At 46.3% G+C, this 288358-nt stretch overlaps 1 protein-coding gene across 5 annotated transcripts; it reads right to left on the bottom strand.

The window, feature by feature from the left end:
* Window positions 1-67349: 67349 nt before the first annotated feature.
* LRRC74A (leucine rich repeat containing 74A) lies at window positions 67350-283828 on the bottom strand. 5 transcript variants are annotated; one of them, XR_013600915.1, is made up of 16 exons: window positions 283695-283828; window positions 277633-277858; window positions 274315-274363; window positions 271521-271696; window positions 250904-251011; window positions 237217-237310; window positions 235056-235105; window positions 220044-220125; window positions 180696-180781; window positions 170756-170950; window positions 168902-168997; window positions 158751-158894; window positions 78301-78405; window positions 73642-73730; window positions 70240-70384; window positions 69696-69822 (listed from the first exon to the last, which is right to left on the bottom strand). XR_013600915.1 is itself a non-coding variant. In XM_078659944.1 (15 exons), exons 2-15 carry the CDS (start codon window positions 277735-277737, stop codon window positions 69177-69179), a joined length of 2025 nt encoding a protein of 674 aa, XP_078516070.1. In that variant the 5' UTR covers window positions 277738-277858; window positions 283695-283828; the 3' UTR covers window positions 67350-69176. The 5 variants fall into 5 exon arrangements, 4 of the variants coding, with proteins under 4 accessions (XP_078516070.1, XP_078516072.1, XP_078516071.1 ...); XM_078659944.1 differs by lacking the exon at window positions 70240-70384 and having other exon boundaries at window positions 67350-69822; XM_078659946.1 differs by lacking the exon at window positions 70240-70384 and having other exon boundaries at window positions 67350-69822; window positions 170783-170950.
* Window positions 283829-288358: the final 4530 nt, after the last annotated feature.

Here is a 288358-nt window from a genome sequence, read left to right as displayed (position 1 = left end):
ATCCTTCCTCGGTTGCCATCTAGAGTAACCTAGCATACCCACACTTTTTTGGAAAGTAGACTTGGCTTTCAAGGGGGTATGGCTTGCATGGATCCTTCAACGTTCCTTTTCTCAGAATCCCTAGCAAACTTTAAATGTAGCTGACAAAAAAAAAATTCAAAGATTTTTGTGTTTAAAAGTGTGGAATCACTGGACTCACACAAATTTCCACCCACCCGCGTTCCCCCAGGTCTCCCGAAAAAAATGGTACCTCACTTGCCTGGGTCTGCCAAGTGCCTGCGACAGGAAACAGCGCAAAACGCAAGGTGTTCGCACTGCAATTTCGCAGTGAAAACGGGCCCTTTTTTGGCAAAGTGCCTACCTTTCGTTTTTGAACCCAAGCTCTGTCGGCACCTAGGGAAACCTAGCAAACCTATATATTTTTGAAAACTATACACCCAGGAGAATTCAGGGTGGGGTGACTCGACTGCTTCCCACCAGGTTCTGTTACCCAGAATCCCTTGCAAACCTAAAGAATTGACAAAAAAAATGCATTTTCCTCACATTTCTGTGGTGGAAAGTTCTGGAATCTGCGTGGATCAACAAATTTCCTCCCACCCAGCGTTCCCCCAGGTTTTCCGAAAAAAATGGTACCTCACTTGCGTGGGTAGGCATAGTGGCTGCAACAGGAAAAGGCCCAAATCGTACGGTGGAGACTTTAAAATAACCTATTGTAAAACTACCTTCTTTTTTGGGGCTCGGTGGCAAACTTGTGAAACTACCAAACCCAAACAGTTCTGAAAACTAGACACCCGGGGGAGTCCAGGGAGGTATGGCATGCATGGGTCCCCCGATGTTTTCCTTCCCAGAATTCCTTGCAAACCTTAAAATTAGGTTAAAAAAATCACTTTTCCAAACTATTTTGCGTGGGATCTCCGTGGCGGCACAAATGTCCTACCACCCAGCGTTCCCCTTGTTCTCCCGAGTAAAATGATACCTCACTTGTGTGGGTGGGCCAAAGCAGAACATGCCAAAAATGTATTTTTAAAAAATTGTAGCATTCAGGATTGACAAATTAAGCACAGAGAATTCTACTTGCAAATTGCCTATGTCAAAACCATCCAGCTTTTGCAAGGCGTGTTACCTGGGTTTTTGGCCCCGTCCTAGACGGCCATGTAGGTAAACCTACCAAACACACATATTTCTGAAAAGTAGACACCCGGGGGCTTCCAGGAAGGTATGGCTTGCGTGGATCCCCCAACGTCCCTTTACCCAGAATCCCTTGCAAGCCTCAATTTAAGCTGCAAAATCAGTTTTTTCACACATTTTTGTGTGGGAAAGCGTGGCATCACTGGGCTTTTTCCTGTTGCAGCCACTATGCCTACCCACGCAAGTGAGGTACCATTTTGTTCGGGAGACCTGGGGGAACGCTGGGTGGGTGGAAATTTGTTGATCCACGCAGATTCCAGAACTTTCCACCACAGAAATGTGTGAAAAATTAATTTTTTTTGTCAATTATTTAGGTTTGCAAGGGATTCTGGGTAACATAACCTGGTGGGAGGCAGTTGAGTCACCCCATCCTAAATTCCCCTGGGTGTCTAGTTTTCATAAATGTATAGGTTTGCTAGGTTTCCCTATGTGCCGGCAGAGCTAGGGTTCAAAAACGAAAGGTAGGCACTTTGCCAAAAAAGGGCCCGTTTTCACTGCGAAATTGTGTTGCGAACACGTTGCGTTTTGCGCTGTTTCCTGTCGCAGGCACTAGGCAGACCCAGACAAGTGAGGTACCATTTTTTTGGGAGACATGGGGGAACACGGGGTGGGTGGAAATTTGTTGATCCACGCAGATTCCAGAACTTTCCACCACAGAAATGTGAGGAAAATGTGTTTTTTGTTGTCAATTTTTTAGGTTTGCAAGGGATTCTGGGTAACAGAACCTGGTGGGAGGCAGTTGAGTCACCCCATCCTGAATTCCCCTGGGTGTCTAGTTTTCAAAAATGTATAGGTTTGCTAGGTTTCCCTATGTGCCGGCAGAGCTAGGGTTCAAAAACGAAAGGTAGGCACTTTGCCAAAAAAGGGCCCGTTTTCACTGCGAAATTGTGGTGCGAACACGTTGCGTTTTGCGCTGTTTCCTGTCGCAGGCACTAGGCAGACCCAGGCAAGTGAGGTACCATTTTTTTCTGGAGACCTGGGGGAACACGGGGTGGGTGGAAATTTGTTGATCCACGCAGATTCCAGAACTTTCCACCACAGAAATGTGAGGAAAATGCGTTTTTTTGGACAATTTTTTTAGATTTGCAAGGGATTCTGGGTAACAGAACCTGCTGGGAGGCAGTTGAGTCACCCCATCCTGAAATCCCCTGGGTGTCTAGTTTTCAAAAATGTATTGATTTGCTAGGTTTCCCTAGGTGCCGGAAGAGCTAGGGTTCAAAAACAAAAGGTAGGCACTTTGCCAAAAAAGGGCCCGTTTTCACTGCGAAATTGCGGTGCGAACATGTTGCGTTTTGCGCTGATTCCTGTCGCAGGCACTAGACATACCCAGGTAAGTGAGGTACCATTTTTTTCGGGAGACCTGGGGGAACACGGGGTGGGTGGACATTTGTTGATCCACGCAGATTCCAGAACTTTCCACCACAGAAATGTGAGGAAAATGCATTTTTTTTTTTACAATTTTTTTAGCTTTACCAGGGATTCTGGGTAACAGAACCTGGTGGAAGGCAGTTGAGTCACCCTATCCTGAAGTCCCCTGGGTGTCTAGTTTTCAAAAATGTATAGGTTTGCTAGTTTTCCCTATGTGCCGGCAGAGCTAGGGTTCAAAAACGAAAGGTAGGCACTTTGCCAAAAAAGAGCCCGTTTTCACTGCGAAATTGCGGTGCGAACACATTGCGTTTTGCGCTGTTTTCTGTCGCAGGCACTATGCAGACCCAGGCAAGTGAGGTAACATTGTTTTCGGGAGACCTGGGGGAACATGCGGTGGGTGGAAATTTGTTGATCCACGCAGATTCCAGAACTTTTCACCACAGAAATGTGAGGGAAATGTGTTTTTTTTGACACTTTTTTAGCTTTGCAAGGGATTCTGGGTAACAGAACCTGGTGGGAGGCAGTTGATTCACCCCATCCTGAATTTCCCTGGGTGTCTAGTTTTAAAAAATGTATAGGTTTGCTAGGTTTCCCTAGATGCCGGCAGAGCTAGGGTTCAAAAACGAAAGGTAGGCACTTTGCCAAAAAAGGGACCGTTTTCACTGCGAAATTTCGGTGCGACCACGTTGCGTTTTGTGCTGTTTGTTGTCGCAGGCACTAGGCAGACCCAGGCAAGTGAGGTATCATTTTCTCGGGAGACCTGGGGGAAGGCTGGGTGGGTGGAAATTCATTGATCCACGCAGATTCCAGAACTTTCCACCACAGAAATGTGAGGAAAATGTGTATTTTTCCCCAATTGTTTAGGTTTGCAAGGGATTCTGGGTAACAGAACCTGGTGGGAGGCAGTCGAGTCACCCCATCCTGAATTCCCCTGGGTGTCTACTTTTCAAAAATGTATAGGTTTGCTAGGTTTCCCTAGGTGCCGGTAGAGCTAGGGTTAAAAAACTACAGGTAGGCACTTAGCCAAAAAAGGGCCAGGATTGACTGCGAAATTGAGGTGCGACCACGTTGCTTTTTACGCCGTTTCCTGTCAAAGGCACTAGGCAGACCCAGGCAAGTGAGGTACCATTTTTCTCATAAGACTTTGGGGAACGCTGGGTGTGTGGAAATCTAAAGATCCACGCAGATTCCAGAACTTTCCACCACAGAAATGTGAGGAAAATGCGTTTATTCCACATTTTTTAGGTTTGCAAGGGATTCTGGGTAACAGAACCTGGTGGGAGGCAGTCGAGTCACCCTATCCTGAATTCCCCTGGGTGTCTAGTTTTACAAAATGTATAGGTTTGCTAGGTTACCCTAGGTGCCGGCAGAGATAGATTGCAAAAACTACAGCTAGGCACTTTGCCATAAAAAAGTTTAAATTTTTAACTGCAAAATTGAGGTGTGACCATGTTGCATTTTGCGCCGTTTCCTGTCGCAGGCACAAGGCCGACCCACACAAGTGAGGTACCATTTTTATCGGGAGACTTAGGGTAATTCATATTTGTAAATCAACTGTTATTACGTATTAAGTTTTCATGCATTTCTCCCTTGCCAATGAAAGACTTTGGGTAAAAAAAAATCTTTTTGAAAAATGACCAATAATTCTCATGCTAGTATGAGTATTCCCAATTTTGAAAATGTACAAATATATACTGTTTCTAAACTCTATAATTTGTACCCAATTCAGAAATACATAGGTGTCTTTCATACCGATTTTTCCATGTATACATTTTCCAAGAATAAGTGCTCTATACCCAGTAAATAATAAAATACCATTGTAAGGTGCTGCTCAGTTTTTGGCTCTGGGTTCGTCGGGTTCTTGGTGAAACTACAAGTCCTATATATCCCCACAACCAGGAAGGTCAAACGGATGTAACGGTATATTGCTTTCAAGAGCTGTCAAAAATACAAGAAGTTATAGGTAAAAACGTTGAGACAAAAGGCTGTTTTTTTCAACTCATTTTCAATTATTCCAATATTTAACTGTTAGTTTCTATAAAGAAACCTTCATGGATTTAGACAAATGACCCCTTTCTGAATTCAGAATGTTGTCTACTATTCGAAAATGTATAGCTTTCCGGGATCCATTATTGCTTTCAAACTAATTTCTACCATTAACTGGAAGGAGGTTGAAAGCTCTAAAAATAGCAAAAATAGGCTATGTCCCAGAAAAATGCCAAAACGGTGTGAAAAATGTTGGTTCTCTGACAAAAGACTGTCATTCCCTAAAAGCTGAGAAAATGGAAATTTCAGCCACACAAACCCTTTTTTGATAATATTTGCAGGGAAAAACCCAGAGGCTTTCATTTGCACCCCGTTTTTCCCATTTTTCTGAAAAAAACTAAAATGTCACTGTATTTTGCTTAATTTCTGGGACCCCTCCAAGGGAATCCACAAACCCTGGGCACCTTTAGAAACCACATGATGTTGGAAGAAAAGGACGCAAATTTGGCATGGATACCTTATGTGGTCAAAAAGTTACACGGCCCTAAGCGTGCACTACCCCAAATCGCCAAAAAAAGGCTTAGCACAGGAGGGGAAAAGGCCTAGCAGCGAAGGGGTTAAACTGGCATTAATCTAGGTACAGGCAGCAAAGTGTCATGAACACCCATGGTTTGTCAAGAATTACCACTATTAGGGGGCATGGCTTGCAGCATGGCAGACTAGATGTGTCCAACTGGTTCTCCGATGGCCCACTGATAATCCTGCCGTAATCCTTCGCTCTACGAGTAATCCTGCCCCCAGACGACAACGCCTGACTACCAATGCTGGGTAGTTACATCTGATTATAATTCTAAAATAGCCAGTATACAGCGAGATTGTGGTGGAAGGAGAGAGAGATACGCCCATGAGAAAATGGCGGTGGACCACTAGCCCAAGCAGCCGCACTGAGAGAGAGAGACCTGTGGGACCGTCGAAGGGCCAGATTGCCCAAAGAAACAACAAAGATCGAGGGAGAGACTCTCAAACCCCCCTCTCGTAAAAGTGAAGTACCCTGCAGCACGTGAAACGTCAGAGGAGTGCTCTACAGCTGAGTGCCGCTCAGAGCCCGGAGGAGATGACAAGCGGAGGCTGGAGGCCTGGTAGGGTTGTAGCGAGCCTCAACGGGGGGCACCACCCCTTATAAGGGATCAATATCCGGGTGGCTGGGTGCTGCAATCGGGCCGTGGGCCTGCCGGGCCTGAAGGCAAAGACGGGACAAGGTCCGGAACTCGGCCGGGCCGCAGTGGGCCTCAGCGCAGTAACAAGAGTTTGAGGGGGGGTATTTTCCACATCCCCCTCAGAAGACAAGCATCGTATGGTGCTCAGAGCAATGCCGGATGGCTGTGCTGCTGGGTGCTCGAGCCATATGGGGGCCAACTCGGGCCTAAAGGTAAAACAGAGGAGAGACCTAAACTGGATCTGGATGCAACGGGCTCGGTGAATGGATCTGTCCAATCCGTGAATGGGACATCACCGGCCAGCTTGCCCACGAACCAGAGGTGAGCGAGAGGATGGAGTCTGTCAATGGTGAGCAGATCTGGAGGCGTGTCCGGGGCCTCCCATGCCGGCTTACGTGGCCCGAGGTCGGAGTGGGAGGAGGCGCCCGGGAAGTGGTGCAAGAAGCCCCCCCAGAAAAAGAGAAGGGGGGGGAAAAAGGGAATTCAGAAGAGAAAAAGAAAAGCCTGAGAATAACGCCCTGGGTCACGGACTTGAGGGAGGCTCCGGGACCCTCCCGAAGGGGAAGGAAAATACCGATCAAAATCAGCCACTGCCCTGGAGGGGTCTTGCGATTGAGAACCAGGCAGCCGAACCAAGTAGCTAGGGAGGGGGAGCGATGAAATGGTCAGCCTTTGCCATCTGGTGCGACCTTTACTGTGCTTTGGGTATTTGCAAAGGACAAAGAGCTGAAACTACAAAGGCAGGGGAAAATGGACAAGTTTGCCAAAATTATGACCGCCCCTCCTATATCAGCAGGAGCTATGGCAGAAAAACCGGACAATAGTATATTGTTGCAAGCGATGCAAACTTCCAGAGAGGTGCTAGAGGGTAAGATTGACAAAATCCAAATCGAAGTCAACATACTTCATCAAGACCTCGAAATATTTCTGAAAAAGTCACACAGGCGGTGCAAAGAATATCAGAGGTTGAAGACACTTGTTACAACCTGTCGAAAAGTGGTCAAATCCTTGACAGCAGCCATGAAGGAGGTAGCGTGGAGGGATGATGACGCAGAAAATCGCTCACGCAGAAACAATCTGCGCTTCATTGGCTTTCCAGAGGCCATCGAAGGCTCGGATACATGCGCCTTTTTGAATAAATGGCTTTAGGATTCCCTCCCAAATGTGCAGTTCTCCCCCTGCTTTGTGATTGAAAGAGCCCACAGAATACCAGGTCAAAAAACCCCAACCGGAGCAACGGCAAGACCTCTAATCGCACACTTCTTAAACTACCAAGATTGAGACCTCATACTCAGATGGGGGAGATCTGAATACCAAACACCAACATAATGGTATTCCTGGACTATTGAAGAGAGCAACAAAAGCACCGCAAGACATTCGACTACGTGAAAGAAAAGCTAAGTAGCCTCCACATACATGTTGCTTTTCCCAGCCAAATTAAAAGTAATATTCCAGGCTAAACATTTATCTTTCAAACACCAGAAGAGGCATGGCAGTGGATAGAGGAACGCCCACCTAAACAAATATCAGGAGATCAGACGGTACTCTCCGGGGGAGGGGGGGGAAATCATCAGACAATAGACCCAGATCACAAAGACTAAAATTCAAATACAGCACAGGCCGCCCAGGAGAATTCACAAGGGCAACTCCATACCGGAAAAGAAAAACCATTGAAACAGTGCACCAGGCCTCAGACTCTGATGACACTTGATCAGGAGGCAAGGAAGAAGAAAAGACTCGTAAAACCAGAACAAGACAACAGCGTACCCCGGAACACCCAGGACGAGAAATATCCTCAGACACGGATAGTGATCACCCACATTTGCAAAACATCAACCTCCTGGAGGAATCCAACCCAGGTGCAATGGCACTCGAGTCAGCATCACAGATTCAACAAGGTGGAAACGGAGAAGGATGAAACGAATTGGGCCGACCGAGGGCCAAAGGGACAGTAAGCTGGCGGATAGACCCACTCACCCCCTCTGTGTGTTTTTTTCTTTCAGTTCACATTTTCTTTCAGCTTTTTTCGCAGATCCTTCTTTCTCCACTTCTTTTCCAGTTTCTTCTTCTCCACACAGACTTTCCTGCAACAGACAAAGGGGCACATGCATCAATGTAGGCAATTGCGATTCTTTAATTGTTATTATTAAGGAATCTCAATTGCCTATGCATGCAGGTTTTGCTAAAATATTTGCGATTCCTACATATTCCTTATTTGCGAATAGAAAATTATGATTCGCAATTAAGAAATAGCTTCTTGTTCATTCCTATGGGCCTGAATGAATGGGAATTGCATGCACAATTTGCAAGTACCAAATAGGTACTCACAAATTGCGCATGCAATTTCAAAAGTGCAAGGCGGCCAAAAGGCCACCCTGATGCACCCCCCGAAATTGGCATGTGTGCACATGTGGCGCACACACATGCCCCAAGGGCATGTGTGTGTGCCAAATGGCACTTCAAAAAATGCACTTTTGTGCATTTTCCAATGTTTTTGCAAATTACTATCAACTTGCAGTTGATGGTAATTAGCGTTTCCTAAATGCAAAGTCGCATTTAGGAAAGGCTTGTTGCATCCCAAATAGGGAATCAGAATTTGCAATTCCCTAAGTGCATTAGCAATTTAGGTAATCACAAATTTTCGATTACCTATTTTGCAAATCGGCTCGTTTGCGACTGGTATTTTGGTTGATGCATGTGCCCCAAAGAGACTTAAAATAGACTCGAAAGTTTAGTCAACAACTACTGGGTAAAGGGGAAATAGGAGATTAGGAACACATTTGGGGCTTAGAAGTGGGAGGGCGACAGACCTCTCCAATCCATCCATGGCACAGTTGGTCATGTTGACCCATAGGGGCAGTTGCATGGGCAGCGGGGGGAGAGTAGGGGGTAGGGATGGAGTGGAGTTGGGGTATTGGGAAACAGGTAGTTAAGTTAGAGTTTAAATCAGGCAGCATCCCTAAAAACAGCACAGGAGGAACGTAGGACACACTAGAAACATTCCAACAAATGCTGTTCTACATATACAAGAGCAATCTGGCGACACACCGTAACAACACTTACTCTGTCTTGTTGTGTTACGTGAATGGGTTGGGAAGTAAAGTTAGAAGGAGCCTCGTAGCAGCATACATTAAAAGATTGAAGCCGGAGGTAGTATTCCTCAAAGAAACACATCTGAAGGGTACACAGTGTGAATTTCAGGGCAGGGGGGGCCTATAAAACTCTAGCACACGTGGGCTTCTCTACACGGTGCAGAGAGAGGTCGCAATTCTTATCAGGAAATCTCCACCATTCGGAGTAGAATGCATGTGGCTAGACCCTAATGGGACATACAGGGCAGTAAAAGGGATCTGGGACAGGAAAGATATCACGCTTATCAGTGTGTATGCTCCCCCACGATTATAGAAACAAACGTTAGAAAAGCTCACAGACATACTCCTGCAGGCACGTGGAAATATTCACTTAATAGGGGGAGACTTGAATGATGCTGTAGACCCCCAGATGGACCGCACCCTGTTTATCGCAGGTAATCCTAAGGACACACAACTCAAATGGTTCACTATCTGAAACACTAGGACTAAAAGGCATCTGGCGCAGGCAACATCCACACACCAAGGCATTCTCATTCTACTCAGTGGCACATATAGTCTTTTCCAGAATTGACTATATTTTTGCCCTGGCTCGAGAAGTACCTGAGATCCATAAAGCAGACTATTTGGCCACAGACCTTTCCTACCACTCGCCTTTATGGCTTACAGTGGGTAAGAAATAAACCCTGTCATGAATGGCTGGAAACTTAATGCCTGGGAACTCGAAGACTCCAAAGCAGCCCAAGAAATCAGAACGGACACAGAAAAATACTTTAAAGAAAATGTAGGATCCGTATAGCTTGCCACGATACTCTGGTAGGTGTACAAAACGGTCCTAGGAGACAGAGCCCAGAACACAGTCACGCATAAAAAAAAGAGAGAGGGAGGAAATAGAAGAAATCGAGTTGAAACTCCTCCAAATTGAAAAACAAGCCCCAACCAGTGAAAATACTTCACTACTGCGAAATATGCAAGTTCTCTGCAGGGAGTACTTGGTCCTAGCCGCAAGTAGCAATCCAAGCCAAGCACCGACACCTATATGATGTCGAAGACAAGGCGGGTAGGTTACAGGCATGACTTAGCAAAAAAGAAATGGAGGCTAGATGAGTAACCCAGACTGCCTCAGACGATAGTCAAACGCATAATACGGTCACTAAAATAGCAACTGCTTTTGCCCAATACTATGAGGCTTTCTACGCGAAACGTCCCCTGGCAGAGACACTACAAATAGAAAGAGACCTCACTGAAATCGACCTCCCTATGTTAGATAAAGAAAAGGCCCAAACACTAGAGAAAGAAATAACGCCTACAGAAAGTAGAGAAGCCATTGGCTCTCTGAAACTTGGGAAAGCTCCAGGCGCCATTGGAATACCACCTGAACTATATAAGCAGAATGCAGACCTGTTGAGCCCCCAACTTCTCAATATGTTTCCAGAAACGCAACAGGCGGGCATCTGTCCACGAGACCTCTGAAATGCCACAATTGCAGTAAACATAAAACGGGCAAGGCTCCTGAGAGGTGCAGCTCTTAGAGGCCTATATCGCTACTGAACACGGAAATCAAAATTTTAGCCCTCATATTAACCCGTAGATTATCAGCTGTCATACCCAACCTTATCCACCATGACCAATCCGGTTTTATGCCCAAAAGGTCAACCAGACTGAATCTATGTCGACTTCACAACTGGCTAGAGATTGCAAGTGCCAGGATTGATCCACATCTAATATTGTTGTTAGATGCTGAAAAAGCCTTCGACACAGTCCACTGGCCCTTCCTCATGGCGACCTTCGAGAAAATCAGATTCTTCCCAAATTCCAACACTGGATAGCTATCTTGTACGAACAACCAGTGGCCTGTGTACGAGTGAATGAGGTAACCTCTGGAGAGTTCACTATTGGACGTGGTACTAGATAGGGATGTCCCATATTCCCACTGCTTTTCACCCTCGTATTAGAGCCTCTAGCATGCACAATTCGGGTGCACCAGGGGATATCAGGCTTCCTAAGGGATGTGGGCGGGACAACATACAAACGGTCATCCCTATACGCAGAAGATGTACTTCTCTATATCACTATTCCCTGAGATACCCTCCCATGTATCTTTGAAACATCTGAACGATACGGGGAACATGCAGGTTACAAAATTAATTGGGAAAAGCCCTGCATATATCCAGCAACTCAAGGATTTGAACCACACAAGGCCCTGCGACAGCTTAAAATTTAAAAAGAAGGGATAAAATACGTAGGTATATATGCCTCAGCAAATAGACTCGAAAGCCTAAATCAGAATATATTTCGAGCTATGAAGGAATTTAAAGCAGACAGAGAGAGATGGAAATCACTGCCCTTGGCACTTCTAGGGAAAGCGGCACTATATAAAATGATCACCATGCCAATTTTTTTAATATCTACATCAGAACACATACCACCCTATCCCTGAAGCAGTTTTTGCTAATAATATTGATGAGGCGTTAAGGAAGTTCCTATGGTGACCGCATTTCCAGCGCCGTGAGGGGAACGGCCGAGGTCTGCACACGCCGGGAGGCTGCAGGAGGCGGTCAGCGACATCGGACCACACTCCCCAGCAGCCTCTTGGGCGGCGGCGCGCCCGTGACGCGTCCAGAGCGCCCGGAGGCGCCAGTAAAAGCCTGACCCCCCGGGAGCCCAGAGGGGGAACACCAGTGACTCTTACCGCATTTCCAGCGCCGTGAGGGGAACGGCCGAGGTCTGCACACGCCGGGAGGCTGCAGGAGGCGGTCAGCGACATCGGACCACACTCCCCAGCAGCCTCTTGGGCGGCGGCGCGCCCGTGACGCGTCCAGAGCGCCCGGAGGCGCCAGTAAAAGCCTGACCCCCCGGGAGCCCAGAGGGGGAACACCAGTGACTCTTACCGCATTTCCAGCGCCGTGAGGGGAACGGCCGAGGTCTGCACACGCCGGGAGGCTGCAGGAGGCGGTCAGCGACATCGGACCACACTCCCCAGCAGCCTCTTGGGCGGCGGCGCGCCCGTGACGCGTCCAGAGCGCCCGGAGGCGCCAGTAAAAGCCTGACCCCCCGGGAGCCCAGAGGGGGAACACCAGTGACTCTTACCGCATTTCCAGCGCCGTGAGGGGAACGGCCGAGGTCTGCACACGCCGGGAGGCTGCAGGAGGCGGTCAGCGACATCGGACCACACTCCCCAGCAGCCTCTTGGGCGGCGGCGCGCCCGTGACGCGTCCAGAGCGCCCGGAGGCGCCAGTAAAAGCCTGACACCCCCTCTCGCCCCGCGAGTCGCGCGCGGGCAGCGCCGGGCGGAGCCCGGGCAGAGGGCGGGCCGTCTGTGGCCGTCCGGGGCAGGAGGAGGCAGGGCAGGGCCACCCCATTTTCTTCTACCGTACCGGCTACAACCTGTGGTGCCGCAACTCAGCATGTCAACACGCTCCGGTAAGGCCTTGAGGGGTTGCGGGGAGAGTACCCCCAGAGATGCTATGTTTGGCTCGATGGACAAATTTCTGACAAGGGTGGCGGCTGTCATAGACAATGAACTTGCTATATCTGAACGGCGCCTTTCACTTGACTTCCCTCCTGTTAAAAGCCCTCCGCCAGCAATAGTTGTGTCCCCTTCAAATCCTTCGTCCCCTGCACTCTTGCTTGGAGATTCACCTGGGGATCCCCTTATTGCACCTCCAATGGGTGGTTTAGAGGTGTTAGAGGGGTTAGATAACTCACTGATTGATGTCCACGGTACCAGCCCATGTGCCGTGTTTATAGATCCTTGCAATGAGCTTTCCTTAGCAGACCCACCTGGCACCCAGTCCCTACACTGCCCTGAGGTTCTGACTCTCGCTATACAAGCCCCGTCTAAGAAGCAACCCATCCAGGAGCCCATTAAAAGGAAGGGGAGAAGGGCAAACCACACTCGAAAGGGTTGTCCACTCAAGTCTATTAACCACCCCAGGTACCCGCTCCTGAGGGGTCCTTCCCCCCAGAGCACTGCAGGATCGGTATCCTCGGTATCCCCAGGGACAGCCACTTGCGCACCAGTTGTTACTGACATAGTGCCACCTTGCTTGTCGGCCCCATCAACGCCTGCTCAGGATAACGTGGGTCACTCTATGGAGGCGTTTGAGAAGATGGTCAAATCTCTAGTGCTGCCACTTATAGACCAGGTCAAGAGGTTGGGGGAAAGACTTGACTGCTTTGAGCAGGCTACTAGGGACAATTTCTTTGCTCTAAAAACCCTTCTCAAGCACCAGCCGAAGCCCTGTGAGGATAGGACAGATAGGTCAGATAGGTTAGAGGAGCTCAATAGGATAGAGGCCCCAGTGAGACCCCCCCTGGGAGACCAGTTGACGCAGCCGCCTAAGCACCCTGCACCTGGGAATACGATCTTGGCTGCTCCTAGGGGTGGTACCAGTCAGACAAAATCGAAGGCTCCCACCTGTGTTGCCCTTGTGCATGCTACCCTTCCCCCAGCAGTAATACCCCCGGTGGCTGGCAAGGCACCAAGGAAACACAAGAAGGGAGGGATGGGCCCTACTTCGCAACCTGGGGTTGCCATATCTGTTGCAACTGGTGGGGTTGCATCAACTCCTAAGGTTTCATCTATTCCTGTCCCACCTACACATCGGCCCCCTTTGGGTCCTCCTCAGATCAGCAGACGCAAGTGCCCCCCAGTCAACCTCCCCCCTGAGTGTCACCCGTATGTCGTTATCCTCCTGAAAGTTCCCCCTCTTGGGAGTACCCAGCGTGAAAACCATCAGGCACTAAAGAACAAGGTCATCCACTGGCTGAAAGCCAACAGGCCCTTGCCTGTGGGAGTGGATGGAATTGTTCTCGGTGTACGCAGGGTGGGTTGGATTGGATACGGGGAAAAATCGCTTGAAGGGGATTGTGTGGTCGTAAATTTTCAAGATGCTAGGGTTGCCCAATTTATATGCTCTCAAGGTCAACCCACGGCTGGTTCGGGAATCGACATAGTCGATTTGACCTTCTTTTATCCACGGCCTCTTATGACCACCCCCTCCATCCATCTTGGTCATCCCTCCTTCACTGGCAGCCTAGGGGGCCAATTTTTGGTAGAAAACAATGCCCACGGCTTCCTGACCCCGGGAGTTCCTTCTCAGCAGCTATGTACAGCCCCAGTGTTGCTAAATTGGGGACCTGGGAGTTGTTGACTCGGTTACGATCCGGGGGAGGTCGTTGTGGCCCCGGGTTCTGTCGCTGAGTCAACACCATACTCCAAAACCATTGGCCCCTCCTCTCCACTGCAGACTCTGGCTATGGCCGAGTATGTAGAGGGGAGGGGGGAGACCAGGGCTCCCCATAACTCTACGCTTGGTCCCCCTGTTGTGGGTTTTGCGGACTTGTCACCCCCTGTCGAGGATTGTAGCATTGCAGCTGTAACGGACCCCCCGATTAGGGTTTTCAGCTGGAATGTTGCGGGCCTCGAGAGGAAGCTGGCATTGCCGGATTGGAACGAGCGTGTGGAGCAATACTCCATATGCCTGTTCCAGGAAACATGGAGCCGGGTGCCCCTCCATAAGGCGGGGTATTCCACCCACTTTTTGCCGGCAGCAGAAAGTGCAACTGGTAGGGGCCGTCCCTCTGGCGGTTTGTTAATCTGGGTAGCTACCAAACTTAACTGTAGGGTGGAGGAGAAGGACACTAACTGCCCTGACCTCCTAAATATTTTGCTTCGTAATTCCCAGGGCAGAGTTATCTTAAACATTTTTAACATTTATGCCCGCGGCACTAAGGGGGGAAGAGAATCCTCGGTCATAGCTTGTTTGGAGGTGCAACTCCGATCATCTCCATACGGGTCTTGTACACTGCTGGCAGGTGATCTGAACTGCACCTTCGAGCCTCTTGATCTGGATATTTTAGCAGATCAGGAGGAACTCGATAATGGGTGGGGGATTCCCCCCCTCGAGCTTGGCCCTGTTAAAAAGTGGACGGAAGTGGCCCTCCAGATCAATTCCCTAGCTATGGAGTTCGGGCTTAGAGCTGCCAATGGTAGGACCAGGTCCGACAGGGCAGGGGCGCACACCTACAATAGGCCAGGACACACGTCACGCATTGATTATTTCCTCCTTGACACACACCTGTGGGGCATGGTGGAGGACATGGTAGTTTTACCTTCTGTGGAGAGTGACCACAATCTGCTGTCCCTCACCCTGTCACACAGGTGCGTCAATAGTACCGTGAGTGGGTCTTCTTGTAACCCCGCTCCAGACCTGTCAGTGGTCTCGAACTGTGGGCGTAGGCTGAAGTGGGCGAGGCTGGCTCTTTCGGAGGAGAAAACCTCTGTGATCAGGCAGCTTCTGGCCTCAGCCCTGGCCAATCTCGACTGTCAAGAGGAAGGACAGATGGAGGTGGCACCTAGGTTTTGTGCCATAATCCAGGCCATTGGTGACCTCTTTGTGGTCCCAGCCCACCCGAGAGGAAGGAAACCTATCCTACGTCCGGGTCAGGGCTGGTACAACCAAAAGTGTAGGGAGGCGAAAACACTTCTTATTGAGGCAGTTAAGTCCAAGTTACCGCTTAGGACTAGAGAGGCCAGGAGACACTACACACTCTGCCAGAAAAATGCAAGGATGGAATGGGAGGACAAATTCTGGCAGGACCTCCTGGCGGCCAGCCGTGGGAAAGACGCTAAAGGTTTTTGGGACATGGTGGGCAAAAGGAATCGTCCCGACGATTCCCGGAGGACTTGTGCGATTAATGCCCAGACTTGGTTTTCCCATTTCCAAAACCTTTACTCTGCTATTGAAGGCCCACTTAATGATCCCTTTAAAATTCCACCCTTTACTCTAGACCGAGACCAGGAATTGTTTTCCCCCCTCGATGTAATAAAGCAAATTAAAACCCTGGTCCCTTTGAAAGCTGCTGGCCCGGATGGCCTACCGGGGGACATTCTCCGTGCCTATCCGGAAGAATGGGGGGCTCTAATCTCTGCACTCCTCAATGCAATCATGGGGGGAGGGCCTGTGCCTGACTCCTGGAGAGGTGCGGAGGTGGTGCCCATCTTCAAAAAGGGCAGTCGGGATTCACCAGGGAACTATAGGCCTATAAGCCTAATAGACTCCAGCCAGAAATTGGCCGGGAAAACCATCTTGGGGAGAATTACCCAATGGGTGGACGACAATCACATTCTGTCCGACATACAGGCTGGGTTCCGTTCAGGTACAGGAACCATTGAACAGGCCTTTAGGCTTTTGTTGATACACTGGAAGGTGGTGGTGCTGGGCAAGGGCAGTCTTTATCTGGCCTTTATTGACCTTAAGACTGCCTTTGACCTGGTACCGAGGGAGGAACTTTGGAGGGTGCTTGATGGCTTAGGGATGCCCCCGTACCTACTGAACCTCCTCATTAACCTGCATACTAACACCTATGCCCAGGTTAGATGGGGGTTGAATGGGGAAAAGACCGATAAAATCAGGGTCGAGAGGGGAGTAAGACAGGGCTGTGTCTTGGCCCCCACCTTATTCTCCCTCTACATTAACGGGGTGGTAGATTATCTTCTGGGCGAACCATCAGACGCTCCTAGCTTGGGTGGAGTAAAAATTCCAACTCTGTTGTTCGCCGACGACACCCTCCTCATCTCCAAAACCCCCCAAGGTCTACAGTCCCTACTGAACCGCTTCCAGGATTTCTGTACCACTAAAGGCCTCGTCATAAACATAGATAAGACCAAGTACCTAGTCATGCACCCACCCCGCAAACTTGGTCTCCCTCCAATTTTGAACTCTATACCCCTAGAAAGAGTGGCGGAATTTGATTATCTGGGGATCCGCTTGAACGATGCAATGAGCTGGACTGCCCACATTGATAAAATGACTTTGGCTCACAAAAGGGTGGGGGGCGCCCTTCTTAAGGAGTATAATAACTCCTCAAAACATTGTGTTGCTCCCATACTCGAGATTTACAAAGCCCGTGCAGTCCCTGCTTCTCTCTATGGATCGGAACTGTGGGGCTTGGGAAAGGTCGATTCATTGAGTAAGGCCGAAAATAAATTTATCAAGGACCTTCTTGCTATCCCATCGAGCAGCCCGACCATCCCAATGCTCTTGGACACTGGCTGTAAAGCCATAAAGGACCAGGCTCGGCTTCGCCCCCTTCTGCTCTGGGCACGCTTGTGGAGAGTTCCGGAGCTACAGTCTTACGCCAATGGGCTGGCAGAAGTGATGCATGCTGATGGCTGGAGTAGCATCAAATGGCTGAAGGACATAAAATATCTTTTAGGGGAACTGGGTTTGGCCTCTTGCTGGCATAGTCACTCCGCTCCACCAAAGAAGACTCTAAAAAAACTTTTCTGGGAGTGGGTTGACGTGAAGCGCTCTAGTAGCCAGCAGCATTGCAAAACCACCGCAGTTTTCCTGTTGTTTAAGGACGTTGTCTTGTACGAGCCATATATGGATATTATAACAGTTGCCATGGATAGGTCCCTGTATATAAAATTTCGGCTAGGAACCTTGCCCTTGGCGGATCTCTGTTCAAGGTGGAATAAAGCCCAGCACACATCACGCTTTTGTGCCTCTTGTCCGGATAAACCAGAGACGGTGCCACACTTCCTTTTTGAATGCCCGGACTATGGTCGCCCCAGATCACGTTGGCTTGGCCCCATTTGTAGAGAATTGGGGACTCGTCAGCACTTTGTTGCCCTTCGGATTCTTTTAACGAATACAGCCCCTCCTATTGTTTGTGCTGTTGCAAAATTTTTAAAATGGGCTTGGTTGATAAGACTTAGAAGACTGTCCATATCAATTTAATTCTCTTTTTAGATAATTTATTCTGATACATCGTGTTTTAATTGCCATTCTATTTGTACAGTCTTACTTATTTCGACATGCTGTTTTTATATTTTTTTGTACTGCTTTTATGATATGTGCATATCGAAATAAAGCATCAATCAATCAATCAATCAATCAATCCTATGGTGGTACCCCCAGAGAAGCGCTAGCCAATCAATACAACGGGGGTCTCACTTCCGGATATTAAGGTATACTACTGAGCGGTCCATTTAATTGTCATCAATGACTGGGAGCACATGCGGGAGACGACCCCACATATGCACTAGAGCGTAAACAATTTGAAGCATACCCGCACACACATTTCCTTTACGGAGCTAAGAAGCGAGGCAACTACTGGCAGCTACACAGGTGGTGATAAATGCATGGAGGAGAGCAGAAACGCAGATGAAGTGGGATGACCGAATCACAAAAGAAACACCACTCTGGAAGGTGAAGAGACTTCGAGAATTTGCAAAATTAAAGGGCTCCGGGAAGTGGAATCTGTTGGGCATCTCTAAAACTAGAGACATTTTTAGTAAGAATTATCCACCTTTTCAAATCTGCAAAAGGAATCGGAGTTGCACCTGAAACAATATTATAAATATATGCAAATGGCTCACGCTTAGAGAGCTCAAGAAGTAGACATGGAGTACATCCCCGAATATGCCCCTTTAGAGGGAATACTTCTCATGAGAGTAATTAGCAAGAAAGCGGTCTTATGGACTTATAAAACTTTAACATACAACAAACCAGATAATCTCATAAAACTGAGGGCAAAATGGGAATTCGAATTGGGAACCATAGAAGACCTTGACTGGGAGACAGAGTTGATGCACCCACGAGAAGTTGCTATCAAATCCCGTCTCCGCCTTATCTAATTTAAAGTACTGCATAGGACCTGTTGTGACAAGTCCTGTTTACACAAAATGTAAGGGCTGATACTCCCAGCTGCCACTGATGCAATCATGAAGGAAGGCACATATATACACACAATTAGGGAATGTTCTGTGATACAGGGACACTGGGATACTTAGGAAATCATATCGGCAGAGCTTGGGGAAATACTAGGGGAAAAGATACCCACGGACCCCAAGTTCGTGTTACTGGGCATGTCTCCGGAAGTGGAGCTCCCCAGAACAAGGCTAATATTAGCGAACGTAGGCCTAGTGGTTGCAAAACGAGATTTGGCACGTAACTGGGGGAAGGCAATGTCGGCCACATTACACAAGTGGGGAGGTGGCATGGACTTATACATGTCTTGGGAAAAAATGACATATAAAGCCAGTGGATGTCAGAATGTAAGAACATTTAGAATCCCTGGATACTGCACTATGGACTCCTGGGTGAGGGAACACAGGGGTCAAATCAATCTGAACCGCAAGATATTACAGAAGAGTAGTGGGGAGAGACAGAATTAATGGGAGAAAGAGACACACAAATCGCTAGTATATGGAAGTGTATTATATGTGACAAAAATTCCTGTTGATTACACTATGGCAATTTCAGATCGAATGTTTAACTGTACATGAAATAAATAAAAAATAAAAAAAACATTTGAAAAAAAGAATTACCACCATTGTGAAATAGATGCTCCCAATATGGCAAGAAGGGTCCCCATTGTGCAATTGATGCCCCCATTATGCCAAGAATCAGTTCCATTCTACCAGAGCAAACACATCCCCCAATAAAAACAATACTTTGGAAACTAAGTCTATGATGATGCACGGCATCATGGAGGTGAGGTGTCGGTGCCGAGGTCGAGGCCAGCTCCCTGGCTGCCAAGGGGGAGGTGAGGCGTTGTGTCCGTGAGGAGGCGACGTGTTGAGTCCAGGACAGGGGAAGATGGTTGCATCAGCGGTAAGGTGTCGGTACCGGTGGCGATGCGAAGTCGGCGAGTTCATGGAGTCACCTTCGTGGTAACAGAATGCAGGCGCTGGTGATGACAGGCTCAGTGCTAGCGCTGGCATCGGGCACCGCCAGTGACTGCAGGCATTGAAGGGCGTCAGAGCTGCATTGCAGGCCAGGTGGTGCATCGTTCACTTCATGAGCGGTGCCCCGGGCCTCGGTGCAGTTCGCGACGTTGCTGAGGGAGTCAGAAACAGGTTTACTTGCTTATTTTAGGTTGCTCCTAACAGCAGGAACAACCTCCAGAGGCCCAAAACTGGAATAGGCACCTCCTTGCAGGTCAGAACTCTCAGTAGGAGGGTTCAGGGGAACTGGGGGTGAAGTATTTGTGTCCATCAGAGACTTCAGAACAGGAGGCTAGCACACTCTAGGCCCTTGGAGATCTTCTTCAAGCAGGTTCAAAGCAAAGTTCTAGTCTTTGTCCTTTCCTTGGCAGAAACATCAACTGCAGGCCAACCCCACACAGCACAAAGCAAAGGGGCAGTACTCCTCCTTCAAGCTCTTCAGCTCTTCTCCTTGGCAAAGGTTCTTCTTGAGTCCACAAGCAATCTTAGGTCTAATACTTATACCCCAAAATGTCTTTGTTCTCTTTGTGCAAAGGTCTCTGAGCCCAGTCCAAACCACCAAACTAGGTCTGTCCTCACTGGTGCAGTATGACCACAGGGGTGGAGACAGCATTGTGCAAGGGAGACATGCGCTACTCAGGAGCAAAGAAATCTCCTCCCACTACTCTAAATTCAGCCAAGGTCTATTCAGCTCAGCCTTGAGTCTTCAAGGAAGGGCCAGGCACACCTCAACCCCCTCAGTTGCTGTCTACAGTTAATGCACATCCCCAGCCCCTGTCACTCCAAAACCAAATAGTCAATACACACACAAGCAAAGACACACAGAATGGTTAAACAAGAAAATGCCTACTTTCTTGAAGTGGCCTTTTGAAACACACAATTTAAAAACCATCTGTACTAAAATATGTGTTATTAAATTCTGAGTTCAGAGAGCCTAAACTTTATTCCTCTATCTTGTCCCAATGGGAAGTTATACTTGTAAGATGGTACAAAGCATTTCCCATTCTATCCAATGGGGCAAGATAGCCTTTCAATAATGAAAAACTAAATTGGCAGTATTTCACTAACAGGACATGTCACACACCAGTATAAGTCCTATTTTTACATGCACTGCATCCTGCTCATGGGGGTACCTTCGACCTACCATAGGAGTGTCTTACATGTAAGAAAAGGGAAGGTTAGGGCCTGGCAAGTGGGTGCACTTGCCAGGTCGACATTACAGTTAAAAAACTGCGCACAGGCACTGCAGTGGCAGGTCTAAGATACCTTTTCAGGGATTGTTGGACCCGGCCTCGTGGCGTGGTCCTACCCCTCCCGCATGGCGGGCCCCGGACGACATCGGCCCTCCATCCAGCCCGGGTCGGTCTCGGGCACACCTCTGCACGCCCTCCAAACCACCAGATCCGCCACCCGGCAGCCCCCAACCACTGACACGGCACACTCGGGCCGCCCCAGCATTACCGGTCCGGTGCCCACCCCGGACCCACATTCCAGGCCCGACGCCATCTTGGGCCCATCGCGTCACAGACACGTGGTCCCGGACCAGCCGCGGCCACGGCCCCAGCGAGCCCGCCATCGAGGCACCAAGAACCCTCCGGGTGGTAGAGTGGCCACTCAACCAGAGACAAGGAAAGGGGAGTTTCGATGGCTCTCCAACCGTCCCCGGATGCCTGGTTTCGATCGACCTCCGGCCTCCCTGAGCGCTGGCCCCAACCCCTGCTGGGTGTCTGGACACCATCATCCCGGCCCCTCTGACCCCCAGGCGAGAGGGTCCGGACATCAAAGGACTCCAGACCTATATCTGGGCCAGCCCCGGAGTAGGACGGGAGTTGTATCCCGGAGTCGAGGAGCCCGGCTGACGCTGTCGCGGCTGACCCTGAGACGAACTCCTTTTGCTGCTCTACCTGGAACCTGCTGGCGCTGCCGCGGTCCATCTTCGCTGTAACCACCTTGGAGCCTGCTGGCGCTGCCGCGGTCCATCTTCGCTGTAACCACCTTGGAGCCTGCTGGCGCTGCCGCGGTCCATCTTCGCTGTAACCACCTTGGAGCCTGCTGGCGCTGCCGCAGTCCACCTTCGCTGTAACCACCTTGGAGCCTGCTGGCGCTGCCGCGGTCCATCTTTGCTGTAACCATCTTGGAGCCTGCTGGCGCTGCCGCGGTCCACACTCGCTGAACCACCTTGGAACCTGCTGGCGCTGCCGCGGTCCACACTCGCTGAATCATCTTGGAGCCTGCTGGCGCTGCCGCGGTCCATCTTTGCTGTAACCATCTTGGAGCCTGCTGGCGCTGCCGCGGTCCACACTCGCTGAACCATCTTGGAACCTGCTGGCGCTGCCGCGGTCCACACTCGCTGAACCATCTTGGAGCCTGCTGGCGCTGCCGCGGCCCAACCTTCCGGAACCCCCCAGCTCGAGGATTGAGAGCTGTGCGTAGGGTCTCCTTGCATCCGACCATCTATAAGACTGTCCCGCTACCTTGCCCCTTGCCACAAGACTTCCAGATCTCGGGATCTGCTGTACATATTGATACGATACTAATTGCCCGATAAAGATTGAAAACTCTATCTACGTGTGGTGTATATTTGTAGTGGTGTGGTTACTCTGCTGTACGATTCTAGGAGAGGGTCCTCCCGTCTGAGGCCTCTCGACATCGCTCGGTCCCTTCTCTGAAGGAGGGGTAGACCTAGGGGTGGTCAGTCAGACACCTTCTGCCTCCCCCGGGTTCGCCTTTCTAACATTGGTGGCAGCGGTGGGATCCGAGCCGACGCAAAATCGTACAGAGAGTGATCTACCCGCTACGACGGAAAAACACACAGAGACCACGACGACCCAAGGAACCAACCTACCGGCCGAATTCCAGAAAGAGAAGATAGAAGAATACAGCCACAAAGAACTAAAACAATTCTGTAAAGACATGGGTATCGCTACCACTGGCCTGAGCACAAAAGAGGACTACAAATCGGCCCTACAAGCCTGGGTGGAAACCTGAGACAGACCACCCCAAGAGGAGAATGGCCCGAACGGGCCACAGGAAACCAGCGCACCCCCAACGGGGGAAAGAACCGCGACACTAAACGCGGACCTCATCTATGAAGACGCTCGAGAACGAGAGCGCAACCGGCTACACGAAGTGGAGCTTGCACGACTCCGGCTAGACGGAGAACTCCAGCTAGCGGAGAAAAAGATAGCCCTCGAGCAACTACGGCTGGAGGGGGATCTAGAAGAGAAACGGAGACAACGTGACCTCAAAGAAAAACGACTAGCATATGAACACGAACGAGGCCTGAGAGAACTAGAAATCAAGGCCAAGATCAACGAAGATAGCGCGGCCGGGGCCAAGACCTCGGCCCCTCCCGTGGACACCAAGGTTCACCTACCGAAAGATGTAGTCAAAGAATACTACAAGAACGATGATATCCAACAATGGTTCAAAGCCTACGAGGTGGCCATGACCGCCCATCGGGTGCCCCTGAAGGATTGGGGCGCCGGCCTGTGGGGGAAGTTCGTCAACGAAGGGAGGGACGCCCTGCTGGAACTCCCTGACACCGAAATGACCTCCTATGAACACATGAAAACGGCCCTACTCACGCGCTATGGACTCACCCCCGAAATGTACCGGCAGAGGTTCTGAGACTGTAAAAAAAATCCCCGGTACCACTTGGGTAGAATATGTGAACTTTTTTAGCAGAGCCTTCGAGGGGTGGGTCAAAGGCAGTCAGGTCACTACCTACCAGCAGTTGGTCGACCTGATGTTATGGGAGCACCTCTCCAACAACTGCTTCATTGAACTACGACAGCACCTCCTCGACAGCAAGTTGACCGAGCCGCGAAAGCTAGCGGTCGAAGCAGATCGGTGGGCGAGCAACCGCGTCCACCGGAACACCACAGGAGAATACGGACGAGGGTCCCCAGGGAACCACCGGCCGCGAGGCGGCGGGTCTGGCATCAGCTGAGGCCGAGACCTCCCGCCGGGGTCTTCTCCCGCCTCCTCTACACCAGCCTCCAGCCCGAGGGGGGCCCATCCAGCCCGACCGGGGCCACGCCCCAACGTTACGTGCCACAGATGCCAGCGGCTGGGTCACTATGCCAATGATCCTCTCTGCCCCATGAACCACCGGACATCAAAGGACTCCAGACCTATATCTGGGCCAGCCCCGGAGTAGGACGGGAGTTGTATCCCGGAGTCGAGGAGCCCGGCTGACGCTGTCGCGGCTGACCCTGAGACGAACTCCTTTTGCTGCTCTACCTGGAACCTGCTGGCGCTGCCGCGGTCCATCTTCGCTGTAACCACCTTGGAGCCTGCTGGCGCTGCCGCGGTCCATCTTCGCTGTAACCACCTTGGAGCCTGCTGGCGCTGCCGCGGTCCATCTTCGCTGTAACCACCTTGGAGCCTGCTGGCGCTGCCGCAGTCCACCTTCGCTGTAACCACCTTGGAGCCTGCTGGCGCTGCCGCGGTCCATCTTTGCTGTAACCATCTTGGAGCCTGCTGGCGCTGCCGCGGTCCACACTCGCTGAACCACCTTGGAACCTGCTGGCGCTGCCGCGGTCCACACTCGCTGAATCATCTTGGAGCCTGCTGGCGCTGCCGCGGTCCATCTTTGCTGTAACCATCTTGGAGCCTGCTGGCGCTGCCGCGGTCCACACTCGCTGAACCATCTTGGAACCTGCTGGCGCTGCCGCGGTCCACACTCGCTGAACCATCTTGGAGCCTGCTGGCGCTGCCGCGGCCCAACCTTCCGGAACCCCCCAGCTCGAGGATTGAGAGCTGTGCGTAGGGTCTCCTTGCATCCGACCATCTATAAGACTGTCCCGCTACCTTGCCCCTTGCCACAAGACTTCCAGATCTCGGGATCTGCTGTACATATTGATACGATACTAATTGCCCGATAAAGATTGAAAACTCTATCTACGTGTGGTGTATATTTGTAGTGGTGTGGTTACTCTGCTGTACGATTCTAGGAGAGGGTCCTCCCGTCTGAGGCCTCTCGACATCGCTCGGTCCCTTCTCTGAAGGAGGGGTAGACCTAGGGGTGGTCAGTCAGACACCTTCTGCCTCCCCCGGGTTCGCCTTTCTAACATTGGTGGCAGCGGTGGGATCCGAGCCGACGCAAAATCGTACAGAGAGTGATCTACCCGCTACGACGGAAAAACACACAGAGACCACGACGACCCAAGGAACCAACCTACCGGCCGAATTCCAGAAAGAGAAGATAGAAGAATACAGCCACAAAGAACTAAAACAATTCTGTAAAGACATGGGTATCGCTACCACTGGCCTGAGCACAAAAGAGGACTACAAATCGGCCCTACAAGCCTGGGTGGAAACCTGAGACAGACCACCCCAAGAGGAGAATGGCCCGAACGGGCCACAGGAAACCAGCGCACCCCCAACGGGGGAAAGAACCGCGACACTAAACGCGGACCTCATCTATGAAGACGCTCGAGAACGAGAGCGCAACCGGCTACACGAAGTGGAGCTTGCACGACTCCGGCTAGACGGAGAACTCCAGCTAGCGGAGAAAAAGATAGCCCTCGAGCAACTACGGCTGGAGGGGGATCTAGAAGAGAAACGGAGACAACGTGACCTCAAAGAAAAACGACTAGCATATGAACACGAACGAGGCCTGAGAGAACTAGAAATCAAGGCCAAGATCAACGAAGATAGCGCGGCCGGGGCCAAGACCTCGGCCCCTCCCGTGGACACCAAGGTTCACCTACCGAAAGATGTAGTCAAAGAATACTACAAGAACGATGATATCCAACAATGGTTCAAAGCCTACGAGGTGGCCATGACCGCCCATCGGGTGCCCCTGAAGGATTGGGGCGCCGGCCTGTGGGGGAAGTTCGTCAACGAAGGGAGGGACGCCCTGCTGGAACTCCCTGACACCGAAATGACCTCCTATGAACACATGAAAACGGCCCTACTCACGCGCTATGGACTCACCCCCGAAATGTACCGGCAGAGGTTCTGAGACTGTAAAAAAAATCCCCGGTACCACTTGGGTAGAATATGTGAACTTTTTTAGCAGAGCCTTCGAGGGGTGGGTCAAAGGCAGTCAGGTCACTACCTACCAGCAGTTGGTCGACCTGATGTTATGGGAGCACCTCTCCAACAACTGCTTCATTGAACTACGACAGCACCTCCTCGACAGCAAGTTGACCGAGCCGCGAAAGCTAGCGGTCGAAGCAGATCGGTGGGCGAGCAACCGCGTCCACCGGAACACCACAGGAGAATACGGACGAGGGTCCCCAGGGAACCACCGGCCGCGAGGCGGCGGGTCTGGCATCAGCTGAGGCCGAGACCTCCCGCCGGGGTCTTCTCCCGCCTCCTCTACACCAGCCTCCAGCCCGAGGGGGGCCCATCCAGCCCGACCGGGGCCACGCCCCAACGTTACGTGCCACAGATGCCAGCGGCTGGGTCACTATGCCAATGATCCTCTCTGCCCCATGAACCAGCGGCCCGGCACCACCGGGCCCCCCGGTCGACAAATCACTGCAGCTGCTCTGAGCGAAGAAAAGGATGAAGAAGAAGAGGTCCCTATGGAACCAGAAGAATGGGAGTCCGCGGCCATGTGCCTCGCCTCCCTGGGCGACAAAGACATGATCCCCCGAGACCAGATTCCGATCAACACCCAGAAGTACCGCCAGTGGGTCACCATCAACGGACGCCGGGCCGAGGCTCTCCGTGACACGGGGGTCAGCATAACCGCCGTCCGCTGCCATCTGGTGACCCCAGAACAAATCTTGCCCCACGTTCTGTGCCCTGTCCGGTCAGCGGACAATTCCGAGAGCCTGTGCCAGATGGCTCGCATCCCCTTCGAGTGGGGAGGAGTGTCCGGCATGCTGAAAGTCACCGTCCGAGACGATGCCCCGGTGGACTGCCTCCTAGGGAACGACCTGGAAAGTTCCCCCTGGGCACAGATCGAGCGAAGAGAGCATCTGGGGATGCTAGGCCTTCCTGAATGGGTTTGCGTAACGACCCGATCCATGTCCACCCGGGACGCCGTCCCAACCGAATACAATTTGCCCGAAGAACCTGAATGGCCGGCACCTCCGCCACCCGCCACTGCCACGGCCGAACCCGAACTGGGGCCGCAGGGCCCCAGACATGAAGAACTTCCCGAGCTCGGGCCTCTTCCCGAACTAGCCCAGTGGCGCCAAGAAGGGGGCCACACCCGCGAGCAGTTCCGTCGGGAACAAAAGACATGTCCTTCCCTTGAGGGACTCCGACAACAAGCCGCCACGCAAGCCACCGGAGACTCCTCGGGGTCCCACTGGATCTATTGGGACCAGGACCTCCTGTACAGTGAACACAAGATCGCCGAGCTGGGGGCCAGCCGAGTGCTAGTCGTCCCCCTCCACTTCAGAGACTTTCTCTTAAACCTGGCACATGATGTGCCCCTCGCCGGGCACCTGGGGCAGGACAAAACCTACAGCCGCCTGGTGACCCACTTTTATTGGCCGAAGATGCGCCGCGATGTGTACAACCACTGCCAAACCTGTCCGACCTGCCAAGCCAGCGGAAAGAGTGGGGGGAAAATCAAGGCCCCACTCCAACCGTTTCCCGTGGTGACCACTCTCTTCGAGCGAGTAGGGATCGACATCGTGGGGCCCCTGGATCCTCCAACCTCTCAGGGGCACCGCTTCATCCTCGTCCTGGTGGACCATGCCACCCGCTATCCAGAAGCTATCCCCCTCCGGACTATCACAGCCCCCGTAGTGGGTCGGGCGCTAATGGGGATCTTCTCCAGAGTCGGCTTCCCCCGAGAGGTGGTCAGTGATTGGGGCACAAACTTTATATCGAAATATATGCGGTCCCTGTGGCAACAGTGCGGGGTCGCGTATAAGTTCACCACCCCGTATCACCCTCAAGGGAATGGACTAGTGGAGCGATTTAATAGGACCCTGAAAGGAATGATCAAGGGCCTAGAAGAGCCCCTCCGGCGCAAATGGGACGTTCTGCTGCCATGCCTCCTCTTCGCCTACCGGGAGGTACCCCAGAAGTCCCTGGGGTTCAGCCCCTTTGAACTATTATATGGACACCCGGTGCGAGGCCCCCTCAGCCTGGTCAAGGAAGGCTGGGAGCTGGCTGCCTCCGATACTCCGCCCGATGTTTTCCGATACCTCTTGACTCTCCGCAACCAGACTCGGAAGTTCCGGGAACTGGCCGAAACCAACCTGAAGGCCAGTCAAGAGGAGATGAAGCGCTGGTATGATGAAAATGCCTCGTCCATTGAATTCGAACCGGGCCAGCAGGTCTGGGTCATGTTCCCGCTCCCCGCTTCCCGCCACCTGCATGCGGCCACGCCCCCTTTACCTTCTGTACCCTCCCCGCTCCCACCTCCCAGCTGCTCCGCCCTCCCTCCCACTTGGCCATAAATGGCGACCGTGCAGCGCAGGTGAGTGTGACCTGACCTCAGGACACCCCCGTGCCGCACGGCCACCAGCTGTAGCGTGTGCGTCCCCTCGCTACTGTCCTCAGCCTCGCTGAGCCCGCCCCGTCGACCCCGCCCCCGCCGCCATATCTTGCGTGTGATTTCTTCTTCTCTGTGCTGCCTGTATCGTTTTCCCCTTTTTTGTTCTGTGCCCATATTTTGTGCCCTGCATTGTTTTTGTGCCGCTCTCTGTGCCTCCTGACCCGCTTCCCGCTCCCCGCTTCCCGCCGCCTGCGTGCGGCCACGCCCCCTTTACCTTCTATACCCTCCCCGCTCCCACCTCCTAGCTGCTCCGCCCTCCCTCCCACTTCGCCATAAATGGCGACCGTGCGCACGCGCAGCGGGCGCGCCGATTGTGCGCCGAAGGCGCGTCAAAGGTAAGCCCGTCTGCGCCCGTCCGCGCCTGGACCGCGCCCAGTGCCAGGACCCCTGTCCCCCACTGACGGAAGCCGACCCGACGGACTTACGACGCCACCGAACTCAACGCACTCAACACCGGCCGAACCCCGGGTTGCTACCGAGCCACACCGAGACGCACCCACGGACCCTTCAGCTGCCACTCCTGCAAGTTCACCTGCAACCGGACCCACGCTACACCAGCACCCACCAAGCCGAACTCCAGCAGCACCCACCTGAAGTGCATCCTGCTCAACACCCGCTCGGCCCACAGACACGCCGTCGAGCTCTGGAACCTGCTCGACACCACAGCCCCAGACGTCGCCTTCCTCACGGAAACCTGGACGAACGCCTCCTCAGCGCCCGACATCGCCATCGCCATCCCGGACGGCTACAAGATCATCCGGAGGGACCGCGTCAACCAGACCGGAGGAGGCATCGTCATCATCCACAGAAACACCATCCGCATCACGACCGACACCGACGACACCCTCGCACACGCCGAACACCTGCACTTCCAGGTCCACGTCACCCCCAAGGCCACCCTCAGAGGCACTCTCATCTACAGACCCCCGGGACCACGCACACAATTCAGCGAAGACATCGCCGACTTCATCAGCCCGCACGCCCTCCCCTCCGCCGACTACATCCTCCTCGGGGACCTCAACTTCCACCTGGAGAACAACAACGACCGCAACACCACCACCCTGCTGGACAACCTCGCCAACCTCGGACTCAAGCAGCTGGTGACCACCCCCACCCACTACGCCGGACACACACTCAACCCGATCTTCTCCTCCAGCAAGGACATCGCCTTCAGCCACGCCACGGGACTCCACTGGACGGACCACAGCTGCGTCCACTTCAGCTTCAGAAGGACCACGATCCACCATCACCAGCAACAGGGTCCCCGCAGAAGCTGGAACAAGATCACTGCAAACCAGCTCGCTACCTCCCTGAGCAAGAACCCTCCCACCAGCACAACGAACCCCAGCCAAGCGGCGACCAACCTCACGAAATGGATCAGCGACTGCGCAGATGACCTCGCCCCTCTGAAGACCCCGCTGAGAAGACCCGGCAGCAAGAAAGCACCATGGTTTAACGACGAACTCAAGAGCTCCAAGAAGAACTGCCGAGCACTCGAGAAAACCTGGCGGAGAGACCCAACACCGGACAACATGACTGCCCTCAAGCTCGCCACCCGAAAATACCACCAGCTGATCCACGCCACCAAGAAAACCGCATTCAAGGAACGACTGTACAACAACGCACACAACAGCAAGGAACTCTTCAACATCGTGAAAGAGCTCTCCAACCCCAACGCCGGAAACAACGATATCACCCCTTCGCATGACCTCTGCAACTCCCTCGCCTCCTACTTCCACAACAAGATCGCGGACATACACAACAGCTTCAGCACTCAACCGACGCACGCCACGACCGACCCCCCCCAACCACCCTCCGCGCCTGGACCCCGATCAGCACCGAAGACACCGTCAACACGATGAACTCCATCCACTCCGGATCTCCGACAGACCCCTGCCCTCACCACGTCTTCAACAAGGCCGACGCTGTCATCGCACCCCACCTGCGGGACATCATCAACACCTCCTTCAACACCGCTACCTTCCCGGAGAGCTGGAAGCACGCCGAACTCAGCGCTCTACTTAAGAAACCATCAGCCGACCCCACCGACCTCAAGAACTACCGCCCCATCTCGCTACTTCCGTTTCCAGCAAAAGTCATCGAGAAGACCGTCAACAAGCAACTGGCCGCCTTCCTTGAGACGAACGGCTCCCTCGACCTCTCGCAGTCTGGCTTCCGGGCTAACCACAGCACCGAGACCGCCCTGATCGCAGCCACCGACGACATCCGAGCCCTGCTCCACAACGGAGAAACAGCGGCCCTCATCCTCCTGGACCTCTCCGCGGCCTTCGACACTGTCTGCCACCGTACCCTAGTACAGCGCCTCAGCAACGTCGGAATCCAAGAGAAGGCACTGGAGTGGATCATCTCCTTCCTCGCCGGAAGGACACAGAGAGTCCGCCTCCACCCGTTCAGATCAGAGGCCACCGAAGTCATCTGCGGCGTTCCTCAAGGCTCCTCGCTCAGCCCAACACTCTTCAACGTCTACATGAGCCCCCTCGCAGCCATCGCACGCCGGCACAACCTCAACATCATCTCCTACGCCGACGACACCCAGCTGATCCTCTCCCTCACCAACGACCCCGCCACCGCCAGAGCCAACCTACACGAAGGGATGACAGACGTTGCCAAGTGGATGATGAACAGTCGCCTGAAACTGAACTTTTACAAGACGGAAGTCCTCATCCTGGGATCTGCACCCTCTGCCTGGGACGACTCCTGGTGGCCCCCCGCCCTGGGCAGAGCACCCAAACCCACAGACCACGCACGCAACCTGGGCTTCATCCTGGACTCATCCCTCTCCATGACCAGACAAGTCAACGCCGTCTCCTCGTCGTGCTTCAACATCCTGCGCATGCTACGTAAGATCTTCCGATGGATCCCCACCGAGACCAGGAAGACGGTCACCCAGGCCCTCGTCACCAGCCGTCTGGACTACGGCAACTCCCTCTACGCCGGAACCACCGCCAAACTCCAGAAGAGACTCCAGCGGATCCAGAACACCTCAGCACGACTCATCCTTGACATCCCCCGCCGCAGCCACATCTCCGGACACCTGAGAGACCTGCACTGGCTCCCGGTCAACAAGAGAATCACCTTCCGCCTCCTCACCCACGCACACAAAGCCCTACACAACCAAGGCCCAGGGTACGTCAACAGCCGCCTCAACTTCTACGCTCCCAAACGCCAGCTCCGATCGACCAGCCACGCCTTCGCCGCCGTCCCCCGCATCCGAAGAGCCACCACAGGAGGAAGGTCCTTCTCCTACCTGGCCGCCAAAACTTGGAACTCCCTCCCGACCCACCTCCGCCTGACCCAAGACCACCTCGCCTTCAGGAAGCAGCTCAATACCTGGCTGTTCGAGCAGTAGCGGACCCCCTCCCCCCAGCGCCTTGAGACCCTCCGGGTGAGTAGTGCGCTATATCAATGCTTTGATTGATTGATTGATTGATTGACCCCGGCGCCCTCCAGGACAAATGGAAGGGGCCCTTCAACGTGGTGGAGCGCAAGAGCCCCGTCACCTACCTAGTGGACATGGAGTCCCCCCGGAACCCCCTCCGGCTCCTACACGCCAATCGGCTCAAGCCCCACTTTGTCCGCACCGAACTGAGCCTGTTGCTGGCTACCGATGACGGAGCAGAGGACGACTCCGAAACTCTACCAGACCTCCTGAGCACCTCCGAGAAAGATGGCTCCGTCGAGGGAGTCTCCCTCTCTCCCGCGCTGATACCCAAACAGCGCCAGGACTGCCAGAAACTGCTGGGTCAATTTGCGAACTTATTTTCCCTCACCCCCGGAGTCACCCAGTGGTGTGTTCACGACGTCGACACCGGGGACAGTCCGCCCGTGCGGCACCGAGCCTACCGAGTCCCCGACCGAGTCCGGGCCTGCATCCAAGCCGAAGTTTCCAAGATGCTAGCCCTAGAGGTAGTCGAGCCCTCAGACAGTCCATGGGCCAGTCCCGTCGTCCTGGTCCCTAAGGCCGCCGCCCCCGGGGTGCCCCCGGAGCTGCGGTTCTGTGTCGACTACCGGGGACTGAATGCCGTCACCAGGACCGACGCCCATCCCATTCCCCGAGCAGATGAACTGATCGATCGCCTGGGAGCCGCCAGGTACCTCAGCACCTTCGACCTCACGGCCGGATACTGGCAAATCGGCCTCACGCCAGGGGCACAAGAACGATCCGCTTTCTCGACCCCCGATGGCCACTTCCACTTCAACGTGATGCCCTTCGGCATGAAGAATGCTCCGGCCACCTTCCAGAGACTAGTGAATCGGGTGCTGGCAGGGCTGGAAGAGGTCAGTGCCGCCTATCTGGACGATATTGCAGTGTACAGCCTCTGTTGGAACGAGCACCTGACCCACCTCTGGAAGGTCCTGACGGCCCTCCAACGGGCCGGACTAACAATAAAAGCCAGCAAGTGCCAGATCGGTCAAGGGTCCGTGACCTATCTGGGACACCAAGTGGGGAGCGGCCAAGTGGCTCCCCTTCAACCCAAGATCGACGCCATCCAGGCCTGGGAGCCCCCCGTCACCCAGACCGCCGTCCGAGCCTTCCTGGGGCTCACTGGATACTATCAGCGGTTCATAAAAGACTATGGGAGCATTGTGGGACCCCTCACAGAACTAACCTCCAAGAAACTACCCCCGAAGGTGCACTGGACCCCCGAGTGCCAAGTAGCCTTTGAGACACTAAAGACTGCCATGTGCACCGCCCCGGTGCTCCAGGCCCCCGACTACAGCCGAGAGTTCATCGTCCAAACTGACGCCTCGGAACACGGCATTGGGGCCGTACTGTCCCAAATGAACTCTGACGGAGTTGACCTTCCTGTGGCCTTCATCAGCCGGCGCCTGCTGGCCCGAGAACAACGATGGAGCACCATCGAGAGGGAAGCATTCGCCGTCGTATGGGCCCTAAAGAAGCTCCGGCCCTACCTCTTCGGCACCCACTTCCGAGTACAGACCGACCACCGGCCCCTGCGGTGGTTGATGCAGATGCGGGGCGAGAACCCGAAGTTGCTACGTTGGTCCATCTCCCTCCAAGGGATGAACTTCACCGTGGAGCATCGCCCTGGCAACGACCACGCCAACGCTGACGGCCTCTCCAGATTCTTCCGCCTTGGCGAGGAGAATCCCCAAGAAGATGGGTGACTCTCCCCCGCCTTCAGCTGGAGGGGACGTGTGTTGGACCCAGCCTCGTGGCGTGGTCCTACCCCTCCCGCATGGCGGGCCCCGGACGACATCGGCCCTCCATCCAGCCCGGGTCGGTCTCGGGCACACCTCTGCACGCCCTCCAAACCACCAGATCCGCCACCCGGCGGCACCCAACTACTGACACGGCACACTCGGGCCGCCCCAGCATTACCGGTCCGGTGCCCACCCGGACCCACATTCCAGGCCCGACGCCATCTTGGGCCCATAACGTCACAGACACGTGGTCCCGGACCAGCCGCGGCCACGGCCCCAGCGAGCCCGCCATCGAGGCACCAAGAACCCTCCGGGTGGTAGAGTGGCCACTCAACCAGAGACAAGGAAAGGGGAGTTTCGATGGCTCTCCAACCGTCCCCGGATGCCTGGTTTCGATCGACCTCCGGCCTCCCTGGGCGCTGGCCCCAACCCCTGCTGGGTGTCTGGACACCATCATCCCGGCCCCTCTGACCCCCAGGCGAGAGGGTCCGGGCATCAAAGGACTCCAGACCTATATCTGGGCCAGCCCCGGAGTAGGACGGGAGTTGTATCCCGGAGTCGAGGAGCCCGGCTGACGCTGTCGCGGCTGACCCTGAGACGAACTCCTTTTGCTGCTCTACCTGGAACCTGCTGGCGCTGCCGCGGTCCATCTTCGCTGTAACCACCTTGGAGCCTGCTGGCGCTGCCGCGGTCCATCTTCGCTGTAACCACCTTGGAGCCTGCTGGCGCTGCCGCGGTCCATCTTCGCTGTAACCACCTTGGAGCCTGCTGGCGCTGCCGCGGTCCACCTTCGCTGTAACCACCTTGGAGCCTGCTGGCGCTGCCGCGGTCCATCTTTGCTGTAACCATCTTGGAGCCTGCTGGCGCTGCCGCGGTCCACACTCGCTGAACCACCTTGGAACCTGCTGGCGCTGCCGCGGTCCACACTCGCTGAATCATCTTGGAGCCTGCTGGCGCTGCCGCGGTCCATCTTTGCTGTAACCATCTTGGAGCCTGCTGGCGCTGCCGCGGTCCACACTCGCTGAACCATCTTGGAACCTGCTGGCGCTGCCGCGGTCCACACTCGCTGAACCATCTTGGAGCCTGCTGGCGCTGCCGCGGCCCAACCTTCCGGAACCCCCCAGCTCGAGGATTGAGAGCTGTGCGTAGGGTCTCCTTGCATCCGACCATCTATAAGACTGTCCCGCTACCTTGCCCCTTGCCACAAGACTTCCAGATCTCGGGATCTGCTGTACATATTGAAACGATACTAATTGCCCGATAAAGATTGAAAACTCTATCTAAGTGTGGTGTATATTTGTAGTGGTGTGGTTACTCTGCTGTACGATTCTAGGAGAGGGCCCTCCCGTCGGAGGCCTCTCGACATCGCTCGGTCCCTTCTCTGAAGGAGGGGTAGACCTAGGGGTGGTCAGTCAGACACCTTCTGCCTCCCCCGGGTTCGCCTTTCTAACAGGGATACTCATGTGGGTCGCACAATCAGTGCTGCAGGCCCACTAGTAGCATTTGATTTACAGGGCCTGGAACACTTAGTGCACTTTACTAGGGGCTTACCAGTAAAACAAATATGCCAATCATGGATAACCAATCATGATAACAATTTTTACAGAGAGCATATGTACTTTAGCACTGATCAGCAGTGGTAAAGTGCCCAGAGTCCTATAGCTAACAACAACAGGCCAGGGAAAAATAAGAGGAAAAAGCAAAAAGTTTGGGGATAACCCAGCAAAAAGGGCCACATCCAACAGGCAGCTACAGAGGTGTTTTCACACACAATGAATAGGTTTAACAGAGATGGCATCAGTGCAAATATCCATCAGTTACATAGACTAGCTACTACATGGGTAGTGGATGTGCAAAAAAATCTCACATATACCACGCAAGCACAGCATATTTCATTTCATTTCATTTCATGAAGCTTTATTCGGTTCAAATAAATGACCATAAAAGCACAAACAAAATACAGCATATTAAAAAAAGTAATAAAACTGTTATTACATATTTCATAACATCAAATCACATCAGAAATAAATATAAAATTTTAAAATAGACATAGCTAACCAATTACTCAATGTTTCAATTAAAAAATCATACTTTTCCTAGCGTTGATGCACTGATTTAAGAACGTCGCAGTATAAAAACAGATATCTGCAGACTCCAAGTTAAAAATTAAATTCATAGCATGTGTGACTGTACGTACACCGTATTTAACAAATAAAGGTTTCAGAAATGCAATACGAAAGTGTGTGTACAGTTTGCATAACAACAGAAAGTGCACAGTGCTCTGAGTGGATACATCGTCACACCTACAAGGCCCAGTCGGATGTTTCTTGATGTTGGGGTGGGCTACCAAATAATGGGCCAATCCGAATCGGAGCCTGGTTAGTACAAATTTGTGAGAGTTCCTAGTTCCCATAGTCAAATACGAAGGGAAACCTTCCACTGTAATATACCTATTATAAAAAATAACAGTGGACAGAGATCCGGCTGCAATTGCCCGCTTTCTCCCCATAAACTGCCTCCAGGAAATTCACCACTGGATGTGCGAGTCATCACTCAAGTTAAACGGATCAAAGACAGAAGTCATGCTTATGGGCAAGAAATGGATCACCATCCCCCCATCGGTTTGGCCAGACGTCTTCGGGGAAGTGCCCACCCCGAAACAAGAAATTAAGACCTTGGGAGTCTGGCTGGAACCCGAGCTGTCTTTGAAAACCCAAGCAGCCAAAACAGTAGGCACCTGCTTTGGACTCATGCGCTCCTTTCGCAGGATCCTTCCTCTACTTCCGCCCCTATCTAGGAAACTCCTGATCCAAGGTCTGATCCTTGCTCGGCTAGACTACAGCAACATGGTCTATCTTGGAGCCCCTGAAGCCACCATGGCAAAACTCCAGCGTACTCAAAACGCAGCTGCCCGGCTCCTTATGAATCACCCTCCCAGAGTCTCAGCCAGACCAGCGCTCAAGGCCCTCCACTGGCTTCCAATATGTCAAAGGGTAGAATTTAAGGCCCTGTGCACCACCCACAAACTCCTCAACGGTCTTGGCCCTGCTATCCTGAGAGACTTGGTCACCCCATATAAGGCCCCTAGGTCCTTGCGCTTGGACAATGAGCGTCTGGCCAATGTCCCCAGATTTAGGAAGGCACGCACCGGCGGCCGACGCTTTTCTGTAAAAGCGTCCTCAGGATGGAACGCGCTTCCTCGCCCCCTTCGGCTCAAACCCAGCTATCTCACTTTCCGTAAAAAATTGAAAACTCTGCTTTTCCCAAAATAGTGTCCCTCTCCCCCTCTGGTCTCTACAAGTGCTTCAGCGCGGGGATGCCTCCGGGTCACCAGGCGCTCTAGAAATCGCTAAATAAAATAAATAATAATAAATGTCAGGAAAGTATTTTTCATTTCAGATTTGGGAATCATAGATGCTGCACCGGGGTTATCTAAAAGATTGAAATTGAATATGGCTGAAAAACAGGCAACAACATATTTTAACCTGGGTATATTTTGGTATTTGTCCAGGCGTAAACAGTCTTCAACAATAGATCTATTAAATTGCTTATCTTCCTCTAGCCATATAGACCGCCAAGTCATTAATGGCCTAAGGTATAATAGATCAGCTAAGTGATTGACTGCTAGCTCTCGATGAATTAATTCATTCGAAACTGACATGGGCAAGCAAAGGAGCCTTTTTAAAAATACATTTTCCTCCAGTTGTAGTTCTGAAACACAGCTGTGGCCCCATACTCCTGCTCCATACAGTGCTATAGTAGCACATCTAGCCTGGTAAATTTTAAGCATATCCCTTGATCGACGATCCCCTACCTTAGCAGCAAATCTGTAAATGCCATGGGCATTTTTAGCCATTTTATTCCGGATGTTGATAAATTCATTTTTCCATTTCCTATCATTAGAAAAGGTAATACCTAGGTAACAAAATGTTTCTACCTGTTGCACCTTCTCTCTGTCTATAAAAAAGGTATTTAAAACTCTAGCTTTAGCTCCACAGGTCATGGTGTAAGTTTTCCCTTTATTAATTACCAGTTTTCTATCTTTAATAAAAGAGGAAAAACTATCCATTAATTGCTGTAATTCCACCGGGGTCCTAGAAAGTAAAACAGCGTCATCGGCGTATAGTAACACCGGCACTGGTACACCATTGATCTGGGGGGCATCAGCATTAACTTTTTTTAAAATGGCATCAATTTCATTAATAAATAAAATAAATAGGAGGGGAGCCAGGACACAGCCCTGTCTAATTCCTCTTCTAACACTAAATTTAGGAGTACATTCTCCTCTAGTTCCAAAGCGCACACTTGTTTTCAATTTCTCATATAACCCGGCAAGGAAAAAGATTATACCTTCAGGTGCGCCTAGCTTCAACAGCGTCGGCCACAGGAGTGCATGGTCTACCATATCAAAAGCGCTACTCAGGTCTGCAAAGCAGAGGTACATAGAACCAGGTTTAGCTTCAGTGTACTTCCCAATCAATACGTCAAGATTAACACATTGATCAAGCGTACCCCGGCCTTTTCTAAAGCCAAACTGGCTATCAGCCAGTATACCATTCTGCTCGGCCCAAACCTGTAGTCTCACAAGCATAACTCTACTCATCACCTTGACTGATGAGTCAAGGAGAGAGATCGGGCGGTAATTGTTTGCGTCAGACCTGCTACCCTTTTTATAAATGGGTACTATAATCGATTCGCCCCAGGTTACAGGGGGCTCAGTGCACACAGCTTCATTGAAAACAATTGTAAGGAGAGGTCCCCATACCTCTGGTGCTGCCTTGTAAACATCAATAGGTACTCCATCAGGGCCCTGAGCTTTCCCTCCTTTACTATTACGTATACCACTTTCAACCTCCTGCACAGTAATATCAAGCGGTAAAACAGCCCATTGATTTGGACAAGTCTCTAAAACTCTGTTGGTATTGTAGTGTAGTTCCTATCATCCCAATAGGCTCTGCGCATTGGAATAATACCTACAGCAGTAAAGGCCTAGACCAGACGTTAACTAGGTCTACTACTGTCGATACTAGACTTAAAGTTTTGGGTTTGCCAGCGTAGCTCAGAGTTCACTAGAAACTTTCTCGAATGTTCAAGGAGGACTTAACTTCCCTGATTAGACAAGAAGGGATTTAGTTTCTGACAACCATAGAACATGACAACTTTGCTCTCCCCTAATCAAGAGTATATCTCGAGAGTCGTGTGAACAAAAGGCAATTTATTTTACTCAGTCAGTACGTGCATTCTTAGTCTCATCAGATTGTAGAGAAAAGGAAGAGACGGGCGTGTTCAATAAAAAGGTGTTATTTATTGATCAGTCTCTTTTCTCATACAAGAGAAATGGATCGATATTATTGCAATACTTATAGTTAAGTAAAGTGCATACATTAAAAGCAATAGTATAAAATAATACTGTAAAAACATTGATATGGTTTCTAAGCCATAAGATGTTTAAAATGAATAAAATATATTACATACACATATACATTTGACTAAACGTACTCAACTGGTGTTTCTAAATACGCCTACCCCGTGTACCTGACCTAAGTCTAATACGTGGGCGGGAATAGAAAGTTACAGTTTAAGTTAAGTTTGTTTTTGCCAAGTGAATAACTAAAGAATTCTCTGTGAGGGGTTATTCAGTTCTGTACCTGGAATCTAGGTTGAATGAGGGATGGTATCTCTCTCTCTGGTCTCGATATTCCAGGCTGCCTGCGAGGGCTACCCGGAAGCGCCGGTGCTGGATCTCTCGGCAGGAGAAATCAGCGCGTCTCGTTCTCAGCGCGTCAGGAAGGCGGGGCTGTGCCAGCGGGGTCTGCTCTGCTCTTCGCTTCGGCAAGTATGGCTGCTCCGTCTCGTCACCACGCGTGTGTTTGCATAGGGCAATATCGGTAATATTTATACCTTTAAGGTGCCGAGATTGACGTAAGGATGGACATAGATACGTCAATAAGGATGTCATACGACTTGCTCGTTAGCACATTCTTTTACTGAAGTTCTCGGTGAAATCAAAACAATGGCCGCAGGGTTTTGCCCAGGTTGTCATAGGTTTGATTTGTTATGAGAACTCCGTATGCCTTATCAGGGGCTGGAGGAATATCGCTTGTCTAATTAGATCGCAAGCGTTATGACCTAATCAGATAACACGTTCCTGTGCCGTAGTGTGACTGCGTCAGATAACGGTATCTGCATCATGGGGGTTTTCTGCCTCATGGGCTGACTGCTAGTTAACTTGTTGGTTTGTTTAACCAGAATAGGGTCAGGAATAGGGGGATCGATTCAGAACCTATAGGAATACATCACACCCACTCCACGCTAACTATGGTCATATTTACTAATCTATGCATAGTATAACATAGTACAACATACTATAGAGTATAGTGTATACCTTACCACCCCAAAATACATAAATGCATTTTGAAATTTTCAAATATACGGAAAAATTGCAGTCATATGTATTGTATGCACTCAAGCTGTAGAAAAATGCCAAAGTAATCGCATTTGTATACATTATTGCTATTTTGTATATGAGAATTACACATGAAATGGCTCTTAATACAGAAGAAAAGTTCGAGACCATTTCATCACAGAATATAATAACAATGAACATACCAGCGGGCAGCTAATGTCCATAAGCCATGTCTATAAGCTATCTAAAATTTAGAAACCTTAGTTCTTTAAGAATAGTTCTTACTTTAAGCAGAAGATAGTGTCCCGAAAAATATGCAAAAATATTTTGGGGCTGCTGAAAAATTGCTGTCCGTGAACTGGAGGGAAAATTGTTCATGTGACTTTATTTTTAAAGTTGAAGGCCGAATTCAGGGAACGCCGTGTGCGAGCTTGTTCAAAAGTCTCTATTTCTGTTCTGGCGAGAACATCATATCATTTAGGCTTTCGAAAAAACTGTCAACAGCTTCCTGGGAAAGTTCCACTAACTCGGAAATAGGTGTAATCATGCATTCGTGCGCATGATTGTCTCCATTGACATTCTGATTCGCATTGCTGACAGAAGGTCGTACCTGATCGATGCTGCTTTCATCTTGAACTTCACTACCCATCAATCGTAGTGGTGAAGCTTCCACGAATGCCGTCATCAGGATTGGTAGCCTTTGAGGGCAGCACAAAGCATGAACCTTGATCGGGCTCAACAATGTTTCTGCATCCATTGGCGCATCCGATTGTAGCGTCAGACAGGTGTCTAACACGCATTCTTCTCCGCATAGCAGACACCTTAATACAGGTAAAACACATCTTTGCCACATTGGTCGAAATGATAGAAACCAAGTCATGTTCAGGTCTCTAAGCCGGGAGAGTCCCAGGATTTTTGATATCCGGTCCCGGTATCCAATGGCTAGGATTGTTTCTTCCCTTGTCGCAAGAGTTTTGTCTGTGACATGGGTTGCCATAACGAAAAATAAGGACTAAGAATAGGATTCCTGCAATTAGTCCCAAGATCAGGGGAAGTCCGCCAAAAATCGAATGGACGAAATCTGGAAAAATACCCAGTATGGCTTTGAATGGTGTTAATGCCATCGAAAATACTGTCTTAAATACCTTTGAGACCCCATTGGTATCAGAAATATTTAAGATTTCGTTCAGAATTTCTGCGAAATGTATGGGGGAATTAGTTGATAACAATGAATGTATCTCTGCAGTCGTCCTTGCGACTTGTAGATCATACGTTTCTTTTGATGACGTGAGCCTTGTAGGCGTCTGAAGAAGCACTGTTTTCATTCTGCTTAAAGTATCTATTCGAATAGAAGTAATTTTCAAATTGGGCCATGCCCTTGCCTCCCTGTCTGGAAAGGAGCTGGGGAACAATGAGCGTCCACAGCACTTGACCTTCGCAGTCGTAGTTACTAGATAAGGAGTCCGGGGCATAAGACTACAACATCTGCGAACTACAATTAGAATGTAACTCCCATTATAGAGTCTTTGAAAGAATGGTTCTATTTCTGTTGCAAGTGTGCCTTGCTGGTGACATGAAAGGTTGTATGAATTCCCTTCACAGGCTCCATGCAAACTAATTCCGTTACACAGAAGTGTGCCACTTAGTGACATCGCACAATTGTTGCCACTAAGAAACACTTTCTGTCCTTTATTACTGACACATGCATGTGAATAGGGTAGGTTCCATGTTGTTTTAAGGTACCCCTTTCCCAATTTCTCGTACATGCCAGCCTGTATATATTTTTGGCAGTATTGAAACCTGAAGGTTGAGATTGGAATATTTATTATCCCATGTATTATCCATTCACTGACAGGTCGTTCTGACATTGTCACTGGTAATCTTTCGAGTTTTTCAATGCTCAAGATTGTATAATCAGCACCCTTTTGCGCCATACTGATTTGTCTATCAGTAAGGTTAAAGATTTGGAATAGTGACGTTGTGTTGATTAAACGCCAAGGCACTTAGCCTGAACGTAGATTTTGTAACGTCCAGCCAAGCTGTACAATAGAGCGCAATTGTGACTGACCGTGTTGTAATAACAGTAAGTCTTGCGACAATATGTCGATTGCTGAAGACACAATGCTGTCCAAAGAAAAAATTCTGGAGGACAGAGTCATTAACCCATTGTCCACTACAGAAAGTGATTTTTCCAAATTAATACGGTCAATTTCCCGTATTCTCTCTGCTGTTTCAATTTGAGTAACCTTCCAGGCCTCATTGTATGCTGCATATACAGAGGCTGCTATGAAACGTTTTTGACGCTGTTTGCACGGTCCCATAATGAAATCACGCAAGTCAGCACCATCAGTAAGTAAAGTTAGGTGTTGTTTAATTTCTGCCAGTGTGGAAGTTTGTAGCCATTGAAGGCATAATTTGCCCACACTGTAGGTTGTTATTATCCCTGGGTGATGTCTTTGGGGATATCTAGGGTCTGGCCTGGTCATTTTGAACCCCTGTGTTTTGTTCAGGAATCTGTCTTGACAGTTATTAGTATCTGTGGGCCAGATCAACCATTGTTTCCAATCAGGATGTGTTCTGTTTTGATTTAATACATAATTTACGTCTATCTCTTCATCTGTAGAGCTATTGCTGAGCATTGTTGGCTTTGGAATAGACGGTTTATTTAAGTCTTTGATTTTGGCTAGGCCAAGACAGGTAGTTTGTTGAACAGTGTCATTTAAAAATATCATTTGTTCTGGGATCATGCAGGCTCTAAACAAAGATTCTATACCCTGCACTTGCCATTCTTTTGTACCCCAAACACTTTTCAATTCAACATTTTTGTCCCAATAATCGAAACCAAAAGTATTCATTTGTTCAAAAAATGAGTCTGAATATATCAATTTTGTGTTGGTTATCATGGTCTTTGTCCCTGTCTTGTTTGATAATTTAAAATAGAATGCTTCAGCATTACTTGTGTTAAAACCTGAAAAGTATGAATATTTGTCATAGAAGGTCCTTGAGCTTCCTTTTGGAGGGGTTGCACAATGTTCCCATTGATTATAATTTAAAACATTTCTAGGTTGTGCAGATCTATGTAAAAAATGGTTACCATAGTGGTTATAACAGTACATACTATCATAATTTGTAGAACCCTGCAAATAATCATGTTTGGTAAATTTAGCAGACATTACTAAGTCAGACATCATATTATTAATGCTTTCGAAGTCCCAATCATCAGCAAATGAGCTTGGCTTTGCAAAGTCACTCAAGGAGATCTTAATTTGGTGTGGATATTTCAGGATTTCGACCGGACCATAAATTTCATAGTCAGTGTTGTCCCAGGCTACCCCACCCGGTATCGGATTGGCTGTGAAGTTGACTGAAGAAAGTTCTCTTTTCTCGATGTGTGAAGATGTGTGTGGTTTGAGGATCAAGTTGATTTTCTGACTTGCTGTGTCCATTTTTGCATATTTTCCCTCAATGAAGCGTCCCAAAGTTAGTATCATGATGAGCCAAAGTATGAGGATAAATGCACCAAAACCCACCCAAAATTCAATCCATGGGGAAATCAGATATGTTTCTTTCAGTTGTTTCAAAAGTTCTTTAGCTTTATCTTTAAAGGTTTTTGATGATGGCTGTGTCTTTGATTCACTGAAGCCTTCAGAGGAATCATCGAAGTTTATGAAGTAGCCGGATGCTGTTCTGTCAATTGTTCCAATTGCTTCAGGATTACTGTTTCTTGCATTTTCACTTGGTACTTCATTATAGATTGGTGTGTCTCTGCTAAATGTTTTTATTTGGGTTTTCAGAGGTCTGAGTTCTATTGCATTGTTGCATGGTCCTTGTTGTTCTTCTGTAGGCGTTTCGAATGTGATGAGCCTCTTCGTTAGGACCTCTGTACTGGTAGCAAACCTTGGTGTTCTGCTACTTATTGGGACTCCACTTGGCCTACTGTTTGTTATCGGCCTCATGTTGTGGTTTTACCAGGTCGATGGATACAACTCGGTTCTCCTTTTTTCCAGCAAGTGGCGGTAGTACAACTGATCTTGTCCCGTTGACAGACAAGACAGGAACTGCTTTTCTGTAAGAAGGCCCAAATTCCTTCTTTACCGCGATCTTTTCCCTGACTAGATCCCCGACTTTTGGAATCCAGACAGGTCTTGCTGGGACAGGTGGTGGTTCTTCAGTGGTTGTTGGCTGTTGTTTCAACTTTATATTGCTCAGGTCTTTTCTTGTTTTGTTTAAGTCCTGCAAAATAGCCAAACGGTCTTTGATATCAAAGCTTTTTTCTTTCACCACTGAAGTCTGACTATCAATGTCAGAGATCAACATCCTAGTTCCAAATAATAATTCGTACGCACTGAATCCCTTCAGAGAATTTCTTGGCAAGTTATTTAGACTACGTTGGACACTTATTAGATGTTTGACCCACCCAGCTCCCGAACCTAATATCCTTTCCGCTATAGATTGCTTTATGCCTTGGTTTTTTCTTTACACCATCCCGTACCCTCAGGAAGGAAGTGAGAAGATTCCCGCTGGGCTATGCTCATTTGGTCATGTTTCCCCTCAGGCTGTTGGGCTAGAGTGAAGACAATGGTCAAACGTAGCATGCTCTTAGCGTATATGTCATTTAGACTCGCAAATCTTTGTATAACAGTCCAGACGTCAGCCGAGTGCTGGTGATCTACATTATAAGTGGAACTAGCCTGTATATGTTAATCGCAACCCTTCCTTTTTACTCCTGATTTTTCCTGGAGTAAACCGACGAGGTATTAAACTGTTTCTCTCCCCACTGCGATCTCTGTTGCAGTTTGGGCAGTTTTTTACAAACATGGTGTGACGCAGGCTCATGCCTGGCCACCAGTACCGTGATTGTAATTCTTCCAGAGAATCTTTTAGTTTGAGGTGTCTGAGACCCTCGCCCATATGTGCGTCTGCGATTAACAAGTTTCTCCTGTCCATGTTTGGAATCACCCTATCCCCCACTCCAGGGATTCGAGCAAAAGGGACGGAGTTTGCATCGATTATGTATGTATAATTGAGTGGATAGTTGATCGGTAACGCTGAGCAGTCGCCTTTTGATGACGTTTTCACTGCCAGCACTGTTTCACCGTCAATGTATTTTAATGTACGCTTTTTTCGAACTACGGGAGCCGATTTAGTGGCTGCCGCTGTGGCTGTTTCAGCCAATGAATTCCCTGCAGCGTGAACGCCATCACGCTGATGACTCAGTGAGTGTGTCACGTGAGTCTTTGGTAGTTCTTTTTGTAAAAGAGCTATTTGTTCCAAGAGCATTTTCTGCTTTATTGGTGCATCTGTGTCATCTTTGTAACCGTTTCGAATCCATGTCTGCAAATCCTTGTTATATGATTTGACGCAGTAATATGAATCTGACACTATAAGTGTCGGGAATTCGCGATCCGCATTATCTAGCGCCATTTTCAAAGCTAATATTTCAGTTTGTTGTTCTGAATTAGTTTCTACTGAGTGTGTTTTTGTTAATAGAGGTTTTAGTTTACCTCCGCGCCACACTTCTTTTGTAATCCCACATGTGGGGTTGTATGCCTGTTCGCCCCAAACGGGGGTTTGAGCATGCCCGTCTGTATAAATTACACAGGCGTAATGTCGTAAAGGCAGAATGTCGATTGGCAGAGGATATGTTTTTTCATATTCTAGATTTTTTAATTCTTCTAGTTCTGGAAGATTGTAAGCCAGGCTACACTTGATAATTCATATCCTACGAACAGGACTGTCAGATGGGCAATTCTGGATTTTTTAAAGTTGAATTTGTAACCCTCTGCAGCGAACCCAAGTATTATGGTGTTCACTCTTTTCAAGTGAGTCTCCAAGTCATCATCTGTTAAGTAAATGTCATCGACATAAGATAATGCTTCATCATCATATAGTTGTAGTAATTCTGTTACTCTCGCTGAGAATACTCCCGGGCTGTTCTTGTACCCCTGGGCTAACCGACAGAATTGTTTTTGAGTGCCATTTATTGAGAATGCAGTTAAATATCTGCTCTCTGGTGCTATGTTTTGACAAAAGAATCCATTAGAGATGTCTAATGTTGTTTTGTATTTTTTGCGCACTATGTTATTCATTAGTGCAGCACTATGTGAGTTTTGCACTGCAAAAGTTTTGCAACATGTGTTAAGGTGTCGGTAATCCAAAACTAGACGGTATGAATTGTCTGGTTTGGAGACCGGAAACAAAGGGTTGTTCATTTGTGAGGTGCAAGTTTCAATCACCCCCTGGTATTCTAGCTGATCTAGTATTTCATTTACCTGTTTTTTAGCTTCTTGCTTAATTGGGTACTGCCTTTGTGCAGTAGGTTGTGATTTTAACTGGATTTTGTGAGGAGGAGAGTCCTCATCCCATCCCACGTGATTTTTATATAAAGCAGGAGCTAGAGCTACTGCCCACTTTCTGGCAAGTGTGTATTTTTTATGAATTGGGATATGATTTGAGAAGGCAGGTATAATTACTTCTTCGCCATGAGGGCACTCCCTGACAAACTCTGGTGGCCAGTCTTTTTCAGCTAGAAGGATATCATAGCCCTTGGAGAGATTATCCCAAAATAGTCCCCTTATTTTCCTAGTCTTATCTCCCTCTATACGCAATGTTATTTCGTATATCTTGTGAGGTTTGCTAATTCTGGTGTCCGCAGTTTCCACTTGAAGATATTCATTCGTGTCCACTGTCTCCAGATGATTCATAAGGACTTTGCGAGCTATGCTCACTTCTGCTGCGCTGTCTAGCATTGTCTGAGCCCATTCTCCGTTTTTCAGTTGTGTCCTCAGTATTCTCGGCATTGTTAACTACCTTGATACTGGCTACCTTCTTTTTTGGAAATTGTAATTTCTTTTTTTAGCTGAGCAGGTTCCTTGTCTTTGGACTTGGTGTGCTCTTCTCTTTGTTCTGATCGTCCTCTTCTTTCCGATTTCTGCGAGGAAGTCTGAAAAGATTGAGAGGGACGTGCATCAATGTCTTGATATCTATCAGGCTTTTTAATATTATCCCTATTTCTAAGGTTATATCTTTTCCCAGAGGGGTCACTCTGAGGTGACCTGTGTCTTTGGTTCGGAGATTTTTCTCTTCGCCTAGGAGACCTTCCTCGGGACTGGAATTTCTTTTCTTTAGGATTGGATTGTTTGTTTCCATCCCAGTTCTTTTTTGGTGATGTAGAATTATTATTAAAAAATATTTTTTCAGGACTTTCAATTAGTTGCGGTTTTACTGGTATTCCACCTAAACTATCTCTACCTAGTTCCTCATAGGATTTTTCTATGATTCTGGCAATTTCAGCTGGTTGGTCTGCTATATCTGTCTCTTTTAACCTCTGGCGGATCGCCACGTTTGCTGCTTCTCCTTTTATGTTGGCTAATAGTATAGCTGAGACCTGCTTGAAGTCTTTTAGTAATTTCATACCAAGAGTTAAAGCGGGTTCAGGACCATATTCATCTTGAATTTGTTTTAGCACATCTGGTATTACTGAAATGGATGGAACACCGTGCGTTTTTGTGTAGATGGAAGCAAAGACTGTACCCCAAGTGTCACAGTCCTCAATGTGTGGTGCGATTCCCATTGGAAGACAGATAGTCAGAATCCTGTGCTTTTCTAGCGGGGTGGTGTCTGGAAACACCGCCTCTATTTGGGTGATTTTCTGCGCTAGCCAGAATGGTATTTGTTCCCGTTTAGCCGGTACTTTACCTAGGCAGGACTGGATGTTCTGTGGTGTAATTTTATTTGTGTTCCCCTGGTGAGGGGTCAGCTGTGGGAGTTTAATCGCTGGCTGAATTGTTGAAGTCCGCATCACATATTGGACTAATTGTCTATGTATTTTTATTAATTGTTTTAGCTGTGTTAACAGCTCTGCTGCAGACATCCCATTGATGTCTGGATGTGGTGTGTATCCGGCTAGGACCGGCCACGTTGCTCCTGGTCTACCTAAAGGACCGAGCCTGGTGATGTGATTGTTATGTTTTAGGGCGCCATCAAATAAGAGCAAATGCTCTTGAAATTTGAGTGGTACTTCCACCTCCTCGAAAGGAGTGTAATTTTCAGGAGGTTCCTCTATTTTGTAATAGTGGAAGTACTTTGTTACAGGATTTGCTGCTGGAAAATTTATCCATGAATAGTATACCTCTGTCTGCCGATATTCGTGTGCCTCAATTACGAATATGACTGTACCACCTCTAGGTGTCAGTCCATTTTCTATAAGTTTTATGGTTATAGATTTCCTTTTAATGACCGGGATGAGTATTATATCCGGGTCTGCGTCTTGCATGGTAGCATCAGCTGCTGCGAGTTCAGTTGCTAATCTAACTGCCTCTCTTTCTTCATCACTGTCTCCCATTTTACTGACAGGATGGTTATTTTTTTGTTTGTTTGCAGATCAGGTTTCTTATGGAAACAAAGATTAGATGCACAATATTTTGGAACAGTGTATCCTTCAACGTTGACTTGTACCAAGAACCATACATTGGAGTTCCCTCCTGCGAGGTCTGGCGGATATAACCTTTCACCCACTCCAGACGTCTTTGGAGTATTTGGGAAAAGGGGTCTGAATGAGAAAGCACGACTGAGTTACTCTAAATGTCTTACGTTAGTTTTATCGCCCTTTCCAAACGCGTTGGGCGCCATGTAGTGTAGTTCCTATCATCCCAATAGGCTCTGCGCATTGGAATAATACCTACAGCAGTAAAGGCCTAGACCAGACGTGGAGTTCTGGACTTTTTGGTTCCGTCCAGAGGTGTCAGGGATAACACCCGAAGACCCCGGAGTTCAACCTGCCTCGGTGCACAAACAAACAGAAACACGGGCTTCTCGATGGTGGCGTCAAAGACCAAAGGTTTATTACTGCAGGGACACAGAAGTCACAGAAACTACACATGGGCAGTATCTAGGAGCCTGTTCAATTTGTACAAAGAGGGTTGTTCCTTATATACTGAATATTGGGCTTCAGGCAAATTCTTTACATGTTAGCACATTCCAAAACCTTTGTATCTTAAACAATAAATATTTGGCGTTGCACAGGAATCGTCAACAATATCTGATGTGAAAACATTACGAACGAGGGGTTCCCACTAGTCCATCATAATCCCATGTCAACTTTCCATTCAAGACCCGGACCGCCTCATCGTAAATTTCGTTACCTCCCCCTAATAAAGGCCCAGAAGGAAAGGAGCAGAGCCAGGTGCAGAAGATAGAAAAACAGGATAAGAGATGTTTGTGGGTCGTAAATGGGCACGGTTACCGGCTTCGGCCGCTTAATCATGATCAGGCCAACGAACACGGGAACCAGTATAGCAGGACTGGCCTCAGGCTGGGGAGGCAGCTCTTGCCGAGTCATGCTGCCACAGCGTTGCTGGCCTAAGGTGCACGTGTCACTAGCAAGGTGAATCGCCGGCTAAAGCCTACGTGTCCTTAAATGAAAAGAGGTCATTGCGTGTCCATTGACTATGTGAGGGCAAGGAATACAAAATGGTTTCCGTGTTCTAAGATGGATGCCACGGGTAGATCAGAAATGTGTTCGTAACGGGAGTGCTCTTGTTCGTAGCATAGCGAAAACACCAGGATATACTAAATGGATCATTTGCGGTTCACTGATACCAAAATTATGTATTTGCGACAATGTTACAAACACGGGTTCAAATCGTCACGGAACCTCAGACCCTCCTTTTGCCCTTACATAGGCAATTACTCAGTCTATGTCAGAATCTAACTCTATGCTCATTAGGTCAGTGACATGTTGTTGCATCATCATCCTGTCTCGTGCCTTCTCTCCTAATGCAGGTGGTTTTCTGAAACAGGTTGCAGCACAGAGACTACACAAAGCGGGACCACATTGGATAATAAGGCAGCACGAGAACAGAAATACTAGGATGACACCAATGACCATCAGAACCTTCCATCCCCACGCTGATACCAGAGTCCAAAACCACTCCATGAAGGACCAGTTTCCCTTGTCTACGTGTATAGAGTCGGAAATCTTGTGTAGCTTAGAGATCGCTTCATAGACGGTTGGAGCATTATTGGGAATAAAAACACAGCAGCTCGATTGGATCATTCTGCATACCCCACCTCGATCTGCAAGTATTACGTCTAGAACCATTCGGTTCTGCAACGTCATGAGACGATCCGCCTGAAGCTCAGCTGTTAAGTTACTAAGGGCACCAGCAGTTTCTGTAATAGTAGATTCAACTACCCGTGTTAGTTGACGTAGATTTCTACTATTGGCCATAGGCCCCCAAAACGGAAGGAAACCTTTGAAGAAGTCTCCAGCTTCCTGACCAGCGGTATCTTCCTTGCTGAAGACACCTCTTGCTACTCTGGTCTTGTGATAATCTGAAGAAGCAGTGTATGTCGGAGGTAACAATCGAGCAATATAACATGAACCTGAGAAGTCAGCAGGCAGCCATGTATACGCTCTGTCTTGACAGATGAAGTAAGTACCCCTAGCAGTAAGGAAGGCAGGGGAGGAGTTAGACGGAAATACGTAAGTCTCAACGCACTCACTCCTCCCTAGCTGAGCTCTCAGATTTCTCCCATTTCCTTGCAAACAGACCTGACCTCGGTGAGGCACGACCCAAACTGCAGTGGAGCTTTTACGCTTGCTTTCTCCCAAATTAAGGCGATACTCGGTAGAGTTCCAACTCAAATACACCCGTAATTCATCTCTAGGGTAAGATGGAGTATTATTGACGTCTTTAATCATGTCAATAATTCCCTGGACTAAAGCTTTGTTGGCTGAGTTGTATTTAGTGGACCGTGGTGGACGCGGGGGATAGGTCTCAATGGCATAGGAAAAAATGGTCTGAAAGGCCTGAAATGATCCATTATAGCTAAAAGGCAAGACTAGATAGGGAATGCCTTTATCCATAGTGTGAGGTATCAAGCCACACACCCAGCAGTCTGTAGTATTAACTACCAGTTGGTGTTGATGCAAGAGCTGTACAAATGTATTGTTAATAAATTCTGAGCGTCGAGCTTGTTCGTGTTCAGGAAATGAGTGAAAAGAATGCATAGAAGAAACCGTAGAAGTAGTAGGATCAAGGGGAGGTACTGTAGTTACCGGCATAAAAATCAAATGCACACCAAAGATGATTCCACCCACCAACGTTATCAAAACAATTAAAAATGTAACTGCACATTGCATTAGAAAGCATTTGCTGTGAAGTATTCGGTACAGTCTATTTCTGCGAACATAAATTACATTCTTTCGTTGCAGCTCAGGAAGCTCCATCTTCTACAATCCGCTCGTGACCACTGATGATGTGTACGTAGATGAAAATGCCTCTATCAGCCCTGGGAGTTCCCAGAACTAACAGAAAGATCGACCTTGTGTCTGACCCCCGCAGATTCAACTAAGCACACAGCCACGACCCTACGGCTACCCAGGCGGCAAGGCAAAATTTAAAACAACAAAATAATAGTAAACTTCCTGGCTGGAGGCAATGTATCAGAAAATTCAAATGTGACAATAGGCAGTTTCCTGCTTTATTTGTCCATATTGCGAGGTCGCAAATTGTATCTCAGTTTTGCAGGAGCTGTCTGATCTGGAAACAATGTATTTTCAGTCGACGTTGCAATGTTCACGTTTGTAGATGACAAATGTTCTTTTGGTGCAGATGGCAAATGTTCAGGGTTCAAAAGAGCAGTTTCAGGAGGAGAGTCAGAGTTTGATGTATCAGTGATCAGTTCTGCATCACTGAAAGGGATGAACCTGGGTATTTGTTCTGCTTCAGAGGCACTGATTCCTTTCTTTACCCAGTTGTCATAAGGAAGTGGCAGAGGCACACGTTTGACGTGTGTCGTATGGATCCAATTCTTCCGTCCGGCCACACGAATAGCAGTCCTTGTTGCCAACAAGACCTGGAATGGTCCGACAAATCTGGGTTGGAGATTCCTTGTCCGACCAAAATTCCTAATGACCACCTGGTCACCTGGTTTCAGCTGATGACCTGGACTCTCCGGTGGCTTTGGCAATGCATCGAAAACCTGTTGGTGAATAAGGCTCAATTTAGCAGTCAAGTCGAAAAGGTAATCAATTAACATTGGGTATTCCAGCTGCTTAAATTCTTTCGGTCTAGGTACTCCCCAAACATTTGCAGGACGACCAAAAATTATTTCATATGGACTAAGCCCTACTCTAGAATGTACAGTTGCTCTTGTTGATAACAAAGCCAAAGGCAATGCATCTGGCCAGGACAAACCCGTGGACGCTTGTATCTTAGCAAGTTTCAGTTTAAGGGTGCCATTGTAACCCTCAACTAAACCCGCGGACTGGGGATGATTCGCACTGTGAAACTTTTGTCTAATCCCTAGGCCGGCACACACACTCTGCATAACTTTCCCTACGAACTCACTTCCGTTATCTGACCATACAATCCGAGGCATTCCGAATCTGGGGAAGTATTCTTTAAGAAGGATCTTGGCAGTGGACAAAGCAGTATTGTCCTTCAGTGGGTATGCTTCGATCCATCTGGAGAACGCACAAACTACCACTAGGACGTACTTTAGATTATTACAACGATCCATGTGAATGAAGTCTAGCTGGATCACTTCAAAGGGGCAGGAAGGAGGAGCGAAGTGACCTGCAGGTGTGGGGATTCCCTTGCCAGGATTATGCATCAAGCATACCATACAATTTCTCACCACTCTCTCTGCACACTTACTAATCCCATCATTCTTCCAAACTGGAGCCAACATCTTACAAATCCCTTTAGAGCTGATGTGCGCTGCTCCATGTGCCATCGTTACTACTGCAAGCACATACGCATCAGGTAACATCCAACGCTGTTGTTCCGACAAATCAATCCAACACCCACTCGAGTCCAATTTACCCGTGCTCTCTTTCCATGCACGCTTTTCCTCCTCAGTCGCCTCTTTCTGAATTTCTTTCACGCTTTCCACTGTGTCCTCACACATTCCAGACTCAGAAATCCATCTTGCAGACGTTGCAACATACATTCTACTCATCATATTTCTAGCTGTCTGTTTTGCAGTCTCATCGGCAAAAGCATTCCCACGACCAACATCATCCGTGATTGCTTTATGAGCACTGCATTTCACAATCGCAACTTCAGTCGGCAAGGTTAGAGATTCCAACAAGTCATTAACTAGCTGACCATGTTGGATCTTAGTCCCATGGGACGTAATGAAACCTCTCTCTTTCCACAAACGGCCAAAACTATGGGCCACGCCGAACGCGTACTGACTATCTGTGAACACATTCACTCTCTTTCCCTTAGCTAAAACGCACGCTCTTGTTAGCGCGATCAATTCTGCAGCCTGGGCAGAATTCTGACTCACTCTCGTAGTCTCCACAATCGTACTCAAGGTCGTTACTGCATAGGCAGCAGTCACGTCACCATTCTCCAATTTGAAGCAAGACCCATCAACATACAACGTGCCATCTGGATCTGATAACGGAGTGTCTTTTAAATCAATTTGTCCTTTTGTTTCTTCCTCAGTTCTGAAACAACAGTCATGTGGTTCGGAATCACTCGACTCTTGACTAGTCGGCAACAATGTTGCTGGATTCAATACATTGCATCTTTTGATCTGAATATGACTCGCTAGCAGTGTCAATTCGTAACCTGATAATCTAGCACTGGTAAGGTGCTGGGTCTTGGTTCGGTTCATGAGTGTATCCACAGCATGAGGAACCATAACCACTAGCATGTTGTTCATCACTAAACCAGCAGATTGTCGAATGGAGGCTGCAGCTGCGGCTGTAGCTCTCAAGCAACTAGGCAACGCTCTAGCTACCGGATCTAACGTTGATGAAAAATACGCACAAGGGCGTTGTTTATCACCAAATTTCTGTGTCAAAACACTTAACGCACAACCTTCTCTCTCATGGACATAGAGCGTGAATGGCTTACTGTAATCGGGTGTACCCAATACAGGAGCTGAACACAGTGCATTTCGTAACTCAGAAAAACTCTCCTGACATTCGGCAGACCATGGCACTGGACTCGGAACATTTTTCCCAGTCAAAGCTACCAACGGTTTTGCCAAAAGAGAAAAATTTGGGATCCATTGCCTACAATATGAGGTAATACCTAAAAAGGCACGTACTTCTCTCTGCGTGCTAGGAACATTCATCTGTGTAATTGCTTTTATTCTCTCTGGGGTCAACTTCCTTCCCTCCTTTGACAAGAGATGACCTAGGTAGGTCACTTCTTGGCAACAGTATTGCATTTTTGAAGGTGACACTTTGTGATTCAAATTTGACAAATGACTCAATAATGAAATTGTAGCTGTTTTGCAAGTTTCCTTGTCATCGGCAGCCACTAGAAGATCATCAACATATTGTACTAAAGCAGAACCAGGAGGAAGTACAAAGGAATCTAATTGGCTTTTTAATGCTTGACTGTAAATGGATGGGCTTTCACAATAACCTTGTGGAGCGCGTTTAAACCTGAAGCTTCGTCCTCCTAGAGAGAAACCGAAGATATCTCTGCTTTCCTCGGCTATCGGAATGCTGAAAAAGGCATTTTTCAAGTCGATAACCGAAAACCATGCTGCTGTAGCAGGAATCAACGTTAACAATGCAGTAATGTCTGGAACCACAGGAAACTGTGGAATCACAATTTTATTAACCTCTCTAAGATCAATTACAAACCTATATACTGGAGGCTTTGTTGGGTCAGTTCGTTTCAGAATGGGCAGTACAGGACTATTACAGACATTACCTCTAGTTTCTTCTATAACGTCTTTCTTGATCAGATCTTGCACAATTAATAAAAGTGCGCGTTCACCTTCACTAGAGATTCTGTATTGTGGAATTCGTGGAAATTTTACATTCGCTTTCAAAGTTACTGCATATGGTGGAATTTCTAAAAGACCTACATCATTAGGACCAGTCGCCCAAAGAGTATCAGGGAGTGAACGCAGCTCTGGTGGGAGTGCATCCATCGACAAGTACATTGGAGAGATGATTCTTTTACCCAACGTAAGCTGTACTCCTTCTGGAGAACAGTACAATGTCGCATATAGGCGTTTTAACAAGTCTAAACCAAGCAGATTTTCATTACAACCTGTTGTCAGAATCAGGGGAGCTTTCAAGTGGCGGGGTCCAACAGAAATAGACAAAGGACCAGAAACAGGGTTGTGAACAGGGGCGCCTGAAAAACCTACTGAAACGTTTGTTGAGCCAGACAAAGGTGCGCCAGGGAGTTTCGCATGTATGATAGAACTTTTTGCTGCACCAGTATCCAACAGAAACGGTTCGACTATACCTGATGTTGCTACTGCGACATAAGGCCCACTCTGATCTACTGGAACTGATACTACTCCCTCTCTTTGTCCATGGCTGTCCTAGTAGTCCCTTGGCTGAACTTCCTCACTAGCTTCATAGTAATCTTCAACATGATACTGTTGAGACCTATTCTGTTGGGCAGATTGTCCATTTCGTTGGTCGAAATAATTAGAAGGGCGATCACTTGTCTGTGGAGGCATAGCACCTCTTCCTCGACCTCTAGAATTCTGCATATAACCACCACGACCTCTCTGAGCTGCCGCAGTATTATTTTGTGCCCGTACCGGACACTCAGTCTTATAATGGCCTTCCATTTTGCAATAAGCACACTGATTCCATTGGTACTGTGGCCTCTGAGAATTATACTCCGTTCTTTGATATGACCCTTGCTGTGTATTGGTCTGATTGGTGCGAGGCGGATATGCTTGCTGTAAAAGAACTTTAGTTTTTAACTCTTTCGTCTTTTTATCTGATTTTTCTTTTTCCTCTTTGTCCCTATTTTCATAGTACTGGGCAGTCGCAAGTATTTGCGCAGTCGTAGAGACAGCCCATGCACTTTCAGAATTTTTTAATTTACCACTAAGTTCTGGCAACAGATTGTGCACAAATTTATCAACAAATAATCTCTGGCCTCCTTCTGTGCTCATATCCTGACCACTATGATCCACAAAAGTCTCCTCGAATCTTGTGAAAAAGTCGGAGACGCTTTCGTCTTTCTTCTGTTTGCACGCGGACAATTTGTCCCAGTTAACGCGTAGTGCTGGCATTAGGGTTTTCATTAAATCGATTATTCTACCAGGCAAATTAGCAATTAAGGGTTCAGGTTTAGAACCACCTATTTGTTGACCATCCGCTGCAATTATAGCTGCCCAATCACCACCTAGGGCAACTGGATGATTCTCTTTCCGTATTTTAGCCCAAATTGGTTGCGGTACTACATTACCAAATAGCAGATCTATGTCAGCTAGATTTAATACACAAGCGTCAACTGTCTGAGCCAACTCTTTGTAGTATCCTGCAGGATTTTTACGCGGATCTGGCAAGGCCTGTTTCACTGCTAATACTTCAGCTCGCTTCCATGGAATATGTATCCGTACTCTCTGGAATTGGGCCGGAGCGGCTGCAATACCAAGGTTTGCATTAGCTTGCACAGCTTCACGCCAAATTGGTGGAACCTCCCTCATTGGATATTGACGACTTTGTTTCGTACTACGTTTCTCTAACTCCCTCGGTGAACGAAGGGATGGGTCATTCCTATAACTTAAAATCAGTTCCATCGCTTCTTTTATATTTTGACCAACTATCATACCTGCAGCAAACTCTTTCTGAACATTAATTAATTCTTCTAGATTTGATTCAGGGTCATCCTCTTCCAATTCCTCACGTAGAAGGAAGCACATTTCATCAAACACATATCGTTGTGTCGGTTCATTCCATTGCATAAATGTATCTAATACATCTTGTACATTATATCTTCCAACTTTCGAAATCCATCTAAGAGCAGTGGAATCTAATATTCCTCTTTCTTCAGTACTGGGAAGCTGACTACGTCTCTGCACGGAGTCAGAGGAAGGAGTCTTAATCAGAGTTTTATAGAAGGGAGATAAAATATTGGAGACAGAATCAGTGATTCTCCGACGAACAGAAAGCGGAGTCATAATATTAGCAGAAGCAGTAAATAGAGTAGCAGTTGGAATAGATAGAACAGGGACAGTAGGAGTAGCGGGCAAAATAGCTTGTGAACCAGCAGGTGTGAGCGATACAGGTATAGGTAAAGAAGCCGGCAACCCTAAAAGAGGGGGTGCCGAAGGAACATTAATATTGACCACAGGAGGTACAGGAACTTGATTCAGAGGAGCAGGAACACCAGGTTGTCCAGCAACCGGTAATTGAACATTCGGTATAGGTGGAGCCGTAGCACCCTGTGCATACGGTGGGGGTGATCGTAACAAGTAAGACAACAGGGGATCCTTTTCAGGGTCCTCTACTATCTTAGCTGTATTCGATGGCAAAGCAGGATAGCACTTGTCTATCGCTAAATTGCGCTCTCTATTGGCCACCTCCATCGCCTTCTCAGACTCGTTGAGTTGCAGCTGCTTAGCAGACTGTTCTAAAGTCAACTCTTGCTCTTTCTGTTCTTTCTTCAACTTTTTAATTTCTCTCTGTTTAGATTCTTTTCGCCAATAACGGAAAGAATCAAACATTGCCGGCCGGGCTTTCTTCTTAAATAATTTCGTTTCTAAATTATCAAGAACTTGAGGTTCGAAACTACCATGCAGTGGCCAACTAAGGACACCATCTTTCTCTGTGTAGTGGATCCATACCTCGTTATAAGAGATAGGGCCCACACCAAATTTGCAATATAGATCATAAAGGGGAGTTCCAATCGGAGGAACCGAACACGAGTCCTCCAACTGGGAATCACTGTTGCAACTAAAACAAGACAACATACAATTTTTCCGACTTACCATTTTATAACCCGGAACACAAAACAGACAAAACACAAACCAAAAGAAAGGTGCGTACTCGAACCAAGAACTTAGGCCTACCAGAACAGACAAACGTATCGATACCCGAACTGAACTGAATGATTATCGTAACCAGAATAACCAGCGATAATCTTAGGAAACCGAACCGAAACCAAGAACTAAAAGGATTATCGAAACAGAAACAACCCTCACGAAGTAATCAACTATCAACCACTCAATACTTAACTGAGGCACTGAAGACGTCACCAAGGAGAAACCCGTCACGTCTCGCCGTACTAAGGACTGCACCTCGGGTCCAAGACAGGGCGACGGTCAAGGCAACGAACCACTGCAGCCGTCTGAACGGGAACCCTCGTGGAAGAGAACGTCGGGCCACTTTTGCGATATGCCGGGATCGATGAAGTGGGGCGCCTCCCTCTGAAATCTTCACACGAAACTTCTCGAACTCTTCAGGCTTTTGGACCGGTACCGAATGACGTCGCCCCACGTTGGGCGCCAATTGGAGTTTTGGACTTTTTGGTTCCGTCCAGAGGTGTCAGGGATAACACCCGAAGACCCCGGAGTTCAACCTGCCTCGGTGCACAAACAAACAGAAACACGGGCTTCTCGATGGTGGCGTCAAAGACCAAAGGTTTATTACTGCAGGGACACAGAAGTCACAGAAACTACACATGGGCATTATCTAGGAGCCTGTTCAATTTGTACAAAGAGGGTTGTTCCTTATATACTGAATATTGGGCTTCAGGCAAATTCTTTACATGTTAGCACATTCCAAAACCTTTGTATCTTAAACAATAAATATTTGGCGTTGCACAGGAATCGTCAACAATATCTGATGTGAAAACATTACGAACGAGGGGTTCCCACTAGTCCATCATAATCCCATGTCAACTTTCCATTCAAGACCCGGACCGCCTCATCGTAAATTTCGTTACCTCCCCCTAATAAAGGCCCAGAAGGAAAGGAGCAGAGCCAGGTGCAGAAGATAGAAAAACAGGATAAGAGATGTTTGTGGGTCGTAAATGGGCACGGTTACCGGCTTCGGCCGCTTAATCATGATCAGGCCAACGAACACGGGAACCAGTATAGCAGGACTGGCCTCAGGCTGGGGAGGCAGCTCTTGCCGAGTCATGCTGCCACAGCGTTGCTGGCCTAAGGTGCACGTGTCACTAGCAAGGTGAATCGCCGGCTAAAGCCTACGTGTCCTTAAATGAAAAGAGGTCATTGCGTGTCCATTGACTATGTGAGGGCAAGGAATACAAAATGGCTTCCGTGTTCTAAGATGGATGCCACGGGTAGATCAGAAATGTGTTCGTAACGGGAGTGCTCTTGCTCGTAGCATAGCGAAAACACCAGGATATACTAAATGGATCATTTGCGGTTCACTGATACCAAAATTATGTATTTGCGACAATGTTACAAACACGGGTTCAAATCGTCACGGAACCTCAGACGTTAACTAGGTCTACTACTGTCGATACTAGACTTAAAGTTTTGGGTTTGCCAGCGTAGCTCAGAGTTCACTAGAAACTTTCTCGAATGTTCAAGGAGGACTTAACTTCCCTGATTAGACAAGAAGGGATTTAGTTTCTGACAACCATAGAACATGACAACTTTGCTCTCCCCTAATCAAGAGTATATCTCGAGAGTCGTGTGAACAAAAGGCAATTTATTTTACTCAGTCAGTACGTGCATTCTTAGTCTCATCAGATTGTAGAGAAAAGGAAGAGACGGGCGTGTTCAATAAAAAGGTGTTATTTATTGATCAGTCTCTTTTCTCATACAAGAGAAATGGATCGATATTATTGCAATACTTATAGTTAAGTAAAGTGCATACATTAAAAGCAATAGTATAAAATAATACTGTAAAAACATTGATATGGTTTCTAAGCCATAAGATGTTTAAAATAAATAAAATATATTACATACACATATACATTTGACTAAACGTACTCAACTGGTGTTTCTAAATACGCCTACCCCGTGTACCTGACCTAAGTCTAATACGTAGGCGGGAATAGAAAGTTACAGTTTAAGTTAAGTTTGTTTTTGCCAAGTGAATAACTAAAGAATTCTCTGTGAGGGGTTATTCAGTTCTGTACCTGGAATCTAGGTTGAATGAGGGATGGTATCTCTCTCTCTGGTCTCGATATTCCAGGCTGCCTGCGAGGGCTACCCGGAAGCGCCGGTGCTGGATCTCTCGGCAGGAGAAATCAGCGCGTCTCGTTCTCAGCGCGTCAGGAAGGCGGGGCTGTGCCAGCGGGGTCTGCTCTGCTCTTCGCTTCGGCAAGTATGGCTGCTCCGTCTCGTCACCACGCGTGTGTTTGCATAGGGCAATATCGGTAATATTTATACCTTTAAGGTGCCGAGATTGACGTAAGGATGGACATAGATACGTCAATAAGGATGTCATACGACTTGCTCGTTAGCACATTCTTTTACTGAAGTTCTCGGTGAAATCAAAACAATGGCCGCAGGGTTTTGCCCAGGTTGTCATAGGTTTGATTTGTTAGGAGAACTCCGTATGCCTTATCAGGGGCTGGAGGAATATCGCTTGTCTAATTAGATCGCAAGCGTTATGACCTAATCAGATAACACGTTCCTGTGCCGTAGTGTGACTGCGTCAGATAACGGTATCTGCATCATGGGGGTTTTCTGCCTCATGGGCTGACTGCTAGTTAACTTGTTGGTTTGTTTAACCAGAATAGGGTCAGGAATAGGGGGATCGATTCAGAACCTATAGGAATACATCACAGTATCAAAAATATAAGAGAAATGGGCAATCCACCCTTCACTCGATACATTTGATGTTAACTCTGGTGTATTTTCATCTCGTAGGAAGGGGGAATTAACAGTGGCCCAAAAGAGGGTGCAGTTTGAAAGTTCTGCAGCTTGGTTGAGGGAATCCCAAGCCAATTGTTGCAGTTCGCACTTTCTCTGTTTGAGCACACGTTTATACTCCATCCTCAACGTAAATATTACGTTTTTGTCCCTGGGCTTGACTACTAATGCCTGCTTAAGTTTAGTAAGTGCGGCAGTGCAGTGGTGGTTGAACCAGCCAGGTCCACTCCTACATTGCCTACTGTTGCGTCCCGTAAATTTAGCATCACCCGCTTTGTTAATTACATTGAAAAGTGATAAAACGTTTTCAAAATCAGATTTATGTTCTAAAATAAAAACAATGTCCAGCAGGCTCTCCTTAATTATAGAGGTGGATAATTCATTAGCCTTATCTCCTACCCATATTAGCCTTACACCATTGGTCCTGTGAGGTTCCACATTTGTAATTATATTACCTACATCAGTCGAGCAACCTACCCAAAGGCTAGTATTCAGAATAATTCGATGGTGATCACTTAATGTAGTAACTTCAATTCGTGGGGGGACACAGTAAGGAATAATGTTTGACGAAACAATCACATGGTCGATGATAGAGGTGGCGTGCCAATTTTTAAAAGTAGGGATGGGCAGTCCCTCAGCATCTTTACCGCACTCCACTATTTCCAAATCATAACAACCCATGAGTTATGCAATGCTTCGCCATACCCACTGTGACCAAAATGCAAAACCCCACGTTATTGGTAACCCCACAGACCTTCTGTGCTGACATTTCGCACAATGCAATGTTAAAATCCCCCACCCATATAAAATCAAATACAACATTCGCCTCCTGGCACAAATTATCGATTGCAGCGGCCAAATCTACTACTAGTTTAGCCCTACTACAATCGAAAATATTGTTGTAATAATTAATCAATAAAATATTGTGCTCTATTTATTTCTGATGTGATTTGATGTTATGAAATATGTAATAACAGTTTTATTACTTTTTTTAATATGCTGTATTTTGTTTGTGCTTTTTTTTTTGGTAAATATATTTTTATTGCAGAATCAGGAATAACCAAGAGCAACAGGCCAACCTATACACTGAAGGCCCCCAACATTCAGACTGATAGTAACACAATACACAGCCGATTAGCCCACATCCCGGAGGCAGGGCGGCGTATCAATGAATCAGTTCACTGGAGGCACCTCAGTGTGCGCCCTGGTCGGGCCATAGGTCGAATGCAACACATCGTGACTGCTTTTACCCCATAACAACCTATTCACCCCACTCCAGCCCGCGCCAGGTCATTTCACCAGTATTTCTCCTAATCTTCATGATGACTTCCCAGGGCCCCCCGGTTCCGGGAGGCTGCTGCGGAGCCGGCTACTCCCCCCTCCCATGAACCTTTCCCAATGTCCCCCCCTCCCCACCAACTGCTGCTAATGCGGGCTCCAACATTCCACTCCTACTCTAGGGTGCCAACTACCAGGAAGTTCTGACATTCAAACAGTTCCATGGAATCCCGGCCAATATCTAATCAGATTCCTCGCCTTCCGTTAAGTAGTCCCGTAAAGCTTGCACCACCAACTCCCAGGACCGTGCCAGTTCTAAACATTTCTCGTTACCAGTTCTAGTTGCCTGACGCATCCTTAGCACACTCTCACAGCCCGACCATTTCAGCAACTCATTCCTCCATCGCCGCACAGACGGCCCCTCTTTAGACTTCCAGTGCCAAGTGATTTCCCGCTGTGCCAGTATTAAACCCAACCCAATGAATTTGCTCGTCACCTTGGTCTTTTTGGTGTGCGGGAACCAAAGAAGCAAGCACGCAGCCATGTCAAAGTCCACCTCCCGATCCGTAACCGCCTGCAGGAGGTCCCCTATCTCAGACCAGTAATTCCCTAACCTCGGGCACCCCCACAGCATGTGGTCCAGATCTACCGCAGGCACTAGACATCTGGGGCATACGGCGTCAAGCACCTGAAAGTGTCGACGCAACCTCTCCGGAGTCAAATACGCTCGATGAATAACAAAAAAATGCACCTGTTGAAACCTCGCGTTCCTCGTTCCTTTCCAGGTCCTGTGCAGCACCTGGGCCCATACGGCGTCTGGCATTTGTTTACCTATGCTGGCCTCCCACCGTGACTTCAACTCAACCAAAGGCACCAGTCCCTCATTCAACATTCTGTTGTGGAGGCAGGTCACCGCCTTGACGGTGCCCGCGGCCATCACCACGTATTGGCACGCCATCGTCACCTCCGGTTCTACCAGTCCAGTTCCCCAATGCCGCTGCATCGCAGCGGTAACCGCCGCATGCAACAGGAAGGTACCATTCGGCAGGCCAAATTGCTCTTGTAAAGTCTGAAATGGGGCCAGCGTATTTTGTTTGTGCTTTTATGGTAATTTATTTGAACCCTATAAAGCTTCATGAAATGAAATGAATAAAAAAAAAAAGCACAGCATATCTGATATTGCTATGTTTCCTTTAAACACACACAAAAACAAACACACACACACACACTCACAAACACACACAGAATGCCTGCAGCACAAGCAACAGCAAGCAGCAGTGCAAGCTTCCTCTGTCCTTGAGCATTCCTATACAGATTATATCAAAGAACGAATATTAAATAATAAACAAGACAACCAAGTAATGGGAAGAGCAGGAGAAACATTGGGGTGCAGAGGGAAAAACATGCCAAGAAAGCTCTGTGAATTGTGCATTCACTACTGACTCTAGGTATATCCTGAAGTTTCAACCTTGAATCCTAATAAGGCCTATTTAGCCTTTCATCCTTCGGTGCCTGCTCGATTGCTCCTAAAAACTGCTGCATTGTATTTATGTATACAAAAACGTGATATACAAATTCCAAGGGACCCATATCTGGCAATACCCACCCCACCTGGGGCGACACATTAAAGTATACAAAAACGTGATGGATGGAACACCGGAATTAATCTTAGTCACTGGTAATTACTGAGGCTGCATCCCAGATCATCATTATTTTACACACCATACCACCTCAGTTGGGACCCAGCTGTATGCAAATCAGTCTTGACTCTTCTCCAGTAGGAACAGCCCAAGGCAGGACCTCCCTGAACTGGAACACAAGTAACCCAGGACTGTTTTCCCCCTATTTAGAGCTCATCAGCCAGATACAGCTTGGTTCCAGTGACACAGTCTGCACAAGACCCACGACTGGCCATACCCATCCCACTTAGGGCAGCACACTAAAGTATACACACACGTGATGGGCAGGATATTGAACTGATCTCAGGTACTGGTAAATACTCAGGCTGCATCTCAGTTCATCATTATTTTGCACACCATGCCACCTCAGATTGGACCCTGCCATATGCATATCATTCTTAACTCTGCTTTAATAGGAACAGTCCAGACCGAACTGCCAAGCCAGGTCTTCCGTGAACCAGAACACAAGCAATCGGAGACCCAACATACATCACCTGAAAGGTTATCAACAGAAGCAGAACTTTAAGAAACCCAGATCTGTTCAAGCTGGACACTTTCAGCCTCAGAGTGTCTTCCACCCTTAAGAAGTCATATTCTGACAATGCACCAAAGATCTGGAAAGCCATACTGACAAATAGCAAATAGATATCCAATAGTCCACATCAATTTGCACCTGGAAGGGATCAGAAACAGCACTTCCTTAAAGACCTTTTGTAATCTGTTCATACGTGTATGGGCTTCAAAATCCTGTCATACAAAGATAATGTAGGAACATATTTTCATATTTAAACATTGTGCTTACTTTAGATTGGCTTTATTTAACACGACAAGGAAACATCAGACTGCAGCATTTAAAAGAGTGCCTGTTTATTTGTGTGCAAAAGCCCTGCAAGTTCATGTTTTTATTGTTTCATAAAATTCATTTGAATTCAGCTGCAAACCATGGTCTCTACTTGCATGTAACAAAATAATATTTCACTAGTTACCCCGAGAGAAAGGATCTTCTGCTGTTGCAGTATTGCAAGACCACTCAGCTGAGCCTCTGTTAACATGTAATTGTTATTTATATGCAGAAACAGTTAATTTTTTCTCCTGTGTTTTACATTCATAACACATTACTTTCACTGTTAGTCAATGAAAGTATGTGTTATTTTAAAAAAGTAGGGTGATTAGTACTAAGCAAGTCACATTCTAGTTCAGCACATTACATAATGTCCTGATATGAAAATTGTGTGCTTACTTTGCCTAAAACATTATAAAAGAAGTGTTTTTGGGTAATAGCTAGGATTTTATGAATTTTCCTTTTAGCTTCAGAGTAGTGAGGGTTGAATGAGAGCTTAGCTTTGGACTTTGAATGAGACAGACCTTATGTCAATCTGCTTGACACTGGGAACAGGCTAGATTATGACTGATTAATCCTTTTGCTTTCTGTAATGGTTATTTTGATATTTGAATACATTAAAGGAACCGAGATGAGTGTCTCAAGCTTTTGCCTTAATGCTATTAGTTAAGTATATGATACCACCAGTTCTTCTTTTACTGCGACATGACCCCTATATAATTTGATATGTTTGGACCGTACCAATACTAATATCTTTGTGACGATTATACCCCTGTTTTTGCGACTTAGTTTTTAGTTTTTGCTTACTTACTGTTATTTCTATGCCATTCAATTTAAAGTGCTCTGCCACCTTGTGCCCAGGGCCTTTAAGCCCTATAACCAGTAGAAAGGGGAGGATGTTTTACCTCCCATCTCCCCCCACCTCTGTTCCCCCACATGTATGATAGCCCTTTGCCTTCAAAATGACCTGCTTTTCTAAAGGCCTTTCTTGCCTCCTGCTCACGATTCATATTGCCAGTCCTCTCCATTATGCTCCCCCGCTCCTATTTTGGGATTCCATTGCAGCAGATACAATACTGGAGGAAGAGCGGGAAAGCTATCACTGGCTCGTTGCTCGGGAGCTGTCTAAGAAGGGATAGCGGGTGCTCCCTACCCACAATACGCTTACGTCCTGTGTCCTTGTGTTTCTTTGGAAGGTGTTATCTCAGGTTTGGCACCTCACCCTCTCTCTCAGAGTTCATTCAGGAAGGGACTCATGACTTGACTGATCCTGATCCATCCGCAGCGCAAGGATACCTTCGCGGGTGATAAGCCGCGCTTTATAAATCCTGTTGCTATGATATGAAATGACTCCCTCTTGTGGATTCCACAGGACCTTCCCCCTCTCTTTGTTGTCTCCCATGCACTCCTGTTGTGATGTCCACTATTTATCAGAAAGGAAATGGGACCTGGGTCAGGACCCACCTCAAGACTATCCTGGGAACCACTGGGGAACTACACCCTCTCCATTGCAGTTCGTGACTACACTTGCAAATCAAACATCCCTGCAGAACAGCTGCATGCAAGGCATTCAGAGATCTGCTTCTGCTCCACTAGAGTTACAGCTATTGAGAGTCATCCACTATTAGCGCCTAGACACCTCCTCATCCGTCAATTACTTTTTAAAACAACAGGTTACATATGCTTGTCGTAACGTTGCTTTTTTGTAAGGTCTGATAACGTATTAACTGGTTACGTTCAATGTTTAGTATTGCTAAACGATAACTATTTCCTAAAGATAGGTAAAAATTGTATGATTTTCTTGGTTGCTACAAAACCATCAGATGCCCAACAGATTGAATTATGTATAAGATCTCACATACATGAGACATCACACATATATACATTGTAGCTGGCTACCATTTGTGCCCAAACAAAACATGACGCTAAGATGTGCTACACACACAACCAGCCAAGTGAACACAATAGATCAAAATGTACACACATTTCAACACAGCATTGATATGCCACATAGCAAATAATTGTGAAATGATTGTGAGAGATTTACTGCTGTCAAGTGCAGGAGTAAGTCCCTTTTTGGGTCTCGCCTACCGTTGCAGCGAGCATGCGCTGCTCGCTCTGTGAGACATATTGTGGATGAGGAGATTTCAGAAGGGGACTTATAGCCCCGCCACTTATTTTCATTGGCTGGCATCATCGTTTATGAAAAACAGTGGCCTTTGATTGGAACTGAGCCTTTCTGGTTTCCACCCTTTCTCCTTTTCGTCCGGTCCATCCGGACTGGATCGTATGCTTTTCGGCTGTTGTGAAGGTATTTATTATTTTTAGTAGGTGTGCTTCTTTTCACCCTCGCCCTCCCTTGCTTAATGAGTGAACAGATGGCCCAGTGCCTCCAGGGACACCTTATGTCAGCCCAGTCACGAACTGACTAGCCTGGAAATGTAGTTCAATTGAGGCGACCTAGGAGTAACACTCTCAGAATACATTTGGTTGTTATAGGAAATCCCAAGTCTGAAAACGTGCAATCATCGAGCGCTTGGTTAGTTTTACTTTCATAGAGCTAAATACTGTGATGTATTCTTTCAAAAGATAGGACAATCGAGGGACATCGGATAGCAGAAGATAACACACCGAGAAGTGTAAAAGACAGGTTTTGCACGCCAGTCCCATGGTCGAATCATTGACAACTTGTTATTTCTGTCTTCTATTGGTGAAGCGCATCGTTCCCCTATAAGGCGGGATTGTAATTCGAGTCCATTTAGTTGTCAACCCACGCCTCCTAGAGACACGCCCACCTCTCTACTCTCCTGACCTTGTCCAGCGCTGCCAAAGAGACATTATTCTGAAGGGAGACGCAGTCACTTGAAAGCGCCACTGCTCTCCGGCTGCGAGGCCTGAGAATGGGAACAACCCCCTCTTCAGTGTTTTATTTGGCTACAAGGTGACCAGAGCTGGGGTTCAGCTCACTACAGCATGTTGATATTGGAAGTAGTGGAGAAAAAAAAATGTGTCTGACATACGTTTAAATTAATAGAATAGGTTTCCATTGTGGCAGCTAAAAACGCAAGCTGAGCCTGTAGTAGGGGCGCAGCTGCAGGTCTGTGCAGACACCAGGGTCAGCTGAGGCCGGGCTCTGCAGATTATAGGGCCCAGCTGAGATGTTCCAGAGCCAACTACCATCTGTAGTGTTTTTATCGAAATAACAGGATATATCTTTATTGCCCCTGCCATGCAGGGCTCTTGCGTGGAGATATTTTTTCGGGGAGCCCGTAGTTGTGATCTTTTAATGCACCAGCACAGCACTAGCTTTTGATAATTGTTAAACTTTTATTAATAAGCATCGACAAAGCCAATAGCTCTCCCCCCACATTCAACACAAGGCAGTCGCAAAATAAACAAATAAATAAGTATGATTTTAAAAATTTGTTACAGCAAATAACCACTGAACATTTCACATCCAAGAGGACAGGACATTGCTCAGATGAGTGAACCACTCCACCACCGATCTCCAGAAACTGAGAAAACAATCCCAAAACCCCAGAGTAGTAGGAAAATACACAATATGTAAATAAGACAGCTTGTACAGACAAAAATACTGAAAATTGCTAAATACAACTACTTTAACCATCACCTTTGAGAGAGTAAAACATCACAATGTGATTGGCAAACCCCAGACAGTGAATACAAACACTGACCTCAGGCCTGCCGTTTGCAGTCACTGCAAGCTTAACCCTGATGCCTTGACAGTAAGGAGGATTGAATTGAGTTGGACTGCATGTACCAGAATGCATTGGAAGAAATAGTGCAGGCAAGCAGGCAGTGGACCCCCTGCCCCACATTTTAAATTAGATAAAGGAGTTGGGCAAGTGTCAGCCATAAGAACCAAGGCCCAGATGCATGGAGCTAAAAACCGCTCGCAAAGGGGCAGATTCTCAGAATCTGCCCCTTTGCGACCGGTATTTTTGCATTTGGGATGCATCATCCCAAATGCAAAAATCGCACATTAAGAAATCGCTAAATTGCGATGACTTGCATTTAAGGAATCTCAAATTGAGATTCCTTAAATGCAATGCATGAAAGTTTAAAAAATAGCGATTTCGCTAATAGGGCTCGCAAATTACCATGAAGTTCAACTTCACGGTAATTTGCAAAAACTTTGAAAAATGCACTAAAGTGCATTTTTCAAAGTATCATGTTGTGCACACACATGCCCTAAGGGCATGTGTGTGCGCAACATATGTGCAAAGATCAATTTCAGGGGTGCACAAGGTGTCCTTTGGACACCCCTGCACCCTTGAAATCGCATTCTCATTTTACGATTCGCTAATTGCGATTCGCAAATTGAGAATGTCTTCCCATTTATTCCTATGGGCCTCTAGGCCCATAGGAATGAATGGGGAGGTATTCCTTAATTGCGAGTCGCAATTTGCGAGTCGCAATTAAGGAATTTTAAGAAATCGCTATTTTTAAAGTGATTTCTTCTTGCATAGCATTTTGCTATTCCTTATTAGCGATTCCTTATTTTTCGCTAATAAGGAATCGCAAAATGGATGCTTGATGTGGAGTGGTGTGGCTCACTGGTTAGAGGCGGCAGACCTGTAAGCAGAGAACGGCACGGGACCAGGGTTCAATTCCCGACGCGGCAGGGTCTTGGACCAGGGTCAACGGACTCGATAATTCTCACCTAAGTGCCTACTCTAACCAGGGAACACACTCGGCAACTCTGGGCATTAAGCTTGCCTCATCTCTACAACGGCCCCCCACAGACGCCGGGGATGCCTGGTTTCACCCTGGAGATACCCAGAAAGGGACCATCTCACAGGGAAAACCAGGACGGGTTCCCCAGCGGTCTACAGCGCCAGGACACTCGGTTAGAGTAACAGTGCGCTTTACAAGAATCCCACATTTAATTTAATGTATCTGGGGGTTAGAGTGGATGTCGAAGTCAATTAAGACTAAAAGGAAAGATGTTCACTGTGCATCCATAGCACTAAGTGACTGTGACTTTGAGGACATCTGGGAGTAGTTTACAGACATACAGACACATTGAAGATCACAACAATATGGGATATAGGATAACCCGTTGCATCTTCCAGGATAAACATTTTACCATCACACGTTCCATGTCTGCTCGCTAAGCAGTGCTGTCAGTTTTTCCTGTGTTCACAGTTCTTTTGACAAGCTTAGTGCTTCTCATCTTCCTCTGTGGTATTGAAGTGGAGTAGTGGCCCTTGGATTGGTGGGACTTGCTTACACCTCTCAGCACTGGCCGTGTAGGTCTCTGTGAATCACTTGATTCTCTGGGTTCGGTAGTAGAGGAATATGTTTTTGAACCAGAAGTTGCTGTGGTGAACTGTGACTGCGCCTGCACTTTTGAGCTCAATTTAGGCTCTGACGTGGAGTTCTTTTCTAGGCTGGAGGACAGCATGATATTTGTTGCCATACGTGGCTCACTCCGGGTGGAAGGGTAGCGGCTACCTTTGCCACTGATCAGTGGTGCGGAACGATTGCCGGTGTTGGAAGTCTCAGCCTGGTACCAGGAGTTAAGGGGTGTGGCAGAGAAACGGTGAGGACTTCTGGGCTCCAGTGGTTGGGAGTCCAGTACCTTAGGATCCTGAGATAGCACTACGGAGTTGTGAGGCGTGACTGTCTCCACCGCTTTCTTGAAGGTCTTCAACACACGCTCACTCTTGTGCTTCTCTTTCTTCTGCCGGGATTCCTCTCTCCGCAAGCGCCGCCGCTGATTACGCATCATCTGTTTGCGAGTATCCACCAGGCCCCTAGGAATTTTGTATATAGAAGGGAAGAAGGGAAAGCAGGAGTGAAGTGGGAGAGACAACAAGGATGTCACACCATAATCATGTTATGAACAATAAGATCACCGGCAGTGTTTGCTCAACATTGACAGTACTGAGCAGCTGCATTGCACAGCTCTTAGCTCAGCTAAGGTACCCCTCATTTATCAACAGTTAAAGGTTGGTCATTCCTATAAAGCATGAATGTGAAGGAATCAGGAGAGGTCCTAAATAAGTAAATATTTTCCAAACCCTGTGACAGATAAGGGCCAGATATAGTAAATTGAACTTCCTTTAATGACTAGAAGTAGAAATTTTAAATTTGAAAAAGATGAGCACTTACGCACTGGTCATTCACATCTCGGACAAGCAGACGCCATCATGCAAACAAGTAAAACTCACAAGCTGTGGTCTGACGACTCTGATCTTTATTCTCTACACTGCCCTGAGTCTTCTCCTAGAGTCCATCAAGTCTTTCGGCTGGTTATCGTTTTGGCTGATATCTGATTATATCTCTCCTGCTACGACTTACTCATCTTTGAAGGATCTAATTTATATAAAAAAATAGGGAAACACAAATTAGACAGACAGTTGTTTAGGGCTTACTGAATTAGATAGGGCTGCTCCCCCTCTGCTGTCACCCTATGGAGGAGATGCTGAGTCTTCCCGCCCAGGGATTAGATCCAGCATCCCTCGAAGAACAGCACATATCCCAGCACTCAAAGTATTGCAGAAGAGAGCATAGCTAGAGGTCAGGGGGTAACAGTGAAACTGATTTGACACCCCAAGCAGAATCTTAGCAACCGCAACAATGTCCATACCACAATGCTAGTGTGGCGTGAAGTCTCAGAATGACTGGGAGAATTCACTGGAAGGATTCCCACTACCGAGCAATCCCCATGGAGGAGAAAATTCCTCCATTGGCTGCCCCTCCGGGTTTAGCACTTCCTCCAGAAATTGGAGGCTTTTGTATTAATCACCCAACTCCAAATCAAGCTGTAAGTCCCTTTTCATGACTGGTACGTGATGACCTCTGCAGCATTGGCTTAAGGACATTTTCCTAAAGGAGGAATGTGTCCTTAAAGTTCTCCCAGTCAATTCCTGGTTGGATATAACATGTTGCCCAGGTCTGAGAGGCCTGGATCAGGCAAAGGTTGCGGCACTAATTCGACTCGCCGGAGCCATCACAGCATGTTCAAGCACAATACTTTATATTCACTCACTTCTCAAAAACGTTTTCAATACTGGCTTGCAATATTTTTCTTTTGAGAATTTAACCAAGCAAATACCCATTTAGTTGGTCTTTAAAACCTCTTTCTTCTTGAAAGGGGCCGTTCAGTGTATAGGCGCAAGACTTCTCTGTGCACAGACCTGAACATTTAACAATCACCATCAGGCATTCCAGAATGATGCTTTGCTTGATGATGCCAGTGGAGGTTTGAGACCAATGGTGACATCATTCAGGGAATGGCTAAGTTAGTAGGATGTTTTAAACTGATTGTTAGCTCAATTCTGCCTTGCAAGGGGCAGACCCTGCGGTGTTTCCGGTTTAGGTATTTGCACACAGATAACACAGCGTGGATTAACTGCCTGTGTAAGATACACACGTCCAACTGCCTTACCTACTCGGGTGGAAACCAAGGGGCTGGCTGATTGAGGACACTGAAGATAATGCTGCATCTGGCAGAGCTTAGGAGGCTGCCACACAGAAAGCACCACAGCATACACACAGAGACGAGATAGTTTACAGTTAGGAGAAAGGATCTGTGTTTCCAGTGCAGGATAACCTGTGCACCGACTCTGGACAAAAGAGGAGTATGTGCAGTGCTTTGGAAGCAGCAGTAGACATTGAGAGGAGCACAGGCATGTGATACATGGGTCAACTTGAACAAGAACCCCCTACCATAGCAGCTTGAGAAGAGAGGAAAGAATGTAAAACATTTAAATTGTTGTTTACTGTCTCTTTGGCTTTCATTGGAGACACGAGTCTCCAAATAGAAGCTCATAAATGCTGGTTCTATGGGATAGGGGTTGTGGGAACCATAGAAAAGAGAACACAATGAAGGAAGGAGTTGTGGGATGGATGGATGTGAAAAAGGATGGAGAGAAGGAATGGATGGTGAGAAGGATGAATAGATAGATGCAGATTAGATTTAAGGGAGGGAAGGGTGGAGAAAAGGGTGGGTGCAGAGGATGGCTGGATGAAAGGAGAGAAGGTTAGATGGGTAAATGGAGAAAGGCATGAATGATGAATGGATGATAAAAATACATATGGAGAAGGATTGAGAGGGGGTAAGGACGGAAGATGGATGGATGTAGAAAAAATAAGGGTGGATGATGGCTGGAGAGTTGGAAGGAAGGAGGGAAAAAGACATAAAGAAGGTTGGATTTAGGCAAGGATAGATGGAAAAAGACAATGAAAGGATAGATGTTACATATGGAAAAAACAGAAACAAATATCGAGATATGGAATAAAGGTATAGAAGAAAGATATCAACTTCCCCGTCCCCCCACACTCCAAATAAGTAACGGGCTCTCTCACATCACTCGCTCTTTCAGTACTATTTCGGATATTATTCGAAGTGTAAGGTATTTTATTTTTCTGGCTACTCACTGAACCCGCCCCAGAGCACAATAGTCAACTAAAAATCACCCTACTTGACAGGCAGATTACTCTAATCTAGGATGTCATTTGTGGGTTAACATAAGCCACCTGATTAGCCAGTTAGACTGATAGTCATCAAATGAAGACATGAAGAACGGAGAACAGGAAGAAGACTAGATAGGTGCCAAAACACAAACACAACCGAAACCCATCATTTTTACATGGCCATGTAAAAGAGGAAGGGAAATGGAAAAGACCATCCCAAAGATGGTGAATACGGATCAAATGAGAAGAAAATAATGGAGAAAGAAGCTATTGTGTAACAAGTTCCACCCAAGAATAGAAGAACATCTAAAGGCACAACATGATTAGTGTATTCCCAGCAGGGCACCCCGAACATTCAAACCTGCAGGGAATACACTCAGTTGAACAAACACTACTGACAAAAATGACAACTTTTTATATATGTTACTTCAAACTGCCCAGACATTTTTAAGCGTTGTAAATAAAAGGTGCTATAATATTCCAATTTAATGGAACTAAATTTGGGATTTAAATTTGTGACCTCCATATCACCATGCTGTTTATGATATCATGTAGCATACAGAAAATACACAAAAGTGAACAAACTATACCTTTGACTGAGCAGCTAAAATGAAATACACCAACCTGCACAACAACCATTGAATGTGAAAGATGGATAACGTACATCTGACCAAACAACCACCAGGATGATCTAATCTGCCAGGGCATACTGCACGCTAGACACTAGAACCACTCATGGAACAATCATACTGCAGAAAGAACACCCAACTGAACAACAAATTGTGAAAAGACAGCATGCAGGGACAGCACTGCACAACAGGCGCTCCTTTGGTCCATGAAGACAGCTTGCAGAAATTGAGATTTAATCTCAAAAGTTAATAACTAGCTCTGAGACACTTAAATGTAAAGTTGACTCAATATTCACTTGCCCCTCAAAGCACAACCAACGAAAACTCAAGGGCAAATTCTATAGAATCATATGAAGAGATTACTTTACAAGCACAACAAATGAAGAAACAAGATGGCGGCCATAACTTGCTACTGAAGCTCTAGTAACAAGTGCTGTTCTCTTTACGTACTCACTGCTCCCCACAATCCAGTAAACCTGCAAAGAAAAGCATGTAGAACAGCAATGGGGAAAGTTTGAGGTTTACCGATAATCCACAACCCCGGAACCGTCTTTGTCTAGTCTCTCCACCAGTTCATCAATCTGGGACCGGTCCAAGGAGATGTTGGATTGTTGCTGTGGAGAGGAAGAAACCCAAAACAAGTCAATAAACATGTAACGATGGAAGCAACCATTAGGTAGGCGGGGGTGAACGTAAAAACGTGACTTGCTTGCTACCTCCTAATGCCTCCTGGAACTTCTAGGCTAGAAGAAATGCAGGTTTCTATCAATCAGCTTTTTTGACGTACCTATTGGTTTGACGGTTTGAAATATGAATGTTCCCCAATTAAAAAAATATCCGCAAAAATTAACAATTTCAAAACTTAGGGCCCGATTAGGATCGCGGTGAATCCGCATCCTCCGAGCCGGCAGAAGCCACCGCCGGCCCGGAGGATGCGGATTCACCGCGGCGGACACAGAAAAGACCCCCGCCAGATTAGGATGGCTGGGGGGTCATTTTTCCGACCGCCGCTTTTGCGCCGCGGTCGCCTTCTGACCGCGGCGGAAAAGCTCTAATATGGTGGCGGTGTCTATCAGACACCGCCAGCCATATTAGGATGCCGGCGGAGACATGCTTTTCCACTGCGGGTTTTCCGCCGTAGAAAAGCATGTGGAGTTTGAGTATGGGGGCCCGTTGCAGGCCCCCAGGGGTGTTGGGGGGGTGGGGGGTGCACATGGGTGGTACCTATGGTACCCCCCTGCCTTTGCATGCAAGAAGCGGCAGGCAGCACGCGGTGCCTGCTGCTTCGTGCATGCAAAGGAAAACATGCACATTTAACCTTGCGGCGGGTGCTGCATGAAGCAGCATCTGCCGCAATGTTAAATATAGGGGATGTGACCGCCAGGTGTGAGTCACATCCTAATTCCGAGGGAGGGAACGCCGCAGCCCCTGCGGACGGTCCCTCCACCTCGGGGGTGGCGGACGGACGCTGGTCCGTCCGCCATCCTAATCGGGCCCTAAGTGCTGTTGTTTTTTTCTCTGGGTGAACATACGTTTGTTTCTGAGCAAGGCTGTGAGTGCAAGATATGACGAATACAAATGTTGAAGACTGAGCAGTGTGAGGCACGTGACTTTGTTTAGAGCTGACTATATATAGCATTGTTGGACCTGGGAAAATGTGTGCATTGCTAGCATTCTGGACAGTGGCCAAGTATTGTCATGATTGTAGCATTATGGAAAACAGGAAAATATAGCCATTACTAGGCTACTGTGGAAACTGAACACCATTATGAAAAGTGAACAACTATGTGAATTACTGAAGCATTCTGCAAGCTGGGCACATTAGTGTGGCATTGTGAAATTCAGAAAAAAGCAAGGCTGTGGCTTTTGGGAAACTGGACAAATATGTGCATACTGAAACATTTTGGAAACTAAGCAAATGTCCGCAGTGTTGTGACTACTGGGGCACAGTTGAAAAAGATGGCAATGTGTCTTGGAGGCTCTTTTGCAAACTTGTAGGAATGAGATGATGTGTGTCTGTTATGTTGCTGACAATAGAATGTGTTATGTTTTGTTCTGCCTGGGGCGATTACATTAATAGCATCAGGGACATTGTGTGCTGGTAAGTAGATCTGTTATATTTTTTGATGATAAATCACTATTATGGGCTAATAATGGGGGACTGTGTTACTTATGGCCAGATGTACAAAGCATTTTGCACTTTGCAACTGGAAATTCGATTTTTTGAAATGTACTAAACCCATTTTAGGAGCCTGCGGTAGCAGCTCGTGTCCTAGCCGAGTGGGATGGTGGGGGGCGTTGGAGGGGGAGGGGATATGGGGGGGGAGGAGGGACAAACATCAAACAAAGGAGACACAAAAAATTAAAATAAATAACTTACATGCTGCAGTGCCACATCTCCGCCATTATGCTCCGTCCTCACCAGCACAGGCTCCAAGAATCCCATGCGGCCAATCCTGACACTGTTTTCATGATGCTGAAGACGCTTCAGGATTGGCTGAGTGCCGAGGATATACACTACCAGTTAGACTGGGAGCCTGTGCTTGCTCTCTCCAACCTAGCAATACATCTGGGGTTGGAGAGAGCTTCAGTGCGCATGGCGATTTGGTCGGCCTGATACAGCCAGCCAAACAGTCATGCGCACTGACAACAGTGCCCTGCCCACTATTGCCCCTCGATGACTGACCCGCCCCCAAGCCTTGGCTAGTGTAAGAAAAATAAAACACTTTAGCTATCATTTTATTTGTAAGGTTTTGAGGCTAATGGGAGTGGGGGGGCGAGGCTCCTCTGCCACAGCGGAGGAGCTGCCGCTGTTAGCCTGTAGCTATTTCCTGACTCCCATAACGAGTGTAGAAGTTGATAACAAATCACTCTTAGGAAAAGGCTTGTTGTAGGCTTCTTTTCTAAATAGCAATTCCTATACATATGTAACAGTGGTTTAAGACCACAATTGCAGATGTAAAGCATTGAAAAGCTACAGTCTCTCCACTTGGGGATGTAACTCATATGCAAAAGAGAAGGGGTCCTCTTGGGACCCTTTCCCCTCTGTGAATATTAAAGCAAATGTTGTTGGGAAGGAGGGAGCCATCCTGGGGACCGCTGTTTATTCTCAAACAAACTTTACAAAAGTATAAATCTTTTTTTTTCAATGCCATCCGTTTCTTTTAAGGAAAAAAGGCGGCATTTAGAAAAAATACATATATAAAAAGTAATCAGTGGTATGGCGGCCTGCTGAATCCAGAAGGCACCATCCCTGGAATGGCCAACAATTAGTAGGTTGCAATTTGCAACCTACCTCATGAATATTGATGAGACAGGTCAGATTGCGATCCACTGCAATTCGGAATTTTGTGAAACGACCAAGTAGTACATAGGTCGCTTCACAAAAAATTCAAATTGATCACAAATATTGATCAAAATTGGCAACCAGCATTTTGCATCCAGAATTTCATGCATCTGGCCCCTTAGTTCTATTAGGTACTTAAGTGAGCTACTGTGTCAGTCATGGTTATTGACACTGATTCTGAGATTCACTCGCTGGTCAGAATGGGGTTCTGGTAGAATAACTGGTGGTCACTAACACTGTTTATTAGATGCACTCTGGTGATGTGTTACAAATGACTTTATGTGGCATTCAAGCTCAACCCATTTTTTCATAATTAATGCATTTGGCTCAACCCCCCACTGACACTATGGTGATGATTTAGACCCTGCCAATACTTCTGGGGCATCTGATGCCCCGCCTGCACCCACCTCATAGCAGACTGCCTCCAATTATAAAAAGAACCACTGCTCTGGTAGTTCATTTTTGACAAAAGCAGGCATTTGTTTCTGAAAAACAAAAAACAGTGGCCTTGACATAGGTGCCAATCTTAATTTTACCCTATCCAGGTTTGTCATCCCTCTCATGGTGAAATTCTGAATCCATAGGATGACCCTAGCAGACTGAACCTCACAGTAAAAGGGGGAAGCCCCGTGGGGGACCAGTTGCTACTGATTATCTACGAGTACATAATCAGCAGTGGCGGCTCCTCTGCTAAGGCAGAGGAGCATCGCCCCACTGCTCTACGAGCAGTTTAAACTGGAAAACTAAAATGATAATAACTAATGCTATTCTCATTTTAGATTTCCTTCCTGCTTAGGTGCGAGCTCGGCTGGGCAGAGCATAGGCCAGGGGGAGGAGTGCATTACACAGCCTGGTAGGGAACATGCACAGCCTCCCTGTCCCCGTCTGAGTGCTGAATCATGGAGCATTGCAGCGTTGTGATTGGCCAGGGGATTCTGGGAGGCTGTGTACTTCCTGTTGTGACGACGCAGTGAAGATGTCGGAGGAGAGGCAACGGCTAGCAGCACCCAGGTAAGTCATTTAATTTCTTTTTTATTCCCACCCTCTGCGCCCACTTCCTCCCCGCCTCACCACCCCCGTTCAGTAGGAGCCGCTACTGACCATCAGCTGTTCTTTAACCTCTAAATAGGGTGGAGTAACATCAGGTTTGTCCATCATCTGATTAGCAGCAGATCGCCCACTCTATCTATCAAAATCTAGAGGCGACCCTAATTCGTAACAAAAATAATTAGTAGAGGAAACCGCCCTGCACGGTTGTACTTAAACTATACACAAGCTTTGCCAATGTTTCCCACCCAGAGTGTTTTGAGATGCACCACTTCCCATGCCTGGCTCATTCTTGCCAAAGGACATTACATTTTGCCACAGGTATTGCTAGGAATTATTCTGCAGAGAACGACCAAACTCACGCTCAAATAGTTTTTTTTAACTGCTACACATTTTTAAACAAAACCCCCTCTACGTGTGTGCCAAACAATCTACTTTTTACCACTCACATCTTAACATTTTGTTTTAGGCTATTATGACCATTCCCCTTTAGACTTACCTTTAAACACTATCCTACTTCACCCCACATTGTTAATTAAATGTGTTGTAAAATGCACTGTCTGGTACAAATGTTTTAGAAATGTCTACCTACTATGCACGTTTATCACAAAAAAATCCTGAATAATAGTTTGCAAGGGTCAGCTACTTTTCTTCTTGGCCATCGGGTCTATATTTTGCCTGAGGTCGGCCTTGGTGACAGTTCACCTCTTCCTTTCACCCCGTAGACAATTTTTACCCACTTCGTTCCCTAATGGCAGAGAAATTAAGCCGTCGGCCTCCCTCTGTCTCACCTGCATGGCTCTCCGGAACTCTGAGACGGGGATGCGCATGGTCCCATCTTTGTCCATGTTCTTGAAGAAATCCCACAGCCGCAGTTTCCGCTCATCCAGGTAGTTCTAAGGAGCACAAAAGGTGCATCATTGAAAGAAATAAAATAATCAGACAAAGGCCCAGTGATGTATCCCACACAAATATGAGGGGCTTCTTGAGAAAAGGAAGACATTTCCAGTTGGGTTTGGTGTATGCAGATGGTGCATCACTGCCGTCCAGCTGCCCACTGGGTTAGCAGCTCTGCATCAGTACTGGTGGGAAAGGCATGGCAGGATCTGAGGAGGCCCTGGGTGTTGTCCACTTCAGCACATGAAGACCATAGACTAGCAAAGCAAACCTGCAAACCCTGACAGGTGAGGAAACAAAGACCCATCCTCAGCCAAGGCATGGAACTCGGCAGAGGTTATGTCCTTTTTAAAACTTGGAATTGGGCCCTAAGAACATTTTTAGCTAGGGTTTTTAAGAGTAGGACTGGATGAGAGTAGGTGTTGTGCTACTTGAACAAATTCCAATGTATTCATATGGCAGGGGTGGGCAGTTCTTGTGAGTGTTGGGGCTCTGCCCTCTCTTCTGTATGTCCCTTTAATTCTGAAATAATAATAGTGAACAATAAGACACTATTTACAATGAGTGCATTAAAATAATCCAATCCTCGCTACTAGCAAGGGTCAGGCAGCAGTCTCAGGCAGTGAAATCCGTGCAATGGCTGACACATGCACAGGAAGGCACATGCATTAGCTAGAAACAGATTGTCCAGTGTTGGTGATATCCCAGCCTTGGTGCCAGGGCCCTGCCATGCCTCAGTACCCCCCCCCCCCCCCCAGTATGCACTGCAGCGTCACTCATAAACATAGCCCCAGTGGCTTTAGGCTTCAGCTTTGTAGTGCCTCGGGCTACATGTCAATCAGTCTCCTCACCCTCTTCCATCTCATCAGTGAGTGGAATGGCGTTAGCAAGCCTCACTGACCCCACCCTGTGACATGCTCAGAGAAGGTGGGGTGGAAATGCAATAGGCTGCAGGGCCGCTAGCTTAAAACTGGAGCTGGAGCAGTGCATCAGCATGGTGTATGCACTGTGCAGGGCCCAGCTTTCAGTTTCCTGTTTCAGTGCTTGAGGCAGAATTGAGCTAAGTGGGGGTCAAAGCAGCACCAGAAGCTGAGAAACTGAAGGGGACCAGCCCAGGTACCTGAGGGTAAAGAACAAAGAAATGCTTGCAAAACTTATATGAAATCCTTCGGGTGAGTGTGTGTGTGTGTGTATTTGTGAGCAAGTGTATGTACAAGCAAGTTTGGGTGTGTGTTGTGACTATATGAGGGTGTGTGTCCATGTTTCTGTGAGAGTGAATAGGTGATAGTGAAAATGTGTGAAAAGGATGAGCATAACTGTGATTGAGACTTAGCGAGTCATAGTGAGTGAGTGTAAGTGAAACTAAATGTGAATAGGTCAGAGTGAGAGTGAGTGAGAACAATGGACTGAGTGAGGGTGGCAGTGGTTGAGAGTGAGTATAAATGAGTGAGAACGAGTGTGAGAAGGATAGAGTGTCAGTGAGAATGAGTGAGAATGACTGGGAGCATGAGTCAGTGAATGACAGTGGTCGAGAGTGAGTATGAATGAGTGAGAACGCGTGTGAGAAGGATAGAGTGAGTGAGAATGCGTGTGAGTGAGAATGCGTGAGTGAGAATGATTGTGAGTATGAGTCAGTGAAAGACAGCATGAAAGAGAGAGAATGTTCTGCTTGCAAGTATGCCGCTGGCTCTGGTACAACTGAGTTAACTCTTGGCTCATTTAGGCACCCAAGGCAAAAAAGCTGGTGCTGGCACACTGAAAGTAATTCTTGGCATCTGCGACACCCGTAGCAAAATGGTGGCACTTACATATTGGTCGGCATTCTTAGATTAAAGGAGGACAAACAAGGCATGTGGGGGCAGCCATCCTTACTAAATATTAAAGGTTGGGCCTAACAACTAAAGATAAGTTTTGACATATGATTCACCCATGGCACATTGACGACATCAATGGCAAAATTCTGGCATGTTGAAGGTTATTCTTGGCATAAGGGCTATTCATGGTATATGGGCCAGACCCATGGCCAAATGCCAGCCTGGCATAATGGAAGTAATTATTGACACCAATTGGGGGTTTGAGTGGTGGGGGATGTGAGGAGACCTTACAGCACATTTTGAAAACAATGGGGTCAACTCATGGGGAGTGTCAGGCTTCATTGGCTTAGCACACCTAAAAGTATCTGAAGATTTAATGAGTGTCTTTTCAGTACCTAGGGCTGTTTAGCAAATGTTTGTGAAACTGATGATTTAAAATCCACTATTTGACCCTTTTCAACACTTTCTCAAGGATAGAATCCCCCACGAAGCCTTCTGAAGATGCTGGGCTCCCTTGCTACAATTCGGGGCGGGTATTACACCCCGCCACTTGTAATGATCACAAGTCACCACTGGCAAAGGGCACCCCTTAGGTCATATGCATGAGTTTGTTGACAGATTTTGAGGCTGCAGCTGAGGAACTGGAAATGGTACTTCCAGCAGGAAAAACAGAAGGGTCAACTAGTTGACTGTGTTTTTCTAGGCGTTAAGATGGACTTGGAAACAATGAAGTCTTGGTTACTGCAGGAATACTTAGAAAAATGGTGGGTCCAAGTGTTCAGAGTGGCAAACAAGATACAAGTGTAGATTACGGAAAATACACCAGTTCTTGGGAAAATCCCAATCTGGCTGTAAATTGGTCACATACAGAGAGGCTTCCTACAGGGATGTAACATTTGTAACAGCTGGGTCAACCAAAGTCTACCATGGTACAAGAGTAATTAATGCAATTAGAAGTGGCTTGGCAGGATGGGAAAAGTTCCCAGGCATAGCGTAGCAGCTGGTTTATGTGACTCATGAATGACCCTGTCCAATACAGGTGCAGATTTTCTCCAGCACTATAGTTCTGCGTACTTTGGGCTTTCCTGGAAAGAACAGTGGTGTGTCATTTCATGGCCCAGAAAACGAAGCGAATGGAAGCGCAGCAATCTGCTTTGGATTTTTTCCAGGGTTATGAGGCATGCATTTATGTGGCATGCAACTGATGGCCAGAATAGATAGAAGAACCAAAAATAGAAATAACCATGCCTGAATGGTTAAGGCTGACTTTCAGGTCTCTGTGCCTGACAGCAAAGGTATGGGCAGAAGATGCTCCTGGAGCCAAGGGAGGGACGGAAAGCTAAAGAAGAACCTTGGTGTCTGCTCCCTGAAATGAAAGAAATATTCATTTGTGCAACTCGTGAATCATGAAATATAAAGCGTGCTTGGGAGCTAGTGTAGCCTTTAATTGATGGAGTCCCTTGAAGCCTCATGGTGAGGGAATTATTCTTTTAAGAGAGGTCATGCAAGGGTGTTATCAGCAGAGTTCTGGAGCGTGGCTACATTCAGTCTGATTAGTTATTACTAAAATATATATTTTGAAAGCACTTGCTTTATATTAAACTCTACATCATTTTGCAGCAACCCATTTATAATGTGTGCAATCCAATTTTAAATAATGGCATTAATTCCTTGTAGATTCTCACTGCTTTCTGTCACAGACTGGCACCTTGAAGCACTATAAAGTCACTATCCCCCACTGTGCCAACCAGGATCCAACCCGGTTACTCTCTGGTCACACACACAGACATCTGCACTGACCGCACTAGCTAACTGAGGATTCATAATGAAAAAGAGTATATTTCCCACCAATTTGTTGAACTTACATTTGTTTCGCATTTAGGGTATGTGTGTGGTGTTTCATAAGTTGTTACTTCAAGGTGAAAAACCAACACAATACTTACAGAATATCCTATTCTTTTTAGCCACATCTTTGTCCCCATCACCACTCACTGACCCTGACCCAGGACACTTAGGATTACAGTTCACACACTTTTTTATGCACTTCTACTGGTGCATGTACATGAAGACAGCGTGCAAGTAAACATGCTCATGCTTCCAGGCCATCTTCATTTACAAGTACTTGCAGATGCAATGCCACCCCCCCCCAGGAAATACAATCACAGACCCGAGGGTGGCACCCCCCACAGTTTGAAGACCTCCGCCTTAGACTGTAGACCAGGGCCGGACTGGGAACCAAAACCGGCCCTGGCAAAGTGCTCAGCCGGCCCCCCCACACCCCGGGGGGGAGGGGGGCGAGCGCTTTGCCAGGGCCGCTTTTCAGCTGATTTTGTTACAGGGCCGATTTTGCAGCTATGCTGCAAAAACGGCTCTGCAACAAAAACGGCCCCCAGGACCCAAAACCGGCCCCCACCCTTGCGGCCGACCGGGGGATTGCCCGGTGCCCACAACGGCCAGTCCGGGCCTGCTGTAGACGTTATCAGGTTCGATGCCAAACTACTCAAACAAAATTGTAAGCAGGTTTAGCTTGGTCATAAAAGAGTCAGTACATAAAGACCAAGTTGGCTTCATTAAAAATAGATCTGGGGGAGGAGCCAAGATGGCCGACGGGACGGACGTGTAGGCTCCCGGCTCCGCGAGCCTTCCACTCCTGCATCGATATCCTGTTGTTTATCCTGTGCCTGTGTCGCTTTATAACGGCGGATTATTCGCGCTGTTTTCGGGCGCGTTCTTCCGAGGTCTCTGCCTGCTGATTTCATGGAGAACTCGCCGCGTTGGCTATCCTCCGTGGCTGCCCCTGGACCCTGTGCTGATCTCCGCGGCTGGGCGCTGATGTAGAGCAGTCGGTTTGCAAACCTGAAGAGGCGCGGACATTTGAGGTAGCGCTGTCGATTGTGGAGGGAGCTGGTGTACATCCTTACCGGTGAGGGAGATCCCCTACCTGGGTTCAGTGTCTGCTGGCATTGCGGGCTCCCTTCTCGCATCGCTTCTCTTTGTTCCGCTGCTGCTGGGCTGAGCAGACTCCATCTTGGCGTGCCTTGTCGGTTGCTGGTCGCCTTCCTTCATTGAGGTGCCGGGGCTCGCTGAGCGCTGCTCTGGATTCCAAGCTGTGCTCCTGCCGGTGCCCCCGGACTGCAGTTCCCCGTTATCGGTGTCGCCTCAATCCTGCGATTGTGGATTCATTGTCGGAGTGGCGATGGCGCCGGTCTTCCGTGACGAGGAGACGAGTGCTTCCTTGTCCCTAGGGCTTGATATTCTGCCTGGTCTCGTACGCTGTACAGATCCGACGGCGTCCGCTCATAATACGGACTGGCTGGGACCGCAGCGCGTCCCGACTTGCGGCGACATCCTGTCGGCTCTTGCCGACTTATGGGGTACATGGCTGCGGCACACTCGTGAGCTGGATCGGAAGACTGGAGTTGTTACGTCGGCACTGTGGCGCTCTAGGCGTTCTAGCTCCCTGCTACCTCCACTTACTCCTGCAATGGATACGTTGTTTCCACATATGTCTCCAGTGAAGCGGACTGTATCTGACTATACTGGTTCGTGTTTATCTACCGACGAGGCTGCAGCTACACTGTTTCCCACCACTCTGAGGACTGAGACTCTGCAGTTACCATCGCTATCATTGTTTCGCTTGCCGGCCCCTCAGGTGTTTGTCCTCCTGGCTGCCTTTGCCTCCGGAGCCTCATTCCTACATCGGGGACGAGTGTTTCATACTGTGATCGTGGGTATGCTCGTCTTTTTGGACCCTGGACTGCTTGGTAACTGGAAATGTTCATCTCATCCTTTTATGCTTCTTCTTTGTGGGGGGCGGCCATCTTGTTCCTTTGTTCTGCTTTCTGTGAGCTCTCAGCGGTGGCCATGTTTGGTGGACTTTCAACGATCGGGCCAGGGTTGATGGTGTGTTTCCCGTTAATTTTGCTCTTTGTCTTGGCGGAGACCCGGACTGGACCGCTTTCCTGATATATTTTGATTCACTGTTTGCCATGTTCTTCCCCACCAGCAGTTGTAATTGATATGACCTGTTGTTGATCCTGACCGGTGGGGTGGGGGCTCTGTGCGGGCGGTGGGGTCCGGGATTAACTGATTTTGACCCTCCTCAGATTTTCGGTGCTCTATGGGAGTATAGTTTAGGTGTACCTTTCTTACTCTCATACTTTCGTATTATTGTACTTCTTTCCTTTTTCCTTTTTCTTCTTCTTCTTCTATATTTCGGGTTTATTGGGCGACAGACACACTGCTGGGGGGGGGGGGTAGGCCGTAGCCTCTGCATGCGTGTAGGGTGGGGGGATGGGGGATGGGGCTTTTGTTTTTTGTTTTTTGTTTCTATGGTGCCTTTTTGTCTTTTGTTTTGTTTCTTCTTCTTTATTCTATCTGGGTCCGTGTCTGGGGCTGTTGGCAGGCGGGTGGCGGGGGTCCTTGGCTAGATTGTTGATTCTGATGCCCTGTTGCTTTGTTCCGCCATGCCGCCTGGAATGACGTGCATTATGTATTGTTACACTATGGGGTGACTTTGTCACTACTGTCCTGTTACACCTCCACGGACTCTGCTTTCGTAGTTTGTAATTTTTTGTTTACAATTTAAAACTGAAAATCGATCTTAATAGTTGCAACGTAAAACTTTAAAATTAGCCTTCATGGCTCCTGAGACATGGTATCGTGATGATCTGTTGTGTAATTTTGATGCTCGTTTATGGTACTATTATGTGTCTATGCTGCCATATTGTATGTCATGTTGACTTTCCTTGCTTTGGACACGCTTAAAACATTAAAACCGAAACCTTCACTTATCCTCCTTCTCGGCAGCGCACGTACTGATAGTGTACCTCGGATTAATCATGTTTGTTTTGCTGAGCTGCTGAGTCGCCCAATTACTTGTTATTATGTATCCAATGTTATCGAGGCCAGCCTCTGGGTTGTGGGCCCGTATTTGTCTGCTTATATTATCTAATAAAGGTTTTCAAAAAAAAAAAATATATATATAGATCTGGAACAAATAACAGAAGGCAAATTATAGTCTTAGTAAACATTTGTAGAAGCAGGCTGGTCCACACTTATTGTTGAAGTTAGATCATGAGTACTAACAAACATTCTCCCAGGGGCCAAGAAGTATGGTCTGTGGCCTGGCCGAGGGCGGCACTGATGCCAGCAGGGTGAGGGGAAGCGAAGCATGTAGATAGTGTGGACAGTGAGTCACAGAGCAATTTTGAGGGTCATAACATATCCTTCCTTTACCTTTGTTGCTAATTGGCATTAAGTGATGGACGTGGGTGAGTCACAGAAGGCTCGTACAAAGCTGGAGCCAGATGTTGGCTCCTGCTCAGCTCGAGGTTCTCTTGGATCCTTGAGCCCAAAACTGAGCCTTAATGTGTCTTCTGTCCATCGCCGACGCTCTAACCTCATGTGCCAAGAACTCAAGACAAAGCATTCCCTTTTGATGGAAAGCGTAAGAGGAAAAGAGGTACCCATCTAGTGGCTGAAGTGCACAATGTGAAACCAGAAAACCAGGGATCAATCCCGGCTTCTCCATTTGGCCACACTGTGTGAAACTAGACAACTGATTTATTTCACTTTTCCTCCTTTTTTCTTCATTATTATATATGAGATCACCCTGAAATGCATGAGTTCAGGGTGTGTGCTGCACAAAACCTTCTCTTGTGTTTTATTTAATAACCTATAATGCTGATCCAAGTATAATAACAACCTAGGCCACCCAGAAGGTGCACTCACAAATTACTTGCCTCTTGGTTCACTAATGGCATTGTTGGCAGGGTGGGGGAGCATGAATGTTTCTAAGTTCTTGTTTAAAAGCTATCACTTTTAATAAAAGGTTCTAAAGGAAGTGATATAATCTGATGTACTAAGGTGAAACCCTTCTGCGTGTTAAAGAAATGTTTATTTTTATTTTGGAGACAGTTCAGCACATTTTTACGTTTGTTGCACAGTGTCTTTAAAAATAAACGTTTTCCTATAGATAAGTGGTTCAGGACACATTCCTTGCCTTCTTTTTTCCTTTACTGTATTTAACTTGCCCATTTAACAGCTTTCTGAATGTTGGTGCTCTGTCAAGTAAACAGCAACTCAGTGCTGCTGTTCACCAGGGGGCCATATGTAAAAGTCAGGAGGATAGCAAGCGGCCCTACTTAAAGTTACCCTGAGTTGGATATTGAGAAGGCCTTTCATAGTGTAGAATGTAATAATTTGCATGAAGTTTTCAGAAGAATGAACCTGTGAGAAATTGTTTGTACAAGTCTTATACTATGTGCCTTCTGAAGCCTCTTTTAACACAAATGTATTACTTTCAAAGGAAGTGGCCATAGAAAAAGGTACTAAAGAGGTTGGTCCTTTATCTCCTGCTCTGTTTAACCTTTCCCGAGAATTTTAGAAACTGCCAATAGACTAACCAAAGCAAAAAAATGAGATGTGGTAGATTAATTTAAAAACTAAACATGGCTTCTTGCTGATGGTATTCTGCTAACAATTTCCAAACCAGAAACATCCATGCCAGCTCTCTTAAAACTCTTGGAAAGATGTGGTTCCATTTCAGGTTACATTATAAACTAGTCCGAGTAAAGCTTAGTGTTTTTGTCTACATTGATTAACAGAGTGTCCTATGAACATTTCAAATTTTGCTGGGAAGCAACAGAAAAATATCTGGCAAGAATAGTTTCAAAAAATGTTTAAAAATAATTACATTAAAACATGAAAGGGTATACCCGCTGTGGTCTGCGTCATTGAGGTACAATGTGGTCCACTGTAACCGGACCAACTAGTCCCCACCACGAGTCCCCCCCACCACTATTCCCTGTTCTAACTATAAACTCCCAAACTCCCTCTCCCCTCCTCCCCCCTCAACATACCCCTCTTCCCACCCCCCCTAGGACTGCCATGATTTTCCCCCATTAGGCTGTAAAAGGGTTGTCCGCTTTACTCCTATCTCGCAATTGGACCAGTAGTTACCATGTGATAAGAGGCATCTCACTACTCAGTGTGGGGCAGAATTATACAGCCAATTAGTATTCAGCAACTTACTTTCATTTTACTCCACTACAGGGGGTGCGTCCCAGGGCTATGCGCAGGGGTCCCTCCAGCCTCGTCCTCCGGGAGTGTGAGTTCCAAGGCCAATCTCTCCCAGGCCCTCGCCCTCTCTAATGCCTGTTCATTTCCTGCTCTATATGCCATTGGCATACAGACCTCCCCCTCGCAACGGGCCCACTTAGTAAACTCCTGCTTCCATTTATTTACGTTGGGGCCTTTGTTCGCCTTCCACTGAGAGGTGATGGTTCTTTTAGCTAGGAGGAAACCCAGGTCTATAAATTTACTAGTGATTTTGTTTTTTGAAGTGTGGGGAAACCAGTGAAGGATGTAGTGCGCCATAGTGGGTTGTATGTCCCTCTCGGTAACGTCCCTCAACAGTGTCGTCACCCCTTGCCAAAAGGAATCGTGCTCCGGACAGGCCCATAGCATGTGTTTAAAATCGGCGTCCTCCTGTTTACATCTTGGACAGGCCGCAGACTGGGCTGGAAAGTATTTGTGTAATCAGGCCGGAGTCAGGTATGCCCTATGTAGAATGTGAAAATGCACCAGCTGGAACCGCGCATTACGCATACTCTTCCAGGCTCTCTCCACTATCCCACCCCACGCCGGGTCAGGTATATCCATTTCTATGTCCGCTTCCCATTTCGTTTTCAAGGCTACCATTGGTGTTAAGGCTTCGTGGGTTATGCGCCTGTATAGACTTGAGACCGCCTTTACTGTACCCGCAGCGACCACAACATATTGACAGCCCATAGAGGTGGGCGGCTCTGTCAAGCCCATTTTCCAGTGCTTTCGAATCACTGTCGTGAGCGCAGAATGCATCAAAAAGTCCCCCCTTGGCAGATCGTAGCGGTCTCTAAGGACATCAAAAGGCAGCAGATTGCCTTCCTCGTATAGGTCTTCTATGGTCGCCAAACCCTGCTGCTCCCAGTCCTCCAATCTACTCCAGGTTCCTCCATGTGGCAGTGCCCTACACACCTTTAATGGGATATCAGGCGCATAAGGGACCGCTATGCCCACTCGTTTTAGATATCTGTGCCAGCATTTACGCGCTGTGGTAAACTCCTGCGTAAGCTGCATATCCCCAAGCGGGAGGCGCAGTACCATACCAGACAGCACCAGTAAGGGGCCCGTTGGTTCACCCGCCTCCCCCTCTTCTCTAGTAGCACTCGCCACCCATTGCGTTAGCCTTTGAAGCTGGGCAGCTAGGTAATATGTCTCGTAGTCCGGGACCGCTAGCCCCCCCCCTCTGCTGGGGGTCTCATGAGCGTCCCAAGCACCACCCTACGCCTACCTGAACCCCACAGAAAGAAACTAATCATTCGCCGAAGTTTCTTAAAGTAACTGGCCGGGGTCCATATCGGGAGAGTCTAAAGTAGTAGAGCAAACGCGGCAGGATCACCATTTTTAGGAGTGCCACTCGTCCCACTACAGATAAAGGAAAAGTGCTCCAGAACTCAAAATTGGCCTTGGTACTCCTAATTGCATTCCCCACATTGCCGTCTAGGATGTCCCTTTGTTCGTGGTAAATCACCGTGCCCAGGTAAGGAAGACGTCTCTCTTCCCAGTTCACCACTTCCACCGATCGCGGGCATTCTCTATTTCCGCGAGTCGGGAATAGGCATGATTTCGTCCAGTTGACTTTCAACCCAGCTACCACACTTAGGGATCACAGCAGAGATTTGGCACCATGCTGGGCTTCTTCCGCATCTGCCAACAACATTAAGAGGTCGTCCGCATAAAGTGCGATATGGTGAACCTGTCCATATATGTCCAGTACCTGGAATGCTTGCCACAAGTGGGCGTGCGCTGCTAGGGGTTCCATCGCCATAGCGAACAACAACGGGGAAAGGGGACAGCCCTGGCATGTACCCCTACCCACTTTACATGCCTCAGAAATCACCCCTCCCGTTCGCACTCTGGCCGTGGCATCTTTGTACAACAAGGCCGTCCAATTCACAAAATCCGGTCCTAACCCCATCGTACGCGTGACATGGAAGAGGTAATCCCATTCCAGGCTATTGAAAGACTTTTCGATGTCTACAGCAAATATCGCTGCGGTGTCTGCCTCATAGGTGTCGGCCTCCAGAACATGCAGGAGCCTTCTTATATTAAGCGCTGTGTTGCGGGTCGGGATGAACCCGGACTGATCGGCATGAATCAGCGTGGACATGTGGGGCAGCAGTATAGTCGCTAGGATTTTGCTCAGGATTTTGTAATCCAGATTTAGCATGGATAAAGGGCGATACGCCGTTCTATCCCAGGGTGGCTTTCCCGGTTTCAATAACGGGATAATGATCGCCTCCTTGGTGGATTCCGGTAGTCCGCCCAACCGTTTGGCCTCGTTGTAGAGCCACGTCAGCCGAGGCACTAAGAGGTCTATATAAGTAAGGTAGAATTCCACCGGAAAGCCGTCGGACCCCGCCGTTTTATTCCGTGACATACTTTTGATGGCCACTCGCACTTTTCTCACCTCGATGTTCCTTCCCAGCTGTTTCGCCTCTTCCTCTCCCAATTCCGGCAAATCCAGACCCCCCGTGAAGTTCTGTAATTCTTCCTCCGATGGAAGCACCCTACTACGATAAAGCTCCGTATAGTAATCAAAGAACAGCTCATTTATTCCCTGCTAATCAAAGCGGGCCACCCCAATCTGGTCCCTCAGCTCTAATATAACCGAGCCACGTCTAGCCGGGTTGGCCAACCAGGCCAGAAGAGCCCCCGACTTGTCCCGCTCTGAATGTGCCCGAGTGAGGTAGGCTTTGTAGTCAAAACACCGTAGTTGCTGCAACTGTCTCCCTAGCGTCCAATAACTCCTCTTGCTTATCCGGCCGTTCAGGACGTTCTAATTCCAAGGCACGCAAACGCTCGTCTTCCCGTTTAATGTCTTGTAGCAGTGTCTTTTGGGCCCCTGACGCCGCCGATATACAACTTCCTCGCACCACTGTCTTATAGGCGTCCCATTCAGTGGTCTCCGATCCCGTAGACCCTGCATTAAGTTGAAAATAATCTTCAATGGCCGTGGCTATAGTGGCTGGGAATACCTCATCTTCAAGTGCTTCTGGCCGCAGCCTCCAGGTAGGGATTCTGGGGCGCATCCGCATCCACTGCAACTGGGCCATCAGCGGGTTATGGTCAGAAATAGTGCGAGTTAGGTATTCGCTATTGCTAATTTCTCCATGCACTTCAGGGGAGCATAGGAATGCGTCCAGGAGGACGTGCAGTTCGTGAAGGGCGGAGAAAAAGGAGAAATCCCTATCTAATGGGTGCTGCGCTCTCCAGGTGTCAATCAACCCCCAAGTCTGTTGCCAGGTAGCGCGCGCCGCTGCCAGTTTACTCGCTGGTGCATTCGGTAAGGGTGGGTGTGAGCGATCTAGATCAATGTCTGTGACACAATTAAAATCACCTCCCAGTAGTAATGGCCCTACTAACACTGATGCCAATTTTTGGGATAGCAATGAGAAGAAGGCTGACTGGTCCACGTTAGGCGCAAATAAACAACCCAGAGTTAACTCCCTACCATTGAATTTCCCCTGAAGCACCAAGTATCTGCCCTCTGGGTCAATAAATGACGAGGTGCATTGAAAGGGAACTCCAGCTCTTACCCAGATTAGGACCCCCCTCGCATATGTCGAGTATGTAGGCGTTGGAGCGCTTTCCCTTCCCCTGCAGTGAGGTGGGTCTCCTGGAGAAATGCAATTTGTATCCCTCTACGCGACAAGAAAGAGTGTACCTTATGTCGCCTATGCATGGTATGCATACCCCTCACATTCCATGTGTATCCTAGTGTGTGTCCCATTGCTGTATCTCGTGTTCAACCCCCTCCCCCCCTAACTACCTAGGTCCCTTAAGTTCAACCCCACAAATAGAACAATTCAAACATCCCCAACTCCCCCTCCCCAGGACAGGCATCCACCGCGGCATCCCCATCCAAACAATAAGCACGTAGAAAGTCCAATCAGTTCAGGCTGTCTGGAACTCCGATTCAAGAATCCCAGAAGTCCCCTCAAGCCCCTCCCCACTCCTGTGTGAACATTTCCCTACCCTGGTCCCCCCCATCAATTTCTCTGCACTCCCCGTCAGCTCAATCCCCCCATCAGGCACATCAGACACCCAGTCCGGGGCCCAGTATTCCACCCCAATACCTCGCAAAGTCATGTTGGTCGGGCAACTGTTCCATCAGCCAAACACTCCATCCGCTGTTTGTGGAGTGACACCTGGCAAGTCTGTCTCCGAGAGCCCGTGGACGCTGCTGGAACTGGGGCTCTGCTCTCCACTTCCCTTATGCTCCGAGGCATTGCTAGCAGGGCTAAGAGTTCCCTGACTGATGGCCGCCACCGCCAAAACCGCTTTGTCACGTTCTTGACGCCATCGTGTGGGGGAGCTTGGTCGCTGTCTTGATAATGCGACAGGGGATCCGAGGCGAGGCCGCAGTTGGTGATCGCTCTCCAGATGCTCCACGAGCTTCCAGCCAATCCCATGCGGCTTGAGGTGTGAGGAAAAAGTGCGTGTTTCCATCCGCATTGACCCGCAATCTAGCAGGGAACAGCATTGCATAAGGAAGGTGTAAGGCCCTCAATTTCCATTTCACCGCCATGAAGGAAGCTCTTTGGCGCTGCACTTCCCTGGTGTAGTCTGGAAAAATCATTATTTTACTGTTGCCGATTCTCAGATTTTGCAACTCCTTGGCTCTCTGGAGGATGAAGTCGCGGTCACAGTAGTGTAGGAGTCTTACCACCATCGGGCGTGGTTGGGCCCCTGGCTTTGGTGGTGGTGTCGGGACCCTATGCGCCCGCTCCAGCGCGTAGAAGGGGGAGAGACCTTCAGGTGCCACTTCCGCTTTTATCAAAGTCTCCAGGAACTGCACAGCATCAGATCCTTCCTCTCGCTCCGGAATCCCTATTATGCGGAGATTATTACGTCTGGAGCGCCCTTCGCTGTCTTCTGCTCTCACCTCCAGCACTCGGACCCTCTGCACCACCTCTTTGAGCTGCGTTTGCAGGGCATCAACCGAGTCCAGAAAGTCTTTCATGGTCTGCTCATGAGACGCCACTCGTTCCCTGAGTTTCCGGTGGTCATCCTTCAGTAGGGAGAGGTCAGATCCGATGGAGTCCATGCGTTTCTCCAGGGCCTCCCTCGAGGCCATGATGGCCTGCATAATGTCACCCAAGGAAGGATCTCGCACTTGCACGGAAGCACTATTTCCTGGTGCCGATTCCTCGTCTTCCATGGCGTGTCCCGGGTCATCCAACCGCAGGGCCTCAAACCCTTTCTTTTTGGTCACTCCGCCCATCTTGGGTAGTGCCATGAGTGTCTGATCTCTCAGCACCCCCTCTGGCGCCGTGTTACTTGGCCTCTATGTCAATGGTAGGAGCAGTAGAACCACCCCTGCAGAGGCTCTCGCGAAGCAGCTAACCTATGTAGTGCCGTAGTCCCCCTCCGACCGTTGGTCTCCTATAGCTGGTGACTCATTGATTTTGTGTTACATTCTTCCTCGGCGCAAATGTGAGCCTCGACACTGTCTCTCAGGGCGCCCCGACGGGGGGTCTCGCGCTGATCAGTAGCTTCACCCGCTTGGGATTTCAAGTCTCTTTCGCCCTTCACCGTTATTCGCCCCCACCTCCTCAGCCCCAAGGGGGTCTTAGTGGGACCTCATCGCCTGTGGGTTCTTTGCTCTAGGCCGTTTCCACGTGTCCTGGCTGGACCCTTTGGCAAGCTCGCAGTTAGTAGCTGTCTACCAGTGTCCGTGCCTGACCTCAGCACTCCGTCGTAGGCTGAGCACCCATGCCACCGTAGGACTGGCGGGTTATCGCCCTCTCAGACCCTTATGCCGCTCTCCAAGCACCGAAACACTGTGCCTCGAGGTATAGCACCGGCGCCGCCATCTTGGGGTCAGGCACTCCACTGCCTGGTCGTTGGTGGGGCTCCCCTGCGGATTCTATTCGCCCCCCCCCCTCTCTCTCTCTCTGTGGGCATGTGTGAGCAAGTGTCCTGCGCTCACCGCTTGCTTTGCTGGACCTCCACAGGCGCTCTTTCGTCCATAGGGGAGCCGCGGTCAGGCGCTCTGCTCTCTCACTTCGGCCACCATTTTGTCTCCGAGTTATGCTGGCAGCCTTCGCTCGGCAAAAGTTATCCCGCGTTGCGGGGGGATCCCGAATTCGTGCTGATCTACTGCCCGTTAGGGCTCTATGCTGTCCTCAGCCGGTTCCGGGGGCTAGGGCACCAGGAATATTCTCAGGATGTCTGCGGGAGTAGGGCGGCTGCGGGGGAGCTCCGAGGACCGCTGCTGCCTACATCGGCGTCCAGGCCACGCCCCCCTTGCGACACCAATGATGCGTCATATTTACAGTATGACGCATCATTGCGCAAGGAGTTACAGATACGTCAGTGTTTCTGACGTATCTGTATGCCGCAAAAGTGACGCATTGCTGGATAGTGTCGCAAAAGTGACGCAACTCCAGCAATGTGTCCTTTCACAGGCCTGCGTCAGTCTTACGCCTGCTGTGAGGCAGTCGTAAGAAATTGATGCATTTGCGTCCTAGAAGTGGCGCAGTGAAATCTTATAGATTTCACTGCGTCACTTCTATGACCTTTTCTTGCATCAGAACGCCCCCTGCATACATTATACCTGGCGCAGCTATAATGTAGCGCAGGGGTTTACAAAGTGACGCATCTACCAAGATGCGTCACTTTGTAAATTTGGTGCAACAAGGCACATTTTTTACGCTGCTGGTGCGTCACAAAAAGGGACGCACCGGCGGCGTAAAAGTGACGCACAGCCTTATAAATGAGGCCCTCGGTATTTTAAGGAATCGGTAATTTACCGATTCCTTAAAATACCGAATCGGTAAATTACAGAATTTGCAATTTAGGCCACCTACATCCCAAATGCCCAATACCGGTCGATAACGGCCGAAATTCGGTAATTTCGGCCGTTACCACCTACATCTGGCCCTTATTCTTTACCAGGCTAGGGTTTGAGTAAATATCAATGATCCAGCATTGCCAAATTGGACCACAATAGAAAATGTGGCCTCATCAGAGCATCTCTTACAATAATTACTAACAGCAGATAGGGTTAGGATTCACACACTCCTTCTGGCTATAATTAAGACCACACACTATTCATTTCCTTATGTGTTTGCAAACCTGAAGGTGAATTCTAGGTTACTTGTGTTATCTTCAATTTGGGGCAACATAGAACTTTACTTTGCCGGTAAAAGGCTACGGATCGAAAGAGGCCTATTAATGAACGGTTAAGCATTAGACAAGGGATCTGAAATATCCTCAGTGATTTACAAAGGTCTCTCCAAAATTGAAATCTTGAACTATTTTGCACTGAAAAAAACTCTAATACCGCTTTTAGAGATAAACTCAAGCAACACTGAGAAAGTCTCATGATAAAACATTTTTGTATTGAATCCAACCTACTAGGAAACTACAGCATCAAAAATATACAAGCTTATCTCAGATGAAAATATAACCTGTTTAGAAAACCAAAGATGTGACTTGCCAGTAGATCTTGGAATACAAATCCCACATATGTCCTCGTTTCTTGGCATGGGAAGTATTTCAAAGATCGGCCCAAGCTTAGCAACAATATATGCTCAGCAATGGATCTTATTGTGCAGCCATTAAACTCCCTTGAAAATGCAAAAAATAAATCTCACAGACAATTATTTGTGCTGGAGCTGCAAGTCCCCTGCTGCTATTCTTACTAAAATGATGGCAAATTGCCCCACAGAAGGGACTATCTGAAAACGCATCTCTGAAAGTGCTTCATTCACTTTAAACTGTGAAATGAGTCTGTTGGCTTCAATAATTATTTTAATGGCATCTCCATAATGTTTCATTTAACGCTGTTCCAAAGGAAATAGTTTGTGACAAGTTCTAATGGTGCGTAAATCCTTCATACTTATTGGAAGTCTTACAATGTGATTCATTCAGAAATTTGGTTGGCTGAGTTGTCATCCCTCACTATTCTGGAAAAATTACACCTTCACATTTCAGAAACAAATAGTCTATTCCACGAATAAGGGACTCTTTCCTGAAGACCTGTGTTGAGTTGACGCCTGCACTGTTTTCCTTACCAGTATTCTCATTTCAAACAATATTTCTAAAGAGCTATGCCTCGGATATGTCTGAATGTCATTGTGTTGTTTGTGGAGATGTTAAGTGTTGCCTTCTGTTATAATATATAGTACAAATGACATAAGGGAAAAAAGAGAGAGTTAAAGAAGGATGTCCTAGAAAACAGTGGCTTAGACAAGACTGGAGAGTATAGAGGCTAACTAGGAGAATTTACTTTCCAGGATGGCATTCTTGGCAATGTTGTCAGTGCGGTTGAATGGTAGAGGTGGCAGAGAACACCAGTCGCTCCAGGTCCCGACGGTTTACCGCGTGGGGGTAGGTTGCAGGCATTGACCGCACACCACTTGGGTTCCTCACTCATTGGTGCAGGTCCCACAGGAGCAGACTGCGGGGCAGCTTAGTGAAATTGTTAGGGTTACATCACTAGTAGCAGGACCAGACGGCCTGTTTATCTACTGACCCCAAAAAGACAAAAGGTTGTATTTTACCATTCACAGTGTAGTACTGAGCACTTAGGTCCTGAAGAATTGCTATGAATGCAAGAAACATGTCGACCTGATCAGAGGGTTGTAGGTACTTTGCTGGAAATCTCCCAGCACGTTTCTCCCCTCCCACCCTTTTAACCAAGGGAGACAGCCACGTTAATAAAGGTCCTTGTGGATTGTCCCACCTTTTTTAATTCACCACCACTTCACGACTACACTTTCACTGCCCTCTCACACGCATGCACCATATGGCTGGAACAAAAGATCTCCGATAAAGAGCCCCTTCGCGGGTGCCCGTAAGACATTGCAGCGCCAGTCTGACGAGGAGCCGAACCCATATGATGTGACACCTAGTTTGCTGGGTGTGTGAGGGTTTTAGTTCCAAAAAGGGAATCCCCCCTCCCTTTACTCCACCCTCTACGCCAAAACACACACTCCTCCATAGCCCTATCGGGGAACTTTGTACCCATCTTGTGTTAATAGAGAACAGCAGGACATGTGGGATGCAAGTTTCGGATGCAAGTATAGAGACGCAGGAAGTGATGATCGGGGCACAGAAAAGCAAGATAAAGCAGTGGTGGAAGGATATGGCTGCATCTCTGACGGGATAAGGGGATCAACATGAGGGAACTTCTACTGAGCAAAGGCAACAGCAGAGGGGGTATTTTACTGCCATGGGGTTGCGAGGCGAGTTGCAGAAATGTCTGAGACCAATTGGTGAAAGTCAAAGAAATTTGGCGCAATTCTCTTGCTTTAGGGAAGTTGCATAGGACATCAGCCCACAGATTGACAGGAGGGATTGAGATGCTAGGAAGATGAAGGTAGTAGAGATAGAGGATTTATTTTTTTGCTTTGGTTCCTGTTGAATCACCAGTGTTGGGGTTTGTCTTCGCTTAGGAAACAAATTGCCAGCTGGACAGAAGCAGTGTGTGTTGATCTTGGCGACTCAATTGAGAAATCTGAAATCCATGACAAAAAGTAGAAATATTGGTAGCAGCTGGGGTGTTCATTTAATGACTTGGTGACTGGCAATGGAGTGGGAAATGAGATTTGCGCAAACCTTTAACAGTGTTGTTATTATTACCCCGACGTTTGCCTGGCAAATTATGACTTTGGCTGGAACTCATGAAGCTATTTGAGAGATTTCTTGGAAGTGCAGCAAAGATAGCCAGATGTGAAAGTAGTTTGGATGTTTGGATACTATGGAAGGGAAATAAGAAACTCGCTGCCAAGATTAGGGCTTAGAGGGATGAAAAAAGTTGTGTAATTTATTTGCGAACCCTGGCGAACTGTTCTTGTGTCCGGATTTGTATTGGCAGGACAGCATTCATCTTTAATATCAAGCAACAGAGGTGTCCCTAATGTAACCCATGCCATTAGTGAGTAAATTTGTGATGGCACAGCCTGGGGAACATCCATTACGACGCGGTGTTTACACCGCACTACCATTACAACGCTGGTTTTACAACGCAAGTCATTACCACGACTTGCGCTGGAGGGGGCTCTAGGCTAAGGAATAGTAGATTTACTATTCAAACACCTTCCCTACTGTACGTAGGCTGGTGTTGGAATAGTAAATCTTACTATTCCTAAGTCCAGCACCCTACAGCTCAAGTCGTGGTAACGACTTGCGTTGTAAAACCAGCGTTGTAATGGTAGTGCGGTGTAAACACTGCGTTGTATTGACATACAACCGGCACAGCCTGCTGACACTAAAAACTCCAGAGTGGGAGGGTTCACATGATGCCCTAAAACTTGCAGATGAAGAAAAGTTGGGTTAAAGTTTGTTTGCAGTTGGGTAAAGTTAGGTGTTGGAAGGGTAGAAAGAGAGCGTTAGGAGATATAGTAAATCTGGTCCAGTAAGGGGGCAGGCTTGCCAGGGGTTCAGTAGACTGCTACAAAAAGGCAAAACTTAGGTAGGCAAGGGGAGAATGCTAAAAAGAGCATTGTGGTTTATGTTACCTCTGTATAATTTACTGGAGTCCCTGATGTTATATTACACAAAAGCGTGAGGTTTACATTGTTAATTATGTGATATAAGATTGAGGCTATCCTGAATGATGATCCTCTGTATTTATTTGAACGTTTGATCAAATGTGAGTTCTGATAAATTAGGACAATGAGGTGTTATATTTATCTGATATGGGATACTTTCTAATAAATAATCTTTACAGTTTGAGCATAGAGGGTTTTGCCTTTTTGCATGGGATTGAGGGACCAAGAGAACCCGCTAGGCAGTCTTCGATCACATCTCTGCAAAGAGAGGCCTGAGCCTCACACCGAATATAGCACCCGAGAAGGAGAGGAGCTCATTTATTACAATCTTCCACATAATGCAACCCAAGCTCCTAGTGCATCATGAAGTTGCTACTGCTCTGGGAGGAGGGGGGGGGGGTGCAGAATCCCACGAATCATCCTGTGTTCTTCAACCTGTAACTTGCCTGTGTTGCTACAACCCTAAATCCCAGCACCAAATGTCGAGACGGGGACACACCTACGCTTGTGTGTCTCAATGAGTGGGCAAATAGATTTACTCCGAAAACAAGCCCAAACATTACAAATTGAGCCAATGGCGCATGAGAAGCTGGCACTCCTACTGACCGTACATAAGGCCAAATTAAGGTTATCATCAAAGATGACTCCTAGGTAGGGAAAGGATCGCACTCTTTCAATTCACTTGGCCTTGATGCTAAGTATTCTGCTCTACACATTCTTGGGTCCACAGACCATTATAAAAGTTTTGGATTGATTGGTTTCCAGATTAAGACTCTCCGTGAAGTTCACAAAATCTTCAATGAGAGCCTTAATTGCATTCAAGGTTCCAGCAAACAAGAAGGCATTGTGGGAATAAAGGAGCGCCAACACCAGTCTATTTTTAATTTTAGGAACATCAGCCCCAACACCTAGCAAGGCAGACTCAAACTTGTTAATGTAAAGCAGGAAGAGGATCAGCGCCAGCACACACCCCTGCCGGACACCTCGCGGTAAATTGAAATGATCTAAGCATTCACCGGTATTCAAGTATCTCACCCTGGCATTAAGGTTAAGATGCAGCGGTCGCAAGAATATTACTAAGCCCTGCTCAACTCCCATAGCAGACATGAGATCCCACAAATTGGATTTGTTTACACTATCAAAATCACTAGACAGATCCATAAAAGCAAGTTGATTGGCGCTTTGCTTAAGCAGTTTATACTTGCATAATATAAGTTGCAGGTTGAAGACTCAGTCATCCTAGTAAGGATATGAACATGTGACCTTCAGATAGCCACGTATCTCAGTGGAGTACAACTAAACTCACAAAGTCAGACTACCAAACTAAGGGTAATATTGATACTTGGTCCTCAGGTACCCGTCTATCACACTGAGATACTTACATATCATGTCAGGCTGATCATAGAAGAAACAGTTGTATCTGCAAAACCACAACTGGGGTCTCAAAACCAGATTAAATTAATCACAGCTCACAATGTATTCACTTCTGAGTCGGGCCAGTGAATGAAACAACTTTCATCACAACATGAACATTGCATCTTGGTTGAGGGTCCCCATCACACATTAATATATGACAGTGGTGACTAGTTTTACTTCTTGCTTGGTAAAACACATAGAGGTGGTTTGCTTAAATCATTTGACATTACTCAACTAGTACTCAACCACCTGTTTCCGGAATGTTAAAGCGCAGACACCAACGTAAGCCTGTATACTTTAACATAGACCTACAGAGAGCAAAACAACTCTTCGAGTTAATGCAGACAACAACATACTAGAACGTTTAATAAAGTAGCACCAAATGGAAACCTTTGCTTACAATCTACTGTAATGTACAGTGTTGTAACCAATAACTAAAGCTAGTCATCAAGGCATCAACCTGATAAAGCACAGATAGCCCAACAATCATACTCACGTCAGAACATATTAGACCTTACCACGCCATCATACACCCAATACAGCATTTGACAAAGGAGTGCTCCAAACAGCAAATATCACTCTTGTGTAAAGTACCAACACAGAACTAAATGAAATTTACACCAGACCACCCTGCACCGCTCAACAGGCAACACACTCTACAGTGACAGAACATCTCCCCACAATCACAAGAGTCACAAGAAACACATTGAACACATTGATGTTCACTGTCACAACCCAGCAGATTAGATAGGTCAGGTGCACTCTCATATGGACATTAGGGCACAATGTCATCAAGTAGGGAACGATCTGCAGCCTCAGAAGGAGAACCCAATTCTAACAGTGGCGGCTCCTCCACAATGGTGGAGGAGCATTGCCCCACTGCCTGGCGCATAGCCAGCAAACGAAAAATAAAACGATGGTCTAGCATGGTTTTATTTTTCGTTTTCCAGCTCTGAGCCAGCTTGTACATTCAGGGTGCGGGCATGGAAGGTGGGAGGAAGAGTGCTTGTGCAATCCCTAAGTACACATATGTGTGGCCGGCCATCTCAGGCTGACCAAAACACGCATGCGCACTCAGGCTTCTTCAGCCGGGCTGGAGAAATCCCACAGACTCCATGACCTGAGCAGAGCATCTTGCCTGCCCACTCAGGATAATCCCTGCGCTGCTGCAGCATGGGGATTGGATGGGAGTCTGTCCCAGAGGCTGCTGGGACCCAGGAAGATGTCAGCAGGAGTGACGCAGCCACATCGGCATCAGGTACATTTTCAAAATTATTATTAACCAGCCCACCACCCCCCGGGCTCGCTCCCCCCCACCCTGCAATCCCACCGCCTGCCTCACCACCCTTTGTTAGTGGCAGACGCTATGGATTTCCAATATATACTAACACTCACAATTTATGGTTAGATTGGGCAGGATTTATGGGGAACGGCATACCAATGCCTTTTCAGTTTTACAAAAACAGTTCCTCTACCTTTTGTTTAAAAAACAACCATCCATGAAAGCAAATGCCGACCTTGAGGGGATTCTTTATTACATAAGTCCAACTTCCTGGAAACCAACTCCTGCCTGGATGCAGCCCAATTCGGCTTCAGGCCGGCCCATGGTACCGAGACCGCATTGGTTACCGTGTTGGATGATCTACGAACGCGTGTCGACAGGGGTAAGTCAGCATTTTTAGTGCTGCTTGACATGTCGGCCGCGTTCAACACGGTGGACCATGCGGTTCTACTGGGCCGCCTTCGGAGCGTGGGAGTAACTGGCCTGGCTTTAAGATGGTTAACATCTTATCTTTGCAACAGACAGCAAGTTGTGGCGTTACCACCATTTCGATCAGCCACACGACAGGTGAATCAGGGTGTCCCCCAGGGGTCAGCGATCAGTCCGATCCTTTTAAATCTATATCGTCGACCCCTGGTAGACCTGATAAAGTCATTTGGCATATCAGTCATCAATTATGCCGATGACACTCAAATGATTTTTTCATTTGAGGGTACAGAGACAGTGTCGAGGGACACCTTTCACCGTTGTATGTCGGCAACAGCAGAATGGCTGCGAGCTAACTCGCTTCAATTTAATGGGTCAAAAACTGAGGTTCTCCATTGCTCCCTAGACCGACTCCCCCGCCCACTACCGGATGACTTCTGGCCAACTTCCATCCCGGGCACGGTGGAGGCCGCAGTATCGGCCCGCAATTTGGGAGTTCTGTTTGAGCCTAATCTACAGCTTGACGTCTCTGTTAATAGGACCGCGGCGACTTGTATGGGCTTGCTTCGTGCCCTACGTAAGATCTTGCCGTTACTTCCCCTGGGAGCCAGAGCAGAGGTAGTGCGTAGTTCTATTCTCAGTAGGTTAGACTACTGCAACACACTACTTCTGGAGCCCCTAAGACCTTGATCCTAAAGTTGCAGAGGATTCAAAATATGGCTGCCAAATTGGCTCTATCTCGTTCACGTTCTGCTTCTTCATCTGCAGCACTGGCTGATCTTCATTGGCTACCTGTCCAGCAGAGGATTGCCTTTAAGGCCTTATGCCTTGTTTTCAGGGCTCTGCATGGACTGGGACCGATACCGCTTCAAAATCTTTTCTCTTGGTATCAAGCTGCTAGCCTTATGAGATCTTCCTCAGCGTTCCTGGTGACGGTTCCCAGGATTAACAGAGTGAGGATGGGTGGCCGTGCCTTTAGTTTCACGGCCGCCACGTTATGGAATACCCCCCTACCTCTGGCGCTGAGGAGTAGACAAGATCTGACTTCCTTCAAGAGGGATCTTAAGACCCACCTGTTTCCAAGAGCAATGTAGTGTGCTTCATCTGATGGAAAGATATGGTCTCAGCGCCAGGATACCCTTTGGGTGACAGCTGCGCTTAAGAAGTATAAAATACATACATACATACATAAGTGCAATTCCAATTGGGAGCAGGTAGATATTTCATATTTGGCACCGATGAATTTGTAATGATGAACCCTCTTTAATGGTAAAGTCGGATTTTTCATTATAATTTTGAAAATACCACTTTTAGAAAGTTGCCATTTTCCTACCCTTACCCCTCTGTGCCTGCAGCCTGCATTGGGTCACATGACTGGGTGTAACCAACAGCTAGACTTTGTGAATTCCTCCCAGACAGTCAAATAATAGAGAGATTGAGTGTGCCTCAATGGGCCATCAACTGGCAGAATGGGGGGCGGAGCTAAGCACAGCCCCACATGCACCTGAATAGGCTGTGTCATGTCTCTGCACAAAGGGCCTAACAACCTTGCATTGTCAATTAGCCAGCTTGAAGCCAGGACAGGAGAGTCAGGAAATTCCATGCACTTCAAATAACCTTTCCAGAAACTTCTCTCACCTTCCAGAAGAGGGGCAGAGTATAAAAATAGGATCTTCAGACCCACTCTTCAGTTCACTACTGGACCTGCAGAAGGACTCTCAGAGGACTGCCTGCTGTGTGTAGTGTCTTGCGGGTTAACAATGACGGAACCCTTTTGGCTCCTGATAAACTTCATAGAGCCATGACGTAATGACGTAGGGAGTCGATTCCCAGCGCGGTACAAGTGTGCAAATAAAATAAATAAATAAATGAATAGAGTGTATTGCAGTGAAGGCTGCTTTAGAATGTTGAGTTCGCAGTTATATGTAGACAAATAAAGATGTGTGATTCCAAGCTCCATGTGTGGTATAGTCATTTACGGGTACCCCGGCTGTGAAGATGCTACAAATGGCAACAAGACAGGGGATAAGTAACCCGAAGATTGATAGTGCTGTCTCAGAAAGTTTGCTGTGTTTCAGGCAAACTGCTCATGCGTGCCATGTGTGCTGTTGTCGAAGTACAGAATCCATGTCTAATGCATATGGAGTCAAAGCGCAGTTTCAGCCACTGTGAATCAGTTGAAAAGTAAAGCATTTACAGAGAAACTACAAGTAGTTGGTTGAGAACCTGTTGGTCAGTCCATACAAAAAGATACCGCGATACTACGCAAGATAGAGCCATATCTAGTATGAAGTGATAAAGCTGTGATTACACGTGCTGGCAAGCAGAGATCAACCTGGTGTCAAAAAGTACAAAGCAACAGCCAAGGGCAAGATGACACTGTGATTACAAATGCTGCTAGGTAGAAATCACCATGACTCAAGAAAAGTACAAAGTGATAGCCAAGTGCTTGAGTATGCTGTGGTTGGAAGCAGACAGTCACATACTTTCAATGTACTTACCAGAGTCTTGAAAAGGAAGAGCTCTACGACCTCAGCGGGAGGCAAAGAGCCCCAAGAAGAAGCACAAAGGTTGTGCTAGCTGAGCTGTCCAATATCTGTAGTGGCACACCATCAAAGCTACTAGGTGGCAGCTCAGAACAATGCTAAAGGTATCTGAGAAAGTGGAGGGCTCCAATGGAGAGCAAGAGAGAGGTCATCATTTCACTGACTGTCCATGATGACCCAGAGGACAGCACATCACAGGGCCTCAGAGAAGGTACGGATGAACCGGGTCCTAACGGATGGCAGACAGTGCCAGAAGAACTCAACCCTCAGCGTCAGCCACTCCTACTGGTCTCCTACTGGTCTAATGCCATGGGTTTCTCTCATTGTGGTAGCGCCCCAAAAAAGTGAAGAAGCAGTACTCATATGTGTTGACATGCGTCAGGCAAACAAGGCCAGTGAATGAGAGCAACATCCAGGTCCACACACTGGTGATATGATAACGCACCTAAATTGTGCAAAAGTCTTCTCTCGCCTTTATTTAAGGTTTCATCAGTTGGAACTCGAAGAAGATTGCACGTACATTACAAACTTTTCCACACATGATGGTCTGTTTTGATACAAAACACTACGTTTTGGTGTGTCATCCATTGCAGAACTGAAACAGGATGTCATTCGACGTATCATATAGCCTGTCATGAATGCGTTCAATTACAGCTGTGGCATATTGGTTTTCAGATCTACACAAAAAGAACACGAGTATGCTGTTTCTTTGCCGCAGCAGGTTTGACTTTGAATGCACAGAAATGTGAGTTCCAAAAGACAAATCTAAAATTCTTTCCACATATCTTTTCTGATGGGGCTATGATACATGATCCTCCTAAAGTAAATGGGCTGTCAAATACTGATCCCAACAAAATTTTGCAATGGCGCTTTCATTTCTTGCCATATTGTGGCGTATACAAGTAGGAGTTTGTCCCAACCAGAACATGCTTACTCACAACCTGAAAAAACATATTTTGCCATGGTATGGGCATATGAACCCTTCCATGTATTCCTGTATGGAAAGCCTTTTATACTAGTAGCTGTTCATCAAGCTTTACTAACAATATTTGGCAATCCAAAGGCCAAGATGCCTCCTCGCATTGAACGTGGGGGCTACAGCCACAAGAGTACAATTATAACATTGTGTATCATCCAGGAAAGGATCAGAATCCTGCTGACTACTTTTCCAGAGTGCCCATTCAAGGTCATTGCACTCCATCTGAGTCAGTTGAAGCTTATATCAACTTCTAACACATCAGCTGCCATTATGATAGCCCAGATTATGACTGCCATGAGCCCCGATCATGACATGCTAAAGTTGAAAGATATAATTACCCATCAGTCGTGGAACCAACACCCTCGACCTCTCACCTGTAAGGGTGAACATCAAAAAATACAGAAATGTCGGGGCGTGGCTTGGATGGCAAGGAGGCAGGAGACCTAAGTCCGGAGCTCCCGACCCCCACGCTTAACGAACGGCGCGCATCATAGTCCAAAGTGAGAGAAACGGAGCCAAAAGTTAAGGAGGTGTGAGGGAACCGAACCGGCATCCCACGAGAGGCTCCGCGACCGAAAAGAACCAAGAACGAGGCAGCAGCGGAGAGAAGGCGAACGGCCAGGGTGGAGAGGAGCGACCCCAAGATGGCGGCGTGAGTCTGAGGACCGGGAAGACAGCGAGCGGCGCAAGCGACAGCAGACCCACCCAGAACGCAACACCCGACCGTCCCGGCACTCCCTTGTCTCAGGAAGGAGGGAGAGAGAGGCAGTCACGGTGAGCTACCGGAACGGACGGCACAACTGCTGGGCGCAGCGACCGAGCAAGTGAGTACCGGCGCAACGAGCGAGCTGGACGCCTCTCTCACAGACCAACAATTTCTGACGAAGGCCAAATAGGGCAATAATTAATTTAAACGTAGCCCGCGGAGCAGCAGCCACAACGATTGCGGGAAAAACAACAACAACAAGGCAGCCATCTTAGAAGAGGGGGTGTAAGCACGGGGCGGCCATCTTGCTAAAACTAAGGCACCTCACGGCAGGAGCACCCCAGACAGACAGCTCGACAGACAGGAGGGCGAGTCAGAGCAACTAACTCGCAAAACTCCGATGCAGCGGAGAGATAAAGGGCAACCAGTCACGCACACCATAAGCGGCGGCAGCAGAGAAGTCACTGACAGGGCGGCCATCTTGGTAAAGGAGGAGAAGCAAGGGGCGGCCATCTTGCTGTAACGTCCCGTAACGGGACAGCGGCCAGACCAGGGCAGACGGAGGCAGCAGCAAGAAGCAGAGCACAAGCTCGCGGAGGGAACACGAGCAAACCGTGAGTCTCAGACAACATTGCCGCGGAGCGGCTGTAGCAAACCGTGAGTTTCAGACAATACAGCCGAGGTGCGGCGGTCAGGAGGGCGGCCGCCCAGCAGCCAGCCAAGCAGTAAGAGGCGGGCGAGACCAGCGCAGCTGACGCCTCTAGCTGGAGGGGAAAAAAAGGGGCGCAACAAGGCGCAAACCACGGGGAACTAGAAAGTGGCAGACAAAAGACTGTGGGTCCCACAACAACAGTAACTCTAGGAAACAGCAAGCGGCGCAGTGAGAAACAAACCCGGCCAGACGACGGCGAGTGGCGGAGCGTAAACAGTGGGGGTTCCACCAGAGCAAAGCACAGCGCAGGAGGCTGGCGGAGCTTAGGACTAAAACCAGAGTGGTCAAGGGGCCACCTAGGTTCAGAGACAACCCCATAACGTCGATAAGCGCCCTGAGGGACAAAGCGGGAAAAAGAGGAGACAAAGCCGCAAAAAGTCAGCTGCCAACAGAAAAGAGGCCCAAAGTCAACCAGGCCAAAAGAGGCACCGAAGCCATGGCAGGCAGGGACGGAAAACAGGGGGCCAACGACCTGAAGAAAAGCAAGAATGAGACACCGCCCTCTCCGGTCAAAGAGCGCAACAACCATGGGGATGGCACAATAACGCTTGACATGCTCCTGAAGAAAATAACGGAAGGGAACGAGCTGGCAAAAGCCACGAAAAAAACAGTAGACAGCATCCAGATGGAGCTAATAGCTATCAGAGCCGAGCAAAGCAGAGCCAATGGAAGAATTGACGAGGCAGAGAAGCGAATAGGTGTGCTAGAAGACAACGCAAATATAACACATAAGGACATGGGGCTTGTAATAAAGAGAACAACGGCACTACAGAAGGCCGTAGCGGAGCAGGAGGACAGGAGTCGCAAGGAGAACATAAGACTCTTGGGAGTACCTGAGGAGGAAGAAGACACACCAGGAGCATGTGCCCTCATGCTGGAGGCCCTCATACCTAAAATAACGGGACTTACTTTCGACAAACCGTTGGAGATCACCAAAGCGTACCGCATACCAGCCAGGAAGCAAACGAACAGCAACGCCCCAAGACCCATAATATGCAGACCACTAAGAGAAAATCAAACAGAGGCGATATTTGCAGTAGCCAGGAAGGGCCGCCCGATGATGATAAACGGGAGCAAAGTAACCATCACCCAGGACTTCTCCAAACTAACAGTCGAGGTGAGGAAAGGCTTCCTAGCCCAAAGGGAACATTTGCGGAAAAAGAACATTGCTTTTACATTTGCAGGCCCGTCCAGGATGAGAGTGACAGACAGACACGGAAGCAGAGTCTTCGATGACCCCAACGACCTGCACCGATACCTACGAGACCCGGAACCAGAGGAGATGGAGCTGCCGAGCCCAGGGGCAAAGAGAAGGGCATCCTCTGACGAAACACACGAAGGAGGTGAATAAGAAGGAGTGCTTTTGAAGGAACACGCATATCACAGACAACCATGTACAGGAGCAACAGCACCCACCGAGACTCTTGACTGATACGAACAATAGCCTGGAGAATCAAGCATGCGCAACCACGCAAGGAGACTATGACAGTAACAACAACCTACCTCAAAAAAGGGAATCTACCTCATACGACAACAACATACTACCTCAGAGGGCCACAGAACGAGGTTGGCCACAGCCACCGGGATACAGAACATGCCGTGAGCCACCAAACAGCAAGAACAACCATACCTACCTCAGCAAGGCCACGGTGGCCACGGGAAGAACGGGCGGGCAACCGCTGATCATATCCTTTTCTTTTGAAATTGACCATGAGGGGCGGGGGGTTTTCTTTTTGGCCAACACGATAAGGACTAAAAGACTCAGGAAGAACTTGGGGGGGGGGAGTGTGAGGACCCTTGCTGTCGCACACCCGGTTTACTACTGACGGGGGGAGGGGGGAGGGAGGGAGGGGGTCGGGCCAGGGGGGGGAGCGAAGTCGGCGGATATGATAGTACATGGCAGAGCCGCCGGTTGCATCATGAACAAAGGACCTAGAATCTTGCCTTTCTCCACAGGCACCCTATACTTTTCCTATTCCTTTTTTCCCATCCAGCACCCCGGGGGGGGCCGCAGAACGCAAAGCACAAGCGACGAAGCGAAACCACCATGACAAACCCAACTAGAGCAGGCCTGTCCACTGATTTGAAGGTAGTGTCCATGAATGTTAAAGGACTGAACCACCCAGTCAAACGTAGGAAAATCCTGGACTACTTGTCCAAACTGAAGGGAGATGTGTACATGCTCCAAGAGACCAAGCTCTCCGAAGAGGAGGCGAAACTACTCAAAGCCAGATGGATAGGGGAGGTACTCTGCTCACCGGCAAAAGGGAAAAAAAGAGGAGTAATAACAATCCTGAGCAAGAAGGCCAGCATGACAACACTAGCAGTGGACACTGATGAAGATGGCCGCATGCTCATAGCAAGCGTCCAGAGAGGAGGCGACACAATCCACATGGTCAATATCTATGGTCCGAACTCGGAAGACAAGCAATTCTGGCTGGGAGTAGACAGCAAGCTATCAGATCTCCCCCAAGAGGACCTCCTGATCACAGCCGGGGATATGAACAAGACGATGGACCAGGCAACAGACAGACACCCAAACAGACCAAGTCACAACTCCAACAACAACAACAACACCCTGAAAGACTTATGCACCAAACACCAACTGGCAGACCCGTGGAGGCTCCAACACCCGACAGTGCGAGAATACACCTTCTACTCACACCCACATAACTCCTACAGCAGGATCGACTACATACTGATGTCCAACACACACACGCACCTCATAGAAGACACGGAGATAGCCACAATCACCGTCTCAGACCATGCTCATATAACACTCACCCTAAGTGGGAAACACAATGAGAACCCAACGAGGAGGTGGAGACTGAACGATGACATCCTCCAGAACAGAGAGAACGTCAAAGAAATTGAGGCCACAATAAAAGAGTACCTCGAACACAACGACAATGGCGAGGTAGGGAAAGACACTGTATGGGATGCCCTCAAAGCGACAATAAGGGGGAATCTGATAAACATCAAGGCCAGGATGAACAGAGGGCGAAACAAAAAACTCCGTGAGCTCGAGGAGGAAATAACAGCACTGGAGAGAGGCCACTGTGCTAACATAACGGACAAAAACACGCTCACTCTGCTCACAAAAAAGAAATACGAGCTGAACAAGATCCTAAGCGAGAGAGCGGGCTCCTGGTTGACGAAGTTCAAGTCAATCAACCTATGTGCAGCAAACAAAGCCGGGAAACAGCTGGCGTCCTACTTAAAGGCAAAACAAAGGCAACACACGATAGCAGCGATTACGGACCGCACGAACAAATCCCAAACAACGAACAAAGGAATACTAGAGGTTTTCAGACAATTCTACCAAGAACTGTACACTGAGGATCATAACTTGAACAAAGATGCAGGACGTGACCTACTCAGTAAAACCAATCTGCCGAAGCTGGACGAGGCGGAAAGGGAATCGCTCGAAGCTGACATCTCGGAGGAAGAGATTGGAATTGCCATAAGCCAACTGAAACGAAACAAGGCGCCAGGGCCAGATGGTTACTCAGCAACATTCTATAAAACCTTCAGCGAACACATCAAGACACTAATGGCACAAACATACTCCACATGCATCAAAAAAGGGAGGATGACGGAGTCCATGTGCGAGGCCAACATCACCATAATTCCGAAGGAGGGGAAAGATCCACAGTATCCCCAGAACTACAGACCAATATCGCTAATAAACGTCGACTGCAAGGTCTATGCAAAAGTCTTAGCAAACAGACTAAACAGGATCCTGCCGAACATCATCCATCCCTCACAAGTGGGATACATAAAGAACAGACTGTCGCAGGACAACACAAGGCTACTGTGCCACCTGATCAACCACACAGCAAACAGCAACGAGCAGGCAGTCATGATAGCGCTGGATGCGGAGAAGGCGTTTGACAGAGTCTCGTGGCCTTTCCTGGATAACTGTTTGGGAGCTTTTGGCCTAGGCAGGAAGTACACGGCGATGGTCATGGCCCTCTACAACAAACCGAAGGCGAAAATAGTGGTGAACGGGAGCGCATCCGAAACGCTCACGCTGGGCAGAGGAACCAGACAAGGATGCCCCCTCTCCCCCGGACTATTCCTGCTCGCACTAGAGCCCCTGCTAGCCAGAATCAGGGACAACACCGAGATAACAGGCGTTAAGCTCAAGAGAAAAACCGTCAAACTAGCAGCATACGCCGACGACATCCTAATTACAACAGCGAACCCCTCCACGTCGATAAAAGCTCTGATGGCCACAATAGGTGAATACGCAGAAGCCTCAGGCTACAAACTCAATAAGGAGAAATCGGAATGTAAGCCAATGAATGTCCATACCACAAGAGAAGTCCTAGGCGATTCCGGCCTAGCATGGCAAACGAAACCTCTGAAATACCTAGGGCTCCACTTTGGGAAAGACCTCACGTCAACCCTGCAACACAACGAGGACCTCACGCTGAAGAAGATAAAGGAGAGACTGGAGTTATGGTCACCAAAGTTCATCAGCTGGTGGGGACGCATTGAAACGATCAAAATGATGATAACACCGGTAATAAACTACACGCTATCAATGCTTCCACTTCCAATGACAGAGACATTTCACAAAAAATTGGACCAGCTCATAAACATCTTCCTGTGGAAAAACAAGAAGCCAAGGATAAGCCTACAAAAACTAAGACTGTCAAGAGACCTCGGAGGCCTTAACCTGGCGAACTTCAAGACATACCAGACGGCTTGTCTGGCGAGACAGGGTATCGCCTGGGTAGATGCCACACAAACGTACAGGCCAGTATGGCTGGAGGTCGAACAAGACATCCTAGGAGGACTCAGGCCAATAGCACTCCTAACAGCGAACCGGCACCCACTGAAAACGAGCGCCATACTAAAACACACGAGAGAGGCCCTGCTGAAAGTGGACAGGCACATGGCGCAGAAACTGAAGGGCACGGCTTGGGAATCCATCTGGTTCAACACTAAAGTGACCTACCAAGGGGCAACACTGCACAATGACACGTGGATCAGAGAAGGTATCAGCACGCCCAGTCAATTGGAAACAAAGGGAAAACCGCTGACTTTCCAGAACATACAGCAGCTACATGATCTCCCGAACCCAGAGTTCTATAACTTCCTTAAAATTAAGACAGCAATAACAAAGGCCAACCTATGCGGAGGAGAGCCGGGGATCATCAAGTATCTGCAGCTCATCGACTTAGCAGGACATCAAACGGCAAAAATCTATAAACTACTCAGCCCATCCAAGATGGCGCAGAACAAAAAAGCAACCAACACATGGGAGACGCGCCTGGGCAGGCAACTAAATGAAAAGGAGCGAGCGATAATGTGGAGTTCAGCGACAACAAACAAAATAACCCCACAACTAGCGCAAACAAAATACTGGCTGCTCCACAACGCATACTGGACGCCATCCAAACTCCACAAGGTCGGCATAGCAGACTCAGACAAATGCTGGAACTGTCAGAAAGAAGAAGGGACCCTCGAACACCTTATCTTCACCTGCGTGAAAGTCAGGAAGTTCTGGGCTCAAATCAACACTTTCCTGAACGATATGCTCAAAACGAATCTGGAGATCAGCTTCGTCAGCCTGGCGACTGAGCACCTAACAGCGAACCTAAAAAGTAAAGAAGAAAGAGAACTCCTAGACCTACTTCTCACAGCGGCCCTCAAAATGATCCTAACGAACTGGAAAAACACAGCCAAAGCAAGCTTTAAAACATGGATCAACTGGATTACTTTCCTGAGGGGAGCAGACAACATTACAGGCACCTTCTCGAAAGAACACACAGCCAAGCTGCACATGTGGGACCCGCTTGATGAGCTCCTGAGAACGACCCAATAAAGGACAATCAAGGACAACTACGTGCGCACCCCCCCCCCCCCTCTTTTCTCTTTTCTCTTTTCTTCTCCAGTGGAGGGAGAGCAATAGATATATATGACCGCCAACTGTGTACCTATATCTGTATATATATATTTTTGCACGACCTTCTTTTGTATACCAATAAAAATTTCTAATTAAAAAAAAAAAAAAAAAAAATACAGAAATGTCAAAGAACAACTGTTCATCACTCAAGAGGGAGTTATATTGCGAGAGTCGAGAATCTTGTTTACGGAGAGTCTGCAGCAGAAAATGACTGCAGTGGCACATGAAGGACATAGGAGAATCTTTGCCACAAAATGAGCTCTCCGAGATAGAGTCTGGTTTCCATATCTCGAAGAGCGAGCTGAGTAGGAATTGATTGCTAGTCATCTATGCAACTGTCTATCTACAAACGAACTCAACACACCCTACAAATGTCAGAGCTCCCGTAGCATGCCTAAGAGAAAATTGCCATTTACCTTTTTGGTCCACTCGACAACGAACATCACCTGATGGTGATGTGGATGAATACTCATGATTGAGGATCTCTCATATATCACTCAAGAATGAGTGATTTAGAGACTGGTTTGCATCTTTGCGACATGGGGTGTTCCTGCCATACTAAAATCTGAAAATGGCTTGTCTTTTAATAGTCTGGAGTTCAAAGTCTTCTTACAGCATCTGAGTATAAAGCATCACAAGAGCACTCCTCTGTGGCCACAGGCCAATGAACTGGTTGAAAGATTTATGAGTATGCTAAAGAAAACTGTGCAGCGTGCTACACTTGAGAAGCTCAATTTACAAATGGTGTTAAACTCTACAATGCAAGCTTACCGTTCAAAACCTCACTCAACCACTGGTGAAAGTCCTTCAACATTGATGTTCAGAAGAGCAATGACAACCAAGATACCCCAGTAGAACACTCAGAGCAATAGAGATGAGAATGCAACTCATATGACAGACTTTGTTTAGAAACAAAACATGGAAACATATGCTGACCGAAGATGACATGCGAAAAACATGGAAGATAGGAGAGAGAGTGCATGCACGTCAGATGCGGAAAAGAAAGTCTGATGTTCCCTTTGATGCAGAACCTTTCCAGGCGTGTTGACCCAAGGACATGTGGTGACTGTCCGGCACCCTGTGAAATCTATTACCAGAGATTCTTCTCACTTTTGGCGTTTGCTTCATAGTTCACAGATATCAATGGTGAAAGAGAGACTGATTCTGAAACACCAGTGACAATGGCCTTTTCACCATCCCAGCAGATCTTAGATTATGATGGCGGCAGGTCTCAACTTCACATGGCATGTTTGGGTCAATCAATTACAGTGCCAAAGAGATTCATTGAAGAGATTTAAATGTATATGTGTATATCTTTTGTAAAAATTGGTAAGTTTTCGTCTAACACAGGGGGAGATGTAGTGTCTTGCAAGTTAACAATGACGGAACCGTTTTGGTGATGATGAACTCTGCAGAGCTATGGCATAATGAATAGAGTGTATTGCACTGAAGGCTGCTTTAGAATGTTGAGTTCTCAGTTACACTTGGAGCAATAAGGATGTGTGATACCAAGCTCCATGTGTGGTGTAGTCATATACAGGTACCCCGACTGGGAAGACGCTACCCTGTGCACTTTGCCAGACTGCTGCTGTATCTGGAAGGACTTCTTTGCTGCCAGGAGCCTGCCTTGGACCCTCTGAGGCCTGCCCTGTTATTGAGTCCTGCATCTTCACCTGCACTCAGGACTACCAAAAGTGACTTCAAGGGCTAATTTGCCAGAGACACAGGGACACAACAGGCTCCCACCATCTTGAGCTCACATCAGGGCCCAGCTTTAGTGAGTCCTGAACTCCCATGAGGTGTCCCACCAGTATTGGGCCCTTGACTGTGGTGCAGATGGAGAATTTCCAAAACTGATGATTTAGACCAAATTGGGCCAAAAAGTGTTCTGAGAACCACAAGGAGAATGGGAGCAACATGCTTGCGTATCCACCCGAGGTGCATCGCCAGTCGGATTGACTTTGCAGCTTCTCCCGCTACGTTCTTCTCCACAGTAGCAAATGTGTTTCAGCAGTCTCTCATCAAAAGGGTATCCGACCTCGTGGAACGGTCTTCAGCTATAGCCCTCTGCCTTATCCCGCTGGAAATGTTTCCCTTCCATTTCACCCAAAATCTTCACCGTAGTTTTGTCCCAAGGCCATCCAACAATGATGCTCCCTCCTCGGACACTCCTGCAGCCTTGCCACCCTGTCTACCTTCTCAGACATTTTTCTTCAAGAATTTTTTTTAAGTCCGAAGGCAAGCACTGACCTGGCCATATCCACTTCCAATTCGAACAATGCTCCATTGCGGTCAGCCTTAACTGTTGAATTTGACCTGTTCTCACATGACTAGATATCCGAGTTGGTGATTTTAGGCTCTAGTTTTGACTAAGGACTTGAAAGATTCATAACTCTGGTTCTACTGATTGGATTTTTATCAAATAATTTATTCAAATGTACTCTTTCTGAATTGGGAGGAGATTTTTCTTGTGTTGTGCTTTCACTTTGTTACTGTTTGTGTGCTGCATAAATATTTTACAGATTGCCTCCTGACTGCTTTTTGTGCCTAGCTACCCAAGGTTAAACACAGGCTAATTTAGTGACTTTTTGTGATTCACCCTGTATGAGGTTGTGGCTATTGCTTGACTAGGGTCCACACCCATATCAATCAACAACCCAATTTCTCACACTCCCCAATGCATGTCTCTACAACAATAGTTGAATAAAGGCAACAGTACACCTCATGAAATTAAAGAAACAGCAAAATGCTACCACTCAGTGACGTGATCACTCACCTCAGAAAGCCAACTGGAAGTGGACAGGATGTTGCTAAAGGCCATGCTGCCGACTTTGAAACCGGAGAACCGGTTTGAGTCTTGGTGTCGGCTGTACCCGTGATTTTGGACAAAGAATGTAATCTCCCTGAACCTACCAAAAATGAATGGGTCCTTGTGTAATGCACCTGGTGCTCATGTACAGCGCTCCATTACCTTTGGGTGAAGATCGCGCTATATAAAACTGCACAAAAAAGAAAGTGACTACTCCTTTAAACCACCCAGAAATCATCACTGAACATATCTATTGACGAGTGGTGGCCAGTATGGATCGGAGCAGGGGAGGGGAGGGTAAAGGGTTGTAAAAAAAAAAAAACACGTTGGAAAATGTACCTTGGGCGCGTCTCTCCTCCGTCTTCTCTACCAGCTGAACAGGAACCCCACTTAGGCTCCACTGACCAATCACAACACTGCAATGCAGAGTTTTGATTGGCCTGAGCACCGAGGTTCGGCGCTCAGCCAAGGAATGGGAGCCTGGGCATGTTCTCCACCCAGACTGTAATGCAGCCTGGAGAACGTGCAAAGTGCACATGGCGGTTTGGCCGGCCCGAGTAGGCAGTGCTTGAAATGGAAAAATAGAATTGCAGGTACTCTGTACCAGAGTACCTGATTGTTCCTGAGAAGTGCCACTACTCTCCCTCTCAAAATCAAAAAGTGCAGGTACTCCGTACCGGACAGTACCGGCCCATTCAAAGCACTGAGAGTAGGGTGACCAGATTTTAAAAATCAAAAACAGGGATATTTATTAAACATAGAAGTAGGACTACAACTTGTGATCTTAACGAAGGGCACAGAATGTTTTAGGATAGAACTTGCTTACATAGAAATACTGACAAGGAGCAATAATTGCAATTTCGAAACAGGGAATCATGCGTGTTACTTTAAATTGATTCCTGAAAAGGATTGAAACAAATTGTGCATTGAAGACATAAGAGCATCACACTCATTGAATACCGCTACATGAGTTGAAATCAATGAAATTTGCCAAAACAGATGAAGAAAAACCGGGTCGTCTGCCTTGGCAAAACTGGGACTCACCCTATCAAAGAGTCACGTGTAGAGAACCGCCGAGTAGACGTAGGGCCTCAGGAACGGAAGGCATTTAATATTGAGAGAACATGATATGTTGTGTATGAATGAGCATCAAAATAATGAACCACTGTTTTCAAAGCATGCGAAACCAATAAGTGACTATTAACCTCCAAGTGCCCTTTCAAGTGAGAAATGCGGAAATAACCTTGCCTTTTCTGTTTTTGAATGGAATACCACGATCTGATCATGGCTATATCAGCTGACGATAGAGACTGATAATGATCTGGTTAGCTATAAGCAACTACTGGCCTGTAAAACAGTATGAGACGCCAGTAAAATCACGGGCTGTTCAGGCTGGATTTGTAAAACATGTGATCCAGTGTGAAATTCTAGGATATAATTTTTTTAGTAGCGAAAATGTCCTCTCTGCCTGAAGAAGTGTGAGAGCGCCATCTGCTGCCCATTCAGCAGCATGACACCCTGAGCTTCCGTTATGCGTTACCCTTGAAGAACGAATAAAATATTAAACCGTCTACAAACACTGGCCTAGATAGATACAAGTTACAACATGACGGAACACAAACTCAACTGCCGCTTGGTGCTGAGATATTACGATCACCGGCCCTAATTTCAAACTCAACTGCCGCTTGGTGCTGAGATATTACGATCACCGGCCCTAATTTCAGAGAGTTCTGGTGGAGTAAAAGTTTGACCCACCAGAATTTGAACGGTGTCCTACCATTTAAACTCATATTTGCGTAGCAGGCACTAAACGCACTGAGATATCTTTACTAGCTCATCACACCTTGACCAGAAAAGTTGCAAGTGAGTGAGTCTTTTAAAGCGTAAACTCGTCATCCAGTGGCCCCATACAACTCATAGGACTTAACAGGGCTGTAAGTGGAATGAAAACAAGCATTTGCAATGCAATAGGTCTCGTATTAGGAAAGTTTGAGCTATTGGAAAGGTAAATGACACATTTTTTATTTATGTTTTGTTTTTGAAAATAGCGAAATTAATAGCTTTGTCATTTACAATGCCAATAGTTATAACTTTCGCAAATGTGACACCTATAGCATTTGTAATGCAATATGTGTTGTATTTACGTGACTTACATGTATTGATATTACAAATAACAATGGTTTTTAATTTTTTTAAATAATTAATACTTAAATAAAAGTTATTGTAATTTATAATGGCAATAGCTTAAACTTTTGTAAATAACATTTGTTAAGATTATGTTCAGTGTATTTTATTGTGACGAAAATCCAAGAACAGAAGTGAAATATTAACATATTTTTGTTACATTTGTAATAAAGCTTGAAACATTGAGATAACATATTTGAACCAGTTGTTGTTGAATGGTTGCACAGATTGATGCTGTGGTGGAGCTCAGTGATGTTGTGGTGCCACTGAGTGATGCTGTGGTGGTGCTGAGTGATGCTGTATGCTATGCTATGTTTTGTTTTGCTATCCTATGTTTTGTTTTGTTATGCTATGCTATGCTGTCCTATGCTTTGATTTGTTATGCTATGCTATGCTGTTTTGTTATGCTATGCTATGTTTTGTTATGCTATGCTATGCTATGTTTTGCTATGCTATGCTATGTTATGCTATGTTATGCTATGTTTTGTTATGCTATGCTATGTTTCGCTGTGTTTGGTATGCTATGCTGTGTTTTGCTATGCTATTATATGTTTTATTATGTTTTGTTAAGCCATTCTATGTTGTGTTGTGTTTTGTTAAGCTATGCTGTTTTGTTGTGTTTTGTTATGCTATGTGTTGTTGTGTTTTGTTATGCTATGTTTTGTTATGTTATGCTTTGTTTTGTTATGTTATGTTATGCTATGTTTTGTTTTGCTATCCTATGCTTTATTTTGTTATGCTATGCTATGCTTTGTTTTGTTATGCTATGCATGTTTAGCATGTTTAGTTTAGTTTATTTGTTTAGCATAGTTATTTAAAACCATTGCTATAAAAATCCGTATTAGCACAATTATCACATCAAAAATACGAAGCTGGAGAAATACACTGTCATTTTTCAAAAGGAGAGATCTATACATTTAAAAACGGTCTTGTTACTACCAATGTTAAGTTACTTTTAAAATACAAAGATAAAAAGATTAGGACAGGAGGTGCTAAACCAGAGGACAAAAAAAGTCAGTAATAAGTTTTTGGGTGGGAGGGGCAGGAAGCGCAGGAGCCGGGGAGGGTATTAAGAAGTTAGCCAAGAGTCTCACAAACTTTCCGACCCTAGCAAGCGCTTGAATGTCTGTGGAGGTAAAACACAGAGATGTAGCCTCCCAGCATGACCTGGTGCCCCATTTTAGAAATAAAGGTTTTAATAAGTGCCTTCTGGGGGCGTCCATGGCAGGGCAACAGCACAGAAGGTGCGCCCATGATTCTTTATGGTATGAGCACAGTCTGCAGCCCCCCCATCCTTTAGAGGTGCCCATCTGTGAGAGGCCGTAGAGCACAGGCCTAAAAGGCGCATAAACAATGTATTTTTCCGTGCAACTGCGTTCAGATTGTCCAATAGGTAAAATTGCGGTACCCCAGGCTGGTATGAAACATTCAGAGGAAGCAAGACAGTTGGAGTATTTAAAACATTTAGGTCAATCCGATGGGAGATTAGTTTCACCTGCTTGTTGATGACTTTTTTCCACACTGAGTATGGAATTGTGTCTGAAGTTAGCAGGGAGCTGTCAATCTCTAGTGATTTGATGGCCTTTGTAATCTGACGATTCCACGGATTTCCAGGGATGGTAAAAATCTCTTTTAGGCAGAATTTTAGGGTGGTATCTGCTGCTTTTAGTGACCTTATAAAATATTTCAAAGTGTCTGCCTCACAGTAGATGGATTGCCTTTGTAGGCCCAGCTCCAGACGTAGTCTTGCCCTCTGAATGAATTTCGGGAGACTAAAGATTTTTTTGTAGATGGAAACTTGGGCGTGGTCAAGACTAACAGAGCATGCTCCGGGAAAGGCCTGATGCCCAAAGTTTAAGGCGGGGAGTAATGTGGCTTTGATCACTTTCAAGATCGGTTCTGCTGAAGGGCTGCTCAGAGACTGATTCAGTCGAGTCAGGGAGTATGTTATTGCACCTGCTCTCTTTTTCAAGGCCGCTAAATGAGCTGTTGATCTTGAAGTCTCGCAGAACCATACTCCCAAGTAGTTATATTTTGCTGTTGAGTTGATCGTTACAGGCCCAATGTGCCATCTTGCACTTCTCTTGTTCTTGCATCTGCCGAATATCATCACCTTGGTCTTAGCATGATTGATGTTTAGTGCATTGGCCATATTATATATATGAAGCTTGCTTAATGCTCGTTGAAGCCCTGTTTTTGTCTGGTCCATTATGACAATATCGTCTGCATATTGTAAAATATGCAGGTCCCATTTTGCAGGACCCAGCTTTGGCGGAAGTAGATTGCTTTTCTTCAGATATGTTCCCAGGTCGGCAGTATAAAGATTGAACAAAAGCGGGGCAAGAACACAGCCCTGCTTCAAGCCGTCTCCAGTGGCAATTTTTCTGGAGACTGTCTTAGGGCCAGTTTTAATTTGCACCCAGGTGTTCTTGTGCAGAGAGATAAGGGCTCCTAGCAGGTTCTGTGGAATCCCCCATTTATCCAGTTTCCTCCATAGAATGTCACGAGACACTTTGTCGAAGGCTGCACTGTAGTCGATGAAGCAGCAATATAGTGGAAGGTGGTTTTATTTGTGCCGACTGATGACTCAAAAAAGCCAATGTTGTAATATTATCTATGGTGGAAGCTGAGGAGCGAAATCCTGTTTGAAAATAAGGTAGAATATTATTTTCTGCTACCCAATCTTCTAAGAGCTTAAGAAGACACCGGGCGTATGCCTTCGCCTCAAGATCTAGTAGGGCGATAAGGCGGTAGTTTGCTGGGAGCGTTGTGTTTCCCTTCTTAAAGATGGGGCATAAGATCGAGCCAAGCCAAGAGTCTGGTAGCTGGCGGGTCACAAACACATTGTTAAATAGTGAGGCAAGAAGTTCGGCCCACTCCTCCAGTGCACATTTAAATACCCCTGCAGGAAGGCCGTTGGGCCCAGGAGCCCCGTCGTTTTTCATTACCTTCAGAAATTTGGAGACTTCGGCTGCAGAGGTCAGCTCATGGCGTTCGGTCATCGTTAGATCGACATTGTCTCTTAAATCGGTCACCACGGAGTCCGGCTTGACACTGCCGTATAGTTGAATTACGTGCTGGGCCCAGACTTCTTCACGAACTGCGTTCCCCCTCTTAATGTTCGCCGAGCGGAGCTTGTTCATATAGTTCCAGAACTGGGATAAATTCTTGCCTTTTAATAGGGCGAATATTTGTATCCACTCTTTTTGTTCTTTTAATCTCTTTGCGGCCCATACTGATTTCCTGAAAGACTTACGCAGTAATGCCATGTTGTGGGCCGAGAGCGCCGTGCCATTCAATTTGTGCAAACGCACAGCCCTCCTTAGGGCTTTTCTTTTGGTGATTAACTCTGGATCATAGATCCACTTCGGGCGTAGCTTGTAAGATTTTTGTTGGAGCTTGGGTCCCATTAAAAGATTTTGCAGTTTTCTGATAGCGCTGTCCCACCGATGATGTAAGTCCGTTGGGGAACTATGCATTAAATTAGGAGTCTCTCCTGAAAGCCAAGTGCTCACCTTGTCAGAGCCTGTTGAATCCCATTTGATTTTCCTGACTAGGGTATGGAGTTCAGCCAGCATCGAGTGCCCCACAACTGTTATTTCCGCGGCGGCTGGCACTAACAATTCCATTGTTACCGTTAAAGGGTTATGGTCACTCTCGTGACGGAGGGGAATTTCCATCTTAGTTAGCTTATTTCCTAGAAACGGCGAAAGGAAAATATAGTCAATTGTGGAGATGTTTTTAAAGGTTGGTGGAAAATAAGTCCCGGGATTCTGTTCTAATCTTATTTGTTTTGCGGAGCATAGATTGTGATTGGTTAAGAATGTAATCATGGCTTCTTGTTCTTTGCTTCTGAGGGCCGGACCCACATTGGTAACCAGACCTTTGATGTTAAAATCCCCAATTAGCAGGACTTCTGCTGATGCAAATTCCAATAATAGGTCTGCCAGCTGCTTAATCAATCGATCTGTAGCGGTTGTTTTTATGGTTTTCATTGGGTTGTGGTAGCAGTTGATTAGAAGCATGGGTAGAGCCCTGCCTGAAGGTAATAGGCCATTAATTAATACTGTTTGCCATGTCATTGAGTTCCGAAGAATAGGGGTCACCGTTATCTTGCATCTATATTTGATGTAAATAGAGAGGCCCCCTGAGGGTCTTCCGTGTGATTTGGCCTGAGCAGCTGGTTGAAAAAGTTCATAATAGCCGAAAAGTGGTGTTGGAGCTAGGGACCACGTCTCCTGTAAGCAGATGATATCGCTTTTATTCAGGTACTCCACGGCTGATTTAGAAGCAAGTGTTGACTTTAGTCCAGCCACATTCCAGGAGGTGACAGTAAGGTTATGATTCAACCGGTTGACTTCTCCGTTAGGAGGAACACTGCCGGGCAGAAGCGCTTGAAGGCTCTGGGTGGGGGGGCCCGTGGTGTGAGTCGGCAGCACGGACAGAGCGACTCATTTTGCAGCTCACCAGGCGATGATTGCTGTTACATGAGATGTTTATAAAGTTGTCCGCTTTCGTAGCTTCTGGGAGCCAAGCATGGGTTGCACCCCGGGACCCTTTCAGCACGCTAATATGCTTCCTTACTGGATACGATGGAAGGAGGATGTGAGGATATTTTTGTTGAGTTGGTACCCATATTTCAATTCCCCAGTTTTCAAATGTGCCTGCTTCGCCTAGGATTGCATCCCTTGTGGACTCCTGGGACCACGTTGTCACGGTTGCCTCTGAGCCCCCTTTACCTTGTATTGTAGAGAACTTGACCAAGGTAAGGTCCAAGGAATTGATCCCAGACAATGCTGGAATGTTCTTGAATAGCCGAAGCAGATTATTTCTGTTGAGGATGTCATGTGGGCCCTTATGGGCATATTGAGGAAGGAAAACAAGCTCAGCCTCCTTTTCCGGGCTTTCATGGTTCAGACTCCTGGCTAGTTTACTTGAGGCTACATGCCCCTCCAGTTGTTGCGGTTGTGCTCCTGATAGATGGTTAATCACCTCCTGGAGATTTTGTGCTCCCGGGACATAATTAAGTTGGGGCTGGAGAGGCCTCTGCTTTTGTATAGCCCAGTCCCCGGAAATTTTGGTTGTTGGCTCAGGTAGATGGCACGTGGAGCAGCCCATCGCTACTTCCTCTGGTACGGCTTGAGGATCTCCTGTCAAAACATTCACCAGGGCCTGGCCATTAATTTGGCTGCACCGAGCTACTTGCATAGCTGCCTTGGGCTGGGCAGTGGTGTTCACGTTCCCAAGGCCTGAGTCATAGAAAGGTGTGCCATTGATTTTGTTTGGCAGGAATCCGAACGTTGCCATTGTAGTTTGAGGTTCAGTCATTTCCAGAGCCGGAGGTATTCCCACAGGTAAATCCTGTGTCGGTGGTCCTGTTTTTTCTAAGGTATCCTTGATGCACACCTGGGTCATGCTTGTTCCGGTGGTTTTCGTCTTGGGTTTAGAAGCCAGATTGAAAATTGGAAAATAAGGAAGACCATTAGATTTAATTTCTGAGGTGCTAGGAGCTGCTGGCCCGTCAAAACCCGCTCTTCTTTTTGCTAAACGTTGTTTCTTGGTTTGTTTTTTCAATTTCTTTCTCTCCCTCCTCGACAAGGGAGGTTTAGTTGGGAGGTTCGATGAAGTGTGAGCCGTGTTTTCCTGGATTGTATTAGTGAGGTTGGGCCGCTTCATCGCTGGTTTCGTCAATGCTGGGCTGCTCAGATCAAGGCGTTCCGGGCCTGCTTGAAGGTTGCCTGAGCTGGTCCCCCGAGACAAACAGACCGAGCTGTTGGGGTCAGATTTAAGAGACGGGGAGGTCGGCTTTCTCCCAGATGTTTTGTTATGTTATGTTATGCTATGTTTTGTTTTGCTATCCTATGCTTTATTTTGTTATGCTATGGTATGCTTTGTTTTGTTATGCTATGCTTTGTTTTGTTATGCTATGCTATGTTTTGTTATGCTATGCTATGTTTTGTTGTGTTTTGCTAGGCTATGCTTTGTTATGCGATGTTTTGTTATGCTATGCTATGTTTTGCTATGCTATGCTTTGTTATGCTATGCTATTTTTTTATGCTATTCTATGTTTTTCTCTGCTATGCTTTGCTATGCTATGCTATGTTTTGTTATGCTATGCTATGTTTTGTTATGTTTTATTATGCTATGCTTTGTTTTGTTATGCTATATTTTGTTATGCTATGCTTTGTTATGCTGTTTTGTTATGCTACGCTAAGCTTTGTTTTGTTATGCTATGTTGTGTTTTGTTATGCTATGCTATGCTTTGTTGTGTTTTGTTATGCTATGCTATGTTTTGCTATGCTTTGCCAAGCTATGTTTTGTTATGTATGCTATGTTTTGTTGTGTTTTGTTATGCTATGCTATGTTTTGTTGTGTTTTGCTAGGCTATGCTTTGTTATGCGATGTTTTGTTATGCTATGCTATGTTTTGCTATGCTATGCTTTGTTATGCTATGCTATGTTTTGTTATGCCATGCTATGTTTTGCTCTGCTATGCTTTGTTATGCTATGCTATGTTTTATTATGCTATGCTTTGTTTTGTTATGCTATGTTTTGTTATGCTATGCTTTGTTATGCTATGTTTTGTTATGCTATGCTAAGCTTTGTTTTGTTATGCTATGCTATGCATTGTTGTGTTTTGTTATGCTATGCTATGTTTTGTTATGTATGCTATGTTTTGTTGTGTTTTGCTATGCTATGGTTTGTTGTGTTTTGCTATGTTTTGTTATGCTATGGTTTGTTGTGTTTTGCTATGTTGTGTTATGCTATGTTTTGTTATGCTTTGCTTTGTTATACTATGCTATGTTTTGTTTTGCTATGCTTTGTTTTGTTATGCTATCCTATGTTTTGTTTTGTTATGCTATGCTTTGTTATGCTATGTTTTGTTATGTTGTGTTTTGTTATGCTATGTTTTGTTGTGTTTTGCCATGCTATGCTTTGTTATGCGATGTTTTGTTATGCTATGCTATGTTTGCTATGCTATGCTTTGTTATGCTATGCTATGTTTTGTTATGCTATGCTATGTTTTGCTCTGCTATGCTTTGTTATGCTATGTTTTGTTATGCTATGCTATGTTTTGTTGTGTTTTATTATGCTATGCTTTGTTTTGTTATGCTATGTTTTGTTATGCTATGCTTTGTTATGCTATGTTTTGTTATGCTATGGTTTGTTGTGTTATGCTATGGTTTATTGTGTTTTGCTAAGTTTTGTTATGCTATGTTTTGTTATGCTATGCTTTGTTATGCTATGTTTTGTTATGCTATGGTTTGTTGTGTTATGCTATGGTTTGTTGTGTTTTGCTATGTTTTGTTATGCTATGTTTTGTTATGCAATGCTTTGTTATACTATGCTATGTTTTGTTTTGCTGTGCTTTGTTTTGTTATGCTATTTTTTGTTATGCTATGGTATGTTTTGTTGTGTTTTGTTATGCTATGCTTTGTTATGCTATGCTATGCTTTGTTTTCCTATCATATGCTTTGTTTTGTTATGCTATGCTATGTTTTGTTATGCTATGCTGGTGAGGGTGAGCGAGGGTGAGTGAGGGTGAGTGAGGTTGGGTGAGGGTGGGTGAGTGAGGGTTAGTGAGGGTGAGGGGGCGAGGGTGAGGGTGAGAGGGTTGTGTATCCTATGCTTTTTTTGTTATGCTATGCTATGTTTTGTTATGCTATGCTGATGAGGGTGTATGAGGGTGAGTGAGTGAGGGTGAGTGAGTGAGGGGGTGTGAGGGTGAGGGCGAGGGTGTGATGGTGTGTGAGGGTGAGAGGGTTGGGAGGGTGTGGGGGTTTGAGGGTGAGGGTGTGAGGGTGAGTGAGGGTGTGTGAGGGTGAGGGTGTGTGCAGGTGAGGGGGTGTGAGGGTGAGGGGGGTGAGGGTGTGAGGGTAAGGGTGTGAGAGGGGGTGTGAGGGTGAGGGTGTGAGGTTGAGTGAGGGTGTGTGAGGGTGAAGGTGTGTGAGGGTGTGGGGGGTGAGGGTGAGGGTGGGTGAGGGTGTGTGAGGGTGCGGGGGTGTGAGGGTGAGAGGGTGTGTGAGGGTGAGAGTGTGTGAGGGTGGGTGAGGGGTGTGAGGGTGGGTGAGGGGTGTGAGGGTGGATGAGGGGTGTGAGGGTGGATGAGGGGGTGTGAGGGTGAGGGGGTGTGAGGGTGTGAGGGTGAGGGGGTGTGAGGGTGGTAAGGGTGAGTGAGGGTGAGAGGGTGTGAGAGTGAGGGGGTGTGAGGGTGAGGGGGTGTGAGAGGGTGAGGGGGGTGAGGGGGGTGAGGGTGAGGGGGTGTGAGGGTGAGGGGGTGTGGGTGAGGGGGTGTGAGAGGGTGAGGGGGTGAGGGGGTGTGCGGGCATAGAACGTAATCCGTGACATAAATAGACTAAGAACATATACACTTCTAGAAACAATGTCTTTAAGACATTTTCTAGCCGATCACTACAATCGGACTGAGTCTGTACATCCGTCTTACAAAAATTCCTAGAAGGGTAAACTGGAAACAAGTGCAACAGGTATATATGTACATGTGAGTGCAATAGGTACAATAGGTACACGTGGTACATGTTATTACATTACATGCCAGTACAATATGTACACGTAATTACATCCAAGTACAATGTGTGCATTTATTTAGATGTAAGTGCAATACGTGCATTTATTTAGATGTAAGTGCAATATGTGCATGTAATTACACCTGTGGATCTGCGTGACTGGAATTTATAAACGTTTTCGAATTAAGCGCTACAAACTGTAAAACTAAGTAAATCTGCATTGTTTATTGGGACTCAAATTTGCTGCCAGATACACGATAATACGCCAGTACGCCACTTTGCCCTAGAAAATGCCGACACAAGTGAGCGCCAAACAATTTGGTACATAAAGTCCGTGGGGGTCGCTTCATTCAGGAGCTCAGAGTCTGACAAATACCCTCCGATCTGAGAAAGAAGTTCTTTCTCGTGCAAGGCTCAAAATTACGTGCGAGTTCCTTTAGGGACCATCGCTATAATCCAGGAAACCTCTTGAAACTCGTTGAATGCGCATTAGCAGTCAGCAGTTGTTAGTCAATCATGATGCGTGGGCTAATGCAGAGAAAGCAGACGTCCAAAGCAAACCAAAAACACAATTGATAAGTGTCTCATCTGAATAGGTCAACTGGAGAAGCTAAGGGCACGGTATGCCTGGAGAGAGGTCTGCCGTCCTGGGCAAGAGCCAGTTTAGGAGAAAGAAAAACAAGGAAAAGGGAAAGAAAGGATGGAGGCTGACGGGCCAAAAGAAGGAAAGGAAAGAACGAAGGAAGAAAGGGAGCAGGGTGAACTCTTTGGACATTAGGAAAAGGCACGCTGAAGGGCGAGGGAGGCGAGGGAGGAGAAATGCGACAAACGCGAGAAACGTGTGAAGCAGGGGGCGGGGGTAGCGGATACCTTTGAAGTGAAGCTAAGCTTCACTTCAAAGGCTTGTTGGCACAGCGCACGCTGGGAGATGACTGTGGGAGGGAGGCTGGTGTCTGTGCACGCACTTTTTATGGCAATGCACATGCGCATTGAGCGAGCTTTTCGCGGGCACTGCATGGAATCGCCCGATCTCGGTAAGCTCTGTTTAAGCCCCTTTATATCTCGCTCCGCTCAATGCGCATGCGCATTGATAGGTCACGAGACCTAAAAACTAGAGGGTCTCTCAAAGGGCGTGGCTAATGTAATTAGGGGCCTGGCTTACACATTTAAGATAACAATCTGTGCTTAGTATAGTGTGCCTCCCGACTTGTATTTTGCTGTTTCGGTCACTGCATCCAGATATATGATACAACAAGTAACATCATACCTACAACAAGTCAGGACCATTGGCTTTGTCAATGGTTGTTAGTTGCCTAAGATAAATAGGCAGCAACTATGGCTTGTATATAATATTGAAAAAGTTTCAACTTAAAGCCCTGGTAACACTAAGACGATGTAGCTGCTCCTGAGTTTCAAAAAGAAAAGGAAAATCGAGAGAGAAAATTACTCTCTTTAAAGGATTTCTCTTCCCCAACAACGCTCACCTGGCATGACGTCATGACGTAACTTCTCCACTAGTGAGAAGTGAGCAGTGTGAGCAGTGCACATCCATGTGCCTGCTGTCACTAGAGTCCGGAAAAAAACGGACCGCCTGTGCCAGGGCACAAAACAGAGCCCAATAGAGACCCGTGTCGAGGCCCCCTGAAAAAAACTGCCGGTGCTCAGCACCGGTGAGACCAGGACCACTTAAAGCCCTGGGACTACATGCACACATCTAACAATCCCCAAACTATCACACAACACCATGGGCGTCCGCAGAAATATTTCCGGGGGAGAGGGGGGGGGCAACATTTTAACTTCAGCAAAATCCTCCGACATGATTGAGCACAAGTATTAAATAAATAAAAAAAAATGTAATAAGACAAAGAGCTTAAATAAACAAACAAACCAATAGGAGGGGAGAGAAAAATCTTGTAAGGCGCCACAGCAGATGACCCGGCAACTACAATGAAACACAGGAAAAAACTAAAACTGGCCAGAATTTTTTTTCTAAAGCAGGTTCAATCAATCAATCAATCATTGACACTTATAAAGCGCGCTACCTACCCGTAGGGTCTCAAGGCGCTGGGGGGGGGGGGGTGCCGCTACTGCTCGAACAGCCAGGTCTTCAGCTTCTTCCTGAAGGAGAGGTGGTCTTGGGTCAGGCGCAGGTCGGTCGGGAGGGAGTTCCAGGTCTTGGCGGCCAGGTAGGAGAAGGACCTTCCTCCTGTAGTCGCTCTTCGGATGCGGGGGACGGCGGCGAGGGCGTGGTTGGCTGATCGGAGGTGGCGTTTGGGAGCGTAGAAGTTGACTCGGCTGTTGAGGTAGCTCGGGCCTTGGTCGTGTAGGGCTTTGTGTGCGTGGGTGAGGAGGCGGAAGGTGATTCTTTTGTTGACGGGGAGCCAGTGAAGGTCTCTCAGGTGTCCGGAGATGTGGCTGGTTCGTGGGATGTCGAGGATGAGTCTGGCTGAGGCGTTCTGGATCCGCTGGAGTCTCTTCTGGAGCTTGGCGGTGGTACCGGCGTAGAGGGCGTTGCCGTAGTCCAGTCGGCTGGTGACGAGGGCCTGGGTGACGGTCTTCCTGGTCTCGGTGGGGATCCACCAGAAGATCTTCCGTAGCATGCGTAGGATGTTGAAGCACGCCGAGGAGACGTTGTTGACTTGCCTGGTCATGGAGAGGGAGGCGTCCAGGATGAAGCCCAGGTTGCGCGCGTGGTCTGTCGGTTTGGGTGCGGTGCCTAGGGCGGGGGGCCACCAGGAGTTGTCCCAGGCGGAGGGCGAGGGGCCCAGGATGAGGACCTCCGTCTTGTCCGAGTTCATGTGGTTGATGTGGTTCCAGAGACATCCACATCAGCAAACCTTTCAATGATGATACAGTGGACGATTGTGTCAAATTCACAAGCTAGTAGGATCAGCCTCAATAAGCCGCATCCTCTTGAACAATACTAATGAAGCAACTCATTAAGTACCAAAGCGATGACTGATTCCATCTGTCTACTTCGACAGAAACCCACAGAGGAGTGTCCAGAGCATCAGATTCTTCAAGATGGTTGGCAAGTTGTTCAGACATTATGTGCTTTGTCTTTTTTCCAAAGTGGGTAACAGCACCATGAGATCGGAGTTATACACATTTGGAACATACAAACCATCTTTTGAAGGCCAAGGGCTAACAACACTGTATTACCAAACTTTGGGGACAAGTCCAGCTGTGAACAATGCACTGATAATATTGGCAATTTCCTAGACACTGGCAGTAGAAGTGCCTTGTAATACTCTCACACAGCACGAGTCATTGGGAAAGCCAGGTTTCACCATGGACAGAAGAATGCCTACCTCCTCCTTAGAGTCTGTGGAAAAGCAAGAGAGGGAGATCTCAGTGCAGAGGAAAACCGAAACAAGGAAAGCAGGGGACTGATAAACGGCTAGGTTTCAGGTGTACTCTGAAAGTCATTGAACACAAACGTGGCAGGGCTACATGTCCTCTAATGCACACCTCTTTAGAACAGAGGCAGAGACCAAAAGGCAAACAATAAGGATGGACAGAATAGAGATCATGGGTTTGGTGAGATGGAGTTCTGAGAGACTTGGGAGTTACATTCAGCTAGGAGTAGGGGGGCAAGAAAATGGAGGACGAGCTTGCTGCCATATTTTACTTTATTCAAGGGCCTTGCCCATTCCAGAGAAGAAAGTGCATTTTGAGGTCACTTAATAACAAGCATTGGAAATGCAATAGGTCTCGCAGCATTAGAGTTAGTGCATTTAGAATTGTTTATGGGTTTTTTGTTGTAAATCTTTTGCATTTTTATTTTTTGTAGCCAATGCTAAAGAATTACAAATCAAAAAAGCAATAAACATTTGTAAAAGCTTTAACTAAAAATCCTGTGAGACCTATTGCACTGTGTGAGGGTGAGGTGTTGAGGGTGAGTGAGGGTGGGGGTGAGTGAGGAGTTGAGTGTGAGTGAGGTGTTGAGGGTGAGTTTTGTTGGATGAAAAAAACTTTAGGACCATAATTAAATCAGGTTATAAGTTTGCTTTCAAATCTTCCCTTTCCACATAAATGTCTCAGCGCTCTATTTACATAAATGCACTGTTTAATCCAGCAGTTTTTGCACTAGTAGATACAAATGCTGTAAATTGTACATAACTTGGCATGTAGACTTTTCTTTGAACTTTCACGTGTTTGTTCACACATACATGCCGGTACAGTAGCATGCATGCAGTTCTCCAATACATTATATGATATTGAATATCATATGTCTGTGACGGCAATATATTATTCTTATGGACGTAATGTGTATTTACACGTGTTTACATTTTGTGTGTGTGTGTATACATGTATAAATACACACGCAATCACAAAAACCCGCAAACAATTATTTGATGTCAGCAGTCATTCGTGCAGTCTTGTCATGCGAGATCAAATCAGGCGCTATGCTGATGAAAACGCTTGCATATGGTGGGTGGATTAAGGGCCAGAGACTCCTTTTTGTCATGGAAATGTTTTTGTTTACTTCATCTCATAGCATTTCTCACACTTGGCTTGTTTTGTGTCGCCTCTCAATGGCTACACGATCAAATGAATGGATTTATTTTTGCCGAATGAGGGGGGCAGCCCTCCCCTCAAAGGCGCGACACTGCGTCCCCGCGAGGAATGTTAACGCGGGTTTTATTGTGGGGCGCTGAATGGGGAGCGCCTTTCACGGCATAGCCCCCCGAAATGCAACAATTTAAATAACTGCTTAGACCCCAGAAGGCCGCGGTCAACACGGGTCGCATTCCTGGTCCGTGAAAACACACTTAGCTGATAGAGTTATGTAAAACGTATCCCGAGACAGTAATTTAGTGTGAAGACATAAGTTTTATTTTGTAACACTTTGCCGCCGGGGCATGGAATGCCAGAAATTGCAGTGGTGCAAACTGTTATGTAAAGCCGCAAATGAAACACTTGCACGGAGTTTGCAGATTGGAAGGGAGCTCGTGTTCAGACAGCCTTGAAATGTGTAAACATTGTGGTAGAAGAATGGGGGGAAGGGGGGGGGGGATAATCCCAGGCACTACAGTCGTGATAAAAATACAAGAGCCCCCATTTTTTTAGCTTTTAATTTTGGAGGACCTGGATATGCCTTTAAACAAAATGAGGTTGACTGGCTCTGCGGTACTAGTTCGCTGAAGAAACCCGCTTTGAATAGGTTTTCACCTAACCCTCTATTGAACATGCCCTCTGCCAGGCCACTCTGGGTAGGAAATGACACTTTTAGCCATATAACTAATTCTAGAAGACATTTTCTGATCTTATAACGCCAGACATTCGCATGAAGTGAGTCTCGCTCGTTGTGTTGTCGGACAGGGCATAGACAGTAAAAGTACCATGACATTATATTGCAAAAAAGGCAGAGTTCTGATACTCGGAGGCTGAGGCCAGTAAAGATTTAATTTCTCGAAAAAAGAGAATGCTAACTGAGTTTGATTGGCTGTTAAATGAAGGGCGAGATCCAATTACTTGTCCGGGACTTGAAATGATTATTGTGCATGGGCCGTGGCTGGTGCAGGGAAGCCCACACACGGTGGTTTCGGCCTTGCAGCTTGAGAGCACTTAGAAACACAATAGGCGGATGTTAACTCGTTTCAGATTGTTGGAGGTCCCCATTTAATGCCAAACAATGAACTGAAATGCAACGCTTTCAATGGACTGCAAGCAGAGCAGGACGTTTAAAAATGCGAGGGCACAACTATTTAGGGGCACCAACTCACCCAATCCGTTTCTCAGAAAAGTTACGTATTTACAAACCACAGGGCGAGTAATAAGCACAGCAGTGTTAATGGCGATTCACAATAATGATGTATATTTGAGGTAACAGGAGCTACTCCTTTAACAAAAAATATCAACTAATGTATGTTTAAGGGGATGCAGAGCTGGCTCGAGCATCCTTTAAGATGTGCACTGGTTGCCGTTTTATTTTCGGAAGCCAAAGATAGTGTAGGCTTTCCCATTACGGAAAGTCGTGCTTGCTCGCCCTACATAAGAGACAGGGGCAGGCAGGAACAAGACGGAGGGAAGAGAGGGGAGGGGGGAGGAGAAATGCGACACGGCGGGAAGGGGAGGGGGCGGAGCGGGTACAATAAACAAGACGGAGGGAAGAGAGGGGAGGGGGGGAGGAGAAGTGCGACAGGGGAAATGCGAGACGGCGGGAAGGGGAGGGGGCGGAGCGGGTAAGAAAAGTTACGTATTTACAAACCACAGGGCGAGTAATAAGCACAGCAGTGTTAATGGCGATTCACAATAATGATGTATATTTGAGGTAACAGGAGCTACTCCTTTAACAAAAAATATCAACTAATGTATGTTTAAGGGGATGCAGAGCTGGCTCGAGCATCCTTTAAGATGTGCACTGGTTGCCGTTTTATTTTCGGAAGCCAAAGATAGTGTAGGCTTTCCCATTACGGAAAGTCGTGCTTGCTCGCCCTACATAAGAGACAGGGGCAGGCAGGAACAAGACGGAGGGAAGAGAGGGGAGGGGGGAGGCAGGATGACTCAGGGGAGGGGGCGGAGCGGGGCAGAGCGGCATGTGGGTGTGAAGAAGCCGGGCCTTTGAAGTGAAGCTAAGCTTCACTTCAAAGGTGTCGGAGGAATGCGGGCGGCTGTGCACGCGCTTTTAAGCTCAATGCACATGCGCATTGAGCTTAAAAGTCACGGGCACTGCAAGGAATCGCCACGATTCCTTGCAAGTTAGATAAAGAGTAGATGAGCCCCTATAGTCTCGCTTGCTCGATGCGCATGCGCATCGACAGGCGAGACCTAAAAAGGTGATGTGGTGAGAGTACAAAAGTACTGTAGATGGCGGGGGGAGGTTATGTCCTTCAATGACAAGCCAATTAGTTTGATCCCAAGGAGATACTTCTCCAGTAGCTAAACCAAGAGAAGTGGTTTCAAATATGCACACCCCATGTTGACACCATTGCATACACACACATACGTAGTCTCCACACACATTCCTGTCTGAAGAGCTGCACTTCACACCAACAATGCCCCTATGGAGCTTGAGGGTACATTTTGTTCATAATAGTGACACCTCACACAGATCCCAACAGAAACATAGCGCTTTCCAGGCACTTCTTCAAAAGAACCGCATCCCTCAAATACACCAAGGAAGAGTTCTTCGTTTCTGAAACACTGCCCGTTGGTGCTACATATGTAAGGCCACAAGATGCCTGTAAGTTACGGGGAGAATTACTTTTCCAGATCTGGGCTATGCTTTTACATAATTAGCTAGTGTGTTCGACCATTTGGTTAAACTAAAATTAACCTAGAATACAGCTCCCAGAATACCCTGGTATGGCAAATCTAAACTGGAAAAGTTGTGCCCTGGTCAGAGTCATCTGGTCACCCTATACATATGACTGATACTGCCACAAAAAATGTAGATTTGCAGACAGTGACCAACCACCACAATGTCACCAAAGCTCTGCAGTTCACCCTAACAAAGATCAACATAAAGGGTGAGCCTCATACCAATACTTATTTCTTCCAAACAACATTAATATCGACCCTGCCAAAAAGGTAAAATAACAATTACGCGACATGGTGTACTTAATACCAGCACAGTACTCCCAGAGACATAGCCCACACAAGTGGCTTTAGCTGTAACTCCCCGAAGAGGTGCTCCTCAGAAATAACCCCCAAAGCACACACACAAAAGAGCGGATCCCCAAAAATATGCTGCAACAATGAGCTGTCAATGAAGTAATTCTATTCTGACCGCCCCCCCACCCCCGAATGCAAAACGACAATCCTATTTCTGTTCATGAAATGGGGGCTAGCTCACTTCACACTCACCACAGGTACTAAACCACCTTCTAGGCTGAGTTGCATCAAAACACACAATGCGCCTCCTCTCAAGTTTCGTATACCCAACTGAAACACTTACCCCTAATAAAGCACCTTACATAGCATTCCTCTAAGTACCAATATTTCACACAGTCCAAGATGTACTTTAACAAAAAGCGACATCTTACCCAATTAAATAAACATTTATCATACCGACACTTTGAGGATACAAAAAATAAGCAAAACATGCCGTAATCCGACTGCTAACTTAAGCAACATTTTGTATCTAAAAGGTGTAAACCAACTCCAAAAGCAAGAAGGTCAATATAGTTTCAGTGATGGGTGACTGAAACCTCCCATCACCCCTGTCTCCAGCTATAAAACACATTATTGCTCTATTTCTTTTAACTTACCTTTCGGGGGCAGCAGAAGAAAAAGTCAGAAAGGGGTCTGGAGGTGGCAGCCATGATACTTTTGCAGCACCACAGAGGTATCCGCAGCGTCTTCCGGGCCCTCTCTCCCCTCCCCACCTTGACCGGCTGCTCACAGGTGCTGCAGCCAATTATTGGGCGAATATTTTTGGTTAGTAAATCAGTTGTTCCCAGTTGGTGAATTTAAAGAGACAGGGCTGCAAGAAAGCATTCCTCGCTGGATGTAGCATCACAACGCACGACGAGCAAGGTTACTTTGTGTAGCGAATGTCTGCAGCACTCAAGATCCTTGTTTAAGTAGCTCTGCTAGTTTGCAAGCTTTCTGGGGTACATCACGTGATAAAATGTGCTTATATTTCTTATGCATTATACTTTGGGCTTGGCCTGTCCAAAAGTGAACTAAAAATCTTATTGATAGTATAAAATCATTGTATAGAAACAAATTCTAAGTAGCAGATGCACACGTTTAAAACTGATTTCAGCTGCACCGCGGCAAATTCGGCACCTGCACTGTGGTAGCGGTCTAGTGTTCCGTCCCCGGAACAAGAAGTGCGGGGACGGGAAGCGGAAGGCGGCCATCTTGTATATTGGCGCCGACCGCTGCAGTCAGTAGGCAGCTCCCGGTGCTCCGGTAATAAAGATTTAAATTAAAGCACCTGCGTCTGTGTGGTGCATCAGAGAACTTCACAATGGCGACGGAGGCTGGGATTTAGATCCACACGCACACACACGACGGCGCAAGACTACGCATCTGGCGTGAGGAAACGCCGCTATCTACCGAAGCGCGGCAGAGGAGCCGTTAGGCGGCTGGTGAAAAGAGCGCGAACACACGCCAGCGCTCCTGAGGGAAAACTGCTGCACCCAACACAGAAACCAATGCTGAGGTGAACTTAGAGGCACCACCTGCCAGGTCACAGCCTTGGGAAGCGCACATCAGCGCCGTGCAACACTGTGCACGCGCAGAGTACACAGGGTCACAGCGAGGAATACCCCATCCCTGGCTACCGTGTAGTGTGCCCAGCAACCTGGCGGAACAGCGGGTGTTGGCAGAGGTACCAGGCTCATCGCACCGGTCCGAAGGGGACAGCCAACCGGCGCTACCAAGTCCCAAGGGACAGTGCAAGGGGAAGAGAGCGACGGTGATCGCAGTGAAGGGGACACAGCGGAGCAGCATACGCCGGGGAGCCCGCCTGGTCGGACGATCCACACAGCAACTAACAGGAGAGGCGCGCCCAAAATGGCTGCCCAGTCATCATCCCTCACTCAATTGGTACAGTTTCTGACGAAATGCGGAGAACCGGAGATGAAATGGGAGGACTGGAAAGGTATTTCCTCAACTATCTAGAGGCCCTGGAAGAAGAAGGTGATACCCCGTTCTCGAGCAAGAGGAGAAAGAAAATTCTGTTACACAATTTGGGTCCGGAAGGGATCAGAGTGTATGATACCATAGTCAAAGGAGAGAGGGGTGCCACAGATACGGACGTCTTCAGTCACGCCATCGCTGACCTAGATGCACACTACAGACCGGTGGTGTGCGTCGCGAATGACAGATACAACTTCTTTCAGAGGAAGCAGAAGAGTGGTGAGATGGTGGACGAGTACGTCGTGGCCTTGCGGAAGTTGGCTCTCACGTGCAAATTTGACACGCTACATGACGACCTAATCAGGGACCAAATTATCATGCACACGTCCAGCTCCCACATACAGGAGAAGCTGTGGGTAAATGGTGACGCCCCACTCAAAGAGATATGGGCGATGGTCAAGAAAGCGGAACTGTCACGACGTTGCGCACAAGCAGCCAAGAAGGAGGCAGGAGAGTCGCAAACAGTATGCAGGATAATGACACCGTCGAGAGGCGAACGACCGAGGCAGAAAGACATGCAAAGAAATCAGGAAGGCAGAAGACCCAACAACAATAACTACCAGACGGACAATAGGACGAATAAAGGAGGTAGGCCGAGCTGCTACAGGTGTGGCAGTACTGCACATCTGGGTAACGACAAAGCATGCCCCGCGTTCAGGGCTAAATGCTCATATTGCAGCGTCTTCGGGCACTATGAGAAGGTGTGCCGCCGGAAACCCAAAAGCGCAATGGTACGTTATATGGACCAAGAACGAAGAGAAGGCGCAAGCTACCAAGAAGACGCTGAGGACCAGGAGGAGTTCCTATACATAGATGTCTAGGTGTTGGAAATGGATGGATCAGAAACGGACAAACCCAGGCTGAATATGCACATCGGCGGAATACCTATGGAGATGATTGCAGACAGCGGGGCACCCATCTCCATCATACAAAAACAAGTATGGGAAGATAATTTCGCACCCAAGATCAAAGAGAAACTGCATCCGATGGATTTGAGGCCAGTCACGTATACCGGACAAAGGATTCCCATGTTGGGATACTGCCCTCTCCTGTTCGAGTTCAGGGGCCGCCACGCAAATTGCAAGTTATACGTAGCAGAGAAGGGCCCCTCAGTTCTGAGCTGGAAGGACCAAGGAGCACTAGGGATACAACTCAACCCGGGGGGCATTGAAAAAATCCTGCTAATGGACATGGAAGGAAAAGATGATGTCGGATCATGGCAGAAGGCATACCCCAAGGTATTCAATGGTCAAATTGGGGAACTGGGAAAATACAAGCACCTCATAAAGCTAAAAGTAGGAGCGAAACCCGTTGTACACAAGGTGAGGAACATCCCGTTCCGCAGTAGGGAAGCAGTGCAAACGGAGCTGGAAAGACTGGAAAAAGAAGGAGTGATCAGAGCCATAGAAAGTGCAGAATGGCTTTCACCCCTGGTGGTGGCCCAGAAGCAGAATGGCAAAGTACGACTGTGTGTCGATCTCAGGGAATTGAACAAAAACATTGTCATTGACAAATTCCCCCTGCCCCGCATAAATGAGATGCTGGCGAAAACCAAAGACGTCAAATGGTTCTCCACAGTGGATTTGTCGTCAGCATACCATCAAGTAAGACTACATCCATCGTGCAGCCATCTCACTTCCTTTATCACGCCTTTTGGATGCTACGAATTTGTGAGAATGCCGTTCGGCCTGGCATCGGCAGCGGCGGTCTTCCAGAAGCTTATGCACAGATTACTGAAGGACGTAAAAGACGTACAATTCTTTCAAGACGATATCTTGGTAATGGGTAGATCAAAACAGGACCATAACGAGAAACTCCACAAAGTGCTGCGAACACTGCAAGACAACGGCCTCACGGCAGAATGGTCAAAGTGCAAGTTGGGAGTGCAATCTGTCACGTACCTGGGTCACGAGGTGAGCGGAAATGGGATCACACCAAAAAGATCCAACATGAAAGCCATCCTGGAGGCCCCCACTCCTGGCAAGAAAGAGGATGTTCGGTCATTCCTGGGAATGGCCGAGTACTACAGTAAATTCATTCCCCACTTCGCCACGAAAACTCATTTCATTCGCCAATTATTAAGGAAAAGAACAAATTTCAGTGGGGCCAAGAGGAACAGGCGGAATTTGATGCCCTCAAACAGGAGATGAGTGTCACCATTCCCCTTAAAGGATTTGACCCGAGTGCGGAGTCCATCCTCACTACGGACGCCAGTGACCGCGGCCTGGGGGCAGTCCTAATGCAGAAATCGGAAAACGGAGACACATCGACGGTCAGCTTCGCCTCAAGATCGCTAGCTTCCAATGAAGAGAAGTTCAGCGTTATCGAGAAGGAGATGCTGGCAGTGGTCTGGGCGATGGAGAAATTTAGGCAGTACTTGTGGGGAGCTAAATTCCTAGTGAGAACGGACCACAAACCCTTGGTCCGGGTACTGACGTCCAGTGGCCATGATCACGCGACCCCAAGAATTGCCAAGATGACTCTGAGACTGTTGGACTTTGTGTACGAAGTGGAGCACATTCCGGGACCGCAGAACAAAGTGGCGGACTTCCTGAGCAGAGCAGCGGCCATGGATGAAGCAGAGAGCGGTGAGAAACAGGACTGGGAAGGATATGTGGTAGCCACCATCCAGGATACAGAGGAAGTGATCAGTGCCCAAGAATGGGAAGAAGCGTACAGGGAGGATGTTGGACAGGCCACATGAAGGGCTCGCTCCCTCCCCGCAGGACAGGGCCCGGGCCACCGTCAGCACCATTGCCCGGCCCAGCCGCCATCTTGGACACGGCACCACGCGGCCGCGCGGCCTCAGCCCGACCCCAACCCTGGGCCTGGCCAGGCCCCGACATCCCGGCACCACCCTCCACCCAGGAGGTGAACGGCCCACTTGGCAGGTCAATGGGAGTACGAAGTGTCGATGGCTCTCCCCCGCCAGGTGCCGAGCACCCCCAGCCCCCTCGGGCGCTGGCTCCGCCCCCCTGCTGGGTGTCTGGACTCCCTCATCCCGGACCTCCCGACCTCCAAGAGCGAGGGTCCGGACATCAAAGGGCGCCAGACCTATAACTGGGGCAGCCCCAGGACAGGAAGGCAGTTGTATCCTGGAGTCGAGAGACACCGCGACGAACTCATCCTTGACGGACTGTTGGCGCTGCCACAGCCCTGCCTTGTGAACTATTGTCCTGCCTGCTGGCGCTGCCGCGGCCCTCTGTAACCTTCATCCTCGTGGGACCTGCTGGCGCTGCCGCGGCCCGTTGCAACCTGCATTCTCGTGGGACCTGCTGGCGCTGCCGTGGCCCGTTGTAACCTTCATCCTCGTTGGGACCTGCTGGCGCTGCCGCGGCCCGTTGCAACCTGCATCCTCGTGGGACCTGCTGGCGCTGCCGCGGCCCGTTGTAACCTCCATCCTCGTTGGGACCTGCTGGCGCTGCCGCGGCCCGTTGCAACCTGCATTCTCGTGGGACCTGCTGGCGCTGCCGCGACCCGTTGTAACCTTCATCCTCGTTGGGACCTGCTGGCGCTGCCGCGGCCCGTTGCCACCTACGACCTCTTCGGGACCTGCCGGCGCTGCCGCGGTCTGACCCATCCGAACACCGAGCTCGAGGATTGTGAGCTATCACCGTTACACACCCGTACCCGTGGGTACCCAGACTGTCCCGCTACCCCCTTCCCTTACTAGAGACTAGAATTGAGAGGATCATCGTGTCCTGATCGCCTTGTATCGTACCACACTACTACCCGAAGTGCCTATAAAAGGTGTTACCCTAATCTTTGTGTGGTGTCCATCTGTGGGGGGGAAGTTACCTGTCTGTGCGATCACTGTGCTCGGCCGGCCCTCCCGGTCCCCGTCTAACATTGGTGGCTAGCGGCGCGATCCGAACCAACGCGTACCGTACAGACAGTAACTCACCCTACGACTAAAACCACAATGACGACCAAAGAGAGCGGATCGGCGGAGAAGTTCCAGATGGAAAAGCTGGAAGAATACAACCACCGAGAGCTCAAACAATTTTGCATGGACCTAGGCATTGCTACCACCGGGCTAAGCACAAAAGAAGACTTCAAAAACGCCCTAGAGGCCTGGACAGAGACAAATACCGCAACCCCCCGGGACCCCGCAGCCCCGGAAGTCAACACCACCCGGACGGAGGAACGGAGAACAGGCCCCTCCCATGAAGAGATCCAAGAGCGGGAAAAAAATAGATTACACGAGTTAGACTTGGCACGACTCAGATTAGACGGAGAATTGAAACTGGCGGAACAAAAAATAAACTTAGAACACTTACGGCTCAGAGAAGAGCGAGAGGAAAAACAGAGACAGAGAGACCTCGAAGAAAAAAGACTGGCATACGAGCACGAGTGCAAACTAGCGGAGATAGAAATACGCAAACTGAACAAAAACCTAGGGGTGCCCGAGCAACCGCACTCCCCGGGTCCTACCGAGCAGAAGGTCCACATCCCCAAGGATGTGGTCCGAGAATATCACCGGAACGACGACATACAGCAGTGGTTCAAGGCCTATGAGATTGCCATGACCGCCCACCGGGTCGCTCGAAGTGACTGGGGAGCCGGTCTATGGGGGAGATTCGTCAACGAGGGTCGTGATGCCCTGCTGCAGCTTCCGGACCATCAAATGACGTCCTATGACCACATGAAGGCCGCCCTCCTCAGTCGATATGGACTTACACCCGAAATGTACCACCAGAGGTTCCGCAACTGCACCCGGATCCCAGGTACGACGTGGTTGGAATACGTGAACTATTTCAGCCGAGCCTTCGAGGGGTGGATCAAGGGTAACAACGTAACCACTTACGAACAACTCTTCAATCTCATTGTGTGGGAGCACCTCTCCAACAACTGCTTTGTCGAGCTCAGGCAGCACCTCCTCGACAGTAAATTGACTGAACCCCGGCAGCTCGCCACCGAGGCTGACCGGTGGGAGAGCACCCGAGTGGCCCGGAGTGGGCCGAATGAGCAGAACAGAACCAACCAAGGTCACCATCGTCCCCGAGGAGGAGGAGGAGGCCCGGGCCGGGGCAGAGACGCCGCCCCGGCCGCACCCACTAACGCCACCCCGGCCCCAGCAGGCCGGGGAAACCCCCCGATACGCCCGGGGTTCCGAGCTAACGTGACGTGTCATCGATGCCAGCGAGTCGGCCACTATGCCAGTGACCCGACCTGCCCGAAGAACCAGGCCCCCGGGCCCCGCCAGATGGCGGCCGCCGCCCTGGGAGAAGAACAAGTCTCCGAAGACACGGAGACCTATGAGTCGGAGCAGTTCGAGTGGGAACCCGCCGCCATGACCCTGGCATGCCTAGGAGGAAGAGACATGGTCCCGCGGACTCCCCTGCCCGCCAACACTCGGAAGTACAGCCAATGGGTGAGCATCAATGGGCGCAAGGCCGAGGCCCTGCGTGACACCGGGGCCAGTGTGACGGCCGTCCGCTGTCACCTGGTGACCCCAGAACAAATCCTACCAAACGTACTTTGCCCCGTCCGATCGGCAGATAACTCGGAGAGCCTGTGTCAGATGGCCTGCGTCCCCTTCGAATGGGGAGGAGTGTCCGGCATGCTGAAAGTAACTGTCCGTGACGATGCCCCCGTAGACTGCCTCCTGGGGAACGATCTCGAGAGCTCCCCGTGGGCCGCTGTGGAAAGAAGAGAGCATCTGGGGATGTTGGGTCTCCCGGACTGGGCGTGCGTAACCACCCGGTCCATGGCCACCCGCACCATCCCTAGACCAGAAGAACCAGAATGGGCAGCACCTCCGCCCTCGATCACTCCAGAAGAAGACTTCCTCCAGACCGACCACCCGGACCCCACCCCAGAGGGGTCCACACAGCCCCCCGAGCTTCCCGACCTGGCTCAGTGGCGTCAAGAAGGGGGGCCCACCCAGGAACAATTCCGGCAGGAGCAAAAGACCTGCCCCTCCCTCGAGGGATTGCGACAGAAAGCGCTCGCCCAGAGCCAAGGAGACACCACCGGGGCCCACTGGGTTTATTGGGACAATGATCTCTTGTACAGCGAACAGAAAATCGCAGAACTGGGGGCCGGGCGAGTGCTCGTGGTGCCCCTCCACTTCAGAGACTTCCTGTTGAACCTAGCCCATGATGTCCCCCTGGCCGGGCACCTGGGCCAAGACAAGACCTACCACCGCCTGGTGACTCACTTTTTTTGGCCCAAAATGAGAAATGACGTATCCAACCATTGCCGGTCCTGCCCGACCTGCCAGGCCAGTGGGAAGAGCGGCCGCAAACTCAAGGCACCCCTACAACCATTCCCCGTGGTGACCACCCCGTTCGAAAGGGTGGGAATAGACATTGTGGGGCCCCTGGACCCCCGAACAGCACAGGGACATCGCTTCATCCTGGTCCTGGTGGATCACGCTACCCGCTATCCTGAGGCGGTCCCCCTTCGTACGATAACAGCCCCAGTAGTGGGTCGAGCCTTGATGGGGATCTTCTCTCGAGTGGGCTTCCCCCGGGAAGTCGTCAGCGACAGGGGTACGAACTTTATTTCAAAGTATATGAAATCCCTCTGGCAGCAGTGCGGAGTCACTTACCGATTCACCACCCCCTATCACCCCCAGGGGAACGGACTGGTCGAGCGGTTCAACCGCACCCTCAAGGGGATGATCATGGGGCTGGAAGAACCCCTACGCCGCCAGTGGGACGTGCTACTACCGTGCCTCCTCTTCGCCTACCGAGAAGTCCCCCAGAAGTCCCTCGGCTTCAGCCCCTTCGAACTCCTGTACGGACACCCCGTTCGCGGGCCTCTCAGCCTAGTGAAGGAGGAATGGGAAATGGCCCCCCTAAAGACCCCTCCGGACGTCTACAAATACCTCCTGACCCTCCGTAATCAGACCCGGAAATTCAGGGAGATCGCTAAAGCCAATCTGGAGGCCAGTCAAGAGGACATGAAGAAGTGGTACGACCAACATGCCTCCTCCATCGAGTTTGAACCGGGTCAGCAGGTATGGGTGATGTCCCCCATCGAACCATGTGCCTTGCAGGACAAATGGACGGGGCCCTTCAAGGTGATCGAGCGCAGGAGCCCCGTCACCTATCTCATCGACCTGAAGTCCCCCCGGAACCCCCTCCGGGTCCTCCACGCCAACCGACTCAAACCCCACTTCGTGCGCTCAGAGCTCAGCCTGCTGATGGCTACCGACAGTGGCGCAGAAGGAGACTCCGAGCCCCTCCCTGACCTACTGAGGACCCGGGAAAGAGATGGTTCGGTGGACGGGGTCCGACTCTCTGAGGCCCTGACCCCAGAGCAGCGTCAAGATTGCCGGGCCCTCCTGCTGCCGTTCGCAAACCTGTTCTCTCTCGCACCCGGAGTCACCTCCTGGTGCCTGCACGACGTGGACATGGGGGACAGTCCTCCTGTTCGACACCGGGCGTACCGAGTACCGGATCGGGTACGTACATGCATCCAAGAAGAAGTCTCCAAGATGCTCGCCCTCGGAGTCATCGAACCTTCGGACAGTCCCTGGGCCAGCCCGGTCGTCCTGGTCCCCAAGGCCGCGGCCCCGGGCACCAACCCTGAACTCCGGTTCTGCATTGACTATCGGGGTCTGAACGCGGTCACCCGAACCGACGCTCACCCTATCCCCCGAGCAGATGAACTAGTCGACCGCATGGGGGCAGCCCGCTACCTAAGCATCTTCGACCTGACAGCGGGCTACTGGCAGATCGGCCTCACCCCCAGAGCCCAAGAACGTTCCGCTTTCTCCACCCCGGATGGGCACTACCATTTAAGAGTGATGCCCTTCGGCATGAAGAACGCTCCAGCCACTTTTCAAAGACTGGTGAACCAGGTATTGGCAGGCCTCGAAGAATTCAGCGCCGCCTACCTGGACGACATCGCGTTATACAGCCACCACTGGACGGATCACCTCCACCACCTCAGAGAGGTCCTGCAGGCCCTCCAACAGGCCGGCCTCACCATAAAGGCCAGCAAGTGCCAAATCGGCCAGGGGTCCGTGACCTACCTCGGACACCAAGTGGGGAGCGGTCTGGTGGCCCCCCTCCAACTCAAGGTAGCTGCCATTCAGTCCTGGCAACCCCCCGAGACACAAACCGAGGTCCGAGCCTTCCTGGGGCTCACCGGATACTACCGGCGGTTTGTAAGGGACTATGGCAGCATTGTGGGGCCCCTCACGGAGCTCACGTCTAAGAACCACCCAAAAAGAGTCAACTGGACTCCCGACTGTCAAGCAGCCTTCGAGACGCTGAAGGCCGCCATGTGCACCGCTCCTGTGCTCCAGGCCCCCGACTACAGCCGCGAGTTCATCGTGCAGACCGATGCCTCCGACCAGGGTATTGGGGCCGTCCTCTCCCAACTGAACCCCGAGGGAGTGGACCAACCAGTGGCCTTCATCAGCAGACGCCTACTGCCCCGAGAACAGCGCTGGAGCACCATTGAGCGAGAGGCCTTCGCGGTGGTATGGGCCCTCAAGAAGCTCCGGCCGTACCTCTTCGGAACCCATTTCCGGGTACAGACGGACCATCGGCCCCTGCAATGGCTCATGCAGATGCGGGTGGAGAACCCCAAACTATTGCGATGGTCCATCTCCCTGCAGGGGATGGACTTCACTGTGGAACATCGCCCTGGCCAAGACCACGCCAACGCGGATGGCCTGTCCCGCTTTTTCCGCCTCGACGAGGAAAGTCCCCAAGAAGATGGGTGACTCTCCCCGCCTTCAGCTGGGGGGGACGCATGTTGGACAGGCCACATGAAGGGCTCGCTCCCTCCCCGCAGGACAGGGCCCGGGCCACCGTCAGCACCATTGCCCGGCCCAGCCGCCATCTTGGACATGGCACCACGCGGCCGCGCGGCCTCAGCCCGACCCCAACCCTGGGCCTGGCCAGGCCCCGACATCCCGGCACCACCCTCCACCCAGGAGGTGAACGGCCCACTTGGCAGGTCAATGGGAGTACGAAGTGTCGATGGCTCTCCCCCGCCAGGTGCCGAGCACCCCCAGCCCCCTCGGGCGCTGGCTCCGCCCCCCTGCTGGGTGTCTGGACTCCCTCATCCCGGACCTCCCGACCTCCAAGAGCGAGGGTCCGGACATCAAAGGGCGCCAGACCTATAACTGGGGCAGCCCCAGGACAGGAAGGCAGTTGTATCCTGGAGTCGAGAGACACCGCGACGAACTCATCCTTGACGGACTGTTGGCGCTGCCACAGCCCTGCCTTGTGAACTATTGTCCTGCCTGCTGGCGCTGCCGCGGCCCTCTGTAACCTTCATCCTCGTGGGACCTGCTGGCGCTGCCGCGGCCCGTTGCAACCTGCATTCTCGTGGGACCTGCTGGCGCTGCCGCGGCCCGTTGTAACCTTCATCCTCGTTGGGACCTGCTGGCGCTGCCGCGGCCCGTTGCAACCTGCATCCTCGTGGGACCTGCTGGCGCTGCCGCGGCCCGTTGTAACCTCCATCCTCGTTGGGACCTGCTGGCGCTGCCGCGGCCCGTTGCAACCTGCATTCTCGTGGGACCTGCTGGCGCTGCCGCGACCCGTTGTAACCTTCATCCTCGTTGGGACCTGCTGGCACTGCCGCGGCCCGTTGCCACCTACAACCTCTTCGGGACCTGCCGGCGCTGCCGCGGTCTGACCCATCCGAACACCGAGCTCGAGGATTGTGAGCTATCACCGTTACACACCCGTACCCGTGGGTACCCAGACTGTCCCGCTACCCCCTTCCCTTACTAGAGACTAGAATTGAGAGGATCATCGTGTCCTGATCGCCTTGTATCGTACCACACTACTACCCGAAGTGCCTATAAAAGGTGTTACCCTAATCTTTGTGTGGTGTCCATCTGTGGGGGGGAAGTTACCTGTCTGTGCGATCACTGTGCTCGGCCGGCCCTCCCGGTCCCCGTCTAACAGAGGACGTTGACTTGGAGGCCGTCAAAGGGTACGTGGTCCGTGGGTGGCCGGAAAAGAGACGCCTCAAGGAAGAACTGAGGAGGTACTGGGAAGTAAGGGAGGAGCTATCACTAGCGGAGAACCCTATTTTCCTGCTCAGAGGTGATAAAGTGGTTCCACCACAAGGCATACTGGATCATCTGATGACTTTACTACACGAAGGGCACCAGGGCATCACAAAGACTAAAGCCCTTGCCAGACAAGCGTACTGGTGGCCTGCCATCGATGTGCAGATCGAACGTCATGTGCGACAATGTGAGTCATGTGCCAAAGCAGACAAATCACAGAGCATGTTAAGACCACCCCTGGGGAAATTCCCAGTACCAGATGGGCCATGGGAAATGATATCAGTGGACATTATGGGTCCCGTCCTTAACAAAGCAGGAACTCAGAAGTATGCTGTAGTTCTCATCGACAAGTATTCCAAGTGGCCAGAGGTTGAGATTATGGAGCATGTGGACACGGATGCAGTGGTACGCTTCTTACGCGCCACTTTTGTCAGAGAGGGAATCCCAAAGATAATCACGTGTGACAATGGGCCCCAATTCACTTCAGCAAAGTGGATTGCCTTCACAGACAGGAATGGCATAGAAGTGAAGCATACGCCCATCTATCACCCCGCGGGTAACGGTCAGGTGGAGCGTTTCAATCGAGTGATCATGGGCACCATTCAAGCGGCCATTAATGATGGCCTGGACTGGGAAAAGGAATTAGAGAAGATGATATGGGCCTATCGGATCACCCCGGGAAGCACGGGATACAGCTCATTTAAGGTTTTGAGAGGAAGGGAGGCCTTCACAAAAGACAACATGGCATGGAGGAAATTAGTGGTGCAGAGTAAGTGGTCACCAGCTGTGGTCAGAAGAAATCTGGAGAAAGCACAAGAAGTATACACGGCTCACTATAACAAAAGACGGAACACTCAGGAAGTAGGACTGGAGAAGGGCGACTGGGTTCGAGTAAAACTGGCCATCTTGAAGAGAAAGGGAGAAAGCAAGTTTTCACCACCTTTGAAAGTGGTGGAGCCCTACGCCCGATCGGCCCTGCTCAGTGACGGGAAAGTGTGGTCACTGGACAGAATGGCTAAATGCAGCAAAATCTTGAAGTGGGAAGAAGAGACTATGGAAGGAGCAGAGTATGTAGGCGATGAAGGCGAAAGCGAACGTAGTGGAAGGTGCGAAGAGAATGTAGAAGAAGGTGTGCAGCAAGTGGTAGACAGAGAAGGAGAAGAAGGTGCAAGAGGAAGAAAGAGGAGCGGGTGCCAGGAAGAAAGCAATGAGGACGTGATGGACAGAGAAAGAGGCGGCGCAGGAAAAAGGTTGGATGGAAAGGAACAGGAAGTAGAAGGAAGCAGTGAGGTCGTGAGAACCAGAGTGGGAAGGAGTGTGAAGGTACCAGAGAAGTTCAAGGACTATGACATGAACTGGAAGTAAGGACTCTGTTATATAATGTTTGGTTACTGCATAAAGGGGGGAGATATGTGGTAGCGGTCTAGTGTTCCGTCCCCGGAACAGGAAGTGCGGGGACGGGAAGCGGAAGGCGGCCATCTTGTATATTGGCGCCGACCACTGCAGTCAGTAGGCAGCTCCCGGTGCTCCGGTAATAAAGATTTAAATTAAAGCACCTGCGTCTGTGTGGTGCATCAGAGAACTTCACATGCACCAGTACGACACACACCTCGCGGGCCGGGCGCCATTATTTTTTGGTAACAGCGCACTCCTGCACCCCAGTGTGTCACTGGGCTGCTGGAGTGCCTGTATTTCCAAAAATAATGGTGCCCGGCTGTCCGTGCCACGGCTGCTACCCGGCCACACCATACACGTCACCGCCAGTACCGCCCGCACCGGATGGACCGGCGATCCAGGGGGGTCAAGCGCCCTTCCTTGCCCCCCATGCGAAAGCCCATGCACAACACACTTGACAAAAACCTCTTGGCAACCAGTGAACCAAAAAGATACTTAGGAGGACAAGGAATGAAGGGGGCTTCAGGGCTGGAGATTGAGAGTGGAATGAATGTTCGGAAAAATGGGAAAATCTGAGCCAGGCAGAGTCTGGGAACCGGGGCACGCATAGAGCGCGCACTCTTCAGAATACCGGCATGAGGACACCGCAATATGGCTTCTCCAAACACCACCGCCTTAGACCACATGCACAGGCATCAAACCTGTTGCACATATAGACGTCTACTAAGATCTTTTAAAAAAAAAGACATATATATAACTACTATATCAAGCTACCATGCGTTACTACATCTAACGCAGGTTTCACCATAAGCAAAATGCATTTTTTGCACCCTCGCACCTTGATTTTAGCTAGTGCTTAATATGTGAAAAAGTAAGTGCCAGGGCCCTTCTCAGGAGACCACTGCAGCCTGCACCACCCATTGCCACTATTAGCTCTGCCAACGAAGGTACCAATACTACTACTAGCTATCGCACTCCTACAAGTGTGACAATTCAGATTATTCTAGGCCACCTAAAGCTACATTAATGGAACGAGTGGCAGGAAGTGCTATTTTTAAAAAATATATATTGACTTAAACCAGTGGTTCCCAAACTTTTTCAACCCTCGGCTCCCTTGATCTATTGGCCATAAGCCGCGGCTCCCCATTATGTTACTTCTTTTAGTGGGTATGGGGATGTAAGCACTGCCTCGGGAGAACTTCCATTTTTCGCTCTGAAAATAACTGCCATGAAGCCCATGAAGGTATTATAATCATATATGCAAATAGCTATATAGCAGTTGCTTAATAAAATACTTTTTTGGTTTAGTCACAGTATATTCAAAACAAAGTTAACCTTACTGGCCAGGGCTGGCAATAATAGACAGTGTACCACCGTGACTGTTCATGGGCAGTAGGCAATTAACCTGAACTCTTTATTTAATCATATTAAATATTCATATTTAACTGGTAAAGTTCAAGACTGAGGATACCTAAATCCAAAAGATGCTGAAGAAAGTCAGGTCAGTGACCTCTTAAAATTGTACTACAAATTGACAGGCCTGTACGGTGAGGGGAAAAACAATGTACCTTTTGGGATGAGATTGTGCAAATATTTGTTCAAAGTAATTGTTGCAGCCAAGAATTCTGTCTGCATCATAACACATATTTTGCTGCAAGATGCACGTCTCAGGCAGTCTGACCCATTCAGCCTCTTGTTCGTGGAGTGAGAAAAAGAATACAGAAAGATGAACAGAGGGCTTCCAAATGTTCCTGCCTGCTAAGTTCTGACGCTGAAGGTGGCAGGGTTAGGATTAATTATCTGACGTTGTGTGCGCATCTCTGATTGTTTTCACTTTGTAGGAATGCTTTGCAGCCCGTGGTGTGCGTTTTGGCAGTGTATTGAAAAGTTATTTATTGGGGGCTTCTGTTGTTTCTCTTGAAGTAATTATCCCTCACAGCTTTGGTAGCAGAGCTGTGAAGAAGAGGTCAAAGGCCTTGATTGTGGTTCCCAAAGTGTGTTCACGGCGCCCCTGGCTAGTTTTGATGGCGCACCAGGGCGCCGCGGCGCACAGATTGGGAACCACTGACTTAAACACTGTTGTTGTGCTCATCTCAAAATTAGACAGACAGCGCCACCATGTGGTGGACTGTTACTAGAGCCAGTGCTGACGATTAAGTGCTGGTGCCGTGCACTGGAAACCACTGCCTCAAATTAAGCACAGATTTTAGCAAGAGTGGTTATATCCCTGTTCCATCAGCTCATGTATGCCGCATGCAGTGTATGGTGAAGTAGGTGACTGCATCTATGGTCTATGACTAGATATGGTCCTGACAGGGTCAGATAAAAGGTATTTTGGCATATTAGGGGAAATTTATTTTTTACACCTCCCTCCTTTTTAGCAGCAATGCAGCTACACCTCTGCAAAATTGGCTCATGAGTGACCACCCCAAGCAAGTGGCTCCACAGGCAACAGCTTATGGGTCCTTTCCCTGGAAACGACCCGGACTATGAGCCACCTCAGAGACACAACCTTGTAGCAGACACCACATTACCTGGTTAGGCCAGTGGCCAAGGGACCCACCTCATGAACCAACACTGTTAACCCTCAACCCTGAAAAAACATGGCTGATAATGATTCTAGCCAGGAGGTGGTTGAACGACCTCCCTTTCAGTGGGGTAACAGGGACTGGGTGAGAGTGATACACCTTGCAACTAGTTCATACTCTGGATGACCAGAGGCTATATGTAGAGGTTTGTCTCACTTTGACAAGGCTCAAAGAATATAATTATGAAAACAAAGTCACTAAAAAATACTTTGGAGGGAGATTATGTTTTTTTAATATATTAAAAAACACGGAAATCCCCCCAAAACTTCAGATGAATGTGTGTTTTGGTTTTTGATGAATGGAAACCTAATAAACACTTATTTTCAGTGTTCTTCAATGATAATTAATGTTGGACTTGGCCCTTTTTGCAGGGTCATCCCAGAACTTTTTAGCTTCCTCCTATATTTTGTCTGACCTGTTGTTGGTGGTTTTATGACTTGGTAAGCCTGGTCTACACCTGTTTGGCATATTTAACTTACCTGTTAGTCCTTTGTTCAGTGGTATGCCATATACCCGGGGCCAGTAAATGAAATGCTACTGGTGGGCTTGCAGCGCTGCTTGCGCCACCCACCGAAGTAGCCTTTTAAACCTGTCTCAGGCCTCTGCCATTGCAGGGCCTGCACACGCAGTTTACTGCCGCTGTGACGTGGCATATAAAGTGGTTGCCACGTCTGCAATTCCCCCTTTACTACATTATGAGTCACTCCTAAGGTAGACCCTAGCTAGCCCTATGGGCAGGGTGTGGAGTAGGTAAAAGGTAGGGCACGTGCCTTCACTGTGTGGCATGTCCTGGTAGTGACAAACAGCCAATTTTGTTTCTCACTGCTGTGAGGCTGCCCTCTCCTTGGATTGCATTGGGGATTCCCTGATATGTGCTTCAGTGGTAATTCCTGACATGAGAGGGGGTAGCACGACCATGTTTGGTATGTTTGGAATAGTAGTGATAAATCCTGCTTTTTTGGGAAAGCAGAATTATTATTACTATTATAGAAATGCCACTTGTAGAAGTGGGCATTTCTGTGTGTTATGTGTCTTTGTGCCCTGCCTGATGTGTATTGACCGTCTGGTTCTGACTGACAGGGGTTGTGCATTCATTCCAGCCAGTCCCTGGGGGGTTGAGGTGTGTCCTGCCCTGCCTGGGTGGCTCAGCGCTAGGCTGAATATACCTTGGCTGCATTTAGAGTAGCAGGAGGAGTTGTCCCTTGCACCTGAATATGCCTGGTCTGCATTTGGAGTCGTGGTAGGAGTTGCACCTGTACCTGAATAGGGCTGTGCATGTCTTCTACAATGATGGCTCCAGCCCCCTATGGTGTGTCTGGAGCCAAGGCTTACACTGTACCTGAATAGGGCTGTGCCTGTCTTCTACAATGATGGCTTCAGCTCCCTATGGCGTGTCTGGAGTCAAGGCTTACACTATGATTGGGGAGGGTTGTGCACTTTGAAATGTCTTTTTAAAGTGCCCTCAGAAAAAAGACATGTGGACTATAAATAAAGGGGCTGTGACCCTATGCAATGAGAGAAGACACTACATGGACTGCTGTGTGCCAGGAGGGACTGTCGTTTGGGACTAAGCTGCTGCATGCTGGGCTGCTGAAGGGACTGTCCTCTGCTAAGGGGCCTTGCATGCTGGCCTACCTGTGACCTGTTCTCTGCCCCTGTGTCTCCAGGGACTCGGTGGTGTGAACCCTGACTGTAGTGCGTGGAGAGTGCTGTGAAGTGTGGTGGTGCACTTTGTCTTGAAAGAGCACTGGTAGGGGAGATTCCCTAGTGCTTGGCTCCTAGCTCCTCAGCCTTTATCTCTCCATCAGCAGCCAGGGCTCTGCTAACTGGCCCTTGGCTGCAGATTCCTGTTGTGCCAGAAGGGAGGTGGTGCGGGTTTTTTGGAAATATCCCGACCCCCTCCCTGTCTTTGAGCGAAGATGGAACTTCGCAAGCTCTTGGCCGTCATGACAGACTCACCGGCCTGCCCCCAGCGAGAGAGAGAGCTGGCCGTGGTGAGGACACCCACACACGTGATCCTTACAGCCATCTGCAAGGCCCAGGAGGGCTCCAGAGGGGCTGCAGCGCCTTGGGAGCAGGTGGAAAAGTAGCAGGATACCGGCCACATGGCCGGCAGTTGCCTGCTGGTGTCGGGCCGAGACTGGGTGTGTTTTGCGCCCCACCCCCGTATTTGCTGTGCTGGCCACCAGGGGCATTCTTGTTTGGCCGGAATGGGGTGAGACCTTCTCGGAGACCCCCTGTTGTAGGTAGGCCGGCGGCCCAAAGCCTACAGTTTTGAACTGCATTACCCACGAGAGGCGTGCCGGTGCTGCTCTGTCTGGTACCCTAGTGGGCATTACCAGATAATGTGTACCAGGAGCGCGGGAGCGCAGTCCTAGGTTGTTGCTGCACATTATAGGCCCTGACACTGTGATGTATGTCATTTGACCTTACAATATCCAGATACAGATTATTTCAGGAAGTTGCCTGATGTGATGTTGTGTCAGTTTATGCCCTGAGGCGTACATGTATGTGGTGTTATATTGCCAATGTTGGCACCCTAAGTACAGTAATGGTGATCAGCATATGCCCAAGGTGGGCATAATGTGTTTATGATGTGTGCCCTGCTACAAGTGTTTACTATGGTGCACTGCTGATTATGTTTATGCATAATGTGGTATGCTAAGTACAATTCCTACCAGTAGATACTGGGTTGTGCTAACTGATGTTTATGACAGTGGCCTAATTGACATAGTAATTTATGTAATCCCTGTGAAGTCATGACGAGTACCTGGTGGCACAGTGTAATACTTGTGATTGTGTTCTAATGTGCTTTCATGGATATTACAAAGGGTATTTTTATATAACCTCGTATGGAGTTTCTTTTGTGGTGTGCCTTGTGTGTCACTGCTGTGTGAGTATGGTGTGCACACGCTTTACACATTGCCTCTGGGATAAGCCTGACTGCTCTGCTAAGCTACTAAGGGGATGCGCAGGGGTTATCTTCAGTGTGTAACTCCCTTGCCATGACTAGAGTGGTAGGTACTGCTTGGCTCAGGTGTATACCCTAGCCAACCAGAAACCCAATTTCTAACAATTAGTATATAATATTGTTCTACAACACTATCTAGAGTAAGATGTCGACTACCACTGCAAAGCCAACATAAGTATATTTTAGCAGGTATAGATTTAATATTCCTAACTCCACATCTCTGCAACTAGAAAATGTATATATATTTAAGGTATATAGATGTGTAGTGTATAATATTGAATCTACACTTACCTATGTTTACTTCCTTCATGATATAGTGGCAGTGGCTATTCTGCACTGGATTACTTTTCAGTGCAATACTTTGTTGATCCGTTTAGTGTCATACATCCCTGAAATGCACCATGTATGATAAGCAACTCCACCATAAATCTTGCCAATGCATTGCTTGTGACTTTGCATATACTGTCAGAGGCGATATCTCATAGGACATCAGTGTCAATATAAATGAAGCTGCTACGATGGCTGGGACAGACAGCACTGCATGTGACCAAAGGCCAGGCCTCTTGTCCACCACAATCTACTAGCAATAGCCTAGGGACAACTATAAAGAGCTGTGTTTTAAAGGGTGATGAGTAGTGAGTTTAACTTTCTAGCTTGCACACAGAACTCACTGGGCATGGCCAAAGTCTACAGTCATTGAGTCCTTGGAGTCTGGCACAAATTTACGAGCAGGACCAGCTAAAAGCCAACACCCAGAGGGTTTAGGATGTAGATGTACTGAGTACTGAGTGCAGAATCACCTACTACAATGGTTATGGCCAAGTAGACTGTCGGCGTATACATTTTCACACTCAATTCCATCCCGCTGTAAGACCATTCCCTAATTCAAAGTCTACTGACCATGGTCAAAAGTTGAGCCTAGTTGACTCTGAGACATAGGGACTTTAGGCCCTTTCATTGAAGACCTTGGTGAAGTAAATGGTGATGTGATATGTGACTCAATGTGTGATATGTATACCTCACAAGGATGCACTTAGCCAAGAAAGAGTGCTAGAATTAAAATCTACAGGAAATCTTTCCTATTTAGGACAAATACTCTCACCCACCCTGAGGTGACATGCTTCATCATTGGGTCCCTCCTCACTCCATGATACCACTCCGATTCAATCAAAACACTCATAAGAGATCCTTCTGTTACCCGTCGTTGAGTGAGGTAAGGAAGTTGTAGCCCGCAACACTGAATTGATTTTCATGGTGTGAGGAGGGACCGGATGATGCTGCATGACCAAGTGTATCCTTGTGTGGTATACATAGTTGTGGAACTGATGCACACTTGGTCATAAGTAATATTTTTTACCGACCCTCTTGTGGATGAAATTTGATGAATGATGGCATTGGTGTGTAATTTACTATGTCACCTGTGGCATCAAGTGTGGAGTCTTGAGCAATGCTTTGGTGGGGAGTTGCAGTTGTATTGTTCTCCTTAATTGCAAATGTAAGTGTGTTTTAGGTTTCCTTCAAGGAAAACTGTGTGTGTGTGTGAGTGTTTTTTAGGTTTCTTCCAAGGAAATCCTTGCCCCCTATTGACCAGTACTTGGAACAATCCGAGTTCAGAGCTCTGGACCTCCTTTAGGTGGTCATTTAGACCCCTACAGGTGGTTCACTGGTCCATCATAGGGCAACGGCCATGTGCTTTTTCAAGAAAGGAATGTACTTTTTTCACGAAAGATGGTTTTCGTGGACAGACATACCAGGATCAGGCTTGAATCAGAGATTTGAACTGAGGGTCAGGTAAAACAAATACAAAATTAAAAACTTGTTACAATTCCTACTTTATTAGCTATTGTAACAATAAATATATATATATTTTTTTTAAAGAGAAAAAGATAGAATAGAAAACTTGGGCTGCAGTGGTCTTATTTTTATGTATGCAGAAACCTGGAAAAAAATCCCAACAAGACAGGAACGGAAGAAAAGACTGGATAAAAAGACGACAAGAAAACGAAGAGTGGGAAGAAGATAAATGCAAAAAGAAAAAGCATTGGCAAAGCCAATAGGTCTCGCCTTTGGGACCTTATAAGTGTTTAGCCATGCAGCACACAAGCTGCGAGTTTACAAACATCAGAATGTAGAGAGAGCAACCAGTCACATTTTGTGTAACAGCAGCAGAACCCGAATAGTTCCTTCCTAAAGGCACGTGCCCTGCATATTGCCCTAAAGCAGGATTAAGCAAGAGCATTAACAACCAAGCCGTGGTGGGTACAGAGGGGATATGGAAGGCAAAGGGTGCCAGCCAAGTTGGGAACCTGGTGCATTGAGTGGGAGGTGGCGACTATAACCATCCAGCTGGCCTTATGCAAATTAATGCACAAATGCATGCACTGAGGTGATGTATAATCTTCAGAATAAACAGGAGTCCAATGGCCATCGATTTACAAGACGGTTTGTGAAATCTAAATTAGGAGTACTCGTTTTGCAATATCAAATTGATGTGCGACCAAAGCATCTAGATCTACCTTACTGTTGATGGTATAACTTCCATGTAAAAACATATAAAGGTGTTCTAATGGAACAAATTATGTTGCCCAGCGATCTAGTAATAAGCCTTTCAAATAAATTACAAAATGAAGCATGGCAGGTGGCTTTCTTTGTAAAGGGTGGGGGAAGAAATAAAATGGTAACAATCTACAAACATGTAATTTGTCATTGCAATCTCGGTGAACCACTTGACAGCCCATAAACAGGCACGGCCCGTGCCGGGCGTTATACTGGGGCGGTGACGTCAGGCAGGGGAGGGTCAAGGTGGGGGGGTTGTAAAATGCGGGATATGGACCATTAGAGGTAAGTACCGATAAAAATAAATAAAACGAATTTCGTTGCCCACTCTGCATCACATTTCGCGATGCAGCGCGGGCAAGGAAATTCGTTTTATTTATTTTTATCGGTACTTACCTATAAAGGTCCATATCCCGCATTTTACAACCCCCCACCCTGACCCTCCCCTGCCTGATGTCACCGCCCCAGTATAACGCCCGGCACGGGCCGTGCCTGCCCATAAAAACGCAAAAAAGTGTAGAAAAAAGATGGTCCTAGACTTTTTTGTCAAGCATCAAGTCTGCACTTGATAGCAAGGAGAAAGGCTTACCCCAAGGTGCGGTAGATGGATAGCAATTCAGATACAGAATAACACTGTATTGTCAAATGTATGGCTCTACTAGAGACTGGGGACTTAATTTAGAGGGCAGTAAGGAAAGAACCCTTAAAATAATTCCATGACTCTGACCACACTATTTATGTGATTTGCTTCCCCTACATCCAACCCCCTCCCCCACATACAAACCCCCACTCCGACTGTGCTGCCACGAATGCGCCCGCGGACACACCACAGACCAAAGCTGTGCCCCCTGGGGAAATGTTTGTGAGTACCCATGAAACAGACAGTGTCTAAAACAGGCATTTGTCTGTGTGTGTTGTTATATTAATCATGCAGTTGTAATGGAGCTTCAGTAATGCCAATTATTTTACAGTGGTATTTTAGTGAATTAACGCCCCTGATCGTCTCCCAATAAATTATATCAAGTTTAACTTGTCGAGATTTATCATGGGAGTGTGGTGTTAGTTGCCAAACTTGTAATTCGGAATCAGCTGGGCAACTTGTAATGAGCGGTACAAAAGGGGGTGGTGATAGACGGAGCATCTGAACCAATCAAACACTCACACCCAGTCAAAAGATCTGGGTTTGATCCATCACCGTTCTTTAGCCCACTCTGCCACCCCAGTTCAGACATGGCTATATGCAAATCAGTCTGACCCTGTGCCTCATGGGAACAGTCCAGCCCGAACTGCCAAGCCATGCCTTCCCTGGACCGGAAACAAGCTTCCGTGGACCGGTTTCTGGCATTCCAGCCGTCTTCAGCCCGGCTTGCTTGAATCCAGTGGCAAAGTGAGCAAGGGACTCACGTCTGAGCATACCCTGCCACACTTATGGCGGCCAAAAGCGGTACAATAGTGGGTGGTGATGGACGGAGCATCTGAACCAATCAAACACTCACACCCAGTCAAAAGATCTGGGTTTGATCCATCACCGTTCTTTAGCCCACTCTGCCACCCCAGTTCAGACATGGCTATATGCAAATCAGTCTGACCCTGTGCCTCATGGGAACAGTCCAGCCCGAACTGCCAAGCCATGCCTTCCCTGGACCGGAAACAAGCTTCCGAGGACCGGTTTCTGGCATTCCAGCCGTCTTCAGCCCGGCTTGCTTGAATCCAGTGGCAAAGTGAGCAAGGGACTCACGTCTGAGCATACCCTGCCACACTTATGGCGGCCAAAAGCGGTACAAAAGGGGGTGGTGATGGACGGAGCATCTGAACCAATCAAATACTCACACCCAGTCAAAAGATCTGGGTTTGATCCATCACCGTTCTTTAGCCCACTCTGCCACCCCAGTTCAGACATGGCTATATGCAAATCAGTCTGACCCTGTGCCTGATGGGAACAGTCCAGCCCTAACTGCCAAGCCACGCCTTCCCTGGACCGGAAACAAGCTTCCGAGGACCGGTTTCTGGCATTCCAGCCGTCTTCAGCCCGGCTTGCTTGAATCCAGTGGCAAAGTGAGCAAGGGACTCACGTCTGAGCATACCCTGCCACACTTATGGCGGCCAAAAGCGGTACAAAAGGGGGTAGTGTTGGATGGAGCATCTGAACCAATCAAACACTCACACCCAGTCAAAAGATCTGGGTTTGATCCATCACCGTTCTTTAGCCCACTCTGCCACCCCAGTTCAGACATGGCTATATGCAAATCAGTCTGACGCTGTCCCTCATGGGAACAGTCCAGCCCGAACTGCCAAGCCATGCCTTCCCTGGACCGGAAACAAGCTTCCGAGGACCGGTTTCTGGCATTCCATCCGTCTTCAGCCCGGCTTGCTTGAATCCAGTGGCAAAGTGAGCAAGGGACTCACGTCTGAGCATACCCTGCCACACTTATGGCGGCCAAAAGCGGTACAAAAGGGGGTGGTGATGGACGGAGCATCTGAACCAATCAAACACTCACACCCAGTCAAAAGATCTGGGTTTGATCCATCACCGTTCTTTAGCCCACTCTGCCACCCCAGTTCAGACATGGCTATATGCAAATCAGTCTGACCCTGTGCCTCATGGGAACAGTCCAGCCCGAACTGCCAAGCCATGCCTTCCCTGGACCGGAAACAAGCTTCCGAGGACCGGTTTCTGGCATTCCAGCCGTCTTCAGCCCGGCTTGCTTGAATCCAGTGGCAAAGTGAGCAAGGGACTCACGTCTGAGCATACCCTGCCACACTTATGGCGGCCAAAAGCGGTACAAAAGGGGGTGGTGATGGACGGAGCATCTGAACCAATCAAACACTCACACCCAGTCAAAAGATCTGGGTTTGATCCATCACCGTTCTTTAGCCCACTCTGCCACCCCAGTTCAGACATGGCTATATGCAAATCAGTCTGACCCTGTGCCTCATGGGTACAGTCCGGCCCGAACTGCCAAGCCAAGCCTTCCCTGGACCGGAAACAAGCTTCCGAGGGCCGGTTTCTGGCATTCCAGCCGTCTTCAGCCCGGCTTGCTTGAATCCAGTGGCAAAGTGAGCAAGGGACTCACGTCTGAGCATACCCTGCCACACTTATGGCGGCCAAAAGCAGTACAAAAGGGGGTGGTGATGGACGGAGCATCTGAACCAATCAAACACTCACACCCAGTCAAAAGATATGGGTTTGATCCATCACCGTTCTTTAGCCCACTCTGCCACCCCAGTTCAGACATGGCTATATGCAAATCAGTCTGACGGTGATGGATCAAACCCAGATCTTTTGACTGGGTGTGAGTGTTTGATTGGGTGTGAGTGTTTGATTGGTTCTGATGCTCCGTCCATCACCACCCCCTTTTTGTACAACTTGTAATGAGGGCGTTAGACTTCCCTGCCCCTTGGGTGAGGGAGTTTTTGCCAAAAGTGCTCCTGTTGCATTGCAGACACACTTTCAATTAACAAATAAACCAAAAGGCAGGGATTGGTTTCTGAAGAAGAAAAAAGAAATGCCACGATGAGCAGAGAGTTTCTTCCTGCACATCAGAGGCTTTTCTCCTGGTCAAAGTCAAAGTCATGTAGTCTTCTATAGCGCAACATATCACCGTTAGGTCTCAGGGCGCTTGCAGACGCAGTAAGGCTCATCGAGTCGCTGTTAGTTGGGAAAAAGCCAACTACAATGTCTTGCAAGCCAGTCAGAAACAGGAAAAGTTGTCATCAAAAGGCCCACCCAGAATTGGACCTGGATGTTTTCAGATGCTGAGAAGATGGCGTTCCTGTGACAGATTGGCCACCGTCTAAGGAGGTTCTACAATGGAGTTAAATAAGGCTCTGCCATTGAAAATCCATAATTTGATCCAACTCTAAATGAGGTGGTGAAACTGTGAGATGAGCAGTACCAGGAAAGGCTGATCTTTGGCCATCCTTTGGCAGCTTCCCAACTGATGCCCTTCATTGCAAATCCTTTCACAAAGGATGGTGCAGTGGAGGATAATGATAGCATGCAACATTAATTGGTATATTTCCTTTCATATATGATTTTTGAGGGCACTATTACACTCCCACCAATGTTAAATACATCTTAAACTGAGATTGGAGAGAAACTACACCTGCCTGTCCCTCAAGCAGACTCGAAGCAAAGACTGAGACAAACGAAGAGGGTATAATGACTGACTAGGCACTCTGGATTTTGATCTAGGTTCATGTATATCTTTGTGAAATCTTACCCAGCTAAAGTGTGTGTTTTAATGGAGATCTTGACATTTCCACAACCATAAATTACACCAGTTGGAGTTTTGGGGTGCTTAGAAGTGTGTTGAATGACTCACCTGAATCATCTTCATAGGATCTGGGCGTCGCTTGGGCTTCTTGGAGATGAATCCACCAACCCCTGCATAGCTGACCTCCAATGCTGGATGAATCTGTCTGGTCTCCTCCAGCATGTCCAGGAAGCGCTCGTTCACCCGCACATTCTAGAATGAAGTGAGATAAGAGAGGTCAGGATTGATGGCTCAGGGTCAGGAGCAGGCTAGGGTCACTTTCTGCCTGTATCATACAATATATTATTGTTTTAATCATTTATTTTTGGTAGAGTGTGACTACAGGGTAATGTTCCCACTCTATCCTCGGGTTTGGACTACGATCAATGAAACTCTGGTAAGTAAGTGGGGATGTGAGCCCTTGCTATTTCAGCATCTTTTGCATTTTGTATCCCTGGCACATTTGGTAATTTTGAAATGCATCTCATTACACGAGTTGTTGTGTCTAGGTATGTGTCGGGGTGAGCAAAGAGTAATAGTTGATCTCTATTTGTTGTGCAAATACATTATTGGTAAATGTTATAGGGGTGAATCCAGTTGAGGGATGTAGACCATAATTATGAGTTAGTTTTGTTTTATGATTGTAGGTATGCCATTTGAAGTGTGTCTACTAAGGGCAATTATGACCACATACACCCTCCCTAACATATAGTGATTAACTAGGAGGGAGTGTTACAAAGGTTAAGGGATCTGTATCCTGAGGAAGGCCTTTTGACCCTGTTGGGCAATAGTGAGAGGCTGAAACATGTCGATCCAGCAGACAGGGTAATGGAGTTGTTGGTTCTCACATATATCCATTTAGAATGAGTTCTTAATCCTGCTAAGAATTAACCATAATAAACATTTACATGGGTTCCCACTTCAACAGTTTAATCTTATTTGTTCTCTGCACTTGGGATTCCTTGTTTGAAATAATTCTGTTTCATAATCCTTTTGCAAAGATAATATAATTCCACCCTGAGCATTGGCTTGCCCCAGGGTGTGAACCATAAACAATAAAAGGAGTATACCTTGTGTAAAGAAACGAGATACGAAGAGGGCAGCCAAAAGGAAAAGGTATTCCTTTTTAAGAATGGTATGCCAGCGGCCTTATGATGAAGCACGGCACTATCTAGTGGGTGAGGGCAATTTTTAAAAACCCATAGGGTGTTCCCAAATTGACTCGATTGTTTGTTGATCAATTTGGGTAGATATGGTGAGGAACTACGTTGTCTGGTTTTTTTGTATTTCTCTCTTTTCTGGTCTCTACCTTTTCTATGATTAATTTAGTTTTATGTTTGTGACCTTCTCGTTGTGTGGGTAATATAGATCTCTCGGGAGAGCGAAGGAAGGCGTAATCTATTGTACCTTCGGGTTGTGAGTATTATAGTCACTGCAAGTGTATTACAGTCGCTAGTCAAGAGCAGCCAGCAGCTGAATACAATTCAGTGACTAGTCAATTGTAGCCAGGGATCACCGATAAATGGAATGGTAAAATTGGCCAAGAGAAAAATGAACAGGATCACTGCTAAATGCAGCATGGTGTCAGACCAAGATCAGCCAAAAGTCACTGAATGTGGAATAAGGTGAGTGCTTAAAGAACAAGCATGGGTATCTAAGTATGGAGCACCGAAAAGGTCAAGAGTGGTAAAGAGTTACTGCCAATAGAACAAGTCACCTAGTAGGCCTGACTTTAAAGGTAGATAAGGGGGTATGCAGACAAAATATTGATATTTAAATATCGATATACAATTATATCGAAGTTTAAATATCGATGGGACAAAATATAGAAGGTAAGTAATATCGATAAATTTAATATCGATATTAGTAATATCGAAGTTTTAAATATCGATGTCAGTAATATCGATGTTAATAATTTCGATGTTACTAATATCGATGTTTAAATTATTTTTGTGTATATTATTATGTATTTATTATGTTTTTAATTTATTTTTATGTAATTTAATTAAATTTTGTATTTTAGTACTGTAGCGGGTTGGGGGTTTATAGGGGAACAGGGTGGGAAGTAAATTAATTATGTGAAATTAATTATTAATTAGTAGGAATTATAAATTAATTTTAATTAATTGGTAATATTTTTTAATTAATTGGTAAATAATTTTAATTAATTAATTAATTGATAAATATGTTCTGTAGCAGGTTGTGGGTTTATAGGGGAATAGGGTGGGAAGTAATTTAATTATGTTAAATTATTTAATAATTAGTAGGAATTATAAATTAATATTTATTAATTGGTAATTATTTTTAATTAATTGGTAATTAATTTTAATTAATTGATTAATTAATAAATATGTTCTGTAGCGGGTTGTGGGTTTATAGGGGAATAGGGTGGGAAGTATTTAATTATGTTAAATTAATTATTAATTAGTAGGAATTATAAATTAATATTTATTAATTGGTAATTATTTTTAATTAATTCGTAAATAATTTTAATTAATTGATTAATTGATGAATATGTTCTGTAGCGGGTTGTGGGTTTATAGGGGAATAGGGTGGGAAGTAATTTAAATGTAATTAAGTAATAATGTTCTTTAATTAATTGTTTGGTTAATTATTTAATTGTTAATTAAATATTAATTGTTAATTAAATATTATTAAATGGGATTTTCATAATTTTTTTTAATTACATATATTTTGTTCACATGTTTTTAATAATTATGTATTGGTATTTGTAAATGGTTTATATCTATTTAATAGCTAATATTTTTATTATTTAATATAAAACATTTATTTATAAGTATGTTATTTTTACCCCTACGCTATCCTACATTTTCCCTACATTTGCACTCTCGGGAGTGGGAATAGTAATTTTTACCCCTACGCTATCCAACACTTTCCCTACTGTTGCACTCTCTGGAGTGGGAATATTAATTTTTACCCCTACGCTATCCAACATTTTCCCTACTGTTGCACTCTCGGGAGTGGGAATAGTAATTTTTACCCCTACGCTATCCAACACTTTCCCTACTGTTGCACTCTCTGGAGTGGGAATAGTAATTTTTAACCCTACGCTATCCAACACTTTCCCTACTGTTGCACTCTCTGGAGTGGGAATAGTAATTTTTACCTCTACGCTATCCAACACTTTCCCTACTGTTGCGCTCTCTGGAGTTATAGTAATTGTTACCCCTTCGCTATCCAACTCTTTCCCTACTGTTGCACTCTCCCGAGTGGGAATAGTAATTTTTACCTCTACGCTATCCAACACTTTCCCTACTGTTGCACTCTCTGGAGTGGGAATAGTAATTCTTACACCTACGCTATCCAATATTTTCCCTACTGTTGCACTCTCTGGAGTGGGAATAGTAATTTTTACCCCTACGCTATCCAACACTTTCCCTACTGTTGCACTCTCTGGAGTGGGAATAGTAATTTTTACCTCTACGCTATCCAACACTTTCCCTACTGTTGTGCTCTCTGGAGTTGGAATAGTAATTTTTACCCCTACGCTATCCAACACTTTCCCTACTGTTGCACTCTCTGGAGTGGGAATAGTAATTTTTACCTCTACACTATCCAACACTTTCCCTACTGTTGCACTCTCTGGAGTGGGAATAGTAATTTTTACCCCTACGTTATCCAACAATTTCCCTACTGTTGCACTCTCTGGAGTGGGAATAGTAATTTTTACCCCTACTCTATCCAACATTTTCCCTACTGTTGCGCTCTCTGGAGTGGGAATAGTAATTTTTACCTCTACACTATCCAACATTTTCCCTACTGTTGCGCTCTCTGGAGTGGGAATAGTAATTTTTACCTCTACGCTATCCAACACTTTCCCTACTGTTGCACTCTCTGGAGTCGGAATAGTAATTTTTACCCCACGCTATCCAACACTTTCCCTACTGTTGCACTCTCTGGAGTGGGAATATTAATTTTTACACCTACGCTATCCAACACTTTCCCTACTGTTGCGCTCTTTGGAGTTGGAATAGTAATTTTTACCCCTACGCTATCCAACACTTTCCCTACTGTTGCGCTCTCTGGAGTGGGAATAGTAATTGTTACCCCTACGCTATCCAACACTTTCCCTACTGTTGCGCTCTCTGGAGTGGGAATAGTAATTTTTACCCCTACGCTATCCAACCCTTTCCCTACTGTTGCACTCTCTGGAGTGGGAATAGTAATTTTTACCTCTACGCTATCCAACACTTTCCCTACTGTTGCGCTCTCTGGAGTTGGAATAGTAATTATTACCCCTACGCTATCCAACACTTTCCCTACTGTTGCACTCTCTGGAGTGGGAATAGTAATTTTTACCTGTACGCTATCCAAAATTTACTTAATTTTTTTAATTAGTTTTACATTGTTATTAACTGTAGTTTATATTATTATTTTATGTATCTAAATGTATTTGGAATTTATTATATTTTAATTTATTTATAAGTTATTAAAATAATTATTTTAGAGTTAATTTTAAGTAAGTATATACTATGAATTATATTTTTATTATTATTAGTTTTTATTACATTATTTATTAATTTTAAATATTATAATATATTTTTAACTATGTGTATTATATTTATAAGTATTATTTTCTTAATATTACATTTTATTTAAATAAAAAAACTATATTTTTAAAAAAACTATATTTTTGACATCGATATATTTTTTTCGATATTTTTGTACTTACCTTGTTAGAGATAGGATCCCGATATTATTGTCATCGATATTTTTGTTGCGATATTTTGGTACCTCGATATTTTTGTAGTCGATATTTTGTCATAGATTCAGATAAGGGACCCAGGGGATTTTTATGGCAGGCTGGTGCTTCTGAATGGGCATCAGGACTGGGACAGGGAAGAGCTGTATCAGTAATCACTAGAAACAGATATGGGGCAGTTGACTGCACAGAGGAGACCTGGGATTGGTAATTGCACAGAACACACCAGTGACAAGTCAGTGCTTACAGTAAACCTATAAAGTGAGGATACCCGGGAGTGCTAGGTGAACAGATGAGATTGGGAGCTGGTATGTTAAGAGAGGGGGGCAGGTCTGTGTCTAAAGCAAGGGTCTCCAACATTTTCTATGGTGAGAGCTACTTCAGATCAGGGAAAATCATTGTGAGCTAATGAAGGTAAAACAACTTGTGCATGGTTACCAGACACCCCCACACTCAGCTTTATTGTCTTTAAGTTAAATGTATAAAGAGCCAGATACCAAGGTTTGAACAACATACTAGGACTATGGACACTATAAAAGAGCTGCTAGGCATGTCAGTGAGAGTGCAGTCTCCCATGTTAATCTTCTTCCATTTAAAAGCATTCAGAAACATCTTTTTGTTCACAGCTCCAATACTGAGTTGACAAGGATTTTTATTTAAGAGTTAAATACCTCAGTGCTTGAGTTGTTGTTCACCTCTGTGACCCAGTCTCAGCCTGGGTCATAAATCAAACAGCACTGCTCATTATCAGGCCCTGCTATCAGCAGCCTGGTGATACTAATGTAAAATGAACACAGCCTTCCCTTAACTTTAAAAGGAAAACATGACCTTGTGCTTATTTAAAAATGAACTCAAGGCTGTGAGCTACTCTGAAGGTGTCTGGGAGCTACTGGTAGCTCACAATTAACTGGTTGGAGACCCCTAAAGGAAATCTGGGACTAGTGAGTGCACAGATGGGATCAAGGACACTTCAGTGGATAAAGAAAAGCTGGGACTGGTCAATGCGTAGAGGAACCCTGGGACACATCAGTGCATTAAGAAGATCTAGGAGGTCGGTGCATTACTGAGATCTAGGACTTGGGGGAAAGCAAACCGAAGGTGGACGACTATTAAGGTGCTCCCCTTGGGAGCTCCCGGGTTAGGGTTCGCCATATGGCATAAATCCCCCAGAAAAAAATCACTCCAGCGAGCGTCAGCATAGGTATAAACCTCTAAAGAAACTGGAAACTTTTAAAGGAACTAAAAAATGAAGCTTGCAGAAGGAAAAGGTGAAGCTGGATACTATGGGCAGTGTATTTCACCAGAGGGTACAGGGTCGAGAGAGCACCAGGAAGGTATTTTGCATTCGGTGCCCCTCACTCACGCCAACTGGTCCGGACCCACTCCAGTGGCTCATTCCCTGACTGCAGGAGAAAACCCGGGCCAGCTGCAGGAGCCCACAGACGTCGCCCCTTTTTGCCACTCAAGCGGGTGGCTTGCGGGACCTGGGGACGGGAAGAAGGAGGCAGCTATGTTTCCTTTCAGGCGAGCCCACCACTTACCCCACTCTCTACTGACCAGCTGCTCACTCTACTCGACCGGTCTGGCTCCAGCTACGGGCGAGCAGGAAATAGTCTGTGGTGGCCTCAGGTCCATGGGACCAGCCTCCTGAGCCCCCACTGGTGTCTGGCTCGTCTGACCCGGAGACAGGGAGGAGAAGGCACCCATGTATCCCACAGGAGCCCGCAGCTGCCCCCTGCTCCCGAGTGACTCTCTTGATCCGACCCTTATGCTGCTAGGTTAATCTGCGGATGACTGGGGTTCGGAATTTGGTGGCTGCAGTACCTAGAAACTGCTCTTTTCATGTGGCTTATTGGGATACGAATACACTGTACAGAGTACTTTATTCACACTGCCTCTGAAATACTGCGTTTTGCTTGAAGAATATACTATATGCCATACACTGAGATCCCTGAAGAAGTCTCTCAAAGAGACGAAATGCATTGGCTATAATGAATCAATTTGTGAAAGAAGAATCTGTTTGCGATAAATAAAGAGAACATTGGAACAAGAAAAACATCTGTTGAATTTAGATACTTTTTTCCTTATGTGCAAAATTAGTGAAATTTATTGACTATGGATTGTGACAAGAAACACTGTCAATTTTGTATAGAGTGCTGAAACCGTTGTTGAAATATCTCTCCATGATCGAGGCTACCGGGTGCAGTGCCTGCCATCTGCCAACTGCACTAGAAGCCGATGCCGGCCAGAAGTTGGCCTGCGGAGAATATTGACTGTTGTCTTTGGGAACATTCTTGACGAAGGGGAACTCAACATACTGATACTATCTTCTTCATGTCAGCTTAGGCCTATTGCAGCCCTTTAGTGCGATCTGGTCCTGCCCCTTTACCTGTACACAAACGCTGATGTACAAAAAGCATGGGCGTAAAATCCGTTCCGCTCGCGGATTTTGCGGATTTTCTGCAAATTCGCAATCCGCGAACTCTCGCGAACTTGCCGAAAATTCGTAAAATCCGTGCGAAGCTGATTTTTTGCTTGGTCGCACTTGCCAACTAGAATACTATACAATTTCGCGGGAGTAAACACTTGCGAACACGTAGATGCGGCGGGCAGCAACAATCTCGCAATTGCGAGATTGCAAAATTTGCAATTTCGCACAAGAAATCCACCAGCAGGCAGCATAAACCTTGAAAATTATGATTTTTATCAGAATAACTCCTCCGGTTGACATTTGCCTGCACTTTTTCTTTTCAAGGAGTCTATTTTGGGGGGGGGGGAGGAAGGAAGTGCCCCACAGTCTCCAACTTCCTGTTCCTGTCCAGCAGGCTCCTCCCAGTGCTTTCTTCATGTGCTGGTCACTTCGATTTGGATCTTGACCTGGAAGGATTACTTTTTGTGGATGCTGCTGGATATTTGGATTTTTGCAAAACTGAAAGCACTCAGCAGGTGCAAAAGTTCAATCTTATCATTAGTAGCCATTCCCTGTAGTGTTTCCTGAGGGGCCCCTTCAGAGTTCATTTGCCTACTTGCAACTATTCTATGACCCTGCTCTGACCCTCACAGCAGGCTCAGAGAATAGCTACAAGTATACAACAAAGGTCCTGTTAAAAAAATTACACTGCAACAGAAAGCAATTACAGACAAAACTGAAAGCACTCAGCAGGTGCAAAAGTTCAATCTTATCATTAGTAACCATTCCCTGTAGTGCTTCCTGAGGGGCCCCTTCAGAGTTCAGTTGCCTACTTGCAACTATAGGCCACAAAGGTCCTGTGGAAAAAAAATGGACTGCAACAGAAAGCAAATTACAGATAAGGAAGCAGGTGCCAGCCAGACTGGAAGTTTAAATTCAGTGACACATTAATCAACCCCAAATTAATTCATGTCAGTTGAAGCAGGGCAGGTGTGCTTGCTTTTTTTTACCCCCATAATCTACAGTGATAAACCAACCAGAGGGTGGCAGTGATGTACTAGAGGGTGGCATGGGTGTACCAGAGGATGGCAGTGGTGACACAGAGGGTGCTGTGAACCTGTGATGATGAACCAGACGTAGAAACAACATAGTCGCGGCCGTTGCGAGCCGAAAAGTAAGTTCGCAATTGCGAACTGGTACAAAACCCTCGCGAACTGGCAGAAACCCTTGCGAACACAAAAAAAAAACGCAAATTTGTGAGAGTTCGCGGATTTTGCGGATTGCGAATCCGTAAATACGCAATTTCGCGGATTGCCAATTCGCAAAATCCGCCCATGCTTAATGTACAACTTGGGCAGTGGGGCAGATTGATGTCAGACTCTCCTGGAAAAAAATCATACCCTGACACTACAGCATTTCTTCATCAACTTGTCAGGTAGACACCTAAGCTACCTCAAACTGAGCAGCTCAGCACACTCACTCAAGACAGCGGTTACTGTTTATCGCATACCCCTTGTGTGCATTGCTGCTATGTCTCTGTGCTTACTCCCTGCCACTGTATTTGCCTCATATGTAATTCACATAACTGTTATTTTGATCAGATATATATGCCGTTGCTGTGTATTTGTCCTGATTCCTTGCAGTTGTATTTAACCCTTATGCGATTCACGTAACTGCTTTCCTGCAAATTATGTATAGTGCTTGTGTTTACATCATGTAACTGGATCCACTCCATATGTAACTCACGCAATGCTACTATCTATTGTACACTTCTTATGTTTACTGTCGTTATCTATCCATGTAATGGCATTTACCCTATATGCAACTAATGTAACTGCTACTCTACCAACTATGTAAAGCGCTCTGATACCTTCGGGTCGAGTTTGTGCTATACAAAATTCTATAAATAAAGAAATAAACAAACACCAGTGCACAGAGGCTGCACTGTGCTGGTCAACATAGAGAAGAGTTTAGGCAATGTACGACAAAGAGAGGAGACTTGTTATCGGTCGTTAAGAAAGAAGATCTGGGATGGGTTAGTGTACAATGAGAACTAAGACTTGGGAAACATTGTTGCATGGAGGCTGCACTTTGCTGGCCACTAAAGAGAAGCAACCAGGCAGTGTAAGGTGAAGACAGTAGACCAGGGTTGGGTAATCTAAGAGAGGAAACAAGGGATTAGCCAGTGGATTAATAAGAACAGTTGGTCAATCTGTAAAGGAGACTATTTAGTGACAGGAGTCAATTGACTAGTTACAGTGCAAACTATCTGTGTCCATGAACAGTGCACACAAAGCATTTGCCTGGAGTCTAGACAGAAAGAAAGAAGGTTGCCCACCAGAAGTTGCAAAACAGAACACGGATCATTGGACACATTCATGGTTTGCATAGTAAAGAGACCAGTCAGCATGGGAGCCAGGCTGGTGACTGCAAACAGGACAACCGGTCACTATTCAGTACAGAAGACCACCTCTGAAAACACAAGACTTGGCCCCTTCAGTGCAAGAGTTTCAAATGATGTCTGCATACACACTTCCTACACAAGAATTACTTATTTATGAAGATACGCACACAATCACATCACTGGCACATTCGCTCACATTCCATCCAAATAAACTTTTCGATGGTGGTGTGTACTTCAGACACAACTACTGCAAGCACTAAGTACAAAAGAGCCCTTTGTATGGATATACATTGAAAATGCCATATACACACCCAAATATCCTAATAGCTGGTTCCACCATAAAACATATTGTAATATTCCCACTGTTAGCCCACTACATCAAGCAAACTAAAAAGAGTCATTCACATGAATGTACTCAGAACATTTTCCCATTGTACAAGCTCCCCCCAAAACAGTCTTGTGTATGGAGGCGTGTACATGATTTATGCACTGGACCTCTTAAGTTCTCCTACCTAGTTTCATTCTAGAACTCATGCTGCTCATACATCCCCCTATGGCTATGTATCCTTAGGTGCAGTATCATTTATTTGCCCAGTCTTGTGTCATCAAGTGGTAGGCATGAACAAGCTGTGGTTTGTGCAAATCTAGAGTGTGTACAAGTATGCTTATGTCTTCCATCTTACTGCGATGTCAAGCTCCTCCAATTTAGACTCAGTGTTCTTTTTGACCGCGGTCAACAGCATCATCGCCCCTTCCACCGTCAGAGGATTCCGGGAGAGCTGCAACAACACAAAGTTACAAGATGAATTTCAAACATTTTATGCATTCCAAGGCAGAGAAAATTAAATAGATTTACTTCTTCTGAAGTTCCCTACAAGTGACATGTGTTGCCTAACAATTCACAATCAACAAAGTGAGTCAAGTGTGTTGGCTTATTTCATCAAGTGTAAAATGTGGGCATGGAAGAGAATGAAAGCACTGTCTGCTCAGTCCTCAAGTAGAAAGTAAGTTTCCCCCAGAAAGGGTGCATAATAATTGATGATCTAAGACGTGAGGTGTTATTAGGTCATCAATTTAGAAGAAAGGCGAGGTTCTGGTGGTCCATGTAGTCCAACTCACTTTAACTCCTTGTCCCTTAAAGACACAATTTGTGACGTGCACCTGGCAGCAGGGTTGTCTCTCCTACCACCTCTCTCATTTGATCGAACGGCCAAAGCTGTAGGGAAACAACTTCCTTTCTATGGCATATCATTCTCTCTATGCAATTCTAATGTGTTTGGTATTCTGTCCCATTAAACAGACTTCACAGGACCCATAGCATTACTGTACAGTGTTATGCAGGAGAATACAAGGTACTACAGCAGAGCCAAGCTCTGGATTACTTCCAGTGACTCTTACACCCAGAAACTATGTGATCTGCAATTTGTGCTACATAGTATACCCAAGAGGCTGCCATTCATAAAAAAAGTGTTTTCGCTGGCGGGTTCAGCATTTTGGACTTCATGTTCTGCACTGTTGGGGTAATTGTAAAACCAGGGGCATCGGTAACTCAAGCTTGAAGCATTTTGGTCCTGAGTCACAAAGGACCTCCCACTCTTGGCGACGTCCCCGCAGTCGTGGGGGAGTATGCGCACTCGGGGTGGAATCTCCACAATAAGAATTCTCATTGCTGAGACTACCCTGAGTGCAGAGACTCCCCACAACTGTGGAGCATCCGCCACAAGTGTGGAGGTATTTTGTGAATCAGGCCCACAATGTGGAAATCGGTGTCATTGATTTCTGCATGTCATGATTTTGCCACGGATTTCAACCTGTTAATACCGCATGCAGTATCCCCACACACAGTAATAGCACATAATAAAACTGTCCTTGTAAAACCATTTTAGGCAGAAGCTTAGATTTTTACCTTATATAGAAAGAAGGGGTTGCATGCAATAATGGCCTATGTAGGCCCCGCCCGCCAGCTCCGCTCCCCAGACCACGCCCTCGCCACCGTCCCCCGCATCCGAAGAATGACCGCCGGCGGCAGATCATTCTCCCACTTCGCCACCAAGATGTGGAACACCCTCCCCATCCGCCTACGGCAGACCGAAGACCTTCTAACCTTCAGGAGACTCCTCTAGACCTGGCTCTTCGAACAGTAGTAGCACCCCCCCCCCCCCCCCAGCGCCTTGAGACCCTCACGGGTATGTAGTGCGCTTTACAAATGCTATGATTGATTGCTTGATAGGTAGTATCCAGTGGTTTAGAAGAAAATGATGGGGTCACCCTACAGAATGTGAAAAGGGGCACCTGAGTCTCCAATGTCTCACAGATATTCATCGGCCTTGGACTGAATGGAGGAACCCTGAAAGTTTGCCCCTTGTGCCACAGGAGCTGCTGTGACCTGTTTTACATCCCGGATAGTATCTGTCTGTGGGTAACCTGGACATCGTTCTACACGAGCTAACAGATGTGTGTTTCTTTGCTCCCCTCTCACCTCCCATCCCCGCACTCCCGTCCCCGGCATCAGACAGAGGTCAGGCAGCCAGGCAGACCTTCAGAATGCGCAGCGTGTCGTTCACCTCCAGGCCCCTGCACAGCCGACCGGCCCCTTCGTTGTTGATGCGGTTGTTGCTGATATCCAGGTGAAGCAGGGTGCTGTTGTGCTTGAGCGCCTCGCCCAGGGCAAGGGCCCCTTCATTTCCGAATCCATTGAAAGCCAGGTTCAGGACCCTCAGCATAATGTTTACCTGCGGGGGAGAGACAGACGACAAATTAGCCTGAGTTATGCATCTGGGATGCAGGGACGGCTTCTCCTCAGGAGCAGAGGAGCGTTGCCCCGCCTGTTCCAGCATGCAAACACGAATAAATAACATAGCATTCAATTCAATTTTATTTAGTTGCCAATGCACCGGCTCACGCTGTGTACAGCACAAGGGTGGGGGCGGAGTGGAATCTTACAAATGCAGGATTACAGCACTGGTATACAGTGCTCATGACAGATTAGCCAGCTATCCACAGCCGTCCTTTCCGACATGCGCAGTGTAGACCCAGCAATACAAAGGCTGTGAAACTGGCTGGGGATTGCTTGCACAGGCCCCTAGCCTCAAAATGAGCACTGAGTGAGACTGCTCCAACCAGTCCTGGAGCTGCTTTCACATCATGAAAGCAGCTCCAGGATTGGTTAGAGTTCTGTTCCACAAGCAGGAAGGAGGTCCTTCCTTGTCCTGCTCATGGAAGGGAGAAGTGCCGCAGCGGTCGTGCTCCAGCTCCGAGTTTATGGTGAACATTTTTTATTGAAGGCAGCCGCCACTACTGGGATGTTCCCTCAAATTCTTTGACAGACGCTTTCTTGATTAAATGCTTACATGATGCAAAATGCTCAGGAACTGTGAGAATGTTGCCTGCCCGAAAACACCACAGAAGGAAATGACATAATGGGGCCTCTTGCTGCAATTGGTGGCACCACCGTTAACTTGCGCCTTTGACAAGGGTGAGCAATGTAAGTGATTGGTTGCAACTACACTGACTTCCATCACCTGCTACAAAGTCTGGCTGGGTCAGTCAATTGTCTCTACCATCATACATAAAATGTTGGCGTTAAGTAAGTAAGTTAGTTAGTTTATTGTCTCCATTTTTTCAAAATCAATTGCAGTATACAATCCTATACAATAAAAGCTCAGATTTTAAAAACATAATAGAAGAGTAACCAAGGGCTAAATCAATTCTTTCTAAAACTGGACAAAAACAGTACATATAAAAGCATGGTACTCAAACACTGGATAAGTCAGATTCCTCCCCAGCGTTGAAACTCCCCATCTTCTAAATGCCTGAGACAAGTAGTTAGTTATGTGTCCAACAGCTTTTGGTCAACAGCCTATGAAGCAAAATAGGATTGCATCCTTAACTGATCTAACTTCCTCACTGTTAAAAATAGGTATCAGATATCACGGACGGAGGTCGAGAATTACGGAACAAAGACAGAAAATATGCTCCAAGACGGAACTTTTGAGCTGGACAATTTGGGTAAATCACCTCTTTCTTGTAGTAAGGCCCCCATTTAGATCAGAGATGTATAAACTGAATAACAAAGGGGCTAGGACGCACCCTTGTTTTAGGCCATTGAAGGTGCCCAATTGTCTGAATCATCACTTTTCCATTGGATAGATTCGGATGTATGACGTTACAACGCCTACCTTAACATCGCAGGTTTTACAACGCATACCATTACAACGCATAGTGCTTTTAGGCGCTGGTTAGTGATTAGTTTAATTTACTATTCCAACTCCAGTCCCCGTGGATAGTAGGGAAGGTGTTGGATAGTACATTAAACCTATTCCCTATCCTAGAGCACCCCCCAGCGCAATGCGTTGTAATGGTTTGCTTTGTAAAAGTTGCTTTGTAAAGGCACTGCGTGGTAAAAGTTGCGTTGTAAAGGATGTTTACCGATAGTTTCACCCTAACCGATGTATCAATCACTGTGCAGTGCAATTAAAATATCAGTAAGCCTTGGACAATCCCCCAAGATTTCAATTCGAACCACAGCTATGATCTGTTCACTTTGTCAAAAGTAATGAAAAAATGAATAAAGCAAACAAAAAGATTTGAAATCATATTTTGAGAATCTTTCTGGGCCATAAGCGATAGTGCCACAAAGTTTTCTAAGGTGGAACATTTCAACCGAAGACCAGTCAGTTGAAAAGATATTTGGTTCGAATTATCCACCCAGTTTTAGAGGTAATGCAGAATCTGTTTTGCAAATATTTTTTAGTCGGCATTAATAGTGAGATCAAACTGTAGCTTAGCAGGTGATCCTCTGGATCCTCTTTTGTAAATGGGGTATAGAATTGAGCGCCTTCCAAGTTGGTAAAACATATCTAGAATAGATAACCAAGTTAAATATAATAGTCAGAAGAGAGCCCCATCTTGGTGGATCGCATTTCATGAGCGCCATGGCAGTCCGCTGGGACCAGCAGCATGTGAGGACTTTATAGCATAATAAGATTTCCAGTTAGTGCTGGTGAAATAGAATAATCTTCCTACCCAGATCCCTCATTCACTTCCTTACAGGTCAATTAGATAATCTTTCCAGATCTTATAAGGAATCAAATAGTCTCCACCTAACTCACAACTGTGGATCCAGTCCCCACTATAGCCAGAACTTACATGAGTTTTTCGAAGAGATTGAGACTTGAAGCTCTGTCCAGATCTGTTTTTTTTTTTGCACATTTATATTGCGCAAACTCGACCCAAAGATATTGCAGCGCTTTACATGAGCACCAGTTACGTTACACAAGGACACTTTAATTTTTGTGGTTTTTTTTTTGGTAGGCACTGGAAAATTACGTGATTTGCCCAAAATCACAGGATGTGGAGTCGACCCCGAGGCTCGAGCTTTGGTTTCCCAGCTCCAAAGTCAGCAGTCTAGCCGTAAGACCACATCCTCTCTCCTCTGTTCTTGATGGATTATTTTAATTTTGCTGATCTCCTTTTTTAAGTTGCAGGTCAGCATAACAGACTCATCAGTCCCAGCACACATCTGGACTAATCAGCAGCAGCACCCACACGGAGTCGCCATTCACACTCCTCAGGTATCATTTTTTGACTCAGGTCTCTGCACCCCACTTGGCTGATATAGTTGGGGCTTGATCGGTGATGAATCCCACCCTGTACACACCGCACTCAACCCGATAACCTTCATGAGTCAGAGCAGGGTCTCCTCATTGAGAAAGTCCAGTCCACAGTCACCAACCTTGGACCTGAGAACTCCATGTAACACAACCGCAAACAGAAAGACAAAAACAACACTGAACAATTACAATCAAGCGTTATTGCCCCCACAGATCAAGAATAATGTGGGGGCATGTAACAAGGTGAAATGGCAATTAACAGCTGTTAACAGCACAATAAAACCTCCAACATCTGGTCCCCCAGTCTCATCCTACTTAGTGTTTGTCTCTGCTTCATATCCTGATTCAACCCTTGACTCAGCAGTCCATGGAGGCTACTAATTATTGGGTTTATTTATAGATCTCAATAGGGCCTCGGGACTGACACTACATTTCTGCAGCTATTAACAAACTAGAGCACACAGAGAACTTGATACAGTTCTGGACGATGATGGATCAGACAGATAGAGTGTTGAATTTCAGAGTTTATTTCAAAGGGTAATTTAAATGCCCAGGGCAGCATCCAGCACTGCAAGCCATCCCCGTGCAAGTGCCTCTCTTTTGGGACTCAACGTTAGTTCACTATAGGTGAGAAAAAAAAGCTCATTTACAGAGTCAAAATCATGCTCCTGATACCAGCACATGATTTGTAAAAATAAATAAATGCAGAGCGCCAAAGTTTTTCTTAGGAGCCCACCACAGGTGCTGCCAAGAGATGAGGTTGCTGTGTACATGAATTGCTTTAATCGGGCCTCTTTCTTCCACTACCCTAGAAATCATCCTGCCTCTTTAGCTCACTTATTCATCCCTACTTTCTCCCTTTGACACAGTTTTACTATCGTTCTCTTCCTTATTCTTTCTTCCTATTATGCCTTTCTCTCTCTAGCTCTGAGTAAATCTTTAATGATGAGAAATGAGCCCTGGTCTTCAGAAATTAGTGCCAGTGGCCACCTAAGGCAACCAGGGCCACAAATTAAACAATACTCATTCTAGAATCATGAATGGTGTTTGTTTGGCCTTTTCACACAATAGGTTCTGTTAGCATTGTGGATTTTCTATGTGAAAAAATCTGCTCCCAAGGGCAGTTTTGTGGCCGTCCCTGGTGAGTGCACCTGTAAAAAGTAATTTTGTGAACACCTACAAACAAATGCAAGTAGTGCCCCACCAGAAAGAATCTGTAAATCTACTCATGCCTGAGGCAAGACTATAAGGGGCTTATTTACAAGCCCATTGCACCGCCAGTGCGTCACTTTTTATGAGGTACTGGCAGAGCATTTTGCTGCCTCATATTTACAAGAACGGGAAAAGACACCCTGCATGGCTTTTCCTGTCCTTGTAAAAACAGCCCCTTTACACGCAGCACTTTGCATTAAAGGGACGTTCCACAGGTATTGCTGTTGGTGTTCCCATGCAACACCCATGGATCCTGACATATTTCCAGATTTACGAGAAATTGGAAACCTGGAAATGTGTCTGAATGCTATGCCTCCCCGGGGAGGCATAGGGATGCGCAAAAAGGAGAAATGTATTCACTTCTCCTAGTTTCTTTCCTCTTTCTATGCATGCTTCATTCTGCAGGACACATAATGATGAAATCACCTTATAAACAATCATGAAAAAAATTACGTTTTGCAAGTTCTATGTGTGCTAACGCAGCACACATTGGAGTTGAAAAACGCCATTTCAGATTGTTTATGTGCAGGAAGGGACACCATCATGCAGGCATCCTTGCACCATGGTGCTATGGTGCCTGCATCAGTGCATGGCAGCAAATTGTGCGACCTGCGCAGGGGAGAGAAAAGGGATCTGTCATATCCTTGTAGATATGAACAATCCCTATGCTTTGAAAGTGCCGCACGGTGGAGCAATCAAGAGGCTTGCAGTGCCATGCTCTGGCACTTTCTCGCAAATTAGACCCAAAGTTTTTAATGTTGGGACTGAAGAGTGCACCCCTATGTGTAATGAGGTGTATGGGGAAGGGGTTTCACCACAGAAAAAACAAAAATCCATAAAAAGCAAACGTTTACAAGTAAGTGTACTTTTGAATCCTTCATCTATTACGTTTCTGTGCGCAAAAATGGTTACAGATTTGAGAGCTCCTGAGTAACTAAGATATCAACGAATTGAGAACTCTCTTTGAGTTCCAAAAAGGACAAGTTATTCTAGGAGTAGGGTTAAGTCCTAAGAGGATACATTCTGTTGTTATCCACTGGAACATGTGTGAATGGGGCACTCAGTAAGAATACGGTTCTGTTCATTAAGTTCTAACAGGAAGTCATTCAACACATTACCTGAGAGCAGCTCCTCCAGTTGATCAGGCTGAGAGATCTACCTACAACCTCAACCTCAGCTTCCAAAGCCTCTGCACTGTACAGCCAGAAAACATGCTGCACATGTTACCCATCCTGTGTTACTCACCCCAACAACTGGATGCCTCAAAGCTGCACATACTCTGTCCCGCACATGCTCTCGTACTATCTGAGAAACACTCAACTACAGTCCTGATGAGTGGTCTACACACATGCCCGCCCTGAAAATAGTCTCACTGCACTCGCATCATGAGAACTGTGGGAGGAAGGATGTGAACTCCAGCTGTTCACAATACACAAACAGTGGTTACAGGACAAATGCAGCAGTTCTTTGGAAGTGGAGCAGTGGTGTCAGAAAACCATGATTCTCTCATTGGAACCAGAAGCGCTGTCAACAGAAGCACTCCAACGGCGACAATGATGCCGGAACTTTATTTGGAAGGTAAGGAGTAGGGTGACTTCCACTTCTCTGTCCTTGACAGTGTCCCTCACACCTTCTTTATGGACACCTAAGCAGATTTGCGGCACGTGGGCAAACAAAAATAAAAAAATCACACTGCAAGAAGACATAGGCCTTGGTGACCACATTATGTCACGAAGGCTACAGCCCAAATGATCAGAGATGATTGTTTGCGTTTGACAATAGTGTGCTCTACATAAAACAATTCAATAATACTCAGTGCTTAATTTGTTAAAAAATAAGTGTCAGGGCTCTCGACAGGAGGCCACTGCCACTTGCACCACACATTGCCCGTGCCATGCTGCCAATGATAGTAACAACACAACTACCAACCATCACACTCCTACAAGTGTGGCAGTTCAGACTATTTCAGGCCCTGAAAGCTATAAAAATTGCCCGGGCACAAGTAATAGTAATTTTTTAATGTATGTTGAATTAATAATTAACTGTTGTTGTGGTCATCTCTACACTAGCCAGACAGCGCAAGTCTTCTGGTGTTGAAAGAAAACTCATGATTGGCTCTATGGACTTCTTCCTTTTAGGAGTTGCCACATTTAGCATCACTTTGCTTCTGGTAGAACAGGTAACACTTGTGAAGGTTAGTTATTAGTTCTTGTTTTAAGCAGGATGTTGTAGCTGGAGCACTTTAAAAGCCATAATATGGGCTTTGAAGTTAATTTTCGCTTCAATTACATCAGTGTATATTGTTTGGATGAAGAAGCCTATTGCATTCTCCTTGGCTCCAGTAATGAGATACACTCATGTATGAAAAACTCTTTTACAGGAGCTATGGGACAATTTAGGAGGCTGGCAACCGGGCCATTTTTGCCATCTAAAGGAAAGAATGCTATTACCTGAAAACAACAGCTGGAATCAAAGCTGCTATATTCTAAGATTATGAGTTTTTAAGTTGAAAAGAAAGATCAGAACTTCTTTTAAGAATTGCTTAATACAGTTCAGAGCTTATTTTTAAAAGAAAAGAAAAAGTTTCCTACGCAAGTTGCCACCACCAAGAATTCCATTTTGATCAGATGTTGAGTTTTAATTTGACTACAAATGTTAGATTCCCAAAACATTTTACTTAAATATTGCTTACTAAGAAAGGTGGGATAATCCAATAATAAATGGTGTTCAGACTATTTCATATTCCCGTAACAAATATGTTTACCCTCAGGCACTGCACTGTCAGCGTGAATCTAGTTTTTCTTTAACCACCTGTTTAAAATGTGACTATTTTCATATTCACCTGTAGGTCAGACGTATTTTAATAGATACCTGAAACCCCTGGGATGTCTCTCAAGCATTCCCTTGTTAAAACTACAGATTCCATCTTTTTGATGTAAGAAAATACTTCAATGTTGCTTCCGTGCTGTCTTTTGTATATTTTTCTGATTAATGGACAAAGCTCAGAAGGCAAATTTGAGCAAGCTAAATTATTTTCTAATTCATCAATAGTCAACAGTTTAGATCCGTATAAAGTTACCAGGGCAATATTGCCTTTGAGGGCCTTTGTGATAGGTTTTACTGAGAACCTACCACATTGAGCCTCAAACCTCAGATGCTCACAAGGAGTATCTTGACACCCTCCAAAACACCCCTGCAAGACTCATACGTGACCTCTAATGCCGCACCCCCATCACACAGCACCTCAGGAAGCACAAGCACAGCCAATCCAAATTTCTCATGCACACATACGAAGCCCTACACAACACAGGGCTAGAGTACCTGAACAGCTACATACATTTTCACTAACCCATCAGACACATACGCTGTGCCTCAATCTCACTTGCACACATTCCCTGCATCCGCAAAAGAGTAGGTCGCTCATTCTTCTACATAGCACCCAAGACAAGGAACGACCTCCCTCAACACATCAGAGCCTCCTCCTCATTTCTTGAGTTCCACAAGAAGCTGAAGACCTGGCCCTTCATATAAGCACCTTGGGACCACAACCCTACACACCTGTTCAAGCTCCTGGATACAGTCTTTGGTGAGTAGTGTGCTATACAAATCAATATATAATAACACAATTCATATTCTCCTGAAGATCATTCCATGAAAGGGTGCTGGTGAATGCCATTTAAAGATAATTGTAGCTTTCAAGAACTGAAAGATGTGAGAAAAGATTAACCTTTATACTAAGTACTATTTATACTTTATCAATATCAGCATTTCTCTTCCGTTTACTATAAACACATTGTATGGCACCTCGAATTTTCTCTGAAGGCATACTGGGGTAGAAACAGGGCCGGACTGGGAACCGATACCGGCCCTGGCACAGTGCTCGGCCAGCCCCCCCCCTTCCCCGGGGGGGGGGGGGGTTGGGGGTGCGACCGCGCTCTTTGCTAGGGCCGGTTTTCGGCCGATTTTGTTACAGGGCCGTTTTTGCAGCTATGCTGCAAAAAACGGCCCTCTAACAAAACCGGCCCCCTGGGGCCCAAAACCGGCCCCCAACCATGCGGCCGACCGGGGGATTGCCCGGTGCCCGCAACAGTCAGTCCGGGCCTCGGTAGAAACCTAGCACAGCCAGATCTTCGACGTGTAAAAAAAAATTCCCACATGCTCATTCATTTAAATGAATTTGATGTAACGCTCTCCTTGACAGTTTAGCAATGTGATGTTTGAAATGTATTTGTAAATAAGTTGTGGATCCAACTTATTTACTGGAGAGACTTCAAGTAGCTTGCTTTGGTTTGATCAAGCTATTTTGAATGTGTGCGATAGTGATAGAGTTAGAAGGAGTGTCCATCAGGGAAGAGGTGTGGTGCAGCGGCCAGGGTGGCTGACGCCGGAACACAGGGGCTCACGGTTCGATCGCCGGCGGCAGGTTAGCCCAGCACCTTGTGACTCTGGACAATAGCTCACTTAATCTTCCCGACGGCCCCAAGCGCCGGGACACCTCTCCGGAGATAGCTGTGTGCTTTACAAATGCTGGTATTTCATGACCTGTGTTGTCTAGAGAGGCCATCATCAGATAGAGCTGAGTATTCTCTTCATACTGATAATACACCTTTAACACCTTAAGTCAGCCCGAGTGACTCCATGTAGATGTGGAGTAGACATTGGTGGCTCTCAATATTTTTCACAGCAACCGCTTCGAGGATGAACAGTAGGGTTGGCATATGGCTACAGGACTAGTACTTGAAGTGTCTGTACTATGTCATGTCCTACACCACAGTGATGCTGTTATTCTGATAGATGGAAATTGGGCTGCACAGTAAACAAACAAGATAAAAACAAATACACACATTCTTCCCAGTAGAAACATTTTACAACTGAACGACTATGCATGGGAGACAAATTTACAAATCTTTATAACACACAGTTCAAACGTTTAGCTTTGCATCTGCAATTGCCCTGTATATAATTCACTCTTTTGGGAATATGCAGTCATTGATCAAGGAGGTAGTTCGACCAGAGTCAGCCCTGACCTTCAAGGCATCCCCAAGTGCTTTGCCATGTGCTGAATGACCAGAAAGGCAAACAACACCACATATGATATTCGGTCAGGTGAGAATCAAGCTCCATCATCCTGTCACAGTAGAATCAGTGAACTGAGCTTTAATAACATTGGCTATCAGTACTCAGACACAATGATACTCGGTCTATCAACAGTATTTTTTACCACTAGCATTATCATCATTATGATTATTAATAACCCGTTCCGTGCTTGTGTCGGCCAACTGCTGACACGAGCACTACCTTCTGGGTGCTGCGCACGTCCGTTGGCCGACGCAGCCCCACCCACTCTGTAGAACGCCCACATTCCGCTGCGGTAAATGGGTTAATGTGTTTGTATTAATATTATCATTATTATTAGTAGTATTAGTAGTATGTAAATATTTTGATGTTTAACTTCTGCTAATCAAAGCAATTTTCTTCCTAGGACTGTCATCCGTGAAACAAGATATGGAATGTTAAGCCACGTTGTGTGTCCTTTAGGAGTAAGAAGGTGTTTCATGGGAGGAAACTTCAGCATCTCGTATATTGTGAGTTCAACCAACCAATAAATGTGAGCTAATAATTTGGGGAAACCATCAGGAAGCAGGGATCTTACCTTCAAACCAGCAGCGATTGCCACTGCCCCCTTCATTCGGATGTGATTCCAGCTTAGGTCCAGCAGATGAAGACCTTCATTATTGGCTGAAGAGGAGCAGAAAGAAGGAGACATCAAACCAATGAGAAACACAGCCTCTTTCTCAAAGATCTCCCTTCCAACCCTCCATGTGGTGCAGCACTACTGCCTGATCCTGTACCAGGCCACACTGCAGATGTGCATATATAGCATACAAACATCTGAACCAATTCAAGAATTGAAAGTATCTGACTGTAAACTTGCAAAATCAGAGAAAGTCAAATCGCATATTGCTTCAAGAATTATATTAATTTAGGTTAAAAGAATATCAGACACTAGGCGGTAAATACTATATCGTCGGAATGTACACAAAGAGATATCAAGGACCGCTTATGACTTGGACGGGGTGATGTCCCAAAGTATGATGCAGCTCTGACTGATCATGATCCAATGTCCATAGAGACCATATTTAATTGTGAAATGCCCATATTTAGTGCTAATATAATGCTAATCAAAATGTTCGATATGTGAAAAAATAACAATTAAGACAGATGCAGGAAAATAGGACAGAGAAGAGAAAATCCAACTTGTGACCCGTCGTGACTTCACACAATCCTTCTCCAGCAGTGCAACAAGAAATTGTAATTCCCAAGCCATAGGGTATTGTAATGCATTGTTGTTGCATTTATATAGCACTTACTGCCCCTGTAGAATCATGAAGTACTTTATGGCGAGTAGCACACTACTTCGGAATCTAGGTTGGTGGTTAAGTTAGTGGTATTGGTTATTGTAGGTTAATGTGATTAGTCTTTTGATCTCAAGGACTCATTCAAGGCATTAACGCTCATTTGTTGTAAATTAGATCAATGGGAGCTCAGTTGGATCATTAATGGTGGCTATCCGAGCTCTCGCAAATGGTTGGTGGGATAAATGAATTGGCATTAAGAGATTAGAAAATCATTTGAAGTTAGATCCAACCATCTTAATATTAAATTTCGTGCACTAGCGAGTGAGCTACAGTGACTCTGAAATGAGTAAGAATTAATTTGCAATATTATTGAAATAATAGCTGACAGCATATTAGAACATTGGGATGTTGCAGCGGGCTGTGGACTCTGTCGTCAGTCCTGCCAAGTATCACGCAATAGGTGTGGCGCTCACGCATTTCAGTGCGGTGATCCGCATCACCGCACTGAAATGCATTGTCACGCATTTTGCCACCTACCAGCGCGCACCACCGGCGGCGCCTGTTCACCTGTTCTGCTGCTCGGAGAGATGTACTGTCAGCATTTGCCTGCCGGGTTGAGTTCATAAATAGTTAAAACGCCGCCATGATCTGCGCTCAGCTCTGAGGCGGTTTAGAGCGCTATAGTGTAACAAATCTGCCCGGCTGTGATGTGTCGTGCCTGGCTCCAGGCTGCTATAGCGGCGCGCTGCGTGGTTTACACACACTCACTGTTTCCAATTACCCGGAGGAGGGGGGAGCGGAGCCTGCCCTTTCGGCCACGGATGCTGTCAATCACTGTGGCACGGGCGGTCACATCCGGATTATAATCCGTGTCCTGAGGAAAAGGAAGTGAGGTAGAATGGCGGGGGACTCAATCTGAGTCAGTCCTCGCCAGGCGCACAGTGCTGTCTTGGTTCTGTGGTGCCGCAGCGCCGCAATAACCCCGGGCGTGCCACCTTCACATAACTACTTGTCAGCCCAGACCGGCAGGGAGCCGAGAGTGTCCCAGTGAATTAATTTCCCCCACCGCCGATGACACAGGACACTCACTGAGTGACTCATTCTTTATTTGTTAATATTAACGTGTTTAAATTAAATCTGTGTAGGGCAGCCTGTCAAAAGCGCAAAAAAAAACCAATTCCTGCGATCAGCCCGAGCCCCCGTCCACACAACGTGAATCCTGCGCCTTCAACAAGCGTGTGGGAACCAACAGGTAGTCCGAACCAGCGTCTTGTCTGACTGGGGAGCAAGGAAGTGCCTGGTTGGCCCAAAGTGATTAAATTGGTTTCCGAGCTGGCCGGCACCTGGGTCTACTCGTGCCGCCGGCTCACATACATTGGTGCTCGAGTGCCTCGCATCCCCTGTCTAGCAAAGCGGGTACGGTGCACGAGTCGTAGACCTACCACTGTTAACTTTCCAATGACCCGATCCTCCCCTCGGACTCTCCGTCTCCACTGCCTCTCCTCAAGCTATGTGAACTACACAGGGGAATGAGAGAGACAGCTATAGAGGAGGGCACACAGCAGGACCCTCCTCCTCCTCCTGTTGCTGTATCACTACAGCCTCCAAAGAGAGAAGGGGGAAATCTTCTAGCTCTTATCTCCCTCACGTCAACAAAACAAAAAAAACTGTTTGACAATCAGGGGTGGCTGCTGCCACATTCTCACTTTTCTGGTGTGTGCCCTCACCAGCAGCTGTTGGGTACACACAGCAAGAGCTGGGAAAGACACTCAAGCTTCAGAGGCGCGAGGGGTTGCAACCTCCTGCCTTACAGGAGGCTGCTCATTTAATTAGGACATTTTGCTCTTGTTGGGTAATTTATTTCTAAGAACCTTACAGCACCCAGTGCCAGACTATACCAGCCATTAAAGGCCCACTCGCTTGTTATATACTCTTGTCTCGTGCTCGGGCTGATAACGCTGGAGTGAGCCTTGTATGGTCTGTATAGCCAGTAATGGCCTGAAATGGCAGACTCTTTGGCTATAATATACCCCTGTTCCCATGAGGCACAGGGTCAGACTGATTTGCATATGGCCATGTATGAAATGGGGTGGCGGAGTGAACAAAAAAATGATGATGGATTAAACCCAGATCAGTTGACTGGGGGTGAATGCTTGCAATGTTCAATATTCCGTCCATCATCCCCTTTGGTTTTGCTTTATAATATACCCCCCGAATACAATAAACAGCAGCCCGTCCTACGAAACAGTATTAGCTTCACTGCAGCATGGTGGCGACCTAATGATAAATCCTAACAAAAAATGGCTCCACCAGATTAGATCAGTTTCTCTCACAAGATGACTGCCTCCTCTGCAACACACTGCATTCAGGAAACAAACCAACATAAACTACATTTTCATAAAGTTGTGCCTTTTACTCATGCAGCATATTTATATAACAATTTATCACCCGGAGATATTAAGTGACTTGCATAGAATCACAGGATGGTGCACGGCACCGCTGAGTCTTGAACTGGGTTCCCCAGCTCTCGAGTCAGCAGCTCTGGCCGCTGTGCCACCTCCTCCCTGCTCCCGTATTATCTGTCAGGGAGCTCTTTTCTTTTCCTGAACGATGATTGAGGAAAACAGCTCTTTATTCATTACATAAGCAAAACCGATGCATTACCAATGCTTGTTTTAGATGTTTCTCCTTTTCTGTCACTTTGTTTAATTCACTCTCAGCCGTCTCTGGGATTTACCCGCTTGGCTCCTTCCCGCTATCTCCCTATCTCCCACATTTACTTACATTTCCTCTTGCTGCCTCCCATGTCTATCCTGTTTGTCTTCCTAGTGCTTCCCTCACACCCTTTGCCTATCATAGCCAGCATAGTGCCTTGATTCCTGATTTGCCTTTGCCTCCTATTTGTACATTTCCTCTCATTGATTCTTTCCTGATATTGTATTTGATGAATGTAGCTGCTCGTGTCTCACGCACAGGGGCTCGGTTGGCGGGCAGCAGGGTAGCACTGCAATCCTTTGCCGCAGAATTTCCCTCTTGCCTCAGATGCTGGGGCAAGATCATAACAGGCTCCATGAAGAGGTTGATCACCCGCTGCCCCAAGAAGGTCATTTTTGAGGTGCAAATTGTGTAGTGCAGTTCCTATATTCCCAATTGGCTCTGCGCATTGGAATAACATAAACTATAGTTTAGACGTAGGACTTAGGTCGACTAGGTCTCTATTGAATATGTTAGACTTAATTATGAATGCCAGCTAGCTCAGAGGTCACTAGAAACTTTCTCGAATTCACAAGAAGGGATTAGTTTCTGACAACCGCATAAACATGACAACTTTGCTCCCTCCAGAATAAGGAGTATACCTCCAGAGTCGCGGAAACAATAGATAACTATTTTACTCAGTCAATCGTGCATGCTTAGTTTCACCAGAAGTGCAGAGAAACAGAGAGACGGGCGTTTTCAATAAAAGAGGTTATTTATTGAACAGTCTTCTTTCTCATGCAAGAGAAGTAAATTGCTACAATTGCAACACTTGTCATAAAGTAAAGTGCGTACAGTAAAAGGAGTATTATGAAATAATACTGTAAAAGTATGGTATGGTTTCTAAGCCATACAGTGTTTAAAATGGATAAAATATATACAATGATAAAATCATGTCTAAACGTACTCAACTGGTGCTTCTAAGATACGCCTACCCCGGTGTACCTAACCTAAGCCTAGTACATGGGAAGGAGTAAGTGAGATGTAGTTTGAGTTAAGATAGTTTCTGCCAAGAATCTGAATCAAGAATTCACTAAGGGTCTAATCAGCTTCGTACCTTGGTTATAGAATGAAGGAGGTCTTGTATCTCTCTCTCAGGATTCGATCTCCCAGCAACCCGCAAGGGTGACAGGGAAACACTGGAGCTGGATTTCTCGGCAGGAGAAAAGACAGCGACTTTCTCAGTGCGTCAGCGGGAGGGTCGGCTTCCTTCGGCACTTGCTACAGCAGGGCGTCGGGCAAGTAGATAGTCGATCTGATCCAAACCACCGTGTGTTTTGCTAGGGCAGATGCTGGTATATTTATACCTGGAAGGTGCCGAGTTTGGCGTAAGGTTGGACATAAGACGTCACTAAGAACTCGCAGTTCTTTCAGGACTCCGGGAGTTCTAGGACAAATCAATACAGAAGCAGGGGGAATTCCCGGGCTGCTGGAGGCTTGGTTTGTTTAAGAACATGTTGTGCTTTCTAGGACTCTATGGGAGTAGCCTTGCCGTATTTGGACTGCATTGGCTATGTCTTAATATGAGTATGATTCTTATGCCTATATGAGGATATGATTTGATATAACCACATAAGGACATACATCGGGAATATTTACTAGAGTCCTAGATTCGTCTACAACACCCACTCCAGGTATAATGTCCATCATTACTAAATACTAAGCAATTTTAAACATATCTATGCATGTGTTTTCCATCCCACCCCAAAATACAAAAAATGCATTTGAAATGGTATATACACGAAAAATGAGTATTATACTGTACGTTTTTGTAAGCAGTGGTATCATTCAGATAAAGCATATATTGTACATTGGAATGTTGACTGAATGAATCACGAAAATGACATTTATGAAATGGCTCTTAATACAGAAGACAAGGTCGGGACCATTTCATCACATATTTATACAAGACTGAACATGTGCTAGAGGCTAACTCAAAATATTGTATCTAGAGTTTTCAAAAATAGAAATCTTGTTCTCTAAGAATAGTTCTACTTTAAGCAGAGTATCATGTGCCAAAAAAGTAAATATTTTGGGAACTGGGAAAAAATAATTTTCGCTTTCAGGGAAAAAATAGTTCCAGAGTTTTTAAAAGTTCTGTTTATCAAAACTGAAGGTCGAATTCAGAGTTCAGGGAACGCTGTGTGCTCGTGTTTTCAAAAGCTATTCTCGTTGTTAGGAGAGAACATTAACTCAGATAGGCTGGAAAAGAATTTGTCTACAACAGTAGGTGAAAGTTGGACCATGTCTGAAAAAGTAGAAATAGTGCATATGTGAGATGCATTGCCGTCATCGGTGTCTAGATCAGCAATGGTCACAGAAGGTTGTACCTGTGTGCCGCTTTCTTCTCGTACCTCACCACCACCTAATTGTAATGGTGAGGTCTCAACGAATGCAGTCATCAGAATAGGTAGCCGCTGGGGACAACACGTTGCATGAGCCGTTACCGAACCAAGCAAAATATCAATATCCATAGGTACTGCTGATGGGAGTGTGAGACAGACGTCTAACACGCATTCTTCTCCACAGAGCAGGCATAGTAGAACAGGTAGGATGCAATCTTGCCAGATTGGTCTGAACGAAAGAAACCAGGTAGTATTCAGATCTCTTAGCCGAGCCAAGCCGAGGACTTTAGTAATCCGATCTCGGTATCGCATTGCTAGGAGCGTTTCTTCCATTGTAGCCTGAGTTTTGTCTGTGACTGGACTTGCCATATCGGAGCAGAAGGAACAAAAATAAGATTCCTGCTACGAGTCCCAAGATGAGAGGCAGGCCGCCGAACACAGAGTGCACAAAATTCAGGAAGATGCTCAGGACTGCTTCAAAGGGTGCTAAACAGTCCCGAAAAAATTGTCTTAAATACATGTGCGATGCCACTGGTATCAGACATGTTTAAGATTTGACTTAACATTTCTACAAAATGTATGGGGCAATTTGTTGATAATAATGCATGTATCTCTGCTGCTGTCCTTACGACTTGCAGATCATACGTTTCTCTAGACGAGGTTAAAGGCATAGTTGTTTGTAAAAGAATAGATTTCATTCTGCTTTAAGTATCAATTCGAATTGAAGAGATATTCAGAGAAGGTCATATCGTTGCCTCCTTGTCTGGTTTGCTGTTTGGATACAATACTTGCATACAGCAAGTGACCCTGGATGTAACACTGACGAGATAGGCCGTTCCTGGCACCATGCCACAACAGCTGCGGTCACTTAACATAACGTAACTGCCGTTGGCAAGTTGTCTGAAAAAAGGCTCTATTTGTGTAGCAGGGGTGCCGTGCAGGTGGCATGAAAGGTTATTTGATGAACCTTCGCAGGCTCCATGCAAGTTAATTCCTTGACACAGAAGTGTACCGCTCAGTGAATTTTTACAGTTGTTACCACTAAGAAATACCTCTTCTTTCCCCCTACTCCAACATCTATGTGTGTAAGGTAATTTCCAGGTTGACTTGATGTACCCTTTTCCCAACCTTTCATACAGGCCCGCTGGTATGTGCTTTTGGTAATATTGAAACTGAAAAGTCGTTATCGGAATTGTAATTGTGCCATGTATTATCCATTCAATGACAGGTTTTTCGGAGACTGTCAATGGTAATCTTTCTAGTTTTTCAATGCTCAGCACCGTATAGTCTGCCCCTCTCTGTGCCAAAGAGATTTGCTTATCTGTAAGGTTAAAGACAGAAAACAATGACGTTGTGTTGATTAGACGCCATGGCACGTTGCCTGAACTGAGATTTTGTAACATCCAGCCTAACTATACAATAGAACGTAATTGGGACTGGCCATGTTGTAACATTAGCATATCTTGTTCTATTATATCAATAGCAGATGATACAATGCTGTCCAGTGAATAAATTCTGGAGGACAGAGTTGTTAACCCATTGTCCACTACAGACAGTGTTTTTTCTAAATTAATACGATCAATTTCTCGTATTTTTTCAGCAGTTTCAATTTGCGTTATTTTCCAAGCTTCGTTGTAAGCAGCATATATACCGGCGTATATGAAACGTTTTTGACGCTGTTTGCGAGGTCCCAATAAGAAATCTCGCAAGTCAGCACCTTCTTTAAGTAAGGTCAAGTGTTGCTTAATTTCAGGTGGTGTGGATTTCTGTAGCCATTCGAGGCATAGTTTTCCTACACTGTATGTTGTTATTATCCCTGGATGTTGTCTCTGGGAATATCTTGGTCCTGGCCTGTTCTGTTTGAACCCCTGTGTTTTGTTCAGGAATTTATCTTGACAGTTATTAGTGTCTGTGGGCCAGATCAACCATTTTCTCCAATCAGGATTAGTTCTGTTTTGGTGTAAAATATGGGATACGTCTATATCCACATCTGTAGTGCTATTACTATCAGGTATGGGCTTTGGTATAGACGGTTTGTTTAAGTCCTTTATCTTGGCTAGGCCAAGACAGGTTGTTTGTTGAATGGTGTCATTCAGGAACATTATTTGTTCTGGGATCATGCAGGCTCTGAATAATGATTTTAAACCTTGTACCTGCCAGTCTTTTGTCCCCCAGACAGTTTTTGTCTCAATGTTGTTTTTCCAAAATTCAAAACCAAATGTAGACAATTTTTCATAACATTTTGCAGAGTATATCAGTTTAGTGTTTGTCAACATGTTTTTCATTCCTGTCTTATTTATAATCTTAAAATAAAACGTTTCTGGATCAGTGTTAATAAACCCTGAGAAGTATGTTTTCGAGCTGCCTTTTGGCAGTGTTGGACAATGTTCCCATTGATTATAAGTGAAAACATTTCTAGGATTAGCAGATTTATGCAAATAGTGGTGCCCATAATGATTAAAGCAATACATTTCTTCATAATCTGATGGACCTTCTAAATAATCATGTTCTGTAAATTTTGCTGACATTTCTAAATCTGACATCATATTATTAATATTTTCAAAGTCATCAGAGAAAGTACTAGGTGATACAAAGTCACTTAAGGAAACCTTGAACTGGTGTGGATATTTCAAGAGTTCAACCGGGCCATAGATGTCGTAATCAGTAGCGTCCCAAGCTACTCCACCAGGTATAGTAATGGCTGTGATGTTTACTGATGATAGTTCTCTTTTTTTAATGTGAGAAGATCTGTGAGGCTTTCGAACCAAGTTGATGTTCTGACTTGCTGTGTCCATTGTACTGTATTTTCCATCAATCATTCTTCCCAAGCTTAAAACCAAAATTTTCCAGAGTAGGAGGAAAAGTACACCTAACACAATCCACAATTCAATCCATGGTGAAATCAGATATGTTTCTCCAAGTTGATGAAAGAGTTCAGTTATTTTTTCTTTGAAAGTTTTATTTGCTGGCTTTTCTTTATGTTCACTTGGATCTTCAGAAAAGTCATCAAAATTGATGAAGTAACCAGATGCAGTTCTATCAATTGTTGGAATTGCTTCATGATTTTTATTAATCTTTGTAGTTGCTTCTTCTTTTGTCATATTAGTATAGTCAGAGGCTATATCATTGTAGACAAGTGTTTCTTGACGAGCTGTTGCAATTTGGGTTTCAAGAGGCACAAGTTCCATGGCTTTGTTGCGTAGTCCTTCTTTATTCACTGCAGATTTATCAAATGTGATTAGTCTCTCAGTTTGAACCTCTTGAATTGTAGCAAGGTCTGGTCTTGTGCTACATCTTGGGAGTCCACTGGGCCTACTACTTATTATTGGCCACATGATTGTGGTTTTACCAGATCGATTGATACAACTCTGTTCTCCTTTTTACCAGCAAGGGGCGGTAGTACTACTGATTTTGTTACGCTGATAGCTAAGACAGGTACTGCTTTTCTGTAAGAAGGCCCAAATTCCTTCTTCACCGCGATCTTTTCTCTGACCAGATCCCCAATCTTTGGAATCCAGACAGGTCTTGCTGGGACAGGTGGTTTTTCTTCAGTGGCCGTTGGCTTTAGCTTTGTGTTACTTAGGGCCCGATGTAGGTAAATTAGATTTACCGATTCATAAATACCAAATTTTTCCGATTCGGTATTCATGAATCGGTAAATCTAATGTAGGTAATTTTTCAAGAAAAAAACACCGAATCAGTAGGATTCGGTATTTATCGATTCTGTAATTACAGAATCGGTATTTGTCATTGATTCCTATGGGCATTGAAGCCCATAGGATTCAATGGCAAATACAGATTCGGTAATTACAGAATCGGTAAAATTACCGAATTGCCAAGGGGGAGAGGGTGTCACTTAGGGCATGTATGTGTGCCACATAGCACAGGTGTACATGCACAGATCTGCATTTGCACTAGAATTCGTTATTTTCCATGCAATAGTATTACATGGTAAATAACAAATCGGTAATGGCCTGTGGCACTGTTTTCAGTGCCACCTACATCTGTATTTATCGATTCGGTAACTTTACCGATTCGGTATTTTACAGAATCGGTAAAAATACCGAATCGGTAAATATGCCGATTCTGTATATTTTATTGCCCCTCCATTAGCAAATACCGATCGGTAACGGCCGAAATCGGCCGTTACCGACCAGTATTTGCCGACCTACATCTGGCCCTTAGACTTCTTCTTGTTTCATTTAAGTCCTGTAAAACAGCCAAACGATCTTTGTTATCAAAGGTTTTTTGTTCCACCACTGAAGTCTGACTATCGAGGTCTTCGATTATCATTCTTGTACCAAACAAAAGTTCAGACGGAGTGATTCCACCCAGGGAATGTCTTGGCAGATTAATAAGACTACGTTGGACACCTATTAGATGTTTGACCCACCCATCACCCGAACCTAATACCCTCGCTTTTATAGATTGCTTTATGTCACGTTTTTTTCTCTCCACTACCGCATTTCCCTCAGGATGGAATGGACTAGAGTACCGCAATGCAATGCCCAAGCTGGCCATGGCCTCCTTGTAAGCTCGAGAGCTAAACACAGGACCATGGTCAGAATGTAGCATGCCAATTGCGTATGTGCCGATAAAGACTCGCAAATCTTTTATAACAGTTCTGGTGTCAGCCGAGCGCTGGGGCCACATCCAAATGAATCTCGTCTTAATATTTATTGGATTGCATTTTTCCGTGTGGACGTCTGCGTGTAGATAGCCTAATGCTGTCTAATAGAGGTGTCTGGGCTGGTATCTGGTCCGGTTCACAACTGCGATCTCTGTTGCAGTCCTGACAATCTAATGCAAAGTTATAAACATGCACGCTCATCCCCGGCCACCAGTATTGTGATTGAAATTCTATTAGAGATTTCAAGATCTCTTGGTGCCTCAGACCCATTCCCATGTGTGCTTCTTGAATCAAGTAAGCCCTCCGGTTTGTGTTTAGAATTACTCTGTCCCCCACTCCAGGGATTTGAGCAAAAGGAACGGAGTTCGCATCAATTATGCATGTATTATTGAGTGGATAATTTAGAGGCAATGCCGCATAGTCGCCTTTTAATGAGGCTTTTACAGCCAGCATGGTTTCTCCATCTATTTGTTTTTTACAACGCTTTTTTGTAGCTACGGAAGCCGGTTGAACAGCCTCCGTTGTGGCTTTGTTAGCCAATGAATTCCCTGCAACGTGAACGCCATCACGTCGAAGACTCTGCGTATGTATTACGTGAGTCTTTCGTAGTTCTTTCTGTAAAAGAACTACTTGTTCCCATAGTTTTTTATGCTTTATTGTGACACCTGTCTCATCTTTGTAACCGTTTTCAATCCAGGTCTGCATGAAATCATTGTAAGACTGGACGCAATAATACGAATCGCACACTATTAGTGTGGGGAATTAGCGATCGGCATTCTCAAGCGCCATCTTTAAAGCTCGTAGTTCAGCTCGCTGAGCTGTACAGTTTCTGAGTGATTCAGTTTTAGTGACCATTGGTCTGAATTTACCTATGCGCCAGCGACCTTTAACAATAGCGCATGCTGCATTGTAAACTTGTTTATCCACAAGGTAGTGTTGTGCAGATCTGTCTGTGTAGATTACTGTACTGTTTGAGAGGCATGATCTCAGTCGGCAGAGGACATTCATATTCGTATTAGAGAAACTCTTGCGTTTTTAAGTTAGGATCAAATTCGTATACTACGTCTGATGCAGCAAGAGAATTAACCCATTGTATCCATCTCGGATGTAAAGCTTTAGCATTCAGAATGCTGGCTCTTGTTACTGCCTCTAGGGCAGGTACCGGTGTAACGATTATTATACGTTTACCTTGTGCGAGGGCTCTTTCTTTTGCTACAGCAGTTTGGACCGCAGTCAGAATTTTTTCAGTAGAACGGAATTTCATTTCAGCTTGTGTGTACAAGTGTGATTTATAAGCTATTGGTACCGTTTCTCCCTCATTAGAGGTCAGGTACGTAAATCCGCATCTCCCTGGGATGACTCGGATTACAAGGTTGCGTTCGTTTGCGCGTGTTTGCAGTTTTGTTTTAGTTAACATGTCTGTTTGTATTGATCGTAAAATTTTTGTGTTTTTCTGTGTCCAATTAATTGGTTTGAAATCAGGTTTTATTAATTTGTAGAGGGGTTTAACCCTCTCTGCGTAGTTTAGAATGTAAGTTCTTCCGAAATTCAAGAAACCTAGAATTGATTGTAAGTTTTTCAGCTTTTTTGGAGCTTGGAGTACTGCACACTTCTCTAAGAAGTTGTCTGTTAGGCTTTTGCCTTCACTTGATAACTCATATCCTAAAAATAGGACAGTGAGGTGGGCAATTCGTGATTTTTTAAAGTTGAATTTGTATCCTTCAGATGCGAACCCAAGTATAATGGTGTTCACTCTTTTCAAGTGTGTCTCCAGGTCATCGTCTGTAAGATAGATGTCATCGACATAAGATAATGCCTCATCATCATACATTTGTAGTAATTCTGTTACCCTGGCTGAAAATAATCCTGGGCTGTTCTTGAATCCCTGGGGGAGACGACAAAATTGCCTCTGGGCCCCCATACTGGAGAAAGGGGTCACATACCTGCTTTCTGGTGCAATGTTTTGACGGAAAAAACCATTTGAAATATCTAATGTCGTTTTATATTTTTTGCGCACAATGTTATTCATTAGTGCTGTACTGTGTGAGTTTTGTACTGCAAATGTTTTGCAACAAGAGTTTAGGTGTCTGTAATCCAAAACTAGACGATATGAATCGTCCGGTTTGGAGACAGGAAACAAAGGGTTGTTCATTTGTGAGGTGCATGTTTCAATCACCCCCTGGTATTCAAGTTGATCTAAGATCTCCCTGACTTGTTTTTTAGCTTCTTGCTTAACAGGATACTGCCTCTGTGCAGTAGGTTGATTTTATAACTGAATTTTATGGTGAGGAGAATCCTCATCCCATCCTACATGATTTTTATATAATGCAGGGGCTTGGGCCACTGCCCATTTTCTAGCATATGTGTATTTTTTATGAATTGGAATGTGATTTGAGAAGTCAGGCATAATCATTTCTTCGCCATGTGGGCACTCCCTGACAAACTCTGGTGGCCAGTCTTTCTCTGCTAGAAGGATATCATAGCCTTTAGATAGGTTCTCCCAAAAGAGACCTCTTATTTCCCTAGTTTTGTCCCCTTCTATACGTAATGTTATTTCATATAATTTATGGGGTACACTAACTCTGGTGTCTGCAGTTTCCACCTGAATGTATTCATTCGTGTCCACTGTCTCCAGAAGATTCATCAGGATCTTGCGAGCTATGGTCACTTCTGCTGCGCTGTCTAACATTGTCTGGGCCCATTCTCCGTTCTTGAGTTGTGTCCTCAGAATCCTCGGCATGTTTTATTTTAATACTAGCTACCTCCTTTTTGGGAAATTGTAATTTTTTTACTTTGATGAGCAGGTTCCTTGTCTTTGGACTTGACGCGCTCTTCTTTGGGTTCTGACCGTCCTCTTCTTTCCGATTTCTGTGAGGGAGTCTGAAAAGATCGAGAGGGACGTGTATCATTATCAGGTTTTCTTAAATTACCCTATTTCTAAGGTTGTATCTTTTTTCAGAGGGCTCCCGTTGTGGAGACCTGTCCTCTCGTCTTGGAGATCTATTTCTCCGTTGGGGAGACCTTCCTCTGGACTGGAACTGTTTTTCTCTGGGAGTGGTTTGTTTATTTCCCTCCCACTTCTTTTTTGGAGTAATGAGATTATTCTTAACCCCTTCACTGCGGCGGCTATTCCGCCGCAGTGCTAAGGGGGCGGGGCGGCCGCATGCTGGTGACGGAACCGCTCCGTCACCAGCGTCGGTTGAGCTATGCTGGTGACGGAGCGGTTCCGCCATGGCCCGCCCCGCTCAATAGAACCCTCAGCGCAGGCGCGGAATTCGCGCCGCACATGAGCGTTCTATCGAGCGGGGCGGGCCATGACGGAACCGCTCCGTCATTAGAACAGCGCACCCGCAGCTGATGACGGAGCGGTTCCGTCATCAGCGTGCAAGGGGTTAATAAAGCTTTTCTCAGGATTTTCAGTTAGTTGTGGTTTTAGTGGTTTCCCACCCAAACTATCTCTACCTAATTCTTCATAGCACTTTTCAATTATTCTGACAAGTTCAAAAGGTTGTTCTGTTATTTCTGTTTCTTTTAATTTTTGGCAGATCGCCACAGATGCTGCATCTTCTTTTATGTTGGCTAGTAGTATAGCCGAGACTTGCTTAAAGTCTTTCAGTAATTTCATACCTAGATTTAAAAAAGGTTCCAGACCATATTCATTTTGAATCTGTCTTAGTACGTCTGGTATGACCGCCATAGACGGAACACCATGTGTTTTTGTGTATATTGAAGCAAAGACTGTTCCCCAAGTGTCACAGTCCTCCACATGTGGTGCGATCCCCATTGGTAGACAGATTGTCAGAATTCTGTGTTTTTCATGAGGTGTACTATCAGGAAATACTGCCTCTATTTGAGTAATTTTTTGAGCTAACCAGAACGGAATTTGTTCCCGTTTTGTGGGTAATTTGCCAATGACTGATTGTATAGTCTGTGGTGTCATTTTATTTGTGTTCCCCTGGTGAGGGGTGTGCTGTGGAATTTTTATTGTTGGTTGGACTGTTAAAGTCTGCATGACATATTGGACCAATTGTCTATGTATTTTAATTAATTGTTTTAGCTGAACTAAAAGTTCTCGGCCTGACATTTCTTCAATGTCAGGATGTGGTGTATAGCTGGCTAGAACCGGCCATGTGGCTCCTGGTCTACCTAGTGGACCGAGCCTGGTAATGTGATTTTGATGTTTTAGGGCGCTATTAAACCAGAGCTGATGCTCTTGGTAAGTTAGTGGAATTTCAACGTCCTCGAAAGGAACGTATTCCGCTGGAGGTTCCTCTGCTTTGTAGTAGTGGAACTCGTGTGTCACAGCATGAATAGAATACCTCTGTCTGCCGATCTTCATGTGCCTCTACCACAAATATGACTGTACCACCTCTTGATGATACTCCATTTTCTATAAGTTTTATAGTTATGGTTTTCCTTATATTTACCGGGATAAATATAGCATCCGGGTCATTTTGTTGGAGAGCTGTGTCATCTAAGACTGCTTGAGCTGCTATTCTAGCTCTCTCCCTTTCTTCGTCACTTTCCGGCATTTTTGCTGACAGAAAGTTTGCAGAGCAAGTTTCAAGGAAACAAAGATTAGGTGCACAATATTTTGGAACACTGTATCCTTCAACGTTGACTAAACCAAATACTAATTCATACGATTCTCCTCCTACTAAGTTTTGGTGGATATTAACCTTTCACCCACTCCAGACGTCTATTGGAGTTTTTACGGGAAAAAGGGGTCTGTGTAAAAAGCACGACTGAGTTACTCTAATATCTAACATTAAACGATCGCCTTACCAAACGTTGGGGCGCCATGTAGTGTTGTTCCTATATTCCCAAAAGGCTCTGCGCATTGGAATAACATAAACGATAGTTTAGACGTAGGACTTAGGTCGACTAGGTCTCTATTGAATATGTTAGACTTAATTATGAATGCCAGCTAGCTCAGAGGTCACTAGAAACTTTCTCGAATTCACAAGAAGGGATTAGTTTCTGACAACTGCATAAACATGACAACTTTGCTCCCTCCAGAATAAGGAGTATACCTCCAGAGTCGCGGAAACAATAGATAACTATTTTACTCAGTCAATCGTGCATGCTTAGTTTCACCAGAAGTGCAGAGAAACAGAGAGACGGGCGTTTTCAATAAAAGAGGTTATTTATTGAACAGTCTTCTTTCTCATGCAAGAGAAGCAAATTGCTAAAATCGCAATACTTGTCATAAAGTAAAAGCGCGTACAGTAAAAGGAGTATTATGAAATAATACTGTAAAAGTATGGTATGGTTTCTAAGCCATACGGTGTTTAAAATGGATAAAATATATACAATGATCAAATCATGTCTAAACGTACTCAACTGGTGCTTCTAAGATACGCCTACCCCGGTGTACCTAACCTAAGCCTAGTACATGGGAAGGAGTAAGTGAGATGTAGTTTGAGTTAAGTTTCTGCCAAGAATCTGAATCAAGAATTCTCTAAGGGTCTAGTGAGCTCCGTACCTTGGTTATAGAATGAAGGAGGTCTTGTATCTCTCTCTCAGGACTCGATCTCCCAGCAACCCGCAAGGGTGACAGGGAAACACTGGAGCTGGATTGCTCGGCAGGAGAAAAGACAGCGTCTCTCTCAGTGCGTCCGCGGGAGGGTCAGCTTCCTTCGGCACTTGCTTCAGCAGGGCGTCGGGCAAGTAGATAGTCGATCTGCTCCAAACCACCGTGTGTTTTGCTAGGGCAGATGCTGGTATATTTATACCTGGAAGGTGCCGAGTTTGACGTAAGGTTGGACATAAGACGTCACTAAGAACTCGCAGTTCTTTCAGGACTCCGGGAGTTCTAGGACAAATCAATACAGAAGCAGGGGGAATTCCCGGGCTGCTGGAGGCTTGGTTTGTTTAAGAACACGTTGTGCTTTCTAGGAGTCTATGGGAGTAGCCTTGCCGTATTTGGACTGCATTGGCTATGTCTTAATATGGGTATGATTCTTATGCCTATATAAGGATATGATTTGATATAACCACATAAGGGCATAAATCGGGAATATTTACTAGAGTCCTAGATTCGTCTACAACAATGGTGAATATAAGGACCAGCTCACATGCTGTGGCTTCCTTTCTTTGGTGGTCACGGCAAAAATTATGCGGTGATCCAATAGCTTTGGTACTAAAAAAATCAACCAAAAAACTGTGCTCAAGCTAGGGGTATGGTCATGATACCTTTGGAACCATTCGGGTGGAGCCTCGGTTGAAAGCGACAGCACCCCAATATCCTTTGGAACTGCACAACCATAAGCAGCTGGGGGGAGGGGGGCTGGTGTGTGATCACTCCACCTGAGTGAACCATGTAGACTTTGGTCTCCAGATGAGGGGTTACCTCTTGTATGCTAGTTGCTGTGCTACAGCAGTTGAGATATTACAATGGTTAATCATTTAGATTAAGCTGCTTTCATCACTTGCTGCCCCTAGGATCACCCAGAAGTTAAACCATTACGTGGTCTACATAAGCCTACAACATAATTGTTTTATTTTTACATGTAGTTCTTTACTGTTACCGTGGTCACCTCATTTTCTAGTCTACCTTTCAATTGCAAAGCGTTTTGATCCCTTTGCTCCATGTCCACGCTATATAAACTGAGCAAATAGATAAACGGTAACCTGATATCTTGCTATGCATTCCTACAAAGCTTACTGCAAAAAGAGTTCGGCAGTTTGCAAACAGTAATTTTATCTTCGTTCTCCATATTCAGGTCTGGTAGCAGATTGCCCTGATTATGAACACCCCATGAGACAGGACAAACAGAGAACACTGGGTACTTTTGCTGTCACAGCTCATACTGTGAAAAATACTGATGACGCTGAAAAGGGTTTTAGCTCTCTGTTCTGTAAGCCCTAAGTAAATAGCACAAACAGGTAATACGTGTGTACTTCTAGGACACTGGGAATATTAGCATCTGTGAACATCCTCTAAAAACAAACATTGGAAAAGTGTTGGCCACCAGCCTTCTATCAATTCTTATTTTGTTTTGAGATGGTTTTTACAAAACATTATTGAGTGGGAATATGCCTGGCCCTCGTCAATCTAAAAAAACAAGAAAGAAAAGAAACGATGGAGAGAATAGAGAGAAGGAAAGAATGAAGGAAATAGAAGGGGAGAAAGCAAGAAAGTAAGAAAGCAAGAAAGAAACAAAAGGAAAAAAGAATGATAGAGAAGGAAAAACGAATGATAGAAAGCAAGAATGAAAAAAGCCAAGAAAGAAGGGAAGAGCAAGAAAGAAAGAAAAAAGGAGAAAACGAAAGAAAAATGCTGAAAGGCTAGAGTGAAAGAAGGCAAGAAAGAAAGAAAAATAATGGACGGCTAGAATGAAAAAAGGCAAGAAAGAAGGAAGAGAAAAAGAAAAAAGAATGGGAAAGCAAAAAATGGAAAGAAAGAAAGTAAGAAAAGGAGAAAGAGAGAAAGAAAGAAAAGTAAAAAGAGGACAACTTAATACAGAGCAGTTTCAAACGGACACAATATGAACTGGTATGGTGTGAAATTGCAGCAGTCATAAAAGCAAAACACTCCAAAAGAATGCACAACATCAAGGAGGTTGGATCTGATAAAGATGTAATGGACAGCAACAGCGTCCTGCTAGCAGATATGGTGCAGTTGAAAAAGCGCAATATAAATGAATGCTAACTGAATACAAGAAAACAATAATTATCGAGAAGAGGCAATTTTATACATTGAAAATAGAGATAGCAGGCAATTCAAGTAAGGAACTTTTTACGGTCATAAACAAGCTGACAACTGTTAAGGTGGATGCTGTCAACTGCTCTCAAGAATTCTGTGATACATTGGCCCCAGGCGTTTAAATCTAAGGTTGATCAAATCTATGATCAATTTGCCTTATATTCGCCTAATACTAATATTACAGGACAGGAAGTTAAAATCATAATGCCCCTCTTAAACGTTACGCCTACATCTTCAGGACAACTTGCTACTTTTCTTGCAAAAACTAAATCTGGCTCTCCAGAGGACCCTCGTCCTCCGAGGATTCTCCATAACATCAGCCATCTCATTAGTCCGCAGTTATCTGGCATGTTTAATCAGATGCTTTCACAAGGAACATTTCCAACAATGTGGAAACAGGCCTGTATCTTCCCGCTATTAAAAAAAAACGAATTTAGATATAAGGGATCCGGCTAACTATCGACCTATTGCAAAGCTCCCGCTTCCTGCAAAGGTTCTCGAGAAAATTGTAAACATAGAACTCTCCAAGCATATTTTAGAAAATAAAATTTTAGATCACAGCCAATTTGGATTCAGGTCATGTCACAGGACCGAGACAGCTCTGATAAAGACCGCTGAGGAAATCCGATCCACATTAGATGGCAGAGGGTCGGCAGCTCTTATCCTCCTCGACCTGTCCGCGGCATTTGATACCGTGGGCCATACCCTGCTGACAGAGCACCTGAAGACCATAGGTCTGGGAGGAAAGGCCCTCTTGTTTCTAACATCGTTTTTAGCAGATAGGACTTAGCCAGTGCATTTAAGCGATTTTAAATTGGCACCTTTTATCCTGCCTTGTGGGGTACCGCAGGGCTCTTCATTGAGCTCTACGCTTTTTAATATTTATGTGTCTGAATTAGCACCTTGGATTAGAAGCATTGATTTAATTCCGACCTCGTATGCCGACGACACCCAATTGGTTATTTCAACCATAGACAAGGATGTTAACTACTCCACTAAACTGCATGATTGTATGGTCTCCTTGAAGTAAGTGGATGAGTAGGCATTGCCTGAAGCTAAACTCGAGTAAAACCGAAGTGGTGCTATTTGGTAAGCTTTCTCCTCTATGGTCACCAGTTTGGTGGCCAAGCATCTTGGGTCCCCTCCCTACACCGGTAGGTAAGGCTAAATAAAAATTTGGGGGTCATAATAGATGAGAAGCTTAATTTTAAAGCTCAGATGTCAAAGCTGGCGTCTTCTGCATTTTTATACGATTAGAACTGTGCGTAAAATCCTTGCTTACATTCCTAGAAGGGCCAGAAAAACAGTTTTTGACCTCCCTGGCTTTATCCAGGTTGGATTACCTCAATGCCTTATGCATTAATTTGCAGTCCAATCAACTTAGAAGGTTACAATTGGTACAGAATGCCACCACTGGATGTTCCTAAACACCAAACTATTAGGGCACGGATTCAAGATCAGTATTGGCTCCCAGTCGGACAGCGTGTGAAATTCAAGGCACTCTGTATCGCACTCAAGCCACTTTACGGAGATGGCCCACAATTTCTTTGCCACGTTTTTAGCTGGTACTCCCCTAGCAGATCATTGTGTTCTGCCAATGCCTTTCTAATTCTCACCCCCAGAGTTAAAACTATGAACTGGGGGGAGAGGAGTTTTAAACATAGTACCATTAGGATATGGAAATCTCTTCTGCTTTCTCTTAGGAAGACTACATCTCTGCTTGAATTCAGGAAACACATTAAGACGTGGCTTTTTAAAAACGAATGTCCCACTCACAGTATGCAGACCGCAAGCGCCTAGACACCTATGGGTAGTAGTGCGCTATACAAATTGGTATAACGTAATATAACACATCAGGCTTTACACACAAAGGCCACACTAAAGTAAATAAAGTAACACATAAAAACACTGGCACTGAAGGGAACTGGCTGGTGTGTAGATTACCTCCTTGTGAGAGGCCAAAAGGCAGTAACTCAAAGTTAAGTTAACCAGTGACTTAAGTAGGCGATAAAGTGAAGTGACTGAAAGCCCCTATAATTAAGTTTAATATATATATTTTTTGTAAAATCAAAAGGTCTTGGGTAATGGTACACCTAGAAATGTGCTCCCTGAAGTCCTGATCAAGGTCCTGTGAAATGAATTCTACGTATGGCTGAGTACTGTTGACAGTTTATGAAACCATGAATGATCTGTTATTAGTCTAAGTTGCATAGAAAAAGCGTAGTAGCAGCAGTAATAACTTCCAAGGTGTACAGTATGACAGCAGCTCAGCTCCCTGCACAAGCCATTCAGAAACTGTGTGACAGCAACCGAGCTACCTCCACCAGGTCTACAGAAACAATGTGTGACGGGAGACGCACTGCCTGCACCAGGTCTACAGAAACAATGTGTGACGGCAGATGTACTGCCTGAACCAGGTCTACAGAAACAATGAGTGACGGCAGATGTACTGCCTGAACCGGGTCCACAGAAACAATGTGTGACAGCAGCCGTACTGCCTGAACCAGCGGCACAAAAAGAATGTGTGATGTCAGCTGTACTGCCTGCACCAGGTGTACAGAAACAATGTGTGACATCAACTGTACTGCCTGCACCAGGTCTACAGAAACAATGTGTGACGGCAGATGTACTGCCTGAACCAGGTCTACAGAAACAATGCGTGACGGCAGATGTACTGCCTGCACAAGGTCTACAGAAACAACGTGTGACGGCAGATGCACTGCCTGAACCAGGTCTACAGAAACAATGTGTGACAGCAGATGTACTGCCTGAACCAGGTCTACAGAAACAATGCGTGACGGCAGATGTACTGCCTGAACCAGGTCTACAGAAAAATGTGTGACGGCAGATGTACTGCCTGAACCACCCGCACAGAAAGAATGTGTGATGTCAGCTGTACTGCCTGCACCAGGTGTACAGAAACAATGTGTGACGTCAGCTGTACTGCCTGCACCAGGTCTACAGAAACAATGTGTAACTGCAGATGTACTGCCTGAACCAGGTCTACAGAAACAATGTGTGTCGTCAGCTGTACTGCCTGCACCAGGTCTACAGAAACAATGTGTAACTGCAGATGTACTGCCTGAACCAGGTCTACAGAAACAATGTGTGACGTCAGCTGTACTGCCTGCACGAGGTCTACAGAAACAATGTGTAACTGCAGATGTACTGCCTGAACCAGGTCTACAGAAACAATGTGTGACGGAAGATGTACTGTCTGAACCTGGTCTTTAGAAACAATGTGTGACGTCAGCTGTACTGCCTACACCAGGTCTACAGAAACAATGGGTGACGGCAGCTGTACCGCCTGAACCAGCCGCACAGAAACAATGTGCGATGTCAGCTGTCCTGCCTGCACCAGGTGTACAGAAACAATGTGTGACGTCAGCTGTACTGCCTGCACCAGGTCTACAGAAACAATGTGTGACAGCAGCTGTACTGCCTGCACCAGGTCTACAGAAACAATGTGTAACTGCAGATGTACTGCCTGAACCAGGTCTACAGAAACAATGTGTGACATCAGCTATACTGCCTGCACCAGGTCTACAGAAACAATGTGTAACTGCAGATGTACTGCCTGAACCAGGTCTACAGAAACAATGTGTGATGTCAGCTGTACTGCCTGCACCAGGTGTACAGAAACAATGTGTAACTGCAGATGTACTGCCTGAACCAGGTCTACAGAAACAATGTGTGATGTCAGCTGTACTGCCTGCACCAGGTCTACAGAAACAATGTGTAACTGCAGATGTACTGCCTGAACCAGGTCTACAGAAACAATGTGTGACGTCAGCTGTACTGCCAGCACCAGGTGCACAGAAACAATGTGTGATGCCAGCCGTACTGCTGCACTAGGTGCACAATGTGTGATGTCAGCCGTACTGCCTGCACCAGGTGTACAGAAACAATGTGTGATGGCAGCTGTGCTGCCTGCACCAGGTCTACAGAAACAATGTGTGACATCAACTGTACTGCCTGCACCAGGTCTACAGAAACAATGTGTGACGGCAGATGTACTGCCTGAACCAGGTCTACAGAAACAATGTGTGACGTCAGCTGTACTGCCTGCACCAGGTCTACAGAAACAATGTGTGACGGCAGCTGTACTGCCTGAACCAGGTCTACAGAAACAATGTGTAACGTCAGCTGTACTGCCTGCACCAGGTGCACAGAAACAATGTGTGATGCCAGCCGTACTGCTGCACTAGGTGCACAATGTGTGATGGCAGCTGTGCTGCCTGTACCAGGTCTACAGAAACAATGTGTGACGGCTGCTGTAGTGTTATGAGTACCTGCACCAGGTGCACAGAAACAATGTGTGGCAGCAGCCGTACCGCCTGCACCAGGCGCACAGAAACAATGTGTGAGGGCAATAATAATAATAATACGAACAATAATAATAATAATAGTAATAATAATACTATTAATGTTATGTTATGTTATGTTAAGTTAATTTTTGTCTTTTATAGCGCACGGCTACTCCGTGGAGTGTCCCGGCGCTTTAAATAAAACCATCGCAGAGTAACACAACACATTGAAGCAAGGAGAAACAGGGAACAGAAGCAAACTACTGGGCAAAAAGCCAGGTTTTAAGGCCCTTCCTGAAAATCAGCAGATTAGAAGTGCTGCGAAGTGACAAAGGCAGCGTGTTCCACATCTGTGGTGCCAACAGCCCAAAAGAGCGGCCCCCAATGCGAGCCTTTTTTACTCGAGGGACCACCGCCAGAAACAGGGATTCAGAATTTCAGACCTCAAGGAGCGGGTCGGATGGTAAAAGACCAGCCTCTTCTGGAGATATTTTGCCCCCGAAGCATGGAGAGCCTTATGGGCCAAGGTCAAGGCCTTAAACACTATCCGTTTCCGGACAGGCAGCCAGTGGAGCGACTGCAGGAGTCCCGAAACTCTGGCGCGCCTATAAAGGCCAAAAATGGCCCGCGCAGCCGAGTTCTGGACCACCTGGAGCCGTTGCAGAAGGTAGTCCGGCAGGCCAAGATACAGGACGTTGGAATAGTCCAATCTTGAGCCGATTAAGGCCTGCACCGTCAACTTCCTGTGATCTACTGATAGTAAAGGAAAGAACTTACGCAGCATCCTAAGCAGGCCAAAGCAAGTTCCCGAGAGACCAAGAATCTGAGATCTTAACGCCAGGCCGTTATCCATCTTAATTCCCAGATTCTTAGCCAACTGGGACGAATGTGCTGGAGGAAACATGTTAACCGGCCACCATTCCTGCCAGTCCGGATCGTGAAGGCAGCCGAAGAAGAGTACCTCAGATTTGTCTGAGTTGCATTTGAGGCTGTTCAGCTGGAACCATAATAACCTTAATAACAATAATAATAATACAAAAATAATGCTAATATTAATATTATTGTTGTTGTTATTATTATTAGTTCCCTAGTACGTGCTGAACAGCAAGAACTGAATAATGGATGTCTACCATTACATGACGTCATAAATGTTGGTACTGTTTGGTGCCATTGGCTAGTTTTGTAATCCATTTTGGTGTATTTCCTTTTTTTAAAACAGATCTTTCCTAGTTAGGGTTTTTCAACGCGGAATAAAGTTACACGGAAGTAACATAACATTCAGATAAGTAGGAGGCCCTTGAAGCAATGTCCCAAGAAAGAATACAAATAAAGGGTGTAGATGAAGTGGCTGCCTCGAATAAATATCTACGGCGCCTTAAAACTGAGTGGCCGAAAAAACAGGGTAGGGCTGTTGGGTAAACACCAGTGTCTAAGAATGCAGATTTTGGCCGTGGCGAATGCTACTGACAAACACCTTGTTTTGTGGCTGGGATATCCCATGCTATCTGCATGGCAAGTCTAGCCTGACCAATATACCTCCAGACTTAGACAAGTCCACGTGACATGTAGGAGGTCACAATCAGGGTGCAGGCACCTCCAACAAGTGGTGTCTCCGATCAGGTATGTCAACCTTAGTCTGACAGGGGACTGGTACCAATTCTGAAGTGTTTTAAAGAAGTTAAATTTAAGTCTCTTCTCTCTTAGGCCAGATTTATAAGACTCAAGAAGTGTCGACAGTTCCATCTCTGAGTAATCATATTGTTACTATTGTCTGCCATGCATAGCTTCATCTCTAAAAGTTTAGAACGGTAAATGGTCAAAGTATAGACAAACCAAAATATCGGATCCAAAATATAGAATGGACAAAATATCGCATGGACAGAATATAGACATCAAAAATATTGTTTTGAAGGTAAGTAATGTAATATTGAATTTAAAAATATAGACAGTCAAAATATCGAAGTACATAATATAGTTTATTAAAAATATCGAATTTTTAGTAATATCGAGTTTTTTAAAGTGTTTTTTATGTTAGTATATGTGTGAAAAATGTATATCTTTTTGTAATTTATTTTAAGTAATTAATTGTATGTTATTTAATTATTGCGTACTTTAATTCTGTAGCGGGTTGTGGGTTTATAGGGGAATAGGGTGGGAAGTAATTTAATTATAATTAATTAAATATGTTAATTAATTGGTATTTATTTAGAATAAATTGTTAACTAATTTTTAATTGGTAATTAATTAATTCTTAATTGATAATTATTTTTTATTAATTGATTAATTGATAATTATGTGAATTACATTAATTTATTTTCTGTAGCGGGTTGTGGGTTTATAGGGGAAAAGGGTGGGAAGTAATTTAATTATAATTAATTAAATATGTTAATTAATTAATTGGTATTTATTTTGATTAAATTGTTAATTAATTTTTAATTGGTAATTAATTCTTAAATGATTATTTTTTATTAATTGATAATTATGTGAATAATAATTTATTTTCTGTGGCGGGTTGTAGGTTTATAGGGGAATAGGGTGGGAAGGAATTTAATTATAAATAATTAAATATGTTAATTAATTTATTGGTATTTATTTTGAACAAATTGTTAATTATTTTTTAATTGATAAATAATTAATTCTTAATTGATAATTAATTTGTATTAATTGATTAATTGATAATTATGTGAATTATATTAATTTATTGTCACTAGAGTGGGAATAGTAAAATGTACCCCTATGCTATCCAACGCTTTCCCTACTGTTGCACTCTCTGGAGTAGGAATAGTAATTTTTACTCCTACGCTATCCAACGCTTTCCCTACTGTTGCACTCTCTGGAGTGGGAATAGTAATTTTTACCCCTACGCTATCCAACATTTTCCCTACTGTTGCACTCTCTGGAGTGGGAATAGTAATTTTTACCCCTGCGCTATGCAACGCTTTCCCTACTGTTGCACTCTCTGGAGTGGGAATAGTAATTTTTACTCCTACGCTATCCAACGCTTTCCCTACCGTTGCACTCTCTGAGGTGGAATTAGTAATTTTTACCCCTACGCTATCCAACGCTTTCCCTACTGTTGCACTCTCTGGAATGGGAATAGTAATTTTTACCCCTACGCTATCCAACGCTTTCCATACTGTTGCACTCTTTGGAGTGGGAATAGTAATTTTTACCCATACGCTATCCAACGTTTTCCCTACTGTTGCACTCTCTGGAGTGGGAATAGTAATTTTTACCCCTACGCTATCCAACGCTTTCCCTACTGTTGCACTCTTTGGAGTGGGAATAGTAATTTTTACCCCTATGCTATCCAACGCTTTCCCTACTGTTGCACTTCCAGGAGTGGGAATAGGCGTTTTTACACCTCCGCTATCCTACGGTAATAATATTGTGTATTTATAATTAATATTATGTTAATATATATAAATGTTTTAACAGATATGATTGTATATTTTTTTATATTAGTTAAATTAGTTATTTAATAATTTTAAGGTAATTTAAGTATTTTTAAGTATATTGTAGCTATTTATTTTTTATATTTTTTTAATTTTACATTAATTTTAAGAAATTCGATATTTTTATAATGTATATATATATATATAAACGATATTTTGGGGTCGATATTTTGGTACTTACGTGTTTGTAGATAGGAATTCGATATTTTGTCTGTCGATATTTTTGAATCTATATTTTGGGTAGTCTATATTTTGTCCCTTGATATTTAGTCAGTGATCCGTTTAGAACATGTGTGAGCCATTATAGTTCCATATAGGCCAGATACTACATAACAGCCCCATCTCACCAAACTGTCCCGTATAGGGATATGGGTAGATCCTGCGAGGGGGAGACGGGATTCATGAAATTACATATCCATTGAGAAATCTGGGTATATATCCAGATTAATGCATCATGTAACATAGGGAAAGGCTGAATGGCTCCAGGTGTTGGCGTTCCATCCAGGGCGATTATGCCCTTCCTCTCCCATTCTTTCCATCTGATGCCTTTCCACCTAATCGAACTGCAGATTTCCACTACAGCGGCACCTCTTCCTGGATCAAGAATTGATTTTTAGCTTCTTATGTAAAGTGATCATATCATGATAGCTGTTTGGATAGTCGGAATGTCAGTATTTTTGTAACTTTAGACATATGCCAAGCCAGAGGCTTTGTAGTGTAGCTCCTATTTTCCCAATAGGCTCTGCGCATTGGAATAGTACCTACAGCAGTAAAGGCCTAGACCAGACGTTAACTAGGTCTACTACTGTCGATACTAGACTTAATTTTTGGGTTTGCCAGCTAAGCTCAGAGTTCGCTAGAAACTTTCTCGAATGTTCAAGGAAGGATTAACTCCCCTGATTAGACAAGAAGGGATTTAGTTTCTGACAACCATAGAACATGACAACTTTGCTCTCCCCTAATCAAGAGTCAATCTCAAGAGTCGTGTGAGCACAAGGCAATTATTTTACTCAGTCAGTACGTGCATTCTTAGTCTCATCAGAATGTAGAGAAAAGGAAGAGACGGGCGTGTTCAATAAAAAGGTGTTATTTATTGATCAGTCTCTTTTCTCGTACAAGAGAAATGGATCGATATTATTGCAATACTTATAGTTAAGTAAAGTGCATACATTAAAAGCAATAGTATAAAATAATACTGTAAAAACATTGATATGGTTTCTGAGCCATATGATGTTTTAAAATGATTAAAATATATTTACATACACATATACATTTGACTAAACGTACTCAACTGGTGTTTCTAAATACGCCTACCCCGTGTACCTGACCTAAGTCTAATGCGTGGGCGGGAATAGAAAGTTACAGTTTAAGTTAAGTTTGTTTTTGCCAAGTGAATAACTAAAGAATTCTCTAGGAGGGGTTATTCAGTTCTGTACCTGGAATTTAGGATGGATGAGGAATGGTATCTCTTTCTCTGCTCTCGATATTCCAGGCTGCCTGCGAGGGCTACCCGGAAGCGCCGGTGCTGGGTCTCTCGGCTTGAGATAGCAGCGCGTCTCTCAGCGCGTCAGGAAGGCGGGGCTGCTGCCAGCGGGGTCTGCTTCTGCTCTCGGCTTCGGCAAGTATGGCTGCTCCGTCTTGTCACCACGCGTGTGTTTGCATAGGGCAAGGTCGGCAATATTTATACCTTAAAGGTGCCGAGATTGACGTAAGGATGGACATAGGTACGTCAATAAAGATGTCATACGACTTGCTCGTTAGCACATTCTTTTGCAAAAGTTCTCTGTGAAATCAAAACAATGGCCGCACGGATTATCCAGGTTGTCATAGGTTTGATTTGTTATGAGAACGTCGTATGCCTTATCAGGGGCTGGAGGAATGTCGCTTGTCTAATTAGATCTCAAGCGTTATGACCTAATCAGATAACACGTTCCTGTGCCGTAGTGTGACTGCGTCAGATAACGGTATCTGCATCATGGGGGCTTTCTTGCCTCATGGGCTGACTGTTAGTTAACTAGCTAGTTAGTTTAACCAGAATAGGGTCAGGAATAGGGGGATCGATTCAGAACCTATAGAAATACACGACACCCACTCCACGCTAACTATGGTCATATCTACTAATCTATGCATAGTATAACATAGTACAACATACTAAAGAGTATAGTGTATACCTTACCACCCCAAAATACATAAATGCATTTCGAAATTTTCAAATATACTGAAATTGCAGTCATATATATTGTATGCACTTAAGCTATGAATTAAATGCAAAAGTAAACACGCATTTTATGCATTATTGCTTGTTGGTATATGAGAAATACACATGAAATGGCTCTTAATATGGCTATACAGAAAGAAAAGTCGAAACCATTTCATCACATAATATATTTTGTGAACATACCAGCGGGCAGCTAAAGTCTATAAAGTATCTAAAAATAGAAATCTTAGTTCTCTAGGAATAGTTTCTTACTTTAAGCAGAAGATCAGTGTCCCGGGGAAAAAATATATAGAAAAATATTTTAAGGGCTTGCTGAAAAAAGTTGCTGTCCGTGAACTGGATTGTAATTGTTCATGTGACTTTATTTTTAAAGTTGAAGGCCGAATTCAGGGAACGCCGTGTGCGAGTTTACTCAAAAGTCTCTATTTCTGTTCTGGAGAGAACATCATATCATTCAGGCTTTCGAAAAAACTGTCAACAGCTTCATGGGAAAGTTCCTCTAAGTCGGAAATAGGGGTAACCATGCATTCGTGCGCATGATTGTCTCCATTGACATTCTGATTTGCATTGCTGACAGAAGGTCGTACCTGTTCGATGTTGCTTTCATCTTGAACTTCACTACCCTTCAATCGTAGTGGTGAAGATTCCAGGAATGCCGTCATCAGAATTGGCAGCCTTTGAGGGCAGCACAGTGCGTGAACCTTGGTAGGAACCAACAGTGTATCTGCATCCACTGGCGCATCCGATTGTAGCGTCAGACAGGTGTCTAACACGCATTCTTCTCCGCATAGCAGACACCTTAGTACAGGTAAAACACACCTTTGCCACATTGGTCGAAATGATAGAAACCAAGTCATGTTTAGGTCTCTAAGCCGGGAGAGTCCCAGGATTTTTGATATCCGGTCCCGGTATCCAATGGCTAGGATCGTATCTTCCATTGTCGCGAGAGTTTGATCTGTGACATGGGTTGCCATAACGAAAAATAAGGACTAGGAATAGGATTCCTGCAATTAGTCCCAGGATCAGGGGAAGTCCGCCAAAAATCGAATGGACGAAATCTGGAAAAATACCCAGTATGGCTTTGAATGGTGTTAATGCCATAGAAAATACTGTCTTAAATACCTTTGAGACCCCAGTGGTATCAGAAATATTTAAGATTTCGCTCAGGATTTCCGCGAAATGTACGGGGGAATTAGTTGATAATAATGTATGTATCTCTGCAGTCGTCCTTGCGACTTGTAGATCATACGTTTCTTTTGATGACGTGAGCCTTGTAGGCGTCTGAAGAAGCACTGTTTTCATTCTGCTTAAAGTATCTATTCGAATAGAAGTAATTTTCAAACTGGGCCATGCCCTCGCCTCCCTGTCTGGAAAGGAGCTGGGGAACAAAGAACGTCCACAGCACTTGACCTTCGCCGTCGTAGTTACTAGATAAGGAGTCCCGGGCATAAGACTACAACATCTGCGGTCTACAATAAGAATGTAACTCCCATTATAGAGTCTTTGAAAGAATGGTTCTATTTCAGTTGCAGGTGCGCCTTGCTGGTGACATGAAAGGTTGTATGAATTCCCTTCACAGGCTCCGTGCAAACTAATACCGTTACACAGAAGCGTGCCGCTTAGTGACATCGCACAATTGTTGCCACTAAGAAACACTTTCTGTCCTTTATTACTGACACATGCATGTGAATAGGGCAGGTTCCAAGTTGTTTTAAGGTACCCCTTTCCCAATTTCTCGTACATGCCAGCCTGTATATATTTTTGGCAGTATTGAAACCTGAAGGTTGAGATTGGAATATTTATGATTCCGTGGATTATCCATTCACTGACAGGTCGTTCTGACATTGTCATTGGTAATCTTTCAAGTTTTTCAATGCTCAAGATTGTATAATCAGCACCCTTCTGCGCCATACCGATTTGTCTATCAGTAAGGTTAAAGATTTGGAATAGTGACGTTGTGTTGATTAAACGCCAAGGCACATAGCCTGAACGCAGATTTTGTAACGTCCAGCCAAGCTGTACAATGGAACGCAATTGTGACTGACCATGTTGTAATAACAGTAAGTCTTGCGATAATATATCGATTGCTGAAGACACAATGCTGTCCAATGAAAAAATTCTGGAGGACAGAGTCATTAACCCATTGTCCACTACAGATAGTGATTTTTCCAAATTAATACGGTCAATTTCCCGTATTCTTTCTGCTGTCTCAATTTGAGTAACCTTCCAGGCCTCATTGTATGCTGCATATACAGAGGCTGCTATGAAACGCTTTTGACGCTGTTTGCGTGGTCCCATTATGAAATCACGCAAGTCAGCACCATCAGTAAGTAAAGTTAGGTGTTGCTTAATTTCAGGCAGTGTGGAAGTCTGTAGCCATTGAAGGCATAATTTGCCCACACTGTAGGTTGTTATTATCCCTGGGTGATGTCTTTGGGGATATCTAGGGTCTGGCCTGGTCATTTTGAAACCCTGTGTTTTATTCAGGAATCTATCTTGACAGTGATTTGTATCTGTGGGCCAGATTAACCATTGTTTCCAATCAGGATGTGTTCTGTTTTGGTTAAGTATATGGTTTATGTCTATTTCTTCATCTGTATCAGAGTTATTGCTAAACATTGTTGGCTTTGGAATAGACGGGTTATTTAAATCTTTGATTTTGGCTAAGCCAAGACAGGTGGTTTGTTGAACAGTGTCATTTAAAAATATCATTTGTTCTGGGATCATGCAGGCTCTAAACAAAGCTTCTAAACCCTGTACTTGCCATTCTTTTGTACCCCAAACACTTTTCAAATCAACATTTTTGTCCCAATAATCAAATCCAAAAGTATTCATATTTTCAAAGAATGAATCTGAATATATCAATTTTGTGTTGGTTATCATGGTTTTCATCCCTGTCTTGTTTGACAATTTGTAATAAAATGTTTCAGCATTAGTTATGTTAAAACCTGAAAAATATGAATATTTGTCATAAACGGTTCTAGAGCTCCCTTTTGGAGGTGTAGCACAATGTTCCCATTGATTATAATTTAAAACATTTCTAGGTTGTGCCGATTTATGCAAGAAATGGTTACCATAATGGTTATAGCAATACATACTATCATAATTTGTAGAACCTTGCAAATAATCATGTTTTGTAAATTTAGCAGACATTACTAAGTCAGACATCATATTGTTTATACTTTCAAAGTCCCAATCATCAGCAAATGAGTTTGGTTTTGCAAAGTCACTCAAGGAGATCTTGATTTGGTGTGGATATTTCAGGATCTCGACCGGACCATAAATTTCATAGTCAGTGTTGTCCCAGGCTACCCCACCAGGTATTGGAATTGCTGTGAAGTTGGCTGAAGAAAGTTCTGAAGAAAGTTCTCTTTTCTCGATGTGTGAAGATGTGTGTGGTTTGAGGACCAAGTTGATGTTCTGACTTGCTGTGTCCATTTTAGCATATTTTCCCTCAATGAAGCGTCCCAAAGTAAATACCATGATGAGCCAAAGTATGAGGATAAATGCACCAAAACCCACCCAAAATTCAATCCATGGAGAAACCAGATATGTTTCTTTCAGTTGTTTCAAAAGTTCCTTCGCTTTGTCTTTAAAGGATTTTGATGATGGCTGTGTCTTTGATTCACTGAAGCCGTCAGAGGAATCATCGAAGTTGATGAAGTAACCGGATGCAGTTCTGTCAATTGTTCCAATTGGTTCAGGATTTTTGTTTTTTGCATTTTCACTGGGTACTTCAGTATAGATTGGTGTGTCTCTGCTAAATGTTTTTATTTGGGTTTTCAGAGGTCTTAGTTCTATTGCATTGTTGCATAGTCCTTGTTGTTCTTCTGTAGGCGTTTCGAATGTGATGAGCCTCTTTGATAGGACCTCTGTACTGGTAGCAAACCTTGGTGTTCTGCTACTTATTGGGAGTCCACTTGGCCTACTGTTTGTTATCGGCCACATGTTGTGGTTTTACCAGGTCGATGGATACAACTCGGTTCTCCTTTTTTCCAGCAAGTGGCGGTAGTACAACTGATCTTGTCCCGTTGACAGACAAGACAGGAACTGCTTTTCTGTAAGAAGGCCCAAATTCCTTCTTTACCGCGATCTTTTCCCTGACTAGATCCCCGACTTTTGGAATCCAGACAGGTCTTGCTGGGACAGGTGGTGATTCTTCAGTGGTTGTTGGCTGTTGTTTCAATTGTATGTTGCTCAGGTCTTTTCTTGTTTTGTTTAAGTCCTGCAAAATAGCCAAACAGTCTTTGACATCAAAGGTTTTTTCTATTACCACTGAAGTCTGACTATCAAGGTCAGAGATCAACATCCTAGTTCCGAATAATAATTCGTACGGACTGAATCCCTTCAGAGAATTTCTTGGCAATTTATTTAGACTACGTTGGACACTTATTAGATGTTTGACCCACCCAGCTCCCGAACCTAATGTCCTTTCCATTATAGATTGCTTTCTGCCTTGGTTTTTTCTTTACACCATCCCATACCCTCAGGAAGGAAGTGAGAAGATTCCCGCTGGGCTGTGCTCATTTGGCCATTCTTTCCCCCCCCAGGCTGGATTGCCTGAGTGAAAAAAAAAATGGTCGAACGTAGCATGCTCTTAGCGTATATGCCATTTAGACTCGCAAATCTTGTATAACAGTCCGGACGTCAGCCGAGTGCTGTGGATCTACATTATAAGTGGAACTAGCCTGTGCATGTTAATCGCAAGCCATTCTTTTTGCTGGTAATATTATCTGCCTTGATTCGACGAGGTATTAAACTGCTTCTCTCCCCTCTGCGATCTCTGTTGCAGTTTGGGCAGTTTTTTACAAACATGGTGTAGTGCAGGCTCATGCCTGGCCACCAGTACCGTGATTGTAATTCTTCCAGAGAATCTTTTAATTTAAGGTGTCTGAGACCCTCGCCCATGTGTGCGTCTGCGATTAACAAGTGTCTCCTGTCCATGTTTGGAATCACTCTATCCCCCACTCCAGGGATTCGAGCAAAAGGGACGGAGTTTGCATCGATTATGTATGTATAATTGAGTGGATAGTTGATCGGTAACGCTGAGCAGTCGCCTTTTGATGACGTTTTCACCGCCAGCAATGTTTCACCGTCAATGTATTTTAATGTACGCTTTTTTCGATCTACGGGAGCCAGTTTAGTGGCTGCCGCTGCGGCTGCTTCAGCCAATGAATTCCCTACAACGTGAACGCCATCACGCTGATGACTCAGTGAGTGAGTCACGTGAGTCCTTGGTAGTTCTTTTTTCAAAAGAGCTACTTGTTCCCAGAGCAGTCTCTGCTTTATTGGTGCATCTGTGTCATCTTTATAACCGTTCTGAATCCATGTCTGCAAATCGCTGTTATATGATTTGACGCAGTAATATGAATCTGACACTATAAGTGTCGGGAATTCGCGATCCGCATTATCTAGCGCCATTTTCAAAGCTATTATTTCAGTTTGTAGTTCTGAATTAGTTTCTACTGAGTGTGATTTTGTTAATAGAGGTTTTAGTTTACCTCCGCGCCACACTTCTTTTGTAATCTCACATGTGGGATTGTATGCATGTTCTCCCCAAACGGAGGGTTGAGCATGTCCGTCTGTATAGATTACACAGGCGTAATGTCGTAGAGGCAGAATGTCGATTGGCAGAGGATACGTCTTTTCATATTTTAGATTTTTTAATTCTTCTAGTTCTGGATCAAAGTAGTAGTATACTTTGTCCGTTGTGATTGAATTCACCCATTGTATCCATTCCGGACTCAATGTTGTTGTTGGTAAATTACACGGTGTTGTTAGTGCCTCAAAGGCTGATTCTGCTGTTCTGACTGTGATATGTCTACCGTCAGCTATGTCTTTTTCTCTAGCTATTGCGGTTTGAACTGCACGAATGATTTTTCCTGTATTACTGAATTTCTGTTCAGCTTCTGTGTACAAGTGTGATTTGAATGCAATTGGTACCTTTTCTCCCTCATTAGAGGTCAGGTATGTGAATCCGCATCTCCCTGGGATGACTCGGATCACAAGATTGCGTGTGTTATCACGTGTTTCTAATTTTGTTTTAATTAGCATGTCTGTTTGTAAGGATCTCAAAATTTCTGTGTGTGTTTGAGTCCAACTGGATCTTTTAAAGTCTGGTTTAATTAGATCGTAAAGGGGTTTCACCCTCTCTGCGTAATTTGCAATGTATGTTCTTCCGAAATTTAGGAAGCCTAAAATTGATTGTAGGTTTTTTAGTGTTTTAGGAGCTTGGATAACGGCACATTTCTCTAGGAAATTGTCTGCCAGGCTTTTACCTTCACTTGATAGCTCATATCCTAAGAATAGGACTGTCAGATGGGCAATTCTGGACTTTTTGAAGTTGAATTTGTAACCCTCTGCAGCGAACCCAAGTATTATGGTGTTCACCCTTTTCAAGTGAGTCTCCAAGTCATCATCTGTTAAGTAAATGTCATCGACATAAGATAATGCTTCATCATCATATAGTTGTAGTAATTCTGTTACTCTCGCTGAGAATACCCCTGGGCTGTTCTTGTACCCCTGGGCTAACCGACAGAATTGTTTTTGAGTGCCATTTACTGAGAATGCAGTTAAAGATCTGCTCTCTGGTGCTATGTTTTGACAAAATAATCCATTGGAGATGTCCAAGGTTGTTTTGTATTTTTTGCGCACTATGTTATTCATTAGTGCAGCACTGTGTGAGTTTTGCACTGCAAAGGTTTTGCAACATGTGTTAAGGTGTCGGTAATCCAAAACTAGACGGTACGAATTGTCTGGTTTGGAGACCGGAAACAAAGGATTGTTCATTTGTGAGGTGCAAGTTTCAATCACCCCCTGGTATTCTAGCTGATCTAGTATTTCATTTACTTGTTTTTTAGCTTCTTGCTTAATTGGGTACTGCCTTTGTGCAGTAGGTTTTGATTTTAACTGGATTTTGTGAGGAGGAGAATCCTCATCCCATCCTACATGATTTTTATATAAAGCAGGTGCTAAGGCTACTGCCCACTTTCTAGCAAGTGTGTATTTTTTATGAATCGGTATTTGATTCGAGAAGGCAGGCATAATTACTTCTTTGCCATGAGGGCACTCCCTGACAAACTCTGGTGGCCAGTCTTTTTCAGCTAGAAGGATGTCATAGCCTTTGGATAGGTTATCCCAAAATAGTCCCCTTATTTTCCTAGTCTTATCTCCCTCTATACGTAATGTTATCTCGTATATTTTGTGGGGCTTGCTAACTCTGGTATCTGCAGTTTCCACTTGAAGGTATTCATTCGTGTCCACTGTCTCCAGATGATTCATAAGGACTTTGCGAGCTATGCTCACCTCTGCTGCGCTGTCTAGCATTGTCTGAGCCCACTCTCCGTTTTTCAGTTGTGTCCTCAGTATTCTCGGCATTTTTAACTACCTTGATACTGGCTACCTTCTTTTTTGGAAATTGTGATTTCTTTTTAAGTTGAGCAGGTTCCTTGTCTTTGGACTTGGCGTGCTCTTCTGATCGTCCTCTTCTTTCCGATTTCTGCGAGGAATTCTGAAAAGATTGAGAGGGACGTGTATCAATGTCTTGATATCTATCAGGTTTTTTAATATTATCCCTATTTCTAAGGTTATATCTATTCCCAGAGGGTTCACTCTGGGGTGATCTTTGTCTCGGGTTTGGAGATTTCTCTCTTCGCCTAGGAGACCTTCCTCTGGACTGGAATTTCTTTTCTTTAGGATTGGATTGTTTGTTTCCATCCCAGTTCTTTTTTGGTGAATTATTATTATTGTTAAAAAACATTTTTTCTGGACTTGTAGTCAGTTGCGGTTTTACTGGTATTCCACCTAGACTATCTCTGCCTAGTTCTTCATAGGATTTTTCTATGATTCTGGCAATTTCAGCTGGTTGGTCTGCTATATCTGTCTCTTTTAACCTCTGGCGGATCGCCACGTTTGCTGCTTCACCTTTTATGTTGGCTAGTAATATAGCCGAGACCTGCTTGAAGTCTTTTAGTAATTTCATACCAAGAGTTAAAGCAGGTTCTGGACCGTATTCATCTTGAATTTGTTTTAGCACATCTGGTATCACCGAAATGGATGGGACACCGTGCGTTTTTGTGTAGATGGAAGCAAAGACTGTACCCCAAGTGTCACAGTCCTCAATGTGTGGTGCGATTCCCATTGGGAGACATATAGTCAGAATCCTGTGTTTTTCTAATGGGGTGGTGTCAGGAAACACCGCCTCTATTTGGGTGATTTTCTGTGCCAACCAGAATGGTATTTGTTCCCGTTTAGCTGGAACTTTACCTAGGCAGGATTGGATGTTCTGTGGTGTAATTTTATTTGTGTTCCCCTGGTGAGGGGTCAGCTGTGGTAGTTTAATCGCTGGCTGAATTGTTGAAGTCCGCATTACATACTGAACTAATTGTCTGTGAATTTTTAGTAGTTGTTTTAGCTGTATTAACAGCTCTGCTGCAGGCATTCTTTCGATGTCTGGATGTGGTGTGTATCCGGCTAGGACCGGCCACGTTGCTCCTGGTCTACCTAAAGGACCGAGCCTTGTAATGTGATTGTTATGTTTTAGGGCGCCATCAAATAAGAGCAAATGCTCTTGGAATTTGAGTGGTACTTCCACCTCCTCGAAAGGAGTGTACATTTCAGGAGGTTCCTCTACTTTGTAATAGTGGAAGTACTTTGTTACAGCATTCGCTGCTGGAAAATGTATCCATGTATAGTATACCTCTGTCTGCCGATATTCGTGTGCCTCAATTACGAATATGACTGTGCCACCTCTAGGTGTCAGTCCATTTTCTATAAGTTTTAAGGTTATAGATCTCCTTTTGGCGACCTGGATGAGTATTATATCCGGGTCTGCTGTTTGCATGGTAGCATCAGCATCTGCTATTTCAGTGGCTAATCTAATTGCCTCTCTTTCATCATCACTCTCTGCCATTTTACAGACAGGATGGTATTATGTTTGTTTGCAGATCAGGTTTCTTTATGGAAACAGAGATTAGATGCACAATATTCTGGAACTGTTTTATCCTTCAACGTTGACTAGACCAAGAACCATACATAGGAGTTTCCCCCTGCGAGGTTTTGGAGGATATAATAACCTTTCACCCACTCCAGACGTCTTTGGAGTATTTGGGAAAAGGGGTCTGAGTGAGAAAGCACGACTGAGTTACTCTAAATGTCTTACGTTAGTTTTATCGCCCTTTCCAAACGCGTTGGGCGCCAAGTAGTGTAGCTCCTATTTTCCCAATAGGCTCTGCGCATTGGAATAGTACCTACAGCAGTAAAGGCCTAGACCAGACGTTAACTAGGTCTACTACTGTCGATACTAGACTTAATTTTTGGGTTTGCCAGCTAAGCTCAGAGTTCGCTAGAAACTTTCTCGAATGTTCAAGGAAGGATTAACTCCCCTGATTAGACAAGAAGGGATTTAGTTTCTGACAACCATAGAACATGACAACTTTGCTCTCCCCTAATCAAGAGTCAATCTCAAGAGTCGTGTGAGCACAAGGCAATTATTTTACTCAGTCAGTACGTGCATTCTTAGTCTCATCAGAATGTAGAGAAAAGGAAGAGACGGGCGTGTTCAATAAAAAGGTGTTATTTATTGATCAGTCTCTTTTCTCGTACAAGAGAAATGGATCGATATTATTGCAATACTTATAGTTAAGTAAAGTGCATACATTAAAAGCAATAGTATAAAATAATACTGTAAAAACATTGATATGGTTTCTGAGCCATATGATGTTTTAAAATGATTAAAATATATTTACATACACATATACATTTGACTAAACGTACTCAACTGGTGTTTCTAAATACGCCTACCCCGTGTACCTGACCTAAGTCTAATGCGTGGGCGGGAATAGAAAGTTACAGTTTAAGTTAAGTTTGTTTTTGCCAAGTGAATAACTAAAGAATTCTCTAGGAGGGGTTATTCAGTTCTGTACCTGGAATTTAGGATGGATGAGGAATGGTATCTCTTTCTCTGCTCTCGATATTCCAGGCTGCCTGCGAGGGCTACCCGGAAGCGCCGGTGCTGGGTCTCTCGGCTTGAGATAGCAGCGCGTCTCTCAGCGCGTCAGGAAGGCGGGGCTGCTGCCAGCGGGGTCTGCTTCTGCTCTCGGCTTCGGCAAGTATGGCTGCTCCGTCTTGTCACCACGCGTGTGTTTGCATAGGGCAAGGTCGGCAATATTTATACCTTAAAGGTGCCGAGATTGACGTAAGGATGGACATAGGTACGTCAATAAAGATGTCATACGACTTGCTCGTTAGCACATTCTTTTGCAAAAGTTCTCTGTGAAATCAAAACAATGGCCGCACGGATTATCCAGGTTGTCATAGGTTTGATTTGTTATGAGAACGTCGTATGCCTTATCAGGGGCTGGAGGAATGTCGCTTGTCTAATTAGATCTCAAGCGTTATGACCTAATCAGATAACACGTTCCTGTGCCGTAGTGTGACTGCGTCAGATAACGGTATCTGCATCATGGGGGCTTTCTTGCCTCATGGGCTGACTGTTAGTTAACTAGCTAGTTAGTTTAACCAGAATAGGGTCAGGAATAGGGGGATCGATTCAGAACCTATAGAAATACACGACAGCTTCACCTATATGACTCTTCTCCAGGTCGACCCATGTGGGGGGTAGTGAGCTTGAGGGAGGAATTCGACAAACTACGAGAGCCGGTGTGCTCAATTGTACGATTTTTTGGTGTATTTTCAATAAAGAACTCTTCGAAAAACATTGTATGTAGACATTCATGGGACACACAAACCTTATCATGAGCAATATTCACTTTTAAATGTTTTACTGTTGATTTTCATACTTTATCATTGAAATTTAAAAAAAACTTCTAAGCGTCAGTCCAAACAAACTATGAGTGTCTCTTCTTATGGATTCCAAAATAGATTCAAATTATTAAATAAAATAGGGGCCGAGTCGAACTGATCTGTACCAATTAAGAATCGAATTATGCATTTTTAAGCTTATTGTGAAGCCCACATCAAGTCATTCAAGGAGAGGGTCAACTCATCTGAGGTATCATTTTCATAATCCTAACCATGATTCGCTCTTCATCAATAAGATTCAAATTCAGCAAAATTAATTGTTAACCCGCTGTCCCAAATTAGCCAAATATTCTTAGACTCTAGTAACATTACATTATAGATTTTTGTGACTTTCAATTCCATAATAATATCAAACATTATTATGATATTATGTGACATTACAAAGAAGAAAAATACTCTTTTACCCAGCATTTGCCCCATGTACACTCCACCGCTCTCACAGAAGGCGTTGTGGCTGAGGTCTAGTTGCTGCAACTTGAAATTGACCTACAGAGTAAAAAAATGGAGAAACTCAGACCAATCACAGGAGGACCAAAAAAATTAATAATGGTATTGCACTATTTTATACAAATCATTTATCTAGCACATGCTACAATGGAATCTATATTTTAAAAATTGAAGGCTGTGTCAGTCCTACATAAATTTGACATGCTGGCTCATGAGTTAGTGTTGATAATCTCTAATAGTTTTGAGATGCTGGTTGACTGATTAACCATTTCCGCAATCTGACTGCTCTCATCACCTTTAGGGTTGGTATAGAGTCACTCACATGCAAGAGGGAAGGCACCTGTCCTCCAGTAATATACCAAATTTGTTTAGTGGGCATATCAGCTCTGTAAAACAGTATTTTGTATAATTGAAGCCTGGACTTGCAAATATGAGTTGATTTTGCTCAGGAAACTTCTGCTGTAATCTATATGGGATGTGTTAAAATGTTGCAAGGCCAGCTCAGCAATCACCCCTTCCTTGCAAAGCCTGTAACACTGTAACATTAAAGTAATATGAGCACCTGCACCCTCATTTATACTTGACTGCACATGTGGTCTTTTTCCACCTGGTGCACGCTCATGTGGAGATGATTCCACATGAGCACACAATGATTTTCTGTATATTTTAAGAAAATGGCATCTAAACTAGAAGATGCTGTTTTCTCTTGTTTATTGCTCCACACATTGGTGCGTTGAGTTGACGGATAATCACACAACCTGTGCTGCTGGAAGTTAGCATGGATGTGCGATATGTTTCTTTTTGCTTTTCTTGGCGAACAGAAGGAGCCTTTTTTGGGTCTCACCTGTAACACTGCGTGTACTACGTGCGCTGTCACTTGCGCGAGATTTTGTACACAGTGACGGACTTGCAGCCCACCCATTTCTTAGCATTTGTTGGCTTCATTGGCACTCTTATTTGCTGTCTTCTAATTGGCCAGTGCGTGCCCACTTCAGCTTAATTGCTGCTCTCCCATTGATTGCGCTGAAATTGAGGCACTACTTTTATTCCGCCTTCTTCCTTGTAGTCCTTGTTGAACCTCTTGCCATTTGTAGCTATGACTACCACACGCACTTCAAATAAGTCATATTCTTCTTTGAAATGGATATTTATTGTGACAGCCGATGTTATCTGCTTCTAATCTATTTTCACGAAGGCAATGACGTGCACAATAGTTTCCTTTATGTGACAGGATGTTTTGAAAAGTGCCAATTTTTTTTCTTCTTCACACATGGGGAGATTAACTTATTTGTTCAGAATCACAGCGGTATTGTGCCAAGCCCTAACAAGCACTGTTAGAATCAGCAGTCTCTCTGTCAATACCTTTTGTTCACGATGTACAGCATGGCCATCGCCATTTTTGGCAATGATTTGTTGTCATGATGTATATCAGGGTGACAAAAAATATCAATAGGGAAATGGACTCTGATGCATCCAGCGCTAGCACACTTTAAAAAAAAAAAAAGCGGATTAGCCTTGGCTGCATCATAGTGCTTTTTTTAAATTAGTTTTACCCACACTGCAAAGCATCTGTGCTGTTGGCTTCAAAACATTGCCAAAGCTAACATCTTTCATATGCAAGACCTATTGGTTTTGCCAATGCTTGTTTTAAGCAGTGTCGCCGTGTCTGCAGGGCAGTATGAGAGATGGGCGCAGTCAGCAGCCTTTTCTAAGTCGGTTGACCCCTGCGAAGTCTAACCTGAATGTGGTGCAACTCTCCTCTCCCTCCCCGGGGAACAAAGACAGCGCCTCCTCGTGACAGTAGTGTTTCTGCACTGCCCATTAGAGCAGATGAAAGGCTGGGCCTGATGAAAAGGGTGTCTGTGTGCTGTGGTTCACCTCTCCCAAGATATATCCCGGGTGATCTACATTGACGCTCTGGGTAAGGGCTGCTTGTGGGGCGAGCTGGAGCCAGCTCGGTTTCACACCCTCTCAGATCTGTCTGCATAGGAAGAATAAACAAACACCACTCACTGCCCTGTATTTATTTGCATGCTGATAACTATTAACAACCTTCAGAGCAGCTGCCTGTGATGGTGAAGCATTCTTCAAGAAAAAATTGCTGACCATACAAAAATTATACTGACTCCGTATTTAGAGTAACAAATCAACTTTAGTTAAAGATTTGTTTGGTATTGTTTATTTATACCTTTTACTTCATTTGTTTTCGAATTAGAAAATAGTTTAGACAAAAAGACATACCTTATACATACAATTATTGAAAAAAAGAGGGGATGAAAAAGAAGAACAAACTTCAAATGACTGTACTAAATCACAAGAACATTTACAAAAACATAAATCCATATCTATATACAATTGCACAACTCTTTGTGTACCAACACAAATACTCATTTACATTTGGTTTTCAAATTCCAAACATCAAGAAAAATCAAAGAAAAATCAGATGGAGAAAAGATAAATCAATATCATGCACAGTGTAGGTAAGGCTGAAATGCTTAATCAAAAACTTTCAGTCATTCAGGGAACAAATTAATCCCAGATCTTTAAACGGTGTTTGTCTCCATTAGGCCGACGCGTTTCGAACTCGCTAATTTAATTTGCGTGTTCTCATCAGGGCTTTTTGAATTTTCCTGCAGGTTTGTGTCCAAAAAATAAATAAAAAACGAACATTTGTGTCACTTCCTCTAAAATAGTAAATAGCCTCATTTTGTAGCTCCATATATACATTAAGAGCAAGGGATTTACCTTACTGGTGTAGTCGCAGTTAGCTGGGGTTCAAATGATTTTATGACATTACCGCCGTGTTGTCTAGAAGAGGAAAGGCCTCATCAATACAATGTTCCATTAGAGCGGGTTATCTGATGCCAAAATAATGTGCACCCCTACCTTAAATCTTGTCTGTGAGTTCCCTTCTTAAGGTCCAAGCTCGATCGACATTCAATGTGATTTAATGTGAGATTCCCAAATGCCCAGGGTTCCCGTTTGTGAGCCTAGAAGAATTAGTAAAGGAGAGCTCAAACTTCTCCTCATTTTATAATACAAAAATGATGCCATTCTTAACTGCTGGTAATATGTACCTTTAACTCCGGGGCTTAGTGGAAAAAATCCTCGCTGCTTCAGGCGGCGTCAAACTGAGACGACTCGGTACAGATTAGAGCGGTCCCGGTGCTGAAACACAGATGAGCGCTCGGTTATTCGCTGCTTGCCATCTGTGACTCAATTCAAATTCATTTGTTTAGGCAAAATTTAGTTAATTGAAAACTTACTTAGTAGGATTAACCAATATATCCCATGTGAATTCAAATCATCAGCATTAAATTAAACAAAAAATATAAATATAACACATGAAACACAAAGGACGAACACAAAGGTGTAATGAAAAAGAAATTTATCAAATTCAATGGTCAAAGCTATAATATACAGGTAGGGTTCATTCAAGAATGTTTAGGTTTTAGAGGTACAGAGACAAATTAATTGAAACAAAGACTCAACAAAACCTAAATACACCTATCTAAAATCAATATGAAATAAAGCAAGATATAGATGAGGTGAAAGTCGACGTTTCGGTCTCTTAGAAGCTACTTGAGGAGACCATCTTCAGGACAGAAGTCATATATATACTGTATAAAAAGACCAGCGTAATCTGAAAATAGAAATATTTACAGTTACAGATCATATTGACTATGTACAAATTAGTAACACCTTTGTGAACAGACAATTCAACACTAACTCAAGACAAACCTATCACAAACATAAACACATGCATATTGCATAAAATACATTGTACAAATATTATTTCAAACCATTTGGACAAAGCCCACAGTTGTAGTTCTGTCACATCCTTAGGACAAATTCCATTTATATAGGGGAAATTTGTAATCAATCAGAAATTGACAAGTCTTCCTATTTACTGAGAGGGTTATGTTTCAACATTTTTTTACACGCAATTTGGCATATGCAATCCAAGCATCTACATAAAGGACATTATCACAGTTATTGTCTCACTGGTATCTTACATCCAACACTGTAACCCACTAAGTATTGGCATATCTATAGGTGAAAAATTACTCAGGGGCCATAGAGTGAATCAATGCGTCAGCCTTAGATAAAAGATATCTTGATTTACCTCATTTAATTTAAGAACGCTTTCTCTTGGAAGAGAGGCGCCTTGCGCAGGGAAGACGGTTGGAATTATACTGCTCCTAAAGAAACAAAGATAGCGAGGTTCACAATCATCTGTGTCAACTACTTATCATGTTTACTTAAGTTTTGGTCCCACAGGCAATTAGTAGCCTACTCCAAGTTAAAGACAGACAATTCAATTCGTCAGAAGTTATCAGTACTCGCGACTTTTTAAAGTCGCGAGTACTGATAACTTCTGACGAATTGAATTGTCTGTCTTTAACTTGGAGTAGGCTACTAATTGCCTGTGGGACCAAAACTTAAGTAAACATGATAAGTAGTTGACACAGATGATTGTGAACCTCGCTATCTTTGTTTCTTTAGGAGCAGTATAATTCCAACCGTCTTCCCTGCGCAAGGCGCCTCTCTTCCAAGAGAAAGCGTTCTTAAATTAAATGAGGTAAATCAAGATATCTTTTATCTAAGGCTGACGCATTGATTCACTCTATGGCCCCTGAGTAATTTTTCACCTATAGATATGCCAATACTTAGTGGGTTACAGTGTTGGATGTAAGATACCAGTGAGACAATAACTGTGATAATGTCCTTTATGTAGATGCTTGGATTGCATATGCCAAATTGCGTGTAAAAAAATGTTGAAACATAACCCTCTCAGTAAATAGGAAGACTTGTCAATTTCTGATTGATTACAAATTTCCCCTATATAAATGGAATTTGTCCTAAGGATGTGACAGAACTACAACTGTGGGCTTTGTCCAAATGGTTTGAAATAATATTTGTACAATGTATTTTATGCAATATGCATGTGTTTATGTTTGTGATAGGTTTGTCTTGAGTTAGTGTTGAATTGTCTGTTCACAAAGGTGTTACTAATTTGTACATAGTCAATATGATCTGTAACTGTAAATATTTCTATTTTCAGATTACGCTGGTCTTTTTATACAGTATATATATGACTTCTGTCCTGAAGATGGTCTCCTCAAGTAGCTTCTAAGAGACCGAAACGTCGACTTTCACCTCATCTATATCTTGCTTTATTTCATATTGATTTTAGATAGGTGTATTTAGGTTTTGTTGAGTCTTTGTTTCAATTAATTTGTCTCTGTACCTCTAAAACCTAAACATTCTTGAATGAACCCTACCTGTATATTATAGCTTTGACCATTGAATTTGATAAATTTCTTTTTCATTACACCTTTGTGTTCGTCCTTTGTGTTTCATGTGTTATATTTATATTTTTTGTTTAATTTAATGCTGATGATTTGAATTCACATGGGATATATTGGTTAATCCTACTAAGTAAGTTTTCAATTAACTAAATTTTGCCTAAACAAATTCCCTTGAGAGCACATTTACCCTCTTATCTAATTACCCAAGCCCTCAAGGGTTGATTGGGTTGCTCACTGTTTGTTTATCAATTCAAATTCAGCGCGACCGGGGGAGAGGTCACTTACCCGTTCTCTTCGGTTTTAGGCTGTGATTCCAACTCCTAGCGACCTCGCATCAAAGCGCCATGTTAGAAAAGAGGCGGTGATATCTTATCAGCTCACATGACATTAGGGAATTGTGGGATATGTAGTCCCCTGAAACACATATACTCGTAATACTTTGTGTGAAATGCCTATTTAGCTCTGAATCCTATTTTTGCGTGGTTCTTACAGCCTAGATATCTCAGACATGGAATTTAGCCCAGTCTAGAAGCTATTAAATCTCAGTATCAGGTAGGCTTCCTTTTTCAGAAGGACATCATCAACATCTTGTACTCGTTTATTATACCCAATTGTGTACAAAACAGTCCATCTAAAGTCCATTTCTGAATGGCCTTGTTCAATAAAATGTTGGACCATGGGAGCAGATACAACTTTATTTTTGATGCGTGATCTGTGTTGTGTAACACGGGTATTAATTTGCAGGTTCGTTTTGCCTATGTACAATTTATTGCAACTGCACGTGATTGCATAAACCACATTTTTGGTTATGCAGTTGCTAAAATTCTCATTCTTCCATCTTATGTTCCTGTGTAGGAATTCACTGCCCTCAATTGTTGAGTCACAGGACACGCAGTTCCCACATCTGTGGTGGCCCGTGATCTGTTTTAGACCCCATGCTGATAGTAAGTCATGTTTAGGTTTCTCTATCTTTACATCAGCACGGACAATTTGTTGGCCTATGCTTCTGTTTTTTTTAAAAGCAAAAATAGGTTTGGGAAATGGGCATTCAAGTTCTTCCAACAAATGCCAATTTTTAAGAATGGTTTGCCGTATCTGATGGGCATTGGGGCCAAATGTTGTGACGCAAACCAACTTGTCTAGTTCCTGTTTGATTTTCCGCTCGAAAAGGCACTCACATGGAGTGTAGCGTGCCCTTTTACAGGCGTGCTTCAACAATTTTTTGGGGTATCCTCTGGTGATCATTTCTTCACAAAATTTTGGGGAGTGCAAATCATAATCTTTCATATCAGAGCAGTTCCGCCTGATGCGGAGTAGCTGCCCGTACGGCAGATTAGTCCTCAAATTTCTAGGATGGGCGCTCTGATGATGAAGAATGGTATTTCTGTCCGTCTCTTTTCTAAAAAGAGACGACTTCAGGCATCCGTCACTACATCTAATTTCGACATCTAGAAATGTCATTTTTGCGTTGCTCTGCTCAAGTGAAAATTTGATGTCCTGGTGCTTATTATTCAGCCACTGATGGAATTCTATCAATTCGGTGTGGCTCCCCTGCCACAGGAGCCACACGTCATCAATATATCTGAGCCACTGTTTTATGTGCTTCTTGTAGGGATTATTATTCTCAACAAACTTGTTCTCGTATTCTGCCATAAACAATATAGCCATCTCCGGCGCATAGGGACAACCCATGGCTGTCCCCTTGGTTTGTAAAAAGAATTCGTCATTGAAACGAAAATAATTTTTCTTGAGTGTCAGTTCAGCGAGAATTGTATGTATAAGGTATGTCTTTTTGTCTAAACTATTTTCTAATTCAAAAACAAATGAAGTAAAAGGTATAAATAAACAATACCAAACAAATCTTTAACTAAAGTTGATTTGTTACTCTAAATACGGAGTCAGTATAATTTTTGTATGGTCAGCAATTTTTTCTTGAAGAATTTATATAGGGTCCAGCTGTCCTTACTCCCTAGGACCTATCTCCTTGTATATAAATGTGATGGTGAAGCAGGCATCTGTTCCCCTGAGCTCTGTGAAACAGAAACAATATACTAAGGTGCAAAGATCAGAATATCGCACTGCAGCCGCTAGTATGGCCTTGCTGTGCTGGTGTAGTTGGGCACCCTGATCTCAAGGATACCACAGCTGACGTCACCAGCAGTATTATGAAAGTGATTTATGTGGTGTCTTTAGAGCATTTGCTGTGTTGTATAAACTGTTAGAGTGGTGGATGATGTGGTGTTACTGCCAGAGGTGCCGACTTTGGAACTGGGCAACCGGTGTCTAGTCCCGGCGTCGGCTCACCATCCTGTGATTTTGGGCAAATCATTTATCGCCCCATGCCAAAAAATGAACGTGGCTTTGTGTAATGCAATCTGGTCACAGAGGTATGGTGCTGGAAGTATTTTCAGAGTGGGGGGTGCTGCCATCAACGTTGCATCACTGAAGTCACAAAGATTGTGAAAAATCCTAGCGTCACACAAAGCACAAGTGTAGCAAATGCGTAAAGCAGGGATGGTGTGCAGCTGGTGGTCCTTTTGGAGCACACTCTTTCAAATAAATTACTAAAGCATGGTGTGGTAGCTACTGTCATTTGCACATTTTCCATTGAAATGGCACTCAATTTGCACAATTTGCACATGTATACAGTTTTCCTAATAAAACTGTAAAGCGCACAAACAATAGTGTGGGGGTTCAGCAAATATTTCATTTGTGCATCATCAAGTGAATTGATGTGTTTTATTCCTATTAAAATCTTTGTTTCCATCACACTTCAAAATGACAAACGAATGTGCTTCATTTAGGCATGCCTAACTGCTGATATATTCTGAAATATTTGTACAGTTCATTTACAGGTATTTAGATTTTGATGCCTGTTAGAAAAAAATAACTTAGTACAGCCTTTACTTTTAAACACACAGGAAGATTGTCACTATTGACTTTACAAAATTCTCTCACTTTGCAGTCAGAGAAAGAAAAGTAAACACCAATCTTCATGTTAAAAGAATACGCAGTTGTTTGTCAAATAGCCTGACATTTGACCTATGTCTTTAAAGCACTGCAGATGTGACACGATAAAAGCAAAATGTAAAGGCACTTTATTGCTCATTTACCTTCTGAACTCCAGTATAGTTTTTTTGGGGGGTGGGGGACCTGCAGCGCCCTAGCACCCCAACTTCCAGCGCTTATGGAAGTAGCCCCTGAATTACTCTCTCCTCACTGGATATTCAGCTTTCTTCGAATGGATTGTTTCACCCCTGACTGCGTTTATGTGACGCATCTGTCGCATCAGCGGGACCCGGTTCATGAACTAGGTTGCGGCGGAAGAGCGTGGAGGCAAACGGTCCCCATGCAGGAAACCCCCGTGTGACCAGATCCATGTATCCTGACACACGAAAAGCTAAAATACTTTTCTCGTCGGATCTGTAAGTAACCTGATCCACCACACTCACAGCACACTTTAGGGTGTGCGCTGATATAAACACTACAGTGGCCCCCTAATCTTTTTTGGCCACTCACATCACCTATTGAAGAAAGCCTCACGACTGTCGTAGAAGAACTAGTTGACCTACACTTCATAAGGGATATAGAGGCACATTTTTACCTCACGCATATCCCGCCTATGTTTTTACTTATGCCATAGGACCCTTCTATTAAAACTTTTACAAGGGCATTTCCTATAGGCATTTTTAGCATATAATCTGACTTCACATAGCACTTCACTTCACACAATATCCCGCTCCGCTGCAAACAGTCGTCGAAGCACAGCTGGATTGCACTCGGCAATCCAGCTGGACCCCGATGATGAAGCATGCCACCTACCAGGTAGGTGGGTGAGGGGTTTCATAAAACAACGACCTGTTGTCAGCGTCCAGCTACTAGGTGACAGGGGAACAACCCTGACCTACACCTGCTAAAGGACTTGTCCACGTTGTTTTCTATACATTATTGGTGACAGGGACAAGTACTAAGGTCAGTTCCTCGCTCTCCTGTTGTTACATTGCATCTGTCACATAGTCATCACATTTTTCCTTAATGAACCACCAGCTCAAAGGTGGAAGTATGAACAAGCATTGAAAATGCAATAGGTCTCGCAATAGAAGAGTTTGACATTTTTCGTTTTGCAAATGGATGAGTGGCGTTGCGTGGATGAGTGGCGTTGCGTGTGTGAGTGGCGTTGCGTGTGTGAGTGGCGTTGCGTGTGTGAGTGGCGTTGCGTGACTGAGTGGCGTTGCGTGTGTGTGTGGCGTTGCGTGGCTGAGTGGCGTTGCGTGGCTGAGTGGCGTTGCGTGGCTGAGTGGCGTTGCATTGGCATAGCCAATAGGTCTCGCTTTTGGGATCTTATAAGTATTTAGCTATGCAGCACAATATCCTTGGTGCAACAACATTAACTGTTGCATGGTTAAACACTTATAAGGTCCCAAAGGCGAGACCTATTGGCTATGCTAATGCGTATTGTGTTTAACAGCCCGTGTGTATTTATCTGTGTGCTGGGGAGTGCACGAGTATGTCTGTATGACTGTCTCTGTGTGGGTGCGTGCCTGCGACTGTGTCTGTGTATGTTAGCTTGCATGCCTGAGCTCGTGTTTAAGGGTATGTGCTCACGGATGATTTGAAAGCCTGTGAAGGTACACGGCCCAGGGGTTGGCAAAGCCTGAAGCTGGGTGCTATGGAGTGCTTTTGAACTCTGAGGCGTTTGCTACTGTATGCCCAGCAAAACAACTTCCAAAAGACACCAGCCGCCACTGCCACAACCCCTGGCATTCAGCCCTTCATTGAGGAGCGAGGCTTCTTGGAGGGCAGTGTGCTGGGGTGTAAAACGCCAAAGGAATCCACAGATGGACAGAAAGTATACACTGGTACTGTTAAGGGCAGATCCAGTTAGAGACGCAAATGTAACTAGTCCTGAAAGGGAGTTGTAGTCTGAAGGATGCAGGTGCAAGTAAACTATTGTATGCCACTTGTGTACTAAGGACCAGCATATTAAAAATGAAAGTATAAAAAGTGCTTTCCTGGTCGTTGGGTGGGTGCTGTAGAGCATGTATATGCTTGTTGGCCCCCTCAGCACTTTTGATGTTCCTGTGATATTTCGCTAACCTATCTCGGAGCCTTCTCTTTTATGGCTGGTTACATTTTCATGCTTTTAACTAAAAGCGCACAAATTTTATTGGGAGTATTGTGTTTTGAATGCGACGAGGTTAAATCACAACCTAACCAAGCACTCCTTGTTCAAAGTTACAATGCTACACTGTAACCTAAACATTGTATAAAGGCAACTGCAACAAACACTGGCAAAGTCAATGGGTATCATCGTTGTGACTTATTGGCTTTGGCAATGGTTGAATACCACACTGTGCAGCATCATTGAAGCTGTGCAGCATGGCTGAAGTAAAACAAAAAACTTTTACATAGCAGTCTGCATCCTCTCTACAAAAATATTTTTTTTTTAGTTACTGTAGAAATTCAAATCAATAACTAAAAACAAAACACTTTTTTTAATTGGGTGTAAATGGAGAGGAAGCAACAGGAGCAGAAGTAATGGGGTGAAGCAACAGGGGGATCAGACTCAATATGGGGGCTGGTGTGGTCACTGAAGCAACATGGGCAGGGCAGACGGGCACGCAAGTAGCACAGGGAAGGCGGGGGACATGGATTCAACAAGTGGAGGGTGACACAAGGAAGCAACACACGGGAGGGCAGGGGGGCACAGAACGACAGGGGAGGGTGGAAGCAACATGGAGAAGTATACGGGCAAGTGCAACATGGAATGGGGTGGGGAGGCGCACACGGGAACAAGCAGCAGCACGAGAGGAGAGATACACAATGGAGAATGCTAAAACAAGGAAGAATGCAGGCTTTCTGCAGCGGATAGCTGGAAGGAAAGGCACATACTATAAATAACATAATACAAATAAAATCAAAATATCAAGCAATCAGTGTCTTCAGTTCCCAAGCTCACAAAAACAAGCATTGGCTGCGCGGCCGTGAAAGTGACGCAACCGCGAAAGTGAAACTGGCGTTCAGAACAAGCAGTAAATGGAATAGGGTCCTCTCTATTCACCCCCTTTGATCGGCGTCTTTATTTTCCCGTGGCAGTCATGTAAATAAACAAGTGATTGTAAATAGAGCAGAGGCTTGTTCCTGTGAAGCAGCCAGCATGAGGAGCCGTTGGGTGGAACTTCAGCAGGTCGCAAATTCCATGACTAGGCTGCGATGCCCAGATTGGGTGAAAGGGCTACCGCGTTCTGTTCTCGAGGCTTCTCATAACAAAAGACCATGCAGTGCCCCAAGCTGCACATCCGAGATTGTGAGTTTAATTAAATTGCCAATCCCTGCATGTTGGTTTTACTGTGTTGTGTACTGCTATTTGCAGACGTCCCTTACAGTCAAGTGATTACAAGTAGAGCAAGGGGGGGATTTTACATGAAGCAGCCTGCTGGAAGAGCCGGTGAGGCGGGCTTCGGTGGGACGCAAATTCCACAATAGGGTGCAAAGGCCAGACCGGGAGGAGTTGCCATCGCACGCTGTTCTTGAGGCTTCCCATGCCAGAGTCCTTGAATGCTGAAAAGAAACTGTGGGGCTCGTTGCTGAGCTAATAAAAAGGTGCGCAATGATGAGCAATGAAAACGAGCCCTGCAACAAAATTTCCAGCCCTATTTTCACTTGCGCTCAAAATGATGTGAAAGAGCAGCAGGGGAGAGGGCGTGAAAGAGCAGCAGGGGAGGGGGCGTGAAAGAGCAGCAGGGGAGGGGGTGGAGAGGAGGCTCTGAGGGAGAGTGACGACTAAAGGCCGAGAAAGAAATGCACACGGCGGGCAGGGGAGGGGGCGGAGCGGGGAGAGCGGCATGTGGGTGTTAAGAAGCCGGGCCTTTGAAGTGAAGCTAAGCTTCACTTCAAAAGGTGTCGGAGGAATGCGGCTGACGGTGATTGCGGCTGTGCACGCGCTTTTAAGCTCAATGCACATGCGCATTGAGCTTAAAAGTCACGGGCACTGCAAGGAATCGCCACGATTCCTTGCTGCTTAGTTAAAAGTTGTTTACGCCGCAATAGGCTCGCAAGCTCGATGCGCATGCGCATCGACAGGCGAGACCTAAAAAGCGGTCCCACAGGGCGATGGAACCCATTCCAGCTTCCATTAATGAAGGGGAAGGGGATACTGTGGGGTTGAACTGCATTGATCCAATCTTTCACTGCACATTATCCCCCATTTTATCTTGATGTTTACCTCACTTTTATTTTAAGAAAGTCCACACATTTAGCTCAGCAGCGGAGAGGGTATGAATATGATGAAAAATTGTGATTTTCTAGCCACATTTTTTCCTCATATTCTATGCATGTTTTATGCAAAAAACAAAAACTAATTATAAATGTGTCTTCAGATATTTACAGCATTAAGAGGCAGAAGCGTTTTATGATGTACTCAGGGTGGCTCCTCCTTAATGGCGGAGGAGCGTCGCCCCACTGGTCAGAGTCAGTCAGTGAAAAATAAAATAATAATAAAACAATATTTGAGTTTTATTTTCAGCTGACTGACTGAGACAGGGAGTCATGCGCGGGGCTGCGCCATGCACACTGTAAAGTGTGCATGTCGGTTTGGCTGGCTGTCTTAGGCCGGCCAAACAGGCAGGTGCACTTACGTCTCTCCAACCCAGCTGTGTTGGCAGCCGGGTTGGAGAAAAACTGCTGGTTTCCTGTGCCTGAGCAAGCGTCAGACTAGCCGGCTCAGGCCAATTGGGTTGAGCCTGTGCTTTGTGCCCCAGTGACTGCCGGTAGGAAAGAAGCACCGAGGCGGCAGGCGCCTCGGCAGGAGGACAAGTACGTTTAAAAAAATTCCCCTAATACCCCGTCTGCCTCACTTTAGTTTTGCTGCGGCCACCACAGGATGTACTGTATAAGTCAATGTTCACAAACCAGTCTACATGTTTTCTAAATTAGTTTTTCCTATTGTTGTTTTTTTTAAAAAGTTTTCTATTTAAGTATGCGTGTCTCTCAAAAACTGCATTTGTAGACATGTTACGATTATAAGCACTAATTTGGATATGTGGTTGACTTAGTATAAGAAACATTTCTGTTTCCTGTTATAAATAACGATCTTGCAGTATTAGCCTGCAAGAACGTAATTAAAGAGTGATGCCCTTAACGAGAAATGGTATGGCACACACTACATTTCAAGTTAAGCTAAAATTGCAGATCACTCACAGTACATCTGTGAAGGCGTCAAATTGGTGCCACACAGAGGTCTGTAATGCTTCTGCAGAGTCAGGCTTGCCTTTTTTCTCATTAGACATTTTCCCGGTGGGCTGGAGCCTTTGGAGGCCGATGTTAAGGTCTTATCTGAAACAGCACATGAGCTGTTGTAGGCGAGACATTTTGTTAGCTTATTGGTTGACTTCATCATCACTTGCATTTCTTTGCTTCGCTTTGGTCAGTGCCAGTTAGCTTCCCTTCCTCTTCATGTGTTGGTCCCTCCCCTGGAGCATGGCTTAAGTACTCGTGTCCTTTCATTGCCCTCTGTGTTGTTGCCTGCTCCCCCTCCCTCCCACCCTACATTGTGCTCCATGTTGTTACTTGCTCCATCCACCCTCCTACCTCACTCAATGTTGCTCCTTGACCCCACTCACTGTCTCGTCCCGCTCCTTGATATTGCTTGCCCCACCTACCATCCCAATCCATGTTATTGCTTGCGCCATCCACCCTCCATTGTGATCCGCACTGCTGTACAACATGCAGTCGATATTAAATGTGTAAAAGTAACTAAAAGTCAATAAACTGCCTTCTAAGAGTGCCATGCATGTTTCTGCAAAAACAGTTACAAATTAACCATTGTAATGATAAGCAAATTCAAAGAAAGTACGCGTTTGCCCTGGCACCAAAGTGGACTACGTTTATGGGGAGATGAAAATGTGCAACAGCAAAATGCTGCCATCCACAATGAAGAGAGCCAATGGCTGAAGTGGGCTCACCCATTGCCCCCTGTTGTCAACTGTGACAGGCAGAAGCAAAACGTGAATCACACTTTAACAGACCAATTGTTTAAGAGAACTGGCCAAAAGCCCCTCTATGTATGTACATGTGTATGCATGTTACTAGAAATAGATAGATAGATAGATAGATAGATAGATAGATAGATAGATAGATAGACAGATAGATAGACAGATAGATAGACAGATAGATAGACAGATAGACAGACAGATAGACAGACAGATAGACAGACAGATAGACAGACAGATAGATAGATAGATAGATAGATAGATAGATAGATAGATAGATAGATAGATAGATAGATAGATAGATAGATAGATAGATAGATAGATAGATAGATAGATAGATAGATAGATAGATAGATAGATAGATAGATAGATAGATAGATAGATAGATAGATAGATAGATAGATAGATAGATAGATAGATAGATAGATAGATAGATAATGTTTTTATTATGACTTTTTTGGGAAGGCATGAGTCATGTGACGCAGCTAATGCTATCTCTTGGCCAGACCTAAAATGACACAGATGACTAATGTCAGTGCAACACTGAACATAAACCTGTAGCTAAAGAAAACCCTATGGTGCTACAGCAGGCTTGAAGAGAGGCAGACTGTATGGGCTTGCAAGCCCTTCTCTTTAGTCAGTGTAAATATAAAGGGTTAGTACTCACAGACAGGGCCTCAGAAAAGTGCTTGGCAGATACATCCTTGAACGCATTTCCTGAAAAAGAAGAGATTGTGAGCTGTTAACTCCATCCAAGGCTCTGACCATCTCAAGCCTGCCAACTCAATTTCAATGTGAGGGGAATTCCCTCTCTTTGATGACTCTCAAGTTGACACTCTCAGAACTGTAGTCATGGGTGCCTGATGCCAAACTTCAGAAGAATCAGCCTCCCTTGTGCTGCATTTAGAGATGCCACCCTTCCCGGGTTTTTGGCGAGTAATTATGATAAGCTAAAACTTCTGGTCAACCACTTTTGATCCTAATGGAGCAAATGTAAGCATTTGGAAAAAAATCTGTATTGAGACATCCCCTCTGAAGAGCCCTTTTTGCTACCTAATAAAGAGATTTCATACACATCAGTTCTGGCTGGGAAACCCAAACTACAAAGGCTCTTGGTTTACAGTGGCGGATCAGGGAACATGTTGCAATGAGATCACCACAGGGGCACATGGTGTCAGGACCCATAAGCAGATGATGTCTGCCTCCAAAGGATGCCTTAGCCCATTAGTACTCACAAACTTTCTCCCGGGGGCCAAATTTACAGTGTGGTTTGTGGCCGAGGGCCGCATCGGTGGGGCGGGGTCAGTGGGGGAAGAGGCGGGGCTAGAGCAATAAAAAAAACTGAGACCATGAGGTTGCACACAGGCCCCTGCAGCGGACGCCTTCGTCCACTGAGCCACTAGACCCGGCATACACACATCTTTTCTCTCTCTCTCTCTCTCTCTCTCTCTCTCTCTCTCTGTCTCCCTCCCTCTCTCTATTTCTCCCTCCCTCTCTCTATCTCCCTCCCTCTCTCTCTCTCTATCTCTCTCTCTCTCCCTCTCTTTCTCCCGCTCTCTCTCTGTCTCCCTCAGTCTCCCTCACTCTGTCTGTCTCTCTCTCTCTCTCTCTCTCTCTCTCTCTCTGTCGCCCTCTCTCTGTCTCCCTCCCTCTCTCTCCCTGTCTCCGTCCATCCCTCTTCCTCTGTTTCCCTCCCTCTGTGTCCCTCCCTCCGTCACCCTCCTCCCTCTGTCTGTCTCCCTCTGTCTCCCTCCCTCTGTCCGTCTCCCTCTATATGTCTCCCTCTGTATGTCTCCCTCTGTCTGTCACCCTCTGTCTCCCTTGATCTCTCCCTCTGTCTGCCTCCCTCTTTCTGTCTCCCTCTGTCTGTCTACCACTCTCTGTCTCCCTCTCCCTCCCTCTGTCTCCCTCCCTCTGTCTGTCACCCTCTATATGTCTCCCTCTGTATGTCTCCCTCTGTCTGTCACCCTCTGTCTCCCTTGATCTCTCCCTCTGTCTGCCTCCCTCTTTCTGTCTCCCTCTGTCTGTCTCCCTCTCCCTCCCTCTGTCTCCCTCTCTCGCTGTCTCCCTTTGTCTCCCTCTCTCTATCTCCCTCTGTCTCCCTCTCTCTGGTTCCCTCCCTCTCCCACCCTCTGTCTCCCTCCCTCTCTCTCCCTCTCTCTCTCCCTCTGTCTCCCTCTCCGTCTCTCTGTCTCTGCCACTGTCTGCCCCTGTCCCTGTCTCTGCCTCTATCTGTCTCTGTCTGTCTCTGTCTCCCTCCCTCTCTCCGTCTCCCTCTGTCTCCCCCTCTCTCTATCTCTCTCTCTCTCCTCTCTCTCCCGCTCTCTCTGTCTCCTTCTGTCTCACTCACTCTGTCTGTCTCCTTCTCTCTCTCTCTGTCTCCCTCTCTCTCCCTCCCTCTGTCTCCCTTTGTCTCCCTCCCTATGCCTCCCTCCCTCTCTGTCTCCCACTCTCTGTCTCCCTCTCCCTCCCTCTGTCTCCCTCCCTCTGACTGTCACACTCTGTCACCTCACCCCAGCCTCCCGGGCACACACACAGCCGCCCGAGTACTTCACAAGTCTTTAAAAGACCATTTACTTGTTAATGAGGCTTTGTTGTGAATCGCCGGGCCCCTATAGAGCAGAGTGTCTCGGAGTCCTCGCTGCTGCGGCAGTGTGTACACAGGTACAATGTCTGCAAGGTCCGCAGGCCGCCAAGGAAGGCTTGCCGGGCCGCTGGCGACCCGCGGGCCGTACTATGAGTACCTGTGCTTATCTAGTACAACCCTCCTAAGGGTGCCTTATGCAGATCAGACCCCCACGTCACGTGTCAACACTGCAGCCACCTACCAGACAGCTTCACCACTTGCAAGGCCGCATTTTCGTGCAGCATTTTACAGAACTCTTCTGAACCTCGGAACTGCAGCTGGTTGTTGGAGAGATCCTAAAAAGAGACAAGATAAACACTTTCAGTACATAATGTTGCAGTACATAATGTTTTGAAGGCAAGCCCCTTTAGAGACACTGTCACGGTTGGAAGAGCACGGTTTGACAAACACCCAGGGAGTCAGAGACAATAAGTCTGAAATGATAATATTGTGGCTAATTGTGATAGGGCCAAGGATTGCCAAATTATGTCAAGTAAATTGCATCATGCAAATGAAAAGTTTTTTCAACAAACTGTAAATTAAAAAGCATACTTCAAAGGAACACCGGATCTCTAACATGACAATAACAGGAGGTCCAGGAAGTGGCATGGAAAGTGAACATGAAGACATGTGCTTAACAACTGCCAGCTCTCTGGGGCAGATTTACAAGCCCCATGCGCCACTTTTGCGTCACTTTTACCATGCGAAAAGTCAGGGCCGGACTGAGAACCAAAACCGGCCCTGGCAAAGTGCTCGGCCGGCCCCCTGGGGGTGCGACCGAGCTCTTTGCCGGGGCCGGTTTTCGGCCGATTTTGTTACAGGGCCGATTTTGCAGCTATCCTGCAAAAACAGCCCTGTAACAAAAGCGGCCCCCAGGGCCCAAAACCGGCCCCCACCCTTGCGGCGCACCGGGGGATTGCCCGGTGCCCGCCTCGGCCAGTCCGGGCCTGCGAAAAGTGATGCAAAAGTGGCGCAAGGGGCTCGTAAATCTGCCCCTCTGTATATTGTTTCATTTATAAGTAAGATTTGGTGTGCAGCATCTAGTTTAAGGAAAATTATATAATTCTACATCGCCGTATTTTTCATTACTCTGCTGCTTGCTGTTACTTATTATAAATAGCAACATTTTTGCACATGTGTGAAGAACTCGACCTTTTTCCACGTTGCCTCCCCCAATTATATTTTGTTTGTTTCATTAATCTGGGGATTAGACATGTCCTGTAGGACTTAAACTACGTTGGCTTTGTCCTAATAAAGAAACACATTTGTGCTATACCTATACACTACAATAATTGACACATTGGCATGTCAATTCTAAGTATGTGCAATAGATTTGCTCAACTGCGCAAAGTTACATTTTGAGGTAAAATAAATATTTTTTCCACATGTGGCCAAACACTTCGATTTTTGTGGCGTATCTGAGCTGGTCTGGCAAATAGTTTATTTAGGAAGAGAAAGAGGTGAAAATAAGAGGATGAACATTTTCCAATATTGCTTTCTGCGGTAAAAATGCCTCTGGGAGAGCCTTAGCAAGAAGGTATAGCCTTAAAACAGGTACTATATCACGTTTACAACAAGCATTTACAATGCAACGGTTTCGCATTTGGAAAAGTTAAAGCTATTGGCATTGTAAATGACAACATTTTTATTTATGTGTTGGCTTTGAAAACCTAAATAAATGGCATTGTCATTTACAAAGCCAATAGCCTAATCTCTCGCAAATGCGACACCTATTGCATTTGCACCCACACACACACACAAAACTGGATCACAAAAGAGAACAGAGGCACACACAAAACCGGGTCACAAGCAGGCAACAGAGGCACACACAAAACCGGGTCACAAGCAGGCAACAGAGGCACACACAAAACCGGGTCACAAGCAGGCAACAGAGGCACACACCAAACCGGGTAGCAAGCAGGCAACAGAGGCACACACAAAACCGAGGGGACAGGGAAGCAGCTCTACTTGATAAGAATAAATCAGAGATCTGGCAACGATGGGCGTGATCATGGAGGGAATACCCAATCCACAAACAGGAGAGTAAGAAGCACTGCAACCAAATTTGCAAAGTAAGGAAAACATCAGAACCCATAAAATAAACGACAGGCTGACATTGTTTATGTAACCGCAGTCTAAATGAAGAAGTGTTTAAGTAAAATGTTTAATTAGTTAATACACAGGCCACATTATACATCTCTTATACACACAAGACATATGCCCTCCCAACTATTTTGCCTGTGGCTACCTTTTCAGCCTTGGTGGGATTCAAAAACTGGCCTGAGAGGTCTGGTGTCCCCCCGAAGTACAAGACTTCACTTCAAGCTATGGCTCCGGCTCAAGCTACCATTCTGATGCTCCTTTACATCTGGGCATCCCTCGGACCGGAACCACGCCAGCCGCAACTACAGCTCTGGTGCTTCCTAACCTACACCTGCAGCCGCCAGTGCAACTGGGAGTGGCGGCCTCTGCGCACTGGTGCGGCGACTGTGATCTCGGCGCTGCTGTCCGGGATCCGGGCGCAGCGTGTGATCTCGGCGCATTTTTTTTTTTTTTGTTCGTGGTTGCAACGCAAACTGCAACACAGGGCTCGGAGAAATTAGGACCGGCCTGGCCTGTAAGGCAACATGCAACCACTGACTGCTTCTACCACACAGTACAAGAAACACAAAAGGCCGCTAAAAGATAAGAAACACGCGTGACCGGCGTTGCCGCTGTTCGGCTAATCTACAAATCCACGGACATAGTAAGGTAGCCGCCAGTGCAACTGCGCCAAACCGGGCGCTTTGACTTACAACTTTCTGTTGCCTGCAACTTAGCGGCGGGTGTTTATTGCCTGTCCTCTTGTGTTAACGCAGGAAAGCGCCTTACCACCAGAAAGCGGGGTGACCCTGCGCTCTAGGTCTAACGTTAATAGACGCATAGCACTTAGATAGCACTTACCCTGGACAAGTGTAGCGACCTCCCAGCATAGTAAGAGCCCCAAATCTACAAGAGATCTGGGCATGATTTGACCTCCTCCATCAAGGCCAGGGGCTGCGGGCAATAAACGAAAGAAGATGCAGAAACGCGCAGAGCAACGAGAAGTCGACGGGCCCCGGCGCCATCTTGGGCGGAATGACAAAAACACGCCTTGCAGAAAAGAAAAAAAAACAACCGCCCACCGCCGCAATGACGGCAACAAAGGGGCGGAGAGGGAAAAAATCACCGGGAACGCCCACGAATCGCCTTGCAGAATGACGAACGCCTCTCTCTTCCAATGGCTAGCCTCCATTTATGGAGCTAGCCAATGGAACAGAGAGGCGGAACAAAGCCACACAGTGTAAGACATAAGATTTCGCTCTGCGCGAAAGGCTGCTGCTCAGCTTTCGACAGGTGAAACCTAAAAACGACCCCAACTCCAGGCCCCCGCCCTGAACCCTAAACAATCCCCTACATTCCTAAACTGCCAGCCCCTACCCTGTAATCTCTCCCTTCACCCCCTGCACTGAGCTCTAAAACGTAAACCCACGCCCCAAAAACACCCCCAGCCCCGAGCCCTAAAAAGCTGTTCCCTACCTCAGTGAAGTAACCAGACTCAGCCCCCCACCCGCCCTGAGCCAAAACTGTCCCCTGCTCTGAGCCCTAAAAACTATCCCCTACATCTTTAAACTACCTCAACCCTCCCCTGTCTGTAAACTGTCCCTTCTAACCCCTGCCTTGAGCCCTAAAAATTAAACCCACGCTCCCAAAAACGACCCCAACCTCAGCCCCCCTGCCCTGAGCACTAAAAACTATCCCCTGCATCCCTAAACTACCCCAACCCGGTTCCCTGCCCTGTAAACTGTCCCTTTTCCCCTGCCTTCGCCCTAAAAACTGTCGCCACCCTAAAAACTACCTCGACTCCCTCCTCAGTACTAAAACCTACCCCGCACCGAAAAATTACCCCTCTACTCTCCAAGACCAAGCCCCATCCACACTTACCTCACCATGTCCTTAGCCCTAAAAACTGTCCCCCACCCTAACAAGCATTTGCAATGCAATAGGTCTTGCATTTACGTGAGTTAGAGCTATTGACATTGTACATAATAATGCCTTTTATTTTTATTTTCTAAAACAAAATAAAAAGGCTTTTTCATTTACAATGCCAATAGCTTAAAGTCGCGTAATTCTGAGACCTATCGCAATGCAAATGTTTGTTTTTTTAGCCCCCATACTAACATACCGACATGGAGTAAGGACCTTCAGAGGGTTTGTGCACATGCTGCAGTGCTGTGCGCTTATAGTACAGGTCTCAGGCTCTGCCACGGCTGGCTCAACCTTTCACTTCCACCGTACAAATGATTTGTGTAAACAGCTACTACAGCACTTAGAAGCCAGGCCTTGTCAGCAAGCAGTGTATATGCACAATTCAATTTTTTTTTTGCAGTTTTATATAGCGTGAATTCGACCCGAAAGTATTGGAGAGCTTTACACAGTTCTTTAAATGGGATGAAAAAACTGTGGAGGGTCTCTGGGGCGTGGCCAATGTAATTAAGGGCGTGGCTTAAACATAACCACAAAAAATCTGTGCTTATCATAGTGTGAGGCCTGTCGGGCATTTTGCGGTTTCTATCCTTGCATCCAGATATATATACTACAGCAAGTAACATTACACCTACAACAAGCCAGGACTATTGGGTTTGCCAATGGTTGTTAGTTGCACAAGATAAATAAGCAGCAACTATGGCTTCGTTGCATACAGAATATTGAAAATGCTTCCATTTTCAAATGATGAGACTGTGAAAGAACTAAAACGAGTCTCTTAGAAGTAATCTTAAAGGCAGTGAGCAGTGGCAATGCCACAGAGTTAAGATCATGGAGGGTGAGGGCAAAAATTGACAGCCCGATAGGGACCCATCTCGGCACCTATTTTTTAGAACTGCCATGCTGAGCACCGGCAATACTCGCCCCACTTAAAGCCCTGGCGTCACATGAGCACCAGTAATGTTACACAAGGACACGTTCATTTTTGGTAGGCATGGGGAGATTAAGTGATTTGCCCAGAATCAGTGGATGTTGAGCCATTGTCAGACTCGAACCTGCTTCCACCATTGCCAAAGTCAGCAACCCTTTTGTCGCATGCTCCATTAATAATGAAGGAGCTATATTTGCTTCAGGCCGAGTTACTAGCATGAGTGTATCTAAATGCGCGCCAATGTTACAGCGAGTCAGCTTGCTGTAAAGAAACATACACGTGGCGTATTCAGATGCTTTGCCGAGTTCATTTAAAAAACACACACAGCTTGCAAACTGTTGTATCTTTCCTTCTGTGTACTAGACTTCCGTCCTACTAAAACGCGATTAAATCAAATGTGAACCACTGAGCTCTGTTGCTCTTACAATGAATTGTCTTACTCAAAGAAAGTCGCAGAGTTATTTTATTACAATTGCAAGCAACTGCGACCGCGATTTTCCAAGGATCACACAGTTTGGTCAAGCGGGTTATCGGGGATCATAGATATTTCGCTATTTATTGTAGCCACAACTGACAGTTAGTAAACTAACTATACATCCAGTACCAGTACATAAGGTTTGGAAATAGTCATGTGTTTGTCCGTGTATTAGAGATTCTTCTTACACGCCGATGTGCGTACGTACATACGCTTTTATTTCCTCAGGTGAAGAATTCTGAACTTGCAAACATACAGCCTGATTCATGAAGCGAAATAGCGCCCGCAATGGCTGCGAAAAAGCAATTGCGGGTGCAAAACACGGAATCGGCATTCAAGTACGAAATAGCGAATTCGCAAAAAAAGATTAGCGATTTAAATAGCGATTACGCAATAATAGTCGCAGACTCCGGGTAGTCGAGCATTAGCGATACGGAAATAGCGACCAACCACGGAATCTGCGAAATGAATAGCGAAACGCAATATTGTCTCAATCGGCATTCATGAAATAAATACAATAGCGAAAAAGCGCTAATTCGCACGTTTGCGCGGCGCAATTTAAGGACAACTCAAAGCAGGTGGTAACCATAAAAGCCATGATTAAGTAAAATTTGAAAAACTGTTGGCCAATCACCAACAGGTCCAGGCCTGACCAATCACACATAAGGACATTCAGCAGCAGCATTAGGCGTTCCACAATGCCTGGGATGTACATGGTGGTGAGGCGGCGAAGGCTACAGCGAGCAGCACGGAGGAGACGCATGAGGCAGCAAAGGATTTACCGGCAGCGGGTCACCTTGCTGGGCCAAACCAGAGAACAGATTTATGCTAAATACAGGCTGAATGGGGAAATGATCACCTGGCTGATACAAGAACTCGACCCCATCATGCAGCACCCAACAAGGCGAAACAATTCTGTGCCCACACATGTGCAGGTATTGTGCAGCCTGCACCTCCTGGCCTCCGGCAGTTTCCAGGGCATAGTAGCCGCTGCTGGGGGGATATTCCAGCCCACCATGTCACGCTGCCTCCACACTTTTGTTGACGCCATGCTCAGCCAGCTCCACCGCCACATCACATTTCCCACGAGCCAACAGGAATTGGACCTGACAAAACTACAATTTTACAATGTCGCCCATTTTCCCCATGTCCTCGGCTGCATAGACTGTACCCACGTCGCCATCTGCCCACCAGCTGCCACGGAGTATATGTACCGCAACAGGAAGTCCTACCACTCCCTCAACATACAGATGGTCTGCAATGCCAAGACCATCATCACTGACATTGTGGCCCAGTACCCAGGGAGTACCCATGACTCCTTTATCTTCAGGCACAGCGGACTCCACACACGACTGCTCAGGGGAGAGTTTGGGGAAGGACACCTACTTGTACACTTTGTGGACCATGTCACATTGCTATGAAGTAACTGCGCTGCACAGGCAATCAACATCTGCTCCTCTCATTCAGGTGACAGTGGCTACGCCCTACGGGAATACCTCCTGACCCCTTACCTCAACCCTGCCACACCTCAGCAACGGCGCTACAATGTTGCGCACATCCGGACAAGGAACTGTATAGAAAAGACATTCGGCCTGCTCAAGAGCAGGTTCCATATTCTGCACAAGACAGGTGGGGCGATGTATTACAGTCCTGCAGCGTGCTGCCGCATTGTGGCTGTCTGTGCAATGCTTCATAACATTGCAACCAAGCGCCGGATACCTGTTGACATCTCAGGCAGTGAATCTGAGGGGGACGACCGGCCACCAGCACATGCGCACCATGCACGCGGGGAGAACCCAGCTGAAGGCCACAGACGTCGCAACCACATCACAGCGAACAATTTCTAGCCCACCCTCTTCCCCCAACCCACATATCACAATTGCATGCAAAATGTAATGATTACACAAGGCTAATGTGTGCAGCAAAATAAATGTATTTGTTCCATTCACAAGAAAAAGGTTATTGTTTCAACTATTTACAAATTACAGTATTCCTGCATACTGCAGTGTGAAGTAGGTCCTTGGCAGGCTTAGCGTCAGCCTGTGGCAGTGTCCCTCACACAATGTCATTGGCGCCTCCGGCGCGTAATGCCCAGGCGCCTGTGAGGCTCTTCCTCATCCTGGGCAGCTGTACCAGGCGTTGCCCTGGTGCTGCGCCTAGGTGGCGGGACCTGCGTGGCAGAGTGGCTGCTCACGCTGGAGGCACCCTCACTCGCATCGTCTCCCCCTACAATGGCCGGTAGCACAGGTGTATGCAGTGCGGTCACGGCGGTGGTCAGGTGCTCCAGCACCCGGGTTATGTCCTCGCAGCACTGGACCAGTTGGTGCTGCTGGGTCAGAGAGCGCCGCGACAGCTGGGTGGTGGCATTTGCTGCCACATAATTTGACCTACTATAGGCCGACAGCCGGCTCATCAGCTGGTGGTGGCGCCTGCTTGCAACACTGCGGTGCTTGACGAGCGCTGCAGTATTGTCCTCCATTGCCGCCGTCATGCGGTCCATGGCCGCCGTCATGCGGTCCATCCGCTCTCCAACTCCCGCCACATTGCGGCCAATTTTATGCAGCTGGAGCTGGATGGCTCCTTGCTGCTGCGACTGGCGCTGGTGGATTCGGAGCATGCGCCGCTCCACGCTCATGCAGGCATGGAGATGCCCATTGCCCCTCCTGCTGTTCGGCCGCTGTGTTGCGGATGTGGCTGGCCCAGATCTGGTTGCACGAGCTGCAGGTGGTGTAGCAGCTGGTGTTGCTGGTGCGGCAGGAACTGGAGGCACATTGGTGGGGTGCCTGGCACTGGCAGCCGGTTGGCCGGCAGATGTAGGAGCACGTACGGTGGGGGGCCTGGCCTTGGCAGCCGGTTGGCCGGAAGATGTAGGAGCAGGTACGGTGGGGGGCCTGGCCTTGGCAGCCGGTTGGCCGGAAGATGTAGGAGCAGGTACGGTGGGGGGCCTGGCTGCTGGTGTTGGTGCAGCGGCAGATGCAGGAGCAGGTACGGTGGGGGGCCTGGCTGCTGGTGTTGGTGCAGCGGCAGGGGCTGGTGGCTGGGTTTCGGGTACTGATTCCTCCTCCTGGGCCTCCTCATCAATCTGCAGCCTCTCGCTGTCACTGCTATCATCGCCACCTGTGAGGGTAAGTGGATACTCATTAGGTGCATGTGACTGTCAGACGTGCAGATGTTACATGCATGCTGGGTGTCATTCCCTGGATGGCTGTGGATTTGCGCACTTTGGAACCTTTCTGGCCGCATTGTGGTACTACTACATTGTGGACATACTACATCTCCCACAATGCTTCAGGGCATTTCCTGATGCACAACATAGGCATGACTAAGGGCCAATGAGTGAGCCTATTTGGTCAGGGACGGTCATAGGGGACAGGGTCGCAGTCGCATGCCACTTACCTTGGGTGTCTTGGGTGGGGCGGGAGGAGTCCAGAGGGGTCACGCCAACACACGCCTCCCTCTCCAAGGTGTTCTCAACCTGGTCCTCCAGGGGTGTGTTGGGTGGGACAGTCGGTCCGCCACCTCCAGTGCCCGATGCCTCACCAAGGCGCTCCGCCACCCTCTCCTTGGCACGCCCTCGGAGGTCGTACCAGCGCTTCTTCAGCTCCTCCAACGACCTGTCCGCCACGCCCACCGAGTTTACGCTGGAGGCTATCCCCAGCCAGATCCTCCGCTTGTCCTGCTCTGGGACCCTTCTGGAGTTGGTACCAAACAGCCTGTCGTGGTTGGCCACCACCCCTTCAATCAGGTTCTCCAGCTCCTGCTCGGAGAACTTGAGCTTGCGCTTTCGTCCAGCGCTGTTGCTGGGGCCAGGGACAGGTTCCTCGGACATGGCGGTCGCTATTTCTGCCGTTCCTGGAGTCGCTAACGGTGCTTTAGCGTCTGCTTTCCGTCGTGCACACTCGAAGGATAGCGTCACTGTGGTGTTTGGGGGTGGGAACTGGCTGCTTCCTGGTTGTGATGTCATCACGGTGCTCGGAATGCGTCTTCCCGTTTTCCCGATCGCGCGAGAATGCGACTCGCAATCCCGATCGCACGGGATTGCGAGTCGCAATCCCGTGCGATCGGGATTGCGAGTCGCAATCCCGATCGCAGGTAGCCGGGAATAGCGATTTTTCTGCGTTTTTTGTAGGTCGCTAACGCCTTTAGCGCCCGCGTGCGAGTCGCTATTTTTTCCCCGAAAAGTACATGAATGCCGTTTTGCGTTTCCTCAATAGCGAGTCGCTATTAATCGCTATTAGGGACACGCAAAACGGCCCGTACATGAATCAGGCTGTTAGTCAATAGACAGTTTTTCACAGTTCGATAGTAAACGACCTGCCTACATTTAAAACAGGCGCGTAAGTATCATCCGCCTCAAATGCTACTCACTTGTATCAACCCCAGGAGGATGAAAGTCTGAGGCAGTGCGCGCGGCCAGATTACACATAGATTTCCAAGCCGTGTACATTACCCGCCTGATGTGCGATCAGATGGTCAGAAAACCTCTGAGGCTGTAACCGAGCGCTTACATTCTTATTGATCAGCGCAGACCCTTAGCACCAGCCCACGTCAGATTAAAAAATTGTTGCGTCATCTAGAAAACCCTCAGACTATTCACTCCGGAAAATTATTTGGACAACAAGCGGGCACAACCTGGTGGGCAAAGGTCAACCTGCACATTTTCAGATTACAAAAAAATCAAACAATCAAATTCTAATGATGTGCACTCAAACTCAGAAATTGCGTAACTATATGTGGGATTCACAAAGACTGTTCATGCTGTAGAATAACCACAGCAGAAAGCGAAGTTTCTTTTCCTGCGAAGCGTTAAGTGTATTCAAACAACGGAAGATGTTGAGACCACACTATGCAGTCAACACCATTCCCTACCTCCAGTTCCGGAAGGACATGGATTTCCCCATCTACTGCCTTTCAGTATTCCCGACAGCCAACCATTTCCTTCACATCTTTCTACTGATATTTTCACCAACTGATTTAACAACATAGTCTTCCTTCGCGCACGTTAGGAACCTAGTAGAGCTTGCAGCTGTGCATTAACGAGATGACATTTACTCGAACAGCGTATCTCTAGCACACTGTAAAGTACACTGTGCTCGCTGTTCCACCCCCCTTTAACGAAAATAGCGTCTCACATTGCATTACTTTCTCCCTTGAGATACAACCAAATCCTGGTTGCCTTAAGTGAGTTATAGAAGTTATTCAAAACACGAAACGTGCCAACGGGATTAAAAATACTTCTTACATTAAGAAACAAGCAACGGAGAGTGAAAGGGGAGGGGGGGCGGTAACGGGCACACGGGGAGGGGGGCGGAACGGACACACGGGGAGGGGGGCGGAACGGACAGCGGGAGGGGGCGGGAACGGGGCACAGGACAGCGAGGGGGGGAGGGCGGGAACGGGGCACAGGACAGCGAGGGGGGGGCGGGAACGGGGCACAGGACAGCAAGGGGGGGGAGGGCGGGAACGGGGCACAGGACAGCGAGGGGGGGAGGGCGGGAACGGGGCACAGGACAGCGAGGGGGGGGAGGGCGGGAACGGGGCACAGGACAGCGAGGGGGGGGAGGGCGGGAACGGGGCACAGGACAGCGAGGGGGGGGCGGGAACGGGGCACAGGACAGCGAGGGGGGGAGGGCGGGAACGGGGCACAGGACAGCGAGGGGGGGCGGGGACACCACACGGTCAGCGGGAGGGGGGGCGGGAAGGCAAGGAAAAGGAAAAACAAGCACTCACCCACCTGGACTTCCTCCAACGTCGGTCGGCCGCAGAATGAGAGCAACATGGCGCCGAAAAAAACAAAAACAACTCCGCCCACCGCCGCATGACTCCACAGAGGGAACGCCCAGGGAAAAAATCGAGGGAACGCCCACGAATCTGGTCCGTGAATGACGGACAGATCTCTGTTCCAATGGCTAGCCTCCATTTATGGAGCTAGCCAATGGAACAGAGGGCATATTCAAGTGTCCTTACTGTGAAGACTACAGATTTCTCTGGAGGCGGAGCTAAGAGCTCCGCGCTCCAGCGAAACCTAAAAATCGGGGCAGAAAAAGAACCAGATTCAGGTGTGATTATCTTACTGTACTTACTGTACTTTGCCAATCACAGTCTGGTGTTACCCTTGACATTTTTGTCATTGGTCCATTCTCAGGAAAGAACTTCCGGGGTGAACAATGAATACCGGACGGCCTGAGAGATAGCTCCTTCCTCTCTGGCTTTAACCTCTTGGTCTAGAAAGCTGCTGCAAGGGTCTAAAGAAGATACATTCTACCATGCTTAGGACAACTCAGGGGCCCGGCCCTATGGGCTAGACAGTTTACTTTGTGTAAAAATGTATCTCAGGTTGCAGGGAAGTGCAAAAGGTTCTTCTGGGCACAGAGGAAGCTGTGTCCGCCTGGAAAACTGTAACTGTCCATTTCTGTGCCTGGGAAATGTAGAAAGTCTAGTGGACAAAGGAGACCTGATGTTGCTTGAGAATTCAAACATTATTCGCATAGTAGTCTTTGCCAATGATAGCCTAGTTTTACCTTTTATAGAGCCCATAAATCCTTAGGGGAGGCAATTAGAACTCACAACAGGGACTCTATGAGGGAAGCAAGGAATGCTTATAGAACTGCACAGAGCAAAGCAAAACGTGAATAGGATGAGCAACGGTGGCAGGAATTGAGGCTAGCATGCTCAAGAAGTAATCTCCAACACGTCTGGGCCCTTGTAAAATGGGAAAACGGGGCATAACCCCCGCCACCAGAAAATCATGTAGCCCCAGACCTTTGGGTAGAGCACTTTGCTCAGCAGTATACTGAGGAAGAAGTAGGGATCCCTGGCCCCCTGGTGAGGACACCTATGCAGATGATGAGCCTAACTTTTGAACTCTCAGAAGTTATTATTGCTCCTAATGCAATCACGGGGGAAGAGCACCGGGTATTGGCTGCATCACTGCAGATGTTTTTATGCATGATAGAGCAAGGTTGTGTAGGTATATAACCCTACTTGCAAACGGTCTGGCCCAAGGTGCCCCATACCAGATTTGTGGAAGGGGGCTGAGATTATCCCCATTTACAAGAAGGGGGACAGATCTCAGCCAGCGAACTACCGGTCCAAATAGTCTTAAATGACTCTATTCAAACAGTGGTGGCACGCCTTGTACTGGGAAAGATACAGGAATGGGCCAATGACAAAAGCATTATAACCCCCGAGCAAGCGGGTTTCCTGGCCCATATCAGCACAGTAGACCAAGTTTCTAGATTTATTTTGATATATTGTAAGGACAGTGGTGCTCGGCGAAGGCATTATATATGCAGTCTTTGTCGATTTAAAATCGGCCTTTGATTTAGTGTCACAAAGTAAACTGAGCGATAGCATGACACCGACCGGGAGGTTTGTGTCAGTAAAACCTTGCCCCATTTAGAGCCATACTGGGACAGCATTACCAAAACCCCTCGACCGGAAACTTTATTTTCAATTCAGAGTTGGCTGTCTACCCTTAAAATCCTTTACATCTAACTGGTTAGACTCGGGAGATGACAAATGCCCACATTGTGCTAAACACAAAGAAACCTATCCACACTTTCTTTGTGTATGCCCTGCCTATGCCTTACCGCGTAAGACTTGACTAGTGCCACTATGTAAGAATTTGGGGACTAGGAACTGCTATGAGGCTAGAAGAATCCTGAAGTCTGACCCTTCTCTTTCCTATGCTGTTCTTTTAGCAAAATTCTTAAAATGGGCCTGGTGCATCAGATTAAAATTAACACGCACCAATAATGAATAACTTTTTAGCATAACATCACCTCTCTGTGGTAGTATTACTCTGAAATTGCATTAACCTAACCTCTAAAAGGGTACTGAATGATTTTCATCGTGTGCAACGCCTCTATTTGTATTTGTATTATTTTTATATCTTTTTAAATACATTCTTAACCTTTTAGTATAACAATTCATGAATTAGTCATAAGTAAGATTTTATTCTATTGTATTAATATCTATATTAGTTACAGATTAATTGCTTAACTTCGTACTGTATGGGTTTGTACGGGGTTCGTATACCATGCCACTAAAGTATACTTGTATGCTATGTGAAAGATGCAGTGGCAAGACTTCCTTTTAAGATGAAATGTAGAATGACTGTTTTATCTGGTTTTATGACAATATGTTGAAATAAAGCTTTTTGAAGTGATATGCCGCATAATTTGCCGTTTCCTGCTGCATAATTTAGTAAACCCTGCCACATACTTTGGTCTGCTCTTCCGCATCCACCAAATGTTCACCCCGTCTCCCCCGTTGCCCTCATTCACTCCAATACTCCTTTGTCCTAAACGTCCTATGTTTCGGTGACATAGCTCCAGGAATCTCACACTATTTCAGTTCTACAAGAAGTAGAGTTGTGGATGGATGGGAAGCTATACCATGGGGATAAAGTGCCCTTTTCTGCTATGGAAAAACAAATACAAGAAATGGTTTTAGAAAGAGGCTGAGTGGTCGTACCAATTCCTGGATATAATAGTTCTCTCTCAGCATCTCCACCAGGTCAGCCAGGCCTTCATCCTGGATCCAGTTGTCCTTCAGTGACAGGCTGATGATGTTCATGTTGGACTGAGGGTTATCAGGGAGGTAGGAGAAGGAAAAGGCAGGGTGTGGAGGAAAATGATGTTGGCAAAAAGAAGTAAGACATAGTAAGAGATGGAGAGGACACAAGAGCAAAGAAACAGAAAGAAAAAGAAAAGGAAGTTTGCAAAAATGGAAACAATGAATAATGGGGTAGACAAGACAACAGGAGGGAAAAATGGGACAAAAGATGAAAAATTAGTAACACAATCTATTGTATATTTTTGGCAGCAACAGTGGCTGCATTCAGTGTGGTGTAGAAGGTAAGCACAGTCCACGTGGATCCTTACAATACTCATTAACTCACTGATACAATTGTAAAATATTATAAACGATCCCTTTTTGAAGCAAATATAATTACCAAACTCGGTAACAGAACATTTTCTCAGATCAATTCCAAAAGTGACTGCTTCACCTGCGAATCTATACATATTCAAACGGTGCCATGACGACATCAACTACATCCTGTCCTGGCCTCTGATGCAGCCTTCTGATAACAGTTAATTTGGCCCCTTTTCATTAGTAGATCAGTACACTTAAACATTTCGTATATTAATGTGATTTTTCTGACAATTTGTAATTATGACTTTAGCAAAGCACATGTATTGGATGTCCAGAGGATCAGTAAGAATAATTTTCCATGTCCAAATAAAACTTAGAGCAGTGGTCCAGGGGGCCTTCAACAACTATATAGGGGGTCCACGACTCCTTATAAAATGACATAAAATTAACAGATAAAAAAATTGATTGAAAAAAAAGAAGCAAAATGTTAACATTGAAACTTTTAAAACTGTCTGTAAATGTGTAGGAATTTGTAATTGGCGTCTAAAAATTAAGTTAGTATCTTCAGCCTGATTCCTGAGAGCAGTACAAGTGCATGCAACAGAATATAGATTGGACGATGGGTGGCCGTAACTGATCTAATCTTCCCATTAAAATTAAAAGTTTGGATACCATCTTGATTTGTATTATATTTGTTTGTGAACTAAATAGATATTTCATGATGAGTGTATCTGTTTTTGTGTTTTGTGTATTGTTTTGCGGTTCAGGTTATCAAAATAGCTTAGGTCGGGGTCCCCAACTTCCAGTAATGGCTCCGTGGGTCCCTCTAATTCCATTAATGATTAAATGGGGATTCCCAGATTCCAGTAATGATTAAATGGGGATTCCCAGATTCCAGTAATGATTATGTGGGGGTCCACATAAGTCAAAAGGTTAAGAAACACTGACTTAGAATAATTAACTAAATTATGTACATAGGACGAATTAATAGGATGAATATTGCAAATTATCAGAAATGATGAGAAAACGTAATTTCACTATATAGACACATATATTATATATATATATATATATATATATATATATATATATATATATATATATATATATGCACACACACACATATATATATACTTACATGCACACACACACCCATTCACAACACTCACCAACAAATACACATACATCCATGCATGCACACACCAAACATAAAAAACAAAAACATACAACTAACCTTACCTTTCTCGCAGCTCTCTGAGAGGGAAGGCTTCAAGGTGCCAGGAGGGTTGGGAAGGAAGCAGTCCCAACCTCGTTGATGGGGTCAGTGGGACTGCTGATCCCACCCCAGTCTGTGACAAAGTTTTACTGATTGACACTTGGCCCTGGGCACTTCAGGGCTTGAAACTGAAACACCCAGGTCCGAGGCACTCAGTTATGCTCCCCCTCGTCAGGAGGGGCAGGGCCTCAAAGTACTTTTGCCAGGCTGAGGAGGTCACGCCCACAGGGCTGTGAAATCCTCAGCCTGGCAAAGTTCAGCTCAGGCAGCCAAGAGTCTGCGCATTTAGAGCATGTCCAGCTCCTGCCTGCCTGACCTAAACAAGAAGATTGTCTGTCAGGCTGACCTTTGTCACCCTGACAGACGCTTTTCTTGCCCGGAAAAAGTTGGGGAGCATGGCCCCTCAGTCGTACAGATGGGCCTTTGTTGGTTAAAAATAGTAACTTACTGAGCCATAGAATACAATACAATAGAGGTGGGCAAGCCTAGCCAGAACCGAGACATGGAAATATTTGCCATGTACATCATGCATGTTGAAGAACCGGGTCTTATTCAGAACCGGCGGTGCCAGGGACACACCCGATGTCTTCGGATTCACCTGTCTTGGCAAACAGAGACACGGAATACTTCTAGGTAGCGTCAGAGATCAAATTTATTAGCTCCAGCTAGTAACAGTGAACCAAGCAATACAACACGGTGTATAACTCAGGAACCTGCTCAATTTAGTAGAGCAAGACATCTTCTTTTATAGATAGTTTCAACCCATTACAAATGCACACCCATTGCAGCAAATTCTGACCAATAGAAACACATTTCTATACATTATCACATTCCAAAAAGCTCACTTTACATTGTACCAACCCACAAGTTAATTATTAGGACTGTCCCAAATTCAATTACCAAAAGCCGGACAAACCCATAATTGAAAAGCACTACCCATGTAATGAAAAGACATAAAGAAAAGAGCAATTCAGATATAGTGTAGGATAAGATATGTGCAAGAAACTAAAGGGCTAACGATATCCTGAGCAATGATTGGATTTCCAGATTACTATCAGCTAACGAAACTAGTTTCGTAGAAGGGTCAGCTACAGGTGAAGGGGTCAGCATCTTGCAGTTCACTCGCAAGTCGAAAAGGCCCACGTTAAATTGTACATGAACAACGAAGCCCATGCAACTTTGTTCGTTCATTTACTACCACAGCCTACGTGAGGGCAACACAAAATGGCGTCTCAAACAACGTAAAACAAAATGGAGTCCGGTCCCGAAAACCACGGAACCTCAGACCCTCCTTTTGCCATTACGTAGGCAATAACCTAAACTCATGTCAATCTGAATCCAGGTCTATATCTATTCTCATCAGATCATCAAGGTGTTGCTGTAACATCGTCTTATTCTCTCTCGCTTCTCTCGTAATGGGTCTTCTCACACAGATCGTAGCACAAAGGCCACAAATGGCAGGACCACACTGGATGCATAAGCAACACGAGAAAAGGATCGCTAAAACCACACCAAGGAACGTTAGAATCTTCCATCCCCATTTGGACAGCAATTCCCAAAATCATCCCATCAACGACTAGTTACCTTCGTCCACATGTATAGACTCAGCAGACTTACGCAACCTCTGGATAGCTTGGTACACCATCGGGGCATTATCTGGTATGAAAACGCAACAACTAGATCCGATCAATTTGCATACCCCACCTCTATCTGCCAGTATAATATCTAGAACAAAGCGGTTCTGTAATGTCATAAGGCGATCCGCTTGAAGCTCAGCAGTAATATTACTAAGGGCACCTGCAGTCTCATTTATAGTGGCCTCAACCACTCTCGTAAGCTGACGAATATTCCTACTATTGCCATAGGACCCCAAAAGGGCAGGAAACCCTTAAAGAAATCTCCAACTTCTTGTGCAGCAGTGTCTTCCACATCAATAACACCCCTACCATATCTTGTCTTATGGTAGTCAAAAGCAGCTGTGTATGTAGGGGGAAGCAAAAACACTACATAACATGTGCCCGAAAAATCAGACGGCAACCATGTATATGCTCTGTCATAACAGACAAAATACGTGCCTTTGGCTGGCACGAACGGAGGAGACTTCTGGGACGTATAAACGTATGTGTGAACACACACACTCTTACCAAGCTGAGCTCTCGGATTCTGACCATTGCCTTGTAAACAAAGATGACCACGATGGGGTACAATCCAAATCGGAGGAGACCTTTTCTGTCTCTCTTTCTCAGTCAAACTAACACTTTATGTCGTCTTATTCCAACCGACATATGCTCGTACCTCATCTTTGGGAATAGCATTATACGCGTCAATATCTCTAATCATATCGACTATTCCCCGTATCAAAGCATTCTTACTCACGTTATCCTTAACAGAACGCACTGGAGAGGCTTCATTCGCATAGATAAACATCGATTGGAGTGCCCAAACTGACCCATTAGGTGAAAAAGGCAAAACCAAATATGGCATTCCCTTATCTGTCGTATGTGGCATAAGACCACACACCCAACAATTCGTAGTATTTATGACTAGGTGATGCTGATGCAACATTTGTATAAACGAACTGTTCACAAACTCTGATCTTCGTGTCTGTTCATGTTCAGGCAACGTATGAAACTCATGTGGAGAAACAGTAGGAAAAGAAAGAGTAGGTTGGGAGGTAGATGTAAGCGGCTGTTGTGTGGCATAGAAAACCAAACCCACACAAGCTAACGCAATATTCAAAAGCATTAGAAAACACATTATTAAAAAACATTTGCTACGAACCAATATACATATTCGGACTTTAGAATCCACTTTCCTAACACTCTGGTCAGACTCAAAATACTCCATCCTCTATCGTGCTGCTCACGGTCGTTACCTTCTTCACTTAAGTGTGCGCCAAGATCGTACTAACGACCCTGGACCACGGACCTTGTGTCACTGCGCGGTTCACCCCTTAAGAACTTCCTACCGTGACCCTGCAGCGGAGTCCGGATGGTGACTCGAAAAAGGAAAAAGCAAAAAAGTTTCTTGATCTGACAAGGTGTAAATTTAGCTATTTAAAAAAATTCCAGATTCATATATTTATTTGTCCATATGTACAAGCTTGCTCGGTCTGAAATCGTAGCGTTGTTTATCAGGCACAGTCTGATCCTTCAATAAAAGTTCCGGATTGGTGGTATCAATCTTCAGATGAGGAGGCACAGCAGCTTTCAGAGCATCATCATCCTCGCGTTCTGACCAAGTCCATGTCAAATGAGCATCACTAAATGGAACAAATCTAGGGACTCGCTCACACTCGGAATCAGCTATACCATCCCTCACCCACTGATCATATGGTAAAGGCAAAGGAACTTTTTTTACAATGGGTGGCATGCACCCAGTTCTTTTTGCCAGCTACTTTAACAGCAGTTCTAGTGACCAGAAGAACTAAGTAGGGACCAGTCCATCTCGGTTCCAGATTCTTGGTGCGCTGGGAATTCTTCACCAAAACGTAGTGACCAGGTTCAATGGAATGTCCGGGATCTGTAGTAGCTGTCGGCAAACTATCATAGACCTGTTGGTGGAGAACACGTAATTTAGCAGTCAAGCCATGTAAGTAATCCACCAACATAGGGTACTCAATACTGCTGTATTCTTTCGGACGAGGCACACCCCAAACATTCGCTGGACGACCAAACACAATTTCATACGGACTAAGTCCCACTCGAGAATGCACAGTCGTCCTCGTTGACAAAAGAGCCAACGGCAAAGCATCCGGCCATGTAAGACCAGTGCTCGCTTGTACCTTAGCTAATTTCAGCTTCAAGGTACCATTGTAACATTCAACAAGTCCAGCAGACTGGGGGTGATTCACTTCATGGAACTTTTGATTGATTCCCAAACCAGCACACACTTTCTTCATGATTTGGCCCACAAATTCACTCCCATTGTCCGACCATACAATTCTCGGCAATCCATACCTAGGGAAGTACTCTGTCAACAAAACCTTGGCTGTAGACAAGGCAGTATTATCTTTTAGGGGGTAAGCCTCTATCCATCTAGAAAAGGCGCAAACAACCACAAGAACGTATTTCAGATTGTTGCACCTCTCCATGTGAATATAATCTAGCTGTATCACCTCAAACGGATACGTCGGAGGAGCAAAATGACCAGCTGGAGTTGGTGTTCCCTTACCAGGATTATACTTCAGACAAATCATGCACTGCTTCACAACATTCTCTACACATTTCGGAATTCCAGCATTCTGCCATACTGGAGCCAACAACTTACATATTCCCTTCAAACTGATATGAGCCATTCCATGCGCCATCGTAACCACTGGGAGCACATACGCATCTGGCAACAACCATCGCTGGTGCTCCGACAACTCAACCCAACAACCTGTAGAATCCAACATACCCGTACTTTCTCTCCACGTACTCACTTCTTTCTCTGTAGCTTCAGCCTGAATCATCTTCACACTTTCTATTGTGTCTTCACACATTCCACCAGCCATAACCCAATTAGCAGGGCCTGCAACATACATACGGCTCATCATGTCTTTCGCCGTTTCCTTCGCAACTTCATCCGCAAACGCATTCCCTCGACCAACATCGTCCACAACTTTCTTATGCGCACTACACTTCACAATTGCAATCTGCTTTGGGAGAGTGAGAGATTCAAAAATTTCATTCACTAACTGCCCATGCTGAATTTTCGTGCCATGGGAAGTAAGGAACCCTCGTTCTCTCCACAAACGCCCAAAACTGTGAGCAACACCAAACGCATACTAGCTATCGGTATAGACATTCACTCTTTTTCCTTCTGACAATACACACGCTCGTGTCAATGCAATCAACTCTGCTGCCTGCGCAGAATTCTGTGGTATGCGTGCTGTCTCAACAACTGTATGTAAAGTTGTGATAGCATATGCTGCAGTCGTCTCACCATTCGGAAGCTTAAAACACGAACCATCAACCCACAGCGTACCATCAACATCCGTAAGAGGAGTATCCTTAAGATCGATCCTAGCTTTCGTTTCTTCCTCTGTACGAAGAAAACAATCATGCTGTTCTTGAGCATCCGTCTCTGTAGAGATCGGCAACAACGTAGCTGGATTCAATACATTACATCTTTTAATGTGAACATGGCTAGCCAACAGTGTCAACTCGTAACCTGAAAGACGTGCACTCGTAAGGTGCTGTGTCTTAGTCCTGTTTAATAAAGTATCCACTGCATGCGGAACCATCACAATCAACGTATTATCCAATACCAAACCAGCAGACTGTCGGATAGAAACCGCAGATGCCGCTGTAGCTCTTAGACAACTTGGTAATGCTTTAGCAACTGGGTCTAACATCGCTGAAAAATACGCAAATGGACGCTGCTTGTCTCCAAAACACTATGTCACACTGACAACGCACAACCTTCTCTCTCGTGCACATACAACGTGAAAGGCTTGCTATAGTCTGGAGTACCCAACACAGGAGCCGAACACAATGCATCATGTAATTCAGAAAAACTCTTCTGACACTCATCAGACCAAGGGAGAGGATACGGAGTATCTTTCGCAGTCAATGCTAACAGAGGTTTCGCCAACAGGGAAAAATTGGGGATCCACTGTCTACAATACGACGTGATACCCAAAAATGCACGAACTTCTCTCTGTGTGGATGGCACACTCATTTGCGCAATCGCTTGAATTCGTTCTGGGGTCAATCGCCTTCCCTCCTTCGACAAGAGATGACCTAAGTAGGTTACTTCTTGTCGTCAACACTGTAACTTCGAAAGTGACACTTTATGATGAAGGTCAGACAAATACTGTAACAATGAAAGAGTAGCCTCTTTACAAGTCTTCTCGTCATCAGCAGTAATCAACAAATCATCGACGTACTGAATAAGAGTCGCACCAACAGGTAACACAAAACCATCAAGCTGAGTTTTCAACGCTTGACTATAGATTGAGGGACTTTCACAATAACATTGGGGAGCTCTCTTAAACCGGAAGCTTCGTCCTCCTAAAGAGAATCCCAAAATATCTCTGCTCTCCTCAGCAATGGGAATGCTAAAGAAAGCATTCTTTAGGTCAATGACAGAAAACCAAGCTGCCGAAGCAGGAATCAGAGTCAACAAAGCAGTGATATCAGGGACAACAGGAAACTGTGGCACAACAATCTTATTGACCTCTCGAAGGTCGATCACAAACCTATACACAGGTGGCTTAGAAGCATCAGTACGCTTAAGGACAGGCAAAACCGGGCTATTACACACGTTTCCTCTCGTTTCCTCAACCACACCCTTCTCAACCAAATCATAGACAATCGCTAAAAGAGCTCTCTCACCATCGCTCGAGATCTTATATTGCGGAATACGAGGCAGTCTAGCATTTGATTTGAGCGTGACAACATACGGTGGAATCTGCAAAAGGCCAACATCATTTGGACCCGTAGCCCAAAGCGTATCAGGAAGCGAACGCAATTCCAGTGGCAAGCAATCCTCAGACAAATACATAGGAGAAATCACTTTCTTACCAAGGGTAAGCTGTACTCCCGAAGGAGAACAATGCAATGTCGCATACAATCTTTTCAGCAAGTCCAAATCCAACAGATTCTCACCACAACCAGTCGTTAGAATAAGTGGAGCTTCCAATTCACAAGGGCCAATGGAAAGGGACAAAGGACTAGAAACCGGATTATGAACTGGGGCGCCTGAAAATCCTACAGAAACATTGGTCAAGCCAGACAAAGGTGCGCCAGGGAGTTTAGAATGCATAATAGAACTCTTTGTCGCACCTGTATCCAAAAGAAAAGGTTCTGTCACACCTGATGTAGTCACTTCAACATACGGTCCACTCTGATCTACTGGAACTGACACTACTCCCTCACTTTGTCCATGGCTGTCCTAGCTATCATTATAACCAACACACTCACCTTCAACACAGTAATCCTCAACATAGTACTGCGCAGACTGACCACTCGGAACATTCTGTCTGTCAAAATAATTCGCGGAATTCTGAAGAGAAGAAGAACGCTCATTCTGTGGTATCACACCACGTCCTCTACCTCTAGGAGCTTGCTGAAAACCACCACGACCTCTCTGACCAGACACACCATTCGCACGCTGTAACAAAGTCAGGCAACTATTCTTGAAATGACCTTCCTCTCTACAATAAGCACACTGATTAGGGCCAGGAAAGAATCGCTGAGCATAGGGCTCAGGCTTCTATAGCAATCTCTAAAACTGTGGAGGTTGCTGAAACTGAGGCTGATTCTGACGAGGTGGATAAGCTTGCTGCAAAAGAACTTTCGTCTTTAAATTTTTCGTTTTCTTCTCCGCTTTATCCTTCTCATCTTTATCCCTATTCTCATAATATTGGACAGTAGCCAATATCTGGGCCGACGAAGAAACAGCCCATGAACTCTCAGAGTCCTTCAACTTATTCGATAATTCGGGAAGCAAATTAAAGACAAATTTGTCCACAAATAATCTTTGCCCACCTTCCGTACTCATATCCTGACCACTATGATCGATAAACGTTTCTTCAAACCTAGTGAAGAAATCAGACACACTCTCATCTTTCTTTTGCTTGCATGCTGCTAACTTAACCCAATTCACTCGTAAAGCAGGCATCATCGTCTTCATTAAATTAATAATTCTACCTGGCAGTTCCGTAACCAAAGGTTCAGGTTTAGCACCTCCCTCTTGTCTACCATCCGCAGCAATAATATTCGCCCAAGTATCTCTCAACTCTTGCGCATGATTCTCATGATGGATCTTCGCCCACAAAGGTTGCGGAACTACATTACCCATCAACATATCGATGTCGGCTAAATTCATAATACACGCATCTACTGTCTGAGACAATTCTTTGTAATAACTAGCAGGATTCTTACGAGGATCAGGTAAGGTCTGCTTAAGAGCCAAGACCTCTGCTCTCTTCCATGGAACATGTACCCATACTCGCTGAAAATGAGCCAGAGCGGCAACAATACCCTGATTTACATTAGCCTGAACCGCTTCCTTCCATACAGGAGGAACTTCTCTCATGGGATACTGTCTCGCTTTTCTTCTAACAGAGGAATCAGGTTCATACAATATCTGAGGCGGAAGTCTAGATCTAAAAGTCAGTATTGTCTCTACGGCATCTGTAATATCAGATTCTACTATAATCCCTTTATCAAAATCGGACTGAACATCAAGTAGTTCCTGCGGGATCAAACCCAAATCATTATCTTCCCATTCCTGATGCAGAAACATACACATCACATTAAAAACATACCTTTGCTTAAGCGGTTCCCACTGAAAGAAAACATCCATAACCGCTGGCAAACTATACCTTGAGGCATTTATAATCCATTTACGAGCCAACAAATCCAAAACAGCCCATTCCTCGGAACTAGGAAGCTGACTACGACTCTGCTTACGTTCCGAAACAGGGGTCATATTTAGTGACCCAAACAATGGAGACAACAAATTAGAAACAGTCTCTGTCATTCATTTTCGAACAAAAGGAGAAGAAGCAGACATAAGAACAGGAATATAGGTATTTTGAGGCAAAGAAGGTGTAGGAATAAGAACAGTAAGAGTCTCAGTTGTAGAAGTAGAAGGCAAAGGAGTCTGAGGCAAAGCTGGTAGCGAAGCTGGAGACCCTAGAGCGGGTTGCACAGGAGGAGGAAAAACCATCTGTGGAGTACCAGGTGCTGAACAACAGCAGGAGGTTGAACAACAAAGGCTGGAACAACCGGGGGTAATGGAGGCGCAGTAGCACCCTGCACATAAGGAGGTGGTAACCTCAACAAATGAGAGATCAAAGGATCTTTCTCAAGATCTTCAATCGTTTTCGGAGGAGGAGACGGCAAGGCCGGATAACATTTATCTATGGCCATACAACGCTGTCTATCTGACACTTCACTCACTCGATCTTCCTCGTCTGCTTTAAACTGCCTAGCAGCTTGTAGTACTGACATATTCTTATCTTTCCTATCTCTTTTTGCTTGCTTAATTTCTCTCTGTTTGGCTTCCTTTCGCCAAAGGCGGAAAGAGTCGAACATTGCCGGCCGGGCTTTCTTCTTAAATAGCGCAACTTCCAGATTGTCTAAAATATTTAATTTAAAGCTACCATGTTGGGGCCATCGTAAGACACCATCCTTTTTAGTATAGCGGACCCACACTTCATTATAAGTAATAGGACCCACTCCGTGTTTAGAATAGAGCTCATAAGTCGGAGTTCCAACCGGAGGTATCGGACACGAGTCCTCTAGTCGGGAATCCTTGTTGCAACCACAACTAAACCATTTTCTAAGTTTGCTAAGACCAGGCATCTTATAGCTCACTAATCTAGCTTCCAACTTCGAGGGGTTATCAACTACCGATACTCTCGCAAATATACAAGCCCCTCGGCTTTGGTTACTGCAGCGACCAAATCAAACCCAATACCAAGAACCAAACAAAGAACCAAACAAATTTGTGGGAGCGACCCACTTATACTTAACCAAGGTATCTGTCACGCCACCAGAAGACCGTCTATCGTCTCGCTCTACAAAGCATCTATCGAGGGTCCAAGACAGGGCGACAGTCAGGGCAGCAGTCCTTCGTAGCCGTCGGAAAGCGGGAAGCCTCGCAGAAAACACCTTCGGTCCACGTCGACATGCAGGGGTCGATGAAGTGGCGGCCTTCCTCCAGAATTTCCTCACGTGGCTTCTCACGATCCTTGGGCTTGGACCGGTACCGCTTGATGTCGTCCCACGTTGGGCGCCAACTGAAGAACCGGGTCTTATTCAGAACCGGCAGTGCCAGGGACACACCCGATGTCTTCGGATTCACCTGTCTTGGCAAACAGAGACACGGAATACTTCTAGGTGGCGTCAGAGATCAAATTTATTACAAATGCACACCCATTGCAGCAAATTCTGACCAATAGAAACACATTTCTATAGATTATCACATTCCAAAAAGCTCACTTTACATTGTACCAACCCACAAGTTAATTATTAGGACTGTCCCAAATTCGATTACCAAAAGCCGGACAAACCCATAATTGAAAAGCACTACCCATGTAATGAAAAGACATAAAGAAAAGAGCAATTCAGATATAGTGTAGGATAAGATATGTGCAAGAAACTAAAGGGCTAACGATATCCTGAGCAATGATTGGATTTCCAGATTACTATCAGCTAACGAAACTAGTTTCGTAGAAGGGTCAGCTACAGGTGAAGGGGTCAGCATCTTGCAGTTCACTCGCAAGTCGAAAAGGCCCACGTTAAATTGTACATGAACAACGAGGCCCATGCAACTTCGTTCGTTCGTTTACTACCACAGCCTACGTGAGGGCAACACAAAATGGCGTCTCAAACAACATAAAACAAAATGGAGTCCGGTCCCGAAAACCACAGAACCTCAATGTTACAATATGATAAGGTGTCTTGGCAATTAAAAAAAGTTTATTTTTAACACATGGAAGCATTTTACTTTAGCACATCAATGTATACCACCACATCAGGATGTATTTATTAAATGTGAAAGTTTTTAAATCTGAACTGGGAAACATTTCTGCCTCGCGCTGATGAAAATGAGGTTAATGAACCAAGAGACAAGTCAAACTTCAAATGAAGCCTATATGTAGCATACATCCTTACTATAAATAGCACAACATTATAAACTATTACATTAAAAGCAAAAGGTGTTTTTACAGCACACATCCTGAACTTGTGTATGTGACAATGAACCAAAAAACAGGAGGCTAAGTGAACTACAGTATTTGACTAGGATCCTACAATTTGGTCAAGCAGGAATACGGGCAATAGATGAGTATCTATTATCATCATCAAACCTTTACAATTTGCTTCAACTCTAGGGGAATGAGATTAGAGCACAGATAAGTAGTATAATCTATTCTAATGTTGTGTCAGTAGATAATATTTTGCCTTTACAGATTTACATAGAGCAAAGCATGTTCCAGGACATAAGAGCAAGCACTGCACAATAGCCAGAGACTACATTTCATGGTTTTTGACTAAAGGAAAAAAGATCTTTCTGGCAAGATAACTAATCTTATCATACCTTAAGAAAACTGCTGAGCATACAGGGACTCTCACATGCAACAGAAGCAGGCTGCAGGGAAGACCAACCAGCCATGCCTTAGCAATCCTTTACTCTTCCTCCCTCAAAGTCCACAGCACTCCGAGTCTGCACTGCACAAGGCAATCATTAGAAGCTTTTAAAAAATAATGATGCTGACAGGCCTGCCACTTGTAGTATTATTGGTCCATTCTCCCAGGCCAGCAACATGAATCCGGTATGTCATAGGAAGCAAGTTTGGGTTATGAATGATTGAAGGCCTGAATTAAAAATGAGGGATGCACAGAGCCTATGGAGCCTGCATGAAATGCAGAGCATCCATACATGGCAACAGTTTAGAAAACGTAAGTCGGGGGTTTAAACACATAATCAGGAGAATGTATTGACTTCTATTGAAGCAGAGGCAATTTCAGGAGAGAGACAGCTAAAAAAAGCCATTTTTTGGGTCTAAAAATCGGAAGGATGTATGGAGCATCTGCCAGCGCTACTATAATTATCATGCACACAAGGGCAAATGTCGCCCAAATATACACAACCCACCAGGGGTGTTTTTCCCACACAAATGGGAAAAATATAGCCCATTTGTGCAGGAAACAGCCCAAAGCAGGAAACACTGCTTTCAATTCCTCTATGTTCTACTCCAGCCTCCCAGAGTGTTCTAAAAAACAACTTGAGTGCTAACAATCATTTTTTTTAAAAGTATGGAACACCTGAAGCCATCTTGATTGACTCAAATTGGTAAAAGTTAAAACATTTAATTTAGAAAGGAACAGAATGAGGGGGTTCAGTTTGTCATAGAAATTATGGCTAGTGCTGTAGAAAGCAAAATTAGAACACATTTTTAATGATTTCTCAAATAACTTCCTCTCCTATTTCCTTTAACATGCAGACTGAAACATGCGCTTTCAACACCAGCAGCAGGCTGCCTGTTAACTACTGGATGATCAGCAGCTTGACCACATTGTTCTAATAGGCAACTAGAGTGCTAACATTCTAAATTCATACCAAATGTGTGGAACATCTGAACACCATCTTGATGGAATTGAAGTGGAAAACTGAAAGCATGTTCTAATGAGGATACTGCAGTACATGAGGAAATTAGGGAGCTTCATAACAATAATGTTTCCCAAAATGGCCACCAGAGACAAAAGAGACCAAATGAAGCACAAATATCACACAAATGTAGGCTAAGTATAGCCCATTGACAGAAGCATTCAAAACACTTCATTTTCTTTGTTTTTGCTTTATATAGCACAGGCTTGACCCAAAGGTATTGGAGTGCTTTACATGAGCACCAGTTACATTACACAAAGACACATTAATTTTGGTTTTAGGCATGGGGAAATTAAGTGATTTGCCCAGAATCACAAGACTTTGAGCCAACGCTGACACTCACATTTGGCCACCCAGTTGCAAAGACAGCATCTTTGGCCGTAATGCCATATCCTCTCCCCTAAGTGCAATAAATAATCAAGTGTTCGACTTGCTAAAAAAACATAACCATAGCAAATAATTTAAATAATGATTCTCAGAACTCAGAAAAGGTGTCCTCATTTTAGTTTTTTAGAGCACTAACCATAATTTCTATGGGAACAAGACCCCCCTTATTTATATATTTTCTAAAGGAAATGCTTTAGGTATTACAGTTTTGATTACATCACAATGACTTCAGGCATGCCACACATTTGTAATACATTTATAACGTTAGCAATCTAGTTGTTCATTGAAACACTGTGGGGAGGCAGCAGTCAGGGCACGGACTCAGACAATTGAGGGCAGGTAGGAGGGGCAGAGGCAGCAAGTTAACCACGCTGGGCAGGAGGGAGGGGCAGTGGAAGCACAACAGACCATGGAGGGCAGGAGAAAGGGGTGCAGATGGCAACAAACCAACCATACAGGACTGGCAAAATAAATAGACAGTGGCAATACAGTAGATCATTGAGGGCAGAAAGGAGAGGCAGTACAACTATACATGTCAACCAATCTGATTCAGGCAGGAGACTCCTGGTGTTTTTAAGCTTAAAAGAGCTTCATTTTTGCCTTCTCCCACCTAGAACCTCCTCTTTTTTAATGTAAGTCAATGGGAAAAATCAGTTCCCCAGAATATTTTATCAAAATCTTCCTCTTACCGACTTCAAAATGTTGGCATGCAGGGTATATTGGACTATTGATGGGCAGGAGGAATGGGGTAAGGACATGGACTCAGACAAAAAAGGAGGGAGGTGGGCAGGAGCACCAAACTGACCTTACAGAGTAGGCGCAAGGGGTTGCAGCAGCACAATACATTCCACAGGGAAATTAAGAGGCAGTGCAACACAACGGACCATGGAAAGCAATAGGGAGGGGACAGGGCCATGCACATGGACAATAGGGAGAAGAGGGGGAAGAGGCAAGGGCAGTAAGCAAAACATGCCAGACAGACAAGAGGGTGCACCACAACAGACCATGAAGGGCAGGAGGGAGGTGGGAGGTGGGAGGGGTTCGCCAATGGACCATGGAAAGTAGGAGGGAGGGGATAGGGGCCACACATTGAAAACAGAAGGCAGGGGGCAAGAGGGCTGGGCAAGAGCCACAAGCTGACCATGCAGGGCAGGCAGAAACAGTGGCGTAGCAAGGGGGGTAGTGGGGGAAGTCTGCCTCAGGCGGCATGAGTTTTGGGGCAGCAGGCTCCCCCCACTCTTACCTGCCATTCTCGGGATGGCAATCGTCCCCGCTCTGTAATCGTCGGCCGACAGCGGCGGCAAATAGAAAAAATCCCGACAGCACCCCTCCATACCCTTCCGCTATTTGATTCGGCCGCAGCTGGGCGGCAAACACAGGGACCGCCATGGGCGGCCAATATGCTTGCTACACCAAAGGGCAGGATGGGCACTAGAAGCAAAACACAACATGGAGGGCAATAGGGAGACAATAATGGCATACACACAGACAACGGAGGGAAGGTGAGAGGGGGTCAGGGGCAGCAAGCTGATCACACAGGGCAGGTGGGAGAGGGAATAGCAGCACTAAAGACCAAGCATGGCAAGTGGAAGTGTTAGTGGCAGCACAGCAAAAGGGAGGGGGAAGGGCCATGGAGGCAGAAGGGAGAGGTAGGGGCTGGGCACAGACAAGAGAGGGCAAGGGAAGGGGGCAGGGCCTTCACAAGTGAGGAGCAGTTGCAGCACAACAGAGCATGGACGGCAGACGGGAGTGGCAGCTAAAAGGGAAATGGATGACAAGAGGGTGGGGAAAGGAGCATGGAGCTCAGACAATGGAAGGCAGGGTGGAGGGTGGAGGGACAGTTGGCAGCCATCTGATCATGCTGGGTGCACCGGAGGAGCAGTGGCTGGTCAACAGAATACTAAGAGAAGATAGGAGGGACAATGGCAGGTCTATGAAACATAGTGGGCAACAACAAGGGAGCAGTGCATGCACCCAGATTTTGAAGGGAAGGAGAGGAGGAGGGGAGGGGAGAAGCCAAGCACTGAGCCTAAGAAGGAGGGCAATGATAGGGGCACAGCCTCAGAGAATAAAGAGCAGGAAGAGTGGACAGGGACATTAAGCTAACTGATGGGCAGTGGCAGCACATTGGACTATGCAGGGCAGGAGGGAGGGGGCAGGTTCATGGAATTGGACACAAGAGGGCAGGAAGAAGGTAGGTAAGGGCAACAAGCTAACTGTGCAGGGCAGGCAGGAAGGCTAGTGGTAGAACAACGCCACAAAGGGCTGGATAAGTGGGAAGAGGTATGGACTTGGACAATTGAGGGCAAGGAGGAGGGGGGTAGGGGCAGCACGCTTGGAAAGGGGCAGCACACAGGATAGTGCCAGGCCAGATCCTGCATCCAGCCCCCCACCATGCATTACGAATGACAGCTTCCTTCATGTTAAAAAAATACCAGAAATTCAGTGAAAAAAACAAAGGTTAAAATGACGTTTTAGTTAGGAATTGTAAGAAACCTTTAAAATTCACTGATAATAAAACAAAGAGATGTTATAGTTCAGTGAAAATGTCATAGAAGCATACCATTTGAAACTAACAAAACCACTGGAATTCACCATTTATAGTTATCTCAAGTAACTATAACTCATAGCCTAAAGTAACTATAACTTGCGGCCTTGCCATGCGCTGCTTTTACCCTCGCATATTGAATCACTCATGAAATATTCATTGCCTACATTTATAACATCTCTAATCACATCTGAAATGCCATCATTGTTGACAACACTGGGCATGGCAGCGCCGAAGTTATACTTACTTTAGGGCAGTGGTTCCCAACCTGTGGTCCTGGGACCCCTGTGGGTCTGCGCAAGCCTCCTCAGGGGGTCCGCGACTACTTAGAAAATTAAATAATATTAACAGATTAATAAGATGTAGATAAATAAAGAATGTAAAATTGGAAAATTTTAAACGTACTGTAAGTGTGAAGGAATTTGAAATTGGAGGCTAAAAAGTAAACTAGTATTATCAGATTGTTTTGTGGGAGCAGTGCAGGTGTATCAAAGAGAATATAGTATAGCCGATGAGTGGACTATACAGAATTTGGAAAAGCTCCATCCTTACTATTAATGTAATATGTAACGGAATCCGGGACGTGCCAAATGAGTCATTACTGGAAGCCAGGGACCTCGGTCTAAGCATTGCTGATTATTTGAACCGCTAAACAATACACACAAAAAATGCAGAAAAAAGCATTCAAACGATGACACATTTTATTTTATTTTATTGTCATGTGTGATGTGATATGTGTGATCATAAGCAGTGCATCACAATGGCATAAGTTATAGTTAGCTCAACTAACTATAACTGTGGAATTTCAATGGTTTTGTACGAGTGAAATCTGAGCCTCACTATAATGGCTCTGTAACCTTTGTTTTTCCAGTGAATTTCTAAGGTTTTTTTAATTCCATTTCCTAACTATAACGTCCCTGTAACCTTTGTTTTTGTTAGTGAAATTCAAAGATTTTTATAATTGTATTTCCTAACTGTAACCTCTAACCTTTCAGAGTGGGTGTGGGAGTGGCTTTATAGGTCAGTGAGTGGGTGTGTGAGTGGCTGTGAACGGGTTTATGAGTGGTTATGTGGGTGGGTGTGTGAGTAGTTGTGTGGGTTTGTGAGTGGCTGTATGGGTTTGTGAGTGGGTGTGTGAGTAGCTGTGTGGGTGTGCGAGTGGTTTTGAGGTTGGTTTTTTGAGTCTGTAAGTGGTTATGTCAGTAGCCGTTTGGGTCTGTACCGTGGGTGGATAAAGTGGGCAGGGCCACTGATGAGCTCTCAGCATACCCATTGTGTGGGACTGACTGGTGGTAACAGGAGGGGTTCTTGGCCCCAAGGACCCTTAGCATACAAGGGGACTTTATTCTGCAACATGTAGTGTGCCAGGGCATGCGCTTGCAGAATGGTAGAGAAAGGGGAAGGACCCTCCGACGAGCTCTCAGCAATTCCACAGTGTGGGACTTACTGGAGACAACAGGGGGGATTCTTGGCCCCTAAGGACCCTCAGCACCCAAGAGGACTTCATGCCCCAACCAGTAGTGTGCCAGGAGGCCTGTCTTCAGAGTATTGGAGAAAGGGAGCATAGCCTCCAGCGAGCTCTCAGCAATCCCGCTGAGTGAGACTTACTGGAAGTAACAGGAGAAGTTTTTGGCCCCTGAGGTCCCTCAGCATCCAAGTGGACTTCATCCCCCAACCAGTAGCACGCCAGTAGGCACGTTTGCAGAGTGGCGGGCAAAGGGGGCAGTCTTCCGACAAGCTCTCAGTAATCCATTGCATAGGGCCTATTATTCACCACAGAGGCTCTCCAAATTTTCACAAGGTTTGTCTGTATCCTGTTTGAGGTGTGGAGAACTTGCGGCCTCGGACTTGCATATGTTTTTTGATTGCCCAATCTTGTCTTCTTTTTGGGATTCTGTAAGTAGCTTTTTGTCAACGTCTCTCGATCGGCAAATCATCATAAATCCAGCACATGTAATTTTCGGATTAGTAAACGGAGTCTTGGGTCCAGCTAAGAATCTTTTGGTCTATTCCATTCTTCTGGCCAGAAGAGAAATTTGCAGAAAGTGGAAAGACTCTTTACCACCTTCCTTACAGGACTGGCAATCCTCGATATTACAAGTTTCCAAGCTAGATCTAACAAGACAGGGTAATCAGAATAAGAGCCTTTTGGCATCTTTTGAATTGGGGGTAACACCGAGTTCTTTTGGACGTGGTTTTTTTTGGGGTGGGGGGGGTTTCCCTGGTCCAATGATTAAGCTGCCCTCGACCTCATCCTTGACTTATCAGGCGGTGCCCTGAATGTGGGCTAGATACAACACTTTGCAGCTTACTCTTGGTCTCTGTACGAAGGTCTTGTTGGGGTTTTTGACACAGCTATTGGCACAGCCTATAATGGTTTACGGCCTTGTCATCCAGATCTCTGAAGTAGCGTGTCGCTCCCCGACTTTAACGGCTTGACCAGGGTAGTAAAGGAGGACAGTGGTGCGCCAGGAGGCACGTTTGCAGAGTGGTGGGCAAAGGGGGCAGGCCACTGATGAGCTGCATCAGGATTCTCTGTTTAATGATTACGGCGTCGCGCTGAAAGTGGCGGGGGATCCGCGGATTCCCACGCAATGAGAAAAAAGTTATAAGGCAATTTATTGGCCTTTCTGGGTCTCTCTGGGATCCCTCTAATTAGCTATGGGGTCAGGGTAACTCTACCCTGACCCCTTAATTTTACTTTATGTAAAAAGAAAACATAGAAATTCACACAAAAAAACAACGTTTAAAATGACGTTATAGTTAAGAATTGTAATAATATGTTGCTTTACATATTGTCATCCAGTATCCCCATGCCTAATTCTTGCAAATACAAACACTTAGCCTCTCCCTAGAGAACGCAGACAAACTTTATGCTGTACATCAGGGCTGTGATTTAGCTAAGATACAGTGAGCGACCATGAGCCACTTAACAGACATCAGTAGCATGTTTTGTCAACCAAGTCCTGGCTGAGAGTAGGTGTCAAAGGGGTTCTCCAAATAACAAGAACACTTCACTTTCACAATTCTGATAAATAATTAATTTCTAGGGTAACAATAGCATGTTTGCAAGTTTGTATTTAAATGTGCTTTCATAAAAGAAATCTGAATATAACTGCAATGTTTAAAATGATAAATATGTTCATAGCTGTGAAGTAGTCTCTATCCTCTGCATCACCTTAGCCAATCACAGCACATTGTATTCTGGGAATTGTAGTGTCGCTGTTAACGTAGTAAGTTTGGGCACAATAAGTAGAATACAGCATTCAGGTAGATAATTACTGTTAAGAAAGGGGGAAATGTGTCCCCTTTGTCCTGAGCAGATGTTATGGGAGTCCTCTGCATACAGTGTCAAGCATAAGGTGCTTTTCTTAACTCACAAGCCCATCCACCTGTGCTTAATTTGAGCCAGTGGTTTCTGGTGCTCAGCACCGGCACTTCATTGTCAACACCGGCACTTTTCAGAGTCCGCCATATAGTGGCGCTGTTGTCCAGTTTTGAGATGAGCACAACAGTAGTTGATTAATAAATCAATATACATTAAAAATGGCTAATAGCTGCCACCCAACCATTCTTATAGCTTTGGTGGCCTAGAATAAACTCAATTGTCATACTTGTAGAAGTAGAAGAGTTTCCCTTGAAGCAGTGCTAAGTAGAGGTTGTAATACCAAGCCTTACAATGTCACAAGTACATACAACAGAAACATGTAGATAGTTAAAAATTCATTTATTTTGAATAAACTTAAAAACACAAGAATAAATTTGACTAATCTAGATCCCTAGTCTTAAAACACAATTAAAACAATACACCCAATTGCGACCTGCACAATTGAAAAGAAGGGACAGAACAGGTACAACATAAATTAATGAATAAGTGGGCAAGAATGGTTTCTCACCACTAGTGCAATGGCTATTGCTCTAGCCCCTTTTGGTCCCAATCCATGATGATTCATCTCCACGCGCTCAGCTTCCAGATTACGAAGAAAATATGAAGCGGGCACCACCCCAACCATCTCACAAGCTTGTAGGTACCTCTCCTGGTACGTAACCCCACGGAATGACTTGTTTGGATCTGCAAACACAGAGAAAGAGCATTCAACTCTTTGGCTGTAGTCAAACCCCAAACTTTATCAGGCTCAGTTGCGAGTGGTTGATCTCATCTCTCCAGGTAACCACTAAAAGTTAACTATAAAAACACAATCATCTGCAGTGAACCACCTTTGCTCTATCACCATGGTAACTTGTAAACTTGAGATCCTCCGACCATTTACCTCCCACCACCTAGTGCATTGAAAGTGATCAACCATATATGCGCATTCAGCCACCAAAAACTATGCCTGCAAACTTTTCAAAAACCTATTTACAGACAATCACAACAGGTTTACCCTGAATAACATTTAAGATCATCTGAACAGCTAATCACTATAGCTCACTACAGCTTTACCCAGCTTTATATTCAAGTTCAGAAAAATTGAGAACTACAGTTTTATTCTGATTGACAGTAATTCAAGAACCACGCAATAATCAAAAGTGTTGCCATGAAAAAAATATAAATTTTCTCAAAAACAAGCACATTTTATATCATTCAGCAGTCTCTTTACTGCCAGAAAGCATCGCAATTTATTATCAAAACAAAATACTACAGATTATTTCAACAGGCAACCACAGCTCAAATGTATACGACATTCAAAAAACTATTAAGGGACAAAAAACACAGTTATTCCATGACAGAATGCTGAAGAACTGATCTACGACTTACCAACACAGGTTTCACGGGAAGGAAGATTAAAGGACCTCTCTAATAGACAATCAAACTTTTATCATGGCAAAATATTAAGTGTTTCTCTGAAGCAAACCACATCTTTACAATGACTGACCCAATCCATTGCCTTAGCGTACTGGAACATGACAAACACACCTTTAGGGGTTTATTGTGGTTAGACAATCACAAACTTTTTCAGAACATTCAAGAACTACGTTTTAGTCAACCTACAAAGTTGTAATTACATGCAATGGCCATAGCTTTACATTGACAGAGTATATAGGAACATCGTTAAAGGAAGCTACAACGTTACCATGAAAGAACACTCAAGAACCTTGTAGTCAGCCCAATCCATTTTTCGCTCTGTGATTTTAACCGGATAAGGCTAAAATTTCAAAACATTTTGTTAGAAATGACCTTAATTCAGAACTTTGTAAAACATTTACATCCCCATTCTGTGGCTGCGAGTAAGCCTGATTCAGCTTCTAACAGGAGTCGAATCAGGATTACAAAAAAAGTGGGCGGGAGGGGTGGTGGGGGGGCAACTTCTGCTTGCTCTCCCAGGACGTTTCACAGGGAATATCTATTAGAATGTGCAAGGAGAACAGGCCCAATAAGGGGGAAAATGCTGATGGAATCTATGTGGAAACATCCTTCAAAGTTATTCATTCTAAATGTAATCACCCAGGAGCTTCTCTCCAGGGAAATGTCAAGCACCGTGTATTGTATTTCCTCAGCGAAGGAATTCCTGACCAGTTCTCGCATCAACCCTTTAATGAGGACCTTACTTATAAAATACTGACTTTGATGGAAAATAGTTTGAAATGTACTCCTTGACAATTACCAAAATTGTCCATTACCATGATTTGGCTATAGCATGCAATTTGGGCAGTATTAATATTATAAAATGATATCTTCCCTGAGTAGGTAATAGCAAAACATGGTAATAACCAAGGTCAAAGTTGTGGCCAGATGAAGACTATGCAACAAAACAGTTTCAAATCAAAGTTATTTGAACTTTTGTGAACTAGATATTTTCGTATTAAATGTTAAATACACAGACACTTAAAATGTGTGAAATACATGTTCCTGACTAATTATTTTGAGCTAGATGTATTCCAATATATGTGCTTCAAAACTTTAGCCTAAACACCAGTTTACCAACTTTTCACAAACAATTCACCTGTAATTTCCTCATTATAGAGTGAATACCACTCACAAGTCAAGAACCACCAGTGTCCTGGTCTTTAAGTGATTCTCTTTGTTTCCCAATTAAACCACCACAAGTGTACAGCAGTGAAATATTCTCTGCACCCCTCTTCCAACACTGAGCATTCGACCTCATGTTGCTGGTCGCCAACCATATCAATCTGTAAGAGCCATATCAGGGACTTCTCTGATCTCATGGTCAGAAATGTTCAAGTATTTATCACTCAGTAACCACTCTCCATCTCGCCTCTTTCCGTCTAAGTCATTTAACACTCAGCCTCTTCCCTCCCTGGTGTCGGAACACTCCCAAAGTTCATTCCATTTCAACCTCTATCATGGCCAGGTGAGCATTGGATCATCTTTGCACTGTAATCGGGGAGGTGTAAGGAACTGCTTGCAGAAGCCCGGCTGATCCTTTTTAGGAATATACATCTACATAAACCAGATCCCAAAGTCTGGAAAACCCTCCCCCTTCGGCAATCTCCCACATTGCCCCGGTTCAGGAAGGACCTCAAGACCTGGCTTTTCGGGTGACCCCAGCACTCAACAGAGCAGCCACTCCCCCCACAGCGCCTTGAGACCCTCACGGGTGAGTAGTTGCGCTTTACCAACCCTGATTGATTGAATGATTGAATGGATAGCCATCACTTGCTGAGGGGTCACCCAAACACTAAGTCTGACAAGGCATGCTCTCACCCCAAGGGGTGTCAAGGACTCACCATCGATCTCCACATCCGTGTCGTACTCGCTGGTCTCCGGTGGCTGCCTCTGTGGTGGAGAATTGCAGTGGTCAGAGAGCGAAAGAGACTCAACAGACAAGCAGGGGTCACACATTCTGGCTCTTGGCTCCCATGTCCACCCACTAAAGCCGGACTGCAGCACCCTCGAGTGCAGAGGGCTAGTGACCTCCCACGCCTCCGGTCTCTCCCCACTCCCCCCAGCCCTATCACCATGCCCCCGCCCAGCCTCGATGCTGTAAGCTTACACTCTGGTCACCTTCCCCGTCGTGGGCCGGATGCACGGCCGGGGTATCTGTGTCACCTGCCCCTCTCACCTTACCACACGTCCTGTGAAAGGGGACACACCGGATGGGACAGGACAGCGCGCGCAGGCCACCGATCCCCAGAGGTGCGCGCGCGGGCCCAGCCCTGCGGAGAAATGCTTCAGCAGCATTCACAGGCGGGAAACTGAATAGGGCTTGATTTATTCAGGAGGGCGCGCCGCGTGGAACAGAGCGCCCCAGATAAATCATTGATTCAGTCAATGCTAATGTAGAGCAGTGTCTGGGATGTACACAGCAACAGGTCTATTTATCCACTCCTTCGGGCCGAGGCTCTGCTTGCCCTATGTGGTGCATTTGTAACTGTATTACTGAACCGGAAGCTGTTCCCAAAAGAGCATCTGAGACCTGTAAACAAATGCAAAGGCGAATACAGTCCCTAACAAAATGGTCTGACGGTCCCATAAGCACGAACAAAGAGTAAACTGTGCACATCTATGTGAGGTTACTGGTGCATAGGCACCTGCTGACACATGCACGTTTTGTTTAAAAACATCAAAAAGTTTGGAGAAAACGTCCCTCGACATTTTATCCCACTGGTGTGGGCTTCTTCATAGAACAACTCTTCATCTCTCAGCTTTGTTAATTCTTGAGAACTACGAGAATGTCACGTGCAAACTTCTAGCTCCAGAAAGTGCTTTGTGGCCTTGTGAGGGGTATGAAGGCGCTTTACAAATGCTACATTACACAATTCAAAATCTGCCTCAATGGGACATTTTTGGAAATAATTTTAGGTAGATCCCATTCTCTAGACTTCTGCAGGTCGTTTAAAAAAAATATCTGACACACTTCTAAAGCATGCTTTATGTACATCGGGGTCTGTCTCGCTCTCTCTTACTTTTACCCCTATTTTCCTTCTATGTGCCTTTTTTACTAGCAGTAGTACCCCATGGCACCCTTTTCTACACTTCCTTAAATTCCTGGTTACTCTCTCCTTTACTTCTAGGATAATTCAGCTATGGATTCTCCATCCAATTTCCTTCTAGGCCTCAACCCCCAGACACCCGAAGCAAGCTTTCTGGCTATCTGGCTAAGAAAGACTTATTGTAGGCTTATCAGGAACCTAAAATGGCTTACAGACCATCCATCTATTACCATAGGTTGGATTTATTGTCACTCTCAATTTTAGCTTGTGCCAGCTGGGAAACAACCTTTACAACGCAACTTTTACAATGCGCTACCATTACAACGAAACTTTTACAACGCAACATCCATTACATCGCATCCCATTACAACGCAACCATTACAACGCATCACACTACAACGCATACCACTACAACGCATGTCATTACAACGCATACCATTAAAACGCATAACATTACAACGCATAGTACCCTTACACTATCCAACACTTACCCTACTGTTGCACCCCCTGGAGTTAGAATAGTAATTTTTACCCCTACCCTGTCCAACACTTACCCTACTGTTGCACCCCCCTGGAGTTAGAATAGTATTTTTTACCCCTACACTATCCAATACTTACCATACATGCAATGTAATGTTATGCGTTGTAATGGTATGCGTTGTAAGGGTAGTATGCATTGTAATGGAATGCGTTGTAAAGGTAGTTTTTAAAAATTCGTTGTAATGGCATGCGTTGTAATGGAATGCATTGTAATGGATGTTGCGTTGTAAAAAATGCATTGTAAAGGTATGCGTTGTAAAAGTACGCGTTGTAACGTCATACATCCGTGCCAGCTTGTTCATCATGTGTTTGTCCCTTCCCTGAAGCATAGCCTTTTTGCCATCTTTTTGATTGGTTCACTTGTATCCTCTCACTACTCATTTTTTAGATTACTTTAGTTCTCTTTTTAGTTAATCATTCCGTTTTCCATCTCTCTCCCTGGTGTGCTCCCCCAAATACCCGCCCCCTTGCTCTGTGTTGCTCTCTCATATGTGTGCTGTTCTCTCTCATGTACTTCTCCCCTGCTGCCTCACACTGGGTGTTGCTTTCTCCCTAGCAAGCTTTTCCATCTGCATTGCCCTCACACCAGCAGAATGATCCAACTGCCAGCTGCAGTCGCGACAATCTGCCTTTTTAATGTTTTATTTATTTATTTTGCTGATGCTGCACAGCATCAGGAAGAAGCATTTTGCTTTTTACTCGATGCTGTACAGCATTGTCAAAAGGCATTGGCAAAACCAATAGACCCCAAAAGCGAGCCCCACTGGTTTTGCCAGTGCTTGTTTTGCATTTCTTACACAGCAGTTGCTCTTACTTAGCCCTCTTGTATGTGTTCTACACTAGCAATGCTGCTTTGAACCTTTATCTTAAATCAGCTTGCCTATGCATGGCAGATGAAAGAAAATAAAAAGACAGTGGCCTAATTAAGGCTTCTGCAGCACCGGCAGTGCAGGGGGGCGGGGGGGGGGGGGGGGCAACGATTCATGGGGGCACATTTAGCACAAGACCAATGAATATTTGTGAGATATGTGAAAGACTGAGTGGCTCGTCTTCCCATTTTTCAAGGGGACCCCAGCACTTTACGTTACACCATGGGAGACCGACTCGCGACAAAGAAAGAGAGAGTGAAAGCGGGACAGGGAACAAAAGAAAGAGTGAGAGAAAAAGAAGGAAAACGAAAGAGACAGAGTGCAAGACAGAAGCAGGGAGAGACAGCATGGGAATGAGAGAAAGACATACAAGAAAAGAGGGAGCTACTAGTGAGAGAAATGTATAGAGTTAGGATTACAAAGAAAGCGACAGAGAATGACAGAGAACTGTAGTTTACATGTATGAAAATACATGCCTATACACACATATATATATATATATATATATGTATAGAGAGAGCGATAGAGAATGAGGGAGAGATATGGTGAGTAGGAAAAAAAAGGAGAGAGAGAGATAGAAAGAGATGACTGAAATCATACATGAGACTAATGAGATATATTGTCTATCTCTGGTGTGCAGCAGCAATGGCACCTCTGAAAACATATCAAATAATGTAAAGCTCATAAGGAAGTCAGCATTTACCTGGTCCTCCCGGGAAGGCAAATCATGGGGTTCCAAGACATGTGTAGATGTGCTGCTGAAGGGCTCTTTGGGCTCATCTTCGTCTTCATCATCTGAGGAGTCCATTGCTTCCTTAATCAGGTGATGGTCAAGTCACTAGTCCAACTCTTCAGAGCCATCCACCCACTGGGCCTGCTTTATCTAAAGACATAATCTTCATTCAACAATCGACTGAACATCTGCAACCCTGTGGAGAAAGAATACAGGCCATACACAGGGTCATCTGTGGCAATTATGGTGGTCACCTGAGCAAAACCTTGCCCAGTGGCGGCTGGTGACATTTGAAAGTGGTGAGCGTAAATGTTGTGGATGTGTGTTGCGTCGCGAGTGAAGTGAGCAAGCCAGATTGACAAAAGGTGAGCTGGAGGGGCTTTCGTTCCAAGATTAAAAAATTAAAAAATAGCAAATGGAGCAATTTCAAGCAAATTTCAGAAAGCGAGAATATTTATAAGGTAATTGGGAACGTGTAGGCTTGAAATAATTAAACACATTGAAAACTGTCCCATATCTTACTGTATTCCTGCTTCCACCCATGCCATCCATTTATCCTGACTGTGCAATATTTTAAAACAGTAGGCACATCTTTGGCACATCCTGTGCTTACTTTGAGCCAGTGGTTGCATGTTAGGTTACTGGCATTATTTTGGGGCCTGGCACTTAACTTTCATCAGTATACAAAATGTTTTGGACTGGAAGGTGTCAGTGGTCCGTCACGTGCCCTCCTCACCGGAATAGGAAATTGTGCAAAGTGTCGTTCTGGAGAGGCCAGAGATGAAATTAATAGTTTGAAACTCCAAATTTATAAAGTATGATCTATGGTGTATCGGCAACACTATATATGTCTTGCAATATGATGCATGTGAAAATAATTTCCCGATGAACATGTCAGCCTTGATTTATCAACACATAGGCTAAACGAACCAATTGCCAACATTTTAAAGTGGCCTACCTTGGACTAGAAGAACCCCCTAGTGGGCCCTTCACAGCTCAGCAGCTCTGCTCTGTTGAATTCCAATGCTTGTTTTCTTTGCTGTGAAGCATAGACAACTTCAAACGAACGAGGCAGCGTCAGAAATGTAATTTACATTTGCATGATGATGCCATCATTCTTTTTAATGTATTACTGTTGCGGGCCCAGTGCATATGGCGCGTAAATCATGATCTGCAATGCAGTGCTGCTGCTCTCAGGTTTACAGGGAGCAGCGTGACACGGGAAGGTGGAGGGCTGGGTAGGAGCTACAGATGACTCAACTGCCCTATCACGGTAGAGTGAGAGGTATTACCCCCAGGTCCCTCCGTCCTCGACACCTTCATATTTACAAGTGGAGATGATCATCTCCTGGCAGAAAAAAACAAGAAGAATGCTGGGATACTAATACTGCCCCTCCCCCCGGGAGTACGTAAGCAGCACTTACCCAGCAGCCTTCCTGTTCTTTTTTTCTGTCTTCGACAGAATGGACTGATGGATGCTGTTGGTGTTGCTGCACCTGCTCCTGCTGGGCTGGGGTGGCGTGCAGGTTCTTCTCTGCTCCCTCTGCCCGGCTGCCTGGCTTTGCGGGCAGTGGTGATGTTTCCTGGTGTGCCTGCCTCCCGGCCTGCCGGGCTTGCTGGGAGGCATGGCTTCTTCCTGACCGGTATTCGGATTCTTACCGGCCCTTTGCGGCTGGTGCGCCACCTCCCGGTTGCTTCCGGGTCGCTGTGCGCGTCTCCCCGAGCTTGGCCGGGTGGGAGACGCGCTGCGCTGGATGTTTGGATTCCAGAGCCGGCTGTTTGTGTGGGGGCCTTGTTGGTGATGCTCCGGCCCCCGCTCTGGGTGAGTCCCGCTTTGCGGTGTTTTTTGCTCTCTCTCAACATTCCTTCCTTGCGTAGTCCGTAGCTGTTCCGGCTCTGGGGTGTGTTGCTGCTCCGCCCTGTGCTGCCATGGGCCTGCTTCAGTGATGGGATAGCGCTGACGAAGTACCCGGGTGGCGTGATTCTCTCGTGGTCTTTCAGTCATGGCAGCTAGGTGTTCTAGGCTGCAGCGTGCCAGCTTGTACACATGAGTGCTCCTGGATGGAAGGTTAGATTATGTGAGGTGTAACGCACACGTTGATCGATGTTGCTGTGTCTTGGGGTGCCCTCTGGGGGGTGCACGGTGTTTTCTTTGTGCCATGCTGGGTGCTTTGCTCTGTGCCTGTTCTGCATGAGGCACTGTGCGGGCGTGCATACCCCTTTGGGTTCTCGGGGCTTCAGCCCGTCCCCCCCACCCCCCTCGTTTGTGTCTGCCCGGGCTGGTGAGCGACTGCTTGCGGCCGCGCCCGCGCCCTTGGCAGGTCTTTGCGGACCTTTGCCGTGTACTTGGGTGTTGTGATATGACGGTGAAGACATTCCGGCAGCCTGGGATGTATTTAGGGTACTTTTTTCATCAGGTGGATGTGCTTGTGCGTTGTGCTGTGTCACGGTATGTTCTTCGGGCCTCTCGCTCTGCCGTCAGTTATGTGCACGCTCGACACTCACGGTTGTCCGCGCGCCTGGCTACCCATTGGAGCTGGCTGCCCTATTCGCAACCTGGGCCTGTTACTGTGGGGCTTTTTTGTATGTTTGCCCCTTCTTACAGCTTCTCTGTCTTTGGTGGGATGTGTTGCCCCCCCCCAGGAATGTTTTTCATCCCCCCCCCCGCTTTGTGGCTCTGGTTGCCCGCTTGGCGCTGTGTGTGGGGCGTCCCTTTGTTCCTTCCCTGCCTCTGTTCCGCTGCGGCTGGGTGTGGTCGCCTTTCGTCCTGTGTGGTGGGCCCCTCACTGGCGGTTCTGCTGTGCTTTGCCCCGCCTTGGTGGCCTCCGCCTTTGCCTGGCGCGTCCTTTTTGATGTGCTGGTTATCGCTTTGCCCTCTGTCAGTTCTCCCGTGGCCTGTGCAGCGTTGGTGTGTGCCCTGGGGTTTCTGCGCCTCTGTTTTGGCTGCCGCTCTTGGCCCGTGGGTTTGGTTCCGGCCGCTGCTGTCATGTTGTCCGGTGTTGGTGGGTCCTCTGTTGGCCTGCTGGTGCCGGTCCTGGGGTGCTGTGAGGCGTACCTTCTGGTGTGTGTCTTGTTCCTGGGTCGGTGCCTCCTGGGGGTGCCGGGGCTTGCGTTCGGGCACTGTGCTGTCTCCCCTTTTTGGGGATTCCTGCTGCCCGGTTCTTGCTGTTCTCGGGTGGTGGACGTTCCGTGGGTCTGTTCCCTTTGGGTCTCTTCTTCGCGAGGTGCCCCTGCTCTTGGCGTCTCTGTGAGCGTTCACTCTTTCTGTTTCTGGCCTGCCTCGGGTTGGCGTGGGTTCCGGTCGCCTCTGTGGTGGCTGGTCCTTTTTTTCGCTGGCTCCGCCTTTGCTTGCTCGTGGGTTTCCCTCTGTTGTTGGGGTTTTCCTGCCTGCTTGCTTGCGCCTTGCCCTCTGCTGCTCTTTTGTCGGAGTCGCTTCTCTCTTCTTCTGCGGCAGCCTGTTGGGTTGCACCCTGTTCCCCTTCTGCTTCGGGCTCCTTGCCCCGCCTGGTGGTGGGTCGGTGTTCCTGCTCCTTGAGCCGCTGCGGGGGTGTGGGGGGGGGGGTCCTGTGGGCTCCCCTGGTTCCGGTTGACCTGCCGTGCTCCCTCGGTGGTCTTACCTCCGCTGCGGGCTGGCTGTTGTGGCCATCTGCTCTGCTTGCAGGTCCTGGTTCTTCCCTTCCAGGCCTCTGTGGGGTTGGTCGACCGTTGGGGCTCCTGGTTCCTGGCCCTGTTCCTCCCGTCCCGTGCGCTGCGCCTGGTTCCTCTCGTGGGTGCTTGCCGGTGTTGTTCCGGTGGTTCTTTGGGGTGCTCTGTCCCCTCTGCCTGCGCTTGGGTGGCTTGTGCTGCCTTGGGTGCGGCTGTTCTGCTCCTCCCTGCCTGCGCCTGTTCTCGGGCGTGGTGTCTGGTGGGGGTACCTGCCTGGGTCTTCCTGGTGCTGTGGCCTTCCCTTTGCTCCGGCCTGGGGCTTCTGGTGTTGTCCGGGGGCCTTTTCTGTGGGCTTGGCCTGGCTGCTTCTACGGTGGCTCTCCCTGTGCTTGCCTTTGGCTTGGTTCTGTTGTTTCCTGGCCGCCCCTCCTGTTTCTGCCGTGGTTCCTGCCTTGGTTTGTTCCTGGCTGGGGCCTCCTGGCGGCTGCCGGTTCCTGTCGTGCCTCCTGTTCTCTGGGTTGGTGTGCTGTCCCCGTGCTCCGCCGTCGGTTCGGTGGTTGTGCTTGGTCGGGCCGGGTTGGTTCCTGCCTGGCCTCCTGGGGCTGCTGGGTGCTGTTGGCTTCTTGGTCCTTCTGCTCGCGGGAGTGTTTGCTCCATGGGTTGTTCTGATCTCGTCTGGTTCCCTTGGTGGGTGCCTGGCTGAGGTTTTGGCTGGGGCGTGCCGCTCCTGCATGTTGGGCTCCTTTTTGGGCTCTGCTTCCTTGCTGGTCTCCCTTTGGGTCCTGGCGGGGTGTTCTGCGTTGGGGCCGCTTCCTGGTGGTTCCTTCTGGGCCTTCCCTGCTGTTGGTTCTCTTTCCGGGCTTGTTTTCCCGGTGTTGTCGGCCTGTGTGGGGTTCTGTGGCTCTAGTTCTGCCGGCTTCTTGCTGGTTGTGTGTGGCCTTGGTCTGTGCCTCCGGGGGGTTTTCGGGCTGTGCTGTCCCTTGTCGGCTCGCTCGGGGGGTTTTGTTGCCGGCCGTTTCCGGGTGCTTTCCTGGTTCTGTGGTCCTGGCTCGCTCCTTCCTCCCTTGCTTTCCCGGGCTTTTGTTGCCAGTGTGGTGCTCGTGCCTCTGCAGGTCCCTCCCTCTTGGCTGCGGGTTGTCTGGTTCAGTCCTCTGCTCTCCTTCTGGGGTTTGCTTAGGCCTGCTGTTCCTCCTGCGCGGTCGGGTTGTTTGGCTCTGTTCCGGGCTTCCCGGTTCTGTTGGTGTTGGTTGGCCTCTTTTTTGCGGTTTGCTTGGCTCCTCTCCGGCGTTGCTGGGTTGGGTCCTTGTGGTTCTGGTCTGGGTGCTGTGCTCCCTGGGCTTTCTTTTTCCCGCTGCTCCTGCCCTTGCTGCTTGCCTGGCCTGGGTGTGGGGTTTCTGGGCAGTCCTGTGTCGTTTGGGCGCCTTCTTTGTGCTGCCCTCTGTGCCTCGTTGGACGGCTGCTGGGGTTTCCCAGTTGCTCTGTGCTCCCCTCCTGCCTTGTGTCCCATCCCTTTGGGGTTGGGGTTTTCTGGGCTTGTGGTCGTTTTCTCTGTTTCCGACCTGGTTGTGTTTTCTTTGGAGCTGGTTTCCGGTCTTGTTGGCCTCTCCTTGTTTGGTGGGCTTTCTGCTGGGTTCTGGGGTTCTTCCCCTTCCCTATCTTTTGGGTCGGGTTCTCGATCCTGGTCGGCTCCTGGGTGCTTGTTGCTTCCTGGGTCTCCTCGGCTGGGTTTCATCCTCGGGTCTCTTGGGCTCGAGTCCTTTTTGGGCTGGGTGCTTGTGCCTGCGCTCTGTTGGCCATTTCTTTCTTTGGCTTTCTCCCGGGTTGTCTCGTCTTCCTGGTGGGTCTGCCTGGCCCTGTGTGCCTTCCGGCTAGTTCTGTCCTTGGCGGTCTTCTCCGGTGGGTTGTTTTGGCTGGTCTTGGTGTCCTGGTCCGGGTCCCGGTTGCCGGTTTCTCGGGTTGGCGGCCTCCTTTCTTTGGAGCCCTGGCCTTTTTTAGGGCTCGGCTGAACGCGCGGAAGCGCGCATCCGCCGAGAACCCTATTGTGGCCGTGTCTGCTTCCCAGGAGACAATCCTGGCCACGCGCATGGCGATTTGAAACTGCCACGCGCACGCGAACGCGCGCTGTGGCCAGGCGCTGTCTCCTGGGAAGCTCGAATCACCACACGAAACACCACACACGCATGCGCATACACACAGACACAAGCGCCCATGCACGCACGCACATACATACATACAGACACCCCCCACACACACACATACACACACACAAGTGCACCAAGGCCCCCCCGCCCCTCCCCCCTCCCCGCCGCTCCCCCCTCCCCGCCGCCGTCACCGTCGCACACACACGAGCATACACACACGAGTCCCCCCAGCCCTTTTGAACTTACCTGGGCAATCTCGGGGGACTCTGCTCTCCGCACGCGGCGCACAACCTCCTGCTGGCGCGGACCCGGGGCTCTCTACCGCTCACAGGAGCCCCGAGCGCGAGACGCATGGACTCTGCCTGCCTCCTCTTCCGGTCCGGACGCGGCCCCGCCTCCGTCACAGGCGACCTTGCCTGACTTCCGTTTTTCCGCTTCTTGGTTTTCACTGCCGCAAGTTCTTTCACAATCTTCGTCAGAACTCATAATGCAAGCAAGATTATGGACTTTGTCAACGCTAACAATTCTTTTTTTTACTGTGTCTAGGCAGCAGGGGCACTCGGGTGAGCCAGGAATAAATGAAATGACCTGTCGATAATTGAGAATGCATGCTCGGATAGTACTGTGCCGAGATGCCTTAATGTCAAACTGATAACTTAGCAATGTTTCCCATATTAATGTTGCCTTCCATTGCTACTCTTTTTGCAAACCTCGCTCAAGCTCTCCTCCGCTAACTTCCAGGCCTTTCTCTGAGTTACACAAAAATCAAAACCACACGGCTCCTTGTTTAAATGGTGCATGCGCTTCTTGAACTGAATGGAGTTGTGCATGTGAATGGAGTCTGATCACTGCCCAGTGTCGACTTAATGGGCGGCTTGGAAGTCGGTTAAGGTAAATGATCGACTTTCCTTGCATAGAGCTAGGATAGATTAGTCATTAGGACATCCGCTGCAAAGATTTCTGTTTAATGTGTGCTTCACCCTTCTCTAATATTTCTGAGGGAAATTTGCGCTTCCGCATTGCTCAGCCAGTTACCGGTAAGGCAGACTTACACTACCGCATTCCCTGAACCAGTTTTGAGTGACGGAAGCGTGCACATCTGCTTGCTGTGGGCACAGCCTCAGGGATGGAAATTTGCATTCTTGTGTGTGTGGATGTTGTTCTTAGCGATGAAAGTTTGCATCGCTGCGACTTGCTTCAGAGATCTCAGGTTCCTCGATTCAGGTGAGAAGCAAATCTAGCCCGGAAATTTTCTTTGCAATGTTACATATTTCTGGAAATCCAGTTATAAAATCATGAACACAACTACAGGAATGTGAGGGGAAAGACTGGATGCTTATGCCGGGACCTGGGTTGCTTGCAAGCTCTGCTGTTCTGTACTTGTACAGTCTTTATTTCAATATTATTTCTCATAGAGAAAATCACTTCATCCCCAAAACCGCACGATTTAGGAGTGTTGCCGTCATAGCCCAACCCTGGAATGGGACTTAATCTGGCCATTAAAAGGAGTGAATCTCCTATTATTTTCTGGGACAGAATGGGTTGAAAAAACGTTTGCACAAGCGCAAAAGTTTTTGGGTGCTCCAAAACTTGCCAGAGTATCCCCATGTACCCTTGGAGTAGGCTTTACCCTTGCATTAATAAGATTGTTACTGGCACGAGCAATTTAATGTAAGAGGGCAAGTTATTTTAAAAAAAATGCAATGCACCCGAAAATTAAGCCGTTTGCATGTATATGTTGAATTTACAAGCTCAAAAGAGGGTGTGAACTGGGCCCACATAATATCCGACTAACGTCGTTCTCACTTTTGTTCAATTCCATTTTTTCTACCTGCTAACTCGTGTTTCCATCACAACCGGTTCCCTAACAGCGCAATGTGTATTTTTGAAGATCCCCAAATATTATGCACCTTTTAAGGACAGATGCCTTTATTATGCATTTACACTAACGAGCCCGGAGCTCCTCTAGTGTGCAGCCATTACTGTTGGCTCCAAGCCACGCCACTCCCCGATTTTCAGTTTTTTTGCAGAGAGGAATGATAGCGCCCCTAGGTTACTATTTATTCCTCTCACTGCTCTCAGACCCTAGTCCACCCCCAACCTCTCATCTTAAAAAAAACATTTTGACAAAAAGCTAATTTATAGCCTTCCATACTTTCTGTTCTTTGACTATCAAACTCATGCAAAGGCTTACAGAAAAGAACACAACAGCAGAAAATACCTACAGTTAAATACATCCCAGAATAGATAGTATTTTTATAATTCTGGAGTAACAATACATTTGGTTCTATTGCTCACATTTTATTTAGTTTGCCTTACTAGTGTTGGCATCTGAACCTCAGTCTGGATTTTCAGACTGCATAAGTGGGGGTTTTATTAAACAGGTCCCACAGGCCTTAGGTCAAAACAACACAAGTCAATTCACAGAGGATTTTGTGCATGGGCGAGAAGTTCAAATAATATGACCAGAATTGCAAATGCATTCTTATCCGGATTGGAAGTCAACATCATTTAATCAGTCTCTTTGATAGAAGCAACTCTATCTTGCAATTACCTTTTTTGCTATCTGTGCATGTTGACACCTATGGATCTTCAATTATAGATTGTTTTATTTGTGCTGGCAGAGTAGGTACACTAGTTTGGATGGTGCCTTTAGATATGCGTTAATTCTTAAACAGTGGGAGCAGACTCCCATGGTGAGGGGAGCATTATCTTTTGTAGTTTGAGATTTTATTCTTAAAAATACAAAAGATACCAGTTTGGCGCATGGCTCCATCATGTTGATGGAGCCATGTACCCAACTTCGCAATGCATTGACAGGAACCACCGTAAGGGTGGTTCCCACCAATGCTTAAAGGAATGATCGCCTGCTTGGTAATTTGCTCCATCTCCCTAACAGAGAAAAAGGCTGCCCACCAATATATTGTAAATGGAAAACGCAATATTTAAAAATATAATTTAAGGTGGGAAATACTACTTTCCAAAAAAGCCTGACATTTGGCCATCTTTTAAAGCACAGCAAATGTGACCAGACAAAAAAAAATGTAAAAGCATTTTATTGCTCATTTATTTTCTGAATTCCAGCATGTTTATTTTGGGGGTACTGCATCACCCTTACTATGTGCACGCTGCACAATGCTTCACTCTTCACCCTCACACCTCCTCACCCTCAAACCCCCTCACCCTCACACCCTCTCAAACTTACACACCCTCACTCACCCTTACACCCTCACACGCCCTCACCCTCACACCCTCACCACCCCTCACCCTCACACACCCCCTCACACACCCCCTCACCCTCACACCCCCTCACCCTCACACCCTCACACCCCCTCACCCCCCCCACCCCTTCACACCCCCACACCCTCACACCCCCACACCTTCACACACCCTCACTCACCCTCACTCACCCTCTCACACCCTCACTCACCCTCACACACCCTCACTCACCCTCACACACCAGCATAGCATAACAAAACATAGCATAACAACACACAGCATAGCATAACAAAACACAGCACATCATAATAAAAAAGCACAGGATAGCAAAAGATAGCATAGCATAATTATTCCCAACTCTCCTTATTATTGAGCAACATATGACATTTTGCAAATCATCTTTATACACCAATTCAGAGTTTTCGGAAAATTTATGCAACTCATTGTCATACACAATGCCAATAACTCAAACTTTAATGCTGCGAGCCCTATTGCATTGTAAATGCTTGTTTTCTTTGTCTCCAGTCCTTGTCCCTGCTGTCCTGTTCTGGGTTGCGGGCCGGCTGTTTCCTGCGGTCTTCCTTTCCTCCTCGGTGCTCCCTGGGTGGCTGCTTTTGTTGTGGTTTCCTGGGTGTGCTTGTGCGTGCGGAAGGCCGGGTTTTCTGCTTTGGTATTCTCCACTTGTAAATATGAAGGTGTCGAGGACGGAGGGACCTGGGGGTAATGTCCTATTACTTTCCGGTAATCTTCATTACTCCGGGTCCCGTAGTCCTCGACACCTTCATACGCCCCTCCCTCCCTCCCGGGCGGCCGGCCTTCCTGTCTGGGCTTGTTAGTACAGGAGGGCTGCTGGGTACGTACTGCTTATGTACTCCTGGGGGGAGGGGCAGTATTAGTATCCCAGCATTCCTCTTGTTTTTTTCTGTCAGGAGATGATCATCTCCACTTGTAAATATGAAGGTGTCGAGGACTACGGGACCCAGAGTAATGAAGATTACCGGAAAGTAATAGGACATTAGCGCCTAGAAGGCTGGGTTAGAGCGGGGCTGTGAGCATAGCGAACGACTCACCCGTCCGCACCTGATGAAAGAGTAGCCAGAGTCATTCTAGGAGCCAGGCACAGGAGGAGGGAGAGAGGGTGAAGGGAGAGAGGGTGAACAGAGGAGGGTGAGAGGGAGAAGAGAGGAGAGGAGGGAGAGATGGAGAAGAGAAGAGGGAGAGATGAAGAAGAGAGGAGGGTGAGAGGAAGAAGAGAGGAAGGCGAGAGGGAGAAGAGACGAGGGAGAGATGAAGAAGAGAGGAGGGGGAGAGGGAGAAAAGAGGAGGGGGAGAGGGAGAAAAGAGGAGGGGGAGAGGGAGAAAAGAGGAGAGGGAGAAAAGAGGAGGGAGAGATGAAGAAGAGAGGAGGGAGAGATGGAGAAGAGAGGAGGGATAGATGAAGAAGAGAGGAGGGTGAGAGGGAGAAGACAGAAAGGGGAGATGGAGAGGAGAGGAGGGAGAGATGAAGAAGAGAGGAGGGAGAGAGGAAGAAGAGAGGAGGGAGAGAGGGAGAAAAGAGGAGGGAGAGATGAAGAAGAGAGGAGGGAGAGAGGGAGAAGAGAGGAGGTAAAGATGAAGAAGAGAGGAGGGAGAGAGGGAGAAGAGAGGAGGGAGAGATGGAGAAAAGAGGAGGGAGGGATGAAGAAGAGAGG

The sequence above is a fragment of the Lissotriton helveticus genome, chromosome 9, assembly GCF_964261635.1.
Source record: "Lissotriton helveticus chromosome 9, aLisHel1.1, whole genome shotgun sequence".
NCBI classification, from domain to species: Eukaryota; Metazoa; Chordata; class Amphibia; order Caudata; family Salamandridae; genus Lissotriton; species Lissotriton helveticus.
The sequence above is the reverse complement of the archived record's forward strand: the minus strand, read 5'-3'. Positions and strand labels throughout refer to the sequence as shown.

What these genes read in the sequence shown, in the direction of transcription:
- LRRC74A (XM_078659944.1), bottom strand. Translation starts at nt 277,737, where the DNA reads ATGGACTCCTCAGATGATGAAGACGAAGATGAGCCCAAAGAGCCCTTC. An exon ending in TGCCTTCCCGGGAGGACCAG is followed by an intron (nt 274,364 to 277,632) that starts GTAAATGCTGAC and finishes TCTCCACCACAG; the next exon opens with AGGCAGCCACCGGAGACCAG. An exon ending in ATCCTATGAAGATGATTCAG is followed by an intron (nt 78,406 to 158,750) that starts GTGAGTCATTCA and finishes TGTGCTCCTTAG; the next exon opens with AACTACCTGGATGAGCGGAA.